The sequence below is a fragment of the Pagrus major genome, chromosome 5 (genome assembly GCF_040436345.1).
Source record: "Pagrus major chromosome 5, Pma_NU_1.0".
Classification (NCBI taxonomy): domain Eukaryota; kingdom Metazoa; phylum Chordata; class Actinopteri; order Spariformes; family Sparidae; genus Pagrus; species Pagrus major.
In genome coordinates, this window is record NC_133219.1 from 25468159 (window position 1) to 25680239 (window position 212081).

The following is a 212081-nucleotide window of genomic DNA, read 5'->3' on the forward strand; positions in this document are numbered from 1 at the left end:
GCAGTTACCTGCTACATGTCTGCTGTGCTACTATCAGTTATATGCAGGCATGGACACAGAAAAGTTGCTTCGCAAATGTGTATAGCTCGTTGCCATGGTCACGCGATGCCGTCCTCACGTCTTCCGCATGGCAGGAAGAGGTGGGCGGCGCACGCAGTAGCTCATTAGCATTAAAGGGAAAGGCACTCAAACCGGCCGCTTAGAGCAGGGCTGTGAAACTGGTGTGTAAACACCCCTGCTGTGCTCAATCCTTCGGTTTTTTCGACCAAAGCATGTTACTATCATTCCATTTAGACATCAAGGAACCATGTCAACAAGCAGAAATGAGCATAATATGTCACCTTTAATATATAAACCCTGGTTCTCTTTGTTTTAGGCATGCTAGTGGCATGATTTTAAGGTCCCATATTATACTGTTTTTCATCAATTTCACACAGCTGTCAGAGGTCCAACAACACTGTATTCAAAATGTATTGCTCCAAACCCATCTGTGGTCTTGAATTTCAGCTGTCTAAAAGTCACTCAAGTGAGCTCTACTGAGAGCAGGCTGTTTCTGTGCCTGCACCTTTAAATGCTAATGAGCTCCGTCTGTCAGCGCCTGCCCTGCCTGCTACACGCCCCTCTCAGGGAGAGGATGCCAATTACGCTAGCGGTAGCATGCGCTAATGTTTACGGTGGATGTATCGCTATGGCTCGCCGAGATGCTGTCGTTCAACCATACCAGTTTGACCCAGAATCGGACCCAGAAGTGAGAGGCTCCTGAAGAAATACAGACTCTGTGGCTGCAGCAGGACTCCCCAACACAACCACCCAGCTCCCATCCCCCACTGACCTGCAACAGGTAACATCTAAAAACAGCTAGCGAAAGCTGTGTTTGTCTCCAACACAGTCTCCAAACTCTTGGACACTGTTCGCATAGTCTCTGTCTCCAGTCTGCACATGTTTCCAGACTTTTTACTGTGACAACCAAGCTCCCTCGTAATATTATTAACATTAAACTCGCTCCAAACGCCATTGCATAGCGGACCGAAGTGGAGCTAACTAGTTAGCCAATTTCAAGCTGACTTCACATTATTCTTAGGCAACTGTAAATACTATCAAAACGTGGCGACACTTACCTGTGGCTCGGGTGCAGTTGCTGGGTCCCGTATGGTTGGGACTGATCCTTTTACGAGGGTCAGTGTCGAGGCAAAGCCAGCTTTGTACTGACCCTCGTTACTGAGGCAGTCCGATGTGAAACAAACTTACACAAAGCGTAGCCGGCACGTTGTCGTTAAAAATTAAACGCAACCACTGTCTCTTCTGTTCTTCTGTAGCTGGGACAGAATATAGGCACTTATGTTGATTTTTACAACCAACAACATAACACTTCTCGTTGCGCTTCGATATGGTGCTTTCGATAGCGTAATGGCGGATCTCCGAGACGGTAATGCTGTACCTGGTGGGTGGACACTGGGTGGGAATATTCAAATGATCGGTCAATGACGTCGGTGACCGATGCCAAATTTGACTCGCTCATCCGAAAACTGCAGGCAAGACACTGTCAGAAATCTGTATCTCACTCAAAAAAGCACGGATGGAAGTTTTTATGCGTCTGGCCCAAATCCCAGAAAAAGTGAGTTTTTCATAATATGGGACCTTTAAGAGAGGGCACTCTTGGCCTGCCTGGTTTTTCGGTCCACCACTTTGGTCCGGACTGACTGGTCCAGGTCATAATGTTTTGTGAAATATCTTGGTGTCCAAATTCATGGTTACCTGAGGATGAATCCAAATGACTTAGGTGATGACTTATCCTTTGAGGTTGACATTTGTGGTTTGGGGTGAAATGTCTAAACAATTATGGATGGATTGCCATGAATTTCGGTAAAGACGTTCATGTTTCCCTCAGGGCTCAAGAGTAATACAATAGTAATTACTTTAATGATCCCTTAACCTTTCTTTTAGCCCTATCATTAGGTCAAAACGTACTTAGAACTAATAAGTAACAGCTAATTAGTAAATGTTAGCACTGTGGATGCTGAATATATAATGTGAAATTTATATTATTTGTTATCAGCTAACAGTGATATTGTTATAGCCAATAAATAGAGCTGATAATGCGAAGTCTGATTGCTTTCATTGGCATGACAAGCACAGCATCAAAACACTCCAATATAGTTGGTGGCGTTATGCACCTTTAAAGTTGCTTTGCAATCTGCCAATAAATGAAGAAAAAGAAGTGCCTATGATGTCAATCTGCTGTACATGAGTCGAGCCACACAGTGTAGACTGGAGAGCCAAATAGTGTGGATAGCATGCTAAACTACTAAGGTGAAAGCGGGAAACATTTCTGTACACCTGCTAAACATGAGTATGTTAGCAATGTCATTGTGAGCATGTTAGCATGCTGACAAAGCATAGCGTTTTGCTCAAAGTACAGCTGCTAGGCTGCACACTCCTGTTGCTTAAAAAAGGTTTATTTTGATTATCAAAAGAGTTGCTGAGATAACTGACTTATAATGACGTATAATCAACTTTTGCTTCAAAATAGAGCACACAGAAGGTCCTTAACCACTTTGGTAAAATGTTCTCCTTTGTATTGTTCTCTCCTGTTAGCCAGGTTTTGACAGAAGAGACAACACTATCTTGTGTGTCTCCAAACAGAAAGCAGCTGTGAAGTATTTTGGGAAAGATGTTTGCAAGGTGAGTAATATTAACCACTGTAGAGGCCTGAGAACCTAACAATGTAAATTTGCGTCTGCCTCAGACTGTTGTCTGGCACACAAACTCACAGAATGTTGTTATGGCTGTTCTCTGTGACAAATGATGTCTGCTCTGGAATGCGTTTCTTTCAGATAAAAACTACAGCATACATGTATTTATGTTGATCAGAACTGACTTGAAAACACTTTTCCCGTTTATCTCTGCTTCCACCAATCTCCATCCCCTTATTTTGTTTCCTCCATCCATGTCTGTCCCTCAGCCCTCTTTACTTCTCCCTGTAGACTCAGAATGGGCAGCTGGGCCAGAGAGTGGACCGAGACTCTGGAAAACTAAACAAGGAAATGATGTTTCCAGTGGCTTTACAGATAACAGCGCCTTTATCTTCTTGCCAGGCAGGAAAAGACATTATCACCCTGACAACAAGGGACCTACCTTACTCAGAGTAATAGGTCTATACCTGGGAGATAAACATGAATACACACACTTCCTCTGAGTTGTTCTCTGCTGCAGTTTCCCTTCCCTTTACCAATAGCCAAAGTTCCAGGATGTTGTCTAAATGAAACCTCTGCTGTTTACTTCAATCTGATTATCCAAGTAAGGAAGTGCTCTAGGTGTCTGAAGCTAGATGTAGGCAGACAATACAACACACAGAAATGCCCTCCAAGAAACCGTATCAGAGCACAAAATTTGCCTGAATGAGACTGAAGTCTTCTAGATCTAAAGTTTCCGTCCAGTACTTGGCACATCATGAAGCAGACTACAGAGAAGAGGCAGAGGACTGTGGCTTTCAGGGTCTGGACAGGACACAAGCCTGCAGCTGCACAAGCCTGGCTACCCAGCAAGCCTCTCACTTCCCACTCATCACGTACTGGAATTTCATTTAGGCAATTGGCTTTCCGTGTTGCACCTCTCACTCGCCAAGGTGGGGAATTTTTTCCTCTCGCTAATGGAACGTCACTCTCATTTCCAGAGCGAGGTGGATGAAAGAGAAAGAAGTGGTGTCACGCTGGGGGAAAATAGGTTTTGCATCCCAGGACTCAAAGGACTGCAGCAATGGCTTGTCACTTCCAGCGGGTGGGATATGTCATGAGATGGCTTCCCGCTAGTGTTTTTGGCTGACACACAAGCCTACTGAGTTTATAGTGCAGGTGTTTGCACTGTATGAGTAAAAAGGTTTGGGAAGGTGACTGACTTACCTGCCTGGAATTGCAAAGGATGCAATCTACTGGTAGTCTTAAGGTTGTTTTGATTTAAACTATGTCTTGATCATCTGATAACATGCTGAGTACAACAACTGCCATTTCTTGTGGGATTTTTTTTTTTTTTTTTAGTTTCATCAGAGGAATGATCAGGGAATCACCCTCTAAGGACCATGGATATCTTTACACTAAAAAGAAGGGTTGCAAAACGGAACTGAGTTTGAGTTCATGAAGCTGCTCTATAGTCTGGTGTTACAGCAGTGGATACTTTTGTATGAAGCAGCAATTTTCAGGGCTGAGAAAAGACGAAAGCTCGGCAATACCGAAAACAGTTCCTTGAATGGCCACATGAGGCTGGCTCTGAAAGTGAATCAATGCCGATAAGATGTTAAAATGTTGAACTTTACATCAGAAATAAACATGTTATAGCCTGGTATAAACAACAGTTATGGTTTATATAGCTAATTTCCCCTCTGTAACAACTGTACCAGGGGTGATTTTTTATATAACTCAATTAATTATATTAAGACTGATAGGAGCTGATAGGTTTCACTCTAGTCTATGTGTTTACCTCCACTGGCACCGCTGTGTTGCGTATCTGCTCCAGAGCATGATGCAATAATTAAGCCGAATTCAGCACAGAGCAGACAAGAAGTCAGACACTGAAGCAACAACACAACATCCGGTTAATTTTCATAATAAAACACTCCATGTTGACGCCAGCACAAAAATCTCAAAAAAGAGACAAATCCAAGCACTTCTTCTAATCCTTAGGTTGGGAACACTTCTTGTTGTTGTGTTTATAACACAAATGTATAACTGCGGTCGAGGGAACTCCTTGGTCTTCCAGCTCCAGCTGTGCTAGCTTGCTGCTAATTTACGGTGAGGTATTCTGGCTGTTTGAGGAGAATAAACCCACAGTCAAATTCACACGAGTAATGTGAGTAAACACAAATGATCCCACAATCAAACTCATAATGCAAGGCATTGCAAATAATGCAAGGCATCTTAACTTTTTATGTAAACACAGCATTAGCCAGGTGGCTCAGAAAATGTTAAGTATAACATACCAAGGTCTGAGGTCATTTAAAACTTTTTTCTTGGTGACTGCCTTAACTGATCAACTGCGACGGTAATTTGGGGACTTGTATTGTTTAAGTTTCTCTAGGTCAGAGACAAGTATATGTATGCATGTTGCGGCAAATTTGTGATATGGACTACATATGAATGTTTCAAAATTGCGCGTGAAGAAATGTTTGTCTGAATTCTTTCAGTCTATTCTTTACTAACTATAAAGTCTTCAATTCAGAGTTATTCAGGAACTATTTATTAACAATTAATTATCAGGTCATGATTTGTTCCTTACTCGTTCTTTAGCAACTACTCAATGCTTGAAAGAGAGATAGGTTAAATGCACTATTCATATAGCGCCCAACTACTCAAAGCACTTTACACCATTCATTTATTCACTCGCACACTCATTCTAACCCTAACCTCAGAGATTGCATGGCAAGATGCCCACCTGAACCTGACCTAACCTAACCCTGATTTCAACAGCATTTTCTTTTTTACTTTGCACTCAGGCATGTACGTTGATGTCAAGTAAGGCCTTTGAGGGTTCAGTGTTATGTTTGGACATCTATGTTTGTGTTTAAACTAAAGCTTTTTTATTGTGGGATGTAACCTTGAGGGGTCACTATAAACAATTTTGGACTAATAATTTATTAGAATAATAACTTAAAACCACTGGCACCTTATTATGATTGACATTTTTGACTTCCTCATAGATGTACACATGTACATTTAGCTATAGCATCTCATTGCACTTATGGTAACCACTAACAGTAAAGTTTTCTGTAAAGCAGCTCGTGCTAGACATCCATGCCTGCATTCCTGCTTCCTCTTCATTCCCTGATGTCATTCTCAGCTTTCGTTGTTTCCAACTCCCAGCATTTAAGTTACACTAATTTGATTTACAGCTGTAACTCAACGCCAAATAGAGTGCTACATTTGACCCCTTTCCCCCTGGGGGGAATCTCTCCCCTGTATGAAAATAGCTTACTCTTTTCCCAGGTCTGTTTACTGTAATTGCCTAAACAGAATGGATCCCGTCACTGAAATGTAGACAAAACAGGTCAACAGATAAGAGGAGCTAAGTTATCTTGATCATCATGCATTGATATGATCATGTTGAATATTTGCACTGTGTGTGAGAGCTGGGCAGTGATTTGAAGTAATTCTTGCTGATAGAACACCAAGTTAATCTCATGTAAGGACTGGATGAATGCTGGCAGATGACTGACTGGCAGATGGGATGACTCAGTGCGTGACTGACTCACTGGTTGATTTGCCAGCATTCCTCAGTGGACGCCAGCGGGGTACAGTCTGACCCAGCGTGATAATCCCCTCGCTGCCAGGACCCCTAATCAGCTCTCCTCTTGACCTGAAATGGGCTAGCTAATGGATAAGCCAACCTGACACAGCAAAGGAATGTATGCTCACACGCACGCAAGCACATACACACCCACTAAAAACTGTCTGTAAAACATCTCTATCTTCCCAAATGAAAGATATTCTGGTCAAGATATTACTTGATTATTACTTGATATTTACTTGACTGGCATTGTCTTCACAGAGAAACTGTGGGAAAGTTGCTAAACTTGACAGTATAAGCTGTTAATGCACAGCAGAACCATGGTGAAACCGAACAAAACCAAACACACCGAAAAGCAAACTTCAACAGACAAAACGAGTGGAGAAGCGAAAACTAACAACAACCTGCTAGCAGCGACAAGCTACTATGCTGAACGAGGTGCTGACAATGACTGACATTATGGCTGCTATCAACCGGCTGAGTCAGTTGAATCTGAGTTTGAGTTGTTCAGCGCATCCATCACTGGTCTGAGACAGTCATTGGACGACATAGAGCAAAGAGTAAACTTAAATGAAGGTGGGGTCAACGAGCATGAGACTCAAATTAAAAATCTGGAGGATCAGTGTTTGAGAGGGGCAGAGGAGGCCAGGTCGCTCAGTGAATGTGTGGACGACCTTGTCTTGCGGTCCAGGTGAAAAAAAATTTGGATCATAGGTGTTAAAGAGGGTATGGAAAAGGGCAACCCTACAGACTTTGTTTCAAAGCTTATACCAACACTGCTAGGAGAAGAAAACTTTGACAACAAACCTGTTAAGCTGGATCGCGCACACAGGGTCCGGGTGAGGGCAGCGGCAACAGATGGCCCTCCTCGTCAACTTTTTGCACGGATTCATCATGACTCGTTACAGGAATGTATACTGTGGCTCTCCTCACAGAAGTTTCCTTTACAACATGAGGGTACGTATCTTTATTTTCCCGGACCTGGGTCCAGCAGTTATGAAACAACAAAACCGGTTTTCTAACATCAGGACCAGATGCAGAGTTGCTGAGGTGAGATGTGGGTTCCGTCATCTGGCAATATTCGTTGTCTCAAATCTTATTTTTTCATGTTAGGCTAAAGACGAATGGACCCATTTACAACGTCTCAACTTGCCCAGTTTTGTTTACTTCTCATGTTCTGCAGGACCGGAGGAAGCGGAAACAGACTGTTACGGTATGTTACAGGCTCAGAAGGTTTGGACTTGGGGGTGTTGATTCTCAGAGGGGAGTGGGAGGAGGGAGGCAGAGGTCCCCGAAGGACAAAGTACAGTGTTTATGTTAAGTTATATTGTTCACATGCAGCTGTTTATATGTTCTTACATTTGTATAGTATGGCGCAATTTTCGTTTGTTACATAAACGTGGAGATATTTCATGTCATTGAATATCACGGACATCACAAGGATAGTAAGCTGGAATGTTAAGAGGATTAAATCACCCAGTTTAAAGACGGAAGGTAATTTAAATTTAAAAAGCTTGAAAGCTGATATTATATATCTTCAAGAGACAGAAATTAAGAATACAGCTAGAGACAAATTACTTATGGGCTGGGGATCACATTTACCAGTCAAACTCCGGCACCATTAGGGGTGGGGGAGGGGTAGCCATTATTACGAAGAAAAATGTGTTGTTTGACCATAGGTGTACAGTCAGGGACACAAACGGCAGATTTATAATTGTGTCAGGGGCACTCAACTGTGTTCCCGTCACACTGATAAATGTTTATGGTCCAAACTTTGATGACCCAGGATTTTTCAGACAGTTTTGAATGGAATTCCAGATGTTGGTGACACAACATTATAATGGGAGGGGGCAAAAACATAATTTGTCATTATATGCAGATGATGTCTTGCTATACGTGTCTAACCCACAGGAGTCCTTACCTGCAATTATGGAGTTGTTTCACCACTTTCGCTCTTTCTCTGGGTTTCAAATGAACTGGGATAAAAGCGAATTAATGCCAGTGTACTGAGACCAGGTTAGTTGCTGTGTGCTCCTGTTGCATCTTTGTTAATGCCACCGCAAGTTACTTAACATTAAAACAACTCAACCTTGACCTTTGTCTCCTGTGCCAGCTGACTTGTGCCAGCTGACTTGTGCCCTATTATCCCTATTGGGATAATAGGGAACTATGTAGTAAGGGAGTAAATTCCAAGTTTCATCACGATTCGATATTATATCAGCTCTTTGGGCAACAATACAATATCTGCTGAAATCACAAAGTCTGCCACCATCCAATTTCGATTCGATCCAATTCAAGGGCCTGTGATCTATATGAGATGATATCATTTGACTATTTAACACAATCTGTGACAGAAAAAAGGCTGCCCCCCCTTTCTTTTCTGTTTTTGGCCGTAAAAGAAAAAAAACAACATAAATAATTGTAAAAAATTTTAACTAGTTAAGTTTTTTCAGCCTATCACTGTTGAAACAGAGCAGCCAAAATATTTCCACACTGCAGATTAATTTCTGAAAGGAGAGTAAATATTGTGTTTTGTCATTTGCCATTTCAGCCACAGAAAAAAAGGGGGCTGAGTAAATAAGTTACCTTAAAAAAAACCATATACTGTATTATTCTCACTTATCTCTACAGGTATGTTGCCATGCAGATTCATCAGTCAAAGATAGTTACAGCAAAGAGTAGCAAGTCCAGTATAGTGAGCAGCGATATGCAGTTATACTGCCCCCTATAGTTTTGGAGCTACATTTGAATTCTGGCCATTCTTACAAATTAAACCTTTAAAGACTTCCACTGGTTTATGCTTTTTTGAACAATAACAGATTATAACAGGCTTGAGTTTACTTAGACATTACATTAACACTCCATTTCAGCTGCAACAGTGCAACAAATGGTAGCAGATCTTTTTGTCTGATAGATGAAGGTAACAACAGGAATGTCAGAGTGTAACATAAATGTAAAAGATTTAAAGATTGCACAGAAGCTACAAAAATACTAATAACTAATAACTAATACTAATAATCCAATTAAACTGTTAAGTGTCCTATAACCTCAAGTACTCACTCACATTGTGTTCTTGAGTGAAAATGTGCTTGCATTTCTTCAATGCTGAAGTAATTCAATTAGACTGTAGGCCATTGTTCAACATCTGGTAAATACTTTTCGATCAACAAACATAGGTACTCACAATGAATGCACCCAGAGATGAACAAACATACATTTACCACAGTAATCCCTACTCCAGCTGATTATGAAGGGTCTATCAAGACAATTAACCATGCTTCTACAATAAAACCCGTCAACAGCGATGACTCCTGGGAGAATGAATCACACACTAATTGCAGTATAGGAGTCAAAAGGAGTGACTTCATTATCAAATACCAGATGTTTATATACTCACGTGGTTAAAAAATACCCCACATGGAAGGTGGCGAGGACCACTTTGAGTAAGTTTATCCTCAAAGGAGAACCTTTCTTAGTCACTGTGGCACCAAAGATGGTTGTGCCCTGTTATAGCATGTCTGTATCGTTCTAAACTGGAAGAAAGGATCAGGAATGAGCCTGAGGCTAAAGGTTCGCAAAATCATCAAAGTAATGGTCTTTTACGAGGTGTCGTTACTCTGAAGATAAATGGACGGTCATGTATCACCTGATGGCATAATTCCTTACCAGAGGATGAAACAGGATCTGGGGTTAGCGGGGTAACTTCAGGGTTAACTCACGGTGGTTCACTGCTTATCGGAGTACGTCACCATGGTCACTTCACAAATAACCTGCTCTGGAGTAGGTTATGTTCCAAATAACTGATCGCGTACAAAAGCACCACCTGACCAATCAATTCTCTAGAACATGGCATTATCATTCATGGAATATCCCAGGTCCACTTCTGTGTAGGAGGGCCTCCTATTGTCTTCTTCATTTAATTTTGTTTTCCTATTGGCACTAAAGCCTTGTACTTTACCACTTTGAGCTATGTTTTTAAATTAATTTTGTACCTCTCCCAGTCTATTTGACAATGCAGGGTTGGAGCTTAAAGAATAAGGCTAAAATCCTCATACACACTATAAGAATACATCACAGCAACACATTATGGAATACACAAATGTAATTATAGTCAGATATACTCAAGCCCTAATGATGGAGCAGCAATCATTTTTGACAGCTGTCCTTCCTGCATTTGGCAGTTGTAATTGTGCGGTTTTATCCTGGTTAATGTGTTTAATTTCTTCTTCAGTTTGTCCACTTTGCTCTTCCTTTTTAAAATATTACCCTCTGCTGCCAATATTTTCCATGTTTGTGATCGGTCATTTGTTGCAAACACCTCCCCTTTTATGGGAATATGCAATTGCAATTGTTGGGGTTAGTGAAGCAAGACAGAAAAATATCCTGGGTATGTTGAATTTGTTTTGTCGTACAGGCCTCTAAAGTGACCAGTTCAATTCATCAGAGAAGTTGCTTGTTATGTGAGAAACGAGAACAAATAATACTCTCATGTCCCTCCAAAACTACCACCAAAGTGATCTTTTGCCATGCACTTTGACAGTGCCACCATTTTCAGAAGGTATCAGGCATTGTTTTAATGTAGTATTGTCATCATGGAGAACTTAAAGCTGCACTAATTCATATTTTTATATCAATAAAGAAAGAATTAATGTGATATGTCACTCAAAGTGACAAACCCACAAAAACTTGTTTTGCAACTCCCAGTTCACAGATCTGTGCAGGGATGGGTAGTAATGAGGTACATTTTTACAATGTTGGGCACTTTTATTGGGCTATTTTTATTATTTTATGCATTCATGCACTTTTATTTAAGAAGCAGGTCAATTGCTGGTCCCAGCTGGGGCTCTGCTATCCAATTCATACCAAAGCCACGCATCCACACGACTTGGTTCATAGCAGAATATTGGCCAAAGCTACAGCAGCAGTATGGCTAGTGTTAACTGCTAATATTGACAAAAGAATCAAGATTACATGATTATTACACAGAGCAGTAAGTGTGTCTTCTGTGTTAATGCTAATAACTTGTAATAATATACAGTATATTTACACAGTATATCATGCTTCAAAAATACTGCTACTCATGCTTCTGTATTGTAAATAATTTGTCACGGTGGGTGCCGTGTCAGTTTTGTTGTCTATTGTTTTCGTTTCCCTGTTGTGTTTTTTCCTGACCTGTTTCCCCCCTCCTTTTCTCTGCTCCTTCCCAGTGTGTGTGTGCTTGTGGGCAGTGTTTCCGCTGCAGCCGAGAGATGCACCTAAGTCTAGGGCAATATGTACAGTAGATTGTCCATCCTGTCAACCCCATCACAGCAGGTCGTAGTCATATCTATGAGCTGTGAAACAAGCTCATCCGCCACACTGACACTAACAATATCAGTCTGCTTCAGACAGGACCCACAAAGACATCCAAGCTTGAGAGGACTCTGCCCCCAGGCAACTAAGTCCATCCATCTCTCCATAGACACTGAGGTCACCAGCATCAGACAAGCTGTCCAAAACTGACTCTCCAGTGTATGCTGGATAGGGAGAAAACTCCCATACAATAGTAGGTTCCTGTGCACAACTGGCCCGAGACATCACTGATTTTGTAGATGTGTGTCTTGGGGTTCCTCTCGACAACAGTGCACACCACAGGTTCCCACTTGTCAGCAAGTTTTTTCTTGCTCCGTTCTCTTTTGTTGGCAAGCAGCACTCGATCTCCAACATGTAGAGAGACACCCTTGACTTTCTTATTGTACTGATGGGCCTGGTGTTCTTGCTTTTTGGTGGCGTGCTGCTGGGCAATTCTGGAAGCCTCAGACAGGTATGAGAGAAGAGTTTTGGAGTAGCTGCTGAAGTCTGCCACAATGGGATCGTGCCAGACAGATATGAACTTACTGTCGACTGGAAGCCTTGGAAAACGGCAAAATATCAGGTGGAAAGTTGCGTAGCCAGTGGTTTCCATTGTAGGCAAAGGTCAATGTCTGGATCTGTTGTGGCCAGTCTTGCTTGGCTCTGAGAGGGAGTGCTCGCAACATATTGCTGAGGGTATGGTTGAACCTCTCTCTGCCACCATTGCCCATAGAGTGATAGGCAGTGGTATGAGACTTGGCAACGCCAGACAGCTGCAGCAGCTCAGACACTAGTTCACTCTCAAAGCTGGGAACCTGGTCTGAGTGAATACATTCAGGGAACCCACAGACACAAAAAACACAGTCCCACAGCTTTCTGGCAATCTGCTTGGCGGTCTGGTTCCTGTACAGGAATGCGTGTGCCATTTTTGTGAAATGGTCAGTCCCCACAAGTACATCAACAGAGCTCTTTGTAACCCACCTGGGTTTCTGAGCTTGCTGTTTGAAATAGTGCAGTTCCCTGGCCGACCAGAGGGTGGCGCGTCCGCTATGAGTAAAGCTCAGGTAAAGCCTGTGTTCACTCTCTTTCCGGCAGAAGATATTGCCTAAGAGCACCCAGCTCACCGACTGAGAACTCCCGGTAGGGAATATACACTCTGTACCAGAGGAATTGTGGTGAATTTCTAGTTTGAAGACTGTTAACATGTTGTTCGTTCGTCAGGGTGAAACATTGTGTGAGGATTCAGCTGGAATGGAATGCCTCAGTTAGCAGGCCTTAGCTCCGGTAAGAAATGCTAATGCAGGCGCCATGTTGGCTGTGTTGACTGACTCCTTGAAGTGATCATATTGCTCTTTATCCATGAATAAAAACCAATCGGAGCTGTGATACTGTCACCAAGAGTACGGGAGACTATGCAGACACAGATACAGATCATATTAAGTTGTGATGAATGAGTGTAAAAAGATCGCTAATTACGTTAGCATCGAGCTAATCGCGCTAGTCGCGAGCTAACCGCGCTAGCCGCGAGCTAATTTTGCATTGTCATGCTAATGTTTATTTACACTATGCAGTTACTTTGGTTAAGCTAGCTGCAGTTCTAGCACTGTAAGCAGAGCAGTAACAGTGTCTTACACCATTAAAGGTGCCTTGTACTTAGTTGTTTGAGGTAAAAGTTATTTTATTGAGGGAGTATTTGCTCTTTTGACTGATAATATGTAAGATGTGATTGATTTATGTCATTTAATGGTTAAAATATGTTTGAAATGAATACATAAGGGCTGTGTAGTTCATCTTAACAGTTAAAAAAGGTGACTATATTAAAGGGCATATGGTTAATTAAAAATATGTTATATTCACACTGCAGTTAAAAAGCATAAATAGATTTAATATGTTAAAAATATAAATAGTGAATTTTAAATACATTCTATGATTTCATTTACATGTTTAAGTGAATGTTGTGATTTAGAGTACATGATTAATAGCTCATTGGCACTAAAATATCTTGTGTGATGTGATTCTATTCATTTTATAATGATTAGACTGTTGTATATCTTTCATAATTGATATACTTAAATAGAATGTTTGAATGATAGTAATGATTTAAGGAGATCGATAGAGAGGAAAAAGATTGTGACTTAATGCATTCTTCGCTGTGTGCATAGATTGGTTTTTTTGCCCAGATTGAGTCGATCGGGACCTGAACTTGGTGTTCAGTGGCGAGCCAGTTAAAGTGAAGGTTTGATGTGGAGGAACCAGCAACGCGGTGTGGCCAGCCGCCGGATCCCTCTGCAGAACACAGCATCATCGATTCCCTCTTTATTCACAGACAGATAAGATTGACACTCCAAAAAAATCTACCCGGGTAGTTCGAACACAGATATTACAAGAACACACACACTCATACACAAGAGACCTTTGCTTCTTTCCGTAAAGGAGCAGTGCGCATTGGACATTGAACTCTTTATTCTTTGAGGAACCTCCAAAGAGGACATTTTATTTCAAGTTTATTTATTTTATTTTATTTATTTTGGGCCCATTTATTGTGCACTTGTGCACACTAGGAAGCCGGCTTAGGTAGGCAGGGTCTGTCATTTCATGTTTATTATTTTGTGTACAATACATTTGAATTCAAACCATCCAGTTGTGTGTGTGTGTGGTATCTCTGCTGACACAGGCTTTCAGGCTCTGCAGTCGTTCCTAGATCTTACTGATACTGGTTTAATAGTAAATTATCATCAATATACTTACCTGTGGTAACCGTTACATCTTGTTCTTGTCTTCTGCCAACCAGAAGTCGATGCAGACGAGCCCCATGGGGGCTGAGGTTTTGATTTCCAATGGGGCTCATGCTGCAGGCTCTGGTGTCTTGGCGAGCACAGACCTCACAGCACTGACATATTCCTTCACATCGCTCTCTTTGCTGAAGCCTCTTTGTCTTGCTTACAGGGTCCCTTGTCTACTTGTACAGGAGTCCATCCTGAACATTCAGCTTTTCCCAGTGCTTCAGCATCCTTACCTTTTTTCTCTCGTCTGGAGGGGTGTCTCCTGCGGGCCATGAACAGGACACTGGAGATGGTGGGAGCCTGAAGCTGGTGATCCTCCACGAGCTGCAGGAACCTGTTGTGTCTGGAGCAGACTTGTGTTGTTGGACCAACTGAGGATGCTGGATACGAAGTTTGAAAGCACCCTGCACTTTATCAGCCTCTACACCCTCTGCCTCCTGCACTAAGATGTTGTAGGGCTCCTGAATGAGACGTCTGCTGATGGCAGAGGCGAAGGGATCACGACTGAGTGCATCTGCCACAACGTTCTTTGGATCTGGAATGTACTTCAAGTTGAAGTTCTAGGAAGACAACTTTGTTTGTAAGCATCAAGCTTGGACTTGGTTATGGGTAAGCGGGTTGTTGTCCGTCCACATCTTGAGGTTGTGCCCTTTCAACCAGTGACTGAACTTCTCTGAGACATTCCACTTCAGGGCCATGAACTCAAGACGATGGGCATGATTTCTCTGCTGTGACTGCTGAGGGATTTGCTAGCAAAGGCGATGGGGCGTGCCTTATCCTCCACGATGAAGGATCTTGAAAAGTCAGGATGAGCCCTCCCTCTTCTGACCCACTGTTAGAGCAAATAGAGGTTCAGCAATGGCTGAGCACAGAGGGATGAAGCTCTGATAGAAAAAGACCATGCCCAAAAAAGATTTAAGCTTCTTCACAGAGGGAGTGCAACTGTCCTCTTCCATTAGGGCTTCTCTCGACATGTTAAAGATCACATCCACTTTAGCAGGATCCACAGCGACATGACATTTCTTGGGGCTGAGCTTAAGATTTTGGTCTTTCAGCTATTGGAAGACCACCCGAAGCCTGCTAGGGGCATCTTCTTCAGTGGGCGCGAAGACAAGAAGGTCATCCAAATAGCAGAGCAGACTGGTGAAGTTGAGATCGCTGAAGATGTCCAACATCATGTGCATAAACAAAGCTGGACTGTTGCAGAGCCCTTGCAGCATCCTGTTGTACTCATACAGGCCAACAGGCATTGTGAAGGCAGTGTACCTTTTGTCTTCCTCGCACATGGGGATGTTGTAAAACCTGGAGGTTAGGTCCATCATGCTGAAGAAGGCATTGCCCACGAGTGCTGCAAGGCAGTCTGCTTGGTAAGGGAGTGGGTGGGCATCCTTCAGAGTCTGTGATTTCAGCCACCTGAAGTCCGTAAATCCTCAGTCCACCATCCTTCTACCAGTCCATGATGAGAGGAGACGCATATCCCCTGATGGATTTACGGATGATCCCCTTCTCCTCAATGTCTGTGAGTACCTGCCTGAGCTGCTGGGAATGAGCAGGTGGCACTCTCCTGTACAGCATGTGGAGCGGGCAGTCATCTGTCAGGCGAATGTGGTATGCAAACCCTTTAGCTTCTCCACAGTCAAGTGGGTGAAAAATGTCCTCATACTCCTCAACAAGCTCAACAAGTTCCCTCTTAGAGTGGAGGCTGGCATGGCAAGAGTCAATGTCAAGGTCACTCAAATCCAGGTTGAAAAGCCTGTCTTTGAAGTCAGCATCAGTGGTGGTTGGTCTGTTCTCCATCTGTAATTTGTTTTGGTGAGAGATTGGTTATCTTCAAGGGCATCCACTGATCTCCCCATATCGGTGTGATGACCCAACCAACAAGGATGTCTCTTGGTCTGGACTTGGAGGTGCAAGGCTCCATGATAATTATGCTACTTGGAGACACATGCACTTTGCTGGGGAGCTGGCCCCACACTAGGTGTTCACACTGAGGGAGTCTTGTAACAGCATGGTCTTGTCGGGGACTTCATCACCTCTCCATCTGGTGGTGCATGACATCGTATTGAGGAAGTGCTCGTAGTCATAAAGCGAATGTTTGCATCTAGGAGATATGAGCTTACAGTAGTCAGCATTGCCTTTCATGACATGCATCAGGTGCTTGAGGACATTTCAGCCAATGATGAGTTCATCACGCTGACCTGGCACCACTAGGACAGGTACGATGCATTTCACTTCATAGACGGTTGGTGTCAAGTCATATATGCACTTGGGGTGTGTCTGCTTTCCTCCACAGTCAATCAGCACAATTTGTTCTGCTGACTGAGGTTCTCCCACAAAAGCTCCAGCTTCTCTGAGTAAACCTTCAGCCTCCTCATTCAGGGTGCAAGCCATGGATCCTGAATCTATCATGCCCTTTAGTTCAACCACCTCATTCACTGCAGAGGTGCCAGCCTTCAGTGAGTTGTTCAACACCCAGGCCTTCACTGAAGGCAGGCACCCCTGCTGATCCTTGAACCACAACTCTGTATCCTTCTGGCATGACTGAACAGGTGTGAACATAGAGAAGCTCAAGGTCTGACTCATCTCCACTGAGTGTCTTTTATCCATCTTCCACACTGCCCCTCTCCAAGTGTGGGTGTTCTAGTTTTCCAAAGGCCAACTGTCTGTCTGTCGTACTGGCACTGGGCGGGTGGATGTTGGCACTTGAGAAGGATGTGGGGAGAGTGCAGTGGCTGAAGCTGGAATGAATTGGGCTGCTGTGAGTGAAAGCTGCAGAGTGAAGTTTGAGTAATGTACACTTGTACTGAGTGTCGCTGTAGGGGAGGCCTGTGAAGCAAACCCTGGGGCAGAAAATAGCTGTGAGATGGGACTGACCTGCACTGGCTGTGATGTCTCCATTTCCTGCCACATGGCTGTCTGTATGTGGTTGAACACATGTCTGTTCGGCTTGATAAAAAAATCTGAGAGCATGTTCTGAGCTCGCGCTAGAAGCTGTCAATATGTTCTTGAACTTCACTGGTTGTCCACTCCTCAGCTGCCTTGAAGCTGAGCCTGTTGGAGAGGATGGGGTCTGGACAATATTTAATGAACATCATCAATATCCTGGATCCTCAACACTACGCCCCTGTAGTAGAGTAGGTTAACTTACCAAAGTGCTGTTTCAGGATGTCAAAGATCAGTTCAGGAGTCTGGATGTGGTCAAGGGAAAGGCTGTGGCATAGTGTGACCTTCACTACATCCCTAGCTTTACCCATTAGTTTAGCTAATATCTCTTGTGACTGCTGGTGTGTTTATATGTTTCTTTTCACAAAATACATTTCCACGATGTCCACCCACTCACGGACATAACATTTATCACTGCTCTCACCCCTGAAAACCAGCGGCTCCTTAACGTCAGAGTTTTACACCAGACATGTTTAACTCAGAAGGGCCCTCTGTTAACACAGACTCACTGTCTTTCTTGTCACCCTGCAGCTGGGCTGCAATAGACTGACCAATCTGATTGGCCAACTCTGAGATGAGAGTACTCATGGGGTTAGCAATTCACAGGGTGGGACCTGAACACGAGTTGAACAAAACCCAGGGGTTCCCAACCCTCCCACTTCAGGTGTCTGAGCTCTATTATTGAGAAACCACCCTCTTCCAAAGCTCACATTAGAATAAACCTCCCTCTCAGGAAAACCCAGCCCCTTCTGAACCAGCTACTGGTTCCATGACGAGAAATACAAATACACAATGGAGTACCAAAATAGCCTATAAAATTACACACTATACAATTAATCAAGATTAAGTATCTTCACTTGACCCTCTAAAACCTCCAGGCCAATAAAAAGTCAAACATAAACAAATGTCCCACACGGCTGAAATTGACCAACTTTGAGTGAGGGCGAGTACAATGAGCTCCCCACGGCGATCGAGACAGTGTCGATGCTTGATGAATCCCAAAGGGTCACAGCACCAATGAAACCATGTGCAAGTTAAGTCTGCATTATGTTCAGTTGTGACATGGAAGGAAGACATAGGAGGCAGTACTGGGTCTCTGGTTGTCATTTACTCAGCAGCTCCGGCCATGTTAGAAAAGGCTTTTTTACCATAACACTCAAATTACAAAATGTCACAATAAAATAATCAATTTGGCTCAATAGAATTCAATTACAAAAACCCAAGAAAAGTTCACATTAAGCAAGAAAATATTAAATTAAATAGTTGGTCAACATAAATAAATCCGATGTTTTATTACCTTTTTATATGGAAATAAAACCATTTCAACATGTAAAACACCATTCACACAATTTACTATCTCCATACCTGTTGTGATGAAACAGAAATACAGACATACAGCATCAGATAAATGTGTCTGTCAGGCTGTGACTCTCCTGATAAAAAGAGCAAAATGAATGCTATTAACTAGGGACCACGATACTATTCTGAGAGGGCTAACATAGCATGCTAGTGCTAGCTTGTTAACATAAAAATGAAACTCAATGAAAACTCAAATTAGCGAATTCAAATCTCTGCATGACTCACACAGGACGGATTGGACATTACACAGAGCAAACCACCGCAGTTTCATCACATTCAAATCACAAATAATAACTTTTATGAACATTTATCGGCCGAGCATGGCTCAAAAGTAACTTATCTCTGGCCATGTTGGAAAAGGCTTTGACTGGAGCACATGCACCAATGTACCTACATCATCACACTGAACGTGACCCCACACATACCTACACATGTAACTGTAAAACACACATGTAGGCATGAGATTAAAAAATCAAAAAAATGGGGGAGGAGGAGAGGGGTGTTTTGGTGAAATTCTTATGATGTATCTATATTAAGATGTATCTATATTATGATGCATCTATATTAAGATGGGACAAAATGGCGCCACCGTGTGCAGCCGGCCGTCTGTCAGCTCTGCTTAGATTGCTGTTTGCAATAATTTTATTTAACGTTCTTTGTCAGGATGTGTCTGCTCTCATGGTGTATGATCGGCAAGCACTTTTTGACATTAAAACATCTCAAGAGAAGTTGGTGAGGTATGAATCTGGTGATGGAACTTCAAGATGCCCACCATTCCTGGCGTCCATACCAGCCTACCTGTGTCGCTCACCTGTCTCCCTCTGTCTCCAAAAGACGGAGGAAGCAGGGGGGGTGTTCTGGTGAGAATCAAGGCCTATCTGAGAACTGGCCGAAAAACCAATCCTCATCATCCCCCAAGTGAATTCTCTACGGCATCCTGGCCAATGGGACTCCGGTGGATCCAGCCTATTGTGCCCCGTCACTTGCCAGGGAACCAACCATGCACACCGGTGGAAACTCCTCACCCGAGGCGGAGCCGAGCGCGCTACGGTGGCGTGAACCACGTGAATCTCCGGCAGCTGTCTCATGCCACGCCACCTGGACACGAGGAAATTGATCTCCAATTCGCTCTTCTTAATGCTAGATCGATTGCAAACAAGAAGTTCTTGCTACATGATTTCATCACCTCACATGAACTGGATTTTATGTTCCTGACGGAGACGTGGCTGCAAGTTGGTGAGTTCGCCCCATTCTCTGAGCTTCTCCCTCCTGGCTGTCTATTCCTCAGCTCCCCACGGACCACCGGCAGAGGAGGGGGGCTAGCGTCGGTATATAAATCCGGTTTCCAATGCCAGCAGTCATCATCTGACTCCTTTTCTACCTTTGAACTGCAGACATTTGTGTTGAACTTAACTTCTCCGATTCTGTGTGTGCTGATTTATCGCCTACCTCAGTTCAACAAGGATTTCATACAGGATTTTGCTGACTTTGTGGCAGAAACAGCACTGAGATATGATCTGTTCTTAATTGTTGGTGACTTTAATATACATGTCTGTTGTGAATCAAGGCCCTTGGCCAAAGACTTTATGAACCTTATTGACTCGTTTAATCTCACCCAGTCGGTGGCTGGGCCGACGCATGAAAAAGGATGTCCTCCTCCTCTAATGTCAAACCATGCGCTCCAGCACGCCGCGTGCGTACTATTAACTCTTCCACAGTGTCTCAGTTTTCTGAAGCATTTAATGCCTCTGGGCTCCTCGCCTGCGAGGACCGTTGTAATCTCAGCGTTAACGAGTTCATAGCTCTTTTTAATTTTACATGTAGTGACTTAATGGACTCGGTGGCACCTTTTAGATTGAAATGCTCTAAGCCGCTGACAGAACCATGGCTGAATGACACCACCCGCTCTCTCAGACGTGCATGCAGACGCGCTGAGAGAAAGTGGAAGAAAGATCGTCTTTAAATCTCATTAGATATTTTAAGAGATAGTTTATCCGACTATCAGAAAGCTGTTAAAGTTGCAAAAACTATTTTTTTCTCCACTGTTGTGTCAAACAATAGCCATAAACCTCAGTTTCTTTTTAATACACTGAATTCTCTTTTAAATACTTGTAACTCTTCTTCCATTGTATCTTTACCTGCACTCTGTGAGAAATTTCTTCAGTTTTTTAATGACAAGATCTCTGCTATCAGATCTATCCCCTCCCCTCTTACCTCTGATCCTGCTGCTTCTCCTATTTCCTCAGTTAGTTTTGAGGCATTTGAGCAGGTGTCGCTCTCTCTTCTAACCAAAATAGTCCAGAAGCTACGGCCATCTTTCTGTCCCCTTGATAGCATCCCACCCCGCTTTTTAAAGGATGCTTTTTGCACCTTAGGGCCTTGTATTGTCAACCTGATTAATTCCTCTTTGATGTCTGGCTGTGTGCCGGCTGCTTTTAAACATGCTGTGGTGCAGCCTCTTATCAAAAAGAGCAACCTTGACCCATCTGTTCTGTCGAACTATAGACCCATTTCTAAACTTCCTTTTTTGTCAAAAGTTTTGGAAAAGGTGGTTTATGAACAGCTCCAGTCACACCTTGACCTTCAGGGCATTTCTGAAAAATTCCAATCTGGTTTTAAAATACGCCACAGCCAGAAACAGCCCTCCTTAGAGTTTTTAATGACTTGCTTTTAACTCTTGACTCTGGTAACTCAGCTGCTGTAGTGCTCCTGGACCTAACTTCTGCATTCGACACTGTAGATCACGAAATATTGTTGTCACATCTCGACCAGTGTGTAGGCCTTAGCCCTCACATGGTTTAAATCTTATTTATCAGAGAGGTGTTTTTCTGTTCATATGGGTGAACATACCTCTGCCACATCCCCTCTTAAATCTGCGGTGCCCCAAGGGTCCATCTTGGGGCAAAACACAATATATCATTTCATTGTTTTGCTGATGATCTACAGATCTACCTGCCTATTCAAACCAATAGCCCTGCCTCCACCCAAGCTCTGCTGAACTGTCTAAATGATGTTCACACGTGGATGGCTTTAAATTTCCTGAATATTAACAAATCAAAAACAGAAGTAATTCTATTTGGGAATTCCAACCTTCTTGATGGTTGTAACAGTGTTATTGGTCCACTAGCCTCCTACTGTCGCCCTACTGCTAGGAACCTAGGAGTTATCTTTGATTCTGCTTTTAAATTTGACAGACAGATAAGTTCAGTCGTCAAATCTAGCTTTTTCCAGCTAAGACTACTAAGTAAGGTGAAGCCCTATCTCCCCCTACCTGACTTTGAGAGGGCGATCCATGCATTTATCACCTGTCGTCTTGATTATTGCAATGTTAGACTGGACCAGCAGTCTTTGAACCGCCTACAGGCTGTCCAAAATGCAGCAGCCTGATTGTTGACAGGCAAAAAACGACGCAATATCCCCTATATCCCCTATTCTTGCCTCTCTTCACTGGCTCCCTGTCCAGTTCAGGGTTAAGTTCAAAATCTTATTGTTTGTTTTTAAAAGCCTGAATGGTCTAGCCCCTCCTTATTTATCTGACCTCATTAAGCCTCACACTCCAGCTAGAGCATTGAGGTCAAGCAACCAGTTACTGCTGGTTTGCCCCAGATCGAAACTAAAGAGCAAGGGCGACAGAGCATTTTCAGTTGTGGCCCCTAATTTATGGAACAACCTACCACTCCATATTAGAGCAGCTGAAACTCTGGAGCATTTTAAATCACTTTTAAAGACCCACCTCTTCTCACTGGCCTTCAACTCACCCTGACACCCTGACCTGTTATTTCATCTTTTAGTATAGCTTTTATTTGTTTAACCTTATCTTAGTAATTGTTCTTATTGCCCTATCTTATTGTTACTCTATGTTGATGATTTATGCTGTTTTTATCTATATTGCTAGCATTTGGCTCTATGTATGTTGTGCAGCACTTTGGGCAACTAATGTTGTTTTTAAATGTGCTATATAAATACATTTTGAGTTGAGTTTGAGAATTAAACCACTACACACCTGTGATTCATCTGCCACTACATAAGCCTGGTCTTCTCTTCACTCCAGTGCCAGATTGTTCCATCTCAAACAGCGACTCCAGCGTTATCTCAAGTATCATATCTCGTCTTTTTGATCTCGTCTTTGACTTTACTATGTCTTTGTTTGACGCTATTTTCTGCTTGGCACACATGCAGGTATCTCCAGCATCTCTCTGCCCAGTAATCTGCTCCACTGCCTTCACCTGCTCACCTGTGTGTCCTGCACCTTCCTGTTAACCCAGTGAGACCATTCAACCATGGCTCTCGTCTCTACCAGCTCACCTTCCTGCCCTCATCTTTGTCATTCTACTCATTGTGAAAATAAACCTTTTTATTCAACGCTAAGCCTCATGTCTCGCTTCTGGGTCCGCCCGGCTAAGCGACTGCTCGCACTGAGACGGAGGTAATTCAGTTGCTAATTATGCTGTCAATTTTAGGATTTTGGCTGCAGAGAGTGGGTGGGATGATATGTCGTTACAGGGGTTGTTCATTCAGGGTCTATCAGACTGCATTAAAGATGAGCTAGCTGCTAGGGATGAGACTACTTCATTGGAGAGCCTCATAGCATTACCCATTCATCTTGACAACAGGTTGCAGGAGAGATGTAGAGAGAAGGCTAGTAGAGGTGCTCCACCATTTATTCCACTCCAGCCCAAAAACCCCTCCCTCTCTCCTCCTGTTGATCCTCCTACCAGAGTGGCATCTCTTTCCCCCTGAGGAGCCCATGCAGCTTGGCCAAATGAGATTAACCCCTTTAGACAGACAAAGAAGAAGAAATAATCTGCATTTACTGTTGTGATTCTGGTCATGCCCTCTCCCAGTATCCCCAATTGCCAAAAGGGCAGGCTCATCATGGTTTAGGGGGAGGTTGATGAGCCAGAACACCACTTAACCTACCTCCCCTTCATGGATTCATCTCCAGGGCTCCCTCCTGTGGCCACAACACTCTCATTTCCTCTCCACCTGTTGTGTTAGATCTACCATGGTTAAAACGTCACAACTCTCCTTGAAGGAGATTGGTTGGTCAGTCTCTAAAATAGTCAGTTGGACTGTACATTGTCACTCTCATTGTCTACATTCAGCCACTCCTGTCAGTTCATCTCCTGCACCAGTAGCTTCCTCAAGACATAGATCTCACTTCTGTCCCCTCAGTGAGTGATGTATTAAGTAAAGACTGTGCCATCTCCTTACCACCTCACCGACCATACAACTGTGCCAGTGACTTACTCCCCGGTGCTCCCTGAAGTAGGGCAGCACTTTCCGCCCATGTATCGACTACTGAGGGCTCAATGACATTACCATGAAAAACAAGTACCCACTACCGCTCATTGACTCTGCTTGGCCCCCTTCAGCTCGAGAGAGCTCATAGAAATGGAAAGTTCAGAGACGACAGGGAAAAGCCGAAAGCAGTGGTGATCAAGCTGCTGCACTTTAAGGATAAACAGCTAGTCCTGGCCAGAGCTAGGGCCAACCTGAAGAACACCTCATTCTACATCAGTGAGGACTTTTCTTAACGGGTGAGGAAGAGGAGGGCCGAGCTGCTTCCTGCTATGAAGGAGGCAAGAGCAAGAGGTGATTATGCCATCATCAGCTACGACCGCCTCATTGTGAGGCCAAGAAGAGAAGGACAAGTGCCGGGGTCATAACTGTTGCCAGTCTGATATGCACATACATCATACATCTTCACACTGACTATGTCCTTACACTTACAAGGTAAAGGACTGTGCATTGCACATCTGAATATTTGCAGTCTTAGAAACAAAATTGATGATCTTTCTGTATTGCTTCAGGACAACAACATACATATTCTGGCAATTTCTGAAACACATTTAGACGCATCTGTCATGAACTCTGAGATAGATATCCCGTTATTGTATATTCAGACTTGATAGAGACTGTAGAGGAGGTGGAGTTGCTTTCTATATACAAAATCACATACCTGTCAAAACAAGAGATGACCTCATACACGCATCTTTAGAATCCATATGGCTACAAGTGCACTTACCTAATGTTAAACCATCGCTTGTTGGTTGTTGCTACAGGTCTCCAAGTTCTAATGTTCAATATGTTGATAATATTTGTGACATGCTTCATAGAGTAGTGGATGAGGATAAAGAGACATACTTTCTAGGTGATCTGAATATTGATTGGCAATCTAAGGCCTGCACTCTAAAAAACAGGCTACTTGTCATGGTAAATGTATGTAATCTGACTCAGATTGTCAATCTGCCGACGAGAGTTTCCTTTAATATCACTGGGACTATATCTTCTACATGCATAGACCATATATATATACCAATGCCAGAGAATTTTGCGCCAAGGCCTATTCTATCCCAGTACGGCTAAGCGACCATAATATTGTGGCCACTGTGAGGAAAACTAAAGTGCCAAAAGCTGGACCCAAAATTCTATTTCAGAGATTATATAAATCTTTTAATGAGGAGGCTTTCATTAAAGATGTACAAGAGTTGAGCTGGGATAGGATATGTGCCATACAGGAGACTGACGCTGCCCTTGAACTCTTCACAGACATGGTACTGAAAGTAATTAATGTGCATGCTCCGCTCAGAAAGTTCATTGTAAGAGGCAACTCTGCTCCTTGGATTGATGACGAATTGAGAGGCACAATGACTGAGAGAGATCCAATGACCCTATGGATTGGATAAAGTATAAGAAATTAAGAAACTACGTAACTAAAATGAATAGATCAAAGAAAAAAGTATATTTTCAAGATAAAGTATTTGAATACAAGAACAACGGGGAAAAACTATGGGCCACTTGTAATACCATACTAGGCAGGTGTAAAACTAATTCCTCCTCATTTGTAGAGACTGATGGTGCCCATCTGACCAAACCTTCTGAAATTGCTAACTACTTAAATACTTTTTTCACTGATAAGGTGTCTAATCTAAGGAGTAAGATGAGCTGTACTACAGATGATGAGAAATACTACTTATTTAATCACAGATAATATTATGAATGATATAAAATGCACATTTAGATTGAAACCTGTATTAGTTGAAGAGGTAATAGAGCTTCTGATGTCAGTAAAAAATAACACACAATTTGGTCTTGATAAAATTGATGGAAGATTGATAAAAATAATGACTGAACATATCTCAATACCTGTCTGTCACATCTTTAGCTGCAGTCTCAGGAAGGGAATCTTTCCTCAGGCATGGCGAGCGGCCAAAGTAATCCCAATCATAAAGAACAACAAGAATGCCTTTAATGGGCTCAATTGTAGACCAATCAGCATCCTTCCTGTGCTCAGTAAGATACTGGAGAGAATTGTATTTGATCAAATATTGACATATTTTACCTCTAATAGATTAGACTCAATTTATTAACATGCCTATAAAACTGGCCACTCGACAGCAATGGCACTTTCACAAATGACTGAGGAATGGCTCAGTCATATGGATAATAGAAAAATTATTGGTGCTGTATTGATTGATTTCAGTGCGGCATTTGATGTCATCGATCATAAGCTTCTACTAGCAAAACTCTGTGCTTATGGGTTTAATGTCAATGCCATGGGCTGGGTAAAGAGCTACCTACATTCTAAAATGCAATGTGTATATTTTAATGTTAACTTTTCCTCCCTTAGACATCTTGAGTGTGGAATTCCACAAGGAAGTTGCCTCGGTCCTTTATTATTTTCTATTTTTACTAATGATTTGCCATTGGTTTTGAATAAGGCAACCGTGATCATGTATGCGGACAATTCCACTGTGCATGCTGCCGCGGATAGTTATTGTGAACTTAATAGTCTCCTTCAGAAGGAACCTGACTCTGTCTCTGAATGGGTCGAAAGCAATGGACTTGCTCTTAATATAACAGCTCTAACTCCATGCTTAGGAGGGATCATCACCTCTCCTTATAAATCAAGAACACAGCTCTTGAGCAAGTCCATAAAGTCAAACTCTTAGGACTGACTATTGATGAGAATCTATCTTGGACCACACATATTAATGATATAGTTCTCAAAATGGGTAGAGCCATTTCAGTAATTAAAAGATGTTCCTTGTACTTGAATAATCACACTATGAAACTTGTAACTCAGGCACTGGTACTTACTCACTTTGACTATTGCTCAGTTGTATGGTCTTGTGCCTCAAAAAAAGACATACACAAGCTTCAACTCGTGCAAAACAAAGCCGCACGTCTGGTCTTAGTTTGCCCTTTTAGAGCCAATGTCAAAGGTATGCACACCAAGCTCCAGTGGCTGACTGTGGCATAATAGGCTGTCTTGTAATCTTCTTTCTTTTTTTCACAAAGTTTGTACCTTAAATAAGCCCACATGTTTCTTTTCTAGAATCTGTCATATTCATGATGTTCATAACCATCACACGAGACAGGTTGCAAAGAGTTTATTTGTTGTGCCTCCTGTGAAATCGTGCTCAATGCAAAGAACAGTCTTATATAGAGCCATATCTTCATGGAACAAGTTACCTGCATTGATTCTGTAACTGTTTTTAAAAAATGTCTTAAAAGGCAATGCTTTGACAGGCAGATGGCATAGATGGTTTTAAGTCTGCTTTGATTTCCGGTTTGTCCAGGGTTCCTTTAAAGTTCAATATGTTTTGTTATAACTGAGTTTGTCATTGTTGTTATTGTTATTGTTGTTATTGGTATGTTATCGTTGTATTTATTTTGTTATTGTTATTGTTGTTATGATTTTCATTATTATTATAATTATTGTTGTTATGGGTACCATGCACCTTTTTATATTATTTGGAAGTTCAGCTCCATTTCATGTGTGTTTGATCATTTTATGTGGCTTTTTAATGGACCCCAGGAAGAGTAGCTGCTACCAGGTGTAGCAGCTAATGGGGATCTTAATAAAATCAAATCAAATCAAATCTAATAAAATCAAATTCATCAAGCTACTATCTTCTCATAACTTGATCTCCACAATGCCTACCATCTGGTCCGGATTTGTGAAGGAGACGAGTGGAGAACAACCTATACCCCCTTGGTCATTTTAAGTATTTAGTTATGCCCTTCAGTCGCACCAATGCTCCAAAAGTCTTCGTCAAGTCATCTACTTGGACAACATCCTCATCTTCTCCCGGAGGAGAATGTCCAACATGTACAACTTGTTCTACATAGACTCTTTAGAAAGCAAACTGTGTGTTTAAGGCTGACAAATGTGCATTTCATTCATCCACTGTATGTTTCCTGCGTTTCATCATTGGACGAGGGAAGGTCAAGACGGATCAGTTGCTGACTGGCCTGTTCCCTCCACACATAAACAGCTCCAGTGATTCCATGGCTTCGCCAACTTCTACCGGAGGTTCATCTGCAACTTACCCAGCTTACCTCCACAAAAGTCCCCTACTCCTGGTTTCCTGATGCAGAGAACGCCTTTACTAGGCCCTAGGAAATAGTCTCGTTCACTCTAGTGCTCACACACCCAGACCCCGACCTGCAATTTGTGGTGGAGATAGATGCCTCTAATTCTGGAGTGGGAGCAGTACTTTCTCAGTGTTCTCCTGTGGACCAAAAGCTCCATCCTTGTAGCTTCTTCTCACGCCGCCTGTCTCCAGCGAAAAGTAATTATGACGTCGGTAATAGAGAATTGTTGCCAGCATCTCAACTCAACATGCGCAGCGGGCCCTGTTGCTTGGCTGGTTCAACTACACCCTGACCTCATTCTGTCTACCTGCATCGTAGCTGCTGCTGGTTAGGAGATAGAGCATGTGTTCCGTGAGTCCCAGCACACCCAACCTCCCTCTGGTGACTGTCCTCCCAACCGCCTTTTGTCCCTGACTCCATGAGGCCCAGGTGCTCCAGTGGGGGCCCTCATCCAAGGCCTGTCACCAGGGGTTTAATAGAACCCCTTTCCTCATTAGACAATGTTTCTGGTGGCCTACCGTCTACCAGGACACCAAGGAGTTCATCTCCGCATGCTCCGCCTGCAGCAAAGCCTCCCACCAGGTGCCCTCCGTCTTGCTCCGCTCTCTGCCTGTCTCTCACCGACCTTGGTCCCACATTGCTGTGGATTTTATCACTGGTTTGGCTCCATCTGAAGGTAACACAACCATACTAACCACAGTTGACAAATTTTCTAAGGCTGTGCATTTTGTCCCTTTCCCCAAGCTCCCATCTGCTAGTCTCCTGGTCTCTCATGTGTTTCGGCTCCACGGCATTCCCTTGGATATTGTCTCTGACAGAGGACCAGAGTTGATGTTATACGTTCCACGTATCTCTTCGTGTTTTTCTTCTGTGAGCTCCGTCTCATGTGATTGTGAGTTTTCTACCTCGTGCAGAAAACTCCAGCGCCTCTCCACTCCGGCTTCCAGAGTTCCACCTGTGCAGCTCCCAGACGACTCTGCCTGTCGCCTGCCTGCCTGCCTGCCTGCCTGCCTGCCTACCAGCCACCCGGCCAGCCAAGCTCATCCACTACGTCCCCCTCCATGAACCCTCTAAACTCGAACAGAAAGACAGACATAACAGAACCAGCTTTCACAATATTGAGGATCAGGAAATGACTATCTTTAAAGTTACTAATTAGACCAGTGCTTTGATATCTCCAAATGTCTGACATGGATAAAAACATGCGTGTTGCATGTTTTTTGCTTTGATGGCATGGGATTTTCTATTCAATTTTCACTATACACTGCCCAAATGTTTCTGATTGTTGATGAGGAGCAGCTTGGTGAGCAGGCGACTAGGACAGGAGGAAACTCTTCAGTGGCAGCAACTGGACAGGTGATGAATAACAGTACCTGTGATACTCCATGTTTACAAGCACACTAGCATTCTGTCTGGATACAGGTATGCAAATATCTCAATGCTGACCTTTTCAAGAATGTGGTCAAAAAAGAAAGAAAGAAAGGAGACTGTTTGTTAATAGAAATACCCATTGCTCATAAATCTTAAATATATGAGTGAATATTATTTTTTTAGCCATTAAAACAGCTTAGAGGGTATATTGTTTTTGTTTTTTTGGAATAAGATTAAAAAACAGGATGCAGTGATTCTTTATTACTATGAGGAACTAACAAATCGTTTTTGCCAAGGCCATAACCATAAAAATCATGAACCACAGGTATAAAACCTCTTGGGGAAAAAAAAGGAGACTGCCAGCACATTTATAATTGCAACATTTTTTATGGTGCTCAATTTGTAATGGACCTTTTTCATAGCAACATTTTGTGTGACAACATACTGACTAACAAAATTACTAACAGGTATTATACATGCTTGTTTACTACCAACATGATGTACTGGGTCACCTAAAAGAACAGTGCCACAATTAAAGGTCCCATACTGTAGACAGTGAGATTTCCATGGCATTTTTGATTGTAAAGCAGGTCTAGGTGCTATAGAAACTGTGTGAAAGTACTAAAATGCTCAGTCCACAGAGAAATGCACAGCCTGTATTCAGAAACTGTGCCTTTAACCAAGCTGTCAGGACATTCACCACCCTCAGCCATGCCCCAGCACACCACTGGTTACAAAAACAAATCTGATGCAGAAACACAGCAGGTGGTGTCTGCTCAGGCCTATAAGAACTGACCAATCAGAGCAGGATGGGCTTTTCTTGAGGGGGGTCTTAAAGAGACAGGCAGATAGAGGGTGAATAGAGGTGCTGCAGCAATGGACAGTATAAGAAAATTAATGTGTTTTTAAACATTAAAGCGTGTCAATATTTTCTAGTAGACACCCAAATTAAAAATATGAACCTGAAAAATGCATCTTATGGGGCCTTTAATGTTACATCCATCACCTACACCTATGCTCTTTCTTCAATGGGAAAGCCTAAAGTATTTCAAAGCGTATTCTGAAATTTTAGTACACACAGTACTAATGCAATGCTGAACCTGCTTTTCAGTTCTGCAGACACACATGCACACAAAGATCATGTACTGGTTGGTTTTGTCTGTCTACATCTGCCATGGCTGTCATTAAGTAAATAAGAAACAGCTGCACTGCAACTCATGGTTCACCAGAGAGGTGTGTAGACAGTCAGCTGTAAAAGTTTTGGCATGACAACTTTTTGTATATTGTTTGTTTCTGTTTCTGAGAAAAAGTCGAAAATTGTTCTAAAACCCAAATGATTGTGGAAGTTAAGACCATACCGTGATTGCCAAATGTGTTGGATCCTGTCCTATCAAGCTACTCAGGTCCTGTTCAGACGTGTTATCTTGTGTCCAGATGTATCCAGACTGTGCCTGGATCCAGCTGAGTTTAACTGCAGTTCACATCTGGCATTCAAATGTGTTTAAAATGGGTCTCAAGTGAAATATCAATTTGATTGAATGATTCAAATTGCGTAATGTCAGTTCTGGAATTTCCATACAGTTAACTTGTGTGACCAGCTGGCTCGATGTCAGTAATGCAAAAGGAACAAAATGCATAAGGAACTGCTGAACAACCAAACCCAAAGGATAATCGTAATATTTATTAAATGTATGTATGTCAATAGCTGTGAGTGCATGATACATTTGAATGTGTGGTGTGGCAATAAAGAGGTATGAAGCCAAAGTAAGGAAAGATTGTCCAAGAGCGACGCCCCTGTACAGATGTTACCGGTTTGAGCCAGCTGTATGGCAAACACAACAGAAGTGGGAGGGTTGTCAGGATGGAAGATGTGAACAAAACAGTTGCAATTGACATGTAGCTTGCCTGCTTTACATTCAGTTAATCATATGGAACAACAGGAGGGTGGAAAGGATAGTATATCATCCATTAAGTAAAAACCACACTAACTAAACAAAGCTTACTGAGGACATCCAGTGGATGAAAAAGTAGGAATGATGCTGTTCAATGTCTTATTATTTAACAACAGACTGTCAAAATTCTCTGTTTCTTTTATTCTTGAGGACATTGTGCTCCATTTATTAAAAAAGATACCAGGATAACATATAAACGTGTACTGTTGTACTTTACCACATTTCGGCATATTGCACCTGTGTTATTGTCTTTGTTCACAAAAGCCTAGGTATCAACATGTGCTTCATCAGTGCTGTTTATGATTGATCATGACAGTATATCATTAAACACAACCTTTACAAAAAAGGCATACACCTGCCAGCTGCCAGTTCAATTTTTATTATTATTATTCTGGCAAATATATCAACTTGATGCAGACAAATAAATTTAGCCTATGTATATCATGTACTGTATATCATCATATAAGCTTACTGCTACCATCACTGCTTATACTTTTTGCTTATACATTTCTGATAGTATTCAGGTTGTATTGCTATTCACATTATGTTATCACTTATTGGCTTTGCACAATAACAATAAACAATAAATACATCCTTGTTGCCTGTGTACTTGACTTCTATTACATTCTGTTATAATAATTGTGTCTTATATACATACGTACGTACATATATGAAGTTTCAGTATCAAAGTACACTTGTAAATTTTTGTCACAGAAAGAGAAACACAACTGACCCCACACAATATCTAGTCTTCAAACGACTTGCATCAAAATGCCCATAACTTTTAAGCTATCTATTCTTTATCAGTATTTCCAACAAAATATCAAATGAGTAAAGTGTAATGAGTCAATAATTGATGAAGAAGTATCAACCGGTAAGGTTTGGATTGTCCCTGACCTGGGGCCTGTTTTTATTAAAAAGATTTCTTAGGTGTATACTTTAATTTAGTCTAAGATCATTTCTGATGGTGTGCTTATGTATGATTCATAAAAGATACTGAACATAAAAAAACTTACTTAAGCAGGTTCTACGAATCCCATTTATACCTTACATACCTGTGATCTATAAATCTCAAATCAACTTAAATTGACTGCACCTGCCTTGTGATTTTCTCTTACATAATAGCAGCACAAATGAGGGTCAAGAAGGCTCGAGAAAGGCTTAGATGTTCCAAACTCAACTCAAACTGTTCCTACATAACCAGCAGGAAAATCACTTTTTTTTTATTTTGCAGCGAGAAAAAAATATTTCCACATCAAAGTAAGGTTTCAAAAATAACTACTTATATGTGGCTTTCTGCTTAATACATACTTAAAATCAAAATGTATTGTAGATCTGGTTTAAAAATACGACCCCTCAATAAGGCTTGTGGTCTTTGCAAAGTTTCTCTTTCCTGAAAACAATAGTGCACAGACATCAGTAATAAGGATGCAGAATGAGCAAGATGGTGGTTCAAGATCATTGTTCAGAAGATAGCAATGCCATGCTTAAAAAAGAGACGTCAGCAAAATCCACATATACTGATGAGTATCTGAGCATTTAATAGTACTTTTGTTTGTTTGTTTTTTTGTCAGTAAATACTTTCATTTTGGTACTCTGGACAGTTATGAGCAATGCTGTTATCTTTAACCAAGCAAGGATAAAACCATTACCACCAATGACTTTCATGCTATTGTTGTAAACTTAATTTGACTTTATTCTGGCCATTGTCAGTTTGGCAGTTAATCGGTACAAGGAAATGGATTTCATGCCCCACAAAGAACACATTCACAGTGCAGGAAAGTGTATTATCTTTAATTAAGATTACTGAAAAAAATTAAGCTAAAAAATTGGTTATTTTCTATGTTGGCTTTCTTAAAATGTTATAGAACACATGGTGTATGTATCAGGCATCTTTACATTCATCAGCTGCATGAACACGGAAGTCGACAGCGTTTCCAAAAGAGGACTGGAGGCATTTGCATCTTGTCTCCAACTTTAACATGTTTGTTTTATTTTCATTCTTCCATTTCCCTGCCTGCACATCTTCATCACAGACACCATCTTCTCTCAACCCAAAATACAACAAACAAAAATGCTGCACCACACATAGATTAAATTTACCTGTCATTATCAGCAGCATCTTCTCTCTGGGGAGACAATGTGCTGACACTCTTCCCCTTTCTCTGTTATCTTATTTAAATCATCAGAAAAAATAATTGAACCTTAAGTTAGGGTTAAGACACGGAAAGTATATATAACATACAAACAGAAGGGTGTGTGATATAGTATTCAGGTATGCTATTCAGGATTTAAATGTCAAGTAACTAAGTACTAAGTAATTTGGTATCATTACCCAGTGTGTACAGGTAAAACATGCATGAAGTTTCACCCAAAAAGTCATGAGAAGGTAGGTATTTTACATGCTGGTTCAAATCACACTATCATACACTGAACACATGAATGCTTTACATACTATTTAATGGTACAATTTATATTTTACAACATCGTTTATGTAATGATCAATATGTTACACCAACACTGTAAACTTAAGTACTATCTACAGTGCTTTTTGAGACAGGGGACTCAATTTTCACAGCATCCGATAGTCAAGAAATTTAATTTTTTGAGAAAATGTTTTAGACTTAAAGTTTATTCAGTGTGACAGAAGAATACAATCAGATATGCAAAGTAAAAACTTTATAATGTATAGCAAAATAGGGTATGCACGGTATAAAGCTCTAGAAAATATGTAGAGAAATATGCAGAACTCAGAATATTACATTTACATTTGCATTTACATTTAGGGCATTTAGCAGACGCTTTTGTCCAAAGCGACTTACAATAAGTACATTTGTCACAAGAAAGAAACCACAACATATCACCGTTGATAAAGTAAGAATGAAAAAATAGAAACAATTTTCAAGCCCTCATCCGAGCATAGTAGCTGCTATTTATCAAGGATACCTTGTTAGTTTTCAGTGTAACAACTCACCATATACCTCCCTGTGGGATAACTATATGTTCACACAGGGTGGCAAGCCTTTGAGAAAAGAGATTTGGAAATCTAAGGGTACTGAAAGACTTGTGGACTTGATTTGAAACCATGATAGAAAACTACTTACATTTGCTCAAGCCAAAGACAAGTATGGTTTACAGGTTAAAGATTTCTTAGCTTAAATGCAGATAAGAGCACAGCTTTCTGGCTATTTGGAACAGACAGTGATTATACCCAAACCATCAAAATTAGAAGGAGACTTGCAAAATATATTAAGGGATAAAAGGAAAATTGTTTCCAAGATTTATAAATTGTCAAATGGCTCCCAAGTCAATACGTGGAGTTGCCTTCAAGTATTTGGGAGAGAGATTTTGGTATTACTCTGAATACAGATGTTTGGAGCACAGTTTGGAAAACTATTCACAAAATCTCTAAATCTGTGAAACATACACTGTGGGATAAAGAGACCTTTTTTCTTGGGGTCTTCCTGAGTTGCACAGTTACCAGGGACCCTCTACTGTACCTATTGGACTATACACCTCAAGGCTGTTGGACTAAACATTATAAATGTTTGTTAACCTTGATGGCCAAGAGACTTACTGCACAGAACTATAAATGTACAAATTCACTGGATGGTGATCAGTGGCTGAGAGCTTTTCTGGACATGTCAGTCATGGATTAGGCAGATCATTTTGAGTGGTCCAAGGTTGTTGAACTGATCACGAAGATTCCACTTTATCCAAGATTGGACTCCCAACTAACCGCGACCTGACTTGTTTTTCACTTATGACTTTGTAGTCCTGCAGCTCACCTCTGTAACACCTCTGTTATTATTGCTATTATTTCATTATATTTCTTATCTGTTTCTTTTTTACTTATTTATTTATTTTATTTATTTTCCCTTCCCATTGTTGTACACCTCCCATTACACAATCTTGTTATTTTCAAATATGGTTTGTTTGTGTAAGGTGTACTTTCTGAAAAATAAAAATTACAAGTCAGAAAAAAAAGGAAATGTGCAGATCTCATTAGCATCCTATCTTAAAAAAATGAGCAGACTCACTCAAAGTCATATACATAGAAAATAAACAAAAAATTACAAAACAGAGCTTAATCACATCACTGCTTGGGGAAATGTAATTCCATGGGTCATAAAAAGTACCATTGCTACGACATGGCTTTTAACACATGACCAACTAATCATTTGAGAATTAGGATATGGAAGATAAACAATGTAACTTTGGCATTAACAATCAGTTTTACTCATAATATATACTAAAAGTCAGGGAATCTATTCAATGGAAGAAGTGCAGTGCTTCTCACCAATTTGTCACATTGATAGGTCTTGGGCAGTACTACTACATATGTGAAAAAAAAAGTAATGGAAAGCCTTTTGTAGCTCTAGAGGAAGCTGCACATAATCTGATAAATTAAGGCTAAATTGCATTATGGGTAATGTAGGCACCAAGTTCTGAAAAACAGTCCACTGGTCTAGCATTGCACTCCGTTAACTCTGGTAAACCCATTATGGACAGTTCAAAAACAAATGATCAAATCGATACAGCAGCACCAGAGATATTTTGTATTTTTCCACGCATTCTTGTTCCTTTACAAAACCTGGCAACTACATTACCCACAATGTCAGTGAGTGACATCACCAGAGACAGTTTATCAGACTACATGTAGCTTCCTCTGGAGCCACAAAAGGCTTTAAACTCTTGTTTTCATGTATGCTGTAGTAGTCCATAAGATCTGATTTACACACTTTAATGTTACCCTTTAATCACAGGAGTACCCTTCTAAAGATTTAACAATCAATTTTACTTTACTTATGCACATGTACAGATGTTTGGTTTTTACAAAAAACTAATTACATTCAGCTTGAAAGCTTGAAAGCGACTGTTTACTGTGCACCCTTTAGAACCAGCTGAAACATGTTGCAACTAATCATTATATTCATTGTTGATTAAGCTGTTCAAGGTTCATTGTCATTTAAATTCCAAAGACTCTACTGTCATAGAAGAGAAAAAGAAACCTGAAAATATTCAAATTTAAGAAGATTTAAGAATTTAACAGTTGTCAACTAATCGATTAATCATTGCAGCTCTAAAAAAATAATAAACTAATTTGTTGTATTATATTTAAAGTAACTTACTAATGTTTGCTCAGAATACAGTAGATATGCACTGCATGTTTTATTTAAGCACACTTTGCAAAGATGCTTTCATCTCTTCTTATGTGTTGCTATGGCAAAGTAGCAGCTTAGGAAAGATGAGAGGTTACTTTATTATTGGCTTTGCTAATTACCACTGCAACATCATGCAGTAAAAGATGACATGTTGTTATTTCCGTCTGAAGACAAGCGGGCTGAAACGCAAATTTCAGACGCCCCGCGTGATGAGCGAGCACTGTAGATGTACTTTTTGCTAAAGCACCAGAGGTCCAACATTATCTGCTGGAAGTGGCTCCTGAACTTTACCCCAATGAAGGCATAGAGGATAGGATTGAGGCAGCAGTGGAGGTAGGCTACGCTCCTGGAAATGGCAAGAACTTGGAGTTTAATCTTTTCTGCCTGACAGCTCCTCTCGGTAAAAAGAGCCAACGTGTGGTCCAGTAGAGCTGCGTTGTAGGGAAGGTGGCACAGGATGAAAACCGCAACAACTGCCAAAATTACACGAACAGCCTTGTGCCTCTGGCTGCTCTGAGCTCTCAGCAAGGTGTACACAATTCTGGAGTAACAGAACACCATCACCAGCAGAGGCAGCAGGAAACCAATGGCCATCTGAAAGCTGGGAACCAGCACCTTCATCAGCTTTGCTGTCTCATAGTTGTTGAAAGACAGCTGACATGTGTAGCTGACAGTGCCATTCTGAAAATCACTCTGCTCTTCAAAGCGCTCAGTGTAGATAAGTGTGGGCAGAGTTAAAGCCACAGCAAATGCCCAGACAACTGAGCAGATGAGGTGGCTGTAGATCAGAGTGTGTGAGCGAGCTCCAAAGGATCTTCTAGCATGAACAATAGCAACATAACGATCGCCACTAATGCACGCAAGCAGGAGCATGCCACTGTAGAGGTTGATACTGTAGGCTGACCTTAGTATCTTGCAAGCCACTGGACCCATTAACCAGTTGTGCTGCTCATTGTATATGATGAATGGCAGAGCTCCCACAAAGATGAGGTCTGCCATTGCCATGTTGAAGAGATAGACATCTGTCATTGTCTTGGTTCTCTTGTAGAATATGTAGGTGACAATTACAAGAGCATTGCCAACCAGGCCGAAGGCACAGATGATGGAGTGGATGTAAGTTTTGGTGATGACCTCCATGGGGTTAGGGTCCAGGTTGCAGAACCCTCCATCTTCTGTGCTATAATCATAGTATGGAGTCACCAACTCCATGTTTTTAATCTGCAGAGGAAAAACACCAAACAGATAATAGAAGAAATACAACTAGGGTTTCAGCGATATTAGATTTGCTTATCTATGGTAGTAATGGTACTATGTGTGTGTGTGTGTGCGTAAATATATATATACTTCACTTCAATTCTCTGAGTAAAGTGACATTACAGATTGTGTCTGTTTACAGGATAAGGACCAGTGTTCTAGTTTAGCTCTTCCTCTGGTTGTGAATGACCCAATTTCAGTCCCATTAGACATCAAGTGAATGCACGCAATGGTAGGCTGCAGGTGGTTGCACTCTGTGCTTTGTCTGATCTTAGAAGCTGATAAGATCCTTATCAGATGTTAAATGTATCACTGAAAAACAGGGTGTAGAAACATACAGAGGTCACTAACATGTAACAAGGTCACTAAACACCAGCACAGGTTTTATAAGAGATAAGAAAAAAATCAAAGCGTTTTTTTGTGTCACACTAAAACATTAGATTTCTCATGATTTTTTTAAATTTAACTGATGAATATTTAATCACACCAACCAAAACGTGCTGCACATTTAATACAGCACATAAATAAAGACACAATTTTTCATTTAGCAAATAGTAGTATGCGGGAGACAAATTGCACGCTTCAGCTTACTTCGTCAAAAACTTGATCCAAAGAACAAACATGACATGTGATGGTATCTCTTGTTACAGAACTTTCACTTCTCAAAAAACACAAAAGTAAAATTATATATATAGTGTGGTGTAGAAGCACTCTACAATGAGGAAGGTATTGTACATGTCTATTTAGGAGGACAATAGAACGGGGAAAGGGGTCAGCCTGTTTTATAGAAACACATTTTGAGAACTGCAAGTGTTCTGTAAATGTTGTTTCCATATTTTGCAGAACTGACAGCTCTGGTAAGCTGAAACAAGTCCAGTTGCCTACGATACAGCACATAATATTACCATGACCTGGATGACTGAGAACCTTCATCAACATCTCGTGAGGTGTTCCCGTCAGCGTAATTTTAGTTTTCCGTGAAACTAGTTAAGTAAAACTGATCCGGTCCTTGTAAAACTTTAAAAATGATCAGTGCAGTGCAGTTTCAGGCTTTTGAATTTATCACATGCAGAAAAAAAACCCACTTGTTATAGTTCCAGCCTTAAATGTTATTAAATAATGAATACATAATAAACACATTCAAATACATTATGAAGTAACCAAAATTCAGGACAGAATTTGTTTATATTTTGTTTAGAAAACACATACCTTGCAGAATGATGCAGATTCTCTCCTATGTAATGTCTTTGTCTTTTGGGTCTGCTGTTGTCAAGTCAAAAGGAAATTATATATTCCTCCTCCACCGTTGTCAAAACTGCCTTTTAAAGAAGATTTCAGTGTGGGGGCTTTACATCAAAATGACTGTAGGCTTAAAAAAGATCTCAATACAAGATAAAGCCAAAACCAAATTCTCACAGGCTCTGCTGATTTGTGAGTACAGTGTTTCTGTGATCTTCCTGCTTTTGATCTCAAACTGATCTGTGCTGCCCACCTTTGTACACAGATCCGACCAACAAAACAACACTGTTTCTCTCTGCATGCAGGGACATTCCCCCCTGCATGCTCAATGCATATTAAATTTTTTTGCTTTCCAAGGTATGATTCATTGCAAGATTGCTTGATCAATTGCTGACCATCTTCTTTTGTGACTAACTACTGTGTTTTCCATCAGATTTTTTGTCAATTTGAAGAAAACAAGTCTCCCTTATCAATGAAAAGAGTTTTAGAAGCTTTTAAATTAAGGTTTGCTTCCCTCCCATGCGTTCTGCCTTTGAACACACACAGCCCAACATACCGCACACAGAAACTATTTTAATCTCATGCATGCCCTCAAACCTCAGCCAGGTTTTGTTTGTATTTTCTGGTTTAATGTTATTTTAAGTTTTAAGAATTTATTCTATAATTGTAGATTATTTAGCCTGATGAATCCTTAACTTTTTTCACTTCAAAAACCATCAAAACAGTGGATATTTTAGGAGATTTGTTATCACCCATGTCTGTTTGTTTGTTTGTTTGTTTGTTTGTTTGTTTGTTTGTTTGTTGGTTGGTTGGTTTGCTTGTCAGCAAGATTACACAAAAACAACTGAATGGATTGCCATAAATTGGATGGAAGACAGGTCTCAGACCAGATTAACTTCCGGTGCAGAATTATTATTCTCGTTTTTTTTTTACATTTTTAGTATTTTTTGTATTTTTTGTCAGGGAATAATGAATGGATTTTGATGAAAAATAAAATCAGGCATAGATGCTTTTCCTCAATATGACCAGCAGATAGAGCTGTTATTTCAGTGTATAGCAGACAATCAGTGGAGTTTGAGACTGACAGACACAATGAAAAAGGTGTATCATAATGAACAATGACTTCTGTTTATATAATTATAGACAGTATGATATATTTATATATAATACAGATATATACATATGTTGTTGCACAGAAATTTAACAAATGATGTATGCAAACAACTATGTGTTAACTTAAAAATTATCATAATTATCATAATTGTGAACACAACTGACATCTATCAATTTAATGTAGGGAACTTTTATGGTTTGAATTCTCTTTAAAAAAAGAGGAAAATACATACATTCACGAGGTAATTAAAGGGTAAATGGAGGTCTGCATCAATTTGAGATTAAATTGAAAATGTTGTGTTGAGAGATTTAAGAGCCTGTGAGTGGCCTCAAGCAAGGATCTGAAAGTACAAATGTTGCTTTCAAAATAAAAGCTTTTATTTGGTGTAGCCTATTTTGGTGAGAGAGCAACACAAGTCATGCCAATATCAAACTGAATACTATCATGAAATGGGTATTTTATTTATTTATTTCTTAAATATCATTTTTCACAGATGCAAAAAATCAGGTCTCTCAGCATACACACTCAAAAAACTGCCCCATGCTATGGGTTGTATTCACAGACACATTTTCAAACACCAAACTCAATTATTTCAATTATACTGTATTTGATTGTTGCTAAAGTTGGTTTTAACCTGTTTCAATCACTCACAGGACCGGTGGAGCAGAGGCCTCAAGTTCCTGGACCCAAGTTTAGTCAAATTAATCATTATAACAAGCGGATATAAGTCCCTAAATTTGTTTGTTGAAGCTCTTGTTAAAGTAGTTAGTAGTAGTAATAGTAGTAGTAGTAGTCGGTTATTTTACAAAACAAAAAGGCAAGCATTGGTTTTAGTTTATGTGGTTTCGCTTCTAAAAGGTGTTTTAGAAGGTTTTGATACTTTTCTGTGCCTTATAGTAAACTGAGTATCTTTGGGTTTACTGTTGGTGATATGAAACAAGTAACTTAATTAACCCTGGATCATTTGTAGACACGCCCTCTTATCAAACAGAGATTAATTTATAAAATGTGTAAGAAATGTATGTTTTAGGCTGATTCCAGTAGCCTATTTCTAGTCTCAATATATTTATGAATTATTTATTTGTTGCAGTTCATTTTAATGAAAAGAGAATTGTATAGGCTACAAAGAGGAAACCCACAGAGAAAAATACTTCCCCTTTCTCTCTCCTTTTTTCTCTTTCCTTTACTTATATATAAATGAAATTAATGGGTATTTATCCACCATAATTTAATTTTAATTAGAATTTAAGATAGAGAAAACCCTGCCCTAACCTCATTGGGAAGTAATTGGAACTTGAAAGTCGGATTCGGAACAGCGGTGTGTCGGAGTGGGGGTGTTTCGCAATGGAGGTGTTTCGGAACGTCTAGCTGTTCCCAAACGATACACCTTGTCAACAATTTACGGAATGTTGTTTGAACAAATATTCCTTAAATACGTAGAGGCATTTAGTTTTGAAGGTAACAGTCGGAAGTATAATGTCCCTCTTGGGTGTCTTGACACTGCTGGAGCTTTCTCTTACCTGATGCGCGTGCGATTAATGTCGACAAATCCGCCCTCGCGATAACCCGCTCTGCAGGTTAGCCCGGTGATTCACTCCTCCTGCATTTATAAGTAGGACAACTCACGTCGTAGTTTTATTTTCCTTCTCGCACCTTACGGACACTATGAGTAAGTCCAGCACACTGAAACTAAAGGGCTTGTTTAAAGTTAAATCACCTGAAAAAGAAAACAAGGAGCTGAAACGGTCTGGCTCCCTCAAAGATGGAGAGACCACAAGCCCCAGTGACAAGCCGGGGACCTTACCGGCGGGCCCCGGTCCCCTCAGCCCGGGAGACAACGCTTCACTGGGGGATGATGTTTTGCCCGTTTCCCCGAAATCAAAGAAGAGAAAGAAGCTGTTGTCATTTAGGCTGAAACGGAAGAAATCCAAGCAAAAAGAGGAGGAAGGAAATGTGTTCTTCCCTGAGACCGATGAACTGGACAGCTTCAGTAGCCACAGGTAAGATGAAAACAAGTTAAATAATTCATTTTCAATTCTTGATTTCATGGGTGGTCGTTTGACTTGAAGATGTTAATGTTGTCAAAAATAATTATCTTACAAACTTAAGCTAGGCGAAATGACCCTCTTGTATGTTATCACCACTGTAACAATGTCGGAGTTTGAAATAAACATACCTCCAATATATGTGGTCAGAACCTCCCATTAATAAATTAATAATCTACATATTTTTCTCCAATAACTTTACTCTGAAGGCTGAAAAACACCACCTCAAAAATAAATCCTACATTTACTTAGAGGTAAATGTTACTGAATTAATAGTGAAGCCGATGGGACCCCTCGAAACTCACGTAGGGGTCCCTGGCAGTCCTTAGTCAGCACTTTGAAAACCAGTGCACCTTATTTCACAAGCTGACTGACCTGAGGGAAGCACTTGAAGTGTGGGAGCAGAAAAATGTCACAGAACAACTGTTTTCCCTCTGGCACTAACAGCTGTGGCATTGAGCTATGGTTGAACTAGTTTAGTCATGCATCATTTTTGTTGGCAGCAACTTTTAAACTGCAAAACAAGATAACCAAACAGCAAGGAGGAAGAGCAGTTGAAAATACTTAATTTACTCTTCTCGAAGTTATGGAAATTGAATGTGAAACACAGACTGACCCCATTCTCCTTAGGTGCCCTTAGGCAAGGCATTTGACCTCCACCCCTTTAATCCTTTCTCATTGGCCAACAGGGCAAGACTCTGGCAGCTCCTTGATGGGAATGTGGAGAACTGTGCAGTAAATAGCCGTTATGAGTCATTCTTCCCTGGATAGATTAAAGATTCAAAAAGAAACTGGTTAACCTCAAGTGGTCATGAAAAATTGTCAAAGTTTCCAGTTCTTTATTTATCCCAGATATTTCCATTTCTCTCTTCATTTTTCTTCACATATCTATCATCTGTATTGTTCTGCATCCAAACCAAGTTGTTGATGTGTTGTGATCTATTGTCTCTGAAGCAGGTGTTATTGTCAAACGTTGTCAGGTTAATTAAGGTTTATTGACAGATGCTGTTGTGATATCAGGAGGGCAAGTTTGCATCATGCTGAAATTAAAAACCTGCTGTGCAAGTATGACACATATTCCTGTTCAGTCGCTCCATCAAGTTGATGATGTGTCTAACCTGGTAAATATGACCTAGAAAGAGCAGGGGTGACACCTGTACCCATGTGACCCTGTCACACAGATGAGAGAGATGAATGTCACTGTCACTTCTTTATTAACAAAACAAAGGGTGCACAATATGACAATGATTACGTTTTCCCACTCAGCTGGGTGTAATTATGTAAAATGGCTGCAGATTTTAAACAATTTCATTAATTGATACTTGGCTGTCTTAACAATCGATTCTCGGTTGACTATTAATGAAATATTAAATATGGTGGATGTTTTTCCATTAGGAAATATTCTCTATGTTTGATGCAAAATCAGAGTATGCCAAGTAAGGAGTAAAAATATAAAGTAAACACCAGCTTACTTGAATGAATAGTATTTAACACAAAATAATGACTTCATTTCCGTCTGTTGCTATTCAGCAACTGGTAACCTAGACAATTCATACATTTCCCCCATATTCTACAACACTGTATAGAATACCACTGCATCAGTTCTGCCTCGTCAAAATAATGGAGGTGAATTATGTCACAGCACTTTTGGATTTCCAGGCCTGTGACTTACTGGAATCTGACCATTGTAGCACTTGAAATCATTCATGTACACAGAGAACAGGGAAAGTACAACCTGTTCAAACTCACTGATAAAACTGAGGGTTTATAAAAAGTTCAGAGGTTTTGTTAGGGGGTTGTTTTTGTTTGAGAGCTAAGGTGTAAGGACACATGCTTGGGCCTTTCTTCAACATATAACTGTGATGATACATAAAAAAGTCTGTAGGATCTGCAAAAAAGCTCTTCATTTCACTGAGTAGCTTTGACCAACGTATTTGAAACTTGAGTAGGTGGAAGCTTATGCAGCGCTCCAAAATAATTTAATCTAGCAAACTAGATAAACATGCCCCACCCTTTATCAGAGGCTGAGTCCTGCTCTTACAATTTAAGTAATCACTACGGTGAGGGTGTCGAGTTAAAAAGCCAAAATGAACAAGCCAAAATTTTTTTCTCCCATTGCAATGTAGAAATTAATAATCACCTTCAATGCATGCACTCCTACCTTGCTTTTTGATTGACTTAAAGGCATACTAAGCAAGACCTGTCAGTTGCTGTTTGTAAACACGAAATCCGAAGGTGCAGTTAGCAAATATGGAGAAGGATAGTTGATTTGTGAGTGTTTTCAAAAACCAAAAGTGTCCGTAATTGTATGGTATGATTACATCCTGGTTTATATATAGATCCTCATATCTTTTCCTTTTTCATTTTGCCTGATTAATTCACAGAGAATTTCTCTGCTGTCGTATTTTAAGGAATAGTTAGGACTGCTGTTAGTTTTAGTACAAGCTGTGGTACTGATACCAAAAAGATTGCGCTTTCTCAATACTACAAATCAAATACTGTTTGATCAAAGAATAATTCAAGAAAAGAATGAATCTCTGGAAGCCTTTGGTTTTAGTTTGAACAAATTTAAACACATGGTGCCTCTGCTTTAAACACATGGTGCCTCTGCTGCATCACTTTAGTGACAAGCTTATGTTACTGAAGGGCATTTGCTTTACATGGACAATCTACACTGCTAAATTAAAGGACAGGCAAATTTTAAATCAGTGTGATAAAAAAATAAAGGCACAATAAAACTTATAAGCTAAAAGCAGTAGAAAAAAGAACAGTCTTTACAAAAAAAAATGGGTTGTGTTGGCAAATCTTGGCAAATCTTAGCTCCAAGTTTACCTGATTACAGAGGGGTGCAACATAATGACTAAAAGCTCCACTAGCTGACCAGTACCTGTAGGCCTGAGAGACCCGCCTGGCTTGTACTCAGTAAAAGTATCTGTGCCCAGCTGATAAATAGTTGGGGGATGCACCATGTTGATGTACCAAATTAGTATTTGTGCCAATACTGCCTAAATGATTAAGTGGATCAGATATCAACCATAAGGTGACAGATCCACCGGAAATATGTTTTCTTTGTCAATGCCATGTAAATAAAATTCAATGCTTTAGCTAAGTTGCACCATTCAGTCACAGTGGCTGCCAATCCAGTTTAATCTTTAGTGCCACAGTGTTCCTAATTACATTACATAAAATGATCCCAATGACTGTGATGCAAAAAAAGTAGAAAGGTTGCAAACCCTGCCCTAATTGTTTGGTACTATGTTCAGCTGTGCAATGATGAGGGTTTTATGATGTGATATTAATAGAGCTAAAACTCACTTTACTTATGAGCAAAACCTTTTATCACTTTTTAAGATTTAAAATAGAACTGACAAAGGATCGAGTATTGGGCTGTTGAGCGGGTTTGCTGAGAGGCCAAACCTGTGTTGTCAGATCTGAAGGCTCAGACTGTCTGAAAGTGAAAGTGTTTGTGTGCACAGCATGGTCTGAGACACTGTTGGCTGGCGGAACTGAGCAGGTCCACACCTGCACATTCACATGCAAACAAAGACGAGACAGGTCTTCAACAAACTGATTATTATAAAATGATGTTTGTCAATTACATATTTATATCAATTGTAATCATGTATAATTTCCACGTTGAGTTCAAGTGCTCAGATTTTGGTCATATAGTCTTGGTGTTTTCAACCAAGGTTGCACACTAATTGCTCTCAAGAAATGGATTCGTGTCAGTTTTCGGAACAAAAATAAGTTTATTAGGGAGAATTGTGGTGTGAGACACAAATAATGGAAGAGGATGAACAGTTCTTCCAGTTTTCTCTGAGAAGTTGCAAACTGCTGTTTGGAGCTGATTATTAGAAAGGGAGAAAACATATAGTATTACACCATAGAATAAAAAGTTGGGAAGACATTATTTTAGTGTGGTAGACAAGTTACAAGTTGTAACAGACACACACTGGATCTAGCATGAAAAAAATGTGTTCAGTCATGTTGTCCACGTCAGCAGATATTCCTTTGGTTGTGATGCAGGTCTTCAATCTACTGCTTCTCTGGTCTTTCCTGTCATGGGATTCTCTTTGCAGGAATGCACTTAGCTAGCAAAGCTTTTGACTAAAAGCACTTTCTAGCAGATCAGATGATAAGAATTGATTTACTGCTGATTGATTCATTGACGTTGTAGTTTATAGCAAATACTTGAACAACACTGCCAAACCTGTTGGGGCCTTAAGCAGGTATTACCTCCCTTTAAAAGATTACATGGCTTTTGAAACTGGGAATTTTTGTGACATGTCCAACGAACAAGCATTTCATCACATATCGAGTATTCAATATTGACCTGTTGAGTGCTGTCTAGATTAATTCTGACCGAGACTGGGAGGAGATAGCTGTGCAGGTGCTGTAAAGAAGGCTTACTGGTATGCAGTAGGGAGGGTTGGGAGAAAATAATAAATACACTCACATGTAAAGGATGTTGCTCCAGGGAACTGGTTGTGAAATGTGGTGTTTTCTGTTTGAACCGTTGAGAGGTTGTTTTTTTTTTCCATAGTTAAAAACAGGTTTGTAGGTTGAGTGCTAGTCTTTCTTTTTACAGAAACTGCAAGTGGAAATTAGGTTAGGTCTTTAATTAGGTCCTTTGTCTTGCGTTTCATCTGCAGCTTTGATGTGCATATTTTGTTGTTCTTTAGTTATGATCTGTATTACATTATCTGTTGTAATATAAAACCACGATTCCCTAAAAGTTGGGACACTAAAACAAAACAGAACGTAATAATCAGCTAATCCTTTTCAATATATACTCTATAAAGACAATATATTTAATGTTAACCTCATAAACTTAATTGATTCTTGTAAATATATATGTATTCTGAATATGACGGCAGCGACACATTTCAAACAAGTTGGGGCAGGTGCTACAAAAGACTGGGGAAGTTGTGCTATGCTCCTAAAACAACTGTTTTCCACAGGTAAACAGGTTCATTGATAGGGTGATAGTATCATGATTGGGTATGAAAAGGGCATCCTTGAAAGGCTCAGTCGTTCATGAGCAAGGATGGGATGAGGTTTACTACTTTGTGAAATACATGACTGTATAAAGGAGATTACGACACTCCCAACTTTTTTGTAATCAGGGTTGTATAACCACTTGCATGACTACTTCCTGACAAGCTGAATGTGTGGAGGTTGTTAATTTGTTCTGGCTTAATGAACCACATGTTTTCTGAGGAATGTCTCTTTCCCTTGTGCCACTTTCTGAAGTGATTGACGGTCGCAATTAAATATGATTATAGCTGACAGATCTGTCAACAGCTCAATGAGAAAGGGACCTAAAGGCAGTTAAACATGAATGTATTATAGCCCCGGATACAATGGAGCCAGTAAGCCTGGCTTTCAATTATGCCCAGTGGCCACTCGTGGTATTGCAGTTAAAAATTATAAATTAAAAATTAAAAATTATAAATTAAATTATTTTCCCCATAAACTATTATTAAAGAGAGGTCTGTAAAACTGTTGACAGGACACCTCTAACTGCAAAAAGAATCCTTTACGACTCATTCTATTATGGATCTTTGACTATTGGAGGTTTCATATTTGCAAAACTTTCCTCGAGCCGAGAAAAGTGATTTTAAAATCTGTGACATCATCACAGTGTAAAGTCTATGTGCCAGCAGGACCTCGCGGGCAGGACCAGCGGGACATACTGTACTGCACATATTCAATGGGCTGCATGACCAGGAATTTAACCCCAAAGCTAGAAAACTTTTTTGGCTATTGTACTAGGTGAGCAACTTGCATTGGACTGAATAGGCACCATCTTTGCATTTGGTATCTACTTTATCTTATAAATCTATGCATTTAAACCATAACTGTTGTTGACTAAATTGCAAACTTTAAGCCTTTCCAAAGTATTTCTAGCCACACTAGCAGCTAGGGGATGACAAGCACCCTTTTCACACATTTCCGCCGCAGCGAAGGCTTGCCCTTTCTCCGCCTTTGTTTGTTCAAACTGAGCCAAGCAGCGCAGGCGTAAAGCCGTACCAGTGTGTCAATTCACACAGCACTTCTGCACTGCAGAACCAAAAGAGGCGTGACGGTACACATCATGACCTTGACATCTGTGGGTTTTTTTACATGTTTCCCCTGGTTTCCACCTGTTAATCTAAACATGTATCCACCAACTGTTTATAATCATATGGATGCTGTTATAAAGTGGGAGGGCTCACAGTCAATGTGATTTTTTTCAATACAAGTTGCCAGAGACAGTAACTACAACAACACAATAGTGGAAGGTGAGAAATAGTAGTGTAGCGCCAGTTAAAATTAATGAAGCTTTTACTGGTGGCGGTCTGAATTATTTTATTCCTCGAAGCAATTCTTTATGACCAACGACAACAACGTAAGAGCCAAAATAAAAACAAATAAAAAGCCATTAGTCCATACATCTATAATTAGCTTGTGGCATTTAGCTTTACTTTACATAAAACAAACTTAAATGTCAACACAAACATAAATGTACCATAAGCCTTTACCTTATTGCCACTTTCAACAGGGCTAATAAATCACTCTTGTGGTTTAGTTCAACACCGTAGTTATTTTCCTTTATCCGTGAATTTCCTTATATCCATGTGATGCTTGTTTACCTTCCTCAATCAGTTTACTGTCCATTCGGTTGTTTGTACAGGGACAGACGCTGTTTTTCGGGCGGAAATGTGACCAAGAGTCGGTAGGACAGAAAGGATGACAAGTATATCTGCTGTATTTTTTTCCTCATATAAGTTGCCAAAGACACTACCAGTTACCACATTACTGTTGCCTGGTCCTGTAACGTTGCTTTGTGGGTTGAAGTGTGGGTCATTTCTCTTTAATTTGATGAGTGAAGGATCTGTTTTGGATGTCAGACTGTGAACGCTGTCAGACTGACATCAGACCCCTGATCCGTGACTCCGGCTTTTCCATTCACATAGACGCCAGCTTGCCTCTGCTGCGGCTCTGATACTACCTCTTGGGCCCGGTTCTAGGCATGGGCACGGGGGGGCAATGCCCCCCCAAATGCTTTGACTGCCCCACCACCAAACCGATCCCGCTTCATTCTGAAAATAAAAAAAAAAAAGAAAAGTATATTCAAATATATTATATTGTAATTTATTCCCATAAATGCTGCTCAGAGTAATCACAGTCCAAGGCTCTTCTGCCAACAGAGCCGGGGTCCCTCTCTCTCTTGCGCCGTGCATACAGTCAGTAGCAGCTTCTCTCAGTTAGCATCACATTAGATACAACGGGCACTCCAGATAGTTTTAGCCACAGGCTTGTTAGTTGTTAGCATGCCTGCTAGCAACTGCTAGTAGTAGCATAGTCCCATCGGCAGCTGCTGCGAAGTTTGTCTCTGTCCCGCTCCGCCGCGTGGGAAGCCTCACAAGGGCAGGCTACGTACCGGTTGTGAAGCGGGTTTCTTCTTTCAACCCTTGCTGGCCCGCTGTTAGTCCTGTTGGCCCGCGAGCCTCCCCCACCCCTGCCGACAGGATTAAACAACACACGTTAGTGATTTAAAATTTAAAATTTACAATGCCAATAACATTGTAGCTTCACATTTAAATAGAAAATATTGTAGTGACGCGAGGAGTACCAGTTACGGACAGTGAGGGCTAGGTGGCGCAATGACTCATGGGAGTGTAATGTCAGACACTCATGAGGCTGTTATTGTTCAGATATGTGTCGTTTTATTACTTTCTGTACATGTTCTGAGTGTTGTGGTTGTGTCCTGTTGTGTTCTAAGTAGTGATGGTATACTCGATTCCTTTTACTGACTCGAGTTTGTATGAGTCACTCACTAAAGTGAATCGGGTTTTCGAGTCACTTGAGTCACTTGAGTCAGTCACCCAGAGTGTGCGCCACGGAATGCGAGTTTCTCAGGTAAGGGAGGGGCTCTACGAGCTGGGAGGGCGAGCGAGTTAGCTGTGAGCTGCGAGTCTGAGATGCTGAGTCCTGAACGGTGCGGAGCAGCGAGTTTCACGGGTAAGGGAGGGGCTTCACGAGCTGGGAGGGAGAGCGAGTGAGCTGTGAGCTAGCTTGATACATTTACGCAATTGCAGTTAGAATAACAGTTGTGTGGCATGTCTCCTCTTTGCAGTTAGCTGGCGGTAGCAGCGGTGAGTCAGTGAACGAGTTAATGGAGACAATGACTCATAACTCCCGAGTCAGTAAAAAGAATCTCGAGTTTTGAACGATTCGTTCATGACTCGCACATCACTAGTTCTAAGGATGTGTGTGTTAAATTAACATAAATATAAGTTTTACATTGTGCCACCATGGCCGAATATTATATAGCGGGTAATGACGTTCATCAAATGTTTGTGTGTAAGGGTTGTGGCTAATGTTAGTAAACCTGCATTGAGCTGAAGGTCCTGTCTGGTAACATCGTCTTCATATTATGCTTGTCATGATTTATTTGTAGACTGAAATCAAGAATTTATTGTACACAGACTTTGTTTTATTCGTCAATCTAAAATAAAAATTTTCAATAGAGCTTTATCGATGAAATCACGGCTAACTGGCGATGCTTACGTTTGGGTTGGTATCAATGGGTATCACAGGCTGGTAGGCATACTGAAAAACGTCATCCCTATGGCATTCAACACGGTAGCTTTTGGTGACCATCAACATTTCTTACTGCCCCCCCAATCAGGGCAGTCTAGAACCGGGCCTGCTACCTCTGGAGGTGGATCAGAGCCCCCTCTTGCATACGTAACTTTCACACAAACAGCAATGCGGAGAATCAGTGCATGATTCCTGCGACGTTGCTGCCAAGCTTTGAACTGTGGACGGACATTAGGCTAATGTTACTTATGTAGGAGGGATGTCAGAGGGAGGCAGTGATCATCTGCAAGTGATGATAGCAACTCACAGAGTATTTTTTAAATGGAAATCTTGGGAAAATTCTTGGGAAGCGCAAACTGGACGAGACACAGGCTGAGTGTGACTTCTGCCTCACAACAATTTCTAATCATGTTAGCCATTTTCACCTGGAGCTAATGTCTTGCAGCCATAAATAATAACTGTTACAGCGAAGATCTGAGGAAGCGCTGTCAACTTTTCCGTCCAACTCTGAGAGAGGTGTGTGCAGCAGAGTCAATAAATGCCTTATCTTAAAGCTATGGTCTACGATCTCTGAGAAAGATTTGAAAAAAGCATCCCCCCCACACACACCCCTCCCCTCTGTGCTCCTTAATCCCTCCCCTCTGAGCTCGTATCGCTCTCCACTCGGAGCCTCCCGCGACACACCCCCTCCCGCAACACGCAACAAGAGCAACAAGCCGGCCGGCAGAAACCAAATATAGCGTCAGCTTTAAATGCAGGTACGATGTCGGATTCACAGGTGAAGTTATTACAATGCACGTTGAAACTAAAGTAAATCTTGTAAGTCATTACAATGTCCACAGCTAAGCTCCACAGCCAAGCTAGCGTAACGTCATTAGCATGTTACAGCTATGTTACGTTACAGCTACGTAATAAGTTACTATTTATCAACAGCTAATTTAGCCACTTCTAAAAGTTATTAAGGACCAAGAGACTAACAGATGCTGCCGTTAGCTTTAATCATAACGATCGCTTCCACATTGTGGCTGAAAACTAAACCTGCATGAGCCTCGGACCAGCTGTGTCCCAGCTGTTGTCTGAGCAGCACCAGACCGTGACACAAACGTGCCCCATAAACCGTAATCTCTTGTTTATGACAGATAAGACTCACAAATACACACATCGTAACGCGTATATGATAATCCATCATATTGATTTAGCAAAGGCCGGGAGGAGGGTTAGCAAAACAGTTGAGTAGTGACTGGGCAAGAGGTTGTTATGGAGAAATAAATCCAGACAGAATGAATGAAACCCCAACGCGAAGCGAAGGGGTTTCATTCAACCATTTATTCATCTTACTTGCATTACTTGCTGCTTCAGTTAGCTGCCACGAGGAAATAAATAGGCTGATTTGGTGTAAACATGATAGCAATTTTAGCTTACAATGCTAACATAGAGGCTAATGTCTCCGTCGAACAAGTAAACAAGTGTTGACAATAATGCAGGGACAGAAATTGTTTCGACACCGTCTAATAACACAGAAAAAAACTAACGGCAGCTTTCACAGTCATAAGCCAGCATTGGCATAAAAGTTATCTGTCTCACAACATCCACAATAAAGACTAAAGATTACCTGCTCAGGGCAAAACAAACCTCTTGCCCGCTTGTAGTTTCAAATGTGGAAGTGGGTTGGGACGAAACGTGACCAGGAGCAGGAGAGTGAGCGAGGGGAATGGATGGAAAAATTGACCAAAGAAATTGACCAATTGGTGCGGTCTACGAAATTGACCAATTGGTCAATTTCTTTGCAGTTTTGCAGGCGCTAGAGAGAATGGATTTATTTGGTTCCTTTTGCTCTTCACATTGTGTAGGTTGTACTATTGGGCCATAACCACCATCTAAATAATGTTAATAATAATGATCAATCTTTCAAATCGTAGACCGCAAGTGTGCACCTATGGATGTACAACTCCTGAGACTATGCATTTGTCTATTTCTTTTCCTGGGACTATTTAAATCAGCATCAGCAGACCCTTTCAGCCATGGCTTCATCGTCTACACACGGGAGCAGCTGTTAGCACTGTGCTACACGAAGGTACTCCCCGTGGAAAGACCGGAGATCCCCGGGGAATTAAGGAGAAGGAGAAGGGGATGCAGAGCTGGAACGAAGCGCCGGGAGAAGAAAAGACGGTATAAGCCGTGTATACCGTCTGTTATTATGGGGAAAATAAGATCTCTCCCCAATAAGATGGAGGAGCTAACGGCGCTAACCAGGCTGCAGAGGGTGTACCGGGAGTGTAGCATTATGTGCTTCACAGAGACTTGGCTGAATGAACTTTCACCGGACTCACACGTCACTCTGGGCGGATTTCAACTCGTGAGAGCGGACAGGAAAGCAAAGGAGAGCGGTAAGAGGAAAGGAGGGGGCATTGCAATGGTTGTGAACGAAAGATGGTGTAACCCGGGACACATCAGGGTGAAGGAACAGTACTGCAGTAGAGACATTGAACTGCTAGCGGTTAGCATTCGGCCATATTACCTCCCGAGGGAATTCTCACACATTATCGCGATAACTGCGTACATCCCCCCATCGGCCGACACTGCTGCAGCCTGTGAGACCTTACACACTGTTGTATCACAGCTTCAGACATCGCACCCCCAGTCCCTCCTCCTCATCTCCGGTGACTTTAATCATGCTTCCCTGTCTTCCACCCTCCCCACCTTCACCCAGTATGTGAAATGCCACACCAGAGACAATAAAACTTTGGATCTAATGTATGTGAACACGCATACACCTCTTCACCCCTCCCCCCACTGGGCCGTTCTGATCACAACCTGGTTCATCTGTCCCCTGCATACATACCTTTGGTGAACAAACAACCACCCACCAAAAAGTATGTAAGGAGCTGGTCTGAGGAGACCAGTATTGCACTGAGGGACTGTTTCGACACCACTGACTGGGATGTGTTGTGTGAACCTCACGGGGATGACATCGACAGCGTGACAACCTGCATCATGGACTACATAAATTTCTGCGTGGATAACACTGTGCCTACCAGGAAGGTACGGTGTTTCCCAAACAACAAACCTTGGGTGACCCCAGAGCTAAAAGCCCTGCTTAAAGAGAAGAAGAGGGTTTTTAAATCTGAGGACAAGGAGGAGCTGAGGAGAGTGCAGAGGGAGCTGAGATGGGGGATAAGGAGAGGCAAAGACAGGTACAGGAGGAAGCTGGAGAAGCGCCTCACAGGGAGCAACGCCAGAGAGGTTTGGAGAGGCCTGAAAACCATCTCTGGCCACACAAAGGACAGCGGGAGGGGCCCTGAATCTGGAGACCAGGACTTCTCCCTCCCCCACTCACCAGAGCACAGACCCTACTGTGCTGTCACACACACACCCCCACCCCCCACCCCCCGCCTCTCCCTCCAGTACACCTCCAACACCCCTCGCACCTCATGAAGACCATGGAGAGGATTGTTCTCGCCCACCTTCGACACCTTGTGAACAGTGAAATGGACCCCCTGCAGTTTGCTTATCAACCTGGCATTGGTGTGGATGACGCTGTAATCTACCTGCTGCACAGGTCACTTTCACACCTGGAGAGCACCGGGAGCACTGTGAGAGTCATGTGTTTTGACTTCTCCAGTGCTTTCAACACAATCCAACCATCACTGCTCAGGGGGAAGCTGGAAGGAGCTGGAGTCGACTGCCACCTGGCTGCATGGACCACCGACTACCTCACAAACAGACCGCAGTATGTGAGGCTCCGCGACTGTGTGTCTGATGTGGTAGTCTGCAGCACGGGAGCTCCACAGGGAACAGTGCTCTCTCCTTTCCTCTTCACACTCTACACATCTGATTTCAGTTACAACACGGACAGCTGTCACCTCCAGAAGTTCTCCGACGACACAGCCATCGTTGCACGTGTGGCAGAGGGGAACGATCTGGAGTACAGGAAGGTCATCACCAACTTTGTCGCCTGGTGTGAACTGAACCACCTGCGCATCAGCGCCAGTAAGACAAAGGAGGTGGTGATCAATTTCAGGAGGAAGGCTCCTCAAACCGCACCGGTGAACATCCAGGGTTTGGACATTGAAATCGTAGAGGAGTACGAATACCTGGGTGTTCACATAAACAATAAACTGGACTGGACACACAACACAGATGTCCTGTACAAGAAGGGCCAAAGTCGTCTCCATCTGTTGAGGAGACTGAGGTCCTTTGGTGTGTGCAGGTCACTGCTAAAAACTTTTTATGACTCTGTGGTAGCATCAGTGATCTTCTACTCTGTGGTCTGCTGGGGCTGTGGAAGCTCAGTGAGGGACAGAAAGAGACTCAATAAGCTGGTCAAAAGGGCTGGCTCAGTCTCGGACTGTCCTCTGGACTCCATTGAGGAGGTGGGTGAGAGGAGGATGTTAGCCAAACTGACATCGATTATGGACAACCCCTCTCACCCCCTACATGAGACTGTGGGGGCCCTAAGCAGCTCCTTCAGTAACAGACTGCTCCACCCACGTTGTAAAACAGAACGCTACCGCAGGTCGTTCATTCCATCTGCAGTCAGACTGTACAACACCAACAACTCTTAACGTAGCACCATAACCACCTTAAACACCTCCATATCTTGCACTATTACCACTTCTACCTCCGCCATATTGTGCAATTACCGTGTGCAAGAATACCTTGTTAATATCTTTTTTTATTTTATTTTATTTTTCTACACATTTATATTTTCTGTCTCTTATTTAAATCCTTTTTAGTATTTTAAGTCTACTTGTTTTATGTCCCCTGTACGTATTGGATGTCTGTCTACCTGCTCGTGTATTTATTGTATGTCTGTCTACCTGCTGCTGTAACAAGTAAATTTCCCCAATGTGGGATAAATAAAAGTCTAAAGTCTAAAAGTCTAAAGTCTAAAGCTTTAAAGCTGCTATGTGATAAGATTACAACAAACGTGTAAGACACTGCAGATGGATAAATGTTTTGTTTTTGTAATTTTATGTATTGGAGCCTTTATTTTGTAGACTGCTGTAGTCTGATTATTGGAAGGACTTTCTGAATAAAAGGGTGATGAAAAAGAAGCCATGTGCAGTAATTTAGATCATTGAGGATGCCATACACTGCATCGAGATGTATTGAGAATCGTTTGGAATTCGAATTGTTGACAGTTGAATCGTAATCTAGTTGTGAGGCCAGTGAAAATTCACACCTCTAGTACCTCTGGACTTATTACCACACTTTTTTTTTTTGCTGTGCCAGCACTGGAGAAGGGAGCACACTGGATTTCCCTGTCAGCACTGGTGAAGTTACAGGTAGTTGTGAAATGTTCCCACAATAAGCGTTTATTAGCGTGCACAACATGTATAATCGTTCAAAAACAGTATCGACAGTTAACATTGACATCACTAGTTCATAGTGAAAATCTTCGTATCAAAGTAATGAAGTAATAATTGTCTGCACATCTATGAGTATGAATTGCAAACAGGAACTGTTGGTATCTAACTTTGCATATTTTGCCAATTATCCAAAATGTTACCTATTATATCAAGCATACATCCTCGAAAGCCTCCATATTCCTGAAACTGCAGACATGGATGACAGGGATTGTTTGGTGGGGTGCAGTTTTGTCTGAGGAGGGGGGCCACAGTGTCAAATGCCTGTCATAGCCAAAAATGCTCTATTAAGCTATACTCTAGTTATGTGAGGCTTCTAATTGGGGCTTGGAAATCAGTAGACTAACTTCATTCTGCTATTGAATGAACCTGGTTCAAATTGAACAAATGAACGTCACCTGATAAGTTGGATACACCTTTTTTTTAATAGAGGTCCAAATGACAAAGCTGGATTTAAAAACAGCTACCACAACAATGTAACTTGTCCACTCAGAAATACAACAGCGCCACTTATACTGTGGAAACTGAGGCAGCTTATTAGGTAAGTGACAGTATACTGTTTGGACAAAGTAGAGCAATTTTTTCCATGTTTCTTTCTTGATGTAGCCTGTGGGTTGATGATGTTATAATGACTGGATAAAATATGGGTATTTATGGCCTATGATCTAAAAGTACCTTGAGAATTAGGGCTGAACGATTTTAGGAAAAGATCTAATTGCGATTTTTCTGGCAGATATTGCGATTTCGATTTGATTTGCGATTTCCTTCAAATCAAGCTACAGTGCAATATTCACAATGTACAGTAACATTAAAACATTAAATGCTATTACTCTAATGCAAGGATGAAAACTAAAGTTAAAAATTGCTTCCAAATGTATTTATTAACAAGAAACATGCACGGCTGATGGCTGCAGTTACCCTAACGGCCGCAACGGCCGTCGTGTCACTATTGAGTCTTATTTCTTGATCCTGCCCCAAGTTCCTTTAAATAAAATACAAAACTATTCCCGGTGTCCCCTTATCATACGGAGTTACACTGGCAAAAGATGCTGTAATTGTAGTCTGTTTGCTACAGTGGGCCTGAGTATCATTTTCACCGGACTTTTCACCGGACTTTTTCGTCATGCACTTGTCATGCAAATGCCTGTGGTGATTTTTCAAGTGCTGGTATAAATTGGTTGTGTTTCCGCTGGATGTTGCAACTTTAGCGCGACAGGTTTTGCACAGTACCTGTTTCTGGTGCACGTCTGCAGCCTCAAACCCGAAATACTCCCAAATGACCAACGTGCTGTTTTTCTTGGGGATTAAATCCCCTAACTTCGCTTCTGGTCCAGCCGAAGCCATTTCAGAACACGTTAAGGAGCAGGTTAATACTGATTGGTTAGCGTGACCTGTCCACGAGTAGCATGCCGCTTCTGATTGGTGAGCTTGGCAGGATGGTAGGGTGACGGCATGTATGTGTAAAATAGTTGACACAACAGATCCTGGGTCAGTCAGGAGCGCTGCAAAAACCGCAGCTTTGGCGATCACATGATCGCGTTGTCTGAAATCGCAATTTCGATCAGAAAACAATAAATCGTTCAGCCCTATTGAGAATCTTTAAAGATTACACTGTAACTTCACCATTTTTTTTCCATGTTCAAGGGTGTTTAAAGGTCTTGGGGAGTAGAGCTTAGATCAGGCCCAAAAAATCAAGCCCGACCCTACCCGAGCCCGTGCACGTTGTGTCCGAGCCCAGCCCGGCCCAACACATTAACTGTAATTATGAGCCCGAGCCTGATTTAAACCCGACAATTTTTTAATACGTGGTGTAACTCAGAGTTATTCAACGTAGCGCCACTAGGTGGTGCCTCCTTTTGTTTAGTGGGTAATGTAACCTGTACAATGAAGAAGAGCAGGTGTACTTCCGCTCCCCATGACAAAGGATACTGCCGACAGAGCGAAGACTCCCCATTTTATTTTGTCTTTATTTTGTTGGTGCAAGAACCTCAGCCTGTGTTCGTTTGCGTGTATGCCTGTAACATCTAGTGCCGTAGAGACCTGGCATGGTATGGTCAGTATTATGAATAAAAGTGCCGTGCGGAAACCCCCACATGTTGCCTGCCATCTCTTGAGTAACCGGAGATACCCGCACTAAAGTGGACCATCACCTTCCCCATCACCAGCCTACGTTACAGTGGGCTGGTGATAGCTGATAACTGACATAACTGATAACTGATAACTGACGTTCTCAACTACAATTCCGAGTTGTTTGAACTACAGAAATCTGTTTAGAATTATCTTAATGAATAATGCAACAAGGATGAAGCATGTAAACTGCGTTGTTTGTTTATTCAGAACGGAATGGATCGCAAATGAATAAAGTAATGATTAAAAACCCCCCCCCAAAAAAACACAAATGCTTGATCAAGGGCCCGGCCCGGCCCGGCCCGGCCCGGCCCAGCCCGAGGATAGTGGCGGGAAATATTGACGTGACCCGGCCCGCGGGCCGGTTCGGGTCAAGTCCGGGCTCAGGCAGAGAATCTAAACTCTATTGGGGAATACTACTGCATATGTGAAAAAGTATCAAACCTTCTGTGGCTCCAGAGGAAACTGCATAATCTGATAAATTGCCTCCAGTGACTCAGTAGCTAAGTTGCATTGTGGTTAATGTAGGCACCAGGTTTTGAAAAGGAAGAAGAGTGCGTGGTGTGTGTGTGCATCTGTTTGTTTTGGATTGTATAGATGTCAGTTTGTCTTTTTGTAAGTCAGTATGCATCCTGAGTTCATCTTGACAGGTGATGGCTGTGTGTTGCACACTGAATGGCAGTCAGGAAGGCTAAGTGTTAACTCCAGCATAAACACCTTACCCTAACCCGTTGTTTGCCTTTGTCCTTTTGTGCTCCAGTAGGCTCTCAAACACAGCCATTAAAATCAAGGTGAAAGAGCAAACATGCAGGTATAACAAAGTCAATATGACCTAGCTTTGGTCCTGAAACTCATACTTGGTATTGGTGCATTTCTTTATGGGTGGGTTTTAGACACATAAGCTATATATGTAAAATTCTCTACACACAAGCACACTTGAATGTAGAGTTACCAAGTTCTCACACAAGCGCACCTCGAGGACTATAAAAGGAGTGTTCACTCCAGTTGGAATTAGGCAAGCACTGTGAGCTGACTCAGACGTGCAGTCTTATCTGCTCTATTACTTTGAACTTACAGCATGTGCCTCAAATTATCCATTTTTATTTTTGCATGAAAAAGAAAAGAATGAATCTGTATCTAGTTTAAGTAGTCTTATTGCATTAAAATCCTTCCTTGACAGTTCTATGTATTGTTGTGGCTCAGATCTGGTGAACAGACGTGGACTGCCCAAGTGCCACTATTCCACGCGATATATGGGCAGTAAGAACATGTCTACAATTTTGCTATTTGGGAATGCATGTCCCCTGTTTCAACAGCCAATCAGCCTCATAGCTAAGTCAGCTAGTCAAGTCAGTTACAAACTGAGAGCTGGTTGAAATGGCAGTTTTGGAAGGAGGAGGGAAAAAATCCCTAAATCAATTTGAGTAACAGCTGTGTCTATATGAAACCTCAGTGCTTTCCTTTGTCAACTTTCATTCTCGGCCACTCGATCTCTTTCACTCACTCAACCATGCAATCACTATGCAGGCACTGTTTGTATTTGCTGTTTAATAATTTCCAAAAATATAGCAAGAAACTCAGTATCATTATGCTCATTCATATATTAAGACACTACAAATGATATCCAGCTATAGAAAAAACAAAAAAAGAAAATCTGAAAATCCGGCAGCTAGAATGGAAGTACCAAGAATTGTTGCTATTTAGTTGGTACACCGACTTGTCGCATTTGTGTTAACTGGAAGGTTTTCAGAATGTCGCAGGCTGGCACAGCGTGAGTAGTTGCAAGTTTCAACTTGTCTTGTCAAGAATGGTAAGTCAAAATTAAAAATGTTGACTAATTTAGTCAAACTTACTACAACTACCAAGTTCAAAATATAAGATGTTCTCTTTAAAATGATGTAAAATATATAGAAATGTAGTATCTCATTTGATTTGACTTACTACGATCATTACCTAGTATCAGTATTATCATAGTTATTTTTATTTGTCCTGACAGAAATTGGCTTCCATACCAATAAAAAAAGGTGAAATGAGATTGAACATAGGAAAAAGAGGGTGAAAGAGAGAAAATGGGAGAAAACATTACAAATAGGTTTTTCCCTTTCCAAAATCAAAATGTCAGCATTATGAGCAGCCATTGTGACATCCGCTTCTACTTGTGGTAACATCACAACTGTCTGTGTAGGTGATTGCAACAATAATACACAGTACTGTATACATTTTATTACTTCCACTGCACATTGCCATCTGTAAGATGGAGCCCACATACTGGAAGTACAATACAATTTAGCTTAAGTTTTGTAAAATGTCTGCACTCTGCAGTTAAGGAAAACACTTGAAAATATTCACAAACATGTTGGCTTTGTTTCCATTGCACGCCATCATAGCAGTTATTGGTCCAAGTGGAAGTGTAGTGGCTGCAGCCTACTGGTTGCTGCAGACCCGCCCAGCATCTGGCAAAATACTCGACCCTGCAGCAGCTGTTTCAGGCACTCCCTATTGCACAGTCGCTCTTACAAACAATGAATGTTTTGGACTCAGTGTGAAGCCATGTTAGAGCCTATTTATATCTTGTCAGTAGTGCTTCAGGTTATTGTAAGGATTTGCATTATAAATGTATCACTTGTTACATAGCATAACATCAGTTTAAAGGAAACTTCTGTAGTGTCTGAGTGTGAAAAATAAAAATTAGACCCATTGTAAGCTTGAGCCTCTACATTTTTGCTGCATTGCACTTAATTTTAGTGGCCTGTTCCAAGTTTCCTGTTGGGCAACTTGACCTTGGAGCAGGCCCTTATATCAGGCAGCAGTCCAGCCATGCACAATTTGTGTAATCAAGCAGTGCCCTTCTTCAGTGTGGTCTGGGTTTTTAGTTTTCTTATATTAGAAAAAGAAAATCTTCCATCAACTGTCTTTAGTGACTCATAACACAACAGAGGGTGAGTCAGTAGTTGAATCCTTTCCATCCCTTGTTTGAGTTTATACGGTAGCCCTGCACAGGTCTGCAGGTTTGCTGGGCTCACTGGAATCTTTTTGTTTTACTTGCCTGGTTGTTCCTGTGCAATGAAAGATGAGTTTGTGTTGATAACCTTTTTCTTGGCACCAGCATGTTGGATCAGTCTGGTGTTATTTTGTGGGTTAGCTGAAAATCTGAAGTGGTTTAAGTTCATAGAGGTTTGGTGGAAATTCATGCATGCAAATGCCTGGGTAATGTCCTCCTATTTTATAGTTAATGTAGCTTATGAACAGTGTGTATCACATAGATTTGGGTTTACCTTTTTCAGAGACAAAAACAAGAAACAAGTTTCTCAGGCTAAATAAAATTAGAATGAAGCCTAATGAAAAGCATGAGGGATGTTACAACACATCATTTCAAGGACAAGGCAGTGACTTTCTAGAGTCTCGGATGGTTGCATTGCAACATCACTGTGATGACAAGACTATAGAAATAAACAAATAAGTGGAAATTGATTCCTTTAAGGTTTTGCATCCATCCTAAATTGTGCTCATGTAGCACATCCATTTTTAATTTCCTAATGTGTAATTAATTAATTTTATATAGATATTTGAGTAGAAAATGGTAACCATTTTTTCAATCTCTTCCATGTCATGTGACCCAGTGACTTCAACTGAATTGTTTTACTACATTGGAAAAATAAGACATAGCTCTTTTTAGTGGAATTTATTGCTTCTTCTGTTTAAGATTAATATTTTTAATCAAAATTCAGCATATATTTGAAAGCTTCCTTGTCATGTGACCCATCCGTTGGCATCTGTTCTCTGGTCACACACTCTTCTTCACTCTTCACGTCCTGCATAATTCTTGTCTTCACTTTTTCCATTTGGCTCTGTGCCCTTTTGTTTTATCAAATAATAATAATAATAATAATTTAATGATACATTTTGTTCATGTTGATTCCTGTGCCAAAATAAACACTGTCATTTGCCACAATCTTTGTTTTTCATCTTTTGTTCCATCAAATTTAAATCCCTATAAACACTTTCTTGGTCAGATTTAGATTTTTTTTTACCTAAGCATGGCATTCTAAAGGTAGGTGCACAAACTGTATGAGCCGTGCATGTTCTACAGATTTTGCCACCTTTTTTTCTCCAAAAAAAACAACAACAAAAACCCAGAGGTTATGAAAAGTTTTCATTTCATGATCCCAAAAGTCATGCAGCAATAATTACATGTATTTCCCCTTCAGCCTTCACTAATTATGTTAACTGTGTGCAGTGCTGTAGAATGTAGAATTCTTTATTCAGAGTCCATCATTCTTGGTCTCACAGTGACTGTGTTTACTAGCTGTCTTAAAAAGGATTAGATAAGATGACAGCAAAGGTAAGCTTAAGAGCAGTCAGGAGACTCAACTTTTCTATACCTAACCTTTTTTTGTATCATTTTCATATAAGTTTAAATCATCTTTAAAAATAAACTTTTACCCCCTGATATAAATTTAGGTTATATTTATTTTTCAGTTTCCAGGAGTTGCCAAAGGCATAACAGCAAACATTCCTTGTTAAATTCTCATAAATTGTGCACTTACAACAGTAGAGCTTTTGTCTGTGGTGCAACAAGAAGAAGGTTCAGACAAGTTGAAGCTGGTTTGTGCCTGCACATTGACAGGGTGCTGGAGAGACAGATTTTCCCCAACTGATTTTGTAACTTCAACCTTAACAAGGTCAGGGGTTATTCTCAGCTTGGCTCTTTTAGGTAAGGATACATAGGTAGCAACTATCCTCTGAGAGTGAGCTGTAGCTGTTTTAAAAATGACCCCTGGCCCTAAGACACCTGTGTGCTTGCTGACATTCTCATTTGAAATGTAGCCTCAGGGTTGTGTTAGAGTGCATCGGTCACTTTTTCCCTTCACAGTAAGCTTTTACTGAATTTAATGGACATCAACCTGACCACCTCTAATGTGAAACTAAAGTCTCTTACACTTCCTACAAAAAACTTTCAGTAGCGACATCCTTACAGGACCACAATGCAAAGCAAATACAAGATACATATACATTTTTTAAGATGGATTTAATTGTTAAGGGGTTATTGCAAAGGTGGAACTGACATGCGCCTCGAGTGCTATGGTCAGTTAGAGCTGCTTATGTTTCCTATGCCTCTAGAGATCATTCATTGCATAGACATTAAGCAAGTTTTAGAAACAGTTAGCAGAGGTGTCAAAAGTATTCACATTCATTACTCAGGTAGAAGTATAGATACTAGGGTTTAAAAATACTTCTGTAGAAGTTGAAGTATCAACTCAAGCTTTTTACTCAAGTAAAAGTATAAAAGTACTGGTTTCAAAACTACTTAAAGTATAAAAGTAAAAGTAATGTAAGGGGAAAAAAAATGCCATTAAGGACAAAAGCTTAGGCCGCGCCACAGGGGCCTATAGTGCACTACCCCACCTCCCCAAAAAAACATTTTTCTAAAGGCCATAATGACTATAATGTTATATTTAAATGTTAATGTTGAAAGATTTGGGATGCACTAGGCTACCTGTTTCAGCCTCATAAATGCCCATTGTAAATGAACGCATTTTAGTACAATGCAAATACATTAAAGAACCATATATGTGTACTACTGAGCATTAACATCTGTGACATTTTGCTCGAGTTCTCTTGAGTCTCTGCCACCGACACCTTCGTACTAGGCTACATACCTAAAGGCTGCTATGTCCATGCTGGAGTGTGACGTGATTTGTGTCATGTGCAGGGGCGATGGATCGCGTACAAACCAATAGGGTGTCGGACAGGGTTGGAATTTCGTCATTTTAAGGGCAAGGCCATTTGGCCTTCACTTTTTTTTTTTTAGGGGCACCAAGGCCACATGACAGGGCACAAAGGCCATTGAGTAAAATTCGATGGTTTTACCTTTCAGATTGATACCATAACATCCTAATTTATAATAAGACATGGATTATGTATTAAAACATTTTAAATGCCAATATCAAGTTAATGTTACATTAGAAAACAGTTTGTTTTTGTTTGTTTTTTTTAAAGTAGGGCCTACATCAAAAAAGAGTGTAATTCACACAGAAAGCTGGCGCCGCGGCTCCAAAAGAGGCGTGACGGTACACGTCATGATGATGACGTGTGTGTTTTTTTTCAAAGTGTTCCTCCCGTGTCCTCCTGTTAATCTAAACATGTACCCGCTGACTGTTTATAATCATATGGATGCTGTTATAATGTGTTGTGATTGGGATCCTGACCCACCAAACATCCTGGAAAATGACAACGTTACATTTTTCTCTTAATTACATAATCGCCATCAGTCTGACTCTGTCACTCGCGGGGAGGGAGGCTGTTTATGGGGGAAAGTTCACTGAAGTCTTCACCGCGACAAACAGTTGGCGAGTTAAAGTTTTTTGCCGGGGACAGACGCTGTTTTTCGGGCAGGAATGTGACGAAGAGTCGGTCGGACAGACACTTCTCCACGAATAACTGCGGTATTTTTTTCCTCATATAAGTTGCCAAAGACACAACCAGTTACTACGTCACTGTTGTTTGGTCCTGTAACGTTGCTTTGTGGGACATTTATCTATATTTTGTTGAGTGAAGGATCTGTACAGTTATCAGACAGTGAAGACCATCATATCGACACACCCTCGCTCCGCGCCGCTGGCTTATCCGTTCACACTGGTTCGGTTCGCCAATACTGTGCCTCTCCAGAGGCGCAGCGAAATTTCACGAGTAACGAGGCTATTTTTAAAATGTAAGGAGTAGAAAGTACAGATAATTGCGTGGAAATGTAAGGAGTAGAAGTTAAAAGTCGGCTGAAAAATAATTACTCCAGTAAAGTATAGATACCCAAAATTTCTACTTAAGTAAGGTAACGAAGTATTTGTACTTCGTTACTTGACACCTCTGACAGTTAGTAATCCTCCTTCTTTTCAATAACACTAGACACATTTGTGATTTGGCTCAACAGCCTGATACTGTAGGGCATATACCTCTACTGTTGCTCTGGTGCTATGACAGCCCAGTGTGAAATCCGATGAAAGAATATAAATTAAGTTGAAAAGCTGAATCTAAACTGCACTGTTGGCTTTAAAAGCTGAATGATATCAGTAATGTCTGAAAGATATAGAATATTTTAAGATTTGTTGAAAGCAACTGAAGGAGTATGAAGAGTTGGAAATGTGGGAAATAGTCTAATTAATCTGAATGGGATTTAAAAGTTAAATAAAAGTCATAATACATGAAAGATCTGGAACATTTTCTTGTTTGAATGGAGTTGGCTTATAGTATAAATGAGTACATAAATGTTTTAAAGAGTATGAATAGTTTTTAATTTAAGATGGGAGATGAATTACATTGCTTCACTGAATGCTGGTAGCGAAACCGCATTAGCTGGCTTGACCATGTATGAAGAAGCAGGTTAAGGAGTATGAACAGTTGGAAAAGTGGGAAATGGTCTAATTCACTGGTTCTCAAAGTCAGGTCTGCAGACCCCAAGGGGTCCTTGCAAAAGGGAGAATAATATATTTTCACTAGGATCTCGTCCATTGACAGGATGTATGAATGTTTAACGCCATCATAGGTCATAGATGTCTTACTGTTAGAAAACCTTTAAAAGCAAAATTCTTATCAGATGGGGACCCTGGGACAAAATCTTATCCAATGGGGGTTCATGGATTAATTTGTGTCAGTTTAGAGGCCCTTGATGTGAAGTTTGAGCACCACTGGTCTAATTAACATGAATGGTATTTAAAAGTTTAATAAAACTTATTATGGGCCCTATTTAGATGGTCCATTTAGGTTGGTCTAAAGCACAATGCGCTTGTGTGTTTAGGGCGTGTTCAAGTCCATTTTGCTAGTTAAACGGTGGATAGTCGGTTAGTATTTCATGTTAATGTTCTTTGTTCTTCTACACATGGAAAGGTCACACTCGCCATCCAGATTCATACAGTAAAATAGTTTGGCATAAAGCAGCTGTCCTGATAAATCCTGAGATCCTGTCTAAACATGTGTATTTCAGAAGCTAAAAGTTCTGTCCTTTGGAGAGTTTATAACTACAGCTTTTAGTTTTCCTGCTTAAATGTGCTACAATATTTGTTACAGTGGCATTACTGTGTCAAATAATGGAAAGCAACCTCTCAAATTGTAAAATCTGAGCGTGTGCACGATGTGAACCTGCCTGGGAAGGTGCATCTGACTGTCTGAATATTGCGCTCTTTAAACAGTGGGAACACACTGCGCCTTTGACCTTAGGCCAGCTTTTAGTTGGTCTATGGCACTGTCACTTTCTGCAGCCTCAAGATAGCAATCTGCCATTGGTGTGCCTGACCACACTTCATTTTAAGACCAAAATGCCCAGGGGCGCACAGGTGGGTGCAAGTACATTTGCTTTTTACACAATGTGGGCATCAACTGCATTGATCTGAAACTAGCAAAGACACTTGCGCTGTGCTGTGCACCGCTTTGCACTGAGCGTGAGATAGAACCCTAGTAGTTTGGGAATGAGAGATGCTTCAATATAAAACGGGACAGGGGATTAATGGTAGTGGGTAATTTAAATCAACATTAATAGATAAAAATGTATCCATAACTGAGAGTGTGATAGACTGTGTAGGTCTATCTTTCTTAGGTCATGTAAATACTAGGAAGATTTAAACTAGCTCCAACAAAGTGTGCAATCAGATGATCAGCCTGTTTTATCAAGTGGAAACATGAAACTACTAAGGTTCATATCTGGTGAGGTGTGGTCGACTCATCCCACTGCTCCGCCTGTACAAAGAATGTAAATATGGTAGATTATCTCTGGCCAAGCCCTCTGGATCTTCTATTTTAATTCTGTCTTTTCAGATTTGACAGCACAGCAGTTCACCTACTATACATTGATTATTTAACATGACTAGTAAATTACTGTATACTTGCACATTTTGCTCAGTCAGTACAGCAATCAGTCATCAACTACGGAGGCTGACTTCAAAATCTTGGCACTTTTTAAAACAGACAAATGCTGCAAAACTGTAATGTCAAGTGAATTATCTTTTTGCCAGCTTGACTGTAGAATCAGTCTAGCTCTGCCCCCTTGTGGGGAAACAACATATTGTTTCATGTGATTGTGACTGGGGATAAGGTGCTGCTAAAGGGAAGTACTGCAATATGAATGCCACAGCAGCCAACAATACGCTGTCACGCTGTTATGACAAAAATAAAGAGTTGAAGGCTTGGATTAATGTCCTCTCTTACTAAGTAAATACTGACATTTGGATATGTTGCATTATGGGAAAATTAATCATATTACACCTGGAGTCTGCCATTTTGTGGCCTTCGTGCAGTTAAACCCATGATTATGTTGTTTAATAGTGCTATCATACTAGACACAGTACAGCATTGCTTGAAGTCCAAATTTAGCAAATGTGTTGTTTTGATGAGGTGGAATGCTGTCTGTCAGTGTGTTAGGCTGCTCAGAAGACTCTGTAGTTCCAGACTGGGTGTGATTTGTTTACAGCAGACTACCTCCAGCTGCAGAAAAGCCCCTCCTCTTGAAATAGACTCACCTCTTCATGCCTCACATGTGTTCTAGAATCCCCGAAGGCACTCTAATTGCTCAGCGTGTGTGGTTTGCTGCTGCGGAGTGAATGTTGTCCGTCAAGTGTCATATTGTCTGTCTTCTGTGTGTGTGTTTGTTTCCAACTCAACACAAACGCAGAATAGAAAACATCACTGTAGCTAAGAACAATTAGACCACAAACATGTTCCACAGCAGACTGGCGCAAGTTCGGATCTAAGGTTGGAACATTATGTGAACACTGACTGTGCACCACCCATGATCCTTTATGTAACTTTTTGAACTAGACCAACAAAGCAGCATATGTTTAAATTTGTGATATCATGCACTTATGGACATATGCATTATAAATATATGATCTACTTTCATTATTGTTATATCTTTTATAAGTTATTGAAAAACCAGTACACATTAAAAGAGATATCTTTTAAAACCTAAAAGGATATAATACTGTAAAATCATAAGCACTCTGTATTGTGAGAAAAAACAAAAAACAATGACCTAACATCCTCTCTCTCTCGCTCTCTCTCTCTCTCTCGCTCTCTCTCTTTCTCTCTGTTTCCTGCCTCTCTCTCCACCAGGAGCTTTGACCAGATGAGTGTTTCCACTGAGTGCAGTTTCCAGACTGAATCGGACTGGGACCCTCAATCTGAGTCCACCTCCATGATCAGCTTTGACATGAGTCAGCCATACAGCCCTACTTCGCCCTCCAAATTCTTCAAGGTTTGTTTCTTGAACTCATTTTCACATTTATAATCAGTGTAAACTAAAAAGATTGTAGCAAATAGTAGAAACGTGTTACAGTTTAGTGTGTGGGTGTGTGCGTGTATTTTTGCATGCGTGTGCACTTTTTTAAAAGTACAGTATCTGCAGTATTATAATAGTTTTTATAGCGTACATAATTTATAATTGTAAAGAATTACCCTTTTTCTTGGAATTCATTACTCACTTCTTGGTAATAAAATTGATTTCAGGGACAATTAGCATCATGTTTCAATAATTCTGTTTTAATTGTCAACCCAAATAGTAAAATTGTTTTGTTGTACCAAAAAAAAAGCAGTAGAATTCTTTCTAAGGTGCATGTCCATCATCAAACTATTGTAAAAGAAATAAAGAAAAACTGGACATACATTTAAAATGGGAGCAACGGTAACAGAAGCAAAATACATGAAATAAATAATGTCGTTGTGATTTACATACTGACTATATTTGACTTATTATATGTAGAGTTACTGTTCTACTTTCAATTTTTGTCTGCATTTTTCTACTTACCTTGTTTTCCTTGTTCTTAGCTGTTATGTCTATTCCTGTTTAAGTACATTTAGAGCAATGGAAAAAATAGAGTGAAATTCCTTGAAATTCCTCCAGATTCAGATTTGGTGATTTTTACTCCACTACAGTAATTCAACAGCTTTTGTTACTTGTTATTGACAACGAAAACATTATGAGCTCATAAAATACACAATAAACAATATATGAAATAGTTAAATTTTTCTCCACCTTCACCAACTACAACAGTAATATATTGGTTTCACATTAATGCATCTGCAATAATAATCCAATGATATAATAAATAATAGTAGAGTCAGAGGAGCAACAAATACAGCATTATCAGTACTTACATTTGATACTTTAGTTACTTGATACTTTACTTTTAAATGTAGTATTTTTGTATTGCAGTATTTATACTGCGTACTAATCAGAATACTTCCTCTACCACTGCTTATTGCCGTCAAAATCATATTTTAAAGCAACATTATATATATATTGTGATTTGGCACCCCCCACAGTTTCTGAGTGCAACACCACTGTCAAATACAAATCCCAGGGGCCTCATTCACAAAAGAAGGCGTATGCCCCTTTCAAAGCAAAGTATGGGATTTATGAAAAACAAACTTGAAGGGGGAAAGTGCAGTCATCCAAAGAAGCTCTGACGTGCACATAAACTGGAGAAATGAGAAACTGCGACTCCGATGGCAAAGGATATAACAGCAGAAACGGTTTGGATTTGATACCTTTTCTGTAAAATAAATAAAAAAATAGCTCTAACCTAATATATGCGAGGAGTTTATTTGCAAAAAAAATTTAATCTGATCCATCAATCCTGAAAAGGAATAAACAAACACCTGTTTGACACACCCTGCATTGCATACACACAAACAAAACATGATTTGGGATAATAAATACTAAGAAAAATTAGGGAATACTAATGATGCACCACAACTCAGCGTCTTTCACAACTGTTTTCCACTCCACCCGTACTTCACTGAGGAGGGATTCTCTGCTCATTCCTGCCTGTTTCAGGCCCTGAAACAGAAAGGAATGTGAGTGGGCTGCATGTCCTCGTTCCCCTGCACGTTGGCTGTGCGCTTGAGTTATTGGGATTTACAAAGGGAGACTGGGCACTGTGTTATAAATCTGAATATTTTTGTCCATAAGCACTTTCAGTGTTTCATCTGTATGCCACCTTCTTTTTTTTTGGCCCTTGTATGGCTTTATTGACAGGAAAGCTCAGAGAGATGACAGGAAACAGGATGACAGAGAGGGGGGTGACACGCAGCAAAGGGCCCCAGGCTGCGACTCGAACCTGGGGCCGCTGCAGCGAGTACAAAGTCTCTGTACATGGGACGCCCACTCTACCAACTGAGCTGAACTGAAACTTGGATCTTAAAGTAAACATGTCTGTAACGCTGCGATCCTACCATCTCACTGAAGTTACATAGTGCAGAAACAAGAGATGTGGGGGGGGGGGGGGGGGGCTATGACAGTGACACCATTTTCATACCTATTACAAGACACTGTACCATCAAAATGATTTTAAAGCTGTTATTTTAAGGTAAAAAGTTACATAATGTTGCTTTAACTGAACAAATGAAGTACTGTTCTTTTGGCTGTATACTTTGCTGTTATTAATATAAACAAAAATAATTTAATTAGCAATCAAACAATACACTTTACCTTCACTACAATAAGTAATTATGTCATAAATGGAAGAAGGTGTGGCAGCATACAGGAGGGAGCTGTGTTTTGTGTGCCTGTACACTCAGTAAGAATAGTGTGTGATAATCTTACTCACTTAGTGGACTTGGACCTTTTCAATCCATAGCTTGTGCATGTTCCATATTGGTCATGGGGGCTAGCTTAGGGTTAGGACGATAGGACATACTTAGTTTACATTTTCACTTTAGTGTCCAAACAGCTGCAAAACTCCATGACATCACCAATTCAGACTGTTTCTGGTTGTAGGAGACAGTAAATGCTCACCGACAGACTAGCCTGTCAAAGGTGATTGAAATAACATATTTAGGGGCTGTAAAAGTGTGCTTCCCCTTTAAGACTGGATGAATATAATCCTATGGGATGGAATTGCCCCTCGGCTTTTTTCCATAGACTCAAACCTGTCAAACCTGTTGTTAGTGACGTTTGTGTCTTTAGGAATAAGTTGCCATCTTTATTATTAAATGTTTTCAGGAATTCTAGTATATCATATTTAGAGTATATAACATCAAGAAAAAAGTGTGAATTTCTTCAGTTTTATAGTGGGAAAAAAGATTAAATTATCAGCCTGTTGTGTTTACACTTTTGCATGCAGTGTGAACGACCCTGTGCCCTGCAGTTTTTATTACTTATGAAGTTATTTATAACTTTAATTAAGATCAACATCATTGTTCCTTTATTATTAGCTGCTGCTAAGATCAAGAGAATGAAGCAGAGCTTTGGCTAACAGATAAGGAAGTGTGCCACAGCGCACACAGATATAATACCATATCTCCACCCACGACATTTGTCATCACTATGAGTAAATACAAGGGCAATGCTTATTGGTGAGCTGTTTGTAGAACGTTTGCTTCGAGGGATGACAGGTAGCCATTCAAGACTTGGACAAAGGATACTTAATTTACGCTCTTTTTCAATGTACTTTGCCTTAACATGGTGGATTTGTAAATGAATCAAAACATCCTGGAGGTACAGTATCACTGCTTTGACGACATTAAAGCAAAACCAATATTTGATCTGAGTGAGGCTTTTAAGTTTTCAAGCTTCTGTGTTTCATTCTGTTTAGACTTGAACTGGAAAACCTGGCCACAGTCTGTCTCTACCTGCTGTTTGCTCAGTGAATTATGTGAATGTTTGACAACACTGGAAACAGGTTTTTGTCATAGAAAACTGCCTGCTCAGAAAGTACTCTTGAAATATTCACATTAGACCTTCAGAGCAGTTAAGATAAATGCCAAATGTTTTGCACATTTATTTACATACTCACACTGCACTGGACTGTAGCCCCTTTTACCCATTTCATTGTGGTAGGTAGGCTATAGAATAGAATAGACTAGAATAGAATAGAATTCTTCTTAAATAAAAGCACAGTTGATAACACTTGTCCTATTGATTTGCCTGGCTTTAGAATGAGGAAGGGTGGGGTTTTCTCCACCAGTTCTATCCGCACCCTTTCAGTTTCACTGGATTGTGAATTCTTTTTGCTTGTTTGCCATGTGAACCTTCTTTCACAATCATGTTTTTACACTGCAGCTGTGATGCAAATGACCAAGCCCTCAAGTCAGACACTTACTTGAGAGCTGAGAAACTTAACTGTAGACACACACTAGTCATACAGCCAGTCCTGCTTGACTGCATATAAGAGAGGATTTTTTTTTTCTATGCAGTCTGCTAAAGAAGTACGAACTGGCTTTAATATTTAACTTTATGAGTACCTTTGTACCTACCTACTTTAAGGATCATCATGCTTATCATTCTAAAAGACATACATTTGAATTTCTTTCATCTGCTACTTTTGCAATCCAAGCATTAATTTGACGCAGAAAATAGATTAGACTACGGGAAGACAAAATGGTATGCACCTGTTGCTTTCTACACTATGGTCTGTAACTGTTGTTTTTTACACTGTGGTGCTTATTGTCCTTACATGTGCTCTTTATACAGTGACTACAGTTAGACAGAGTTTGAAAGATGTGTTTTATGTTGGCTTGGTGTTTTTCCTTTGTGTCAGGCTCTAATATAAATCCTGTTGTGTTATGTGTTATGGCAAGCACTAAAATGTGGCTTATAACTGACTGCCCTGACATTAAGAAGTCACTGTTGTTATACACTGTACCCTTTGTTAATTAATCATATAGTCCTAGTTGACTATTAGGCTCTTTTTGGACCTAAACCTGTCATATTTGACTTCTTTACTCTGCTGTTTATGCACAGTTAGTAGCTGGTCTGGGTGACCTTTGAGCTGAACATCAAAGAAGTTTATATCTGTCTACTGTCTGGTTAGTTATTAGTCATCCCACTCCAGCCTGATTGTTCTACCAGTGTGTTGTTGTTTGCAACAGGTTGTCTGCATTTAACCTGTTAGCTTGGTTTAGTTTTGAGCTATTTTAAAGTTCTGATGAGACTTAGTAACTTGTAACTGTTTTAATAGGCATTATACAATAGAATCTTTACCTAAATATAACCTACATTAGCAATAGAGACCATCAACAAAATGATTGGCTATTCTGTATGATTACTGTGGCTATTCTTAATAACTGTTACCAGGTCGGTTTCCGAGTGCGACAAGGTTTTTGCCACATTGTCTTGAACCTTTTTATGTCACTAATAGGTTGCTGAGTCAGTATGATAATATAGTGCATCTTCTATGCATACTCTTTCCAGGAACTGAATGCAGTACTTGTATTGTTCTACATTTGTTTTCCATTGCATAGTTTTAGTATTCCTAGATCTTCTTTAAATCTTTTCTGAACTTACACATATAAACCTTGTCCCTCTTCTAAAATGTTATATATGCTTTAATTTGATACATTAGTTAGTTAGTAGTTAAGAGGGCGCAGCTCATTTATTGACTTTCCACTAAGTTCAGTATAGTGTAAATAGCCTCTGACCTGGAGATTTCAAACAAAAGTGTGGTAATTCACATTTTAAATGCAGATCCTCAAAAGAAATATATGGTTATTACGTCAGTTTTTCTAGCTTTTAGCTTTCAGTTACATATCTATTGAAGAGCACACCTTTTACAGAAATGGGTGTGCCAGCTGCTCTTTCCAACTGAATATGTATCTTTATGTCTGCTTCTTGTCTGTCTTTTCAGAATTTGGAGGAGAAGAGGGGAATGTTTAATCGCATCACCAATTTTTTCAACTCAAAGAAAAAGAAGAGCAGGCAGCATTCAGATGCTTCCGCAGATCCAAGTTCCCCAACATCCCCCTCGTCTCCACTTTCACAACAGGAGGATGGGCTAAAGACTCCAACTCCCTCTCGAAAAGACAGTGAACTAGCAGTGCCTAATTATGCAGAGAGCAGAATGGGAGCAGAGGGTGGTGAGACCCTTAGCCAAAGCTCCAGTCGCAGCACCTCAAGCTCGGCTTCAGCGCTGACATCTGAAGCAGACCTCCCTTTTGCAGACAGCGACAGCAGTGGCCGAAGCAGTGTGAGGCAGGTGCATATGTGCAGGGTCAGCACAGCCAGTGATGAAAGGCATTCTGAGAATGTGACTCCCACCACTCCGCACCTTGCTACCACCACTCATCCAAGTGTTGATTCAAGGTCAGAACTAGGCTTTGCAGAGTCAGTTGTGGAGGAAGTAAGCAAGAGGTTGCAGGTCAGTTTGGAAGAAAATACCCTGAAACACACAGAGGGCTCTAGTGAGGGTAGTGCAGATAACCGTACCACACTGTCGTCATTAAAAATACCACTCTCCAAAGCAAACGAGGCCCCTAGGTCACCTAACTTAACCTCGATAAGCTTAGGATCAAAGAAAACATCAGTGACAGTTGGAGAGAAGGGGCATGTCACAGCTCTGAAAGGAATAACTTTAGGCACTCAGTCGTCCAAGTCACACGTCATCACAACTCAACAGGTAGATAAAGACTCTCCAGACACATCAAAGGAAGACTCTGGAGCCAGGAGGAGGGCTCGGATATTCTCTTGGGACACTGTAGCTGAAGCATTGAGCCCTTCACCTGAGGAAGAGCAAGTACTCAGAGGTGATTCTCCTGTCCGACTCCACAAAGCCATATGGGTGGAAACACACTTGGGAGAGGAGGAGGACTGGGAGAGGGAGGGGGAGAAAGAGAACGATGTAATGAATGAAGAGGAGGAAGGCTTCAGAGCTGACTCTCCCCCTGTGCTGGCTATACCTGTCACAGTAATTCCTGAGGACGACTCAAACACCCAGGGAGGTGCAGAAAGCCCTTCTACCCCCTCAGAGGCTTTGTTGTCCAGTGGCAGCACACCAGAATCAGCCATCTCCTTGGCACTGACTGGAGGGGAGGGAGGGGAGTTCCAACCGCAGCCAGAGGGACCTGACACTGGCGGCCTTTCAAAGCAGGGTTCACTTGAGGAGAAACGCAGATCGGGGGAAACTCGTGTTACGCGCAAGACTGTGAACCTGCCTTCGAAACACAAGGTTTTCGCCCACAAGGTGTATGTAAGGCCAGAGCCAAGTTTAGACAGGAACGAACTGGCCGGAGAAGAGTATAGCAGAGATTCAACTTCAAAGGCTTCAGACACAACTAAATTAAAACCGTGAGTATCTGTCTATTTTAGTTTTCTGTGGTTACTGTTTAACAGTCCTTTTGATCCTGGGAAAACAGAAAGCAGGGGAGGTAAAGAGAGCTAAGCATGCATGCAACCTGAGCTCTGAGTTCCCATGCTCCATTGTAACAGAGCAGAACAATACAGGCTAAACTCGCACCGAGGCACTGAAATATTCATGTACAGGACATACGTTTTTCTATGACGTACAGCAAATTATGCTTGAAAGTCCTAAAAAGTATTTATTACTTAGTAAAAAATAATTGTAGTAATAATGAAGTCAGGATTAATTTTCTTTTTGTGAAGTTTTAATTGAAATGAAGGTCACCTTTGCTATGTTTACCTATTGTGTAGCTTCACTGCTTGAATAAGTTAGTCATTACAAAACTGGCTGTGCATTTTTGTTTGATTTTAGGGTTACTTGGTAACACTGACACATGCCTAATATATATAAAAGGCCAAAAAATACCTGAAGAGAGTTTGATTTACACTTACAGAACTCCTGAGGGGGGGTTTTGTAACATAGCCTAAGTTTGACCACAAAGTAGTTTTAACGATAGTTTCTCTTCAACATGGCAACGCCTGTCCCATTTAGCTGGGTGCCGCACTGTTTATTAGTTTCTGGAAGTCAGGGAATATAGCTTTAAGAACCTGACAACAAGTTCTACAATACGTGATGGATAGATATATTAAAGATGTTAAAGCAACATTGTGTAACTTTTTACCTTAAAATAACAGCTTCAAAATCATTTTGATGGTACAGTGTCTTGTAACAGAGTGAATGGTGTCACTGTCACAGCCACTTCGCCCCCCCATCACTTGTTTCTGCACTATGTTACTTCAGTGAGAAGGTAGTATCACAGCGTTACATACATGTTTACTTCAAGAAACAAATCAAGACATAACATTGTTATGACATAATGAATTTTGTCGGAAGTTACACCTACATTACGTCTGACAAATTGGGATTTGTATTTACAAAGTGGTCTTGCACTGTGGGGGGTGCCACAACCTTACCACAGAAATTAGGAGGAAACAAACCTGGCTAACTGTGGTGGCATGTCATCAGACTAACTCTTCCTGATATAACAAGTTAGCTAGCTTTTTGGTAACATTAGATGACCTGAACTAAGATGTGACTATACACAATGTGATGTGTCCATGAAGATTATGGCATCAATATAATGCAATTGTGCATTGTAATGTTACCTTTCAACAAAGGAGGTGTCTTTGGTGATGGTGTTGATGTTTAACTGAGTTCTAGGCCTTCTGCACAGCCTAATCCACTCTTCTGTTTTCAGCAGAATAAAAAAAAGCGCCTTCCACACAGTCAGGTTATCAAGGAACAGTTACAGGTCCCCCAGCAATGTCTTAAGTGAGTTAATTAGAAAGCCATGTTAGTTGTTTCCCCTCCCTTTTTCCAGTCTTTATCTTAAGCTAAGTTAACCAGCTGCTGGCTTCAACTAGGTATGTTCTGTTCAGCTGTGAAAGCAGTCAACCATGTCATCAAAAGGCAAAACGACAAATTCTTGTATTTCTTAAAATGTCAAACTATTCCTTTATGTTACTTAACTGACATGTAGATACTTCTTTCCAACATGAGAATAAAATGAACTGTACTATCCATTGTCCCTTATTGAAAGTCTCATACGTCATACATACAAGCTTATTCAGGTTACTCTTAAATACTGTATTTCTGTTAATGTTTCTCTCTCTCTTTCTCTCTCTCTCTCTCTCTCTCTCTCTCTCTCCCTCTCTCTCTCTCTCCCTTTAGATTGCCAAGCCTTCAAAACAACAATGCGGAACTCAAGGCTCAAGCCAGCCTTGAGTCATTTCCAACAACAGATGAGAATACACACTCTGATACAAATACTCCTGAACCCCTAGTTAAAGAAAAGACAGACTCTGAGGCCTCTGACTTTGATGATACCTCTGCAACCTCAGATATGTACAGAGCAAAGTCACAAATGGTAGGGTCTGGGGTAAGAGGCCAAGGGCCTAACCAGGCTACACCTTCTATACAAGGGGTTAAATCAGCATCACAAAGTCGGCATACCACAGTCAGTGGAGCAAAGACCCTATCCTCAGCAGCTGGTAGCAAGGCAAAAAATGTGATAACAAAGGATAAGGCCTCCACAGAGAGCCCAAGAGCTGGAACTTCCAGTCATATACCACCACAGAGGGAACGTAGCAATGATAAAACAGTTTCTATGTTTCCAACACATATAAACATAAAAGACCAAAACACCAGTGGTACATCAAGTGCAACAGGTTCAAAGTCTAAAATCCCCAAAAGGTCAACATCAGAGGTTGATGTGAAATCACAAGAGACACCAGATAAATCATCAGTGACTGATGCCTCTGGGTCAGTGGTCATTTCCAAACTTCAGAAACAACTCAGGACCAAAGAATCTTTGAAATCCCCCGTCAGTATAACCAAAGCTGGCAGGAAACCAACTTTTGAAGAGGCCAAGGGGGAGAAAGCTACATCAGGAGACATTTCTCCTTCAAAAACAACACTCAAGATGGGAACAAAGCATATTAAAGAAAAGTCAGATGAGGACACTGGCTCTATAAACCTGGTAAATGGTGTGGTGAAAGACCAAGAGGAGAGTAGTATTAAAACAGTGTACCCAACTGACAGGAAGAGCCTGGATGTCAAAAAACATAGGCAAAACATTCTGGAGGACAATGACTCCATGGCATCAAGTAGTCGGTTACCCATTTCATCTCCGACAAGAAAGAGGAATAATGAGATAACTGAAACAAGTGGCATAAAAAAAATTACATCAAGTCTGGCAGACTCAGATAGACCCAAGACAGTCCAGAAGCAGAGTTCAGAGCAGCAAGACCTAACCCCTGACGAGAGACCTGGCAGTGAGACACCACCACCGCTCTCTGAAAGTCCTAAGAAAGGTAAGGCAGTACGATCACATCATGTTGTATGTGAGACAATATATTTATCAGTTCCAGTACTGGTTATGCTGTCATTGTAACAAAATCCTTGGATACAGTTTACTTTGATGTTTAAAATTGTTCATATGTTAGAGGAATAGTTTTGAGTTGAGTAATTATTAGCTTTTTGTGTGCTGAGAGTTAGTCTAAATGTTCATATCCCTCTTATCTATACGTTCAAAATGTAGCTAACAGCTGATTAGCTTGCAGTTGGAAACAACTAGCCTGGCTTTGTCCAAACATCAAAATCTGCCTACCAGCACATGTCAAGCTCACTAATTAACAAGGTATGCCTTGTTTATTTAACCTGTACAAAAACTATCCAATAAACAGATCTGCACATAACCCCTGCAAAACCACAACATGTTGTTTTTAACCTTTTTATTTGTGTAAACAATTGAGATAGAACATGTTACTTAGTCAGTTTTAGAGGTGCTAGTTGGCAGATTTTATTACCTTTGGACTGAGCTGGGCCTTTTACCTCTTGTCTTTATGCTAAGATAAGCTTACCAGCTTCTGGCTCCAGTTTCATACTAACCACATAAATAAAGAAGTGGCATTGATCTTCTTATCTAACTCTCCGCAACAAAGCAAACAAGTGTAATAAGGAACTATTTTTCATATGAGAAGGATTTTTCTCATTTCATATTTTGTTGTTGTTGTGTTTGTGTGTGTTTCCAACAGGAAGTATGCTGTCAACAAGACCAACCAAACACACCTTTAAAAGAAGCATTAGTCACAAAGAGAGTGACACACATAAAGAGCCTGTCTCTCCACCTCCTACCAAGCAAGAGAAATGGAGGCTCTCCAAACAAAGCGATAACATCAAACACAACAAAAGTCCAGTAAAGGATTCAGCTGATCCATCCTCATCTGTAAGCAAGCTTCCTACAAGAGGTCAGAAAAGCTCCAACAAAATGATATCCAGAAACACTACACCACCTGACAATTCTCCAAACACATCTGCATCTAAACAGGAGAACACAAATCAGAACACTAAAACAGAGACAGCTGTCAAGGTGTCTGACAGTTACATAGCAGATCAAGTTAAGGACAGTGCCGATGATGATAGATTAAAATTCAAGTCTCAGTCTACAGAGGATGAAGAACATGTGATAAAACTCACAGACAATCAGTCCAGTACAGGTGAATTCAAACCAAAAGGAAAAGAGACAAAAGAAGTGGAGGAGAGCATAACCAGTCATACAACTAAAAAGATTTCAAAAACTCAATCAATTCAAAACAATAATGTCACTATTACAGAAAAGACTCAAGCAAAAGTTACACCAGTCACAGGCCCAGGAGCTAAGGTATTGCCCAACAGTGAGGCAAGTCTGTCTCAGTCACCAGTTACTGATGTAAATAAGGCTGAGGCTGATAGCAAGGGAGGACAGTGTGAGACCAAACAACAAACAAGAGTTGAGTCTCCACCTGAAAATGTATCTCACATTCAAACACGTGAACAGGAAACACCATTTTCACCAAAGATTTGTCCAGTAGATTTGAAAGAGAAGGACATTTTGGAGACAACCCAGCTAATAAGTGACATAAAACCAGATTCAATTCAAGAGAAAGAGCCAGATTCTGCAGGGTTGGCCCAGGACACAAAAGCAGCTCATAAGGATGTAACTGATATATCAACCAAACCTGTTTTATTTGACGGCATTCATGGCAACACATTGAATCTCACTGATCAGGAATGTGTTATGCCAGGTAGAGTTTCCCTTTACAGTGAAAAGCAGCAACAGAAGTTATTAAAGGATCAAACCACAAATATCATTCTTGAAAAGGATAGATTGCCCACATTCAGCAGCAAATGTGTAAAAGATTTTGAGGTAGAGGAGAAAAGCAAAGAGGAGGTTGGCAGGAAACCAACAGAGGCTTTGGACATACAAACAGAGACTGTGACTGTTTTTGAATCACCCAAGAATGTTGAAAATCAGCTGGACAAAGAGCCTCTTTTACTGGCAGGGGAATTTGAAAGATTGGAGAAAGACTCAAAACCAAATGAAAGGCAGAATGACACAGCAGTGGAAAACGCTGACTCACAGAACAGTTGCAAAAAGGAGCTCAAGGGTAGAACTATTGAGGATCAAGCAGAGAAAGACATTGCAGAACCACAGAAACCAACACATATTTCATCAGAGGAGAGATGTTTACAGCCTGACTCAGAGAAGGAACCATGGATGATAGTTACAGATGCCCTACAAGAGAAGAAGACAGAGACAGAGCAAACAAGAAGTGCACTTCAAGAAAATACAGCTGGTGTGGTTGATACGAAAACGAAATGTGTGATCCTCTTCAGAGAAAATGCAGGAAGTGTTGATAAGGAAATGGATCAGCAGATGAAGGCGTCAACAGTGAAAAATGAACAGGAAACCAAAGAACTTCTAACCGAAGATGAGAAAGTCAGGGATAATGAATCAAATCAGGAGGACAAACACACTGACATTGTAAAGGTGAGTCAAACTCAAGAACCAAAAGCCTTAAGCACTAAAAGTGCTGAAGGTACTAAAGAAGAAGCATTTGATAAGAATTTACCCAATGAGATTTCAAATGAGACTGCTGACGCTGAAGTTAGTAGCCCGAAGGACCAGACAACCATAATTTCCAGAGACCAATATGAGGACATTAAAAAAACTGAGGAAAATGCTTCTACAGAAAAAGCACCAGGGAAGACAACAGACAGCAAAGTTATACAAATGGATACAAGTCAATTGAAAGAACTAAGTGAAATCAAGATTGCTGAAGAAGAGACTGAAAGAAAGGATACAGCAATAAAGAATTTGGTGAATGAGACTACAATTACGAACTCTAAGAGTGAAGTTAGTATCCAGGAAGACCAGAAGTCCAAAATTGTTGGAGATAAAGATGAAGACATTACAAAACCAAAGAAAGACAAGTCAATAAAATCCAAACATCCAGATGCTAGCCAAGAACACAAACCAAAGATTGTAACAAAAGAATCTCTAAAGACAAAAGAAGATGCCAAATTACCAGAAAATTCAAGTGTTTTCACAACTGGAACAGCTGCTAGAAAGACTGATAAGAAACAGGAATGGAAAACCATCATTAAAGAGGATGTCAAAGTTGAAAATAAAGTGACAAAGCAGGATGATCAGCAGATGAAGGCATCAAAAATATATGCCAAGCAACACTTAGAACCAGTTATTGTAAAAGATGCATCCATCAAAACAAGTGGTGAAGAAAAAAAAGACAAGACCACTGTTGTTCCGGATCAAGTACTTAAAACTGATGCTCAGAAGAAAGATAAAGAAGCCAAAGAACTTCTAACCAAAGAGAAAGAGGTCAGAGATAATGAATCAAATCAGAAGAACAATCACACTGATGTTGTGAAGGAGAGTCAAACTCCAGAACTAAAAGCCTCAAGCGCTAAAAATCAGAGTGCTGAAAGTACTAATGAAGAGAGTGAAACAAAGGCATTTGGTAAGAATTTACCAGATGAGATTTCAAATGAGACTGCTGACACTGAAGTTAGTAGCCCGAAGGACCAGACAACCATAATTTCCAGAGACCAAGATGAGGATATTAAAAAAACTGAGGAACATGCTTATACAGAAAAAGCACCAGGGAAGACAACAGACGGCAAAGTTTTACAAACGGATACAACTCAAGAACTAAGTGAAATAAAGAGTGCTGAAGAAGAGATTGAAAGAAAGGATTCATCAATAAAAAGTTTGGTGAATGAGACTACATTTACGAAATCTAATAGTGAAGTTACTATCCAGGAAGACCAGAAGTCCAAAATTGTTGGAAATAAAGAGGAAGAGATTACAAAACCAAAGAAAGACAAGTCAATAAAATCCAAACATCCAGATGCTAACCAAGAACACAAACCAAAGATTGTAACAAAAGAATCTCTAAAGACAAAAGAAGATGCCAAATTACCAGAAAAGACAACTGAAGAAGCTGCTAGAAAAACTAATAAGAAACAGGAACAGAAAACCATCATTAAAGAGGATGTTAAAGTTGAAAATAAAGTGACAAAGCAGGAGGATCAGCAGATGAAGGCATTAAAGATATATGCCAAGCAACACTTAGAACCCGTTATTGTAAAAGATGCATCCATCAAAACAAGTGGTGCAGAACAAAAAGACAAGACCACTGCTGTTCCAGATCAAGTCATTGGTATTGATGTTCAGAAGAAAGATAAAGAAGCCACAGAACTTCTAACCAAAGACAAGGAAGTCAGGGAAAATGAATCAAATCAGAAGAACAAACACACTGATGTTATGAAGGAGAGTCAAACTCCAGAACTAAAAGCCTCAAGCACTAAAAATCTGAGTGCTGAAGGTACTAATAAAGAGAGTGAAACAAAGGCATTTGGTAAGAATTTACCAGATGAGATTTCAAATGAGACTGCTGACACTGAAGTTAGTCGTCACAAGGACCGGACGACCGTAATTGCTAGAGACCAAGATGAGGACATTAAAACAACAGAGGAAAATGCTCCTACATCAGCAGAATCCAAATATCAAAAAGCTAACCTAGAAAAGCAAATAGAGACAGAAAAAGCTCAAGAGAAGACAACAGAAGGAACAGTTTTACAAATGGATACAACTCAGGGAATAAGTAAAACCCAGAATACTGTGGGTACTAAAGAAGACACTGAAACCAAGTATTCATCAGTGAAAAGTTTGGTGAATGAGACTGGAATTACCAACTCTAACAGTGAAATCAATATCCAGAAAGTTGAGAAGTCCATAATTCTTGGAGATGAATGTGAGGACATTACAAAACAAGAGAAAAACATGTCCGGAATACTGAAATGTCCAAATGCTAACCCTGAACAGGAACAAAAGACTGTAACAAAAGAATCTCTAAAGACAAAAGATGATACCAAATTACCAGAAAAGACAACTGAAAAAGCTGCTAGAAAGACTAATAAGAAACAGGAACAGAAAACCATCATTAAAGATAGTGTTAAAGTTGAAAATAAAGTGACGAAGCAGGAGGATCAGCAGATGAAGGCACCAAAGATAGATGCCAAGCAAGAGTCAGGACCAGTTATTTTAAAAGATGCATCCATCAAAACAGGTGGTGGAAAAAAAAACGAAAAAACCACTGTCGGTCCATATAAAGTTCTTAGTGCTATTGAGGCTGACAAGAATGATCAAGACACAAAAGACAAAGCAAAGACAAATGGTGGTGTCAAACAGGATCTGCAGACCTCAAGACAAGAGAAAAACATGATCCTCAGTGATCCACTAAAGCCTACAAAGCCATCGCTCAATGACAGTTCATCTCTTTTAGCTAAAGTAAAACCATCCACTCCATCTCAAAGTCTTCAGCTAAAGAACGAATCCCCATCTAGCTGGTTGGATGTGGAACATCATCAAAAACAGAAGAAAGAACATAACAGAAGACTAAATTCCTCAGCCAGTGAGGATGAATCACTTGAGTCTGATAACTATGATGATTTTATCAGGAGCATTAAGGAGGGCAGCATTCCTTTCTCAGCACCTCCAAAAAGGCATATCCATAAAAAGTCCCCATCTCCACCTTTTGCCATGCCGGCCATTAAGGAGGACCACTTTGAGAGAACGTATGATCCAGAGCAATTTCACTTCGGCTTAAGCAAAAACGGCAAAAGTTTTAGGGATCTTTCTCCAGGTATGGTTATTAAACAAAAAGCAGCTAATAGGGAAGGACGGACCCTGGAAAAACATGCACAAGATAAAGGCAAGCACACAGCAAGAGACCAAATGAAATCACTTGATGAGGTGAAAGGGAAAGATGAAGTCAAAGAGGGGACAAATATTGATTCAGGAGAAGAAAAGAAACAAAACAATGGAGAAGAGCCTGGGAAGCCAACGTCACGCCTTGGAAGGATGTCCATCCTTTCCAGCTTACTGAGCTCTCCTCGGTCCTCCAGGAAGGCCAGAAAGGAAGCTACCTCTGCCTCAAATAGCACACTTTCATCTAACCAACAACAGGACCTGCCCTCAACTGGAAAGCAGGGAATTGTTGATTCACCTCTGCCTGGCATTGACATAGATAAGAAGGGTGTGAAAGGCACAGATCAAGGCCCACCTGTGGGTGCCGGTATAGGTACAATGATTGAGTCAGCACCCAGCTCCTCCTCTCCTCCCCCTCTGCCCTCGTTCTCTGAGATAAAGCTGCCTGATCATTTAGAGAAATACCTCAAGGAGAACAAAAGAGAATCTGAGGCCTCCCAGGGCTCTACACAGAGGAATAAAACTACATTGAATTCTGAGGGTAGTACTATGATGGACCAGGCCTCAATAGCAGGAGTAACTAATGTGGATGTGGGGCTGAAGGGCCCTGCAGGACTGCCTCCAGCCAACAACTACGGCCAACAGACTTCTAGAAATGGACTCTCCACTTCTAAGACTAAGGTTGGATTTCAATATTTTAAAGCCTTAATATTCTTTATTAATATTATTGTCAGTTCAGTCTTTTTTCTAATTATAAGTAACAGTCTTGATCATTCTAGAGAAATAGTAGCCCAAAGCATGAATGGGTCTTGAGCAGCCAGGCTTTTACAGATAGATATTCCCTACTTTATTTCCATGGCGATGTGTCTCAGTTTCCTACCCTGTACTTTTGTTTTGTTGCTGTTGCAACAGAGTCATTAGTAATTTGCAAGTGAGGACAGGCGAAACAAGGAGTGTGTTCTCAGTCAGGAATTTTGCATGGGAAATCTTTGCCAAGATCAGCCAAGGCTGGACACATTAAGATATTTGCATCAACATGTAAATAAAGCAGCACTATGAAAAAAATAATACCTGCTGCACAACATGTTTTTTTCTTTCCCATTAGACCCTTGGCATCACAAGACAATTATTTTGGTTTCTTTTACTCAAACTGTGTACTCAGTGATTCCCATAGGAGTACTTGTACCCCAGGGAGTACTTCTGCAGTTACTAGAGGATATGTAGAAAGATTGTAGAGTAACTAATGAACTCATTTGGTAAAATATAAATTACAATTTGATTTAAAAATATATATATATACATCCACATATTGAGTTAGCCTGACACCTGAACACACATGCTGCCCCACAAGCGTGTGTAAATGAGCAGAGGGTTCCTTTTAGTTTCCTAAAAGTAATGGAAAAATTGTTAGATATGTAAAAGTAAAGGATAATTAGAGAAACAGCTAAAAGTAATGGCTAAACAGTTGAAATAGTTAAAAGTAATGGATAAATGGGTGAAATAACTAAAAAGTAATGGATAAATGGGTGAAATAACTAAAAAGTAATGGATAAATGGTTGAAATAGTTGGCTAAATGGAAGGGATAAACAGTGAATATTTAGCTAAAAGTAATGGATAAACGATTGAAAAAGTTCAAAGTAAGGAGGAAACACTGACTATTCAGCTAAAAGTAATGAAAAACAATTGAAACAGTTTGCTAAAAGCAAAAGATAAACAGTAAATATTTAGCTAAGAGTAATGAATAAACAATTGAAATAGTTAAAAGGAAGGGATAAACTGAATGTTTAGTTAAAAGTAATGGATTCATGATTGAAATATTTAGCCTAAAGCAAAGGATAAACAGTGAATATTTAGCTAATAGTAATGGATAAACGTTTGAAATAGTTCAAAGTAAGGGATAAACTGAATATTTAGCTAAAAGTGATGGATAAACAGTTGAAATAGTTAAAAGTAAGAGATAAACAGTGAAGATTAAGCTAAAAGTAATGGATGAAAGATTGAAATAGCTAAATGTAAAGGATAATAAGTACATTTTTTGCTACAAGTAATGAATAAACGTTTGAAAGAGTTGCAAGAAGATGTAGATGTTAGTATAGGCCCTAGTAGTACAAAACTTGACCAAATCAACCTGATCACAATTGCGTGAAAATATTTTAACAATAATAGCCATTTAAATAATCTTATTGTTAAATAACTTCTAGTTTAAAATCAATTCAAATCACAACATTTGGAACAAGACTGGTGGCGAAAAGAAATATTTCTTATTTCTTGACTTAATTTGGCTCTGAAAAGGCTAACAAAGCATCTATAAGCTCTATTCTTTGGAGGACTGGGCTTTTTTATAGCAAAGGTTCAAGTTTATAATCAAAGTACTACATTTTCTTTCAGATACCTGCAGTAAAAGGGTTCCACAAAAGACCTGGAAAGGTATGATTACATGTTATTTACTTGAATTTTTTACTAATGGTTTGTGTGATTAACACACTGCTACATATCTTATGAAATGTCTATTTCCTCATCTAGATTGTCATACATGAACAAGTTCAGTTTGGAGGGGAAGCGTTTGAACTCTACTGTGATACAGAGGATGCCACCACAATGAAGCTGTCCCCAGTCATCTCAGTCAGAGTCATCAGAGGATGGTAAGGGTCTTTGTGCTAGTCTCAAGCCCCTACAGATTTAATATGAATGCTTATGATCATAAGTGTAATTCACTAAAACCATAGAGGGTGGGAACATTACTCCATCTTCTTCTGTGATGAAGTTTTTGGCTGATGTGGTATAATCTAAATGATGTTGTACTGCATGTCTGCACTTACACTGGCCATGTTTCAGAGCCATCCTCCCAGATCATTCCCACTTGTTTCCTCTTTGTCCTCATAGGCATATATCCTACAGAGCCATCTCTTGAGCTGTTTAATTATCCCCATTAGTTCATTAGTATTATTCTATAATAATGAGAAATGGTTTAGATTTTTGATGAAATAATTTTCTTTTCCTTTAGCTGGCTCCTCTATGAAAAACCTGGCTTCCAGGGTCGTATCATTGCCCTTGAGGAAGGTCCTACAGAGCACATAGTGAATATGTGGGCAGAAGAAGGAACTCCAACAACATTAGACCAGACGGGTCAACCTGTACAAACAGCACCGATGGTCATAGGTTCTGTTAGATTGGCAGTCAGGGTAAGTACGGAATGATTGATTTCATTTGTCAGTCTGTCATACTGCATTCATATTGTTGCAGTTATTGCATTTCCTGTAATTTTCTTTAAATCCTGTGTTCCATGTGAATCCTATGGAACCCTAAATAGGGTTGTGTATTGAATATCAATACTTCTGGGATCAACAAAAATTTCTTCTCATCAGTTATCAAAAACTTCCCATCAAAAGCTTACACTGATTGCTGAATTAGTTTAATACTTTACCTATTACCTTACTTGACAATAGGGCCGACCAATATATCAATGGGCTGATATTATCATCCGATATTGGCCTATGACAGATATGTCGGTATTGGCGTATATGTTGTCCGATATGCAGCGTTATGAAAACGTTTTTTTTAGAGATCATAATGCAGAAAATTATGCTTGGGGTCATTTATGATTACATTCCCAGTGCAGTTTACTGTTTCAGTGCACAGGCATACGATAAAGTTCATTGTAGAATAACTGTAGGATATCCTGCCTCTGTTATATATCTTTATCAGTGTTTGATAACCACATTTGAGGGATCATTGCAAAAATGTGTCTATCGGCCGATATATCAATATCAGAATATTTTGCTCCCTAATATCAGTATTGGCATCAGCTCTAAAAAACGAGTATCAGTTGGGCTCTACCTGACAATATCTGATATAGATATAGACTAATTTGTTTAGGTAGAAGTTTTTGTGTGGTTGCTTGTGTTTTATCAGTATTTAACATTTAATATATTTTTTGTCTCTTGCTTAATGAAATAAAGAGTTTAGATTTTTTTGATAATACTCAAACTAAAGCATTACAAAATACTGTGTTGGCACATGTAATAAAATTGTCTAATGATAGCCTTCACCATCTGTAAATATTCAAATTAAAATCTTCTCACATATTTTTATTTTGTGTTTTATAGGACTATAGCATGCCCCGAATTGATCTGTTTGCAGAGATGAATGGGTTGGGGAGGATGTCATCTTACTGTGACGACACTGTAGAGATTGGCTCCTATGGGATGCCACAGACCACTGGCTCCATTAAGGTCCATTCAGGAGTGTAAGTTCAGCTGACACTGAAAGCCAGTGGCTCTTTTGTGTTACTCATGTAAAGTAATGTTGAATTCTGGAGACATTTCAGTTTCATTGTTGGTGGGGAACCTGCTACTAACTGGAGACTGTGTGGGAAAGAGTCTGTATACAACATTCAGATCTGTCTATGAAGGGATGCTTGCTGCAGGCTAGAGCCAGTGGCTGACATAGTTTTAACTACTGCTGATTATGATGGTTGGCACTTACATTTTTCAACTGGCTCATTGTGTAGAGAGTGGAAGTATGTATTTAGTCACTTCATTATGCGATAGCTTAAAACAGGTTTACCCTTTTAAAGTACTGTGAAGATGTCACTAAATAGTCATTACTCTGTCATGTGTCAACTTTCCTCCCTCCCTTTTTTCCCCCACTTTATCTCACATGCCGTCTCTGTCTGTAGCTGGCTGGTGTACACTGATCCAGGGTTTGGAGGCTTTGTAGGAGTGCTGGAGGTGGGGGAGTATCCCTGCCCAGAGTCCTGGGGTTTCCCTCAGCCCTTCGTCGGGTCTCTCAGACCCCTCCGAATGGTACAATACATGAAATATGGATATATTTTTTGCACAATACTGTCATTTCGTCACTCGTATTACTCTAACAAATGTGCTTCTCTTTATTATAGGGAGCAATAAGGGTGGAGCATCCTAATGACTTCCAGGTGTGTTCTGTATTAAATTACATTTGTTGCTTCTATTAATATCAGCCGTTTAGAGAATCTTGCAAATGATAGCTGAGAAGATGAAAAAGATGGCTGTGGATATTGAGCGATTTAGCTGAGGCATGTTAACCGATATGATTCATTATGTTGATGGCTTGGCTTATATTCACATTGGTTTGGGAAAAATTGCAGCTTGTTTAGGCATTTGTATTCCCACGGCTCCAAATTTGAGACGAAACACGAAACACTAAATGGCGGCACTCTGAAGTCACCATATGGGATGCAATAATCTAGCGCCAAAGTGGTGGAGAGACCAGGTAGATAAAGCCAGAGGGTGATGAGTTGATCAGATACAGGTGTGCCACTCTGCTGCTGCTGCTGCTGCTGCCACACCCACAGACACACACTCAGGAGAAGGAGCAGGTGAGGGAGAAAAGGAGGGGGGAAAGCAGATAGGGAGAACAGAACACAGAAAAACAGAAAAACAACCAGACTGCCACAGTAGCACCGTGACATAGTCAGACTTTTATCTCGTAAATTACACAAATATATTTAAATGTATCCAGACCATTAATTGGTAACTAATTTTCTTTTTTGGCCAAAATTGGAATTATAATAATAATAAATATGGAACCTTAGGAACTAAAGTAGGAACTAAGTCCATTCTGCACATTCCTGTATGTCTCCACTCTATCTGAAATAGGATCAGACAAATAATTCACACGAGGAAGAGTCACTCTGTTGTTCTTTGTATTCGTGTGACTCTGCTTTTTGAGTGAAATGCCAGAAATGAAAAAAAAAATAGATGTGAAAGAGATTGAAAAGCTCAGAGTGCACAGCAGACAATTTGTAGATTTTTAGACAGACATATATTTCTGTTTTAGTGCATGAACGCCATGAATCTATCAGAAAATAAAATCTTATTTCTCTTATTTTCTCGACTACTTTCACTCTCTCTCTCTCTCTCTCTCTCTCTCTCTCTCTCTCTCTCTCTCTCTCTCTCTCTCTCTCTCTTTTAAAAAGTTGGGAAGCCAACCACAAAGCCTATCTTTATTTTCAATATAAAGTTCCTCAGAGATTCTCATAAGGTTCCTGGACCCAAGGGAAAGTTCCTGCGATACAAATTCCCGATACATTTCCTAGATACAATTCAATGAAAGCTCAAAGCCCCAGGCTAAGACAGCATATGAGATATGTCAAGTTATTTTGTATACTGCATTGCCTACCTGAGGACAGAAATGAGCCAAAAACACATAGAGGCACAAACTCTACACTTACACACACACATATAAGGTCTGTGTTTACAACTGAGGCTAATCTTTAACGCCTTCCTTTTCTTCTCTCATTCAGGCCTTAGTGTTTGAGAAGCCCAGCTTTGAGGGAGAGTGCATAGAGGTCAACAGTGACATGTACAACTTGCAAGAAGAACCAGAGGAGGAAAAAACAGATAAAAAACAGGAGAACAAGAAGACATTGTCTACAGTGGGGTCTATAAAGATACTTGGTGGTCTGTGAGTATCATTTTGAGTCAATAGATAAATCAGCCATCGTCATTAACCAAAGATCATCTGCTAATCACCTTTGTTTGGCAGGCAGCCAAATAATTTGGATATGTTTTCTTCTTAAAATCAAATAATGTAAAGGTAGTGAATTTTTACTCATATTTCTTTGTTTTGTTATTGTAGCTGGGTGGGCTATCAAGAGGTAGACTTTGAAGGGCAACAGTACATCCTGGAGGAGGGGGAGTATCCTCACTGCAGTGACTGGGGAGGATCAGAGGAAGGGCTCCTGTCACTTCGACCTGTGTGCACAGTAAGTATCAGCCCTATATTACTGACACTGACACAAATTTCTTGTCTGATCTTGTTTCCATCTTTGGCGCTCAGCACGGATTGCTGTGGTTTTTCTGAGCTCCACCTTTAACAGGTCAATTAAAATGTGCCAGCGCTCCCCCTGATGATTCTAAATGAACTAGAAACATAAAAGACTTAAAATTTCTGTGCTTTTATTTCCTGGACAGTTAGGACTTAAAATAAGATGCTTTTCACTTTCTTATTATTTCACTGTGTTTTCATATTCCCAAGGATTTCCTGTCCCCCCATGTTAAACTGTTCAGTGAGCAGCACTTTGACGCACTGGGGCTCAGCGCGGACTTGTTGGGTCCTGTCATCAACATGGAGGACGTTGGCTATGGTGTCAAAACTCAGTCCGTCAATGTCATGAGTGGAGTGTAAGTAAAACAGTTTTTTGTATTTAAAAAAAGTTATACCTCTCTAAGTTAAAATTAATAATGAAGGAGGGAGACATTTTGACTGTGTGTTGTCCACACCCTTATAGTGTTTCTAAGGGCATGTTCTTTCACTGCACACACGAACATACACGCTCGTGTGCACACATACAGCCTTAGAAAAAATAATTATGAACAACCTAGTGTGATGGATCAGTTGGGTAATTGATATGTCAGGTTTGAAAAAGGATGAAAAAAACTCATCTCTTGAGGGCAAGGATTTAGATTGATGATACTAATAATGACTGAGACTTGAGTTAATATTTAAGATATAGATTATGTTTCAGTAAAGAAAGAAAGTCCTTGATCCAAGTACAGTAAATACTGTACAGTTTATGAAGTTATAGTAAGTACTTAATTGTTTACAAAAAGTTTGATGTTTTTAACACTTTTTTTTTTATCTTAAATGATACGTTTAGAATGTGACATACATTTTTTAGTCAGCAGATTTTTGTCAGTCTGCCAACTGCACATTTGAGCTGAGTGAATTTGTTTAATCTTCATCAAGAGCTTTATGTAATGTCACTGTTTACTTTACAACTGCCTCGCCTGCTGAATTGTTTTACAACCCTCAAAAAAGCATTGATGTTCTCTTTTTATAGTGAGAGTTTACAGGTCAACACTGTGATTTAATCCGGATTCTTAAGGTGTGCTGTGATCAGACAGCTTTACCTGTACAAAGACAAGACAATATTTTTATATTTTTGAACTCTTCAACTTCTTGATTTCTGTAAATATATGCTTATTGTGAATATGATGCAGCAACATGTTTCAAACAAGTTGGGACAGTGGAAACAAAAGACTTGGAACATTGTGGAATGCTTCAAAAACACCTGTTTGGAACGTTCCACAAGTAAACAGATTCCCTGGTAACAGGTGATAGTATCATGATTGGGTATCATGAGGGGCATCCTAAAAAGGCTCAGTCGTTCACAAATAAGGATGGGGCGAGGTTCAGCACTTTGTCAAACAAATGATTGTATAAGGATAATACTATGTGGGCTCAGGAACACTTTGTAAAACCATTGTCAGTAAACACAGTATTGGCTTTTTTCCACCAGCACTTTTGGCCACACTGAGTCAGACTGAGTCACGCTGATTTGCTTTTCCATCACCAGTTTTACTGTGCCGAGTAGGGCCAAGCCGCGCCAGCCCTGCCTTCAAGCGGGCTGCAGTGACTTCTTGTGACTGTGACCAATCTGTAACAAGCACCCATATTCCCCTCAAAGAAATGTCAGTTTCCACTTTGTTAGCGGTGATTCTTCGATAGTACTGCGGGGATCGCGATAAGCGCATCATTAGCCGAGATACACCTTCAAGCAGTTATGCCAGTTACGCTGCCGCGCTGAGTCAAAACAAGTAGAGCCAGGTTGACAGTTGTATTTGGAAAAACGCCATATGTTTGAAAATTATTGCTTTCTGTTTTTATTTCCGATTTACACAGCACCCCAACTTTTTTTTGGAATTGGGGTTGTAAATGAGTTCCGATGAATGACTCTGTCATGTTTATGTGTCCGTGGCAGGTGGGTAGCCTTTGAGAAGCCTGGATTCAGTGGAGAGCTCTACATCCTGGAGAAGGGCCTATATGGAAGCCCAGAGGACTGGGGTGCCCCAAACTTCAAGATCTCATCCATACAGCCAGTCTTCCATGTAAGAAATGAATAACAGAATGTGACCTATCAGATTTTTTAACATGGGTTGTTCTAAAAAAAAAGGTGTCTTTCACTGTGATGTTTGAAGTAAATGTAATATTTGATGTAAAGTTCAACCTTTTAAAATAAACCCTAGCAACAATCAACGATTTGATTGTAGGAGACGGTGCACAGTTGATGTTAATCCCTCTCTCCTGTCTGTTCCATAGGACACACTGATGGGAACAACAAAATTTAAGGTATCAGCTATTCATTCAAGGCTCTATTTGACCCATTTTTCCTCCACCATCCTGGTTGTCTGTTCTGGCTGGATCACTAAGTTTTGTTTGTATATATGTTTCAGGTGCAGCTGTATTCTGAGCCAGACTTCCAGGGAACGCTGATGGCTCTGGAGGACAGCATAGCAGCTCTGGATGAGGACTTCACACCCAGGTCCTGTAAGGTGCTGGCTGGCAGGTAGGCACAACTGAACAGGCACCAAACACTGCCTGGTGAGTGCTGTGTTTATTTGGCACCAAGCTGAAAACAAAAGGTACTTTGAGAGAAATTTGATATCCCTCAATGCTAATAATACCTTTTAGAAACACACTGAATAAACACAGCTACACCAAATTGGGGGAAGTGTGATGGAGTTGGATCTACAGTTAATGAGTCATGATTTTATTAAGGATAAAGAGTTATGTGCAAAATTGAAGAGCAGTATAACACCAATAATATGTGTGTCTCTGTGTGTCAGCTGGGTTGCATATGAAGGAGCCCAGTTTACAGAGAACATGTATGTGCTGGAGAAGGGAGAATACCCCAACACAGAAGCCATGGGCTTCGTGTCCTCAGGCACTGTAGTCTGCTCCATACAGACTGTTGGACACGTGAGTATTGTCTGTTTCTGTGTGTGTTTTAAATGTGACATTTGGGCCCTTTTAGGTGCCCACTCTGCCTTGTTGGCTATAGAGGAATCATTGTTAGTCTTTGTAGATTAGACTAATAATAAATTAACCTCTCTGGTCTTCTTGTTCAGGAGTTCTCTCTGCCCTCCATCATATTGTTCAGTAAGGTGGGCTGTAGAGGTCGCAGAGTGGTGTTGAGAAATGGAGCTGTGAACCTGCTGCAGACAGGCCTAGACACACGCTCCCTGGTGGTGGAAGGAGGAATGTACGTCACTACTTGTCAATTTTCACTGTTGTGTTTTTGGTACCTTTAAAGGCACAGTTCGAATTTACAGTGTGGAGAATGCAAAATGGTTAAATAGAAAAACATCTAAATGTTCATATTTGTACAAAAAGTTTGACATGGACAAATTAAATTCCCTTAATTGGTGTTAGTTTAGCATTTAGAATTGGACATGTTCTTATTAAGAGCAGTAAGCATGCAAATATAAGGAAGGCCCCCTCTCAATTAGATAGATATGTTAAAACTGTAAAAAAAAAAATTATCTCAGCTTTAAATTTAATTATAGACGGTTCATTTGTGATGTTCTTTTCTACATCATCCCAGATGTTTAATGCAAATCTATGGAGCTTAGGTAACACACATGGCTGATTGTCTTCTCCCCAGGTGGGTGTTGTATGAAGGTAGTAACTACTGTGGTCGACAGCTGCTTCTTCAGCAAAGTCAAGTGGCTGATTTGTGTCAGTTCAGCGGCTGGCAGAGAATAGGATCCCTACGTCCATTACTGCAGGTATGGAAGGATCAATATGGACCCATAAAAAAAAATGGTGTAGGACTTCAACTAATTAATGTCTGGTATCTTCATTTTTGTTTTTTTCCCAGGAAAATAATTAAAAAAATTAGTCCACAGTAATAAATCAGTTCAATAAAACAAGTTTCACATGTAATTGTAAATGACTTTGACATGTATTCATGAATCAAATCTAACCATGTGGTTTTGTGGTTTTTCCTTTAACAGAAGCAGATGTACTTCCGTCTGCGGAACCGGGAGACAGGATGTATGATGTCCCTGACAGGAACTTTGGATGACATCAAGCTCATGAGGGTTCAGGCTGTGGAGGAGACAGGAGGGGTAGAGCAGGTCTGGCTCTATCGGGACGGGCAGCTTACCTGCAAGGTACAGCACTATATCAACACCACTGCTAATATATCATTTACTCACCCACATGATTGCAAACTCTACTGAAGCTGACAGGGACAACAGACAGAGCTATATTTATCTCAAAACCATTCAAGTGAACGGAGCCTTCTTTATCACGCTCAAAAAAAATGCAAACTATGACCATAATTTACAAACCACCATTTACAATTATTCTTGGTCAATTTATCAATTTCTTTGGTTGTTTGTAAAGTGCACTTAGAATGATTAATTATTTCCAAATAGAGCTATTCAGTAGATATATTCTGGTGGAAATCCATGTATTTTTTCATATCCCAATCTATACTGCAGAAAACCAAAATATCACATTGTCATCTTTTTACAGTATTGTCCAACCCGACAGTAACAAGTTCCCTGTCACAGATGAGCCCTAAATATTAAGTGTGTGAATTTGCAAACCTGTTAATTTTCTGTAGGGCTGCAACTCACAACCATTTTTTATTATTGATTAATCCGCTGACTATTTTAATAATAATAATTATGATTAATAATCGTTTAGTTTATAAAATGTCAAACAAAATATGAAAAATGGTCATCACAATTTCCCAGAGCCCAAAGTGATGTCTTTAAATTTCTTCTTATGTCCAACCAACAGTCCAAATACCAAAGACTCTTCATTAACTATCATAAATGACATAGAAAAGCAGCAAATCCTCACATTTAAGAAGCTTGAACCAGCAAATATTTGATATTTTTGTTTGAAAAATGACTGAAACGATTAATAGATTTTTTTTTTTAAATATCGGCACCTAATTTTCTTTTGATGGACTACTCGTTGTTTGAAAGTTGTTGTTTCAAACATGGCTGTAGTGAAAATCTTTGACCCTGTGCCACTGTAATGTTAGTTAACTGTGTTGGTTGAGACAATATGCAAAGCAGGAAAAAACATGTAATCCCAACAGACTTTTTCATTCCACTGGTGGCCTCTGCCAAAGAGCTTATGTTTTCATGCCTGTTTGCAGTTAGTGGGCAGGACAGTTTGGTTTCTTTTTTTTAGGGTTATGCTACTGTGGTACCTTGAAATAAAAAAATCATGCACATTTATCCTGCATCACTATCTATCACTTTATTCGACTCAGATTCAGATCGAGTTTTACAATTTTCTTTCATAAAGTAACACATTTAGGAAAAAGTAGTAGCAAAGACTGAGCCATCTGATGTAGAGCTGCTTTGATTAGTCAATTGAAACCAACAACTATTTTGATGCTTTCAGTCATTTTCTTAAGCAAAAGTGCTTCAAATTTGCTGCTTCCAGCTTCTTAAATGTGAGGATTTGCTGCTTTTCTTTGTCATTTACAGACTAAACAAACAACTGATTAATCTTTAAAATAATTAACAGAATAATTGATAATAAAAATAAATACATGGGGCGCTGTGTGGCTCAGTTGGTAGAGCAGGCGTCCCATGTACAGAGGCTTTGTCCTCGCTGCAGCGGCCTGGGGTTCAAGTCCCGACCTGGGGCTCTTCGCTGCGTGTCACTCCCCCTCTCTCTCCCTCATCCTGTTTCCTGTCTATCTTGAGCTGTGTCTATCAATAAAGTGATATAAAGGCCAAAAAAAAAAAAAAAAAAAATTACATAGTTGCAGTCCTAATCAGAGGTACCCTGTGAGAGTTTTGTAGTCTATTTTGTCTTTTGCTATTACAAAATTGACAAAAGAGAGAATAGGTTTTCGAATTTCTCAACTTTTCTTTGTAGTCTATGATGACAACCAGTTTAGTGTAATATGATGATGATTAAACTGGATTTTAAGCAACAAATAAAAATGAACCATATTAACTAATGTATCTTCTTCCTGTCTATCATGTCCTCTGTCTCCAGCTGGTGGAAGAATGTAGCTTGCAGACTACAGGCAGTGTGGTGATGGCAGGAGGCAGGCTTTGCATTTCCCCAGAGCAAGGCTCAAACAACCTGCTGTGGAGCATCACTCCAGACGGCCTGGTGCGCTGTCACCTCAAACCTGACCTGGTCCTGGAGGTCAAAGGTCAGATAGCATTGTCTTAACTTGTCGCGTTATATATAATAAATTAACAAGGTTCAACTACCCTGAGTAGTAAAACGCTGCATGATTGACATTCAGTCCTAATCCTACAGCGCCATCTCCTGGTGTACTTAGGAGGTACAATGATTACTAATATCAGACTGGCTTCCCAAATGCAATCATACAGTTCTCTTTTTTACTGACAGTTCATCAGTTGGTGTCAACAGTCTAAACATATTTTACAATCAAAAACACTGACTTGTGCTGTCTTTGCCTCCTAGGTGGCCATCAGTATGACAAGAACCAGGTGATCCTCAACACATTTGATGAGAGAAAACTGAACCAAAGGTGGACTGTGGAGATCCTGTGATCTGAAGAGCCTTGACTCTCCAGAGAAGCTCTGCTGGGGTCCTCATAGCCCTCTACTGTAGCTCTGTCAGATCAGTGAGCCCTGTAATTCAGGTCCTCACCACATAGATGTGACCAGTATGAGGGCTTTACAAAAACACTGCACTCTTATGTAACATTTTTACTATTGTAAAGGAGAAGGGTAACCATCGACTGGATTCTAACTATTAACCAAACTTTTAAAAATATGCACTCACATATTTCATGAAATGGTGTCCTTTTTTTTAGAATGAACAAGTAGCACAAAAATGTTGCCTATTTGTTACAACACTATAAACCAAAGAGTCCATGCAGCCCTCTATGTGTTTTCACTGCATGTAGTTTCAATGTTTCAATGCTGCACACCTCTCTTAAGTTTATGGTACTTTTCTACTGCATTACTGCTTACTGATCATAATGTTGGAAAATATGAATGTATACTGTCTACTGACAGTGGCAGTGCCTGCCTACACTCCAGTGATCTCTGTAGATGTTTTCTTGATCTATTGTAAAGTTTTGACATCTTTTTAGAATTTTACACAAGCTGTACTTTACTGCAGTCGGTTGTACATACGCATCAAGTGTATACATTTGAGTTGAAATTTCAACGCAGAACTGCACTCACAGATCTGCTCTCTGTTGTAAATATTTAAATGTAAAAGACAAAACTGTTACACATGAAAACAAGAATGTGATTGTCTTTCTTGCCCTTTTTTTTAGAAAATAAAAAACTATCCTTAAGTTTTTAATTTACCTGTTGTTGTAAAACTTTTGAAAGAGTAATTTCTCTGACAGTCAAGTGACTAACACAAACCATTTTGTATGATCCGCTGGTGAATAGAAATACACGTTTATATTTAGATGTTTGCACCACATTGTAAAAGTAAACAAACTCTAATTCACAGTCGCTGCAACCAGGCGTGCCCAGGCATCCATGCATTTATGCTTTCATGTGCACACACACTTGACCTCCATGGCAAATGTCAGCCTAGAAAGTTGCAGTTGTTTAAGCGTGGACACGGATCTGTGGACCAATGAACTGATACAGTTAAAAATGTAAGACTACTTTTATGCATTAGTTGTTATTATTTACTTCCAGATGTTTTATATTCTTTATTTATTCTGTCTACGACCACCAGTTAACAGGGATGGTATGTAACTAAGTACATTTACTCAAGCACTCTACCTAAGTACAACTTTGAGGTACTGTACTTGAGTATTTAAATTTTATGCTACTTTATACTTCCACTCCACTACATTCGGAGGCAAATGCTGTAATTTTTACTCTGCTACATTGATTTGATAACTTTAGTTACCAGTTACTTTGCAGATTGCAGGCTGCCTCAGCGCCAAAGCAGCACATTTTTAAATGTATTTATTTTCTGCGCAATCGGATTAAAAAACACTGATTCTGATAATTAGAGAAATGCTGAATATTAGATCCAATAATTGGCAAGGTCAATAACGTCAATAATGCAGATAACGCCGATAACGCCTAGTCAACACTTACATACATGTAAATGTATGCTTACAGTAATTTACTTTTATATGTACTTTTGATACTTAAGTACATTTATTTCCAGAAAATGACTAATACTTAAATACATATATCAGGTACTTTACTCAAGTATTATTCATATGGGTGACTTTCACCTGACACGATATCTTTACTTTTACTCAAGTATGACTTTTAGGTACTTTCTACAACACTGCCGGTTAATGGGTTATGAAATGGAACTTGGCAAAATGGTGTGCATTTGTATGTTTTTCTGCAAAGTTTGGTCAAGTTACATAGTAGTGTAGCATTTATAGTCTCTAACATCTACAAAACACGAGGGATAAAATAATATGAACTGCCTGAGAAATGACCATAGAGTTTTGGTAACATCTCTCAAGCACACTTGAACATCATTAAACTTCAAAGATAGTGTTCACTCGCTATATTGAGCGTTATTTTATTAAGATAACTGACAAAATCTATACAACTATTTACACTATTGAGGACAAACTGCAACCAGTCAAGCTTGTTTGAAAATGTCAGAAACATGACATCAATCAGGAGCAGCAGTCACATTCACCGCACGTTAAAAAGGCCATGATGAGCTGTATAAATACATTACTCTTTAAATAAATTGACAGTGCTTACATGTTCTATTTACTTTAATCAGCTTATCTTTTTTTATTCAAGACAATTTAAAAATGCCAAACATTTTAAATCATACAACAGCATCTGTAGTTTTCACATACACATTTTCAGCAACCCAACACACAGTAAAGCTACAAAACTCACACACATGAGAAAAGATACCAGTACAGTATTAACCTTGTTGTACCTTGTTTGCAGTTGTGGATATACGAAGCTAACCCCCTGGATTCAAATTATTGTCATTCAGTTTGCTTAATGATTGTGCAGAAAAATGTTTTCTAGAGTCAGTGCTTTTAGTCATGTCCCCCTCTGCTGATCTGGACCACAGTCTTTCCTCGAGCGTGACCCTTCTCCACTTTCTTCAGAGCCTGGGGAACCTCGGAGAAGCTGAAGGTCTCCTCCACCACGGCCCGGATCTGATAGAGAGCAGATAGAGGAAGTCATACAAGCCTTGTTTCTCAAATATTATGAATTACAAGATCGGTAAGGGGTGGGTGGGTGGGATCTTAAGGCTTTTCTAGTTTGAACATAAGTCTCCATCGTGCAAATGCTCCAAAATAAGAAAAGAATAGGACAAAAATCAGATTTCAAATGTAGCCTTTATGTAGCATTTAGAAAACAGCTGTTTTCTAAATGCATTTAGAAAACAGCTGTTTTCTAAATGCTGCTGCATGTTCTTTGTTTCAAACCATGCTTGTGCAGGAACATGCGCAAGTGAGATAAGATAGATAAAGGGTTGTTATCTGCATAGAGAGTGGAATAACCCTTCGCTGAACTGCATGATATATCAAAATGTAATCTATTTCTACAGGATCACCAAATTTTAATTTGGTGAGATGTCAAATGCATTCATGAAATCTAATATACTGTATTACTAATATGCCTCATACTATTCTGACCCATTCATTTCTAAAAAAAAAACAAGGCAATTTTTTCTCACCACCGTTGCCAAGTGCTTGATCATGGGTGAAATGTTGGGTCTCGGTAAATAATTAATCAAGAAGTATGGTTTAGACCTGCTCAATTTGGAAAGTGTCATGAGATGACTTTTGTTGTGAATTGGCGCTATACAAATAAAGATTGATTGATTGATGGAGAGTCATTAATGTCTAATAATCAACATTCCCTGGCCTACATTTTTACTGCATGTATTTTTTATGAAAGTGTAATGTGAACCAGGGGTTCAATTAGAATTTGTGAGAAGGGGGGGTTTGTCCAGTGAGGTTATGGGAAGTACACAACGATTAAAAGAAAAAAAAAAACAACGTAGAAACAGAAGTCAGTTAATTGTCTGAACAGTTAATTAAAGATGAATCTGGTCCTGTACCTGTCCTGCATCCACCATCTCCCTTACTTCATCCAAAGCAGGACCACTAGGTGCAAAGAATCCCCAGCGGTAGTGAACTCCTTTGACAAGGTGCTACAAGACAACAAAATGAGAGAAACAGCATGAAGAACAGAATAATTACAGCATGTATAATTATGTGCATTAACAAAATTGTGCTGCTGATAATGTTAGCTTGACAGTGTAACATAGTAAGGTCACATTCCTGTGACAGGTGCTGTGACCTTACTATGATTAACAATATACTCATCAAATACTTCCTCTTCTCATCACTGATTTTACTAGCTTCCCACTTCACAGAATCCTATCTGACTTTATCATTTCAGTGCTGTTAGTTCCTCTCATAAAGGATACATTTTTCGTTGTAATAACTATAGTACTGGTGCACTATATATAGTACAGCAATGTGTGAGAGAAAATTCTGACAGATTGGTTAGAATTGTTTGTCTTTATAAATGTTGATAATCTTTGCTTTTAAAAGACAAAATGGTAAAAGAAATTAATAAGTTGAAGGTCTTATTAACAACATCTTTATGTAGAAAAATCATTAAAATGAAAAATACATCTACAGAGCTTGTAGAAAAGTTGTTTCTGTTTCTAGCTAGGTTTGTGAGCCAATAGTATAATGCGTTGGTATCATGTGGTATCTGTGTTTCATCATCTTGGTAGTTGCCAGATTGTGAAAAACAAACAAACAAACAAAAACGTAAAAATGGCTGAGTTCTAAAGTATTCACACAGCATACTGTACTACCCTAACGTTAGGTAGCGTTATCAATGTTAACTTTAGCTAGCTAGCATGAGCTACATTGCTATTTGCTAGCTAGCTTTAGCAACATTAGCTAGTGCACAAACTGGCAACCACTTGAGGGGGCAGATGATTTGAACAACAGCAGTATTGTGACGAGAATGCAATGGAAGACATTGAATTTTCGTTTAACACAATCTGGGTTTTTTTTCACTGCAGCCTAACTTGATCACGTATGACCAGTAGCGTATGATAGCTAATGTTAACATTAGCCTAAATAAGCTATCTAATCCAACTCTAGTTACAATGTGTTCTGTAAGTCAATTCACTGAGCAAGTTTGCTGACTTAGGGACGTGTGCTGCTGTTACACTAAGTGTTAGCATTTAGCATGATCCCATACAGTAGTTGCCTTGTGGCCACAGCAACATAAGCAAAACTGTCATAAGCTTTAAAAGCCAAATTGCCCTAAAAAAATCTTGATCACATTTGAAATTCCACTATTCTTGTTTTTGTTAGATGCATTTACTTCCTTTAAAACTTCCATAAAACAAGTGTGAGAGGATTGCCTACATATCCGCTAAGAATTCTTGTGTATTTGTAGGCCCAGGGCCGGTTTTTGCTATGGGCAATGTGGGCGACCGCCCAGGGCGCAATCTATGTGCGCCCTCAAAAAACAAAACAAAAAAAAATTCTAAACAAAACTCGCCAGTTTTCTAGACTACCGCTCATTTCCATGTCAAGTTAGTGGAGTGGGCGCTGGGGCGCCCTCATTGTCACGTCAACTTGCTGCTGAGAGTCACACAGGTTGTGTGTGTCAGAAGAGGTAAGGGGGCGGGGGATCAACTTGCGACTGCAGAGGTTGGATCAAAGCAAGGGGGAGGGGGAGAGGGATAGACTGATGATCCCAGGCCACACAACACAAACTGCTTCCAAATAAATTGTATTTCATTTCTAAAATTAATATAGACCCATATACCTACATGTAGTTAACTGGGTTATGTGAAAAATGTAAAAAAAAAAAAAAAATGTAAAAAAATCTGTGCATGCATCTACGTGAATTTGTTTACATCACGTGACTCTGGTTGTTTGACGGGCGAACGGACGGTGTTGGCAAAAGGTAATGCAAAAGGTAATGATGTCGAGTCTTCATCTTCATCATGGATCAAAGTAAAAGAGCAAAGAAGCCATCAGGTGCCCAGTTCAGAAAAAGAAGAAAAGAAGAAGAGGAGAAACGGGCAAAAGATAAAGGTATGCAGATTTCTATGAGTGACGTGGGTGACAGTAGCCTATAGGCTATTTATTAGCCTCTTGCTAATATGTTGCTACTTAGCCACAGAAGACGACTGTATTTGGTTTTTTAGTTTTGCTGAACTAGCAACTATTAGAATTGAGGCATCATGTCATGCAACTAATTTCACCCATAGGCAACCTAGGCTAGTTTGTGTTTGCAACACAAGTGCAAATTCACACAGACGTCCTGACTGTGGAATGTTTAATGCTATACGCTGTATGCTAACTTAAATAACTTCTAATATACATTGACATGGCATTTTGTAAGCTACATGTGATATAGCTTTTTGAATAATTTGTAGTGTGTTATGCTTAGTTAATAGGATGTTAACAAATGTTAATAAAATGTGCATTATGGTCATTTTAATTGGGTAACTGATGCATGTGTGATGTAAGTGTGATCTAACTTACATATTGTATCTTAATTCTAAATTCAGGGGCACTTCTGATATATTTTGGAGCTGGAGCACCCACTGGCCAAAATGAGGAGTCAGATACTTCCACAGCAGCCACAGACATGGTCCTGGAGTCTGATGAGGAGCCATCTACCTCTGCAGCCACACAGGCCTCTTCAGGGATGGTCCTGGAGCCATCTACCTCCTCAGCCACATGTTCCTTGCAGGACTCCTCAGATGTGTGTGTGTGTGTGTGTGTGTGTGTGTGTGTGTGTGTGTGTGTGTGTGTGTGTGTGTGTGTGTGTCTGTGCATGAGTGTGTGTGGGGGTGTATGTGTGCATTTTTGCATATTTTTTTACTTTTGTAAACACTATAAATGCTGTGAATAACATGTATACTAATGACAATACAATATTTTTTTTAGCTTTCTTCAGGGATTTTTCAAGCATGGTTATTAGATCCTGTGATGAAGGATTTGTGCAATTTGCATTGGTGTTTATAAAGTGTATTTCATTTATTTATCTTGTTTTTTTCTCTGTTCCTGTTACCTTTTTCTATTTAAGATTATATATAATAAAATAATACAAATATTTATTTTTTTGGGGTGTGTGTGTGTGTGTGTGTGTGTGTGTGTCAAGGGATGGTTCGTCCAGGGCGTAAATCTAGCCAGGACCGCCCCTGTGTAGGCCTGACAGTGATGGGGGTGCAGCTGTAACTGACTTTGTCAGAGACAGGGTTTTTCTACATTCTTTCTTGACTTGAGTATGAACTGCTATTCTCAGTTGAATGCTTGTAAAATGGTTTTTGTTTTAGGCTTAGACAGTATTTTCTCCATGTAGCACAAACCTCCACAGAATATGCTCCAAATATGGACCTGACTGATGTCAGATTTAACACTGAAAAAAGGAAGTGTAGCCTGATTCAAATAGCAGTGTTCGTTACATTTCATGTGTGACAGTAGTGTTTGCTCGAGGCCAAGGATTCACTAGTGTTGAATCAGTATGTCTTTGCAACACTAAAGAAACAATGGTAGTGTGTATGCAAGCCATGGCCTACATGTGTCCAAGGATAGACAGAAATATTAATTTATATCCTCTATACATCTATATACTGTATATACACCAGTGTACAGTGGGGTCCAAAGGTCTGAGACAACTTGTCAAAATGCTTCTAATTTGCATTTGTTTTGAATGTAATACTATTCTTTTCATTACAAATAGGAATATAAGCTTAAAATTTGAGTGAAAATTAAATCTTTCAAAAATGTCCATGAATGTCAGAATAATTACAAACCACAAAACCTGCTGACTCATGTTATCACAGCATGATTTGACAGTGTTCCACGAAGCTTCTTATACTTGGCTTTCTCGGTCTACAAGTGCCCCCATAAATGTTCAGTAGGGGTTAAGGTCAGGTGACTGTAGAGTCCATGACAGTCAGGACTCCTTGGTCTTCTTTGGTCTTTGAGGTGTTTGGGCTCATTATCCAGCTGGGAAAGCCCCTCTTTGCTTTGAATAGCAACTTGACTTGACACTTTCATTTACTATCTGAATCCTCAAACTTTCTGAATATTTGCAGGTTTCTGTGACAATATTTGAGATTTTCAATGTGGCCTCAGACTTTTGGACCCCACTGTATATATAAAATTAAGGGAGCACTTAATCGTCACAGTATAACACTAAGTTTGTTAAACTTCAGGGATGTAAATCTGTCCATTTAGGAAGCACAAGTGATTGTGAATCAATTTCACCTGCTTTGGTGCAAATGAAAGTGACAACAGGTGCAATGGAGAGGTGAAAGCAAGACAACCTCCAAAAAGGGAATGGTTTTGCATGTGGTGACCACGGACAGTTGCTCTCTCCTTATCCTTCCTGACTGATTCTTCTCTAGTTTCATGTTCTGCTCATGTCCTAGTCACTTCTGGTAGCATATGGTGGTACCGGTAGTCCAATTAGGTTGCACAGGTACTCCATCTCCTCTAGGATGGCACATCCATACATGCGGTCGCAAGAAGGTTTGCTGTGTCTCCCAGCACTGTCTCAAGAGCATGGAGGAGACACCAGGAGGCTGGCCATTAGACAAGGAGCGCTGGACAGGGCCGTAAAAGGATATAATTCATTCATCAAGATCTGATGTGTGATTGAAGTGTTCCCTTAATTTTTTCAGCAGTGTATAATATTACATTACTTAGTGTGGGTCAATATCCAAAGAGTGTCAGGCAACAGGGTGGAGACGCAGCTTATTTTCCCTTGAGCCTTCACAGCTGAGTAGGTTTCCCTGCAACTCATGACAAAAGAAGAAATGAGTTGACTTGTTATGTTTGACCCAGTGTGTGCGTGTGTGTCCGCTGTAGAGATTTGGATATAAAAGGAGTTACTTAACATGTTTCCTTCAGGCCTCTTAAGAAATGAGGACACTGTGACAACAAGTCCAGCTGTTGCCGCTCTAGTTTCCCTTTTATTAACAATGTACACAGTGTGTGAGTGAACGCGGAGATATACAGTAGAGTATTTTTTCCTTCCTGTCTATAAACCCACGAGGTACACCCCCCTTCCTGTTCTTTTAGTTGGAGGTATCATCATTCTGATGTAAATGTGTCTTTTCATTCAAGCTCTATGAGAGAACATCAGTCATGAACACGGATACGCATCAGCCACTGGAAAAGGACACCTTTGCTGTGTTAGTCTGAATAATCTGTCTCAAATTAAAGTTTTGTTTGGAGTGAGACTGTGGGCGCCAATGAGAGACAAGGTTGTTGTAAATTAAGTCCTCACCTCTCCTAGTCTTACTTATATTACACTGTCTGAAGCACAAGGTGTTACCATGAAAAAAAAAATCAGCTGAGCCCTTCAATATTCTGTTCAGGGACTTCAAGTGAATTTGAGATGGTGGGTATGTGGGCAACACGGCTGGTCATGGCATTTCTATGGAAATAGCAAAAGAAAGAACATTTCTAAGGCGCCATTAAGGCGTCACATTACATGACATACTATACTATCTGATTACAGTCAGCAAGAAGAAGGCGAAAGGGTTAAGGATCAGTGGTACTGTAAAGGGAGAAGAAACTGGACACTGTCTTTAATGCTGGAAAGGAAGTGTAGAAATTCAGTGACAAGTTAAGGAGTATAGTACTGAACAAAATATTTTATATCTAAATGGTATTTTGTCACAAGGAAAGCAATAAACACCAAACTCTCTCCAAGGTCTGCATGTTTAGCCTGTTTGATGTCATACCTCTTTGTGGCAACCCCTGGGGCAAACCCAGTGGTGTAACTCTGTCACATTTAGCATGAAAAAAAAAAAAAAGAAACAGGCAAGTTTCTCTGAGGCTGTCCCAACCTGTTCTAATCCTCCTTACACACTCCTTTTCTTAAGTTTGAACTTCATGAGAAGTCTAGCTTCACTTGAAAGCAGTGAGGCCAAGTTAGCAATTAAGTCAACTTTTAGCTCTATTTTGGTCTCAATCAACTCCTGAGAAAAAATATCTGGCTCTTTAGTTGCCAAATACTCTATATATTTAATTGCTAAGTACGGTTGCTGATAACATGGGTTTAAAACAATCACAATATCCACATTTGATAGTATCAAATGTATTGTTCCAAAGCTAAGTAAAAAAAAAATATCTACAATCACATTTGTCATATGAATGTCAGGACCAAAGGTCCCCAGCAGAACATTACATTGCAACAAGATGTTCAATGTTTTTTTTCACTTGAACTGTCAGTGGGTTTTAATGTTGCGGCTGATCAGTTGTATATTAATGTTATTAATGTGTTGGTATGTGTTCAGTGACTATTTCTGTAACAGCACTGTGTGCAGGCTGTTATGGAAAAGTTCACCCAAAATGAAACTGTAGTCAATATCTAGTCACCCCTATGTCGATGGAGAGTTAGGTGAAGTTTTGTAGTCCACAAAAAAATTATGGGGCTTCACAGCAAAACAGACAGCAGCATTCTCCAAAACAACCAAAGTAGATGGAGACTTGTTTTAAAAGGTAAAATAAAGAAAATAAAAAAAAACACACACACAAAATGGCTCCATACAGCTCGTCCAGCATAATTGACCTGACTTTCCATCACCATGGGGTGAGTAGATAATGACTGAATTTCATTTTTGGGTGAATTTGAAATCTTGATTAGAGCAGCTTTAAAAATCACTGATTTTGGCTCTTGAAAAACATTTAACAGTGATAAAAAAAATAGAACTTCAATGATTAATTGTTTAATTGATTGGTTGTCAACTATTGAATTAATCGCCAACTATTTGGTTATTTGATGATATGATAATCAGTTTGAGTAATTTTTTCAGAAAAAAAAAAATCTTTGAATATAGCTTCTTAAATGTGAATGTTTTATGTTAGTTCTACTCTCTTATGTTTGGGTTGTGGATGAAACAAGACATTAGAGGGTCATCATCTTGGGCTTTGAAAAACATCAATCAACCATTTTCTGACATTTTATAGAACAAAAGTCTAATTGTTTAACTGAGAAAACAATCAAACGATTAATCCACAATAAAAATAATCATTAGTTGCAGCAGTAGTAAAAAGAGAATCCTGTTTTGTGTTTACAATACCTCTGGCTAAAAATTCTTTCATGCTTACAACTACAGAATAAAAGCCAGCTAAAGATCATGAGCAAATAAACTTAAACAAATAAACAAATTGGAACAACTTTCTAAAGTTTCCCACATCACCTCAACATCACATCCTGTTTTAGGTAGAAATGTGTCAACACACAGTTTCCTTTTTACTGAGTAATGTAATGTAATGGAAATAATTTGTATTATGCTCTAATCGCTTGGACCAGATAATACTCATGCACTTGTAATGTCCAAACAATAAAAGTGTGTAACTAGACAGAACTTTCTTAACTTTGCTGCTGTATATATACACACAAGTATACTTCCTTTCGAGATAATTCATGTTAAAAACAATCCTAGATTACCCCAACTAATAAAAAAGAACAACAAATTTAGCTTTAGCTGTAACCAATGACTGAACCAAGGAAATAGTGCTGTTGCCACACCGACATTGAAACATCTATTTCAATCTATTTGTTCCATCAAAAGTCAGTACACACTGTGGACTGTGTGGTTAAGACTCAAGTGGAAAGAGGTAGTGCACAAGCCACACATGCACTGCATGCAAGCTTTGCTCTGCACAATGTTCATCATAGCAGGTACACTGACAGGATACCACTTACACTGAATGTACTCAGCTCCAGGAGCGTGTCTGTGGTGCTACATTCTAAATTTGTCCTGAGTATGACACCACATATGTACTGAACAAGCATTAATGAAGTTCAGGAAGAATGTTTTAATCTCTGTTACACTGAAAACTGAGACTGACTGAGAAACACTGTAGCTATAGCAACTGGAAAAACATATAACATGACATCTGTGGTATTGGCAATGAGCAGTTTCCTCTGTTATCTGAAGGGAAATGACAGGCATTTTCACTCAGTTTGTCTCAGTACAGGTCAACTGGAGTTTGGATCAGATTACTGGACTATGTGACAAGCTAATCAAGACTGAGATCTCACAGTGTCTGTGTTAGATGTTTGTCTGCCTGTATGTATATTTCCAGCTAATGCCTTTTTAATTTTATTATAAATATCTGATTGCTCTCTGCCTGGGGACTGGAAGATATATGCTGTGGGTGTTCAAGCAGCCTTACATAGTAATTTCAAAGCATTTTGCAACTAAAAATCAATTATACAAATTTAATTGCTCAAGACATGCCAAACATAAAATAACATCAAACGGGGCGTCCCAGTAGCTCAGATGGTAGAGCATCATCCCTCCTCTCTCTTTCCTCCCTTTCCTGTCAACTCTCCAGCTATCCTCAAATCCTCAAATAAGGAACACAAAGCAGTTAGCCAGTTAGCCCTGTCCTGTCCCGGTTCAAAGCTCCTATGCAAGCGGTGACAACACCAACACTCCTCTGGTGCTTTAAGCTCTCAGTCTGGACCACCACATGCATGGCTAAACAAGCTAAATAGCTAATGGCAGCCACAGTTAGCTGTTACTCTGGTGAAATGCTGACCCCTGTTTGTTTTTAATAAGTAAATTGAAAAGGTGGCCAATTCTTGCATATTGCACCTTTAAACATTATCCAAAAAAATATTGCATAATATCTTATATAACATAATATCTATCTAACGTTTCGTAATAGATGCTCATTTTTTATAAAACAACATTTGTATAGGAAGACACAACAGTTCAGTGCAAATTATGTCAATGTGTTTTTGAAATGCGTACATTAATTAAATACTACTACTACTACTACTACTACTACTACTAATAATAATAATAATAATAATAATAATAACATATAATATGGGACCGACCAGCGAGGGTAGCAACATTCTATTCGGCTCATCATACACATTCCTAGTGCCAACATCCATCCAAATTCATATTTCAGGATTCTGTGGAAAGCCCTCCTAGAATAATGGAGAGCATTATAGCAGCAGATTAATACTAATAGTTTTGACATGTTCTAATCAAAATTGGCAGCAATCATTTTATCAACCATCACAAAGTCCATATAAAGTTTTCATATCACAAAGTCATCAGCCAGGAATATGCACCTGCACATACACTATACAGTATGTGCAGGATGACATTACATTGTGTTGTGAAAAAAAGTTGTTTTTTTTGTTGCGTCAACGCATTGTTCCATTTCAAATGAATGAGGAAGCTGTGTTTTTTTGTGATGTTGAATGCAGCCAACTGAACTGAATCATTTGATGATTTTATGTTTGTTTTTTCAGAGAAGTTTTTGGGCTGTTTGAGAGAACTTTAAGGTAGGTAGTGGGTAGTGTGCAAAATGTTTACCCAAAATTCCCATTTTTAAAGTTTGTCCAACTATTTTATTCTTGGCATGGTAAAATAAACCATGCCTAGAATCAAATACTTGCACTACTAGCAGCAACTGATGTCATTGATGCATCCTTCAATAAATATGTCATTAAACAAACGGTTTTTCATGTTATTCTAACATGATTACCTTGAGGGCTTTGGTGGCCATGGTTGCAGCAGTCTGCATCATCCCATCAGCAATGCCCAGCGTGTCAGTGTTCTGGAGGAACGATGTTATAAGGGTGACATACTTGGCGCCGCTCCAAGGCTTAAGCAGACTCAGGGCCCAACGCTCTGTGTCCCCCCCAATGTTATCCAGGATCAAGTCAAATCTTGAGGTGAAGAGGGGTAGAGTTGGTGAAAAGAAGTGACACAAGCAAATATATATATACATATAGGGAGAATTTGTAAGTGTAAAAAGAAAAGGATGGCTGGGCAGATGACAGAAATGGAGAAAGAGATTAAGAGTGAGCGTGATTAAGTTCTGTAACACTAATGAGCTGATATAAATATAATAAATATAAAGGGATGGGGTTGCCTTCATAATAAGTGGGCAAGTCATTGATACACACACACACACACACACACACACACACACACGCACACAGCAACTCCAATTAAATACCACCACGGATTAAAAATTACTGTAGATTTCTGTGTGTGTGTGTCTGTGTGTGTGTGTGTGTGTGTGTGTGTGTGTGTGTGTGTGTGTGTGTGTGTGTGTGATTCTCTCACTTCTCCAGTGCACTGAGCGGCTCCTCAACAGGTCCAGCAGTGTAGTCCACCACATGGTCTGCGCCCAGTTCCTTTACAAACTGCTCAGCATTCTGGGAGCAGGTAACAGTCACATGGGCTCCCCAAGCCTTCAGCATCTGGATACAAGCAATAGTATCAGTTCCATTTTTCATTATGACCACATGGAAAAAGTGTGTTAAAATTGTTGATTCTTATGGTAATATGTAGAATTTATGTCATAACAAGTCTATGTTTGAGTTACCCAATGTTTGAGAAGCACAGAGAATGTATAATTAATGAGATCAAGTGTGACATCTGTGGAATGTGAGCTACATTACTGAGGTCACCAAGCGAGGTGTGCAGCAAATTCTGAAACCTGACAGACTTTTTATAACATGGACACCACAACATCAGTATTCTTGTTTATTTCTGCACTGCTGTGATAGAGTAAGGGTGAACATATTCACTTTAGAATTTAAAGCAGGCTGTTGTGGTACAAAATTACATAATGTGTAAAACATGCAGCTCCTCTTTGTCCATACCTGTATGGCAAATGTTCCCACTCCCCCAGATCCTCCGAGAATTAGAATCCTGTGGGGACAAGGAGATGCACATATTTACCAAATCAAATCAAATCAATTTAAATTTATATAGCCCAAAATCACAATCACATTGCCTCAGTGGGCTTTACAAACTGTACAGTGAACAACATCCTCTGTCCTTAGACCCTCGATCCGAGTGAGGAAAAACTTGCCATATTGGGAAAAAAACCTTTTAACGGGGAAAAAAAGATGGAAGAAACCTCAGGAAGAGCCACAGAGGAGGGTTCCCTCTCCCAGGACAGACAGACATGCAATAGATGTGGCATGTACAGAACAGAAATACAAAATCACAGTTTACAAACTGCATTGACAGAATATCTGATACAAATGACCATGAATGAAATGTACCATGAATGTGTCAACAGTTTTCTCTACACTACTGTTGCACAGACTCTCCCTTATTAGGATTAACGTCAAATGCACTCTAGGCTTTATCGTGTCAAGATCACTGTGGTGTGAGAGAGTGTCTGAGCCGTTGCCAGAGAACCAGAGCACATCACCCAGAGGCTCATTACAGTGAGGGCTAACAGGGGCCGAGCTTAGAAGGACCACCGAGTGGAATAATTGTCTAGATCAAAGACAGGGAGCTTTTTTAGGGCGGACAGAGATTAACAACAAGTGGAAAGTGTGTGTGTGTGTGTGTGTGTGTGTGTGTGTGTGTGTGTGTGTGTGTGTGTGTGTGTGTGTGTGCAGTCATGTTTTTCCACATTTGTGGGGTCCTAAACCCAGGAGGCCACTCATGGTATGGGGTCTGACAGCTTTGCGGGGACCTAAATGATGGACTCCATAATGTACATTATGTCATTTTAGGGTGAAGACGTAGGTCAGGTTAGGATTTAGGCAAGTAGAGGTTAGGGTTAGGCTCCAGGAAATTAATGTAAATCAATGAAATCTCCCTAAAAGTGATAAAAACAAGTGTGTGTGTGTGTGTGTGTGTGTGTGTGTGTCTTCCCTCACCGCTTCTTAGCACAGTTGTCCTTACTGAGCCCCCCGGTGTTGACCAGTGCCGACCAGGCAGTGGTAGCCACATAGGGAATGGCTGCTGCCTCTGTGTGGCTCAGTGACTTAGGTTTGTGGGACACCTAAGCACAACACACATTCATAATAACAGCAATTATACAAATAGCACTGCCTCAACACTTTGCTGCAGTACACCTGCTAAGTCATTATGAGAATGCACTACTGTGCCAGAGTTAGCCGATCTAATCCTGACCCCATTTACATGCAGTAGTAATACGCAGCAAGTGGTGGACCTGCCTTTTAAATTTGGAAGTAGAAAAACACACGTTTCATATGCTGATGATGAAACTGGTCAAGTGTGTCACTGACAAAAACCACAATCAACAAAAAGGAAACGTATTACACAGAACTGATACTGGCTAAATTACTCCACACACATAGAAGTCAACCTCAACACTAAAGTGAGAAATTTGCTGCAGCACTAACAACGTTAGCTCAAAACAACAATGTATCCATGAGATGAAAAGTACCTCATTGGCACTTAGTACCACAAACTCAGCCAAGCTGCCCTGCTTCCATGGTGGGATAGCTGCCCACACCTGAGGGAGACACACAGTAACACCACATCCATTAACCAAAGACATAAACAATTGTGTCGACATTTCTTTACAGTCAGTTCACAATTGTTTAGGATGATGAGGTTGTATGGTAATGTATCTCTACAGCGAGCAATTTATAACAAAGGATCCAAGTTAAATTTTAGTGAAATAAAGATCAGTATTATAGCATCAAACCCTTGTTTGTGTATTTCATAAATTATTTTTATTCAACTTCGTTTAACTCCATAGTTTTCCCACGATAACCCCCCCCCATTTGAGAACCACTGGTCACACCTGTTGTGTTTCTATGGAGTTATTTTGTGTCTTTGTTATGCAATCAAACAGAATAGATTTGAGAGCAAAACTATCAACACTGCAATTAAAAAATGTATTATTGCAAGTAAAATAAATTTGTGATTAAAAATGTATTAATGCAAATCCAAAAGTTTTGCTCGCTGTTGAGCTTCACCTACACTGAAAGATGTAAGACACGTCTCTACTGGCCAGTGCCAATCAGAGTGACAGCTTGGCAGCACCCACTTTTGAAGTCTATGGAGAAGACAGCAGGAGCAGAGCATGGATGTATAGACAAATAATCAATGCGCAGATGTGTTTACACATAACTTCCGTGTTAGTAATAGCAAGAATGTTATTTTTGAACTGGTGCATGTATTTGTACTGTGCTTTTGTATAACAATCTGTGATATTGTAATGGCTTAAAAAAAAACAGATTATTTGTCAGCCCGTAGCTGCTAGGTTAACGTTAGCTTAATTAGCTAGTCACTCGCTCCTCATAGGTACATTAACGTTATGTGCCCAGGCTGCCTATTAGCCTGCATGTGCATGTTACGTTAGCCACTGTTTACAGGACTTGTGTTCAACGATCTAATGTTGGTTGCTGTAATATTTTATCAGCCTGTAGCGAGCTAGTTAACTTTAGTCACTTTCTCGTTTTAACAACAGGTGTCACGCTAGATGAGCTGTCTGGATTCCCATCCACCTGTTTTCAATTTTAATTATAGTGGCAGACAAAAACATGAGATCTATGTGGATCTGATGACATCTGATCTGAAAACAAATTTATGTTACTTGCAATAATACATTTTTTTTAATTGATGTGTGGAAAGTTTTTCTCTCAGATCTATTTTGTTTGATTGCATAATAAAGACACAAAAATAACTCCATATGTTTCCACACCAACATAAGATTTTAAAAAAGCTGGAACATACAGTAATGGAACAATGATTCAGTTTTTTAAAGCAGCTAGCAGGAACTTTCATTTTTTGTTGATTCTAGCGGTCCCTGTGGACTTTTTTTAAACACAGCTGTTTGAAGGATAAATGATGATGAGGTAACGTATCTGTTTGTGGCTATATGGGATTAATAACTGTAATATGAAGATTTAGTGTTGTACCACCAGACTACAGAGCAGCTTCTTTCCTCAGGCTATGAGACTGCTCAATTCATCCTCAGCACTCTACCATCAAAAAATACTTTTAACTTCATCCCTTTTCTTACCCAATTAAGTCAGAATCTGACCTGGTTACAGGCATTAAGAATAACTGTAACAATGGTATAGAAATTCCACTTGGTGATGGTCTTGTTTGTGTATGTAGGTCATATAGAGACATCAGCATTAAACAGACTTTTTCACAACCAGTTAAAACCTCCTGGTAGTACATTTAATATACAATATTATCAATTAAAAATACTCCAAGGTAGCTAATAACAAAAGCGACTGTTGATTAAGTTTACCACACTGGCTTAATAAGACTCGACAGCATCTCACAGCTTTGTGCAAAGGTTCTACCTGAAATGTTTTTTTGGGCTGAGAGGTGGAAAAGCTTCGAGTCATGTCACGTTTCTAAGCCAGGTTGAGATGACAGTGCATAATCCTGGTAGAAGGATCACTATGACAAAGCGTACACTGTGGCCAGGAACGGATGAACTCGGTCATCCACAATGCTCAGACACAGTGTGGTGATGATGATCAGTTGGCATTACAGAGCCTGATGTCCGCCAAGAAAACACTCCCACACTGTTACACCACCAGATGCTCGCACCATTGACATGCTGACACTCTTCCTGCTAAACACTGTCTTAGCGCTGTCATCATAAATGAGGATTCATCAGGACAGGTTATCTATTTGCACTGTTTAAAGATGTGACTGAATTATTCTTAATCATTCTCATCTTGTCTAATCTGTCTTTCAGCAAGGTGTTTTCATGCACGGCTAGATGCTTTTGTTTATAGCACCCTCACTGCTTACTTTACACTCATACTTTATTCATACATGACTTACTGTGTGCATGAACAAGTTGTTACCATAAATAGGTATATGAATAATGAAGTGGTTACTGGGTGTGAATGCACACATCTCCGTCATCTGCCATTTGATTTACCTCATCCCTTTCTCTGAAGTACTTCACGTCAAGGCCACACTCCATGATGACCCCAGACACGTCCCTACCCAGGATGAGAGGGAACTCACTGCCTGACTGCTTGATATTCAGAGGGTCTCTCTTCATAGACATCGTTGCAGCACCATAGCCTCCTGATAGGGAAAGAGTGTCCGATTACAGCCTGTACTCAAGCTTACAGCTTCAGTACAGTCAAATATGAGAGAATGATCAAATGTTACAGAAGATTATTTCATGTAACAACAGAATAATATAATTAAATGTTTTACTTTTGGGGACTGCCTAATATACCAACCAAGGCAAAAAAAAAAAAAAGGACAAGATCAGAGACACCAAATAGTTCTCTTTTTGGTGGTGTATACAGTGGTCCATAGGGTTGTTCTGATACTGATACCAGTATTTAAAATTTCCTCTAATACTGCCTAAAATGCTGGAATTGGTATCAGCGAGTGCATAAAACCACACATAGATCCAGTACTACATAATTTATTTATCAGAAACATAACCCTGCTACTTACTGGTGGCATCCCATGGTATCAGAATCGGTATAATAACTTTGGTGATCCCCTGACTTTTCCTCTTGTGCCATGACTTCCATGGGTCATGACTTCTGGAAAGCTGAAAATTGCTGTTGAGTTTTTAAAATGTTTTATTTTGGACACCTCAAGCAGAGTGCCATCTAGTTCCACTATATTGAAAAGAAAGCTCTACAACCAATAACTCTAAAACTCTGCAACTTACACCGAAACAATCTAGATGGATAAATAGCATTACAGGTAAGAGGAAAAATATTCATTTTTGATTTTGGGGTGAACTGTCCCTTTAAGTATTCTTACATGTGATAAACATGTTTTACCAGAGCTCCTCTTGAAGTGAATGAAGCCAGGAACTCACCAACCTCCACCAAACTTTTTGGACTGTCCCAGGTCTGAGTATCACAAAAGATACGTTTCATGTTTTCCTATGTCTTAGTCATCCATACAACAAACACGTAAGGCAGGGACAACATAACACCTTCCAACATGCAATTATCAAAGAACATTTCAGCTAATGAAACTTAAATTTTCACTGAGCGCCCTTAGAAACTATCATGGCTTTTGCCCCCTTTCTGTTCACCCCCACACTAACCTACCTCCTTCTAGATCAAAGTGTGGTATAACTGGCTGTGTGGGAGAAGGATGGGCTGCATGATTCATTGTAAGAAACATCTTACCACAGGAAACATCAGTCTGAGACACAATATCCTCACTGTTAAGTATCTATTTGCCCACAACAGAAAAAAAAAAAAAAAACTCCAATCAAACTATACTTGATTTTAAGCTTGGATATGCAGTGCATGTGTCGAAATTATTTGTTGGATTAATTTCCAGTCCTGCAGGTTCAAATCTGATGCCACTTCTATACTGTACATGCAAATAGGCTTGTCACTCACCTCTCATGCTGACATCAAGTGGGTTTAGTCCTGCTGCATACACTTTGACAATAACCTCATTTGGGTAGTTGATGACGGGGAAACTGGCATTTTTAGTGAACCGTAACACATCATTGCTGCCATATTTATCAATAACCCAGGCAGGCATAATAGTCATGCAGGTTTTAGTAGTACTGAACAGTCTTGACTGGATGCCATGCCAGGAAAGTGATGTGTTTACCCTTCGTGATTTATTAAGTTGAATTAACCACCTGCTGTGCACTAAGTGTCTTACAGAACACATCTTTACAATCCTAACAGCTTAAATATTGTCAAATACAAAGCAACTGCGCAACTGTAAATTAGCAGTGCTTTCAGTCCTTGTTACCTGCAGGAATACTTCAAGCGTACAGCCTGTAAATCCCTTATTAAACGTCTTTATAACTCACGACTACCTCCTGACTATAAACATTTTATTTTTATATAAACATGTCGAACTACTCGATTCGATAAAATGCAGTATTTCCTAAATGTATGCTCATTTCGACTCAACGTCCTCCTCTGAAACATGCCACTTCCTCGACCGGTGTCTTTGACAGCGCTCAGCCATTACACCAATCAGAGCGAGGTTTCCTCAACAGCGGTCCAATCACATAGAGCGCTGTTAGACATCTAATATCGAAACAAACATGGCGGCCTGCTAGTGATGCACACTGTGTGAAGGTTGCTGTTAATTTGAAAGGTTGTAACAAAAATGCTGTAAATATGCTCGGCTTGACAATAAGAGAGGTTAGTACGTCTGTTCACTTGCTCTTTGAGCTCAGTTCTCCGTGTTTGTCTGCTCCATTTAGCTGCATAGTAGACGCTGTTTGCTGTCAATTCATGTAAGCCAAAGTGAAAAAATATAGAATTTCTGATACTTTTGCTCCCTGACTGGCAATAGCTAAAACATATTGTCAGGCAGGTGTTTAAAAAAGTTTCTATCTGGTTGTTGAAGTTGTTGAAGCAGTTGTATTACGTAGTTTTATGAATACGTTATCGTAGAAGATTTAAGTTAACAAAAAATGCTACTAACCTGCTTACCTCTCTTGCATAAACCGAAAGACATATAATCTCATACAGTTAGCTGTCCTGTCAACAATTAGAAATTCACAAACAAAACAATTACACAACTTAAATGTGTTTTGTGGTTGTGGAAGAATTAAAAAAGGATGTTTTACCAAAGTAAAATAAGCAATATGTTTATTTAAGTTAAAGTAAGTAGTAAGTTAGATATTTAAAAAGGTATGTACTCATTATGCAAAGTAACCTAAAACAGTGTTTTTTGGTTTTATATTAATAATTAACATTAAACTACAGTATGACTGATGAGTTAACAGGTAAGAAGCATGTTAATGCAGTCACGCACGATGATATGATGGCATGATATCGGCTAATATACTCGATACACTGCTGAGTAGTTTAATCTGTAGCAACATCCTATTTTAGGAGTTTATCTTTGTAAAGTCTTTATTTGCAAAGTAATATGTATTAAACTATCAAATTAATGTAGTGGAGTAAAACAAAAACATTAACCACTGAAATTTATTGGAGTAGAAATATACAACAGTAGTAGCATAACATTCAAATACTCCGCTAAAGTACCCAGAAATTTCACTATACTATGCCTTTTTCATGGAAGGCATTTCACAATAAGAAGGAAGAAGAGCACAGCTGTAAATAATAAAGTTAATTATGTGAATTTCCACTTTTCCTGCAATGACTAATCAACTTGTCTGCTGTGAAAAAAGGCCTAATAGTAAAAGAACTGAGTTACATTACTGCTTTATTATTGTTTTCCAGGTATCTTTAGCGCTCAGAGAGGGAAAAATCTCCCCAACAGAGCTTTGTAGGAAGTGTCTGAACCGCATCAAGAAAACACAACATCTTAATGCATACATCACCGTGACAGAGCAGTCGGCGCTGAAGCAGGCTCAAGAGGCAGAAACCAGACTGTTGCAAGGTATGGACATGTGAGTGTTTCTATATATGCTGTGTAGAGTCATATTTGTTACTGTAACTGTTCTTGTCTTCCCTCAGGTGCCCCCAAAGGTCCTCTGGATGGAATCCCCTTTGCAGTCAAGGACAACTTCTGCACAGAGAATGTCAAGACCACATGTGCTTCCAGGATGCTGAAAGGTATGTATAAACCTCAGCCAAAGTACAACTGATCTTTTGTCACTCTGTGTCAGTCCAGTAATAATAAGCTACCATTACTTTTTCTTCAGACTACACCCCACCCTACAATGCTACAGTGGTCCAGAAGCTCTTGGACCAAGGAGCTGTTCTCATGGGGAAGACCAACATGGATGAGTTTGCTATGGGGTAGGGCCATTATAGTGTCAGAATGAATAGCTTTTCTACTCACAGCCAGCTTTTAGTAACAGCTAGTTACAAATTGTACTGTTTTATTAATTGATTGATAGGGCTGGAAAAAGACACAGAGTGCATTTTTCAGGTTACTGGTCTGATTTATGTATTTGTCTCACAGTGCGGGCAGTACTGATGGGGCTTTTGGCCCAGTGAGAAACCCCTGGAGTTATGCGGCTCCCTACAGAGAGCAGACAGGAGCAGTGGCAGACTCTGACTGGGTGGTCACTGGAGGAAGTTCAGGAGGAAGTGCTGCAGCTGTGGCCTCATTCACCAGCTACCTGTGAGTGAACACATTCACTGGCTAAAGAACACTGTTAAAAAGAAAAGAAAGATTTGAATAAAATCAAAGTGTACTGTTTTGGTAATATTTGGCAGGGCTCTGGGCTCAGACACAGGCGGTTCTACTCGTAACCCTGGAGCACTGTGTGGTGTTGTGGCCTTGAAGCCCACGTATGGTCTGCTGTCCAGACATGGTCTCATCCCATTGGTCAACTCCATGGATGTCCCTGGCATTATGACCCGCAGTGTCAATGATGCAGCCATCGTCTTAGGTAGGAAACTGTTGATGATCCATTAGTACACTATGGGCCGGATCTTCTAAGATCCCAAATTGCTTGTACTAATCTGCGTGCGCAATCTAGAAATTTGCGTGTGGGGTTGAACCGCGGTTTGCGGGCGATTTACTAAGAGTGATTGCGTAAATGACAACAGGTGCAAACGTGTTGAAGACACGTCTATTTAAACGAGGGTTTAGCGTGTTTCATGGTTTTCAGCATGGCGAGTTTGAGAGCGCGAACGCGCAAAGTGAAATTCGACCCTTTGGGATTAGAAGTGTTGGTAGAGGCAGCGAATAAACATTTCAATGAGCTGCAGCAAAGGAATCTGACGGTCGCGCAAAGGAACGCCGTGTGGGAGAAAATCGGTGAAAAAGTGAATGCTGTTGGAAAAAACAGGCGAACAGTGGATGAAGGGAAAAGGAGATACCAAGACATCAGAAGAAGAACAAAAGAAAAATTGGCGTATAATAAAAGGTCTGCAAATAAAACAGGCGGGGGCACCGTGGATGAGATGCCTCTGACCAGCGTTGAGGAGCAGGTGCAATCCGCTCTGAGTTCCTCCAACAACTCCAAAATGGCAAGGCTGGATAGGCGATATATTCTAATGATACTTTCCCCATTCATCCCAAAAATGTTCACATGAGGTTGAAAAATGCGTTCTCGGAGTATCCTTCCATTGTTTCGGCGTCTCCTTCTTGCAACAATAACCGCAGCCATGTGTGCGCAATTACGCATACAAACCGTTTGCACCTCCCTTTGAGACGTGTTAAATATAGAAGCAGTTTCTATGAGCAAAATTGCTTTCAGGTTTGATAAATCACTTTGCGTGTGCTAAATTAATATATTTACATTTTCTCCACCCAGAACATGCACAATTGCGTGTAAATGCCCCATATTGCATATTCATTGCTGCAAACGTACTAACTGGATGCAGACGCGCTATTTTGCACCTTTTTGCCCTTTTTGCGCACTGTTAGTAAATCAGTTTGTACAATTTTTTGCGTGTGCAAGGAGTTTGCACACGTTTTAATACACGCAAACCTTTAGTAGATCCGGCCCTATGTCTTTTTTTACATTTGAAATTTCTGTTGAGGTATTCGGTTGAAGCTTTGAATATTTTGACTATGAATTTTATTTTAATATATCATAGGATGTCATAACCCTTAAAAAACAATTAATGATTTGTTGGATTAAATGGAGCACAGAGCTATGTCTACACCCAATAGTTTCTAGTGGTCGCTATGTAGGATTGTTTCCAACCCGTGTAAAAAATTAGCAGTAACTCTAGAGCATTGTAACATCTAAAAGTAAAAATGTATTAACTGTGATAATTTCCAAAATTCACAACATAATTTTATCTACTGAAATATTCTGATTCAATTCATATTTATATGCATTTAACCTTTCAAAAACAACATTTTCATAGAGGTCAAAAAACTGTTTGCTCTCCCTCTTGCCGCACGCAGACGCAGACACAGACACAGACACAGGCACCTCTAGCCCATTAAACGGGGTGGTCTAGCAGTAATCTAACAGCACCATAAATTACATTTATATAAGTGCATTACAAGAAATCTATTTTTCTGCTCAGTTTCCAGACCGTAGTTGTGGAGCAGAGGAGATGTTTGTTTTCCTCCTGGAAATCATTTAGTACAGTATGCTTGCCAGTCTATGAGCAGGTACCATTTAATGCACGGTAAATATTACGGTTTATTTTTAGTCAGATATATCAGAAGTTAACTGTTGGCTCTTCAGGAAGTGTGATGGGACAAATGAAAAAAAATAGTTTCATACCCAGCAGCCATAACATTAGAGTAAACCACTCCAGCTCCCTCTCTGATATGGGAGAGGTTGGCATGTAAACCACTTTTCTTTGTTGCAGTGTTTCCTGTCTGTGTTCAGTGTCAATAAACTAAGAAACTGAACAACATGTTTAAAATATAATAGTGTAGTTTAAATGAATACATGTATGCTTACCCAGATACTACAAAGAATACTGATAATAAAGGTAGGCTGTGGCATTTTGACCACAAGCGTTGCTATTATTGACTGTAAAAATAGTGGACAGAGCCACCCATTGATTTCACACCAGAGTTGGTGGTGAGAACACACCAACAAATGTAGCAATGCACCAACAAAAGCAGGCAAGCAAACATGAATGTGAACAATACACAATTTGATATATTTTAAATTATTTCTAAAACATTGGCTTTTTTGGTGGTTGGTCTTGGTGAGAAACACTTAAAGCAAACATAACTTAACCGATAAGTTTGTTTCCAAGAAAACTCCACAGGGTACCTTTAAATTTATCCATGTGATGGCAAGAATATGTGACATAGTAAATGAATCAGAAGTGTAGTTCTAAATTGTTGTGCCTTTTTCATAGTCCCCTCAAATTATGGACCTAACCTGGATTTTGCTGATATCTTGCACAGATATCCTTCAAGGCTTTGATATTAGAGATTCAACAACAGTTCCTGCACCCTCATCACTGACTGAGCTACCTGAGGACTTTGCTGCCAAGAACATCTGTGTAGGCATCCCCAAGGTGAGTTGAAGTCTTTTCTTGTATTGTCTCAGCATTACTAAAAATTACTGGAATTGTCAAAGACTTAAGCATTTCAGTGGTAGTTGCCAGCCTACAGAATTTTAAATTTTAAATTTTAAGTTGTTCCTCAATCCTCAAGCTAGCAGAGGTAAAGGGTAGTTAAGGACTTACAAAGCAGATCAGACTTGTGTATGTATGTATGTGTGTGTGTATATATGTATGTATATATATATATATATATATATATATATATATATATATATATATATATATATATATATATATATATATACATACATACATACATACATACGTGTATATTTATATATATATGTATATATATATATATATATACAGTATATATACAGTACATATACATTTTATATTTTCAATGCTTCATCATTGCAAAATGGCCTTAAAATAATATTTTTCAACTACATTGATTTCCTAAAGCTTCATGTCTTTCCTGTCTCTTAATATATGTTAGGAGTACCACGCCCCAGGGCTGTCTGAGGAGACTCTAGTGCAGTGGAGTCGTGTTGCTGACATGTTTGAGAGAGCAGGGGCGCGGGTGGTGCAAGTATCCCTCCCCCACACCCAGTACTCCATTGTGTGCTACCACGTCCTGTGCCATGCTGAGGTGGCGTCTAACATGGCCCGTTTTGACGGCCTAGAATACGGTATAAACTACAATGCTTTACACTAATTGACATCACACTTGAGATTATGGATTTTTTTACAGTGCAAAATCATGAAGGGTAATACTATTGATTTCCCTCCCTCTTCTATCAGGCCATCGTAGTCCAGTGAACAGCTCAACGGAGGCCATGTATGCCTCAACCCGACATGAGGGCTTCAATGATGTAGTGAGAGGGAGGATACTGTCTGGGAACTACTTCCTGCTCAAAAAGTAAGACAACAGATTGATTCTTGCACACTTATGTTTCAGTTCCTTACCTTCAAACCATTGCATAGTTGACACTTTATTGCTTTGACCTTTTCTCTGCTCTCCGATCTTTACTGTTATTTGACCCGACAGTTCTGAGCACATTTGGTTACTAGCCAAGTTATCTTTCATGAAATATAAGAGAGAATAAAATTGTCTGGTGGAGCTGTAATATTTCCAAAGTAGCAAGAATTAACTGTAGATATCCTTATTTTGCCAGGAACTACCAGCACTACTTTGTGAAAGCTCAGAAAGTCCGCCGGCTGATCGCAAACGATTTCAAGCACGTGTTCAGCACAGGTGTGGACTTGCTGCTGACGCCCACCACTCTGACTGACGCAGCCTGTTACTCCGACTTCACACAGGAAGACAACCGAACTCGCAGCGCACAGGAAGACGTCTTCACCCAGCCTGTCAACATGGCAGGTACAGAGAGAAAAACAGAACTGTTCACACATGGATAGGAAGTGTGGGAGGAATCAGGAACTTCTTTATTCTGCATACATGGATACACACACACTATAATACACCCACACAACCGGAACAAAGAACCGTTCATCCAAAACTACTTTAGTTTATGCTTCTGCTCATTTGCCATCCTATAAGCAAAGCACAGTTGAGAATAAATGTCAAAGTAAAATTGAAAGAGGAAATAAGCGAAAGCAGTTCCCTCACTTTACTTTGGTAAGCTCTGATTGCAAGAAATACGTCACGATTTCAGCTCAATGTATCTCACCGTCTGAGTGTTTAGATTCAGTTCAACTTTCTACCGGCTTGTATCCCTCTCCAAACTAAACAGTAACTAACCTAGAGATCTAATCATTGCCTTACCTGAGCTTTTCTTCACCTCTCTTTTTCTTCCCCCAAGGTCTCCCCTCTGTTTCTGTGCCAACCGCTTTATCAAAACGGGGCCTTCCCATTGGTTTGCAGCTTATCGGCCCCGCCCTCCAAGACAAGAAGCTGCTTAGTGTTGCCCAATGGGTCGAGCAGAGGGTTGGGTTTCCCTCCATCAGTGTCTATGGAGACTCCAGCAAAAGGAGAAAGGACACAGGAATGACTAATGGGGAGCAGGCTTCAGCTGTATGAGGACAACTGTGGACACAAGTAACTGACTGTTGACAAAGTCACTAAACACAGGTACACAGAATGGACTATGCTATTTGATGGACATTCTTAGCTTGTAGCTTGTAAGACACCTTTTTGTTGAGTCCAGTGCTTAAGTTTTAAGTTTCCTTGATGGAATGAAACACAGTGACAATAAGTGACAAATTCAACAACGTTTTACGACATTCATCACATTTTAAGAGCAGGACATTGTGTTCGATCTGTGACCTGCTGCTGTATTTGTTCTCTGAAGGTGGTGCTAATAAATAAATGCAGGATGGATTTATTCTGACAGTGTTATTTATTATATGTAATGTTTAAAGGGACTTGGGGCAGGATCAAGAAATAAGACTCAATAGTGACACGACGGCCTTTGCAGCCGTTAGGGTAACTGCAGCCATCAGCCAAGCTGGCGAGGGAGCGCGCATGAACTCTTCACAGCAGTGCAGCTGATGCCTTATCCCCTACACACACGAAGCAGCCTGGAAGCCGGCTCGCTGTGTGTAGCGACACACAAGCACAGCGATTTACCGTTACAGTCTGAAAGGCACAGGTGAAAGCAAAGACGGCTTATTGGGGGACAGAAATATCGGCTGTCTCTGATACAGATTGCTGTGTGTAAGCGGCTAATGTTACTACACAGACACAAACAAACCGTTAGCCTGTGGCTACAGCCAGCTGCTAACGTCACCTCCTTGATAACAGGTTGGGCTTTCAGTCCCATATAAAGGGACATATTTCTAACTATTCGGTTTCAGACTAAAGGACCGTGGAAAATGCGCAGTCTGTAACTATTCAGTGTTACACAGCGGTGGACTAAGTTACATGTTTGCAGCTAACTACTAGCTACTTTGCACATTAGGTCACTCCGAGTCCTCTGTGATCTCATATGATTTTCAAATCAAGCTCTAAACATGACCTGTAATGTTTTCTTACCTGTTTACTAGGAAATGAGCCATGTCAGCATCTGTTTTCAGTCCCAATTCAAGTTGAAGTTGTTTATTCGGGTGCCAGCCCGGCTTTGGTCGTAATTTTGTTTCGACTCACGACATGCTGCTGATAAAACCTTTGTTTTCTTCTTAGTATGACTTTTTAGTGGACTTTGTGTGGTGGTGGGTTGTTTGCTGGCTGTAGCAGAATCCATTACTACCCAAACACTAGTTTGGGTCCACCGCACTTGTCTTCTTCCCGTATCCAAGGACGCGCATTCAGCGTCATCGGACGTCACGTCCGCCAGACTGCGCGGGAAATTCGGACCACGAATTGCAGTACATTATGCAGCACACAGCCTGTTCAAGGCAGTGGAGAGATACGTGGGTGGGCTCATTCTTTTTGGTTTTGAAACGCTTCATCACCCATTAGCATTAAAAAACTTAAAAGGCATGTTTATTTTTTCACAAATCCTGCCCCATATCCCTTTAATAAAGTTTCACATCACTCTTTTTAAATTAAGGTGACACATTTTCTGCTTAAAGTCTTTACTTCACCTGCATCTGTTAACTTCGTGATAGAAAAGAGTTTTGTGTGCAGTGGGAAGTTATATCGCCTTTCCACCAAAATAAGCGGGTCTACACAAGTTTTTTAAAACACAGGTGTTGTAAAGAGGTCAGCATTCTGTATACAACAAGTCTAGACCCTGCCTCAAATTTGTCTATTCAGACTACACATATCAAAGTCAAATTCACACATCAAATCTTTTCTGCAAGTATGAGTGACAGAAGAAAGACACAGTGCAGAAGAGTTGAGTAACAACTTTGCATGACCAAATACCTGCAGAATCCTAAAACCCCTTTGACTCAAGTAGATACTTTCCCTGAAATACTTAGACTGTCTACATTTAAGTGTTGGAATCAATTCAAGCAAAATCAATCCATTCAGCCAATTACAGTACTGGAAACTGGCTTAAACTAAGGTGCTGCACAGAGTGCAATAACCTTCTCTCGATCGACTCCAGCTCCATGTAATCCTGCCCTATTTACCTGCAGGAGGGGATCTATACTTGGTCCTTGTAACACTCATGACTAATCTTGATACCGCAACTCAGCAGTTTTCAAAAAGTGCATACGATTGAATATTATTTTTTACACATGGAATCACTATTTTTTATATACATTTACATTAATGCTGTTGTTTTTTTTGGTTTGTTATAAATAATAATTACTTGAACTTTAATGAGTTGATATGACTGTTGCTGCGTCATCTGACAAATGTACATGCTTAACTCACAGAACCGCCACTGTATACCTGACAAGTGTATTTGATTATCTTAGTGACCTTACTTCACTGGTGTGACGAGGCATGTACTTCTTCCTCTTTTCTTCTTCTCTGTTTTAGTGTCTATACACTTTGTATCTATAAACTGTACCTGTATTTCTCTTTTTGTGTTGTAATATATTGGGTTGCCTAAACTGACAAAAGCAAATGTTGCAACAGTCATATTTACTTCTTAATTTTAGAGAAAGATTATTTTAATATGTATATTTATATATTTATATTTATATTAATATATTTCATATTTAATGAATCAGTAAAAAAAGCGTATGAAATAAATAAAATCTTGTTTTTTTCAATTTAATTAATGTCTGTACCTTGAAACAAAAAACGTTTAAACATTTAAATTAAATTATACTGTATTTGCTTTATAAATAAGATGAAATATCCTTAAGACCCTAGCATATTTTGTCACTTGTTTTGAGAAAAAAGAATTACAGGCAACAATGACTTTATAAGAAGGAGATATTTGCCGTGTAGTGTTATTCAAGACCAGGTGGACAATTCCCTTACTTTGTTATAGTGTCCAGGAATTCCTAAATCAGCTCACTGCTGCTATAATTAGCATGAAGCTAGCATGGCTGCTATTTTTAGCATATATCCTGTTTGCCATTGGTTGAAGGTCAAGAAGGTCAATGCAGGCTGAGGACAACACAAAGTGATATGCCACATTTAGCCAATTAAGAATCAGATTAAGAGGCTAGTTAGAGTTTGTGCCCTTGTTTGTGTGGGAACCTTAGCAAATACGAGCTTCACCTTTCAAGGAATTGTATGACACGTGAAAATACACTTATTCCTATATATATTTTAACTTTGGACAGAGCCAAGCTAGCTGTTTGCCCTTGCCCCAAGGCTTTATCCTAAGCTATGCTAATCATGGAGCTGGCTCCTAAAATGTTAAACTATTCCTCAAAAATAAGCCCCATCATATAAACAGTGAAAGCCCATTGTAATGATCTATACTGGCTGATTTAGCAATGTGTAACAGACAGTGTTTTTTTGTTGTTGTTGTTGTTTTTTTTACAGATTTAAGGATCCTTATGAATTAAATTTTGATCAATCTCTTGCTTAAAGGTGTGAACTATAAGAAATGGTCAGAATTCGAAGGTAGCTCCAAAACTATAGGGGGCAGCATAACCACTTACTACTGCTCACTATACAGTTCTCTTTGCTACAGCTAGCATCTAGACATTATAGACAACACTTCAGGCATCTTGAATATAAAAGTCCCTTATGCTAGACATGGCGGTTGAATGACATGTATCCCGTCACTTCCCTCCCAAAGCCAATCGTCTGTTTTATAGAAGCCAAACTGGAAAAGATATCAGCCAAGCGTGTAGTTGCATTGATGGGAGCACACAGTTGAGATTCACCACTGTTTCAATCAATTTGGTGCAGCTGCAGACATACTTCTAAAAAGCATGAAAGAGAAGGATATCACGCTAATACACAACATTACTAAATGAGGCAAGGTTACTCAAAGATTAGACTCTTTTGGGAGCATCACTCGGTTTTGAATTGAAAAGAAGTCAGTGTCATGAAATCATGCACATATGCAGAGGTAGGCTATAACCTGTGGGAAAAGGCGTTTTAAACAGTATTTTGGGCAAAGTCACCAAACTTTTTCAGCGGTTTTCATCAGATTTGCTGTTGATTCTATGCATGCAGTTTGTATGTCTTGGTGACCATTGAAAGTGAAGTTCTTGCTCTCTCCCCATTCAGGGCCTCGTCGTTAGCCCCAAATAACCACCCTGAGGCGTTGCCAAGATGGCTGCTGAATGACAAGACTTGCCTATAAGGACTGGGTGGGCTGGTGCTAGCTGGTTAGCATGCTAACTTTAGTAGACATCTCTGCAACACAGTACATAGATAACATCAACACTATTCTTCACATTCTGTTGATAATGTTCATTTTTTTATGTTTTAAACTAGTTGGCAGTATATATACATATATATATGTATATATATATATATGTGTATATATATATGTGTGTGTATATATACAGTCATGGAAAAAATTATTAGACCACCCTTGTTTTCTTCAATTTCTTGTTCATTTTAATACCTGGTACCACTAAAGGTATAATACAATGAACACGACAAAAAATGCAGCTGATCACATAATACTTTATGTCCTATTTGACATTCTTAAGCTTAATTGTATTCCCAGGGTATATAAGAGGCCATTTCATGTCATAAGCAGTACTGCACATGCAAAGGCTTAGAGTGGTTTCCTGCTTACATTCAAGCCATAGCACAACTCAGAAGTTGTCAGCTCTCACATAATGCCTAAAACAAAAGAATTATGTGAAGCCACAAAGGCAGCCATCTTGGCACTGCTGGAAATTGGCATGAGTGAGAGACAGGTAGCAAAAAAACTAAAGATCTCCAAGACAGCTGTTCATTACAACAAGAAAAAACAAGCCGAACACGGCACTACCAAATTGCTACCTGGCCGCGGCAGGAAACGTCTCTCTACCCCACGAGATGACCGTGCACTCGTCCGTTCCTGTGTCAGGAATCGTCGTCAGACCTCCAGGGACCTTAAAAATGAGTGGGCACTGTCGAGAAATGTGACTTGTTCGGCAAGGACAGTTCGAAACCGACTTGTTGAAGCTGGTCTGAAGTCACACAGAGCACGGAAGAAGCCCTTCATCAACGAAAGGCACAGGAAGGCCCGGTTACTCTTTGCTAGGGATCACAAGGATTGGACTGTTGATGATTGGGCTAAGGTTCTCTTCAGTGATGAATCCAATTTTGAGTTGATGCCCACTCCAGCTAACTTACTGGTTAGGAGGAGGCCTGGAGAAGCCTACAAACCAGACTGTCTTGCCCCTACAGTAAAACATGGGGGTGGATCAGTGATGATCTGGGGTTGTTTCAGTATGAGTGGAACAGGGCAAATGCAATTGTGTGAAGGGCGAATGAACCAGGTCATGTACAGGGCTACTCTTGAAAACAGTCTTCTTCCATCAGCTGGAAAACTCTTTCCTGCCTCGAATGACTGGATTTTCCAACAAGACAATGCCCCTTGCCACACAGCAAGGTCAGTTAAAGCCTGGATGGAGAACCACAACATTCGCACCATGCCTTGGCCTGCTCAATCACCATATCTGAATCCAGTTGAAAACCTATGGAAAATCATCAAACTCAAAATGGAGAACCACAAGCCCAAAAACAAAGCAAATTTGTTTGAATTTGTGCAACAGGAATGGGCTGCTGTGACAGCAGAACAATGTCAGAAGCTGGTGGAGAGCATGCCAAGACGCATGGCTTCAGTCATCAAAAACAATGGTTACGCAATCAAGTACTAACTCCTGTGTGTATCATGTGTTTAAAGCAAACAGAAAAGAAAACATGGAATGCTTAAAAGCAGTGTTTTTGGCAGTACAGTGCCATAGCTATTGATGTAAGAACTTAAGTGATTTTGGTTACTATCAAGAAAACCAAATAAAATGGCTAGATATCAGCTCTTAAATTAAACTCTTACGAGCTATTTTTGTTGTTATCATTATATTTGTCCAAACAAATGTACCTTTAGTTGAACCAGGCATTAAAATGAACAAGAAATTGAAGAAAACAAGGGTGGTCTAATAATTTTTTCCATGACTGTATATATATATATATATGTACATATATATATATGTGTGTGTGTGTGTGTGTGTGTGTGTGTGTGTGTGTGTGTGTGCGCCCATTCCTCTTTAAGCCAGCAGAGTAGCCACATGAAGGGATTTCCCCAACACAGAAGTTGCCTTCTTCACCTTGATGCAACTTCCAAAGATTAACATGTGGTTGCACAAGTTCAGCATTCTTTAAAGGGCTGTTTTTGGAAAGCCGTTCAAGGTCAAACACATCTGTGTGTGTCTATGTGTGTTAGCCCTGTGATGGACTGGTGACCTGTTCAGGATGTACTTGCGGATGTCTCTTGCCCAATGCTTGCTTGTATACTTATGATCCAGTTTGCTTCCAGGATAAATGGATGGATAGATGGATGTTATTGTAGACAATGTAATGACATGAGGAAACCAAGATGACGAAAAAGATGGTTGCCATGGTAGCCAGATAATTGGATGACAAACCTACCATTAACTGCTCACATTTGTTCCCGGCACAGAAGCATGCTTGATTTATAATTGTCTCCTCGTGTTAACAGCTGATGTTTAATACATTAACTTGGAAAATGTGATTTGCTCGTCTAGATCAGTCAAAAATCATACACCCTGAGTGCATGGGAAGTGTTAAAGGTTTATTCTCTTTGAACTGTGTTTAAGTTCCCTGTTTGTTGTGATTAGAGCACTGCTTCCCTGAAGCAATGATGGCTTTTATCAGTACAGTAAATGCAGTAAGTGAAGGATACTTCTCTGGCATGGATAAGAAGAATGGCACTCAGTAAGGTGCATACCTCCATCAAGGCCCAACAGCCCCTATAATTCAATCAAGCCTAGTCCAATTTTAAATAAAACATTCAAATCAGTTAGAGTTTTTATCTGGATCAGTTTGTACTCACACATAGATTCCAGTCACCTAAATACATTAAATCTTTTCATCAAGATCTATGCATTATTGAAATAAAATAAATGAGTTATTTTTATATATTCATTAATAGAATACAGTTTTTGCACACCTTAAGATCGACAGGTGCGTAGGAGAAGACCGAGGGCAAACAAAATAGTACCATACCAACACATAACATAACATGTTAAGCAGTAGGTCTAAACGATGAACAACTGCTTTATGTGATGTAATGAGTTGGGCTGTTCTGCTACCTTTGAGATATTCTCAGTGAGTATTTTTACAGATGTTTATATATATTTTTTTTCTCATATATAATCCTTCACTATATGGTTGTCTCATGTTGTATTCTGTCCTTAACTATTTCTTTACAGCCTAGATTTATATATATGTTTTGCTTAATTCTAATACTATGTCCTTTTTATTTGTCTAGGGTCAGGCTCTAGAAGATATATCAAGTTCCAACCAATTCTGTACTATGAAATTCCTGTTATGTGAATTTTATTGTGAAGATGTACCCTTTAAAATATTAGACCTTGCTTCCTAGTGGTCTGGATGATTTACTACTTAATGTGATGTCATGAGGTGGCCTGTTCTGTAATCTTTAATAAGATTAACTTTTTTCTAGACAGCTTCCACAGTGTATTTCTTTAACTGTCTTCTTCATCATATGGTTGTCTCAACTTATAGTTTGTCGTAATCAGCTTCTTCATAGCCAAGATTTGTGTGTACATATATATTTATATATGTATGTATGTATATATATGTATGTATATATATATATATATATATATATATATATATATATATATATATGTATATACAATATATATACATATATATATATATATATATATATATATATATATATGTATATATATATATATATATATATATATATATATATATGTGTATATATATATATATGTATATATATTGTTTGTTTGTTTGTTTTGCCTAATTTCATGTACTTTTTGTTCAAGGACAGGGTCTTGAAGACATATTAAGCTGTAATCTTTTTTCCCGTTATGAGGTTTTTTAAAAAAAATGGTTTTCATCACTCTCGTTGGTCAGGATGTTTTCACTCAGTCCATATTTAGTCAATTTCTTTTTCAGTTTCTTTGACGTTGTACTTTTGAAGTTGATATCTAATGGTGAATGCGCTTTTCTTTTTCTTTGGCTTTTTCTGTGGTTCAGGTGGCCACCTTCTATCTAGCCTATCACCCCTTAACAAGAGCAAGGCTAAAGGTGAGGACAGAGGTAGCCTATCATTATTGATACATTTATACAGTATAAACAAGTTAATAAATACAACAGAGAAATTAATATGTGAATGTAGCTCAGAACATCTTAGCCTGCACTAAACTAATAATAAGACTGTGGGTACCCACTGTGCTTAGGCAAACCAATTGTATGTACTAAATGCTAATGTCCGCATGCAAACATGCTATACGTTAAACAGGTATAATTTTTACTACGCTGCTACTGCTTTGTTAAAATCCATGTTTGTGAGCACTTATTTCTAAAGATAATCCCTCCACCTGACAGGTGTGTCATATCAAGATGCTAATTAAACAGCATGATTAGCACACAGGTGCCTTCTATTGTCACAATAAAAGACTACTCTAAAATGTGCAGTTTTATCACACAATACACTGCCACAAATTTTGAGGGAATGTGCAGGTGGCACACTTGTTGCAGAATTGTGTTGTATGATTATTCTGCACATTTTAGAATGACCTTTTATTGTGAGCACCTCAAGACAGCTCTGTGCACTAATCATGCTGTGGGTTGGTGGGTTAGGTTTATCTTGGCAACGAAAAGGACCTCACTAACAGATTTTAAATAAATTCTGCTAAAAAAAAATAGATTAATAAGCTTATGTCTGCACAGAAAAAGTTGCAGATCTTTTATTTTAACTCTGAGCAAAAACAAAAGTGTTGCTATTATATTTTTGTGAAGTGTGGTTTAGTGTGTTTGCATGCTAACATTGGCTAATTAGCACTAAACACAAAGTATAGCTTGGGCTGATGGGAATGTCATTAGTTTAGTGGGTATTTGGTCATTAACCAAAGCTTTGGAGACACAAAAATGTTGACCTGATGATGGTACTAAATAAATAGTAATCACCAATTATGAATGGGCAGGAAAATCAGACTTCATGGCAGTTGATTTGTGGAGAGATTAACTCCAAACCAGTAATGGGAACCTGCGGTGGAGCTACAGGAAAAGTCAAGGGGTCACCAAAATCATTAGGATTCATCATAGGAAATGTACATTTTTGCTGTCTGGTAGTACTAGAGGGGATCGTCTGGTGGATTCATTTTCTGGCCAGCATCATCATTGGCAAATTTTATGGCAATCATAGTGACACTGCCATCCCTAGAGCCATGTCACTAGCATAGCTAAAAATGTTTACAGTATAAATTCTCAGTTGCTCTCGAACATACATTCACAGCTACAGAAGGTCAAACTTTTTCACACAGAAACAAATCATAGCAGCATCTCACAAGGAACCGCATCTACTTCACTTCCCTTTAACAGTTAATTAAAGAAATGACTCAGTGCATGACCAACACGTCATTATATCAGTGACCTCGCTGTTCCAGTTCTCCCGCAGTCATCATTTAAAGGTACAGCCAGTGTAAAAGTAGTAGCTACATAACAACCCTCCTTGAAGCTGTTGGATGCTTGGAAGCCACAGCAAAGGCGATGTGATACCTATTTCCAGCACATGATAGTCTTTGACTTATTGATAAGCAACAAACTCGGGCTGCTGTGTTAGAGACACTGTGGAAGGACTGCTGAATCACTGTTGAGGGACACATCCAGATAAGAAGGTTGTGATGGTAAAAAGCAGTGTTGCCATTTAGTGGCTGCTGTCACAACACTTATCAGAGGCTTCATGGTTACAAGGGTTTTGTAATGCAGATTCCTGCTTGGAAAAGAACAGAAGATGTGTTAGCACTTGTCCATCAAAGCAATGAAAGCTTTGTTGGAGTGTCTTTCACCTCTCCCTGATCCCCCTCTCCCTCTCCCCCTCTTTCATTGGTTCCCTAGCATGTGCTCCCTCCCCCGCTTCTCCACCAGTGAACAAACACCTACACATGAACTCAGGTTTCTCCTTAGGGTTCAGGTGGACGGAAAGGACATGGGTGGAGTGGCTGGAAGGGAGGAGGAGGGCGATAAGTGGTCACACTCTGACGGTCAACTAAAGGAGAACCCTTCTCCTATCACCTGACTGCACTCCAGTGGCATTAAAGTTTCATGGCCGCACTGCAGGAATGTGGTGAGAGCTCCGTGAGGCCTCATCTGCTTTGGATTATGAAATAGAGAGGGGAAAGAGACTGTGAGTAGAGATGGAGATCCACTCGTTAAAAAATACATTTTTATGAGGAAGACATAGAGGTACGTGATGAAGGAGGGAGGGGAAAGATGGAGGGAAGGATGAGAGGGAGGCTCATGGAGCAAAGGTTCAGATCTGATTCTAACTCTGGAGCAGATAAGATGAGCTTGACAATACAGCCTTTGTCATGTGATCAGGGTGGGATGCAATTCCCACACAGATCAAGAGTGGGTGCACAAGGAGGAGGTGGAGTTAGGGGTGGGTAACAACAGGTGAATTCCAGCAGTCAGTCTCTCACAGATAGAGAGACCCTTTGATGGAAAAGCCCCTGCACCAGGTGAAGGAGGAGGTCTGGCTCAGCAGCCTTTGAATTATTCATCCCTCTTCAGTCAATTATTAAAGTATTTGTCTAGTGCTCACATCCTCCCTTTGTCTGGTCAGAAAACACTGTTTACTCTTGTAACTTTGGTATTTGTGGCCACCTGATGATAGAAATGGTTAACATGGGCCAATAGCTTTACCTTAGGGTTAATAATTCATAAATTCTTTTAGTAAGCCAACTAAATCTTGATATGTTTTAAGACATAAAAATAGTCTGGTTTGAATAACTTGAAATAAAAATAGATGTTTTCTTCCACAAAATTACCTTGTAAAAATGTCCCAAAATTGCATGTCCTTCTCCCTCATTGAAAAACCCATATCTATGAATACACAATTATTTCTTATCTCAGACTTTTAACTGTTGGACACAAGATATCTCCTTGTTCACGAAAAAATTCATCCTTGGTGTATGAGCACTGGGAGCAAAACTGGCTTGAAACTAGTTGTGATGTCATAAGATCTGCTTCATATATATCTCCTTTAGCAGATAGTCAGGAAAACAGCCTTCTTGGGGAGCCCAGCCCAAACACACCTGATTCAAATGAGAGGGTTGTCAGACTGCAGAGCTTGATGACCAGCTGATCAATTGATACATCTAAAATATGCAGAGCAGTGGACAAAGATTGTAGAACACTGTTCTGTAAAACTTTGCACAACCTACATTATTCTGTACAGTGACTGTCAAACTTTTGAGTGAGGTAACAAGCCCATGTATTATTTCTCAAGTCAGCTGTAATATTCCCCAGACATTTGCATTCACCCCATACCTGATTAAAGAGCCTCGAGTCTGAAGCCAGATGGGTTATACCAGTTGTATTAAAAAAACAAAAAAAACAAAAACAAAACTAACTTAACTCTGAACAAACAAGTCTCTTTAAATGATAACCATCTCAGAAAAAGCTAGTGTTATTGCACAAAAAACAAAAAAAACTTTAGGGCTCAGCATTTTTCATCTCCTGCCATATCTGCCTACATGTGTAGACATGTAGGCAGATATGGAACTGCAATTACTCAGGGTTTACAATTTGCTTAAAATCCAATATTGTTAAGGTAAATCATGTTATACACCAGCAAAAGAAAACTATCGAAGGCCATCTCATACAATTCAAATCTTTATTGGACTTACAAAAATTTAGATTTCTAAAAGCACAATCACACCAGACATTTACAGAAGTTGTGATACAAAACTTTTCCAAACATGGGTACAATTACTTTTCTTCTTAGAAAGCAAGCAAAGTATCACAATTTTTTTGGAGTGTGCATACAAGTTATACCTGCCAAAAATATATTCTCTCCAACACCCCCAGAAGACAGCCCCAACCATGAGACAGGCCTTTCCCGGAAAAGGAATTTTGATAAGGTCCGTGAAGGGCCCCTGCAAAGAACAGCAGGACAAGAGCAGCAGGGCGCGTCCTGGTTGGTGCGTAAAACTGACGTTCTGCTATGGCCGTGCGCACTCCTTTTAAATTAAATCCCCCAAATAAGGACAGAAATTTTGTGAAATCCAAAATCAGTTTTATGTGAAATGGGATTTTTAAATAACTGTTCTTGAAATGACGTTGTGCTCCCAGTCCCGCCGTCTGGCGGCGCGTGTCCGGTGCCAAAAGCCATCAGTTCGGTCGGTGGGACCAGCCGAGCAGGAGAGAGGCTGCCAGTGCAAGCGGGAGCAGCAGCGTGAAGGCGTCGATCATCCCAGAGCCGTTTTTGGACGTCACATTCACCATGACCGTGGGCGTCATGGTGTAGTTAGGCATCATCGTGGTCGTGTTCATGGGGGCGTCTGTGGCGTCCGGGACCTATAACAAAACCACATTACGTTTTACATTTACAAATAAAATGCATGCAGGGTAGTAGGCTGTACCGCAATTAGGTTTAGTGAACAAACTCTCCTGGTTAGTTATTCCTATGGACACTGTTGTATAGGCTACCACGTGCGTAAGTGTCAAGATGCCAGTTTCTTGCATGCAGGTTAAATTTCAAAACACGCATTCATCTCTACACCCTCCACTCTGTGTAGCCAAAATGTCCGTTGTGAACAACACTTCTCCAAAACTCAACTTCCAATGCCATAAGAAAAACGACCTGCGGCAGTGCTTTTCAGATAATTCCATGAATTTTTAAAGTTATTTTAAAAAAAAAAAAAAAAAAAAAAAAAAAAAAGTTCAACGACATGTAAATGTGTCCTAAATGCCAATGAGAAATTACGGGGGTTCGGTTGGTTACATTTGCCTGTTTAAGATTCTCATTTGACATTAAAACACCCCAGACAGACAATGCATTGAGTTACAGACAACTGAACCTGTACGTTTTATTAATTGTAACTTCTGTTTAAAACGAGCCTGTAGCCCGCAGTGCTGGTCTTTCGCCAGTTATTTCGACTAACACACTTTAATTGGAAATTAAAGCCAGCTGAGCGCGAAGTTTGAGTTTGAAAGTCACAACTTCAGTTTGTCCGCTTTCTTAAGACTAAAACGGACAACTCCTACAAATTAAGGTTAACATACACCTGAAATTAAAGACAAACACCAAAATGAGGGACAAAACTAACCTGTGATGAGACGAGATGGAGAGCCAGCAGGAAAACTGCAAGGTGAGCTAGACACATCTTATTCATCTTGGTGTTGCGTGGACAAAGGCTCGCTGCTCCGCTCAGGCCCAACGGTTAGTGAATAGGTGACTGAAACTGGAGAGGCAGGCGTGCGTTTTATACCCCGGTGACATAATCAGCCACTCAAAACCATCTGATGTAGCAAGAGACTGCTGCATTCGGGCGCCGTCGGAAATAATAGAGTAGGTAAAGCACACGTGAATGACTCTAATTTACCATGTCAAGTTATTTACTTCGCTCTTTGAATATGAAGTTTGTATGAATCGTGCGTATGGGCGTTCAACTGAAAAAAATGGGCATCCAACTGTCCAGCTAAACCGTCATGATGACAGACTATTATAGGCAAATAGTTTGCCTAAACTCAAGGGTAGAATACGGAACGGTCACTGATGCTTGGTGGTGCGTTCCTGTGCTACTGTGAAGCTCTGACATTAGGGCGTCGCGGTTGCTATTAAACAGCATTCGGCATAATCGCAAGATATCTTAAAAAGATAAACGTCCATAAAAAATGTACATTATAAAGGCTGCTGTTCATGAGCAGACTGTCAAGACTGGAAAGCAACAGCATTAACAACATTAGCAACTAAATCACAGGATATTTATAACAATGACAATATTTGTTAAAAAAAAAAAAAAACACCCCCATTTGTATATTATGTATGTAGATGCTATCAACATTAGTATTATTTAGATAACTACGTGTAGTACTGCTACTTGAAAATATTAATCTGTATTAATGGCATCATGACTCATTGAATATGGAGTTTCCTGCTGTGACCACTAAAGGGCAGTGAACACCACTCATTATTATAAATACGCTACACAAGACAGAAGTAAACTCGACCAGTCTAAAGACAATAATAACATTAGAAACACAACATCGGCGGTCACCATGCCACCGGAGCAGGCTACATTGTTTCCCTCGAAGATGGATAAATAGCGTCCTCCAGTGAACGCTTGTAAACCCTTACAGTAATAAAAAAAAAGCGACGGCCGTCGCTTTAGACTCGATTGGGTTTCCGTAGTTGTCCTCTCTACAATTTCTTCCGGGGGAATACAACATTGGAAGAAGGCGGAATCTTCGTCACAACTCAGAAACAACAGTAGTTGCCCGTTTGTGTGGTTTCGCTTGGCCATAGAGCTACCTCTCCTCTCCATGCTGCTGTGTCGGGTTTCGGCAGTAAGCCAGACGTTCGCGAGTTGGAGACGGGGGTCACTCAGGGGAGGCGACCTCCTGCACCGTGCTCTTTCCTCTAGCTCAAGCCGCTGTCATGATGTGAGGTCAGGAGAAGGCAGCGCTCAGCCCGCGGAGACAGGCTCTGCTCAGGCACTGTACCGAGACACAGTGCTCCTTCCACGGACTGAATTCCCAATGAAGCTAACCGGACAGAAGCTGCTGGACCGTGAGCTCGAGATACAGAAGGTACGACGGTAGAAGCTGACGACTTTCCACTCAAAATAATGTCAGCTACATTTTTCTCTCGTTGACAGGTGGACACATATTGTAGAACATAACCTAAAGTCTTCTACATTTATTTAGGATTTATTCTTCTATTCGGCTTGCATTAGGTGCGCCGAGAGGCAGTTCGTTTCGATTTTCCCCTTCATTGTGAGATAAACAGACTAGGCTGAATTATACAGACTAAAAATAAGCCTTGACTTAGGTTTGGCGACACATACTGACTTATCGTCTTATGGTCTCTAGGTTCGTCTGTGTGTGCATACTTAGCTTTGCACAACACAAATCTGTCTACTGAATGCTGATGGTTAAGCACTGCTACAGACAACTCTGTGTTAATGATGCTTTGTTTTTGTCATGTCATTAATACTAATACTCTCTACATATGCAGAAATGTGGATTTGCAGATTTGTACTCCTGGCAGAGAGAGAGGAAGGCCAAGAAGGAGTTCTGTCTTCATGATGGACCACCTTATGCCAATGGGGACCCTCATGTAGGACATGCACTCAATAAGGTGATCATCAACCGGTGTGCTTGTAATGTTTCAGTTATTCCTTACTGTTTTGGTTTGTTATAACAAATACTAAGCACCGAGGTATTATTTGACTGCTACCAGTATGATTTAGTTACTGTTGTTAAAGTTATCAGCTTTCTGGTAGCAGTGACAAGTCAAACACTGCCAAGATGATCATTAAAAGTGTTATCTTGTGTCATCCAGATCCTTAAAGACATCCGTAACCGTTTTGAGATGCTGAGGGGGCGACAGGTCCACTACATCCCAGGGTGGGACTGCCATGGCCTGCCCATCGAGCTGAAAGCTCTGGGGAAGTTGGCGACCAGCGGCCTTGACCCGCTGCAGATTAGACATAAAGGTAGAGACAGACTGACAAACAGAAGGCTGAATGAACATTAGGTCTATTAAATTTAAAGATGCTGTAATGTGTTCTTTTTGCCCCATCCAGCACGGGCGTTTGCTGAGCAGGCCATAGCTCGTCAGAAGGCTGCTTTCCAGCGCTGGGGGGTGATGGCTGACTGGGACCAGTGCTACTACACGTATGATGGGGCCTATGAGGCAGCTCAGCTGAAAGTTTTCCAGGAGATGCACAACAAGGTGGGCAATGATGTGTCCTGCCCAGACTGAAGAGGCCATTAACTATTAACCTAAATAGTAACATTGGTAGTTGTCATAAGTATGTAAAACCAACAGAAAGTGATGTCCTAAGCATGTGAATGTGATTGAAGCTTAATCTTTATCTCTCAGTGGCTGTACAGTTTGATATTATTCTTTTTTCTTTAGACACTTTAATATTTTTTATTCCACTTTGTTGTTCTTCAGGGGCTCATCTACCAGGACTACAAGCCAGTCTTCTGGTCTCCTTCATCACGGTGCTGAGATAATATGCTGAGCATGGAGGCATATTTTTTTAAAATTCTATATTTATACACTAGGAATTTTACTGCTCTATGCTTAAATCCTCTCTCCGTGCCTGTTTAGAACGGCCCTAGCAGAGGCAGAGTTGGAGTACAACTCCGAGCATGTGAGCAGAGCCATCTATGCCACATTCGCCCTGATCACACTGCCGCCTAAGATAGCTGCAGAAGCAGGTAATACAGACACACACATACCTGTAATTCAGAGCTTTATTAAAAATGTCACTTCTGATTGGTTGGGGAATCTTTTGACTTGTGTGTATGGTTTGTGTACCTCAACAGATCTTGAAAATGTCTCTGTGTTGGTGTGGACCACCCAGCCTTGGACCATTCCTGCAAACCAGGCCATCTGCTACATGCCCAATGCCCAGTAAGTATCTAAGTATCTACATCATGAAATTACATGAGAATGCGGTCAGGCATGACTCAACTTTCAGCTACTTCAGCTGTGTTTTTTTCATCTTCACCTGTTTTTGTCGAGTTCAGGTGTACTTGTCAGACTCGGCTCACCTGGGGAATGATTGAGAATAATAATAATAATAATAATAATGATAATACTGAGACTACAGAATAATAAGATAAAACTGGCTAAGCCAGTTGAGGCTTAAATTCTTCTTGTCAGTGGCCTTCTTTGTTTATGGTTATTTTATTATCAGAAAATCAATGTGGTAATGCAGTATTAGAGTCTAAATGCTGTTGTAGCACCTTGTTTGAAAAGATATAAATACTAAAGGTTTATAGATATCTGGTTTGGGGCTTTCGCTGTAAAATGTCTTATTCTTATTTGACTGACAAGATCATGTCTTTGTCTTGAATAGTGATGTGGTACCATATGACCCCATCATACTGTGTAGTGTTATTTTTGAAAGGCTTCAGCATGTGTCTTGTTTTGTGGTGGCAGGTACTCTGTGGTGAAGAGGGCCGACAACTCTCAGCTGCTTTTAGTGGCCAGTGAGCGCACAGCCAGCATGGCTGCACTGCTAGGCACAGAGCTGGAGAGTGTGGGCACCTTCACAGGTAATACACACACACACACACACACACACACACACACACACACACGGAGCTGTCTTTAGGGTGTGTTTTGTGCTAATGATCCCTGTACTTTTCTTCCAAGGCTCTGAGCTTGAGGGTGGGATTTGCAAACATCCCACAATTCCTGACAAGGAAGTACCACTGTTGCCGGCGAATCATGTGACTATGGCAAAAGGAACAGGATTGGTCCACACAGCACCAGCTCACGGCATGGATGATTACAGTGTGGCTTCACACTTTAAACTGTCTGTGGTAGGTTGTAGTTTTAAAAAACCAACCTTTCAGGAATCAAGAAAAGCTGGTCATACCATGTAAGATGATGTGTTTTTAGTAGTTCCATAAAACTCAATGACCATAAAATTCAGTGCTGAAATGATTACCCAACAGAAAGGTTATACATGGTAATTTCGGATAATTGATCAATTGTTATTTATCAAGTAAAAAGCAAAACATGGCTGACATGATATGATTAAACATCTGTGTAACTGTGTGGTGTTTTTTTCTACCAAAGGAGTGTATGGTGGATGCGGATGGCAAGTTCACTGAATTAGCCGGCCCTGAGCTGCAGAATCTGTCTGTGATGACAAAAGGGACGGACAAAGGTACAGCTAAACTATGTGAAATTAACAATAAACTATCTGCCATGTTATTATGTGCACTGTAAGTGGTCATGTTATTTTTCATATCTTTGTCTCTAACTTCTGTTCTCCTATTTCCTGTTTGTGGAATCCCCTTCCTGCATGTGTTAGTGATTTCCATGCTGCAGCAGTGTGGGGCTCTGGTGAAGGAGGAGCAGTGTGTCCACAGTTACCCGTATGATTGGAGGACAAAGCAGCCTGTCGTCATCAGGCCCAGCAAACAGTGGTTCATCAACACGGCGTCACTAAAAGACAAGGCCAAGGTAAAGCTGGAAAACAGAAGCTTATGGTCAGAGAGGAAGAAATGTGTTCTATGTTTCAAGGAGGGGACTAACTTCAAATTTGCAGTTTGTTTCCAAGAGAAAAAAAATGCCTTTGGTGTGTGTGTCTGTCCAGGAGGCACTGCAAAAAGTGCGTATTTTGCCAGAGTCAGCACGGGGCAGCCTGCTGGCCATGCTGGACAGACGGACCTATTGGTGCATCTCCAGACAGCGAAGTTGGGGCGTCCCGATCCCTGTCTTCTATCACAGAGAGACTGGAGAGGCTCTCATCAACAAGTAAGCTGATACACACCACATATGCAAAAACAAGCTCATACACTTGCTTGGATAAACACTAAAACTACATGCACGGTCACATTTTTAGAGATATTACAGACACTTTCTTTCATACTCAAACACAGACACACACAAATATGATATATATGAAACTTTCTCTATGTCTCTGGCCTCTACAGATACTCAGTGTCCCATATAGGAAAGCTGTTCAAAGAAAAGGGCAGTGACTGTTGGTGGGAGCTTCCTATTGAGACTTTGCTGCCAGCAGAGGTGCTTCAGAAGGTGAGAATACTGTGGGTAGTGTAATTCTTCCCTCTAATATGATGAGTATTATAATTAACGCCGCCAGGGAGGTTATGTTGTCACCTGTGTCCATTTGTTGGTTGGATTTTCAGCAGGATTACACAAAAACTACTGAATGGATTCCCACCAAACTTGGATGGAGGATGGGTCTCAGAATAGACCCCATTAGCTTTTGGTGGGGATGTGGATAAAGGGATAGACCTAGGAAATGTTTCTCACTGTCTTTTTTTTTCATTTTCATTCAATTACTCAGGAAATAAAACATGGTTCTTGATGAAAAAAATCAGGCATATTTATGTGGCTATCTATGAGTGAGTTATATTTCATGCGAATAAAGGTGACTCTTGGGCCTTGGTGGAGGTGTGCATTCTACTGAGTGCCATTCTAGTTATTAACGCTATTTCAGAGGTTTTTACAGCTTGGCAGGAGTAGACACTAACCAACATAAAACCAGTTGCTCTTCGGGGGCAAATAAAGTTGAACTTCAACTTCAACTCAAAATTGCCTACTTTTACAAACACTTAAAAAAACACACAGGTATATAATTAAACCTTCTTGTCCATAACCAGTTTTCTGTTAAGCAGAGAAAGGCAGATATGTTTGTTAGGAGTTGGTACAGTTTGAGTTATTGTTATTCTAGTGGCTGAAAATTGATTGGGAAGCTTAAACATGATCATCAAAATTGTCATTAGTTGTCATCTGTTTTCTGTTGACCAACTAATTAATCACCCCTTGCTCACAACCATTTACCCGTGTGTGTCTCTGTCAGAGTAAAGCAGGTCCAGTGACTGACTATGTTCGTGGAGAAGATGTTCTTGACATCTGGTTTGACAGCGGAGCATCATGGGCTGCTGTACTAGAAGGTACATCTGATATTTCCTTAGTCTGTCCTGTTCTGCAGATTATAATAAGTACAGATAGATTTAGTTAATTTTGTGAGAATGAGCATCTGTGAAATTGTGATGAGCCCTAACACTAATAAAAGTATTGCATCCTTATGTTAACAATGGTCGCTCCTGCTCAGCAGAGATGTGATTGTTGAAAACAGCTGTGATGCCTGTTACTTACTTCCTCTGCAAAAATGATATGGTTTCTCACCCAGTTTTCTTAATCTTCAAAAAGTGACTACTTCAGTTAGCATTGATATTGTACACGGATGTGTTAATGTTGCTCCTTTTAACCTTCTCTGTCTCTATTCATACTCATCAGGGTTGTTCTCAGAGTAGCAGCAGTTAATTCTCCATCTAATTTCAATGACTATTAGCCTTCACGATGCCTTTAATCAGTTCTCCTTTCATTAGGTTTATTGTAGAGAAATCTACTTACACTTGTCTTACGTAGTCTAATTAAGTTGCTTTGCAAAGTGTATCGTCAGCACAAGCCGTTAGAAGGCAGCACAAACCTGGATTAGAAGGCACTGCAGTCTTGGCATACCATGTGTCTGCAACTCAGCATTAGTAGAACTGCAGACAAAAAAATGAGTGAAATCAGTAAAGGCTGCGAGATAGAACTTTCTTACCTAGGGATTGACCGATTATTCGATCCGATATTCAACCTTTTTCTGATCATTGGAATCTGTGTTGCTGTTTTTTGTCCAATTGCTGATACGAGAAATATTTCCTAAAAATTAGCTACTTCAGCTACTTTGTATGCATGATGTGGTTGGAACATATATCATGCATACCTAGCAAAGTGCCAGTGTGGGATAAAGTTTCAATTGAAGAAGAACAATGTGTTTTACTAATCTCATTGATGACTTTTATTAAAAGTACAGCAGCTGTTTCTAACATGTTAGCTGTTAGTAGACACAAGTGCATTTTTATTTTTTTTAGCCACACCTTGATCTAGATGGATATTTCTAAACAGCTATTACCAGTAGATGGCTAATCTAAAATTTTGTACATTAACACCCTCAGGACCAATCCTACTTACTTTGGTGTCTTCCTAGCTTCCTGACAAATTTTGGGGGGTGAAATATCTCAACAAGTATTGGATAGTTTGCCATGAAAATTTGTACAGACATTCATCTCCACGTGTGTATGAATTGTAATAACTTTGATGATCCTCTGACTTTTCCTTTAGTGCAGGGCGGTCCAAAGTGAGGCTCTCTGGCCAAGATGTCTGGTGTACCAGATGTTTCTTGGGAATTATTTTTTAATTGATTCTAATATAAATCACTGTTAATGCTGTTTTATTTTTTGTGCTGTAATTTGTAGTATGAGAATCTCTAATATTTTTTTATATATATAATTTAATAATTAAGGATTGTATCATTTAAGAATTGGTGGGCAGAATGAGTCTTCACACAGAAGGTCAGTCATTTAAGGGAACTTAAGGGAGATCCTAGTACCATTTTGCATCTTACCAATAAGTGTTCGCTTTGGCCCATGGTACACCATTAAGTTTCAGTTTTAGCCCTCCAAGGGAAAATGTTCCTGCACCACTGCTCTGATTGAAAAACTTCCCATCACCCTCATCTGTATTTTGTGTTAAAGGAACAGTTCACCCAAAAATGAAATGTCAGTCATTATCTAATCACCCCATGCCGATGGAAAGTGGGGTGATGTGCAGCATTCTCCTAAACAACTAAAGTAGATGGGGACTTGACTTAAAATGTAAAAAACAACAGGAAAAAAACATAAAATGGCTCCATACAGCTTATCAGGCATAATCCAAGTCTCAGGAAACCCAGAGATCCCAAATTGATTTGAAAAGACAGTATTTACACCCTCAACGCACTGTTGAGCTTGTGCACCCACTTCAGACGGGGTGGACACTAACGCGTTTAGCTTAGCAGTTACAGTGAAGATTTAGTTTTTAAAGAGGTATAGATAACTTATTCTCAACTTAATTTGGGATCTCTGGGCTTCTGGAGACTTAGATTTGTATTATTTTTTTCCCCATCTACTTCAGTTGTTTAGGAGAATGCCACAATGCTGTTTTGCTCTGAAGCTCCAGAAATGTTTTGTGGACTACAAACCTCACCAAACTTCCCATCAGCATGGGGGTGAGGAGATAATGACTGAATTTTCATTTATGGGTGGACTGATCCCTCAAGTACTAAGGAGCAAATGGTACCACTGTGAGCTTGTTGATGTACTAACATTAGCATTTAGTTTAAAGAACAGTCTCAAAGAGCAACTGGCATGGCTGTAAACTCTGCTTGTTGTAAAAACAAGTCACGTGGACCAAATAACTAATAACTTGTGTATCAGAACACAATACCTAATGACCTGTTAAAGTGGACCTGTTCACTGTTACCATTTGTCATTTCCAGAGGAGATAGAGGGAGACACTGAGGAGCCTGAGTCCCGTCTCAGCTGGCTCCCTGCTCCACTCCGCAAACCTCTGGTCACAGGTTTATTGATCATCCACCTACTACGGCCAACACAGCAGCCTTTTTCTTCTAATGTGTCTTTGGCCCTTTCTGTCTTTATTTCTAAGGCTTTTTGTGTGGAACTCTTCGGGATAGCATGAATCTCAACCTCTCCCCTCTCCCTTATGCATGCAGTATACACACAGAGCACCTGACTTGGGAAAACACTGTGACATTTTGCCAATTGGCCAAAACTTCTCTGCTGTTTGTTTTCCATGGCTACAACATCTGTCTGTTAGAAAGCCACTTACATTAAAACTTGTAGCCATCTTGATTTGTAGCCTGTATGGACAAGACAATTGTCAAATTTAATTGTAGTTGTTGCAATTTTACAGCTAACACTGCCTGGTCTTTCTTCTCTTTTCCAGACACTTCTGTTACCTGGGTCATGCACTAACCATTCTGTTAACCTTTTGTTTGTGCATGACTACAAGTCACATATTTCACCCCTCTTTTCTTCTGCAACCGGCCTTCCTCCACCCCTCCAGAGTCAGACTCCAGGGCAGATGTATATGTGGAAGGGAAGGACCAGATTGGAGGCTGGTTTCAGTCCTCGCTGCTCACCAGTGTAGCTGTCAGGAACAAGGCACCTTACAAGTGAGTATCCCATCCACTCGTTATAGTCTACACTAGGTCTGATTTACTGTAAATGACTCTGTGTGTGAGATGCATAGAAAATAATACATTGAATTGAAACTACCATTGCAGTTGGGGCTGAATAATTAATCAAAAATATTATCGCAATATGGTCAAGTGCAATATTCAGTATGCAGAAGCTGCAGCTTTTTGATACAGGTAAAATGTGTGTGACAAACAGCATTATAATGAAGTACCGTAGTGCTGCAGAGATGTCCTGACCTATAAATGTTGTTCTCCAGATGTAAGAAAGCATGTATGTTTGGCACAGACCCAGGCAAATGTCACATCATCATGATTTAAATCATTTTTTCAGTGAAAATGGAAATTTGATGAAAAATGTATCATTCCCACTAGTCGACAGTCAGTGGATTATACTGTATAACAGTCGTAACATCTGTCAACATAATCTCAATATGTTTTTTACCATATTGTGCAACCTTAATTGCAACACAAAAGTTTGCAATTTCTTGGATACATTATCTAACATTAATAAATGGTGTTTGAATGAAAAAAGCATCTGATGAATATTGCTTTCATAAGCTTAAAACAAGCTTGAAATGGGTCATCATTGGCGAAATGATGGTGATAATTATCACCCACAAGTTTATCAGTTTGCAACAATTTATCGATTATTCATCAACTACTAATCGCCAACTATTTTGATAGTTTAATAATATCCGTTTTTTTTCCTTCTTTTTTAAAAAAAAAATCTTTTTAAAAAGTCTAAATTCTTAAGTATGGATATTTTCTGGTTTCTTTACTCCTCTATGACAGCAAACTGAATATCTTTGGGTTGTGGAAAAAACAAGACATTCGAGGACATCATCTTTGGCTTGACTTTTTTTTATTTATTTTTTTTACATTTTTCTGATAATTTGTAGACAACTATATAAACTACTATTTATGACAACTAATCGATGAATCAAGAAAATAATCAACGGATTAATTGACAATGAAAATAATCTTTAGTTGCAGCCCTACATGGAAAACCGATAACAAAGAATGGTCAACAGTGAAGAAACAGAGGTTCAGATATTTTGACTTTTGGTCTCTAGTATGAGCTCTAAAATCACTTGATCCTACATTTCCCATAGTGCAACTTGATGGTGTCCTTCAAATTAGACTCCCCTTGCCTCATACAGTATATGGCCCCTTGTTTCTAAACTTTTTCTAAACTTTAGTAAGCTACCTGAGGCTTTCATTCTAAAATTTCAAGAATGCCACTTAATGGCATCTTTAATTATGGCATCTGACATTTATATGCCCCATAATTTTTTTATCTTGATTTTGCTGATATGAGACACTGATGTTGTGTGTGATTTGTGTGTGTGTAGGTCTCTGGTGGTCCATGGCTTTGCTGTCAGTGAGAAAGGAGAGAAGATGTCCAAGTCTCTGGGCAACGTTGTGGATCCTGATGCAATCATAAATGGAGGGAAGGTGAGGTCAGGAGAGATAGTGAAAAATCCCCATTAAACTGTTGGACTCTTGTGATTTTAAGTATTCTTTTACAGATTTATGGGGGAAGTTTAACTTCTGTTTTTTTCCTTTTTTATACCTAGTGGTGTATCCCTAGCATATACAGAGATCTTTTTAGTTCGAAGTGGTAAGTTTTTAGTTATTTGGGTGACCTGACCTTCTAACATTTTAAAGTTAAAATGGTATTGTTATTTATATTTTTTCAGGACCCCAGTATGCCAGCCTACGGGGCAGATGTGCTGCGTTGGTGGGTGGCAGAGTCAAACGTCTTCTCTGAGGTTCAGATTGGACCCACTGCTCTCAACGCAGCCAGAGACAACATCAGCAAGGTACCAGTGCAGTCAGGATATGATACAAGTGACCAGTAATCTTTTTTATGAACAGTACTCACTGCTTTCACACTCTTTCCATATTTCTTTCCCAGTTGAGGAACACTCTGAAATTCCTGCTCGGCAACCTGCAGGGCTTCGACCCTCGTGTGCAGGCTGTGGACCCCAAAGAGATGCACTACATCGATCAGTACATGTTGCACCTGCTGCGCGAGTACAGTATCAAGGTGTGTTTGTGTGTCCGAACAGCCAGCAGCTGACTGAAACAAGGGTAAATGTGAAAACCAACTAAGTGTGTGTATGTGTGTCTTTACAGGTGACAGATGCCTACAGTGAGTTTGATGCTGGCAGGGTCATCCGTGTCCTCCAAGCCTTCATCACCAGAGACCTCTCCAGCTTCTACTTTAGCATAATCAAAGACAGGTAAAGGCAATGTGAATACCACAAAACTTTAAACTACATTAAACTACTTACTGGCGGTAAGTAGCTATTTTACTTGCACATCCTCCTTTGTCTCTCCCTTTATCTGTTTCTTTCTTTCTGCATCTTTCTCTCAGGTTGTACAGTGATCCAGAGGACTCACTGGGCAGAAGATCATGTCAGACAGTTTTAGAGGAAATTCTGGATGGAGTGACCAGATCCATAGCTCCCATCCTGCCACATCTAGCTGAAGAAGTCTACCTACTTGCACCAGGACATGACAGTGCGTGCCTGTCTGGTTGTGTTGACAAACAGATTTAGGGTTACTCCTTATGACTGTGAATGAGTTTCTCATGAGTTTTGCTACTTTCTAACAAGAGTGTTCTTAAACTGTAATTGTTTCTTTAGAAGAGGGGACATTATTCAAGAGCGGCTGGATCAAAAGCAGTTCTGTGTGGCGGCGACCAGGATTGGAGGAGGCAGTGGAAGGGGCATGTGCCATCAGGGACTCCTTCCTGTCTTCCATTCCAGGCAAAAATCCAGCTCAGTTTGACCTCACTGTTGCCATTGAACCTGGTTTGCTGTTTGAACTCATGGAGGTAAATCAAACATTGTCAACAAGCCACTATACATGGGTTAAATACATGCAATACAGATCCACAGGAGACACAGGATAATACTTCATATGTACAAATGCTGAAGAAATGGACCATGCCTTTAAATGGACAAATTTAAGTATAGTGACTGTGTTTCTAGTTGTTTAACTCCTTTTTGAAACAAAAATAGAAATGGGTATAGCATGGCTTGAGGACATCACATCATCAGAGTAATAGAATAATATGTACGTTATTAGATAGAATATGAAATGTACAACTACGTGAGTTGCAAATGTCACCTGTAATGTGTTATTTTCCAACATAACACTACATTGATAAAATCCCAGGCTTTTACTGTATCACTTTATTAAAGGTGCAACATATTCTGCACAGGTAATGTAACTACATATGTTTACAATATTATCTATTGTTTAATTATAAGATAATAAGTACAAAATCTAAAATATGCATGACCCATGAATTAAGTATCGATTCAACTCACTGATTTTGTATAATGTTAATGTTTTTTTTAATATTGTCAGTCTATTTAACGGAACAGTACAAATACAAGCTCACACCCTCCTCCACTTCTCTCCACAGTCTCTCCAAGAGGAGCCCACTTCCACCTCCTCACAGCTGGCTGAGCTGATGATGGTAGCACGAGTCAACCTAACCAGTAAGCTACCACGGGACCTGCCCCTAGATGCCCAGCTCAGCCATGGGACCTTCCTCATCAATCTGGAGGGTGAGCATGCAATGCTAAACTAATGATATAATGATTCAAATGTAAGCAAACCATGATGTCATACTAGACCTTTCTCACAACACGTTTCCACCTGTTAAAGGGCCCGATTTAACCAAAGCGAATGGTGCGAAATGTAAATACTTTTGTTTGATATTCAAAAATTAACTTAAATTATTAACAGAATGTAAAGCCATTTGGCCATTGGCTTTATTTTAAAGACATTTATATACTTTAATGCCAAGATGACTAATGAAGTTAGCATGCTAACCAGCTAGCAGTCCCATCCTTTTCTTGTAATACCACTCTGAGCTCCCTGTCCAGACAGCTAGCTGCACAGCTAACTAGGTAATGGTTGAATGAAGACGTTTACTCAAACAGTTTCAAGTGTTCATAATATTAATTTATATTCATAAGCTTCTTTATCCCAACATAAAAAAGCAGCAAAATGTTACTTTTTTTATCTGTTAAAAATGACAACCTTATTTAAAAAGGCCTATTAAATAATTCCTACACTTATGTAAAGCCTTTATGTAAATAATCAGATAGTATTCCTACTGTTTCAACAGCTTTGTATTATATTTTAATTGTGCAATTATATTGTGTGTATACTGTTTATCTCCTCATGAATATGACTTATTTTGCTACTGCAATAGCCAAATTATCTCACAATATCACCATTACATTAAATGTCACATCAAGTACTCCAGTGCCTGGAATATAGGGGGATCTATTGGCAGAGAAGGAACATAATAGTTAGTTATGTTTTAATTATACAGTACCTTTTATACCAGAGATGGGGACTTGAGTTTGCGACTTCGACTCGCGAACTATCTTCATTTTAAAAAATTTTGGCGCATCAACATTGAGAAAACAAGCTGAACGTCATTCCCTCATGCGTGCAGCCAGAGATGGCGACAACACTATGACGGTGAGCACAACAACTGCTGCTGCTCTCCCGTTTGTCATAAGCTTTGCCTATAGAAACTACACATAAGGTGCAAACAAAAGACTCGCCAAATGCAACGTTTGCGGAATAAATATAAAGGATGCTGGATCGACCACATCAACCCTTTTTTTTTTTTACATTATTTTTTTGGCCTTTTATATGGCTTTATTGATAGGACAGCTTCAGAGATGACAGGAAACAGGATGAGAGAGGGTGACACGCAGCAAAGGGCCTCAGGTCAGACTCGAACCCAGGGCCACTGCAGCGAAGACATAACCTCCGTACATGGGATGCCTGCTCTACCAACTGAGCTAATGGGCACCCCAACCACATCAAACTTTATCAGGCACCTGAAAACACACCTGGATAGGTCAGTCACTTGGTAATGTGAAAGTTAACCTCAGCGCCTTTGGGCGGTTAGCAGACATGTTTAGCACAGCATCAACAGCATGCAAGAGGTCAGTTTACTTTGAGTTCAGAATTTTTCTTCACTAAGTTAAACACTGAAAAATGTCAAGCATGAGAAGGTTGTGCTATCCAGCCAATAAGTGAAGTACTGATAATTGATGCACTATCATAAAGTAAACTGCAGTGTTAAGTGACTTAAACCAGTGCTGCTACACACATTTAGTACAGTGTGCTACTTGCATGTAAACCTAGAACTGATAGCAAGCAAACCCATGGTTGTGATGGGTTTATTCCAAAACACAAACATTTCTTTCAGAAATAAAAGTCAGCTGATGTTTACTGTTAAACAACACAGACATTTGTATCCACAAAAATGTTCTGTAAGAAAAGGACTTAAGACTGCTAATAACTCCAATGATATTTCAGCACGAGTTTTATATTCATGCAAAGAATCATTTTTGTCACACAAAGAAAGGTGCCAATTTTCACAAATGATAGATATCTCTTTTTGAACAAAACTGTTCATGTTTTAATATCACCAGTTTTTCATTGTGTGATTTTTTTTTTTCATATTGCATTGCAATAGCCTGTTTAAAGTGATCATATACCAAACAACTAATCAGTGCTGACAATACTCTATGCTAAAAGATAAATGAGTGATGATAATACAGTACATGCTTTGAATTCCTTAGATATAATTATGCAGTGTTCTTAGCAGACAGGATGACATGCAGCAGATGATTGAATGCTCATTACAACCATAAGAGACTTGAGACTTGACTTGGTATAAAGCAGAGATGCTCACAAGTCCAAGAGCTTTTTATATCTAGAGCGGAAGAAGGTCCACTTCCATGGAGTCTTCCATGTTGCACCACCATATTTCCAAAGTAGCCCAGATCTGAAAAACCAGACACTGGCTCTAGAGAGGGCCTTTCACATTTTTCACTGCCACTGTAGGGGCAAGTGAGGTGAGGGATGTTCAGTTTGTTCCAATCTGCAAATACACCATTAGATGCCACCAAAGCCTAAACACTGGACCTTTTAACAACTTCTCTCCTCTTTCATATCTTTCACACAATTAATAAACCCAGTGTTAACTGAGCCATGTGATTAGCTGCTCCAGTTATCCACAATCACCAGTGTTGGCCTCAGATAAGCTAGAGGTTCCAATGAGAGCCAGACTTGGTTGAACTTGCTTCATGATACAGGCCCTTGTGCTTCTCCTGCTTGGACAAATCAAAAATGTCTGCAGTGAAAAAGGTCTATATCATTGAGAAATAAAACGTGATTAATATGTGTGTATCTATCCTGTCAGGTGGTGTTATCCGTGAAGACAGTGCCTACAGTATAGCAGTGGTACCCACTGCTGCTGCCCGGTGCCCGCGGTGCCGCCGCTACACTGCACAATCAGCAGACTGCCTGTGCCCGCGCTGCCAGACCGTCGTTTCACAGGCTCAGTGAAGGGCATAGATATTGTATCACCCTGACGACCAGCAAACATCACCTCAGCTGTTGTGTTTCCCTGCTTCCCATGAAGTTGCTTTGGAGGGCTGAAATATTAAGCAGGTTTTACAATTCTTGTATCTGTTTGCTGAGAGATTTAAAACTGACTCCAGATCACTGCAGTTTTCTCTCAAAGCAAAGACCTGCAGCCCGGCACAGGACTGGCATTGTAATGACCTAATAGCAGATAAGCAAACTATTTCTCAATGTGCTTCACACTTCACTATAATGCACTTGTACTTTCCTTGAACAGCCTTTTTGAACTCTAAAACCAAAATGTCCAAGGTGGTTGTGGTCAGATGGCTGTGGCATCAGTGTGCTACTGACATTTGGTCTCATATAGCATGATCAGGATCGTTTACTGTATTAAGAGTTGGGAACTGAAAATATTGATTTGATTTTCAGTCTAGAAGGGACGCCATTAAATGGAGCTTATGTTTGTTAAATGTGTAAATGTACTGAAAAGGAATTCACTACCATTGAGTGTCACTGTGTGACAGCAGCTGAGAGAAACCTTTTATATATTGGGTGCGGGTAAGTTCTTGTAAATGCCTACCTTTGTGTAATAAATTATTTTCCTTGTAAAATTAAATAATTGAAGGTATATAAAAGTATCTGTAAATTATAAATAAATTGAGTTTTATGTGTTTCAGCAGAATGTAACATTTAACCAATAAGACTGCATTATGTCAACAGAAATAATATCTATGTTTCTGAGAAACCTCTTTATTCTGCATTGGATGAGCCCAGTGGGAGCTGTTGGACATGGGACTACAGAATAGGAGGTGTACAGGCACAGCTAGTACAATATTGTCTGCATATATAAATAAAAAATAAGGTCCTTTTCTTTTTTATGATACATCTCTTGACCATGAGCGGGGAGGAGAAATGTCAAACAGAACTTTCATATGGCACACAGGACATCCACACACTGACATGTCATTTTTAACATTAATCAGACTGAAACTGAGGGTGAGGTGACAAAGAAAAGACATGCCCCATTCCTTAATATCCATCTCAAACATATCCAACCCTCAATACTCTTCATAACACAATTTATGTTGCATGTATGAAAATATGATGGATTAAAAAAAGTTAAAAGCCTATCATATCCACTGTGTATATCACTGCCTTCAACAACAAAGTTGTGAGGATGAATTAATCATATTAACATGAAATGAAAAACAACATAAAACCTCCTCCTTGATAATGATGAAAAGGGGCAAGAAGGCAGTTTATCATTTGTTCACTGTGGTGCCTCAACCACCCTCTCCTTCTCAGGGTCAGTCCTCAGTGGTGAGGGCCTCCACAGCCTCCAGCAGGTGCAGGGCCAGACTGTACTGGGCGTGGTTCTCTGGGAGGATTTCAATCAGACGGCCGACCAACCTGCTGGTCTGCGGCAGGGGGATCAGGGGGCACCGCAGCTCACTGGGGTCCTGCAGCACACAAAACAAATTATGTACATTACAAACAGGCAGTTAGGCCTTTCAGTATGTAACTGTATAACCCCCAATTAGGTGATATCAATATTTAAAGAACGTAATGCAACACAACTGTGTGAGCTGCAGTCTGAGCGTTGCAGCCTGCAGGCTCTAAAGCATAAAAAAACAAGAGAAAGCAGCATTTTGGGTTCACTTCCACTTTGTCACACTCAACATGTCCATATGCATTGGCATATTTATGACACTCTCATTGTCTATTTCTTTTTCTCTTCCTTCTGTGCAGTAGGTAGAGCAGTTCACAATCCTAGAAAGACACCATGTTTGTTCATTACTGTGGTCGTGGAAACCCTCTGAATGGTCCTGTATTGGCCCTTTGAAGATAATGGTGATAAAGTTTACAAATAAACGAGTGCAGACAGAACGACAAAAGCAAAAAAAAAAAACCTTAAACAATATTGAGGAAGACAAAATGGTCAATGATGGTCAGAAAATACAGACAATAACAAACAGACATAATGTAGTAAGTGTGCAGAAAGAGTGATTACAGTGACAGTATGTGTTTAAGTATACTTTGGGTGATATTTGTATGAGTGGCAGTGTCATGTATTAATGTGTGCAGTCTGGAATATGGCTTCTGAGTGGTGGGAAGAGTAAAGGAGAAAAGGGGTGAGAGAGAGCAAGAGAGGGGGAGAAAAAAGGAAAGAGAAAAAAGCATATATATGTATATAACTATATATTTATATAACATCACAATATTTCAACAATCATAATTATATACATAATAACAAGGGTGGATATTTGATTAGCTCTACATTAGTAGGAAAACAGGGAGGGGAGAGATAGAAGGAAAGATATGTATGTTGCTGGGTGAATGTGTAATGTAGGTGTGCGTGTGTCTCAGGAAACAAGAAAAAAATATATAATAATAACAACAATAATAATAATAATCATGGTGTATGTGTAATGGCTGATATGTTAAGATAGATGACAGTTTTTCAATGACTGTTATGCAGAATGAGTGAACTGGTTGGCAGGCCCAAGTGGCATGAAAATAATAATTGTCTGTGCTACCCAAAGTGCATTGTGAACAGATATCTGTGTTTGCCAATCCCATTTTAAACATTTTCCCTCGGGTGATGTGCATTCTGTGGATAGTTTTATATTGTATAAGTTGTAAATTTGTGTTAGTGGTCATGGAGAAGATGTTTTTATTAATTTGTATCCAGAAGTCAGGGCTGGGAGGCAGAGCCAAGACCTTTTCCCTGTATTCTGACAGGGATATAAATTTATAAAGTTTTGAGATTATTTATTATGAGTTTGTAATTTTCCTAATCTCTTCACTTCACTGAGAGGGTTGGAGTGTGCTGTTGATTATGTTAATTTTAGATTTGATTATGGATTTTAATTGTTGGTAGTGGAGAAACTGGTCTCTCCCAACCTTGTACTTCTGGATTAGTGTGATATGAATTGGTTGTTTTGGAATAGGTGCAGGTGAGTGATTCCCTTTTGTGGCCATGATGAAAAGTAAAGGGGGGTGTTGTGTAGCTGGAAGTCTGGATTATGCCAAATTGGGGTGTATCTACATAGCGCCAGTGATGAGTTGGTGATTTTATGTTTTTTCCACCAGGCTGCCAGAGCTGAGCAGATAGTGATGTTCTTACAGTCGTCCTGTTACTTGATCGATTGTGGTAGGAAGGGGAGGTCTGCAAGTGAAGTGGTTTTACACTGATTTTGTTCTAAATCTAGCCATCGGTTGTTATCTTTTTCCCTTTGAGGCCATTTGAATAAATATTATTATTGACAGAAAGTAGTAAAGAACGTTTGGTGCTTCGAGGCCACCTTGTGACTTATGTGTTTTGAACCATTTGTCAGTGGGAGTAATGGGGAGCAGTGAGAATAAATAATTATCTGTGGTAAAGTTTTTATTTTAACTGTTGCGATACGTCCAATGAGAGTAAGTTGTAATTTAGGTTGAATAGTTCTGACAGCCTGGAGGAAATATTAGTGCTTAAATATTTGATATTGCCAGTGTGAAGTGGGAGGGTGAAATCTTGGGCTGCAGAGTCCCAGGCATCTTCGGTCAATGGTAGAATAGTTGATTTGGTCCAGTTCATTGTATAGTGTGAGATTGTAGAGAAGCCGGCAATGATTTTGAACATTTCTTTTAGTGACGTAGAGGGGTTTTGCAAGTGTAATAATAAATCATCTGCATATAGGCTAACTTTATGTTCTGAATTATCATCTTGGATTCCTTTGATTTTATTGTCGTATTGCTGCTGCGAGTGGTTCGATAAAGATTGCAAATAAAGATGGAGAGAGAGGGGCATCCTTGTCTGGTTCCCTGGTGAAGTGTGAAGCTCGGTGAGGTGGTCCTGTGATTACTGTGAACCTAGGCGAAGTGTACAGGGTTTTTATCCATTGGATGAACGACTCTCCAAAACCAAACTTGCGGAGGGTGCTAAATAAAAAGGTCCAGTTTACTTTGGCGAATGCTTTTTCTGCGTCTAAACATACAAGTATGGTTTTGTTTTGTTTTTGTTGTGATATGTTGATTAAATTGAAGAGTCTGCGGATGTTATCTGAAGCATGTCTGGTTTTGATGAAACCTGTCTGATCTGGCTGGATAAGTAGCGGGGTGTTTTTGTAATAATTTTGAGGGGGCAATTACTGGAAGGGTGGGTTGGGTCTTCATTTGGTTTTAATAGTAGTGTCATTGCAGCGGTGTTCATGTGGGTGGGTATGGTGGAGGTTGTTTTGATTTCTGTAGTTACTTTGTAGAATAATGGTGACAAGAATTCTGCATTCTCTAGTGTGACTTGAAATCTGGATCTTCTTAGAGTAATGTATTGAAATGCCATCTTGTGGGAGACTTGACATGCGCTTCAGTTTTTATCGATAAGCGTGATCACTGATCACGATTAGATGAATTGTGTTATCTTGGATGTGTTGGTGAATGACTTGCTTACAGAAAGAAATCAATTCTGGAGGAAGATTGGTGGAGGGAGGAAAATATGAATATTCTCTGGATGATGGGTTTCTCATTCTCCAACTATCCCCATGTCCACAATCATTCATGTACTGTTTTATTATTTCAGTTGAGCGCCAGTGACTTGAATTACCAGATGTAATAGAGCGGTCAGTTGTGGGGTTGATGACAGTATTCAAATCTCCGGCTTTTATGATTTGTTGAGTTACATAGTAAAGAGAAGAAATTTTGAAAAAAGAATGGGTTGTCATTGTTGTGGCCGTAAATATTAGCAAGTGTGAATGTTGTTTGGTAAATACATGCGTGGATCAGATTACTGTTTACTGTTGAGTGTGGATGAGAATATTTTATCAAATTGTTTGAATCTAAGATATTGTAGTTCTGAGTTTGTTAGGTGGGTCTCTTGTTTAAAACGTATATCAGCCTTTAATTCTATGAGATGATTGATGATTTTGATCCGTTTGGTCTGTGTTCGGAAGCGACGTACATGTACATGTTACCTCCACCTTTGCATAAGAGAGCACACTAAGTATGTTCACTGGGGACACACGTTTGAGCCAGCTGGGCCAGGCACTGTCATTTGCGTTTGTGTGGATATGAAAGGATCACAGCATTCTCAGTATCGGCTGTAAGTATTTTTGGAATATGATTAACAGATATTAAACTGGTTTGAATATTGTTGGCTACAGAATGTTTTACAGTTTGGCAAAAATAATCATTTGTTTCTATTAAACAGTGTTTGAAGAAGGTTAACAAATTCTTCTTGACATTACCTTCTTTGACTTTACATTTGCTCTTAGGACGTTATTTTCACCGTATTTTCTCAGACAGTGTCTGGGACCTTTACTAATTTCTACTGTAGAGATTACCAGATTAACATTAGAGATATGCCTTTCTTTCTAATTGCTCTGTTTGATAAACATATTTGTTCATATTTTAATGGGAAGCCTTCTTGTTTTCTGATCTGCTCCTGTTTGCACTGTATGGATGGACGGACAACTCAAAATTGTAATACCTCTGGCCACAGCTATAACCGGAGTGCAGAGGCATAAAACTTGTGTATGGGTCTGTTCAGATTGGGTCTGACTGCGTTGGGTCATTTTTAAAAATGAATATGCACATCCAGTTTGGATAGTTTTTTCCATGGGTCCATTTCAGATCGAACCTGTTACCTGAATCCTCTCCCTGTCTAGTTATTATTTTAAAAATGACTCTGGAAAAACTGGTAAGGTTTTTCAGCAGTCTGCCAGCTCCTGCAGACAGTAATGTTATTGTTTATAGGATTTGTGGTGCAGGGGACCTCTGTAAATACAGGAAGACAAGGGTTGAACTGAATGGAAAATGCTGGGTATCAAAACGCATTATGGAAAAGAGCATCTAGTCTCATATGAACCTGTGACTGAAATGTCTCTAGTGTATAAGATGACATAGTTTCGGTCTCTCACCATAGCCTTGAGCCATGTGCAGAGGGTGGGGGGCAGGCGAGCCAGCAGCTCCATGGCAGCCTGCGTCTGGCTCTGGCTGTGGAGCAGTGAGTAGCTCAGTCTCTGGCCAGTCAGCACCAGCAGCTGGGAGCCCAGTACGTCCTTATCTTCCACCTCTAACATCACCTGGGTGAGAAGATGTGAATCCCCACATTTAATATGAAATGTTAGAGCAGAACATTTGATTGTATGACTTATCAAGCACTGCAGTCAGTGTGAAGGTTTAAGAAAAGTGGTGGCATCCAAGTTTTAGCTATTGTCTGCTACAAAGAAAGTTCCCCTATCACCTCTTCAGCCCGGAGGTCCAGGCCCTGGTTGTAGAGCTCGCAGACGATGTGCCGTCTCAGGATGTCTGGGTTGACCTGCAGCAGGGAACCCAGCTCCAGACTCAAGGAGGGCCACCAGTCAGCCTTTGGGCCACAAGAGGGGACAGGTGGGGAACTTGTGCCTGAGGTTGAGCTGGAGAAATCATCAATAGCCTGCACCCAGCTGGTCAGCACCCTGAGCAGGAACTGCAATGGAGTAGAAATGACATAAAGATGAGACAACAGGTATAGAGAGTGAAGAGGCAATAGAATGAGAAGAATGTTGAAACCTACAATAGTCCACCTCTCACCTCTTGTCGTAGTGAGACCAGGCCTGGGTCCATGTCTCCACTGGGCATCAGCTGGATGGTTGTCAGATCTCTGAAGAAAGCATTCTTACCCTGGAATGAACACACACATGTTGGTGCAAAAATATTTTTTGTGACTACAAAATATACACAAATACTACAGACTAAAAAGACTAAAAGACCACACAAATATTTCCCCATCTGCGGGACAAATAAAGGAATTCTGATTCTGATTCTGATACAATGTATTTTTTATGATAACAACAGCTCTAAAATGTGCATGTGTTTGTCAGTCAGTCTCCTCACCTTGCTGTCAAACAGGCTGAGCGGTCTGACCTTTAGACTGAAGGTCATAGCAGCATGTAGCAGGGAGGCTAACAGGCAGTGGTGTTGCACCAGGGGATAGTGCACGCCTCTCTGCTCCAGGGCAAGTTCAGCTATGGATGCAGGGCCCTCTGCCCCACACCACACCTCCTCCACAGACAGCTCTGGAGCAGAAACCTCTTCCACTGCAGAGTCCGCCTAGGAACAGAGGAGACAATAAGGACAAAGGGTTGTGTGCTTCTAAAGAACTTATTCACAACTCACAGTTTAATTCACAGTTGACCCAGTAGAGTTCAGAACACAGCACATGCAGATAGTCACCCTACAGTCAACTGTGTTTGGCTTGTTGTTACTTCAGTTTAAATGTTTAAGTGTCACTGTGTAGAATGATGTATGCACAGAGTTTGAAGGAAAGTTCCTGTGCTCACTTTAAATCTCGGTCTCCATACCAGCAGGCTTTGTGACATCACAATGAGAAAGGTAGTCTATTGTGGTCCAGTATGCAAGTTAGTCCGTGTGGAAACACTGAGAAGTGTCTTTCTCAGTTAAGTAGGATATGTTACGTCTACCAGTTAAACTTTTAAAATAACATTTTCTATACTTTTTTCAATGAGGGAGAATGAAGAGGTGTAATTTTAAGAATTTTAACAAGGTGTTAACTATTAGCTGAACTATTTTGTATTTTTCTGTCCTAAAACAGGAGGGGATCTTTAAGAAAGCTAACTAGCTAATAAATCAGATGCATATCAAGCATTGGTGTAGTTAGTAGTGGTGGTGCTAGTAGTGATCTGTTTCTCCATGCTTTTTTATTAAATGTCTTTACTTACATGGTAATTTATAAAAGATAAAGGGCACTGATTTTTAACCAATACTCCAGTCACCTCCATAAGGATCTGCAGCAGCTGGACACAGCAGCCAAGGAAAGACGTCATAGCTTTGTCTCCCATCCCAACATCCTGCACACATGAACACATGTCCTTAATATATGCAGCTTAATACTTTATTTGCGGTAGTTTACATTTAAAATTATATTAAACCTCTAATATATATCAAAGCTGCCATCATACATTTGTATCAACGATGATGTTTTAGAATTTTTACCAAAACAAATACTTACCCGTCGACATAAGCGATCTTTAGGTGCTTTCCCCACCTAGAAAAGATAAGCATAAACAGTTTATGCACTGTATTGCCTCATAGACAACAATGCCATCTCTCAGGTGGACAATGTACTGTCAGTGCATGACTTACCTTCTCCATGAGGTAGGCTGCTGCTGACAGCCGCTTGACAATGAATGTACTCCACATCATTGTACAAATACCTGTGAAGAAGGTGCAATGAGAAAGTCCGGTGAAAAACTAACACTTTTCATATCTGATATATCTGAGCTGGTATTTTACACATATCTGAAGAAATTTACACCCTTTTCCACAACATATTATGATGTACAGTAGATTAGACATATTATCATATAAAAACTGAGCCCCTCACCTAATTGGATATGTGGACTGGAGACCAGCCTCAAATGTTCCACAGCCCAGCACAAGTGTCGACCCTCCTGGGAAGAGAAGCAGGTGTGAGTTCAGATTTAAGAACAAAAGCAACCGTTTCTGTGTTATCCTTTTTCTTGGATATTTGAAAATGTGCTGTTCCTTGCCTGCCTGTGCCTTTGAAAGTAGTAGTAATATACACTAGGGCTGGGCAATATGGACCAAAAATCACATCTGGGTTTTTATGAAAACAGACTTTGATTAAAAAAATGCAATACAGCTGCACAACATGTACATTTTACTTAAAAATTTTATAGGCTAAAATAAATATCAGAGCTGTATGCTAACTCTTTGCACATAGCAGTGATGCTACAGAGGTTGCAAGTTTTGCAGCACGTGTCACATATCTGTGGCATGAGTATAAAAGTATCAAGTAGGTTTATTATAGTTTGAGGAAATTAAATTTCTGTGTTTGGAGAGTTCAAAAACACATCTTCCATGGCCTTTCAAATGAATATAGTGCTGAAAAAATACTCACAATGTTTAAAATATCTTTGCTTATTTATTATCATTATTATTATCAATGCACATAGCACAGAGAGAGAGTTTGTTCGGTTCTATATGTCCTGGGGTTTTTAACACTTTTAAACACAACTCTACTTGCCAAAAACACGGAAAATATCTATCTGTTTGTATACGATGAGTGAATGTTTACCTCGGGGTCTTTGTTCCACTGCACTACATATTCCCAGCAGCAGTGGGCGAAGAGCAAGTCAGGTGAGAGGGAGTGTGGGAACCGCTGGCACACTGCTACCAACAGCTCTGGAAAAAACAGTGGACAATGTGGATTTAATTTTGAGCGTTGAGGGTAAAGAGGTTATATCAAATAGTGTACACTGCAGCAGTCATTACATTGCTCAAGTATTGCTGTGTTAATCTACAGATTACTTACAAGACTAACAGGTGCTGTTAAAGCTCTTAAACATGAGAGCTGATGTGTGATTTTATCCAGCATTTTGAGTCAGTTCTTGACTTCCTTCCTGCAACTACATATTCCTTAGTCCTGACCTGCTGTCCTGTCCGTGTCCTCCTGGCTCTTCCCCTCCTGCTCATTTAGTTCTTCTTGAGCCTTCTGCTCTAGTTTGTCATCTGCCTCGTTGTCTTCTTTATTTTGGAGGATTTCCTTCAGCCGCTCAGGGGCCAAGTTTTGCCTGAACACCCACTTGGAGACACTGTCGGCGATGCCACCTTCATAGATAGACGTAAAATGAAAACAATGACAAAGACAAAGAATGAGAATCTGTCTCATGTAGCCACAACCAGAATATAGATACTCAAAGAAAGAAAGAAAAAAAACAAAGAAAAAAAGACAAGAAGAATGTGAAAGACTTTAAACTCATTTAGAAAAAAACAAAATCTAAAAATGTCTGACTTTTGCTGAGCATTACCTGTGCCTCCCTCCAGCAGTGTTTTGATGGAGCACTGTGCTGCAGCGCCCCCTGCTGCTCCCTGAGGAGGAGGCACCAACAGCAGAGTCTGCAGCACCAACACATCCTCTAGCTGGCGCACACACACCACCCACTGCTCCAGCTCAAGGGACACCGCCTCCCACTCTGACTGCAACTGTGTCATACAAGAACAGAAAATAGGCTGAGTCATGACTGAGCTGTAAGTGGCTGACATTATGACTGGTAGAGGAAGAGTTGTATTGCTGTAGTACTGTAACTTTAAAGTGAGGTATTCTTAAATTTCATGTGGCAAATTTTGATAACTACTATATATCTTTGAAACGCTTTTAATTCATGATTTGAATTCATTTTTGAAAATAAAAGATTCTTCATTTGAGTAAAAAAATATTGTTAGTAATTTGATTACTGTAAAACAGTTGGCAACGAGCATTTAAATGAATACATGCTGCAAATTATCCTTGGGGTCTTTTGGATGTTCCAGACAAAGTTAAAACCAGTGAAAAATAAGTAATTGGTGAGGTTAAGAATACATATACAAAGATTCACAAAAGTGATGAAATTTAGCTTTGAGGGCCAAACTTCAAATATTCATAACTACAAAAGTATTTGAAGTACAGCTATAGAAGTTTTCATATGAATTCTTTTATAGATAATCTATGACATGAACTGAATAAAAGTTATAAATTCTGGGTGACCCAAAACAGCTGGTTTCAGTAGAAATTATTACAACTTTTGTTGTAAAATCATCTGTATGCCCAATTGTGACATCACAGCTAAAACAGTCCATAGCGTTTTGTTTGAACTTTATCAGTTTGTAAGGAAAGTAGGGGAGTATCACCTCCTTGCTTCAACAACTCTTAAAATGACATATCTTGCTTCAAAATCAACCCCAAGATTAAAACAATTCATGTTCTTCATAATTTCTTTTTCCATGGCCCTTGCTGCCGACTGTGTGTATATGTGTGTGTGCGCGTGAGATTTTTCTACCTTGCTGTCAGCCCGGCTTGTGATGCTAGCCTTGACAGCACGGTGGGCAACAAAGGCAGCCAGCAGTGCAGCAGCAGCATTATGGGACTGGATGCACGTGCTGCGAACTTGCTGCCACCAGGGAGAGACAGACTGGGTGTCCCATGACTCCTCAACTGCACCTAAAGGGCAGGAAGAAAAAGAAGTGGTAACTCCTCTCATCCCTTTTCATTACTTGTGATGGGTTGACAGACACTTAGGCAAGAAGTCAGCACACACTGGACACACACATGTACCTTTCATGTTGCTGAGGGCGATGAGTAGTGTGTGTAAGTTTCTGACAGTTTCTTCTGGTTTCTGTAGCACCTCCTTCTCTCTTTGCAACCACACACTTAACAACAGAGACTGAAAGGTGGAGAAGGGGGTTAAAATGCAACATTAGAGAAAAAAAAATTAGAAAGATGGCACAAATAAAAACTAAAGCTGCAATTAATTGATTAGTTGTCAGCTATAAAATGCCAACTATTTCGCTTATCATTTAATCAGTTTGAGTAATTTTCTAAAAAAAGGAAAGTCAAAATTCTCTTATTCCAGCTTCTTAAATGCAAATATTTTTTTTTACTCCTCTATGACAGTAAACTGAATATATTTGGGTTGTGGACAAAACAAGACATTTGAGGATGACATCTTGAAGATGATTTTAGGAAACACTGATCGACAGAAGATTTTTGAATATGAAATGAAAACTACATATCTACATAACTTCCATATATTATGACATCTGTCTACCAATTTGTGACAATGTATCAGCTGTTTAATTTCTTATTCCCCTCTAGACATTTTCATGTATTTAACCACACGCTTAACTTGATTTCAACCCATTCCATAAATCAGTCTTCTCCTCGATCTTACCAGTAGCTGCTGTGGACTGATGCCAGCCTGCTGTAGAGTGTCACACACTTTATGGAGTGGGCTTTTTCCACACAGACAACCCCAGAACATAAAGTTCCCTGCAGAGGACAAACAAAAGCAGAGTACTCAATCTGGATTTGTGTGATGTACTCCCTTTATGTCTGATGTCACTGAAATTTCTGTATATGAAATGTTCGTTTGCATTTCCTTTCTCCTTCACAGTCCTCATTGTGTAAATCCTACCAGCAGCATTACATCTGCAGCTAAAAAACTGGCACTGCCCCACAGGTATCAATTAATTTGTATGTGCCATACTGAGATTAATAAAATGCTACAGATAACGTCTTTCATTTTTTACTGTGTCATGGTATTTATCACAGTTACTGTGTAAAGGTCAAAGCATGTAACATTGCCATACCTAACTGATTCCATTCAGTTTCGGACCCACGGATCACCCTCAACTCCCCCTCCTCGGTGCACTCCATCTGGGAGAGAAAGGCTTGGGCAGGCAGTGGTGAGTCAGGCGAGTCCTGGGCAAAGGAAACACTTGGTCTCGAGGTGAGCTGGGAGTAGCGTTGCATGGTGGGACCAACACGGGACAGTTCCTCCTCTATGCCTTCGAGGGAGTCCTGCAGGGTGAAAACACATGAGTGTTGATTGTGGCGTTCTGAGGAACAATAAAGAGCAAGCAACAACACTGACCCAATTGGTGGCTTTACCACAAACCTCATTACTATTACTTGGAAAAATGCTTATGAGAGTAACCTTAACAAGTTTTCTGTATGCGTATGTGTGTTTCATCTCACATTTGTTGAGCAGGTCTCTGTGTCTGCAGCAGAGTGCAGGTTCTGGATGTCAGTATAGAGCTGAAGCAGTTTCAGCTGTGAGGAGCAGAACTGAAGTAATGCATCATCCACTTCCTCGGGGTCTAATGCACAAATACAAATGCATAAATAAAGACCACTGGTGTCTTACCATGTATGATATGTACATGTGTATCATTTTACATTTCAGGCATTTACCCAAGCAAATTATTTGGAAATCAGTTCATGACACTTTGGTCTTAATATGACATCTTAGAACAGAACAATCTGTTTTCTTCTTAATAATAGACTGGTAGTTTACCTTGTTTCTTCAGAGTGTCATATAAGGAGCATGTGATGTTAGTGAGACAAGAGACAGGAGGATTCTTATTTGACAGCAGAGACTCCAATGCCTAAAAGGAAGTGTAAAAAGATTGCACTTACAAATTTGGCTGTTATTGCTGAAGATAATTTGCCTCTCTGTTATTGTTAGGTCATTTGTACTGTATCTTTGGTCAAACCTGCTTCTTAATGGCAGGGTGTTTGATGTCCAGCAGCACACTTTTAGCTTCACTCTCCAAAATATCTGAAAGAAAAGATGGATAAAAACAAACAGGAATACACAGATTAACACCTTTCTCATCTCATACACTTTTGCTCTTGTATCTCTTACCAGGCTCCACCTCTCTGCTCCTGAGTAGAGTAGTCAGTCTCTTTAACAGGTGTATATCTTTGGCTCGCTCGCTCTTCTTGTCACTGAAATGAAGACAACACAGAACAATGGATGGATTCCTATCTTTAACAGCTTGACTGTGGACAACGTATCCCTCTGGTTGAAAACCTTGGCTATAAAAGTAAATGATAACCAGTGCAGTTGCAATTAAATTTCCTTGTGGCGTGGCTGAGGGTGGTAACTGTGTAGTTGTGACATCACAACATTACAGAAGTCCTGACAGCTCTTTCAAAGATGCAGTTCCTAAATCCAAGTTGTGTGCATTTCTCTATTGATTTTGTTGTGGAAAAAATTTATTATTATTATACTGTGTGTTCACGTATAATCCTCTGTTACATACTCTGGGTGAAGAGAAAAGAAACATGTATCCAGAGTGCACACAGAGTGGTACCGACGGTACCTTTACAGCTTAGCTATAATCAGACACTCAATGTACGAACCTAATGGAGGTAGGCGTTGGATAAGAAAGAAAGGTCAATCAATAACAAGGGCCACAGACAAATCGGGCGATGTCATCCACCATTAGAATTGGCCCTCAGGGGCGGGTGTTTAAGAAATTGGTGGAGACCCTTCAGCATAAAAGCAGGAGTGCAGAGAGAACTTGTTTAGTTTGCTCCCAGGACCAAACTCACTGTTTGTTGGTGTTGCTGCCTTGTAGAACCTAGTAAACTCCTTTGTACCAGACTCTGCACCTCTCCAGTGGTCTTCTTCGAGCCTATTTCTTGATTCCAGCCTACACTGAAGACTACGATTTGGTGAAGTGTTGGACCAAGTACCAGGACCCATCTGGCCCATTTCCTGGTCCCTTGGGACTCAACAATTTTGATACTCACAGTATTTATATAGCACCTAGCATTGTCTCAGAAAAGACAGGAAATCTTAAATTCTATAAAATGGGACCTTTAACATTCTTTAGCATTTAGTGTGTGTGCAGAAATCTGCAACAATCCCTACAAAAACACTAACTGAGTAATTGTTTTCTGTATGGCTTAAATAAGTGAGATAAAACATGCTAATTTGCATTATCTTTGAGGTTACTATGCATGTGTGTGTGTGTGTGTCTTTCTGTCTGTGTACCAACCTGAGGGCCAGGTGGAAGGGGATGTTAACTGTCCTCAATGCTCCTGTGATGGGATCCAGCAGACACACCTGCTGGGTGTGGAGCTGCCAGCCCTGACTGGTCACACTATTCACCCCCATCAGACGGTAGCCCGCATAAAGCAACCTGTAAGTGTGCACGCACGCACGCACGCACGCACGCACGCACGCACGCACGCGCGCACACACACACACACACACACACACACACACACACACACACACACACACAGAGTGAATAAAGCACATTGCAGTTACTCAGAGCCTGAAGTGACGTCTTCAAATTCTTTACATTTAAGAAGCTGGATTTCACATTTGTCGGTTATAACAAACAATTAACCATTTAATCGTTCTTTTTAAATATACATTACTGTGTGCTATTCTCCAGTTTGTCTATATGCTTCTATTGTTTGCTAAATATGAGGATGCACAGGTGCTGTTTTTTTGTGAAGAAACAGCTGTAAGTAAAAGTTAACACCTTCATTTTATAGTTGCATTGTTTATACCTGCAGTGTTTGCCCACTGTGAAGGCTCCGACTCGAGGCCCCTGCTGCATCGCCCACACCTCCAGGATTCCCCTACGTGGGGCGTAGATAACCAGGAACAGAGCATGGCGTCTAGGGAGGGCAGAGGAGGGGGAGAACTCCCGATCGCCTCGCTCCTCTGGAACCTGCAGCCAACCCAACTGAGCATCTCGGTAACCTGCAATTAAATTAATCTCTTACTCTCATCTCTCTCATCTCTCAACAGAGAGAAGAGAAAGGAAATATACAAGAAGGATATAAAAGCTGTATATCTTAGCAGGGCTCCGCGTTTAACCTATTCAGTATAGAATATAGAATAAAAAAACAAAAACAACTCTATTTTAATCACTTTTTAGTCCTTGGTCTTTTCTCTCTACTTTATCCTCACCTTTCCACATGCGAATGCAAATGCCCCTGGCCAAGTCCAGCAGTGTGACTCGACCAAAGTCGTCTGTAACTCCAGCCAGCATGTTGCAGGGGGACAGACAGATGGACTCGCCGTGGCGCCGTGAGTCTGGGAGACCAAATCTATAGGAGAGAGGTCAGATTTGAGAGTGAGGATAATGAAACAAGCTTCATGCTGCCAATATCAATAGGAGACAACAGGGGATATTTGTGCTGAGATATCAAGATTGGTACCTGATCCCCAACGGTGTTGCAGCCTCCACCTTGGGCTTGTGTTTTTGAACAGCCTCCTCTTCACTCTTGTTTTTGTTCCAACCTAACCATCCACTGAGAGGAACACAGCAAGAGAGAGTGATGACACAGTGAAAAATAGTAAGAAAGAGAGTGAGCAAGAATAACACGATGTAAAGAAAAGTAAAAGAAAAGGTTATACAGGAGAGGAGGCGACAGACAACATACATTAGAGATACACTAGAAAAAGAGTGAAAGGAGACTCGGAGGATGAAAGCAAACTACCCTTCTTTATGGATTAAGCTTTGAGAAGAGAACAAGCGATAATTCAAAGTATTGATTGGGCTGCTTTGTGCTGTTAAAGCAGCAGATGACTGTCAACAGTGCTGCAGGAAACAAAATCACAGATGCACTGAAACACCAGACAACCCCGTTTGTCGTTAAAAAAAATTGCTGTATGTTTTGGTAAAACTACTGTTAATCAATGCAGATAATGTTGCTTATACAAATACGGAAGCTTGGTTTTACACACACATACACACCTGGCAGCACTGAAGAGAGCTGAGGTGAGTTTACTGGCCACAGCCAGAGCCACATGAGAGAGGAGAGGTTGGGAGCTTCCCTGAACACAGACAGAGAGGCACAACAAACAGCTGAATTGAATCTCAAAAAAGCATTAATTTACACACTTGTCTTTGCATCGTCCTTTGGATGTCATTATCACCACTTGTACTAGGGGTGTTGCAATATACTGGTATAGACAATAACTGTGAATAAATACCATTCTTGTGTGGATAATACACATACGATAATACCGTGTAGATAATCCAGTGCCGATGTTATGCCATGTGGATATTTTCTTTGTCAGTTTATCTGGATGCCGTTTCACTATTGATTAAGTGTAATTGTTTGCTTTTGTACAATAATGCTTACAGACTTTCTCTCCACCTCCCTAGACTCGTTTTGAGTTACAATTTATTTGCCAAAAAAGACACAAAACACACAGTAAAAAAAAGTAGAAGTTAAATTCAACTGATATTTTTTTATTTCTAGATATCGCAATAACATCATTGTCATGAATACGTGTGATCATGATAACCATGTAGTGAATATCTGATATTGTGACAGCATTTTTGCTTGGACAAAATTCTTATCGGAAATAAAAAGCTTGACTTGCTCCATCTCTCTCTCACTCACTCACCTCTACAGCATAGTAAAAGCCTGTGTACGGCCCACCTCCCACAGTCACATACTGGCACATGGCAGGGGGGCTGCCCTTGACTGAAGCATTAAATCCCCCCAAGATAGATGCATTCCTCATCTGGTCAAACACACACAGCGTCATAATGCCTAACAGCAGGAGAGATGAAGAGAGAACAGGGATGAACAGAGATGTACTCTGCTGTGACAGAAAAAACATTAATTTGGCATTTTATTCTAAATAACACCATCTCTTCAACTGCATGAGACGTTTTATTCATTATAGTGCACACATACAGTCGTGGTCAAAAGTTTGCATACATTTGTAAAGAACATGTATATCATGGAAGGTTTGAGATTCCAATGATTTCTACAACTCTAATTTTTCTGTGATGGAATAAGTGGAACACACTCTACCTTGTCACAAAAGACATCAATTAAGTTTGGTTCAATAATGAATTTATTAAAGGTCTTTTGAAAATGTGGTGGGTCAAAAATATACATAAAGTAATTCTAATATTTGCTTAAATGTCCCATGGCCATTTTCACCTCAATTGGACAGCCATCCAAACGCTTCTGGTCCTCTGGCTGAATGTTTAAATACTCTTCTTGACAGAATCAGTGAAGTGAACTAAATTTGTTGGCTTCCCGGCATGGTCTTGTTTCTTCAGCACAGTCCACATATTCACGATCGGGTTCAAGTCAGGACTTTGAGAAGGCCATTCCAAAACCTCAATTCCAGCCTGATTTAGCCATTCCTTTACCACCTTTGATGTTTGTTCGGGATCATTGTCCTGTTGGAACACCCAACCACACCCAAGACCCAATCTTATGGCTGATGATTTTAGGTTTTCCTGAAAAAATCTGAGATAATCCTCCTTCTTCATTATTCCATTTATTTTCATCAAAAGCACCAGATCCACTGGCAGCAAAACAGCCCCACAACATGATACTACCACCACCATGCTTGACAGTAGGTATGGTGTTCTTAAAGGCCTCCCCTTCTCTCTTCCAAACATATTGCTGGTCATTGTAGCCAAAAACCTAAATTTTTGTTTCCTCTGACTACAGAGTTTTCCTCCAGAAGGTTCGTTCTTTGTCCATGTGATCAGCAGCAAACTTCTGTCAAGCTAAGGCGCTACGTTTGGAGCAAGGGCTTCTTTCTTGCAAGGTAGCCTCTCAGCCCATGGCGATGCAAGACACGTGTGACTGTGGACACTGACACCTGTCTTCCAGGAGCTTCTAATTCACTGCAGACTTGCCTTTTGGGGGTTTTTGGTTGACTCTTGACCATCCTGACCAATTTTCTGTCAGCAGCAGGTGATAGTTTCTGTTTTCTTTCTGATCATGGCAGTGACACAAACAAACTGTGCCAAGCACTTTATACTTACAAACAGTTTTTCCACAGTTGATCTTGGGACCTGTACCTGCTTTGAAATGGCTCCAAGTGACTTTCCTGACTTGTTCAAATCAATAATGTGCTTTTTCAAGATCAATGCTGAGCTCCTTACACTTCCCCATTATAATGCTGGTGGCTGAGTCTAATGGGTGTATCAGACAAGCCCTATTAAAATGAACCCAGAAAAGTCATCAGCTGTTATCAATCATAATCACTCCGAAGAAGTTAAGAGGCCATGCCACAAAGCAAATCTGATTGAAACAACTTTCTATAATCACCTACATTGATTGTTCAAGTTGTTGTATGTATATTTTTGACCCAGCAGATTTGGTCACTTTTTCAGAAGAACCTATAATAAATTCATTATTGAAGCACACTTCATGATGTGACAAAGTAGTATGTGTTCCGCTCATTCCATCAAAGAAAAATGAGAGTTGTAGAAATTGGAACATTCCAACATTGGAACTCAAGATTGCCATGATTTTTTGTGCTCGGCCAAAAAAAATGTCACACACTCACTAATATTTTGCTGGACCGCCTTGTCGTTACTCCCCAGCTGCATGTCGAGCAAGATAATGTGTGTGTGAATGGGTGAATGTGAAAAGTGTTGTAAAGTGCTTTGAGCGGCCAGTCGACTGGAAAAGCGCAATAGAAATGCAAATCCATTTACCTTTTTGTTTGCCCCTTCCCTAGGATGTTGTTATTGTCAAAATATTGTGAGAATTTTGTCAGTCACTCAAGAATAACAAGACATATGTGCAATAAAAAATTGCAAAAAAAATTAGATCCCCTCTGATCACTTAAACCCTGTGATGGAGTGGTAAATCAAGGGTAGGTAAAAAAACACCAGCAGTGTGAACAAAATCAATTTCTCTTAAAAATAATAATAAAAGTCTCTTACCGACACTACTGTGGTCCACAATGGTCTCCATGTCCTGCAGACCCCACTTCTTATAGGCCAGGGGAGGAGGCTGGATCACATCACTACCTGCTGCTGCCGCTGGAGGCAAAGCACAGTTGATTTACCATTTGATTAGCAAATCTTTGACAAGGGATGTCATCAACTACTGCCTCTAGTTAATAGGCCCACCTTGCATTTAGCACTACTAGATGCTCTGAAGCTTGGCTACCAAGCTTCTAGAAACTGTGTAAGTGTGTGTGTGTATGTGTGTGTGTGTGTGTGTGTGTGTGTGTGTGTGTGTGTGTGTGTGTGTGTGTGTGTGTGTGTGTGGGACTGTGTGAGTGGTAGTTGTGTGTATGTCTCCTTTGTACCTGAATGCTTTGTGGCAAACGCTATCCAGCAAGACAGCAAGTGAAAAACACATCTCCAGTTAACACACTGAAAAATACTTGAATATTTAACACGACTCCTATGACTCCCATCCTACAATATAACACACACTGTAAATACTCCAGAATCCCAAAAAGATTGGACACTGTGTAAAACGTACATAAAAAATAATGCAATGATATGCCAATATTTTTCAACTTACCTTTAATTTAACACAGTACAAAGGACTTCTTGTAGTTTTTTTGGGTAAATAAACGCACATACTGACGATGCTGACATACTTGATGCATAAAACACGTAAACAGGATTGAGTTAAGCACCTCTTGCAACCTGGTTCCTGCAGGCCCGCAGAGACTGAAAGAGGCTGAAGCCATCGATGGTGACCAAAGCAGCAGGGTAGAGGATACTTAACTCTTCATGCTGTGATAAGATAAAGACAATAATTATCAATTTCTAAAATATTAAAACAATAGCCAACTATTTTGATATTCGAGTAATCAGTTTATGTCATTTTTAAAAGAAAAAAGGTAAAAATTCTGTGATTCCAGCTTCTTAAATGTGAATATTTTCTATTTTATTTACTCCTCTATGACAGTAAACTGAATATCTTTGGGTTGTGGATAAAACAAGACGTGATGAAATAATCCTGGGCTTTGTGAAACACTGATCAGCATTTCATTACCACTTCCTGACATTTAATAGTTTAAACAACTAATCGATTAATCAAGAATATAATCGAATGATTAATAAAAAATCAAAATCATCGTTCTTGCAGTCGTCGTTCCTAAGTTCAAAGAATTATCTCACCATTCAATGAATTTTGTTCCAACCTAACCATCAACTAAGAGGAACACAGCAAGAGAGAGTAATAACACAGTGCAAAATAATAAGAGAGAGAGTAAGCAAGAGTCAAATATGATGTAAAGAAGAGTAAAAGAACAGGTAATAAAGGAGGAGGCAGCGGACAACATGCACTTGAGATACACTTGAAAGATAGTGAAAGATAGTGAAAGGAGACTCCAGGGAGGACGCTAAATGAATTGTTCAACATTTTGGGAAATAGACTTATTCGCTTTCTTGTTGAGAATTACAGCAGAAAATTTATACCAAACCTGTATGGTAAATATGAGGGTACAACCAGTAGGCAGCTTAGCTTATAAAAAAGACTGGAACCAGAGGTGAAATGCTATCCTGGCTCTGTCCAGGGTAGGGATGCACAATATGGTTAAAAAAAATAAAAATAAAAAAAAAAGTCATACTGGGATTATTTTTACAGGTGATTGTGATGATGATTCATTATTTGTGGGAATGATAATTTTTTCATCCCGTTTTCCATTTCCATTTTCCTTTTTACAAAAACTATTAAAATCATGATTGTGTACCAAATATGTTTTCTTACATCTGAAGATCAAGATTTGTAGGCCAGGACATCTCTGCAGCACTACAGTAGTTCATTATGATGCTTTTTTGCCAAACATTTTACTTGAGCTCCTACGAATTGGATATTGCAAATATAGTGATTTTGATAACATTTTATTGATTGAGATTAATTGTGCAGCCCTGGTCCAAAGGTGAAAACTATTTGAACTTACTGAAAGCTCACTAATTAACACGTTATGCTCATTTATTATTTCTGACTTCGAGAATTGACTTCCGGGAGTCTGCAACCAGCTGAGACTGGTAGCCAGCTGCTGGCTTCAGCAGCTGGCTACCAGTCTCAGTCAGTGTTATTGACAGTCTTATTGACCTTCTCATCTAACTCTTGGCAATAGGTAAAAAAGGTGCATTTTCTAAAATGTTAAACTATTCCTTTGAATTTAAATATCATTTTCATGAACAGTTCTGATTGTTTAGCGTGTACATTACCTGCTCAGTTACTCCAGGATGACGAGGGATCTCATATGTGCGACACTTGAGCCTCAATACAGGGTCCTCATGCAGCAGCTGGGCCAGGAGCAGAACCCCATTCTGACCAGAAACAACTGATGTTACATTTAATACGTTCACTCCTGAGTATTGAATGGTTTTAATTTCCTTTTGTTTCTGCTGATTGTCTGACAAAGTACATTTTTGTACAGGATAAAAGTATATAAAAAGGAGAAATAACATTAACAAGGTACCTCTGTGTAGAAGCGGACATAGCCAGAGGTGAAACCCACTACTACACATGTCCAGTCTGGCCGCCCTGTGGAGCTCCTACACACACACACACACACACACACACACACACACACACATTATGACATATATACATACAAAAAAGCATTTTGCACCTCCACAGACACCTTCTCCATTTCTTTTATAAGTAATGCTTACCTCTTCTGGCTTGCCAGTGGTATACAGATAGAGCTGCTCACACACTCTCTGTAGTGAAAAAACACACAAAGCAGAGTGCATTGTCCAATGTCAGTTCACTTTACAGAGTTACACTCTTAACAGAGTTACACTCAAGTCTTGATCTTATTCTTTATCTCATGTTTCACTTGTTTACCAGCGATTGAACAATCCCTTTTCAAAGTGAACCGACTGTATCCTCTGTATTTTTTTGGGCTTTTGTACTTCATTTTAATTTTTACCTTTAAGTTTCTTGCTTTCTGTCTTCCAATATTTTGTTATCTTCCTTATTCTACTTATCCTTTGTTATACGTTTCAGCATTTCCATTCCCTCTCAAGTTAGTCTAGTTTGACTCTTACCCTTCGTCATTGCTCAGGGTTCCAGTCCAGGACACAGCCAGGGTCATCTCCTCTCTGCCGCTGTCAACTGAACGCCACTTAGCTGGAAAAATCAATTAACATTATAATATGAAAACTCCTCTGTGCTCTTAGATATGAGTGTTTGTTTGAATATCTGACCTGAAAGAAAGGCAGCCTTCTGGTCACGTGCCAAGACTAACAGGTCAGAGCAAGGTGACAGGGACACAACACAGTCCTGTAGCCAGGGTCTACTCTGCACTGTGGTCTCCTCCTCCACCTGTGGGGCAAACAGGAGTGTCAGTGGGAGGGAACCTTTCAATCTGCAAATGGTGTGAGTAATAACCACATACAACACCTCAGATCAGTTTCAAAAGTTGGACAAAGTTGCACAAACTGTTGCTTTTGATCAATTTATTAAGGAATTTCCCCCCAATTTCTCTTTTATTTTACTCTGGCAAACCCTGGTCTGGTGGTGGGTGAGTGATATTCCCTTGCTCTTTTTTTGTTGCTTGTAAGCTTGTTTACAGTACACTACTGGTGGCTTTAGAAGGAAATCAAGCACTCATTAGATATTCTGCTCTATTCCGAAATTTCATTATTTGCTTTTCAATGTTATTTAATTCCCCTGACATTTTCCAACATCAACTGGTTTCAACAAATACTCTGAGTACAAAAAATAGGGTAGTTATTGGAAAAATGGGCAATATTTTATATATTGTCCATTGAAATATGATGAATTAATACCATATGTTTGTTAGCAGCTGAAGCAGTTTTGCAATGCCAGAAATGAAAACCTGAAACAGATGCTGAAATACAAAAGGACAGACCTTTGAGGCAGAAGTGGCTTCCTCCTCTTTGTTGTCACCACTATCCCACGCCGACTCCCAGTCAGAGGTGTCCCAAGCAAGCTCATTTTCTGTTAGAGGAAAAGGAAACAGGGAAATTTATTTACAATTATTTTTAATTTTTTGACACTATGCTGACGGAGCAGCTTATGCAGAGGTTAGGAATTGGGTCGATGTCCTGTTGCTCAAGTCTCGGTTTCCTTAAATATCACATCATAAAACAAAGCCAATAATATTGAAAGATTTATAGCTTTAAAGTGAAAACTTTAAACAACCAGGCACCTACTAACTGGTTATTCACATTTCTGGTAGTCAACACACAGCAGACATACCAGTCAACATAAGTTCCAATAAAAGACCAAAATGATTGTCATATTGTGATTAATTTTTTACAGATATCCTGATTGCAATACCATTCATTGTTAGTGGGAATGATCACACATTGCATCACAATTCTCAGTTTTGGAGAAAAGAAACAAAAATCATGATGATGTGACATTTGCTGGGTTCTGTACCAGGCAAACATGTTTTCTCACATCTGGAGAACAAGATTTGTAGGCCTGGACATCTCTGCAGCACCACAGTACTTCATTACAATGGGGTTTTGCTACACATCTAAACAACAAAAAATTGAGGCTTCTGCAATTTGGATATTGTACCTGGCCGTATTGTGATTGAAGATGTGTTAAAGACATCTGCTAACGATACGAGACAATACAAGAGACTGCAAAAAAGGAAGGGCTGACGAAGGTTATGCTTCAGGGAAATAACCTAAAAATATCGAACAGTGGGTGGATGACAAAGCGACGGATGAAATAGCAAGACACTTTGCCATAACGTTATTTAGCTATATGTATAGTCTTTATCTTAGTAAGCAGTTACTTTGTAACTAACTTATACTGTGACTAGCTAGTACCAAAGATAGCTAACACGAGTGTTGTCATTTAACTTAACAGTTAAACGCTGTAGCATGCTAAAGATATATATCTATATACATCTATCCATGGTACCTGTTAGATTCTTCTCCTCCACTGGCTCGGTTTTCTGACTATGGAACAAAAAGTCCCTGACCGTTTTGAGATCTTGGAGCCGACAAAACTCTACAAAGCTGCAGGACATCTCTGTCGCTTCCCGTCAGGTCCCAAGCAGACAGGGAATCAGCCAGTTAGCCTGCTTGCTAACAGTCCAGTTGTGGAAGAAGATCAACGTAGCTTAGCAGTTTGAGTCCTGCTATCTTGTTAACTTTATGACAGCCTGTTCACAAAGACACTAGTTCTTACTTGTCTTGAACTATCCCCTAAAGAAATAGTAAGATGAATCTAATACTCTATTTTTCCCAACATTTGCAGTTCCCACCATAGTCTGATGTGTTGATGACACACCGTTAGCATAATAACACTTGAGTGTTTCCGGGTAAAAGCTGAGTTGAAATTTTTCAAAATAAAAGCAGAATAAGACGCATTTGTTTACAAATAACACCTCAAATAATATTTCAGAATAACGCCAACATTTTAAATTTGGTATATAAATTCAGAATTTTAAATCAACAATATGATTTTTTGGTATTTAAAAAGTGTAGTGTTATAGTTACATCACCAGAGGGTGGTAGAGGAACATGTTTCAGGTGGCTTTCTGGGGCGTGTGCCTTTTACTTTTAACACATCTCCCATATGTTTTTCCCCTAATGCTCATCTTCAGCTCTTTGTACTCTACCAGGACCAGAACTGCATGGTATATGTTGCCATTGTTTTCATTCTGTCCCTTTGGGGTGTATCATGCTGATGCAGTTTAATGAAGAAGAATGAAAACAAGTGTTTTTTTTAAACAACTGAGAGTTTGATTTCCTGCACTCCATACACAATTACACCATATCAGCCAGCACTGCTCAGAAAGAGGTTTGCCCAGTGTATCTAAAAATACATACATATATATATATATATACACTACCGTTTAAAAGTTTGGGGTCACCCAGACAATTTCATGTTTTCCATGAAAACTCACACTTTTATTCATCAAATGAGTTGCAAAATGAATAGAAAACATAGTCAAGACATTGACGAGGTTAGAAATAATGATTTTCATTTGAAATAATAATTTTGTCCTTCAAATTTTGCTTTCGTCAAAGAATTCTCCATTTGCAGCAATTACAGCTTTGCAGACCTTTGGCATTCTAGCTGTCAATTTGTTGAGGTAATCTGAAGAAATTTCACCCCACGCTTCCTGAAGCACCTCCCACAAGTTGGATTGGCTTGATGGGCACTTCTTATGTACCATACGGTCAAGCTGCTCCCACAACAGCTCAATAGGGTTGAGATCTGGTGACTGCGCTGGCCACTCCATCACAGATAGAATACCAGCTGACTGCTTCTTCCCTAAATAGTCCTTGCATAGTTTGGAGGTGTGCTTTGGGTCATTGTCCTGTTATAGGAGGAAATTGGCTCCAATCAAGCGCTGTCCACAGGGTATGGCATGGCATTGCAAAATGGAGTGATAGCCTTCCTTATTCAAAATCCCTTTTACCTTGTACAAATCTCCCACTTTACCAGCACCAAAGCAGCCCCAGACTATCACATTACCTCCACCATGCTTGACAGATGGCGTCAGGCACTCCTCCAGCATCTTTTCACTTGTTCTGTGTCTCACAAATGTTCTTCTGTGTGATCCAAACACCTCAAACTTCGTTGAGTCTGTCCATAACACTTTTCTTCCTGAATCTTCCTCTGTCCAATGTCTGTGTTCTTTGGCCCATCTTAACCTTTTCCTTTTATTGGCCAGTCTCAGATATGGCTTTTTCTTTGCCACACTGCCTAGAAGGCCAGCATCCCAGAGTCGCCTCTCCACTGTGGACGTTGAGACTGGCGTTTTGCGGGTACCAATTAATGAAGCTGCCAGTTGAGGACCTGCGGGGTGTCTATTTCTAGAGACTCTAATGTACTTGTCCTCTTGCCTAGTTGTGCACCTGGGCCTCCCACTTCTCTTTCTATTCTGGTTAGAGCCCGTTTGTGCTGTTCTCTGAAGGGAGTAGTACACACCGTTGTAGGACATCTTCAGTTTCATGGCAATTTCTCGCATGGATTAGCCTTCATTTCTCAGAACAAGAACAGACTGTCGAGTTCCAGAAGAAAGTTCTCTTTTTCTGGCCATTTTGAGAGTATAATCGAACCCACAAATGCTGATGCTCCAGACACTCAACTAGCTCAAAGGATGGCCAGTTTTATAGCTTCTCTAATCAGCACAACAGTTTTCAACTGTGCTAACATAATTGCACAAGGGTTTTCATCAATTAGGCTTTTAACACGATTAGCTAACACAATGTACCATTAGAACACAGGAGTGATGGTTGCTGGAAATGGGCCTCTGTTCACCTATGTAGATATTCCATTAAAAATCAGCCGTTTCCAGCTAGAATAGTCATTTACCACATTAACAATGTCTAGACTGTATTTCTGATTCATTTAATGTGATCTTCATTGAAAAAACAGTGCTTTTCTTTCAAAAATAAGGTAACATGAATCTAATCTAATCAGTTTGTGGTATTCTCTCTTAGTTTGCTCATTGTTGTGTTTTGAGTTATGTGGGGTTTTTGTAAAACATATGGCAGCTCTGGCAAAAAGGCCTTTGCTTTTTAATTCTAGGGATTGCCATGAAAACCTGGCAATTATAACAAATGTTTTAAATACCTTTTCTTCCTCTGATATTATAGGTAATGGAAATATATAAATGTTATAAAAAATGTGGCCAATTATCCCAGGAATGACAAAAGATATGCCACTATACAACAAAGAAAATCCCCAAAAATGCAAGCTGCTTTTGCCAGCAGACAGTATTTGAGGGAACATTTTTCTTTAAATAATTGTCCACAGTTTCATAGTGGAATCCTGCTACTGACTAAATGGTTACATTAAACTGGTCACAGCCTATTTAACACTGTCCTTTTGATCTATTCACCATTTATTACCACTCTGTATGCTATGAAATTGAATGTTCCCGAGGCCAAACCATTTAGTTCTTTCAAAGTATTTTGTGACTCTCGGACTATTTGACCCCATATGGATTTTCATATTGGTGGAGTCTTGTGGGGTCAGAGGTCAAGGATACTACTCTGTGAACATAGTGTAATGCCTGTGGTCAACATAACCAGCTGTTAGTGGCATTGTTCAACACTGCTCAGCGTCTTTCTTTCTAATCTTTTCCTATGTTCTTTAAAAAGCAATGGGCATTTTGCCAGTGTACTTCCTGCATCTTCACTAACAATCCCACCGAACATCCAAAACACACACACACACACACACACACACACACACACACACACACACACACACACACACACACACACACACGCACACGCACGCACACACAGTCAGTGCATGCACACATAAATACACAAATACAAACTCACTGGGGGGTGTCCAAAAGTTTCCGGTCCGGAAAGCCGGACACAGAAACTCAGGAAACAATTGGGTGTCAGAAAGGTCCTTGGGCCTGTCTCACTCACATTTCCCCGTTGTGTGCCACTGCTTGTGGAGCTGTTGTTGCATCAGCTGTTTTACAGTCCACAGAAACAACTCTCCATTTGGTTCCCCCTCTTCCTTTGTTGACAAGGAAGGAAGCTGGCATCATTTTATCCCAGGATGGACGTGTTGCTATACACAAAGCGAGATGGCATTGATTTATTCCGATAAACTGAGTGTTAGTCACTGTTATAAGACCTCAGGCACTTTGAGGATTATTTTGTGTTGTAAGTGTCTTGATAGCTATTCCAAGAAACAGTTGAGTGATGTGCACGTCATAAGGTACCATGGAGATTCATATGGTGGATCCAATGTACCGAGGCTGTCAAGGGTCTCAGCCAGACCTGTGGCAACATTTGCTGCATCTTATCCCCCACCTTTCTCTCCCCAACCCCTAAGTTCCTTTCCTGTCAACTCTCCAATTTTCTATCAAATAAAGGCACACAAAGTCCCAAAAAATAATGAAATAAAAAAAAATAAAAAAAAACCTTTTGATTATAATATGTCGGCAAAATGAAACAAAGCCTGGCTTTATCCACTATTGAGCTTTCTGTACTGCAAATTCATGTAATTTAGTGCATTTCAACCAGATAGGCCTCATTTAAACTTAAAATGTCAGAATATAGTAAAGTAAAAATACTTGTCTAAATGAAAGTAATGAGCTGGGGAAGTTTAAATGTGATATCTTTCACTAAAATGTTTCCCCTATTCACCTCTAGTGCTTTGATTGAGGAGTTAATTATTTTTTATTGCCATGTAAGACACAGTGGTGACTTATATTAAGTGATTTGGTTGCTGTGTGATCTGACTTTGAGAGTGTTTGCCAACCAGACTTGAATGCTGCCTTGATGTAATCTCTTCACAAGTAAACTCTACGTCTGAGAAACACAAACTTTGCGGGAAGTAGTGCAGCGTGAAGGACAGAGGCCAGCATGCTGTCTGGTTTCAGGACTTCTTGCATAATCTGACTCCCTAAATGAATAGTACTAAGACACATACCCATACAGTGTGAAAACCATGCAAGTCACAGGGAGGTCAATATTAGGCTTCTTCTCTTTAAAGATGTCTGAGTGTGATCATTTTGGCATCATATTAATGAAATTTCTTAAAAATGTCAAAGCAATTTTGACTATTCTCACATAATATTGAAAGAACATGTGTTAGTTTTGGCCTATGGTGGCTGGCTTGTTGCGCCATTCAACACATCTGTGTAAAATTTTAGCAGCTCATCGCATCAAGGGTTCATTTTCTGCTCTGTTTCTTACATGTTGTGGAAGTCATAGTCCTTTTGCATTCTTATATATTGAATGTTGATACCTCCTAACTAATTTAGTGGATAGTGGATATTTAACAGTGCTGCTATGAAGGATATATTATATGTCCACAATTACCATATCTAGGTCTGGAAGGAACTCTTTTTTGAAACTGAAAAGCTTGTGTGAAAATTATTCTACTTTTACACTTGACCCACTTTTTAAGAGGCATTTTATAGAAATGTGACTATTTATATGCTGCAATCAGCATTCCAGATGTCAATGTTTGAATTTTATTATGTGTGGAATCCAGTTCTATATAAGCTTATGAATAACTCTAAGACAATAATATAGATCCAAAGGTCAAAGAGTCATGTTGTAATTGTTTTATGACAAATAAAATCTGTTCTCTGAACTCTGCAGTGCAAGTTTCTACGTGTTAAACAACTGTGTGTTGCAAGGTTATGCTGGTACTGTAAACTGAAATGGAGCATATATCTCAGAAGCACAAACATCTCCTGATTGCTTATCCTCATTTAATCACATTCAAAAAAAAATCCCCTGACCATACAAAATCATCAGTGCTGATGTTGTGATGAAATGTGCAAAGTTTAAGGGGTGTGAAACTGAAGACACGCGACTCTCTGATCCTCCTCTACCTGTGGGTATTGCAAAATAAGCATGAGGGCATTCACAACCACAAAAAACAAGTATATATACTGTAGCTCCCTTTTTGAGCTAATCAGCAGACAACACTGGCTATGAATCCTCCCTTTGAGTCCCATCACAGAGAGTGACTGAGACAAGTCAAAGAATATTTTTCCTGTCTACATGCCCTCATTGCTTGCTAAATTCTGAAGAATTACGAAGTAAGTAATGCTGCAATAATTCTCCAAAAAGGAGTATAATATGTTGCTGTCCTCAGCTTTTAAACTGTTGACATGATTAAAGGCCATGAAAAATCAGCTTCCTGCAATGAGTTATGGGGCCCGTCATAAACACAAACTTAGTTGCTAAACTTTAAATAGTTCTGATCATTTCAATTAAGAGATTTGGTCCATGCTTTTCTCACTGGTTTGGAGTGAGAGGGGTTCTGTTGGAAAAGGTGATATACTTCAGTGAACCAATCAGGGTTTAACAATATTGAGTTATTTGTTTCTGTTACAAGGCAACTGTCAATCAAATCTGATCAAACTATACCCACACAGTGAGTGAAACACAGAAGCACAATTTTTTATTTTTATTTTTAATTTGTTAAACTTTTTACGCTTAAAGGCCAAAACTTTAACTTTGATTGTTGCTTATTTAGTCGTGAATATTTAAAGGTGCAATATGTAAGAATTTTAGTTTAAAACACTCAAAATGTAACTAAAATATCAACAGAATGTGGGAAAATAACAGTTCTGACATTATGTCAAAGACATCTATGTATAGCGTGGCAGAGTTATCAGCTGAAGTTAGCATGCTAAGCCCCAGGCATGAAGACCTCTTTCTCCCACCAACACTCAGCTAACTGATATAACAAGCTAAAGTAGCTACAGTCATGGATGGGTAATCAGAATAAAGCTAGCAGGAGTTAGTAGTTACTCTAATGATATGCTGCCCCAGTTTGTTGGGAGTACGAATTCAACAGGTGGCCAATTCTTACATATTGCACATTCAAACCTGCAATAATGGATTATTTGGCCACTTGGGGGCAGGAGAAACAAATTGTGAGCATAGATAACACATCATCACCTTTTTAGTTGATATAATGAACTTATTAAGAAACAGTTGCTTATTTACACATCCAGCAGTTACTGAGCAACATCTACCATTTCTTTGGAGTCGTGGTCGTGCCCACCTGATGAATAGGCTGTCATCAGTAAAACATCCAAATAGGGCATCTGTGCAAGCAGCTTATTACAACCGATATTTACGTTTATTGTTAGGTGGTGACCTCTGGTGACTGTAGTAGTTGTTACGGCAGCAAAGGAGGAAATCAGGTGAAGTAGTGTAAAGAAGGATAAAGTCTGCAAGGAGAAGAGGACTGCGTGGAGGACAGGGTGGATGGATGGGTCAGCAAATACAGGACATTCATTCAGGATACTGCTGCTCATTTCCCGTGTGAAACCAAAAGGCAACAGTAAGGTATTTTAACAAAGTAATGTAGTTACCTTATATCACTTATGTAACGTAACTTCTTTAACTTGAGATACATAAGTAACACCAGTAGGCAATTTGAGGGGGGATGCCGTCCCCCTTGTTAGCAAAATTACCAAAAAGCATCCCCCTTGTTAGCCTGCCATCACTCTCCATCCGCTAGTAGCAGAAATTGTGTTACAAATCACAAGCGGCCGCGATCGACGGCGCACAGTGGAAGCCGCAACAAGCTGCACAGAGCAGATCGCGTCGGCAGGAAGTCAGAGACACAGGAACGGCATAGAGCATCCGGTCAATTTTCAAAATAAAACACCCTGTGCAGACTTTCGATTGTATAAAAACGAAAAATGACCAGATCAACAAAATCTGGGCCAAAGGCTTGGTTCTGAAACGTTCCCGCTGGGTTCTCTTTATACATCATGGTATGATGGTACGTCATAGAGCAGCTTCCGGTGGATTCCCAGCGTGTCTCTCGTGTAGAGGAGCACAACAAGTTTGCTTGTTCTAAAACTAAAATGTTACTTTTTGTAAGTGTTTTTAGTGTGCCTGTTCAGAACATGGTGGCTTATGTTATGTTGGTAATTGTCATTTTTGTGCTGGTTTATAGTTTAACCATTAGTGAGGTAGCTGTTACATTTCCTGACACCAGCTGTTTTATTAGTTGAAGCGCGCTCTGCTGGACAAACTATGTCATTACACCAATTTTAAATTATCCCAAGCATGTTTTTCTGCATTATAGTTTTTAAATATAAGGTTTTCATAACGGTGCATATCGGACAATATATACGCCGAAACTGATATATCTGTGATAGGCTAATATCGGCCGATAAAATCGGCCTACCGATAAATCGGTCAGGCTCTACTATTTTGCACAATGTTCATTGTGTGTCCTTCAAGGATTTAGATGGTAAAAAATTCCAAGGGGTCATGTGGGTCATGTAACTTAAAATGACCCTGCTTGTAGTGTATTGTGAGAAACATGAGAAAATCCTGCCTGCATACAATTTAAAGGTGTATTTACTCATTACTTTAATACAGTTATAAAAATGCAATTGTAGTAGGGAGAGAAGGAAGATAACTGGATCAAATGGAATTGTAGCATTAGAGATGTCACAGTTATGGTTAAGGCGTCAACAATGTCCTTTGGGAGGTGTACATAGGTGTGTCGAGGCAGGGTGGTGCTCCCATTGAGCCATCCCCCCTGTTAAAAATTAACAAATCACCTACTGAGTAACACAATTATTTTAAGTCAAACCATGATCTTTTCTTAACCTAACCAAGTAGTTTTGTTACCTAAACCTCACAAAACTGTGACTGTATGACAAAGGTTTGTGTGCCTGTATCCGGTACGCTGCAACAGTCATGTGGTTCTAGGGACATTGATATATGTTGTTTTGGAAGTCACTGGCAATCAACCTATTCAATCTAGGTATGAGGACGTGTTGCTAGTGAGGACATCCAGAGAATTTAAGTTCAATATCCACCCTCTTTAAGCTTATTTATGGTCTCTCCCAAATTCTAAGTTAAACATCTGGCTTTTTAGCTGCTACATACTCAACTATGTTCTCCAGCTAACATTGTCTGACTACTGTTTGGTTATCCTGATCAGTGAACGTTCGTTCGCATTTTTAGAGTAAATATACTAAAATATTTGCATAATTTACCCATGTCAAAGTATCCTTGAGCATGATACTGAACCCCATGTTGCGCCTGATGAGCAGTTGGCACCTTGCATAGCAGCCTCTGCCATCAGTGTCTGAATGTGTGTGTGAATGGGTGAATGTGATAAGTGCTGTAAAGTGCTTCGAGTGGTCAGTAGACTGTAAAAGCGCAATAGAAATGCAAGTCCATTTACCCTCATCGAATCACTTTAATTTTCTTTATTCTAATATAAATATCGTAGGAATGCAGCTTAAGAAAATTAACATGACCAGCAATGTAACATCCAAACATATGTTGCATCCATTTCCCTTGTTTCCTGTAATCTCCTGTCCATCTGTGGCTGTAATTAAGACACAAAGATACCCAAAATGAACTTTAAAAAAAACCTGTTAACCTTAGGATGATTAAACAAGAACTGCTTCAGTATCCATTGTAATGTACCCATACATATTGGATCACACTTCAGAGTGAAGAGCTTCAAGACCTAAAGGCAAGTTGATTTATGTTGTGCCTGGAATCCCACAGTAACAGGAGACATTCTGGTTTCCACCAGGCTTAGCACATTTTCACAGTGAGCCCTCTCTTTAGTTTGGTTCAGTAACCATCATCAGCTGAGTTAACATCAGGGCAAAGCTTTCCTAACACCACAGTGTAGGGAAACACTGATGGCGGAAATGCAATGAAATATGTTTCTATTGAAGATTCTTAAATTTTGAATCTCACGTGCCATCACACTGGAAGGCAATAGCATTATTCAGGTATTTCAGAAGGTTGTAAACATACCAGTGTGATGTTGTTCAGTTTTACTTTTGTTAATGTTGACAGGTCTCTAAGGTAAATTCTTCACTTAGGTTGGAACCAGGGAAAGTTATTCTGCTGAATCCGTTGAGGAAGTGGTGTTCATTTTCAGCCTGTGCCAAAAACAACTGACTGCTATGCACATGCTAATCTCGTGTCTTTTTGGCAGATCAGGATATATCAACAGCCTGGCTCGACACACTCTCACGCGCCTTCTAATCATTAACTGATACTCTAACATTAACTGTTTGGGTAGCTTATAAACAAGCACAGATAAGGAAGGAAGGAATTCACCCTATGTATGTAATATTATTCATAATTTGTCCTTCAGTTTCATTATTATGACTAGGTTTTCATTTCAGCTTTCTGCTCCTTTGGAGTGTGGTTCACATGTCTGGAAGCATGACCTTGAAGTTTGTGTGCATAATGAACTGGCCAGGTGTCACTCTCACTAAGAACACTATGCAAATTTTGCGCATGAACTTATTGACACTGAATGAGGACTTCTGGCTACTCTTAATTTCCTAAGAGAAGCCAGAGGAACACAAGTGTTTTTTTTTTATTATGCTACCCTTGCATTCTAAATTAAAATTCATAGTCTTCCTAGTTTATATTGGAAAAACACTTATTATGAAGGACTGAAATGCTGTCCTATGTATTGTTTTCACTTTTCCAGGTCTTTCAGGTCATTTATGGACATGCTCAAGAGAGGGCATGCACTCGGTTGTATAAAGCAAGGAAATACCACAGAATATGGTCTGTTCCAATATAAATTTGCTTTCACAGCTAATTAAATGTAAAACAACAAAAAACATTTAAAACTAAGAAGCAGACTTTAAAACTATGCTAACCTTTTATCCACACTGGCTGCGTTGCTGAGCTGCTGCACCTCACTTTTGTGTGTGTCCACACAGACAGCTGTGCTGCTGCAGTGCAGCTACTGCCTGCCATAAGTTTTTACATGGAGTTTGCTTTTGATAATTATCAATAAATATGGTGACATGATTTCCTTTACTCCCGTTGAAAGAGCGATAAAGCGGAAGGGAGAAAGAGAGGGAGGGAGGCAGAAAAAAGAGAGTGCACAGGAAAAAAACTGCCACCTGTTGTGTGTATTCTCTTCATGTGACATATTCTATAGATACAGACATAAAAACTTTAGTGAAACGGTCGTTTTCTCGTATGTTTTTGCTGAGAACTGCCCGTGTGTTGTGGAATCTGTAGATGACGCTCCACTGCAGCCTCGCTTGACACGCTACTCACGCCGGCAGTGTGGCTGCTCTAAACTGTTAACATGGTTGCAGAATGAAAAGCAAGACGTTCCGGCACGCACATGCGCTGCTCACGCAGCCAGTGTGCCCAGCTTGTAAAGGTCCAATGTGTAGGATTTAGCGGCATCTAGTGGTGAGATTGCAGACTGCAACCAACTTAACACACCTTATCTATCTTACGAGTTAATTCTATTACGAGTTAATTCTATTTCTTATCTCTTATTATATTGTTTATTTTTTACTTTTTATTATTGTTTAAGTGTGATACTGTCCTTTGGCTGCTGTGACTAAGGAATTTCCCCATTTGCGGGACAAATAAAGGATTTCTGATTCTGATTCTGATTCTAACCCTCCTCTATGGAGGGTTGCTTGCCCTCTCTAGAGCCAGTGTTTGGTTTGTCCGTGCTGGGCGACTGTAGAAACATGGCAGACTCTATGGAAGAGGATCCACTTTCTCTGTAGATATAAAAGGCTCATTCTAAGGTAGGTAAGGACTTTTATTCTCAAGTAATTATACACTAATATGACCAAAATATTGAAAATGTAATGCATAATGATTATTATTTTCATTATATTCCATTTCTGCCAATAGATCCCCCTAAATTCTACCCACTGGACTTCAAATGGCTACTCCAGCAATCCCCTAAAATTAATAAGAGAGAAATACTTTAGGAAAGGAACGGCCCTAGAATGGCTTGAATTCTTGATCCCAAATTTTCACAAAACACAACTCAAGTTTCTTTCATTAGACCCTCCCTGCCTTCACAATGACTATCTCTTTCAAATAATAAATGTCATGGTACTTTATGCAAAGTGCTAACGTACGCACACTAACATGTTCACAGTGACAATGCGAACAAACATGTTAGCAGGTACAATTTTTACCTTTACTATCTTAGTTTAGCGTGATAACATGCTAATGTTCTTTTATTAGCATTAAACACATCAAAGTATTGGACAATTTGAAATTAGACACTTTGAAATTAGACACCAATGAGTTAAAGTCAAGGCATTACCAGATATTGGATTTATCCTTTGGGGAGAATGAATATCTGCACAAAATTTACAAATTTGTCTAAGAATGGCAGTAAAACATTTTTTTATTGAATTGTGATCTTAAAATTGAAAGTCAAATCAATGAATTTAGAGAATTGTGACACCACTGGTGCATGTACACCTCTACAGATGTGACCACACATAAAAGGAACATTGTACAAGGTCACTGGAGTGCCACTTTAGTATATTGTTGGAATGATCACAAAAACACTCAAGTTTTATTGAATGTTTATTTATATGAAATATACAGTTTTGTTTGGAATTCATATACAAACTTTTACAAACATGAATAATTTAATCATAAAAAAGACTTAAACTGAAAACAACTATACTGGAGTTTTACACAATGGAGCAACATTAAGAGGCAAACTTGGGACAATGGGTTAAACCAGCCTAACCGGTTCTTAGGTAATAATCTAGAGACATGCTTGAAATTCAGTCCAGAAAAGTACCATGGCTGCATAACAATGCTGCACTAACACATCCAGGAAAACTGGTGAAAATGAGAGGGAGAGAAGAATGTTACATAGACGAAAAAGACAAAATAAAAGATAAGGTGAGGGGAAAACATAACCACCCATGTGAAAGATTTCACCTTTTCAGTGAATCAATACGAATACATTCAATAGATGTTACATTGTAATGTATATCCCTCTATTTCGCAGTGGTTTCAAGGGCATTTTCACTTAAAACAGATGCTTGTTCACATGAAACCATGGGGAAATACTTTATATTAATGAAAACACAAATATTGCTGACTTTATGCCTCATGACTAAAACATATGTCAAGAGAGTATTGATCTGTTAACCATGGCTGCCTGTAATAAGCGGTACTTCAGTCATTCATGCCAGTGCGAGCCCCCAAATGCAAACATGAGCATCAAGGCCATGTCCTGAGCAGAGCTGTGTTTGTGACTACTGAAGGGCTTTCAGCCAATATTTACATAGCAAATACAATGAAGTGAAAGGGTGCTATGGAGACAAAAAGTGAGAATACTGTTGCTGTAAAAGTTTTGTTTCCATTATGCACTTTGAAGCTAGAGGGCCCAGGAGCCACAGAGTGACACATGACATGCTGTAAACAGCAAACCACAACAATAAAGTGTATGTGCACTTGACCTTGAGCGTATTCTGAGAGGCGTCTACTATTTGTCACAATGGGAGGATCATTTCCAAAGCTGCTTAGATCAGAGGTGTCAAAAATAAAGGAATACAAATCTTAGTTTGGAGCTACTCTCTGGCAGGATATTCAGATTTTGCTACAAATGCTTGCGTTTGTAAAATTAATAATTTTCCTTTTAAAGTCAGCTCTAGGTGGTTCTAGACTCCAGGTGTTGTCTATGCCTTACTGATTACCGCTAGTGCAGTCACAATTGCTTACAGTCAAAATAAACAGAAATCTCAGCCACAACAACTTATCAAGGACTTCACAAAAGAAACACCAAAGAAAAAATGAGGGATAATTGGCCCTTAACCTCCTTCATTTTCTTTAAACAAATGTTTGGCTCAGGTTTTAAGAAGACAATCTGCACTGAAATGGACTTTGAACTGTCCTCATTTGGTGGAAATGTGCAAGGGGAGAACCCACGTAGCCAGTGAATAAAAGCTACAATGTCCTTCATTTTAATAAATATTATGAAAACACCAATATGGTGAATATGCATATAAGAAACTACATGAAACCAAATAAATGTCCACATATAATTTCTTACCAGCCTGTGTGTAAAAAAAAAAAAAAAAAAAAAGACTCATGGAAAACAATTATTGGTTTGGACATTACAATAATTGTGGGGCATATGGTTTCTCAAACTGTATAAAAAGACATAAATAGAGCAGATGTTCAATACTCTTAGTACTATTCAATAGTCCATGTCAAGATTAAGGACATATTTGATCAAGAGTTCATAGGAAGCTCAACTCATAAAAATAGTCAGTGAAGTTGATTTTCATAGAACATGAATTTGAAATTTGATCTCATCTTTACAGTCTTTTATATCAGATGCCCAAAAGTGCTAGGGATGTCAGACATTATTTCAAACAATTATTACTATACATATACTTCAATATTTGACAAACAACAGAAGATCAAGAGTCTGTATTTTCTTCTTTTGCATATTCCTCTACAAGTTTCTCATAGGAGTGGCTGTGCTCTGAACAGTCACTAGTGAACACAGACCCTTCAGATTCAGAACTCTGTTCCTCCTTGGAGTTAGTTTCAATGTTTTCATCGCATGTAGTGATGGACAGTTTTGCTTTAGAATCATCATCATCACCATCGTCATCATCATCATCCTCCTCCAAGTTATTGCTGAGAAAGTTCTCCTCGTCTATAAAAGTAATGTTTGCATTTTGAAATGTAAGAGGATGGTACTCTTTAGAGTCCCATGTCCTTCGACCACCTGCTCCACAGTCTCCCACTCTGTCCTCAAGGTCAATGTCCTTGTCAAGCTGGTTCTCATACATTTGGTCCTGGTCAAGTTCTAGATTACCCTCTACATGGTCCTCTGTTAGCAGCAAACCATTATCTGAGCCCAGGAGGTAATTCTTGGACTTTGAAAAAGCAACAGTGACGCGGTCACTGAAACTATAGCGTCTCTTTTGGCGTGGTGAACGGTCCAGACTGAGGATGGTATGACCGTTAAACATGGGAGCGTCATTGCAACTCTTGGAACGACCAATCTCTTTGGCTTTAATTATGGTGTTGACGCTGTTGCTGTTGCCTCTGCCATCTTTTTTGGTGCCAATCTGCTTAATCAAGTCATTGTAGCCTTCTTGCTTCTTGGACAGGAAGCTGAAAATGTTGACGTCATTAGGAGTGGGTGGCAAACGAAGCGAAGCCTTATGAGACTCTTTGTAGTGCCGGAGCTCATCAAGAGATAGCTTGCGCAGCTTGCGGCGTTTCTTGAGTGCCTTGTGGGCCTCAATCACCATCCGCACTTTCCAGTTGAAGAACAAAGAAAGCCAGGCCAACCCCAGATAAATCCACACTTCTACAAAGTAACGATACAGAGTTGGGTATTCCTTATTTGGTTCCACACCTGCAAGGACAAACAAATTAGTCAATGATCATTTGAATCCAAAGGTCTGGCTTGTACCTAAGAGTTTCTGGCTAAAGTTAATTAACAAGAAGTATTTATTTCTCAACTTACCTGCTACCAAGTCCCCAAAGCCAATTGTGGTCAACGTGACAAACGAGAAGTACAGGCCTTCAATATATGACCAACCCTCTTGGGACATAAATACAAAAGGTGGAAGGACTAAATGGACCAGCAGACCCCAGAGGAGAAAAATAGCTGTGCAGGTAAACTGAGCCTTTCTCTGGAAAAGAGCAATGAAAAAAAACAACAACTTGGCTTTAGGTGAAGGCTTTGTGACACCACAGAGAAATTCAAGTACTTTTACCAGAAGTGGGGAAAAAAAATCTCAGATATACTTACCAGTGAAAATCCCTTCTTGGTCAGATACTGGCCAAGGTGCTTGGCTCTGCCACCAAAGAACTTTCCAAGCTCACTGATCCATGTAAGACATAAAGGCACACCAAACAGCCCATAGAAGATGCAAAATACACGGCCTGCTGACGTTTTAGGAGCAATGTTCCCATATCCTTTAAAGATTGAAAGTAAGAACAAAATGGTTAGAGTTATGTTGTTTCAACTACCTACAGCTATGTAGTCTCTTTAGTACGGCTTTACAGAAGAAGAAAATTAGAAAAACCATGCCCCAAATACAATTTTTTTTCTGTCTGCAATAAAGTTTGTCTCATGGACCAAAAGTAAGATGGCTACAAAAGTTCAGCTCAGTGAAGGTTTTTGCCAACAACTGTAACATTACTAAGTCACACTATCTGAAGCATTTAAGTCAAGTTTGACAAACAACTAAAAAATGGGTTTGCTTCCACATCAGAACTAGATCTGCCACTGCTGAATGTCCAAAAGTACTTACCGATAGTAGTGATAACAGTGGCAGCAAAGATAACAGCATTTGGCCAGTTCCAGTTGTTGAAGGTCTTGCTGCCAGTTATAGTGACCCCTTGGCCTGCAGCATCAGACACCACCTGAGGTCAGATATTAAAGACCACATAAGCTGAGTATAAGCTTGAATTCAACTCACTTACAGTGAAATTAATGGATGCAAAACAAATGAATGCCATCAGTTGGAAGTTATGAAATAGCCCAATCAGGCTAAGATAAAGGAAGACAGGAAGTTCATCATGTGTAGGCTCCATTTCTTCCACCACTTCCTTCCTGTGATATGTTGATGGTATCTCCAGTGGTACTGATGAGCTGAAACGACACTCAAGCACCCTGGAGAATTGCTGTTAACCTGAGGGCTTTATTGTTCAAACCACTGCTTACATTGGGTGGGAAACAGGAAGACAAGTGCCGCATCCCTAAACAGCCATTTCATAATCATATGATGATGCATGGAGTTAAAAAGCATCATGTGGTTCTTCAGTGGTTGCTCTTGCTTATGGTCATTTTCCTTTTACGTGATCCAAAGTTGCACTGAATATCGACCATACAAGAAATTCTCCAGGAACACAATTTGTACATAATCCAAAGGCAGTATTTGCTTCTACCCCCAAGAACATGGGATACATCAGCTCACTGTAAGGACATTTTAGTGTTGTTGACATCCAAAGGAGACAGAAAATGCTTAATCAATCATTCCCAACCATATGTGTGCTTGAACAGCCACAACAGAAACTGAACTCCCCCTACTGGGTATTCACAAACACCCGGCCATGTGTGGTGGGACAATGCATTCCCCCCAGGGCAAAGTTTTTCTTTCTCAAAATGTGCTTGAAAGGGGGGAAAAGTGCAGGGGCTGGCTAAATCCACATAAGCCCTTAAATACTGGAAGATACTTGGTTCTTTAATAATAGCAGGTCTGTGACAGCTCTGCTCTGTAATTACAGCACAAGGGGAGGCCATTCTTTTGTCTACTGAAACAACACAGTTCCTCCACTGGGCTTTAGGAAGACAGCAGTGATGACCAAGTTTGTGTTAGAACCATGACCAGAAATTAAAGAGGAAAAACCTCCCTTGAGTCGAGTGTCCTGCTTACGCACTTTCACATTTGACAGTCCTCCTCCACAGCATGTGTAATTATTGGTTACATTTATACGTATGGGTAACCTTATTATTGTCCATGTTCAGGCTAAAGTCCTATTCGTCTTAGGCTGATACCCTACAATTGCATATCCCTGTTGACCTGATGAACCAGTTAACACTACAGTCTTGTAGTTCTATCAATCTAACATAGGGCTGTCCCAATACAATTTTTGGGGCTTCAGTGTGAATTTTTCAAGAACATTTGAAGCTTTGGCAGCAGGGGTGAGGGATGCATTATTTACTTAAATATATTTATATATATATACATATATAATAGCGTAATTATGAGTCTAATTTTTTGCACAATTGGTGATGCCACTAATGAAACAAGGAGACACGCCACAGCAGTGTGTATCAAACCAAGAGCAGAGTACTTTGGAAACTTAATAAAGAACAAGTGAACATGTGTGTTCACTCCTCAGTTCTGCCCACAGAAAAAAGGTAAAAGGCATCATCACATGTACACTAGGTTCACAGCACTGTGGCTCGTACTAATGAAAAGTGATAAGGCATTTACAATAACACAGCTGCACAAGTTTTATAAAATGAAAGTGGATATCACATTCATATAGGCTTTTTTTGGTAAATCCTTAAACAACGATCATTGATTTCACTTACTCATCTGTTATTTTTCATCTGCCAATTTACGCCACAGGGGATTGTTATCTATGTGAAAAAAGTGATAAAATGTTAAGTTTTTGCATCATATGACACATCTGTGGTCTGTGTGTGTGCTAAGCTCTGCACCATCTTCTGAAGAGGGTGATTTGCACCTGTTCACAGTCTGTCTGCCAGATAAAAAGTGCTGAAGTTTGAGACTTGCAGAACGCTGATTCAGAGTAATACAATGAGGGCAGAGTGCAAGCTAAATCATGGGAGTGTCATGACCTCAATGTATGTTACTTCAGTAGAGGACAAGGGCTTACTTAAGAGGTAAACATGTAAATTCAAATCTTTCACACAAGCTAGGGAGAAGTATTTTTTTTCCTGGGTCCACAAAGCACTCACTAGTGAAAAGATCCTCAGAGGTCAGAGGGTCAGCCACTGGTCAACCCATGGTTGCCCCAGGTCACAAATGACCCTGAGAATAAGGCAAAAACACACACTGGGGGAGACAGATAAAAGACACTTTGTGTCATAGTGAGCCCAAACTAGCTGGGGAGGAAGTTGTTAAACAGGCTTATCTGCAAGCCACTGGACAACTGGATATACGACCAGGGCTACCAACATGGATATACTCTTGCTCAACTTTTTACGATAAAATGACTGAATAGAGTGTTTAGGAAGAGCTCATCAGACTAAACAAATTACTGGAAAGCTATCACGACATTGGGAAACACCATCTGTAGGAGATGCTTCACTGGAACTGTATTTCTTCTGTAAATGTCGAAGTTAGTTCTGGAAAATTAAAAAAGGAAAAGCAACATTAAATAATCCTGCAATCTTAGCAGTCATAAATCTCAAATGATGTTTGGCAAAATGGCATTTTGCCAAGGCACAACCAGTGCATGTCAAATGAGATAAGGAGAGAACATATCTGAAAATGAAACCACAGACCTAAAGTCTGCCTTGGCTATAAATTATGAACTAAATACTAACTCACACTCTGTGATGGTAGACTGCATGATTGAAGTAGTAGAAGACTAATTATGCTTGCAAGTTATACTTGCTTTTCCAAAAGTTAACACCTTGGGTTGTTGACTCATCACTGTCAAAAATGTCCGGTCCAGTAAAATACAATCAACACCTAAATGAAAATGCCAAACATTCTCTGCTTCCTGCTTCTCAAATATAATTACTTAATTGTTTAATATCATAGCAAACTGTGTAAAAAATACACAACATTTGCAGATATCAACATGGAGTCTGACATTTTTTCATATTTTTTACATTTTAATGACTAAATATTGAATAGGAAAAACAGTCAATAGCTTGTTTGCTAATGAAAGTAATTACATAACATTAATTGCAGTCCTAAATATGATACATCAACTGTAAATCATCACATATCTCAGGTGTTATTATTATTATTATTATCTGACAGAAATATACACAAAAGTTGCCAAAAAATGGTGCAAAATATCACTTTAGGCTATGGCGGATGTAGGTACAACATGACAGAATGCTACAAGCACAACATTTCTGCTAAAAAAAAAAAAAGGTAGGCTGTGCACTGCAAGTTGCATTAAATGGAAAACAGCATCAGAGAGAAAGAATGCAAGACAATCTGACTTTTTTTTTTTTTTTTTTAAATCCCGTTTGAATTGTGCCATGAATTACACATATGATGTTACATCAGTCACACTCTTCAAATAAAGGATTCCCTTACGTTTGGTAAAACTGAAAATATTGCCAAACAGCAGGCACAGCAATCTGCCACACTCTGATAACCCAAGACCAGTAAAAACCACAATGACAAACTCCAACTGTTATCAGGACATACCACTCCAGTTCCTAGGTATTTTTCCACTTAAAGCACAACACGACAACAGCTGCTTGTGGAAAGGATTGACCAACTTCAAAACAATTAAGTCACTGCAGCTCTCCCATGTCATTATGTATAGATTTCTGATAGGAGATGGATGGGTTGCAAACAATGCATCTGGAAAACAATGCTAACAATGATTTCACTGTGTGCACCAATCAAAGATTTATGGTTTGAGATGCCATTTGCATGACTATTCCAATGCAAAAACCAATCACACTTTCACAAATTAACATTGAGAGGATCTGGTGTTGATTCAGTCAAAGCACAGACAACATATGTCCATTTTACAGCTTTCTCTGGGTTTGGTAATGCTGTAAAATTCCCAGACAGTGAAAGGATTCTTACATCTGTTAAGAAGAGCATATTAGACCATTAACAGATTTTTCTGAGTGGTTGTTTTAAATTGGGCTGTTAATACTGCATAAGATTGAAATACTTAGTTCATTAACATCACATATGGCAATTTTCTTTATTCCCCAATGTCTTTGTTGAGCAGGTAAACATTTATGAAAATTCCACTCAATTGAAACCTTGTATGGGCCTGTTGAAAGGTCATTGCTGAACTAGGTTAACCTCCAGAACCATGTGGAGTGGCTGCAACTGGTCTGCTGACTAAAATGGTGACAATCTCACATTGTACTGACAATGTACAGTGCATGCTACCATCAGGGTCTGAAGTAAAATCTGATTTGGCACACTCACAAATAAAGACATTTCTGTCTTGCTAACTAATTGCCTAAACCCAAACTCGTGAGATTAAAATACATTGCCACCTTCCATGACGTCAATGTTATAATTATTTTAACACAATTCCAAAAGGGAAAGAAAGAGTTGACTATCTCAAGCCAGCGTCCCCTTGACAGCACCCTAGGCACATGACAAAGTAACAATCCCCCAAAACAGAGTGCTACTTCATCCCCTTACGCTTTTTTCATTCTTACCAGGGGCCATGTTTCACACATGTGACAGCAGTGTGTTGAATAGTGTTTGCAAACCTCCACACAAACGTGATCTTAAAGTCATGTGCAGCAGGAATACGATGCAAAAAATCAAATCAAAGAACCCAATGCTCCACTGCAGAAAGGAAAAATTTGAAGTTTGTAACTCTGGTCTCAGTTCAATTCATTACAGGAGATCTTCTGATAAAAAACAGGCAAAACCTCATTTTCAAACATATTACAAAATGCTGTAATTTTACTTTAACACATAGCAGCTGAGCTTTCTTTGTAGAATTTAATCTGAATATTTCCACCACCTTATGTTTGAGTTTTGCCAGTGACATGCCATGCTGTGTATGAGTTTAACATTTTATAGTATAGATGAATATAGATGATAAAGGAAACTGCTCACATTTGAAATTTATTACTAAATTACTTTTGGTTTCTAGATCTTGCTACAATTAGCAGCACTGTTGCCAGAATAAAATCTAGGCATTTTACATTTCTGCAAACCACAGACACATCCAAATTTGTATGGACCATATCAATTCCTATAATCATTCCTATAATTGGTGTCACACCATGTTAACATTACATGTATATGACTTGACTTTAATGTCAAGAAGTGGAGTGGATGGTGGTACCTTTAAAGCTAGGTGAGATGGTTGCCAAGCTGGAGACTTTTTGTAAGTGTCAAATGCCTGGATACTTTTAACGAGACGTTGCAACATTTTCTAAATCCGAAACATAAACCTAAAGCAATGTAATATTCCAACATAAAGAAATATACAGTTTCAGCTTCTCTGTGGTTTGCAGACACCTATACTGCCAACATTGATTCTGGTTGTGATTAGCATATTAAGAGAAAATTAGTCATTTTAATAATTGATTAACTGCTTCAATCATTTACTGGTTCCAGATTGTCAAATGTGAGGATTTGTTGTTCTTCTTTATCATATACAACAGTCAAATTAATATCTATGGATTTAGGATGCTTGGTCAGATAAAACAAATGGAAGGCATCACTGTGGGCCCTAAGAAATTGTGGTGAATTTTTTTACTTCATAGACAAAACAATCAAGAAAACAATCTGCGGATTAATCTAAAACTAAAATAATTGTTGATTAAGTCCTACTTTATAAACATTAAATTATTATTAATTGTTTGTGTGATTTGAAAGGGTCCCCCTGACTGTTCCGAAAACTTAACAGTTATCTAAAGCATAATCTCTGCAATTATCATTTCAACAGAATAGATTCAGTGTGGTACGCTCTTTCTTCTGATGAGTGCTAAATGTAAAAGTTTTAGGGCTGTAATGATGAAAGCACCAAAGACTGAAACTGAGGAAATTATGAGACAATTAGGAGTTTTAGCAGTCAGTAGGAGCTGTTTAAACACTGCTTTTTGACTACTTTTTGACTAAGACATATACAAGTATGGTTTAGACGTTAGAATGCATTCTCCTGCCTGTGTCCACTGTGCTTCTGGGCAACGCTGAAACACATGCTGCTTACATTAAATACCACCACCAGGACGCAGCTCTTATTTTCAGTAGAGATGATGTGCAGCCACCCCCCAATGAACTTTTATAACTTCTTATAGCTTCTCAAGTGCGAGCATTGATGGACCATAAAATCCACTCTGTAAACGGTGACCACTTCAAGGCTCCTATACTTAATAGTAAACTCCTTGTTAATAAAACAGAGGACTAACTTTTACAAGAGTGTTGCCTTCTCTTGTTAAGCCCGCTTATATATTTTAATTGTTAACAAGCTGAGCAAAGTTTCCACAATGGAAACCTGATAGAATCTCTGCTCCTAATGGTAACTCAAGGGTTGAAACACTGTAGGTTTATCTGTTTAAATATACAGACTCCAAAGCCTTTGCAGCAGGTGTCTTGGCAAACACCGACAGAGGAAAAATACAGCTTGTTGACTACTGGTCAGGTAAACTCTAGAATGATGATAACAGGACAACATGCCTGACTGTAACTGGGGAAAGGGTTAACATGTGATTTCATATTATCTTGTGCCTTGGAACCCCACAGATGGTATTATGTGGTCTTTGTCCCCCAGAGAGCACATGGGAGCAGGAAATGGTTCAGTTTCAGTTCAGCAACCTCTTTGAGTTCAACCAAAAATCACAGCTCTTTCAGCTGCTTTACAGGAGTTAATACCTAACAGAAATTTCAAAACTGTTTGAACTGTTAATATTCCTGACTATATTCAGAAGCAGACTTGGCTGGAGCAGGGATTTGGCCATTACAGAGATGCCACAAAATGGGGGGAGGTTCATGGGCATATCCCTTTCAGTCCCCCCAACACAAAAGGAAAAGCAGAAGGAAGCAGAAGGGGGTGGGGGGTTATAAATCTCCCTAATACTGATGTGGGACCAAAAAGGGGGACAGGTTGAGACATGTTTCTGGCCATATTTGCAAAAAGCCAAAAAAAAAAAAGTATTTCTCATTTCAACAGACACAGAACACTGTCAGTGTTACAAGTGAAGCAATGAAAAACATAGAAAAGGGTATTATGTACATAGGACTTCAATCATCTTTCTGCACTCCTTGGTGAGGGATTTGCCTGTTAAGATCATATCTGCTTGTCAGAAAACAAACATACAAATCAAGGTCATAAAGCCTACACATTTCAAGAAAGTGAACAAACAACAGATCACGGGGAAAACACCTGTGAAATCACAGGAGTGTTGACTTACTACATGTTCACTCAGTGCTGATGGTAAAACCACAGAGGTCATATGGCACCAGTTAAGGAACTGTCATCTTGACAAGAAATTGGCAATGGAACACCATGTACTGCAGCTTTTATAGAGCTGAGGTTACAGATTGGCCCTCCACACCCAGGATCATAATCACTGCTCCAGACAGTCAGTCTGTTAGTTTTACAACAGAAAATGAACTCAACAAGGTAATAAAATAATTATCATCCTTAGGCAGGAACCTCACTAAAGATAGTATCAACACAAGATAATATCAACCAGTCCGTCCAGGGAATTTTAATAATTCAGGGAATTTAAATAACAGTCTATATGACAAATTGCTGTTACAATATTTTAAAGTTCATGCTTTCAAGCTGCTAAACTTAGAGTAGATGTGTTGACCCACAATGTCATTCTTCAGGAGTCTTGTTAGTGTTTGGTGAAAGCTTACATACCAGCTGAGGCTCATTTAGCACTCATGTGTCACCACTTTCAAGTAGCTGCAATGCATCCTTAAACACTGATCAGATGATTCACTTGGAAATCATCACCATGTGGACTAGAATAAGAGTGTAGCAGTTACCGTGGTTTGCAGTAGGATGTGTTGCAGAATTCAATAGGAAAAGTGTTCAGTTTAAGAAGCATACCTCTAATATTTTGTCCAAATCATCTTGCGTCAGACAGGGATAGTCCTCAAGTATTTTATCCTTCTGGGCGCTATACTGCTTTGCAGCCAGCTTCCAATTGGGCTCCTCCAGGACTTGAAAAATTGCTGCCCCAATGGACAGGTAAAAAATAATGGCAGAAGTCAACAAGGGGCCTTTATCTACCATACTTATGTGCAATGACTCAACTTGGAGAACGCGGGACAGGGGAAAAGAAAGAGAAAGGAGGGGGTAGATAACGACAAGTCCCGAAGTTATGCGGGACTCATTCTCTGCAAGTCTTTTGCTTTACAAAATGTTTCTTCTTCCGCGCAAGAGCTCTGAAAAATAAGTGAAAGGTGCCGCTGCAGACAGCATTGGGTTCGAGACATAACAAGATAAAAGTAATCATGAAGCGGGCGCGTGGAACCGTAGCCGCAATAGTACTCTCCCCACGTGCGCAGGCAGAGAAATAGTGTCTGATAAAGAAGTGAACTCTTGAGTAGGGGAGTGGAGAAGAGCAGTGAAGATCCGCCCAGAAACAAAGCGACCGAGGGGGGAGGAGAAGAGGGGGGGGACCCATTCTGCAGTTGTTCTGTTCGTTTTTCTTTTTTACCTACAGGTGCTCAACTGCCACTGTGGTATGCAAAAGTAGACTAAGTTTAGAGCCAAACTTCAAAAAGTGTCCCTACAATACAGTGTTCAAAAGATCAACCACTTTTTGTACACCTGTATTCTACGACAAATGTAATACAATTACACAAAGTTTATTTATGTTGCACTTTATTCAATGTACTAATGTAATGTGGTGTTAAAATCGTACCTTTAGCAGAGTAAGAGCTGGTGATATAGAGAAAAAAGGTAACTTGCTTAAGTACTGTACTTAATTACAATCTTGTATTTCCTATTTTCTGCAATGTTATACTTCAACTCGACAACATTTTGTAGTCAAATATTGTACTTTTTACTCACTACATTCACTCCAACAGCCTGCATGTTGCATCAGAGCAATTGAAAAAGAAAAGAAAGTTTAATATTGGATTCGATAATCAGCCAGGCCAATAATCAGTCGACTGTTTAGCCTACAGTATATACATACATGTAAATAATTTACTTTTACTTGTACTTTGATACTTAATTTCATTGATTTCCAGAAAAATACTTGGATTTTCAAGTAGGCCTACATTTAATATCAGATACTTCAAGTATTATGAGTCTGGGCGACTTTCACTTTTACCAAAGTAAGATTTCAACATGATATCTTTTTCACTTTTACTAAAGTATGACTTTTGTGTACTTACAGTAGGGCTCCACTAGCCTCAATAAAATGTCTTAATAAATAAAACTGTCTTTAATCAAAATTAGGAGATTTTCATTTGAAAAGCAAAAAGAGAAGTAAAACAATTTAAAGACAAAATCACATAAAATCAGATCAACATAAATTTTATTTTCTGTTGTCCATGACTATCCTTGACATTGCTACCCTGATATTCCTCAACATTTTCTAGAGTTTGCATTTTATCAGTGAATTAATAATGACCCTGTTTTTGTTTTAAGGTATCATATTATATTTCTAATTCAAAGTAGCTGCATATTTGAGATTTATTCCATCACTTGTCATTAGGATTAAGACCAACCATTGTAACTTCAGCAAGTGATGGTGTGGTTTATTATCTAAAAAATTCCATGTTCAATAGAGTGCAGATATAGGTTTTTGTGGCACGAGCTGCCATTGATCGCATTGATTTTCAGCCTCAAAACTCCAGCCAGATTGACTTTTTTCTTGATGTTGTTTTTTGTTATCAACTGGAAAGAAATTGGCACACACTAATCTGTAGTGCCTTTGCATCTGCGTCTCCCAGCAAAATATGTAGGTTTCATTATTTTTTATATGGATTAATTCACCTGTGGTCGTGTTGAGAGTCACTGTGAATTTTTTATATGCTTAGGGTTGCAGATGCTATCACATAACTTCAAAAAATGCCACCACAGACAATAAAGGACCATTATTTATAAATACCAGGTGTTTTTTTAAAAAGAAATTCATCACTCAACAGACAACCTGTTTGACATGTCAAGAACCAGGTGTGGCCTAGATATCTCTTTAGGGTGTTGGATGTGATAGTGTTGATCAATATGCAGCAAGCTTTCAAATGAAGCAATGGAATTAAAAGATTGTGATTAGTTGCATGCACCTAAAGATAACATGTGTCAATGTCCAGAACTCAACTGATCAAATGTTTGCTCAAGTGATGCATTCTGTGTTCTTTGTCAATGCTGTGAGGAGCAAAGATCAAACAAAGGAACACATATATCGATTAGTGTTTAAGTAGAGCCACAGATCCTTAGACTAAGATAGCACAGCTATAATCATACTTGTCAATCAAACTTGGTCACTGCATGTAATCTGCATTAGATTGCATATGAAAGTGCGGGAAAAGAAAGAAATCTTATTGATTTACACCTCAGGAGTTACCCTAGTCACAAGATTTCAACATACTTGTGGTCTGTAAGTTGGCGGCCTTGTGAGAATTCATGATATGCAAGACAAAAAGGTATTGCATCACGATCACTGGTGTACCACTTGCCCAAGGCCATTTTTCTCAGTGTGTGTGTGTGTATTTTGTTTCATGCTCCAGCAAGTACAAGTTAAGTATAAACTCAAGGTGTGCATTTTTAGACAGTCACTCTCCCACATGTTTCTTTGGCGCTTTGTTTCCCCCAGTTAAAAGTGAAGCTTATTTTTAGCTTCTACAGTGTGTTAATTGAAGCTTCCTGTCATAACAAATGATCATAACAAAATTATGCCTTTTTCTTTAACAAGGTAATCAGGTAATTTATTTTTTACAGAGCTGCATAATGAAAAGTTTGCAGTTCCTTCATTCTACACAAACATAGAACATATACAGTATACAGTTATTTGGGCTGTAAAGTATATACACAAACATGTATTCACCCAGTAAATCATTTTGTACTGCATTTTTTTCCAATTTGCATCCAGGTGAATGTAAACAGTAGCAACAAGATGGTGATGATAATATGGTTATGGTTAGCATCAAGTAAATACTGGCCATCAACTTTGACTCAGTGCGAGCTCGGAACACAGTCAGCCATCGAGTGCGACAGCTTGATCCAGGATGTTGTGGTGGCGACAGGGCTCTATAAAGATGCAAGCACAGCAGTTTCTGATTTCCTGTTGTGTGGCCAGCTTGAGACAAGCAAACAATACAATATGCAATATGTAATACAATTACACAATAGCATTGAATCAAAAGGCAAATCAATGTGTTGCTAATGTTCAAAATGTATGTGGAACTTAATCAAAGCGGGAGTTATACTCACAGGAGTGTCAACTAGTGAAACTAAACTAAAGTGCAATCAAGAGCAAGTGTTTTTGCATTTCTTATAACAAACCAATGGAATGAAAGATGTTAAAACAGTCTGAAGAGTAGCTTAGATTTTGTTCGAAATCCCACCGCAAGAAAACACTTTCAACTTGTCAAAGATCCCCTTTGACATTTTATTATTTTAGGAGTCAGAAAGCCTATTAACTTGCCAGCACACTAATTATACACAATATCTTCTTCCATTAAAATACTTAGGTTAGAGTCAAGATCACTCTTTGATGACTGCGGCTGGCTCTACAGACTGTCTTTGTTGCCTCCTCAACTGTTAGTAAGTAAAGATCAATTAGATTATCAACACACAGGTTCATCACACAGACGTGTTGATCACTTTGTTTCAACAGGTGGAGCATTACAAATTCTTGGCCATAAAAATCTCCTCCTCTTTAAACTGGAAAATCAACACATATTTTTTTAAGACAGCTGAAAAGGTTCTCAATTTAACTGGAGGGTATGATGCAATTTCATCGTGCTGGGATGGAGACCATCCTCATTTTTGGGATAACAGTGTGGAAACAAAACAACAAAAGGCAGTGAACGTCTGGACAAGATAGTACGCACGTCGCACGGCATCAAAAACGATCAGGCAGAAGCTTTCATCCCTTGGTGTGGTTAACGCCATTAGACTTAAGTAAACTGTCACAATATTCTCTGTGACTCCTCCAACCATGCTAACCATCGTTTTAACTTCCCCTTTTCTTTTATTAGACCTTAAAGCAGCACCAATCCAGGCTATTTGTGCCCTTAACACTTACATGACTGTATGGGTATATGCAATAGTATGCACCATAGCTGGTGGTGGTACTAATTGCTTCCTCATGGGAGTGTTGTTTGAATTCTTTATTATTATTATTATTATTATTATTATTATTATTATTACTTATTTACTTACTTATTATTACTACTAGGGGTTTTGATTCGGGTGGGGTCCTTGTTGTAAACTGTTAAAAAAAACTCTGAAAGAGTTATATAACATTGCTTTTAAATCAGCTGACTCAGATGTGTACTGGTGTCGGAGGCAGATCTGGCGATGTCTTTGGAGTAAGGTCAGAGATCAGAGATAAACCGTAAGACAAATCAGCATCATAAACAACAGCACAGATTCCTACATAACACTCATTTCTCGGAGGCAACCAAATGGAAAACTTGACCTTCCTGAATATAGGGCAAATTCAAAACATGTCAGTCTCAACAAAAAGAAACCATGAAAACAAATGACATCCTAATCTATTCTGTAACTTTAAAAAGGCATTATTTGGCTTCATAATGCATTATTCCACTTTTTAAACAGTACAGAAACAACAGGTACAATCCATTAGCATCAATTATATAGGAAATGGAGAGTATATTTCCCTGAAAGAGGAGCAAAAATGACACTGAAGCCTTTTCCCAATGGAAAAGATGTTTTTGACTGACTTTGGTAAGACTTGGATTTACCAACTGTCTCCACTGGTGGTATTGCTGTCCTCCTGTTAATCTGATTTGTTGAAGTCAGCCGGGACAGACGATGATCACGGATGGTTCATCCAATCACCTTCCGAGTTTCTGTGCCTTCCCAAATAGCTTTGTGTGACAAACCATTTTGTACGTCAGGTTATAGAAAAGATGGAAATAACAAAATTCCAGGTAAAATCTGAACATCTGAGAGGGCATATAGTATGGCAGTTATTCAATAGTCCTTAAAGTTTAACTCCACGAAAACAAGAATCTTTCACAATGCAGGGAACAGGCCATAGGCAGTAAAATCAGTGACTCCAACTTGGTGTTGTGTTTGTGTTGTTATTTGTTATGTTCTGTCCGAATGTTTGGACAAGTTGTGTTTTGATGCTTTGGCAACATTGTTGTAAAACTTTCATGCCAATAAAGCCCCTTTGAATTGAAAATTGAATTGAATTGACTCCAGTAGGGACATTTGATGTATGAGCCATGTATTATTTTCACCTTGAAAACTGGTCAATTCTTTCACCTATCATATGGTGAAGATGGTTTGCTGAGTGGAAAAACTGTTGCAATTGTATGCATAACTGCAGCATTTCTGGGGCAGCGAGATGTCAAGTTTGTTTAACAGACTCAATCATGTTACTCACGTTAAAATGACAAGCATCTGCCCTGATAAATGGTCCATAGGGTAGACAGCCTGTTCTGTTCAGTAGCTGGGGCTGCCGTCTGACCCTACAGGTTGCAAAATATCTCATTTTTATTATGACAATGAATAATTGATCCTATAGCTTTTTTTTTTTTACTTAAAAAGAAGCCCCTGATTACATTGATAAGACCCAGCCACTGAGTTGTCTCAATCACTGAAATGTATAAGTGTTTATCGTATGCGCTTCCTGTTTGTTAAATAATATTGTATGCCATCTCTTTGTAAAGGATTATTTTTAGCACGCGTAGGAGTGTACAGTGATTTGACCATGTGAAATGAGCGAAGAGCCGCTTCCTTGTCCCATTGTTTTATGTTTGCGTTATGTTTTTTTTTCAGAGCTTCTCAGCGGGAAGGAAACGTGCACAGAGGGCTTTGTTTTTGTAAACCTGTTTTCTGGTATGACACCTAAAACAAAAACATAATCAGCATGAAAATGCTAGGTGGTGGCACAAGAGAAGAGGCAGGAACTTAAGGCCCATAGATATTCATGAACTCCTTGTCCTCCATGGATAAATGTGGTTTAACAGATCTTAAAGGAGCAATCCACCTTTTTACACATCACAATCCATTAAAAATGGGGAGCAGTAATAAGTTTGTGAAAACTCTGATGATATCATCAGCATCATCCTAGTTTGGGCTTGTAGATAACAAATCCTTAGCTATCCTTAGCCCTGGACTAAGAGTTGATCCTAGGATAACCTAGCCCCTATTCACACACACATTGTTAACCAAGGATTAACCTAAGCCCAGGGACATATGACTCACACCACACTTTTACTCGCTCTGTGTTAATTGTTTGTTGGAACTGTTTAAAGCCCCGTGTTTAGTCGACTTTCAGAGGATAACTCTCAAAATTTGGGGCTACTCCTGCTCTGGATCTGGGTCAGCAGGCCCTAGGCTAAAGTCTGGATAAGCCCGCTTTGGAATGTGCCGGAATTGTGCCAGTGTGAACTCTCTCTTAGCCTGGGGCTAACAACTCCCTTAACCTGAGGCTAAGAAGGTTCTAAGAATGATTTGAGCCTTGGGCTAAGTGCAGTGTGAAAAGCCCTTTTATGTAGCAAACACTGCTGTGTCCATTGTAAGATATGATGCTGGTTTTTTGGAGGTACTTGGTTTTTAATCTATAGTGAGGAGTAATTTGGGAATTTTGACACTTATGAATAATCAGAATTTTACTGATAAGTGAAGTGTTGCACTTTAATTTTTGCATCCATCTAATATTGCACACTGCATTGTAGGATTGTACGCTTATTGATATGGACATAGACACTTGTGTTGCATTTTGGGAATCTTTGACAGTATCTTACAGTGAATAAGAATTTTGATACTGGTAAATGTACTACGTAGCAAACAGGAACTGGTTTCAGACATGGTGATTTTGAGTTGAACCACAAATACAAATCCTTGGATCAATGGCTTATGAAGTCAAATACAGAAGATGTCTGAGTGTTGAAGTTGATGTTAAATGGCAAGGATTAGGTCTAACTAAGACTGAATTTTAGTAGTAAATCACATGTAATTGTCCCATGGCTCCAAATTCACACTTATACATATGATATAACTCTGGTCAGTTGAAGGAAGGACAAGTGGTGTGATTACATAAATGAAACACAAAAGGTCAGCTATCATTAGCGTATGAAGTACCAATAGATTTGCCAGAATACGAGGCTGTGCCACTTCCATTAACAAAATGCAATGGAAAAATCATGCCATTTCCCAATTGTGCTGTCTTGGAAAATTGGATAAGGATAAGGTGCTGAGTATGCTTTTCAAACACTGACCCATTTAAAAATGTTCTTGATTGACACACGGTCTCCTGGGAGAAGTCTTGTCAAGTTTTGCTACTCTTAAACTGTGTTAATGGATTCATTGCCATTCACTCCAAAAGGCTGCTAGGGGGAATGAAACAGAGTTAACGCCGCAGGTGCTTTACATTGCTGCTGTCTTCTCATGTACAGGCCTGTTTGAGCTGCAGAGAGGGTAAAAGTCAGAGAAATGCTGTGAGATGAACAAGGACATGAGATTGGTTGGTGGTACAATCTCTAACTTAGTGGTACATTGACTTTTAAAGAACAACTGTTCCCGAAACAAAGATAAGTGTTTTCAGTGTATGAGAAGCACAGAAGTCAAGAAACAAGTTCACAAAATCACAACACGTCACATCATATCAGAGCTCAAAGTTTACCTCCATTATCGGGAACTTTATCACTGGGTTACATCACGTATATTGCTTAGGAAGATTACATTACTAATTTCTCAGATATAAACATAACCTTGTCAACAGAAACCAGACTCCACTTTTAATTGAATTTCTTTGAATTAAAGGATAATATTCTTCTGTGTTGCTCAAGTTACAATTCTGACATCTTGAAATTATGAATGCTCTCATAACCTCATTGTGTAAGGCTAAAAATATATTTTCCATGCATTAAGAAGTGTCTTTTCTTTTTCAAGAAAAGCTGAAACAAAGCTTTCAGTTATAACCCCAACAAGCGTTTTACTTCAGACTCATGAAACCAGTCACAAGTTTACAAGCTCAGGAACAGTTACTGTAATTCATCATATAGAAATCTTTAAAAATCTTTGCCCTTTACTCTGTCGTAGACAAAGTACTGTAAGCCATCACTATGAGGAAAATGCCCTTTTAGCATATAATGTATCTTTTACTTATATCTTGTAAGCACATTTGTTACACAAGCCTTCATCCTTTGATGGGCAGACTTGTTTTTTGATGTTATATAAGGACATATGGTATCTAGGGCATGGAAGGGTTGTGTGACATGATTTCAGAGAGGCTAGGAGAAAGAAATGATGGAAATTTGAGCATTTTTCAATCTTAGAGTAAGTATTGTACAAAATGTTTTATGTATCTTCTGTAAACTATTAGCTGCTCTCTTGTTGATCCAGTTGCTTTAACATTTACCAGGAGCTCCAATAAAACAGTTTGCAAGTGTTATAACAATAAACTCTCACTAATAAAACCTTTTAATTATCAATCATATGGGGGTTTGATTGTTTCTGGTAACCAGGGTGGGGGTGGGACTTCAATTTTCCTTGTGTTTACGACATCGTTTGACGATTACATAAAGATTTGTCAGCTGGTGTGAAGTGACTTTATGGTGCATACTACAACACGCCTGTATGTGGAGTTCATACTTTGACAAGGTCAAGCTGTCCTGATCTTGTTTTGCCCTTCAAATGTATTCTCTTGCAGGAATGCCAGTGGACCAGTCAGCCTGTACTACACCATGTGTTTTGCACACTGGTGACTAAGTTGTAATTATAGCAGTTTTGAAGTTAGCTCAGTATGACACAGGGTTGATGTACAAAGCTTGAGACCTTTTGCTACTTTTAGAATTACCAACAGCTTTCTCTTGAAATATCGAATGTATCTTTCAGTTTCAGAGTTTTTTTTAATCAAAATCCGAATCTTGATGTTTAACAGTAAAGAGAAGGTAAACAGAACAGCTTAGGTAGCTAGAACAACATGTTTAGACTTTGCAGCTGTGTGGACTGTCAACAAGAATACACCCACTTGTGTGCACTCAGGGCTGGTTATTAACAGGTCATGGCAGTGTACTTAAAGGTTACATTACAGTAAATGTAGTATGTTTATTTAAAGGGGCTCTATGTAACAATGTTGCACATTGCATTTATTAATGACTTTTTTTTGCCATCTGTGAACAGATTGTAAAATTACGTCAAAAATTAGACCTTCCCCAGGACTGTGGATTTCTTTGTAAAGGTCTCGTCTTGGATTTCCCTCAACAGTCCAAAGATCTAGACTTTATGCATGTTTTACGTCTCTTTTCCTCTCTCCGCTCTGCTATTAGAGAGCATCAGTAGCTAACGTTAGCTTAGAAATAGAGTCTGCTAACAATAACTAATCAGACTGAAAATTGAATTAACAATTTATCAAATGCATAACCAGTAAAAAAAAAAAAAAAAAAAAAATTCTAGCTGAAGATCTATCAGATAATATATGTTTCTGTGTACTTGTATCTAATTGTGATTATACTATGGATTGTGACACTATATGTGACACTAAATATTTGTAGTTGTATGGGTTATCAGGAAGTGGGTAAACAGACCACTGTTTTAGCTCAGTTAACCCAGAAAATGTTTAAATGTTGTATGGTTGTTGCCCAACAGGTCAAGTCATGGTCAACTTTTATCTTGTATCTCTTTTATCTGTAATCAACAAATCACATTCTGTTTGGTGTCTCAAACATGTTTCTGTTCTGTTGAACATGGCCCTTGAAAGTAGCCCTGGAACAACTTCCTCTGAAGTGATTGATCCTTAGTAAAAAATAAAAATAAAATAAAATAAAATAAAATAAAAATACAAATTAAACACAAATTAAACACAATGTAAGAATAAGACTTGCCCAGAAGCCCAGAGCAACATAAACTGCGTTGTCATCGCAGGAACTATTCCTAGGGACTATGAACCTTTGGAGGAGCCCCAGGGCCTAAATAAGACATTATTTTACTCAACAAAAGTCCCTGCTCAGGGGGGCAGTACTTTATAGAATTACAGGAACCTTGGGGGCGGAGCTTGCAGCACTAAACAATTTTGATTTGTGAGCGTTTTATTTTACCCATCATTTCTAAAAATCTGCAAATGCAAACCAGTTTGTTTTTTGTTTATTGTACTTTGACATATCAACATGGAGTTGAACAGACGGACTGACACTAAAGTCCAGGCAAGACTCGCACGCAAAAATTATATGTACTACGGCCGTTGTGGGACTTCAGTAGTTCCAGGAAAAGTAGTTGCTGTGACTAAAACTTCTGGGTACTTTGCGCCTACATTTTTTTTTCTTTCATGTTGTGTTGTGCACATATTGTAGCTAGCTGCCATAAGCATAGTTAGCTCAGTTAGCCATGCAGCTAGTGGCACTATAAGCTGATGGGACTCTGGTTGGACTGCAACCTCAGGTCAACGGGGAGTCACTGCTGACAACAGGGCTCAGCTCAACAGGGCTCATCTGCCTTCAGGTGAACACACCTTAATGACCGGGATACAGGAGGTGATTGTAACTGTAACGTGAGGGTTGGGTGTGTGGTGGTTTGATCACTCTTAATGATAAGAAAGAGCAGAATGAAGACGGACAATTTCCTTATGCAGCACTTTACTTTCCGTTCGCACTTCAGCTTTACAACAACAACAACAACGCTTCCTTGTTCTCACCCCCATGTGACTTAATCAACCAATCAGAAGCTAGAAGGACTTAACTGGGGTAAATGTACGGTAACACAAAAGGTACATTAAACACATTATCGTAGCCGTCTTATCTGCACTTGTGAAAAGATTTAAACATGAAAATATGTAAATAATAACTGTAAAAATAAATAAGTAAATAGTTACCTGTGTAAACATTAACACATTTTTTAATAAATTAACTCAAGAATGAATTAAATATAAATGAACTTAACTTCTAAACTTTACATAATGATGATCTGACGGGACAGAAGAGGCGTGCATTGGCAGAGGAGCGATAGAGTATCTGGCAGCACCAGCTGACAAAGGTGTGTGGAGAAGGAATATTTTCACATGTTAATTGAATTTAGGATTTATTTCAACCAAACAGTGATTGTGGAAAGACC

The 212081-nt window shown here is 39.7% G+C and overlaps 8 protein-coding genes and 1 long non-coding RNA gene across 12 annotated transcripts; 4 read left to right on the forward strand and 5 right to left on the reverse strand.

The window, feature by feature from the left end:
- Positions 1-36693: 36693 nt before the first annotated feature.
- LOC140995671 (C-C chemokine receptor type 6-like) lies at positions 36694-37773 on the reverse strand. The gene has a single exon (XM_073465750.1). The coding sequence runs from the start codon at positions 37771-37773 to the stop codon at positions 36694-36696; it is 1080 nt and encodes a 359-aa protein (XP_073321851.1).
- Positions 37774-77781: 40008 nt separating this feature from the next.
- Positions 77782-80638, forward strand: LOC140995673 (uncharacterized). The gene is made up of 3 exons (XM_073465751.1): positions 77782-78273; positions 78997-79622; positions 80618-80638. Exons 1-3 carry the CDS (start codon positions 77883-77885, stop codon positions 80636-80638), a joined length of 1038 nt encoding a protein of 345 aa, XP_073321852.1. The 5' UTR covers positions 77782-77882.
- A 1387-nt stretch (positions 80639-82025) lies between these two features.
- crybg1a (crystallin beta-gamma domain containing 1a) lies at positions 82026-98110 on the forward strand. The gene is made up of 19 exons (XM_073467181.1): positions 82026-84692; positions 86401-86439; positions 86536-86654; positions 87017-87194; positions 88119-88258; positions 88691-88817; positions 88910-88945; positions 90296-90456; positions 90631-90757; positions 91030-91175; positions 92756-92882; positions 93094-93123; positions 93228-93340; positions 93621-93753; positions 93903-94036; positions 94439-94562; positions 94791-94949; positions 96811-96973; positions 97252-98110. Exons 1-19 carry the CDS (start codon positions 82338-82340, stop codon positions 97338-97340), a joined length of 4500 nt encoding a protein of 1499 aa, XP_073323282.1. The 5' UTR covers positions 82026-82337; the 3' UTR covers positions 97341-98110.
- A 1396-nt stretch (positions 98111-99506) lies between these two features.
- Positions 99507-117435, reverse strand: rtn4ip1 (reticulon 4 interacting protein 1). Its single transcript, XM_073467194.1, has 9 exons — positions 116895-117435; positions 115445-115596; positions 112973-113041; positions 112440-112564; positions 111423-111471; positions 110881-111017; positions 110294-110477; positions 100831-100923; positions 99507-99919 (listed from the first exon to the last, which is right to left on the reverse strand). Exons 1-9 carry the CDS (start codon positions 117175-117177, stop codon positions 99797-99799), a joined length of 1215 nt encoding a protein of 404 aa, XP_073323295.1. The 5' UTR covers positions 117178-117435; the 3' UTR covers positions 99507-99796.
- Positions 117436-117582: 147 nt separating this feature from the next.
- Positions 117583-124722, forward strand: qrsl1 (glutaminyl-tRNA amidotransferase subunit QRSL1). Its single transcript, XM_073467193.1, has 11 exons — positions 117583-117662; positions 118716-118875; positions 118953-119051; positions 119141-119237; positions 119404-119565; positions 119661-119836; positions 122278-122390; positions 122878-123070; positions 123183-123300; positions 123557-123762; positions 124205-124722. The coding sequence occupies exons 1-11, from the start codon at positions 117639-117641 to the stop codon at positions 124420-124422; spliced, it is 1566 nt and encodes a 521-aa protein (XP_073323294.1). The 5' UTR covers positions 117583-117638; the 3' UTR covers positions 124423-124722.
- An 11327-nt stretch (positions 124723-136049) lies between these two features.
- LOC140996721 (uncharacterized) lies at positions 136050-137659 on the reverse strand. Its single transcript, XR_012178821.1, has 2 exons — positions 137499-137659; positions 136050-136746 (listed from the first exon to the last, which is right to left on the reverse strand). It is a non-coding gene; the product is annotated as an uncharacterized lncRNA (long non-coding RNA).
- A 948-nt stretch (positions 137660-138607) lies between these two features.
- On the forward strand, positions 138608-154273 carry iars2 (isoleucyl-tRNA synthetase 2, mitochondrial). Of its 3 annotated transcripts, none has more exons than XM_073467188.1 (24): positions 138613-138981; positions 139409-139531; positions 139736-139889; positions 139980-140128; positions 140354-140403; positions 140513-140622; positions 140731-140818; positions 141350-141465; positions 141566-141735; positions 141995-142085; positions 142233-142384; positions 142518-142678; positions 142858-142960; positions 143751-143844; positions 146259-146339; positions 146846-146954; positions 148331-148433; positions 148679-148801; positions 148897-149028; positions 149118-149224; positions 149359-149504; positions 149633-149820; positions 150418-150562; positions 153232-154273. In XM_073467188.1, exons 1-24 carry the CDS (start codon positions 138715-138717, stop codon positions 153375-153377), a joined length of 3108 nt encoding a protein of 1035 aa, XP_073323289.1. In that variant the 5' UTR covers positions 138613-138714; the 3' UTR covers positions 153378-154273. The 3 variants fall into 3 exon arrangements, with proteins under 3 accessions (XP_073323290.1, XP_073323289.1, XP_073323291.1); XM_073467190.1 differs by having other exon boundaries at positions 138629-138981; positions 149630-149820; XM_073467189.1 differs by lacking the exon at positions 146259-146339 and having other exon boundaries at positions 138608-138981; positions 149630-149820.
- rab3gap2 (RAB3 GTPase activating protein subunit 2 (non-catalytic)) lies at positions 154119-177677 on the reverse strand. 2 transcript variants are annotated; one of them, XM_073467184.1, is made up of 35 exons: positions 177340-177677; positions 176312-176400; positions 175644-175761; positions 175485-175566; positions 175107-175154; positions 174911-174986; positions 174657-174758; positions 173111-173210; positions 172401-172499; positions 170102-170250; positions 169443-169522; positions 168904-168996; positions 168653-168792; positions 168247-168442; positions 167724-167867; positions 166583-166665; positions 166431-166495; positions 166232-166322; positions 165913-166034; positions 165525-165735; positions 165107-165204; positions 164491-164599; positions 164216-164376; positions 163208-163382; positions 162828-163007; positions 162475-162581; positions 161761-161827; positions 161520-161590; positions 161386-161421; positions 161150-161224; positions 160251-160466; positions 159948-160037; positions 159619-159843; positions 159293-159457; positions 154119-154855 (listed from the first exon to the last, which is right to left on the reverse strand). In XM_073467184.1, exons 1-35 carry the CDS (start codon positions 177446-177448, stop codon positions 154703-154705), a joined length of 4125 nt encoding a protein of 1374 aa, XP_073323285.1. In that variant the 5' UTR covers positions 177449-177677; the 3' UTR covers positions 154119-154702. The 2 variants fall into 2 exon arrangements, with proteins under 2 accessions (XP_073323285.1, XP_073323284.1); XM_073467183.1 differs by having other exon boundaries at positions 161096-161224.
- Positions 177678-189235: 11558 nt separating this feature from the next.
- Positions 189236-201345, reverse strand: kcnk5a (potassium channel, subfamily K, member 5a). The gene is made up of 5 exons (XM_073467192.1): positions 200925-201345; positions 192962-193073; positions 192457-192623; positions 192169-192337; positions 189236-192057 (listed from the first exon to the last, which is right to left on the reverse strand). The coding sequence occupies exons 1-5, from the start codon at positions 201108-201110 to the stop codon at positions 191105-191107; spliced, it is 1587 nt and encodes a 528-aa protein (XP_073323293.1). The 5' UTR covers positions 201111-201345; the 3' UTR covers positions 189236-191104.
- Between the last annotated feature and the right edge of the window lie 10736 nt (positions 201346-212081).

Excerpts from the sequence above, each read along its gene's own strand:
- LOC140995671 (XM_073465750.1), bottom strand. The coding sequence starts at position 37,773 with ATGGAGTTGGTGACTCCATACTATGATTATAGCACAGAAGATGGAGGG.
- LOC140995673 (XM_073465751.1), top strand. The coding sequence starts at position 77,883 with ATGGGAACAAAGCATATTAAAGAAAAGTCAGATGAGGACACTGGCTCT. Across the intron at positions 78,274-78,996 it reads CTCTGAAAGTCCTAAGAAAG|GAAGTATGCTGTCAACAAGA; the intron begins GTAAGGCAGTAC and ends TGTTTCCAACAG. Across the intron at positions 79,623-80,617 it reads TCACAGGCCCAGGAGCTAAG|AGAAAATGCAGGAAGTGTTG; the intron begins GTATTGCCCAAC and ends GATCCTCTTCAG.
- crybg1a (XM_073467181.1), top strand. The coding sequence starts at position 82,338 with ATGAAGGCATTAAAGATATATGCCAAGCAACACTTAGAACCCGTTATT. Across the intron at positions 94,037-94,438 it reads CTGGTGGTGGAAGGAGGAAT|GTGGGTGTTGTATGAAGGTA; the intron begins GTACGTCACTAC and ends TCTTCTCCCCAG. Across the intron at positions 96,974-97,251 it reads CCTGGTCCTGGAGGTCAAAG|GTGGCCATCAGTATGACAAG; the intron begins GTCAGATAGCAT and ends TTTGCCTCCTAG.
- rtn4ip1 (XM_073467194.1), bottom strand. The coding sequence starts at position 117,177 with ATGTGTTCTGTAAGACACTTAGTGCACAGCAGGTGGTTAATTCAACTT. Across the intron at positions 113,042-115,444 it reads ACTTCAGAGAAAGGGATGAG|GTGTGGGCAGCTATCCCACC; the intron begins GTAAATCAAATG and ends TGTCTCCCTCAG. Across the intron at positions 99,920-100,830 it reads AGATGGTGGATGCAGGACAG|ATCCGGGCCGTGGTGGAGGA; the intron begins GTACAGGACCAG and ends GCTCTCTATCAG.
- qrsl1 (XM_073467193.1), top strand. The coding sequence starts at position 117,639 with ATGCTCGGCTTGACAATAAGAGAG. Across the intron at positions 119,566-119,660 it reads GCCTCATTCACCAGCTACCT|GGCTCTGGGCTCAGACACAG; the intron begins GTGAGTGAACAC and ends AATATTTGGCAG. Across the intron at positions 122,391-122,877 it reads TCTGTGTAGGCATCCCCAAG|GAGTACCACGCCCCAGGGCT; the intron begins GTGAGTTGAAGT and ends AATATATGTTAG.
- iars2 (XM_073467190.1), top strand. The coding sequence starts at position 138,715 with ATGCTGCTGTGTCGGGTTTCGGCAGTAAGCCAGACGTTCGCGAGTTGG. Across the intron at positions 141,466-141,565 it reads GAGTGTGGGCACCTTCACAG|GCTCTGAGCTTGAGGGTGGG; the intron begins GTAATACACACA and ends TTTTCTTCCAAG. Across the intron at positions 148,802-148,896 it reads CCAGAGACAACATCAGCAAG|TTGAGGAACACTCTGAAATT; the intron begins GTACCAGTGCAG and ends TTTCTTTCCCAG.
- rab3gap2 (XM_073467183.1), bottom strand. The coding sequence starts at position 177,448 with ATGTCCTGCAGCTTTGTAGAGTTTTGTCGGCTCCAAGATCTCAAAACG. Across the intron at positions 166,666-167,723 it reads CCCTTCCACCTGGCCCTCAG|TGACAAGAAGAGCGAGCGAG; the intron begins GTTGGTACACAG and ends TCTTCATTTCAG. Across the intron at positions 163,383-164,215 it reads CAAGCCGGGCTGACAGCAAG|TTGCAGTCAGAGTGGGAGGC; the intron begins GTAGAAAAATCT and ends TGTATGACACAG.
- kcnk5a (XM_073467192.1), bottom strand. The coding sequence starts at position 201,110 with ATGGTAGATAAAGGCCCCTTGTTGACTTCTGCCATTATTTTTTACCTG. Across the intron at positions 193,074-200,924 it reads ATTTGGACAAAATATTAGAG|GTGGTGTCTGATGCTGCAGG; the intron begins GTATGCTTCTTA and ends ATCTGACCTCAG. Across the intron at positions 192,058-192,168 it reads CTTTGGGGACTTGGTAGCAG|GTGTGGAACCAAATAAGGAA; the intron begins GTAAGTTGAGAA and ends TTGTCCTTGCAG.